At 37.2% G+C, this 254150-nt stretch overlaps 11 protein-coding genes and 1 non-coding gene across 22 annotated transcripts; 4 read left to right on the top strand and 8 right to left on the bottom strand.

Annotated features, from left to right (window-relative positions):
- Nucleotides 1–418: 418 nt before the first annotated feature.
- Nucleotides 419–572, bottom strand: LOC119792199. The gene has a single exon (XR_005281953.1). It is a non-coding gene; the product is annotated as a 5.8S ribosomal RNA (ribosomal RNA).
- A 1970-nt stretch (nt 573–2542) lies between these two features.
- btbd10b (BTB (POZ) domain containing 10b) lies at nt 2543–10701 on the top strand. Its single transcript, XM_038298718.1, is given in 9 exon segments — nt 2543–2637; nt 2639–2674; nt 4944–5140; nt 5392–5704; nt 5843–5945; nt 6803–6923; nt 8211–8408; nt 8493–8603; nt 9655–10701. Coding segments are annotated over 9 exon segments (1473 nt in total). The 5' UTR covers nt 2543–2575; the 3' UTR covers nt 9987–10701.
- A 17059-nt stretch (nt 10702–27760) lies between these two features.
- Nucleotides 27761–29393, bottom strand: rassf10b (Ras association domain family member 10b). Its single transcript, XM_038298684.1, has one exon. The coding sequence runs from the start codon at nt 29192–29194 to the stop codon at nt 27875–27877; it is 1320 nt and encodes a 439-aa protein (XP_038154612.1). The 5' UTR covers nt 29195–29393; the 3' UTR covers nt 27761–27874.
- Nucleotides 29394–38610: 9217 nt separating this feature from the next.
- Nucleotides 38611–96503, bottom strand: tead1b (TEA domain family member 1b). Of its 7 annotated transcripts, XM_038298706.1 has the most exons (15): nt 96217–96501; nt 95665–95773; nt 76035–76287; nt 55217–55281; nt 50770–50832; nt 50617–50679; nt 48156–48167; nt 47249–47380; nt 46937–46983; nt 46787–46848; nt 46506–46630; nt 45160–45333; nt 43419–43559; nt 43186–43338; nt 38611–39285 (listed from the first exon to the last, which is right to left on the bottom strand). In XM_038298706.1, exons 3-15 carry the CDS (start codon nt 76189–76191, stop codon nt 39172–39174), a joined length of 1308 nt encoding a protein of 435 aa, XP_038154634.1. In that variant the 5' UTR covers nt 76192–76287; nt 95665–95773; nt 96217–96501; the 3' UTR covers nt 38611–39171. The 7 variants fall into 7 exon arrangements, with proteins under 7 accessions (XP_038154634.1, XP_038154633.1, XP_038154635.1 ...); XM_038298705.1 differs by having other exon boundaries at nt 50617–50832; nt 96217–96503; XM_038298707.1 differs by lacking the exon at nt 48156–48167 and having other exon boundaries at nt 96217–96502.
- A 19015-nt stretch (nt 96504–115518) lies between these two features.
- Nucleotides 115519–161847, bottom strand: mical2a (microtubule associated monooxygenase, calponin and LIM domain containing 2a). Of its 4 annotated transcripts, XM_038298689.1 has the most exons (24): nt 161439–161847; nt 147773–148146; nt 142292–142499; nt 140906–141022; nt 139851–139952; nt 137315–137470; nt 136889–136989; nt 133666–133923; nt 131615–131730; nt 131381–131507; nt 131212–131302; nt 129567–129714; nt 127356–127555; nt 126894–127000; nt 123777–123845; nt 123559–123693; nt 123219–123323; nt 122106–122372; nt 120361–120468; nt 119803–119983; nt 119652–119728; nt 119481–119571; nt 117881–117945; nt 115519–115719 (listed from the first exon to the last, which is right to left on the bottom strand). In XM_038298689.1, exons 2-23 carry the CDS (start codon nt 148031–148033, stop codon nt 117926–117928), a joined length of 3045 nt encoding a protein of 1014 aa, XP_038154617.1. In that variant the 5' UTR covers nt 148034–148146; nt 161439–161847; the 3' UTR covers nt 115519–115719; nt 117881–117925. The 4 variants fall into 4 exon arrangements, with proteins under 4 accessions (XP_038154617.1, XP_038154616.1, XP_038154615.1 ...); XM_038298688.1 differs by lacking the exons at nt 115519–115719; nt 117881–117945 and having other exon boundaries at nt 118013–119571; nt 126894–126997; XM_038298687.1 differs by lacking the exons at nt 115519–115719; nt 117881–117945 and having other exon boundaries at nt 118013–119571; nt 161439–161846.
- A 669-nt stretch (nt 161848–162516) lies between these two features.
- On the top strand, nt 162517–167889 carry dkk3a (dickkopf WNT signaling pathway inhibitor 3a). The gene is made up of 7 exons (XM_038298691.1): nt 162517–162757; nt 162958–163062; nt 163152–163214; nt 163560–163652; nt 164394–164538; nt 164614–164770; nt 164853–167889. The coding sequence occupies exons 1-7, from the start codon at nt 162566–162568 to the stop codon at nt 164938–164940; spliced, it is 843 nt and encodes a 280-aa protein (XP_038154619.1). The 5' UTR covers nt 162517–162565; the 3' UTR covers nt 164941–167889.
- Nucleotides 167890–168156: 267 nt separating this feature from the next.
- Nucleotides 168157–189393, bottom strand: usp47 (ubiquitin specific peptidase 47). 2 transcript variants are annotated; one of them, XM_038298685.1, is made up of 29 exons: nt 189110–189393; nt 186240–186296; nt 184930–185124; nt 182319–182435; nt 182018–182171; nt 181833–181929; nt 181602–181747; nt 181409–181488; nt 180482–180631; nt 180249–180344; nt 180009–180161; nt 176890–177048; nt 175930–176061; nt 175715–175791; nt 175500–175555; nt 174580–174692; nt 174370–174471; nt 174030–174237; nt 173812–173927; nt 172608–172727; nt 171761–172532; nt 171506–171681; nt 171349–171429; nt 171087–171202; nt 170883–171001; nt 170195–170325; nt 169680–169727; nt 169468–169598; nt 168157–168779 (listed from the first exon to the last, which is right to left on the bottom strand). In XM_038298685.1, the coding sequence occupies exons 1-29, from the start codon at nt 189152–189154 to the stop codon at nt 168605–168607; spliced, it is 4122 nt and encodes a 1373-aa protein (XP_038154613.1). In that variant the 5' UTR covers nt 189155–189393; the 3' UTR covers nt 168157–168604. The 2 variants fall into 2 exon arrangements, with proteins under 2 accessions (XP_038154613.1, XP_038154614.1); XM_038298686.1 differs by lacking the exon at nt 186240–186296 and having other exon boundaries at nt 189110–189391.
- Nucleotides 189394–191080: 1687 nt separating this feature from the next.
- On the bottom strand, nt 191081–192727 carry clec3a (C-type lectin domain family 3, member A). The gene is made up of 3 exons (XM_038298692.1): nt 192533–192727; nt 192354–192440; nt 191081–191970 (listed from the first exon to the last, which is right to left on the bottom strand). Exons 1-3 carry the CDS (start codon nt 192636–192638, stop codon nt 191573–191575), a joined length of 591 nt encoding a protein of 196 aa, XP_038154620.1. The 5' UTR covers nt 192639–192727; the 3' UTR covers nt 191081–191572.
- A 7712-nt stretch (nt 192728–200439) lies between these two features.
- vat1l (vesicle amine transport 1-like) lies at nt 200440–217295 on the bottom strand. Its single transcript, XM_038298683.1, has 9 exons — nt 217010–217295; nt 216312–216441; nt 215979–216194; nt 215650–215792; nt 207064–207167; nt 206392–206447; nt 206114–206308; nt 201885–201968; nt 200440–200722 (listed from the first exon to the last, which is right to left on the bottom strand). Exons 1-9 carry the CDS (start codon nt 217222–217224, stop codon nt 200624–200626), a joined length of 1242 nt encoding a protein of 413 aa, XP_038154611.1. The 5' UTR covers nt 217225–217295; the 3' UTR covers nt 200440–200623.
- Nucleotides 217296–218463: 1168 nt separating this feature from the next.
- bola3 (bolA family member 3) lies at nt 218464–221902 on the bottom strand. The gene is made up of 4 exons (XM_038298679.1): nt 221738–221902; nt 221544–221667; nt 219497–219585; nt 218464–219071 (listed from the first exon to the last, which is right to left on the bottom strand). Exons 1-4 carry the CDS (start codon nt 221795–221797, stop codon nt 219009–219011), a joined length of 336 nt encoding a protein of 111 aa, XP_038154607.1. The 5' UTR covers nt 221798–221902; the 3' UTR covers nt 218464–219008.
- Nucleotides 221903–223525: 1623 nt separating this feature from the next.
- LOC119792176 (zona pellucida sperm-binding protein 3-like) lies at nt 223526–226034 on the top strand. Its single transcript, XM_038298677.1, has 8 exons — nt 223526–223937; nt 224007–224122; nt 224201–224304; nt 224379–224550; nt 224632–224749; nt 224825–224910; nt 225504–225577; nt 225827–226034. Exons 1-8 carry the CDS (start codon nt 223539–223541, stop codon nt 225898–225900), a joined length of 1143 nt encoding a protein of 380 aa, XP_038154605.1. The 5' UTR covers nt 223526–223538; the 3' UTR covers nt 225901–226034.
- Nucleotides 226035–227023: 989 nt separating this feature from the next.
- LOC119792180 (polycystic kidney disease protein 1-like 2) lies at nt 227024–252562 on the top strand. The gene is made up of 41 exons (XM_038298682.1): nt 227024–227344; nt 227800–227958; nt 228536–228724; nt 229167–229277; nt 230780–230927; nt 231480–231709; nt 231904–232314; nt 232398–232519; nt 232704–232845; nt 233324–233525; nt 233738–233849; nt 233929–234070; nt 234162–234335; nt 236512–236654; nt 236743–236922; nt 237009–237146; nt 237423–237569; nt 237659–237783; nt 237872–237992; nt 239950–240078; nt 240168–240393; nt 240666–240856; nt 240934–241164; nt 241252–241353; nt 241422–241600; nt 241682–241828; nt 241910–242109; nt 243016–243242; nt 243319–243535; nt 243619–244076; nt 244340–244436; nt 244546–244686; nt 244779–244964; nt 248229–248559; nt 248649–248782; nt 248860–248987; nt 249078–249238; nt 251363–251573; nt 251679–251780; nt 251855–251986; nt 252057–252562. The coding sequence occupies exons 1-41, from the start codon at nt 227032–227034 to the stop codon at nt 252144–252146; spliced, it is 7329 nt and encodes a 2442-aa protein (XP_038154610.1). The 5' UTR covers nt 227024–227031; the 3' UTR covers nt 252147–252562.
- The last annotated feature ends 1588 nt before the right edge of the window (nt 252563–254150 follow it).

Below are 254150 nucleotides of genomic sequence, written 5' to 3'. Positions count from 1 at the left end.
TCGTTGTCTGGGGGCGCAGTCGAATGGGGGGGAGGGTCTGGGGCCCCGGGCAGGGCCCCCTTTTTTGAGGTCGCCACGGACGCGCCGGGCCCCCGTGTGCGTGGCTCCGTAGGGGCGGGTGGCTCCCACGGAGGCTCACAGCGAGCTCGGAGAAAAGGCAACCGGGTTCCCCGACGCGGCGACGGCAGAGGCCGGTCCCGGACCGCGCCACCGTCGCCCGGTTCGTCCTCCCACTTCAGACCCCGGCGCTCCCCCCGCTAGGACTGCCCGCCTCCGCCGGCCGGAAAGACACCTACCCCACCGGCACGCCGGGTGCTGGCAGCACGGAGAGCCAGAGCCCACCGCCAGCCACGCCCCGCACGTGAGCGGGGAGAGGGCCTCCTCGACCCGAGCCCTCCCTTTCCGATTGATTGCAAAACGACCCTCAGACAGGCGTGGCCCCGGGAGGGACCCGGGGCCGCAATGCGCGTTCGAAGTGTCGATGATCAATGTGTCCTGCAATTCACATTAGTTCTCGCAGCTAGCTGTGTTCTTCATCGACGCACGAGCCGAGTGATCCACCGCTAAGAGTTGTCAGGTTTCATGGTTCGGTGTGGACAAGTTCGGAGACGGGAGGGTTGACACGCCTGACGGCGAGGAACCGGCGGGGGTTAGGGTTAGTTTGTGGTTGTGTTCTAGAGGTGTCCCTGTGTCAACCAGATCTGCTGGAAGTAATTGGAAACAGAGAGTTTTCCAGCAATGGGCACGGCAACTTAGGTTAAAAAAAGTCAAAAAGTGCTTTTTTAATTGTGTTTTATTTTGAAATGACACATCAGATGTTGCTGCCAGTTTGTGGTTGTGTTCTAGAGGTGTCCCTCTGTCAACCAGATGTGCTGGAAGTCATTGGAAACAGAGAGTTTTCCAGCAATGGGCATGGCAACTTAGGGTAAAAAAGTCAAAAAGGTGCTTTTTTAATTGTGTTTTATTTTGAAATGACACATCAGATGTTGCTGTCAGTTTGTGGTTGTGTTCTAGAGGTGTCCCTCTGTCAACCAGATGTGCTGGAAGTCATTGGAAACAGAGAGTTTTCCAGCAATGGGCATGGCAACTTAGGTTAAAAAAAGTCAAAAAGTGCTTTTTTAATTGCGTTTTATTTTGAAATGACACATCAGATGTTGCTGTCAGTTTGTGGTTGTGTTCTAGAGGTGTCCCTCTGTCAACCAGATGTGCTGGAAGTCATTGGAAACAGAGAGTTTTCCAGCAATGGGCATGGCAACTTAGGGTAAAAAAGTCAAAAAGGTGCTTTTTTAATTTTGTTTTATTTTGAAATGACACATCAGATGTTGCTGTCAGTTTGTGGTTGTGTTCTAGAGGTGTCCCTCTGTCAACCAGATGTGCTGGAAGTCATTGGAAACAGAGAGTTTTCCAGCAATGGGCATGGCAACTTAGGTTAAAAAAGTCAAAAAGTGCTTTTTTAATTGCGTTTTATTTTGAAATGACACATCAGATGTTGCTGTCAGTTTGTGGTTGTGTTCTAGAGGTGTCCCTCTGTCAACCAGATGTGCTGGAAGTCATTGGAAACAGAGAGTTTTCCAGCAATGGGCATGGCAACTTAGGTTAAAAAAAGTCAAAAAGTGCTTTTTTAATTGTGTTTTATTTTGAAATGTCTTTCAGCATAAATACAAAGTCTAAAACTCGAAGCCGTTGTAAATCTATTTCCAGTAGATTAAACATGGACCGGATGCGCGCTTTTATTGTGAAAGCAGCATGTAAATGGCGGTACCATAATGTCTTGAGCTATCGCGCATGTGAAAATCGAGAGCGGGCTGTTATTTTCGAAGAGGGGCTACCTTTACCGCAGTTTGTTCCAGCCTGTGCATTTAATTGTATTTTTCAATAGCAGGAGTTGTGATATTTCTTCTTGTATTGAAATATTTGTTATTGACTTGTTATTTGAGATTGTTATTGTTTTCTTATATATTCAATAAAAAAAAAAAAAAAAAAAAAACTTCGCAGCAGAGCTAATGCGCCGCACCGTTTGCGTTAGGACGTCAAGGCGTCAACGGTTGTCACGTCTTACGTCATCTGAGTGAGTGTTTTGAAAGGGATGGTTTGCTATGGAGCTACCATGAAGCTACAGGGATTATAGCGGAAACCAAAGCAAGATAGGTGTGTATTTGTGTAGTATGTGTTTTCATTTTAGAATATCAAATCACATATTTGGGTATTTTTATATAAATGTGCTTTTGATAGTCTTATCGAAGAACAGTGGATTAAAACTATTGTAACGTACGGCTAACAAAGCAAGCTAATGTTAGCATGCTAAGTATTTAGCACAACCGTAGGCTGAGTCAGCCAAAGAAACGTTCTTTTCTACAGTTTATTCCCAGATTGTTTCCTTTAAGCATATATTGAAACAGAGTTTCGTTTTTAGACAACAACTATTCGTTTAAACGTAATTCTGTAATGTAGTTGAGGGTTTTCTAGCAGCTGTCACTGACAGGGGGAGTGAACTGACTTGTTGAATTTTACCCATTACGGCTGTAGAGATAATGAACGGTGAAAGATCCAGACCAGACTCTCCCCTGTTCGGGTGATGGCAACACGTCTGCAGTCATATGACAGTAACTCTAGTGACACGGAAAACTGGGAACGCTTAGACGAACCAACCTCGCAAACTCTGCAAACATTCGAGGTGAGCCCTGTTGGAAAAACTTAAAAGATATTTTCTAAAACTGTAAAATGAGTTAGAAGCAGGTTAACTCGAAAATATGGGAAAGCCACACATCTGTCCAGTTATTCTGTGGATCAAGATAAATGTGAATATATCTTGTATTTATCAGATGACAAGGAACATTTTTGTAATTTATTTTTTGTCTCATTTCAAGTAGATGTAAATTTTCTAGAATATCAATCATCTTTCAATATGATCAAACTTTGCTTGGTTCTGTAGAGGGTATAATCTACTAAAATGATTTCCTTCATCTAAGTTTTGGGCAGAGATACCTTATTATTAGGTGTTTACGATAATGGGTTGTGGTATAGAAAGCAGAGAAAATTGCAAATAATCAAACACGTGTTCTAAATCTAAATCAGAGATTTTTGTGTTAGTATTGGGTAACAAATTTGGGATTTGCCACTTTGTTAATTGAAATAATGCAAAGTCATTCCTTTGTGCAACAACATATTGCTCAACTTAAAGGAATAAAGTACCAGCTTTTCAACTTTAATTTGTTTAAATGTTCTTTTTTCTCATTACCTTGTGCTTGTTTACTTTGTCATCTCGATTAAGTTTTAAGCCTGAGATGTGTTTGATTGTAGGACAATAGGGTATATCATTATAAGGGTTTTACTTGTCTCACTTCTGTGGTTTAACCCATGTATGGTTCACTATCACTGTGCATACTCAGTGCATAATTTTTTTTTTGTGTTTTTTTTTTGTTTTGTTTTGTTTTGTTTACATTGAGACTTGTTTAGCATTTGTTTTAATTGTGTTTTTTCGTGTGAATGGAGGAGAATAAAGCAATATCAACTCCAAGAATCTGCCTCAAAATCCAACACATATCAGAGATCGGTTGGACTAATGTCAAAATGAGTATTGGCATGGACCTTAATAAGAAACTGTACCGGTTGATCTCTTTTTCTCTTTAATTCTTTTTACCATAACCATTTTTAATAGGCTTCATTTGTTGATCCCTCATGGGTTAAAAAAAAAAACTCAATCTTAGGGAGAGGAAGTAAAATGTGTTCTGGGAAAAGTACTGGATAGCCTTTGGGTATTTCTTTAGTCTCTCTGTAATTTGAACATTCAGAATGTGGTCGGTCCAGTTGTTTGGGTGCTTTCCTATATTCTACCTGAGGGCTCTTGTGAAAGCCTGTCTGTGAAAGCATACATTGCTGGTTTTAAAATAACATTTACAACTACTTAAAATTAGACATATTTAAACTCTGGTGCTTCTATATTTTAAATTAATGGCTATAGTGGGAAGTAGGTAATTTTGTCCTTTTTCCCTGAAACACTTCTTTTCTTAGATTGTTCTGTTCTGGACATGTACAGGTACAGTATGCAAGAGCCAAGTCAAAGCTTAAAATCGCCTCCCTCACCAAGAAGGCACAGCAGAAAATGTACTTCCGGCAGCAGCTCAAGAATTTGCGTTTGCAAATACAATGATGGTGCAGTTGTACTCTGCAATCATTTAGTTCATCCTCTCCTCAATCCCCCATATGGTACGCCGCTGCCACATCCACAGACAAGGACATGTGGCATATAATATAATTTATAAATAATTCGCTCTGCGGAGAAAGTCATTGGGTGCAGTCTTTCTTTTAAAGAACTGCATGCCTCAATGACTCAAAAGTAAGCTGGATAAATTGTAGCTGATCCATCCCAACAGACTGTTTCAGAGTCTCCTCTCTGGCAGGACGCTGCAGTCATTCAAGACCATAACCTTTTACCACAATAACAGCTTCTTACAGCTGCATTTAGCTTCATTAACAAGCACTGGGTCCCCCTTTGACACTGTCTTGCTGCAAATAATACAAATACCCTGGCATGTGTAAATATTATACAGTTTAGGTTCATATTGTTGTTATTGTATATTCTTAAGATCTACCATGGGCTCTAGATCTGCAAAAACCTGCACTATTTCTCCTTTTTTCATAACATTCCTATAGAAGTTGTATTTGTATATTCCATACTCTGTTTCCAAATATGTTTAAATAAGATACATTCCTGTCTATGTGTAATACCTTGCCATCGAGCAAATTCTTCCTTGTAAAACACTGCTGGCAATAGGTCTCATTCTGTTGAGATGGCTTTTTTAGGTTGATAAAGTGAGACAAAAGAAAATGCTTTGAGCCGACATGGCAAGGTGTTCATTACCTTTGACCATTGTTACAATCTTAGTAGAGGTGTCTTTTGGCCTTTGAAAAGAAAATAATGAAATCTGTATTTTTTTTTAAAGCAGCAGTCAGACCACAGCTTCTCGAGTGGAGGCAGAACAGAGGAAGATGAGCCTTCATGGTGCCAGTGGGGGTTGCGACCGCTCACGTGACCGCCGTCGTTCCAGTGATCGTTCTAGGGACTCCTCACATGAGAGGGAAGGGCAACTAACCCCCTGCATTCGGAACCTCACCTCACCCACACGGCAACACAACAGTGGTGAGTAGGCATGGAGAGTGAAATTAATGTCTGTGGGATGGTCATGAATAGGTTCTCCAGCTTCTTTCAGTTACTGGATTTCAACAGTTGACATTTTGCTTGGTGTTTTATAACATTTATGTTAAATATACAGACTAGCAAATATTGGCAATTTTATTTTTTATTAACCTGTTTAAAGCCAGATTCTTACAGTATAGTATATCCAACATGCAAAAATTTGTTCTGACTTTGTCAATGCTCTAATTGTCTAGATCGTGAGAGAGATGGTCCTTCTTCGAGGCCAAGTAGTCCAAGGCCTCAGAGAGTCTCACCCAGTGGTTCCAGCAGCAGCGGAGTTGTGAGCAGTCGCAACAGTAGCTTGTCCAGCTCTGACGGAACCTTCAAAAGTTTGGGAGCAGGAGAAATGGTTTTTGTCTATGACAATCCTAAGGAGGGGGGAGCGAACCCCCCCATTGGAAACCGAAACACAAGAACCTCAGAGAGAGTCACTCTGATTGTCGACAACACGCGCTTTGTAGTAGATCCTTCTGTCTTCACTGCACAACCCAACACAATGTTGGGCAGGTACAAAACACTTTAATTCTTATTGTTGCATTTCTATTAAACTGACCCAATGATCTAAAATTGAGTGCTTATTTTTTAAGCTTTTTTTGCGTATGTTGTTTTTTATTTTATTTCAAAATCTGACGTTCTTTGTTTCAGGATGTTTGGGTCTGGACGGGACCATAATTTTACAAGACCCAATGAAAAGGGCGAGTATGAGGTGGCTGAGGGCATCAGCTCAACAGTTTTCCGAGCAATTCTGGTCAGTTGCCACCCAATGTTTTCTACTTTTTAGTTTGAAATATTTTTGGCTAAACCAGAGCATAATGCAGCATAGAATTAAAATTGTTCTGAAGCCAAAACCAAGTCCGCTTTAAGATAACATTACTATTTTCATAATAACAGTGGTATAACGGGGCTGTTTAATTGTAACAGCTTTACCAGTTTATGAGTGACTAAAATAACTAGTGTGTGTTGGTGTTAGGAACATGCAGTGATCTCAGGAATGAATCTGAGAGAGAAAGCTTAAAGGTGTAAACAAAAAGCTTTCCTTTTACAACAGCTAAACAGAGGGCAGAAAGGGTGTGATTCAATTTTTCTAAAAGGATACATGTGTTTCTTATTAGATTTTCATGGTTTCATAAGATCTCATCACAGTTTAGAAGTCATGATTTTATCAAATATTTTCAAGTATAAGGCCCTTAAGTACAAAAATTAATGCTGTTAAAGCCAAACACCCAGTTATTTTTACTCCATCCCACCTTTCTGGAGCCTGATCCTGGCTGGAGAGCAGTGGAGATAAAAGGAAAAAGGCAGCATAACTCTGCTTTTAGCTCTAGCCATGGCATCAAATTAAGTTATATAATTTTGTCACACACTTCATTGATGATTAACGTTCTATTCCCTGTAACTGAATGTTGCCTTCTAAGAAGCCACCTGGTTTCAGTTCAAAGTTTGTAACTTGTTCTCTCAGGTGTAAAATACACAACCAAAGACAGATGCTGTTTCCACGTTAATCTTTAAATTGCCATAATTTAAGCTGTTGATTTGTTTTCTGAGGTAACGGCTCCACGGTGTTTGAAATTGCTGTCTTCTTTTTTATTTCTATCTAATTGACAGGATTACTACAAATCTGGGATAATCCGTTGTCCAGATGGAATCTCCATCCCTGAGTTGCGGGAGGCGTGTGACTATCTATGCATCTCCTTCGACTATAGTACCATCAAATGCAGAGACCTCAGTGAGTCATCGCCCCAATGTTGAAGTTTTTACAGTGGCACATTAAGGAATGCAGCTTTAGAACAGCAGTGTAGCTAAAAGTCTTAAATCTTATCAACTGAATAGTTCTCTTGGGACGAATTATTTAGAGATAGACTTACTTTGGGAGAAAATAATTTTCAGAAAATAGATAATGACTTTTTTTGGTTTGGCTAGGTCAGCCAGGAGAAGGTCAGCTAAAGCTCTGCTGCCTTCATTGTGGCTGATGGTGCCCTTTGTTCATTTCTTTTAAACTGCAGATTCATGCTTTTGACAGCTGCTGCAGGACTGCACTGGGAAAAGGCTGCTTGTCCTGTTGGCACGTTTTTGGTAGCATTAGATTTATTGTAGTCTCTTCAAACAACTTATTGGTACCGATTTGGCTCTTATAACACAACTAGTGTATCAATTTTTATACTTTCATTTATCCTCCAGGTCAAGGTGAAAAACAGGCATATCTAACTGAAATGATCAAAGCAAGTTTAAAGTTGAAATATTTTATTTCTAGTATTTTGAGATTTCTTTTATCTCTATGTAAAATAATTTAAAGGGGTCATAGAATGCAAAACCGAGTTTACATTGTGATAGATGAATAACAATAGTTCAGTGGGTGAAATGGACGTACAGGGAAGTTCAAACCCCACCGACACCTCCTTTCTGTGCAAATCTCATTATTCTAATTTTCCACCATAATACGGGTGAATCCAAACGAAGCCCCGGAGCAGACGGCTCGGTTCAAATGCCCGGTGTGTTTCGAGTACATGCTGCATTGTAGTCGACCGAAATCCCAGACGATTTTGAAATCCCCCCCGCACATTTTTTTAGGTATGAAAAGTAGGACAAGAGGACGTCTGGTCACCCTACCATATCAACAATTTGATGTTTTAGTGAGTGCATGCTTGTCGCTATGATGCGTCTTTGCTCGGCAGCTTCGCTCATTGTAAACTAACCAATCAGCGCACAGCCATTAATGTAGGACTGAAAAAAACTGTTAAAATAATAAACCAATTTGTTTTATTGCTTTTTTTTTGACAGATGATCATTTTTATTATGGCCACAAACAACTTTAATATATCATAATCAGTATAAATAAATCTTGAAAATATTTATTTATTGCTTTTTCTAAGCTTTAGCCTCCATAAATTCTTTCTAAGAAAGCAGGCTGCGTATGACCTCAAAGCCCTTATTAATGATCAATCTTTGTGTGGATTTACTGCTTAAGTATGAGAAAGACGGTCATAATAATTTTAATTCCATCCTTCCTTTCCAGGTGCCCTGATGCATGAGCTCTCCAATGATGGGGCTCGACATCAGTTTGAATTTTACCTCGAAGAAATGGTTCTGCCTTTAATGGTGGCCAGTGCTCAGAGTGGAGAGAGGGAATGTCACATTGTAGTTCTTACAGATGATGATGTGGTGGACTGGGATGTTGAGTATCCGCCACAAATGGGCGAGGAGTATTCACAGAGTAAGTCTTAGTAAGACTTTACGTCTTATATACAAAACTGATGTGTTGAAAAAGCTTTCAATAACATATTTGTTCTTTTTGCAGTTATTTACAGCACAAAACTTTACAGATTCTTCAAGTATATCGAGAACCGAGACGTTGCCAAATCTGTTTTAAAGGAGAGGGGGCTAAAGAAAATAAGGCTGGGTATTGAAGGTGCGCTGAACTCTCCAGGGAGAGATTTTTTTTTAAATTTACAAGTAAAGTGAGGTTTTGAGAAATGTTGACCTTAGTTTAAGAGATTGACTTGATAATTATTAGAAACCACACTGAACGTTTTTCTTGTAACAATTATTTGTTTCATAACCAAAATAATTGTCAGAATTTGGAGCAAACCTTTGTCATCATCTTTTGTGCCACCTCATCAGTGTGTCCCACTGCTCTTAGGCTGTGATCCCAGGGTTTCATAAAATGTTAGTAGGTTAAGATTAAGGAAAAAGTTTACAATCAGCAGAGGGCAGCAGAGAGCAGAATCCCAATTCCTAGCCTTTCTTCATCCCATTTACTTAACTAGGTAATTTTAAACCAGTGGTCTCCAATCCAAATCTTTAAGGGCTGGTGTGTGCAATGTTTAGATATGTCCATTGCTCTACACAGCTGAATCAAATGGCTAGATTGTCAACAATGCAGAGCTCTGCGTTTGTTGAAGCAGATTTGCATCTAAAAATGGCAGGGCACTTCTTTGCCTCATTTCTTCTGTCCCTCAATCTTTGCATTATCATCACTAATTGTTTTATCTCACCTCGTCCCTTCTGACATTTCTTCCTATTCATCTTTTTCTCCAGTCTTTTATATTCTTTCCTGCTTGCTTTCTTTACTTATCATTAGATTTCCTTCCCCTCTGTCTTTTCCTGTTTTGGTCCTTTCCAAAGCCCTCGTCTCTATTCCTCATTCTGTCTCTCCCAATTTATTCTTTCTTTTATATTCTTGCATCTTCATTCCTTCCTTTCCTACTTTAAATGCAGTCTTCTGTTGTGTCCCTGTTTTCTTTCTTTGTTCAGTTCCTTAGTTACATTTCCGTTCACGTTTAACATTTAAGCCTTTACCACTGTATTGAAGTTTTATATTTTACAAAGAATGATGATTGTAGAGTCTTTATGGAATTTTCTCTCTAAAATGATAGGAATCCTGTGATAAGGGACTGTTTGACAAGTTGAGATCAAAATGGGTTTACCTGAAGTAATAAATAGATATACTGTGTCAACAGGTTACCCAACTTATAAAGAGAAAGTGAAGAAGCGTCCAGGGGGTCGCCCAGAGGTGATATACAACTATGTTCAGAGGCCCTTCATCCGCATGTCCTGGGAAAAGGAAGAGGGTAAAAGCCGACATGTAGACTTTCAGTGTGTAAAGTCCAAGTCCATTACCAACCTGGCAGCAGCAGCTGCAGATATTCCCCAAGACCAGCTGGTTGTGATGCACCCTGGCCCACAAGTGGATGAACTGGACATCCTACCCAATCACCCACCCAGTGGGAATCACTACAGCAACAACTACAGCAACGAGCCTGATCCTGATGCACCTTCACCTGCTGTCTGAGGATTGTGATCCTCTCTCAATGCCTCTGCCCCTCTCTTACTCCTCTAGTCTTTTCCCAGCATGCTGCAGCATGGAGCTCCAGGGGCACCATAACCATATTGCCTTGACACCTCCTTTGCAGCCTTAGAGCCTCAAAGAACCTGGATGATGGTAGAAAAAGAAACACAAGTAAACTGAGACGGGTACAAGAAAGAGTTTACTATGGTTTTCATTTTGTTTGTTTTTTACTTGACCAAAGCAATTTACTTTTTTTTGGAAACCAATCTATAAAAAACACTTAGTATTGATATTATTGTTATTATATTATTTACACTTTTCTTATACAGTACTTCAATTAGGTGAATTTGGCTGAGTACTGTTGTGGTGTCATTGTTTTTTCGGGTTTGTTTTTAGTTTCATTCTTTTTGAGTGGCCTCCTAAATGTGCTTTGAAGGGAAGACCTGTGAAAGGAGAAAAATCAATCCAACTGGCAACGGAAATAATCAGACATAACCATTTAGTGTCATGATCTCCAGCTGAATTCCTCGCCATGGGAAATGTAGTCACTGGCTGGATTTGATATGTGATGTTACGCTCCTCTCGCAGCAAAGATATTCAGAAGAACACAGGCAGTTTTGGTCAGAATTTGTTTGTGCTGAGCTTGAATTTGCTGTTTAAACTGACTCATGAAATAAAAGTGAAATATAAACATTCTGTATATGTTTAAGCATTAGTACAAAATGGCTTTCTTGTCTAAATATTTATTTCACAGGGCCTACAATATTTCGGATAGATTTTGATACCCTTTTCAATCCAGCTTGGTGATGACTGCAATCCACTAGACCTGAAGTCCTTTCATTCAACCTAATCTTATTCTCCTATACTGGCTCTTCTCAAACTTAGATTTTGCTAACAGAAGAAGGATTTGGGTAGAATGTTGAGATTAATTTGAACTTACATCTGCAAGGAATATGCTAAAATTTGAGGTTAACCATAGCAACACTATAACTGCAGCCCATCTGTGTTTTATTTAACTAACTGACCAATGGTGCATGTAATCAGGTAATCTAGCACAGAAATCCCCAATTTATGAAGCTATTTATCTCTCCATCTACTCCCTAATTCTAAAGTTGTTGGGATGTAAACAAGTTGAGAATTGTTGGTATGTATGGGGCCACTATCTTGTCAACACATCCTTTCAAATACCTTTTTCTCTTTAGCATAAAGTAACATCGCAATTAATGTTGTGAGCAATTCAAACTTAACCATGACCCCTGGTATGAGACACACAACCCCAGCACCATAGTGAGACAAACCTCACTACATTATGTCTGAACAACCTTTTTACACAATATATTGTGATATAGAAGAAAAAGCTGCTTGATGTTTAATGGACAATTCTGCACTTGTTTTTATTTTTTCTGGCAATAAACTGCTTTTATAGGTAATTACAGGTAATACTGAATTAGCCCAGAGCTGATTGTTGGTTAAATTTAACCTGTTTTTCCATTTGTTTCATTGGTTCTTTCCTATTTTCTCACTGGCCCTTTTAAGAAATGTTCCAAATTTAAAGTAATTGAGAAAGTTTTTACCTGAGTAGAAAATCATCTTCTACACTTCATGTCCAATCCACTTTTCAATAAGGGCAAGATGTGTTCTTTGGATCATTATTTCATAATCAAATATGGTCAGCATAACATTTATGTCTTATCCATGAATAGGAGATTGTTTAAAGAGTGAAGGATTTACTGGTTGATATGGCCATTTAGATTAACGATTTATCTACAGTGAGTCTGCAGCATGCATGTCATGTCTCTGGTCTTTTATATGACTACCTAATGGTAAATACTTTACAATATATATATGAAGGGTAATTTATGTCTATGGAAAACTGATTGATGTGGGTTTTTGGTACTGAATCTATTTTTATACTAAACCTAACTTTAGATTTAATGCAAAAGAACAAACTAAATTCCTTTGATTGAATATCTGAAAAATATCTAAGTTACCAGTTACATTATTAAAGGACTTTGTTGCACGTCTGCATGGTTTTACATTAACCTGGGGTTTCTCTATTAACAGCACGGCTACCTGTTCGTTAAACAAAATCTCCTTTTCTGCCTTCATGAAAAGTTTAAACACTATTTTGGGATTCAGCTTTTATATGAACTCTTGACAGCAAGATAAGAAGGCTTAGCCTAACAATCAGAACCTCTAGCTCTTACTGAACCATTTGCTGGACTGATGTAGGGACATAAGACTGCCTGCTCATTGGCACAGTGGGTAGCACTGCTGCCTTGCAACAAGAAGGTCCGGGTTCAATTTTCTGCATGGAGTTAGCATGTTCTCCATGTGCATGCGTGGATTCTATCCGGGTACTCCGGCTTCCCCCCACAGTCCAAAAACATGACTGTTAGGTTAATTGGTGTGTGTGTGTGTGTGTGTGTGAATGGTATTTTGTCTATGTGTTGCCATGCAATGGACTGGTGAACTGTCCAGGGTGTACCCGCCTCTCACCTGTACAGTCATGATCAAAAGAATTGAGAATGACACAAATATTATATTTTCACATGATTTGCTGCCCTCTGGTTTTCATCTGTGTATGTCAGATGTTGTCATCACATACAGAAATACAATTGCAACCATATTATGAGTAAGAAAAGCTTTTAATGACAGAATTAGTTAATGCAACATGTCAATATTTGCAGTGCTGACCCCTCTACTTTAGGACCTCTGAAATTCTCCCTGGCATGCTCTCAATCAACTTCTGGACCAAATCCTGACTGATGGTCCATTCTTGCACAATCAATGCTTGCATTTTGTCAGAATTCCTAGGTTTTCGTTTGTCCACCCGTCTCTTGATGATTGACCACAGGTTTTCAATGGGATTAAGATCAGGGGAGTTTCCAGGCCATGAACCAAAAATCTCTGTTTTGTTCCCTGAGCCAGTTAGATATCAACTTTGCTTTATGGCAAGGTGCTCCATCATGCTGGAAAGGTAAGACTGTGAGAGAGCCGACTCCCTTGGCTGAGAAGCGACCCCACACATGAATGGTTTCAGGATGCCTTACGGTTGATAAGACTGGTGGGAGCGCTCACCTCGTCTTCTCCAAACAAGCTGTTTTCTAGATGTCCCAAACAATCGGAAAGGGGATTCATCAGAGAAAATGACATTTTTTGAAATGTGTTTTGGGGAATAAAGTTCATTTTCTAGGCAAATATTGACTTTGCAATTAATTGCTGTTAGGCTGATCACTCTTTATAACATTCTATGCAAATTGCCGTTATAAAAAGTGAAGCAGTAGAATTTGTAAATATTACCATTTGAATCATTCTCAAAACTTTTGGCCATGACTATTCAAAATAAAATATAGAAATAAAAATAAGTGCTTTGATGAGAATAGTTCTACATACAGCCATAAGTTATTTTTATCACATGATGGCAGTAAAGAACAACTTATTTTTAACAGAGGTCCACATAAAAGATTCATGTACAGTTGTGAGGTTTGTTGTGTAGTGTCCTAATTATGCTGTGAGGGATCTTTCTTTCTTCAGTGATAAAGACAGTATATATTTAAATGGTGTAAGTTTACCGAAAACATCTATCTACCACACGATAAACAAACTTGTATAATCCATCCATTCATCCATCCATTTTCTTCCGCTTATCCGGGATCGGGTGACGTGGGTAGCAGCTTCAGTAGGGAGGCCCAGACGTCCCTCTCTCCAGTCACTTGGGCCAGTTCCTCCGGGGGAATCCCAAGGCGCTCCCAGGCCAGCCGAGAAACATAGTCCCTCCAGTGTGTCCTGGGTCTCCCCATGGGCCTCCTCCTTTTTCACTTTACAATGTTTGTTACTCATCATTATAATAAAGCTTTTCTGCAAAAATTGTCATGTCATAGAAACAATTTTTAGTGCTGAAAGTATGTTATTAAGAGTTAAATACACAGTTTAGTCAGAGTTACAGTGGCAGACAAGGGTCAGCAAGCTCACAAAGTAACCAGATGTGACATTGTCATAGTGTTAAATTGCATAGGCTTAACTTTGTTTCTTAATCACATCTAGGTCATTTTTGTCTTTATTTTACTGTAATTACTTGAAAAGTTAGAAGATCAGCTAAGATTCATCCAAATGATCTGAGAAAACGTTTCAGCTATTAGTGCTGCGGAGGATTTTAGTTCGGCATCAGCTTTGAAATTGATACCAAAGCACATAAAATGAAGCCTTTCAAACTGTTAAGAACTGGCTGGGAACAGACGCTGGTAACTTCTAATTTAATACAACTCAGCTACAGAAATGTGAACACGGAACATTCAACTTTGCTTGGCTCCAACCATCTGCTTTTTCGCAGGATTAGATATCGATATGGCACATCAGGACATGCACAATTCAATTACAGACACTGTGGGTGGTTTGATGGGGGGAGTTGAACCAACAAGAAAAGTCTCATATGGGTTACATCCATTATGGTCTCTGTATTTTTTCCATATTTTTTAAATCTCAGTCATTCACTTTTATCACTATTCAGACATTTTGAAAGCTTTCAAAGCGTCAAAGTTCAACACTGTTAAACCTGAACCATCATCCATTCATTGCCTACATGCTTGCCAGGTGCCTATCTCCAGCAGATATTGAGTGAGAAGTGAGGCACGCCCTGGACAGGTAGCCATTTCATCACAACTTAAGACAGAAGCAAGACATATAGAATACACAAATTCATTTACTTGGGAAATTCAGAATAAACAATTAACCCAGCTGTGAAATTATGTTAGACAAAACAACAAAACAAACAGCCACGTTATTATGGCATCAGTTAGAGTTTAATGCTATCTTATGCTCCAATGATGAGAAGATCTTAGCACTTGAGCAAGAAAATGCCTTATTAAGAGAAGAAGTGATGAAGCTGACTCAGATAAAAGAAAAGCAGCAAACTGATGATTAACATGAGGTCGCTGCTCTGTATGATGAGTGGATTAAGATAGACAAAGACCGGCAAGGTGCCTTCAGAAAGGCTTACCAGATGAAAGCATCTCTGATCACAGAGATGAACAAAAGAAAGGAAACAGATCTGTTTGGACAAGCAGATGGAAGAAACCTTTAGATTACAAGCTACTCTGGTCAGGATGGAGAGAGATTTGAAGGACCAAAAACAGCAGTTGGAGCAGGAAAAAAAACGTCTCCTGACCAGTAAGCAAGATCCGGTTGAGGTGGAAAAACTGAAATGTCACAGAAGGTTATGCATGAAGACAAGATTGCTGCCCTGTATCATGAGCTGATCAAGAAAACAAGGACTATCAAGATGCCATCAAACGGGCTGAACAACTGGAACAAAACCTGACTAAAGAGAAAACCCTGGCAAAGGAGTCAGGGGATCGCTTAGCGCAGCAAAATGAGGTGCTCTGGCCCAAATGGAGAGAGATTTGGAGGACAAGCGCCTGCAATGGGAGCAGGAAAAAACGCACCTTATGGCCAACCAACAAGAAAGAGATGAGGTGGAGCATCTAAAAAATCATTTAGAGCTACAGAGATCTAAATCTGAACAGGAGAACGCTGCTCTGCATTTGAAGCAGAAGAGAACCAACACCTTCAAGATGCTGCAGGAAAAATGATTGGACATGGTTCTGGTTGCTGACAAGACCAGAACAAAAGAGACTGAGACCTGCTTAGCAGAGCAAGTGCAGGAAACCAATTAAATAAAGGCTTTTTTGATCAAAGTTAGCAAGACCTGGACAACGAAAGACGGCTCCAGGCCCAGGAAAGATCCAGGCTCCTGGTAGAGCAGCAGAAAACTGCCAGAAAGGCAGAAGCAGCTTTGAAAGACATTCAGGAGTTACTGAACAATGAAAAGCAGCAGTGGCAAACAGATTGAGTAAAACATCAACGGAGAGCCTGGTGAACAGATTGAAACTTCTGCAACAGGAGATGGACATATCAAAAGAAGGAATACCCAGAAAGAAAGGTTCCACCTCATTCAGAAAACTGACTACTTCTAAGCTTCAAGAAACCCTTTCTCAACCAAACCATCACACTGACAAAGATACCTACTGAACCTCAACACAATTCATTCCAAAATGTCTAGTCCTCCACTACCATTCATATTCTAATCCATCTATTAATGAAAAAGTACTGCCTTCCTACCAGGGCCTTTTTCTGGGCAAAGTTTCTACCCCTTTTTATTGTTTTTTTTTCCTGGTGAATGGAGCAGGTCCTTATGGTGTGCAGTAGTTAGCACTGGTGCCTTGCAGGAAGAGACCTTTATGCATTGAGTTTGCATGGTCTCCCCATGGGTTCTCTCCGGGTGCTCTGGCTTTCTCCCAGAATAAGAAAAATTTGCTTCTTAGGTTCATTAGTTAGAAACTGTGCAAGAAAACATGTATTCATCTCCTTACGAGAGTTTATTCTTTCAAGCACTGGATTCCTTGTTGGGATCTTAAGTTCTTGCAGTCTCTGGTTTCCCACACTGCCTGGTACCAAATGACTGGTTTCCACAAAAACACTCCATAATCAGGTCTTACCTTCTATAGGAGACCTCCACTTAACTGTGCTGAGTGCTCTCCTTCTCTCCACTGGATTATTTCTCATTTAAGTAGATGTCTTTTGTCTTCTTATGGGGAGCAGTATCTCAGCATTTCTTTAGCGTTTGTCTCTCAAGCATAAAAAAGCCCAATTACAAATGCAAAAATCTCAAGTTACCTGAATTTCTCAAGTGATCTTTACCCCATTTAAACATATCAATATGCTTTTTCCTCTCTTTAGTTGAAATATAGTTTTAGGTATTCATTTGGTCATAATACATTAAATTAGTTGAGGAAAAAAAAGATTGAAATCCTGGATTTGCAATTTTAGAGGTTTGATTTACTTTATCAAATTATATGTGAGTATGTAAAGCTTTTGTTTTTTCTTTATCTTTTAAAATTTCTAATTGCTTGAAGAATAATAAAAGAAGCTATTATGTAAACAGATAGAACTCACTGAAGCAATGTGATTGTGAGTAATCATAATATGGGAGTATTTCCCACAGGACTCGAACAACAGCTATAATGCCTGTTCAGGAGTCAACATGCTGCCATCTAAATTAAGAAAATAAATTTATTGGGTTGGCCAAACTCAGTAATAACTATATTTTGACAAAAGATGAAAATATAATTTTTATACGAATGTGAGGATTATATGCAGTGAGGCAGAACCGATTTCAATACAGTGCCTCATTCTTAGCATTTATTTGCTTTTTGGGAAAAAATGGGAAACTCTTTGGTTTCCTCTGTTTTTTTTTATAGAGCAGATCTGGAGACCAATACAAGAAAGTCATTAATTTGCTCTGGCTATGGCATTTGTCAAGAATCGAGGTGATAAATTATAAAAAATAAGTCAACTACTGCAATTTAAACATCTAAATTAATCCATACCCTTTTGACATTGGCCAGTGGACAAGATTCTGGCCAAAGTCCAGTCATGTTTTCACAGGTTTGCTACTATTGCAATAGTAGCTACTATGCCAAAGATACTTCAGTTAATTGTAATTCTCAGATAACTCATATTCACTTGCAGTTATTTGGTTTCTGCTAGTTTTTGGAACTTCGTGTTTATGGGATCTACAGAAGACAGGCATATTGTCATTAAACTCCGTAGCAAGTGACAAGAAGTTTTCAGCATCCCATTTCAGACATGGCCACTTCTACAGATGAACACTTTGTATCCCTACTTTTTGAAGATGTGAAGTGTTTTCCGGATGCCAGTCTTAGTTTAGGGCCCTACACAACTTATCCCATGCAAAACTTTGCCATTTAAGATGTGTGTGCCGATATAAGGATTTTTCTTTGTGTGCATTAAATTAGCTAAAACAATTCAAATCTATATTTTCATTTTTAAAAATGCAGTTTAATTTTTACGTTTCATTAAAAGGATTTTGCCCCTTCCTTTTTTTTGCATTTCATTTGCAAATAAATGTCACAATATCAATCAAATGTTTGACAATAATTTAAAGAAACACACATTTTATTTTTTTTAAATAACTTAATTTGTTAGGGGATGAAAATATCCAAGCTAATACTGACTAATGTGAAATAAAAACTTGATAAAACATAAGATGAGATTTAATTTTGGCAGAGACAAGTCTGTCAGTTATGATAAACCATCTGAACATGTTTTATATAATGACATTTTTCAAGACCAAAAAAGAAACACAAATTATAGAAAAAAGTAATTAACATTTGTCATTCTGACATTCTGACTGAGTACATAGGACAAATGTAATCCTACCAATGCGCGATGTATTATTATTATTTTTTTCAACTTTTATTGTCATTACACTGTCACAAGTAAAGAGCAATGGAATTGACTCTCTGCATTTAACCCATCCCCAACCTGGGGAGCAGTGGGCTGCCATTGTGTCCGGGGAGCAGTCTGGGGTTAAGGGTCTTCTGCATCTGTTGGAGTGTGTGTGACTTGAATTTAAAACCTGAGAGACCCAAGCACAATGCTGTGATCACTGGGCCACCACTCCCTTAAGCACTCCAAGGGTGCTTTGTCACTTAGCCAGAAGATCACCAAAGTACTTAAAACCATGATTGAAGTTATTACAAGCCCTCTTACAAAGGCATTGAATCAAACTACATCTGTCACAGCACTAAGGCTGTTTTCGCTACAGAACAGTCCTACTGCCCAGCTTTTCTGGTCCAGGCCATCAGATCACTGTGGTTTATACAAAATGAAATGATCCACAGCCTAAAGGGACATCAGTGAGTAGGGTGGCCAGATGTTCGGCTTTATGTCAGACAGTCCGGATTTTCATTGCATTGTCTTGCACCCGGCACCGCATCTAGCCGGATGTGTATTTGTCCTCCTTAATGAGGCACGAGGGTTGTAGAGCAGGGTTTTTATTAATAACATAAAATCAAGAGCCCAATGTAAAAAAAAAATGGCGTTCCCCTTTAAGGCTCACTAAGATCACTTGGGACAAACTGTTTAAATAACAGTGCATAATGTATATGTATAAATTTACCATGAGACGTGACAACAGATTTTGACAGAATTGTGATATTACTCAGACCGGAGAAGATGCTTAAGTTTACAGATTGCAGCACTTACACACCGGGCTCACATCGCATTGAAGATGGCCTGAAATCAGAGTTAAGTATTTTGTAAAACTCCAGTATGCCACATATTCACATCATTACATCATACATGTTTGTAGCTGTAGGAGACATCCATGGCTCCAGGCTTATCAAAACAATACAGAGTGTCTCAGATAAAAGCACAGAGAACTTGCTGTTAAGAAAGATCCACTCTGTCTGTGCCCCTTTTTAATAAACATGATAACTGTATATCCTGACAGAGGAACTGTCTGAATTGGATAAACTACTTGGGAAAACATTAGTATGACCACACAACAGGCAGGAATTACCAGGGTTCAACAGAATCACACATCATCAATAAAAATAAACCTAAGAGAAAAAGATAAAGTTAATGAACAATGCTAAGTCTTTGCAACTTGTAGGGTGATAGGAGATAAGAATATTGCTGAAATATTCAGGAAATGCAAATAGTGAGAGTCATTGCTGAAAATATTGGTGACAGTTGTTTTTAAAGAAGTTACTGGTATCTCTTGAAGGAGAGCTGACCTGTAGTTAAAGCCAATGTAACAAAACATCATACAGGCAAACATTTCTGGGTTTTGAAGATTCTATTTAAATGTCAATAAATCTATTCATTAAAGACCAGGGTCAGCGAAATTCCCAGCAAATTATTGAGTGCTATAAAAGTACTTTCGAGAAATAGCATGTAAAACAAAATTAGAAAATTTACATCCATTTTTAGACATTTCAGCCTTTACATAATGGAGTGAGTCTACCTTAGAACAGCTTGACCTAAAAAGTATTGCAACAGAATCTGTAGCTGTATAACATGACACCAAACTTTGATATTGGATAATAAGAACGTAGAAGAAGGCCAAGAAAGATCCACCGATTGTTCTTTTAGAAAGGATGATTGCCTACAGCAATCCTCACTGATGTTTTATGAAGAGGAAGTTAATGAGCTTCAGATACGCCCAAACCTCTCCTGTTTATTTCTGTAACTAATACACTGGTAACACCCATGAACCATTAACAATGTCGAATTTTAGAGTGTTGTAAATAGTTCCAGCTCACATCGTGCTTTGCAAAAGTTTCTCTTGTTAGTTTTTGTCTGCTGGATCAACTTTTTTTTCTAGTTACATTTGCAGTTTTGCTCGAAAGAAGCAGCAAAATGTTTTCCCAATACATTTGTCTCTGTACGCGCTGTAAATCAGGAAGTTATTGAAAAGTAACGAGGATGCTGGTGACAGAGTTGCTTCAATAGGTGGTGATGAGTATTGAGTGGCTCGGAGGTTTACAGGATGAACACACCTGCCAGCAGCAAAATGAGGTCTAATGAGAGCACATTGGTGGCCTGGGTCTGTTAGCAGCAGGCCGACTGCTCTCCAAGCGGCTTTCACCTCAGTGCCGGTATTGAGGTCCTGACTCTCAAGTCAAAAGCTTCATTAGTGACTTCATGCCGGATCCCTTGGTAAGCCTGAACAAAGGCCGACAGGAACACAAAGTGACACATTCCAGGGATTAGGGAACACCGACAACTTGGGGCCATTAAGAAACGGTCATTTCTTTCCGGAATGCCAGGAATTTACTTTGAAAGCAAAAAAATTGGACATTTCAGCAAAATCAATTTGACAAGGGGATTTCTTTTTCTAATAAATGCATCTGATGAAGTTTGAAGTTGTGTTGATACATATTTTGTAATAGATGAGTTTCAGCATATGTGACATTGGAAGTAGATCTAAAAATTAAATAACTAACATTAAAAAATGCATAAATACATGCTTTAATCGTTTTCTTTTAAAGTGTCAGCTTTGCTGTTTAAGCTTTTAAATCAGTTAATTTGGTCCAGTTAAGAAAATGTAAGAGTCTTTTTCAATGCATTTCATTGTAGATCTTTTTGTGTAAATATAAACCCTGGTATTATAATTGTGACAATACTGTACGTCTACCTCACTCAGAACTTGTTACTAGAATCAGTGCTTAGTATTAATATAGAACGAACAATGGCTTTAGTTTGGGCTTATGATAGGAACTTCCTGGCTAATGTTTTGAGATGTAACTTCAGTTTTTCTCCCCCATAGTCTTTAGTTTATGATGCCATCGGTTTTGTTAAGCATGCCAGTTCCTACTACATAACATGATACTGCCACACTAGTACTAAATAGTCATGATCCTGGTTTCAGACTTACAGACTTGCTCCTCTTTCCACAAATGGCTGAATGCGTAGACTTGTATTTCATTACACCAACTGACACAGGTCGAAAAATATCAAAAATGTTGTCCCCTTTTTACCAAAGAAGAATTAGACTTTCTGCCTAGTTATTTTACTCAACTAATGTTTGAAGATTTTTCTCAGATATGAAATTCAACAAAATATTATGAATTATCCAAACAGAAACATACAAAGCCATTGTGACATTTTCCAGTATATCCAAAGTATTTAAAGATCAGATAATTGTAGAGTAAATTAAGTCAATTTTGTAATTTGATAGAAGTGATAAGAAGCTATTCCTAAAGATACAAATTCTGATATTTACAGTAGGTCTTAAAATGAATTCAATTGTATTGCAGTGTCTTCAGATGCATTCAGTTCATTTACACAACTGTAGGGGTGTAAATAATAATCGTTTTGTATCGATGCATCGATCCAAAAGCCGACGATCCGATGCATCGACACGTCCGAAAGATAATCGATTCATGTTTTTTTTTTTCCTCCGGTCTATTTTTATCCATTTGCTCCTGGGCGTAATTCTCCCTCCCGTGCTGCGGTGCCGCTAAACCTATTTTGCCCTCCTACCGCGCTTCCTGGTTATACTCTTACAGCAGTTTGTTGCAGCAAGCTTCACACAGACATTTTTAAATTATGCTCAGTATTGAAGCGTGGTCTGGGCTACACGCTGTGGGTCTAGAAACGGCCGAGGCGATGAGGAATTGGGGGCGAGTTTAGTCCGACGACGGAGGGACAATGGGGCAAAAAGAGCGGAGATTCAGCTGGAAAAAGGGTCCCAGCGTTCTCGCGCACCTCGCTCTTCTAGCGGGTCAAACTTCACGAGTTTTTTTCCGCAATTTCGGTCATAAAAACAAAACAAGCCGGCCTCCTGTCTGGTGCACTGTTTTCAATCAGCTACAATCTGGGAGAGGTGCAGCGGAGCGTCTCTCAAGGGGGCGGTGACGTCGACACTGGAGCCTTCTTCTTCTTCTTTTTTTTAATGGCGGTTGGCAAACAACTTATAGGTGCATTACCGCCACATTCCAGAATGGAGTATGGACCAGACAAACTATTATATTCTCCCTAAAATACCCGTTCTTCTTAGAAAATTAAAAATACTACCAAAAACTACATCCCCAGATGACCTTTGAAACAATTTCCTTATATCTAGTTTATTTTTATTCCTGTCTAACTCTCTACGCAACATCTCTCTTTCCTGAGTATATTTATTATATTCTAAAAAAATATGTTGGACAGTTTCTCTGGAGCCGAGGTATTGCATTGAACTCATTACACTGATATTGTGCAGTATTTATGCAGTATTTTTTGATGCAACTTTTCTACTTCTGTTATTTGCTGTTGTTTCTAAAGAAAATGCATAATGATATTACAGCTTTCATTGATTTATTTCAAACTTGAAACTTTGTTTAGCCTGTAAGCTGTAAAAAAAAAAATAATATTAAAAAAAAAATTAACCGATTAATCGAATCGAATCGTGGTGTATTCTTGAGTATCGAAAATAATCGAATCGTTGGGTCAGGAAATCGATACTGAATCGAATCGCCATGATGGATGTGATTTACACCCCTAGTAAACTGAGGGATTTGGTTATCTTAGACTTAGACAACTTTCCTTGTCATTTTGTATACACAGTGTACAGAAAACAAAATTTCGTTTTATACAGCTTTCAGACAGTGAATGAGCAGCAGCTTTGCAGTGAAATGAACATTTCCTTTTCATAAAGTGCAGAAGTGATAAAATGTAAACATTGTGGGAGTAAAAAAACGCATTTATTTGATCATAAGATGTTAGAAACGATTCCATTCTTAATGAAACCCATTGATGGCACAAAATCTTCATCCTGAATAGAGAGGGATAAAAGGTTCTGACAGCAGGTTTCTAAAAAACTATTTTCTTCTACTGTTCCAACTGTGAGTCGGTCAGACAGGTCAGGACAAGGACAACAAAGGTTGAGGGTGAGAGGAAATTCACAATGAGTAACAAAAAGATATTAAATCAGTCAGTCAAATAGCAGGAACAGCAGGAGCTGATGACGACAGCAATGCTTCATGAATTTCCTGCCTGTGTAAAGATATATATAGATATATATATATATATATATATATATATATATATATATATATATATATATATATATATATATATATATATATATTAGAAAACCACTCTTTTTGAAAACTATAGACGATACACTTTGGTAGCTTTGTTGATAGTTGAATAACTTTCAGCTACATTGACATATCTCATAGTTTTAAGTTAATGAAATAAAATTTTTTAATCTAAATTCCACCAAATTGAAATATTTGACCCTCTTGAGATCAGGACAAGTTTTCCATAATACATAAACATTTCCTGTTGTTGTAAAGAATGCATTAACAAAGTGGTTGCATGAAACAAAAGGTTTCTCATCTCTCCACAAATGAGAAAACTAATGAAGTAAAAAGTGTTCAAGAAGACTATTTCAGATTTCTGGTTTGTTTTTTTTGTTTTTATCTTGGGAAACTTCAAGCCTTTAGGGAAACGCCCCATTATTAAATCTCTCCACATGGATTTGGACTCTGTTAAAAGGCAAGTGATATGCAATTGTTTTCCCTCTTAGAACACAGCATGCACTGTCACATCCCTGCTTGTGAGATAAAGGGTTTCTTCTATCAGCCCATATCAATTTAAGTCCCTCAGTGCAACGCCGTGGCAGGTAAGAAAGAGTCAAGCACAGAGGAGATGTCTGTTTGTCGTGAGCAAAACAGACACCTCCCATAACATGTAATATGGCACCAACCCTATTTTGGCACTGATGTTGCCCTAAATTCAAACTACAAAGACGCTAAAGATAGCCAGCTCATGTGTGTGTGTATGTGTGTGTGTGTGTGTGTGTCCACTCTTTGGGCTTTAACCTTCACTGAAATGTAAGAAATTCAAAGTAATTTCAGTTCATCAGATGAATGTTTGAAGCTGAAGTATTGCTATTACTCTAGTTTTAACTACTGCTTCCATTAAATGTTGGTCTATCACCATTTTTTTGTAACACAACTTTGTCCACCTTCAACAACCTACATATTTGGATAAAATGTTTATCTGTTCATCAGAGTCACAATATTTTTTTTCCCGCTTTGACTACATGTTAAACATTTGACATTTTCCTTTGATAGAACCTCATCTAATAGGAAGACCTAATTTTTACACGTGGTTTGTTCATCATAAAAAACAAGATTTTAAATTGATTATTGTACTTTATTTAAAACTGCTTGGTTTCTTGTTTCTATGCCTTCTAGGATTATTTCAGAATGATAAAATCCAATAGGAGAAGCTTCTGCCACAGAATAAATAAAAAAGGCATCAAATTTTAAAAAGGAACAGCACTCTTTAAAAAGTCCCAAAGATCAGGAGAAAAGTTTGTGTCTGTGTTTTTCTCAAATGAATTAAAGGAATGGTGGATAATACCGTATAAAGACAGTTTTATAAAAGCTGTGTAAAAACTGTGCCCTTTTAGAGCCTTACTGGTTTTTAATCTTTGTTAAGACTTAAAGATTGCAGTAAACCATCCAAGTCATCCGTCCTGAAGAAGATGTTCTGTCTTAAAGGCTAAATAGAAATCCCAGTTTCTGGATGTGCCAGGCTTATAAGACGTCATCCTGAGGACTTCCTGTTCCAGATGTTACAAAACACGATGATGCAAGTTCTGGTTTATACACACTGATTTATATAGACTCAATTTAACTACCATCAATGGAAGAGTGGGCCAAACATATGAATGATTAAGTATGGCATCAGAGCTTTCCCAAATGCTAGATTTTGTATTATTTTTTTAAATAAAAAAGTTCACTTTATCAATCTGTCCTGGAGGTCAATGATTGCAAACACTCATCTCATCATGCGTGTGTATTTTAATAATTTTTTGGTGGGTAAAATGCAAGAGTTTTTGTTTTTTTATTATTATATCCTCATAATCTCCAATAAAATAGACTAACTTTTCAAGAACTCCCCTCTTTCTATAAAAGCTGGTTTTCTTCAAGATGAAAATCATCTTCTTACCTACCTTGTGGCTACCTTTCCTGCCCCAATTTATAAAGTGTTTTTTCTTGATTTTAAAAGTTTAAGAGTTTTTGTTCATCACCTCCAATTTTATTTCCCTCTAAACGAGCTTCTTCATGCCTCCGATTTATGAGACAGATTTAAAAACAACAAGTCTGTACAAAATACATGAACATATGAACAAACTCAAGAACAAATTCAAAACTGTCATTCGGAAAAACAGATATTCCCGGCAACATATCCACACTAAGAGCTGCATTACAAATTATCATTTGTTTGAATCTATATCAACCAAAGATCACTAGTGAGAACTGAGAAAATATCTCGGCATACTGTATTCTGAAAGTTCAACATTTAACATTTTCACTATGTTTTCTTTCTGTCAATCAGTCACTGAATATGCTGGGAAAACATCTTCCATTTCCCCTGTGGTTTAGTGTGTTTCAATACACCGATTAACCACCATAAGTATACCACTGGAGGGATGGGGGAAGTATTGTATACTCTGGTCTTGTTTTATATATCATTGTGTAACAGGTCATAAAAAACACATGGGTGGGTTCATTAGAGGTAGAAATTCAATATAGATCTCAAGCTCTTTATTCTCTGAGCTGAGAATATTTATGGATTCAATGAAGTCTGGATTTTAAATTTCCTGTGCAAAAGAGAATTTGATCTAGGTGAATTATGCTCATACACGTATTTGCAAACTCAATGCATTGTATACTTTAGGTTTAAATTACAAGCAGATTAAGTGATCACCTTATTTTTCCTCCCTTTTTTCCCCCACCCATGCAATATTTAACAGCTAACGAGGGTGGTTACCTCTTCCATGGTTTGATGTTTATAGTCATGCAATCTTATCTTGAGGCACAACAGAAACGAAACATTCAACAACCAAGTAATGATACTTTTTAAATAAAAACAAAAATCTAACTATTTTAATTTAGTTGACCTTCTAGAGGCACAAGGAGACACAATGTTTCCTACTCCAATCAGGAACATGATTCAGGAATTACATCTAAAAACAAATAGAATTTTAGCTTTCCCAAAGCTGTGAAGGCAGTAGCCCTTGCAGGCAGATACTAATCACTCCTGCTGGAAATCTAACAAACCACCAGTCTATTTCATTCACTGCTTCACCACAAACACCACTTTGTGTGAATACTAAATACTACTTGTACCATTTCACTCACACATATTTTCTTGTTCCTACATTTTTAAACCTTCCCCTAAAGATGCTAGTTATTTCTGTGTTTCTCATTTATTGTATATCTGTGCCTTTTTTTCTCTCAGAATGCATTTTTGTTTCAGCAGAATTTCATTAAGATGACATAATAATGATAAATATTCTTTATTCTCTACTTTGGTATCCAGTGAGGCGGAAGAACTGCCATGTTTTTCCAACTTTTTTTGTCCTCAGATGCTCCTGTTTATGCTGCAGCTACCAGACTTGGTGGTCTTTTTGTTATGAATGTTAAAAAGACAAATGACTTTATGTTTTTCTCTTTTCTGTATTTTACACAAAATAATGAGAATGTGCTTGTTCAATGCAAATGCATCTAGTATTTGTATTGAGTTGTTCCTTTGAATAAATGTGTTGTGACCTGACAGGGACATCTGTGCTATTATTTGACTTATTTGATAATTTGTCATCTTTATCCAACAAATTAAAAGTTTATAAACCCTTGAGGCCTGTTTTTTATTTTTGTTATGACAACTGAATCTAAAAAGAATAACTTCATTTTGAAACTTTTCATTTACCCTTACAAGCTTGCCTCCAACTATTGTATGTTAGATCAACTCTCACATTAAATCTAAAAATGTCCTCAGTGCCTTAAAATATCTTTAAATCCAAGATTAGTTTATCCTCTGGGATCCTCTGATTTCTCAGCAAAATCAGGACATGTCAGGGTGCTTCTTTCAACATTTTTTTTTTCAAAGTTCTAATAGGGACTATTGACCCAAGAACAACAACAAAAAAATTGTCTAAATGTTGTCTCCTCTTGAACACTGATTTCTTACAGCACTCAAAACTGCAGATGGCCTCTGTTGGTTTCAATTAATTAAAAACATTAAAGTGAATATCCTATGCGTTTATATATGTCTAAAGCAAAAGGTTTTTGGCAGTAAGTTGTTAGAACGTAAAATGTTTTTGGTCCTGTACCAAGATTTTGGTTGGATGTGTTTCGTTTATATTAAAAAGTTAAAAGCCATCTGAAGGATCAATGTTTGCTGTTTTGGCTTTAGGTCTTATTTTGACATCGTAATTCACAGCAAAAGGAATAATAGAATGAAGAATCATGGATAAAACTTAGATGTTATTTAACATCTGCAGAAGAATCTTTAATTTTATTGTGGAAAGCTTCCTTTAAGTAATGATGAAAATGAAATAAACTCCAGTTTTCAAGCTTTGAAATCATTTTTCAGAAAAAAAAATACAAAATTGTCCACAGTTATAACTATTAAATCTAATAGGTTTTATATTGTGTTTGAATCCATGAGCCTTAAATTATGTTTTTATCTAAGAATGTAAAGACAATGGCTACATAAGTCAGTTTTCTTTTAAAGTCTTAAACCAGTGATTCCCACACAGGAAGGCCGTCTGAGTCCTGACTGTGCAGAGAACTTAAGCCTGTGTCTGAGTCGTCATCGTTTATATATTCAGGTTTAGTTAGACCCTTGGCTTGCTCCGCCCAGTCATTCCCTCCTTTCAAAGTGTCATTCAGGATATCCTTGTCTTCTGTCCCATGGATGCGCGTAACTTCATCCGCGTCCCCCTCCTCCATGTTCAAACTGTTCACTTTCTCCAGCAAATCCCTCATTTCCTTCTCTTTAGCGGTGCCAATCTGCTGGGACAGCTCCAAATCCCCCCTAAAAGCCTCTAAATCCGCGTTGAGTCGCAGGCCAATGTATAAACTAGCATCTAGCTGCGTTTTGATCCTCTCTTCCTCCATATACTGTTCGCTCTGTGATGCTGAGTGTGTCTGTGAGCAGGACGGCTGGGATGGAACGCGTTTGGAGCGCAGCTCCTCTTTCCTGCGCTGCATCCAGCGCAGGTTCAGCTCCTCCTGAATGTGAGCTGTGATCGTTTCTATGATTGCCTCCTGCTCCAGAAGCTCTTCTTGTAGCTTCAGCACCTGCTCGCACTGCCGACTATACTCCTCAAGTTTGGCAAGAGTCTCTTTTGAGTTTAGTTCCTTTCCTTCCTGCGCTGAGACCGAAGCTGCGCCAAAAATATACGTGTTCTGCACATAATTAACCCCGTGTCTTTTAATTCTCTCAGTATGCACCTTGGCTTCATACCTATCTATTTCTGCATCCAGTTCTGACATCCTTTGAACCTGCTGGCGGATTGTGTGGTCCTGAGACACAACGACATGTACCAACGTCTCCATCTTCTCCGCTGCTCTGTGCGCAGACCGCGTCCTCTTTCTGTTGATCTTCTCCAACTTTCTGAAAGCTTTTCTAACAATCCGACGCTGTTTTTCCGGCGAGATGCTTCCCATGTTGGACTTCGCAGACCCTTTGGTCCCACCGGGGGTCTGCTTGCTCGGCACCACACGCGCCTCTGCGCTGCGGGCCCTGCGGCACTCCAAAGACGCGTCTTTTTTTACCAGTACAAACTTCACGTTTTTCTGTTCATCTCCCCACGCGATCCACAGGTTGAGGATCTTTGTTTTGTTCGGTAAAATTCTTTCGAAGCCCCTCCATTTCTCCACGATGCAGTGGGACTCTGTCGTGGACAGGCCGGGCTGCGCGCGCTGTTCCTCCAGCAACACTTTCACAACATCCGCGCACGTGTTGCGCTTTGACAAACCGAAAACCAGCTTCTCTTCTCTGCAGACCCACACTGATATATTTATCTCCTTTGAATCTGAGGCAGACCCCATAGTTGATTAAGTCCAGTTCTTTTTTATAAATAAAAATTAAGAGATGAAAAAAAATCTTATATAGATTTAAGTAAAAATACGCATCCGTTCGCGCAGCGCCTCCAGCGCCTCCAGGAGAAGTCTGTATGAGCTAAAGATTGACATATCCACCTGATCCTCTGTGTGAGATCTCTGGGCTCTTGGCCCATCAGGGAAACACTTAGTGTGACGCTGAGTGCTTCTGTTGAATCACATGACCGCACTTCAGCCAAACTGTGATACTTTGCCTGCTGATCTAAAAGGTGGAGCCAAGATCTTAGTATGGATCATGTTCCTTTTTAAACTTTTGAAGTTTCGTCTTAATACTCAAGTAATAATATCCAGTTCCAGATATCATTAACAGTTTTAAAGAAGGCAAAGTAGATTTAGAGAAAGTTGGCAGCTCTCTATGTTCTTCTGTGAGACAAACAAACAACTCTGAACCTTTCTTTATAAGGTCATTAAATGCATAAACTTGGATATAATGTTTTAACTGTTTCTATGAGGTATGAGATATGACTGGTCACCTTGACTGTAGCTGGCCCAGGGATGAATTTGGCCTTAAACAGAATTTGAATTTTTATCTTAATTTTTTTTGCTTATAGGCCTGTTACTAAATGTATAATGATCTGTACCGAGTAAGTGTGACATTTCATGTTTTCAGTGTGTCTTGCTTAATCTAAAATTAAAGAAAAATTCACATATTTATATAAAATCAAGACAAAAGCGCACCTATTCTTATAATAACAGTCTGATTCCTAATCTCAAAACAAAATGTGATATTGCTCATGATTGTGCGCAGTGCATGCTTAAGTTCATTGCAAGAGAGGATTAAATGTCTTCAGGGTGGTGTTTTATTTGAGAAAGCCAGAGAAATACAAGTTTCCTTTTTGAACAGAGTGGCCTTTAATTTAATTTATGCATTGGTCATGTATGTGTAATGTATGTAAAAAAATAAATAAAATAAAATTATATATATATATATTTTTTTCTTCTTTTTTTTTTATCTTGTGCTTATAACTATAATTTACTGCTCTATATTTTCAATGTGTGTTAGAATGGCTGTCAAATTCAATCCATCTCCCTCTGGCGGTGATTTCTCTTACTGCAGCGATTAACTCATAGAGAACTGATGGGTAAAAAAGCAACGCTGCCCCCTGCTGTACATATGATATAAAAGATAACATAATGCAAAATGACATGCTTTCAGACCTTCAGTCTTTTAGAGAGCTCTACGTCCGATGTTTTGGAGGATCAGTAATTATGTATGAATACAAAAAAAAAAAAATCACTTAATGACTTACAACAAAATACGGTAAGAAATGCTTAATAAATACATAATGCTGCAACTTGGTACTTTAAATTGACAGATTGACAGGATGAATACAAAACCTTTTCCAACTTTGATCCAAAAAGTAGCATAAAAACGACAATGGTTGGGAAAAAAGGGTTTGGGGTTTTCATATTTTGCACATTAACTAAGATGTAATAAAATCTAAACAAATGAGACAGGGTTTGCTTTTTCAATACCTTTAATTTAACTTTCAATGTTCATTGGAAAGTAAAGCAGTGTTTCATGATTCAGCCGGAAAGTAACAATTACACCTTGATATATTTGGAATGCCATAATATACTTCAATTCTTTAATCTCGGTTATTCAGTTTATAGAGTTAAATTACTACACAATACCTAAATATTGCAAGCAGCCTGTTGCTCAGTAGAGACATTAAGGAATCCCTTTCACATTGGTTGTTGTCTCTCACCTTCATGCTGGTAATTCTCAAAACATTCTGTTTTAGGTTTAAGTCAGGCATGTTTGCTGGGTAATCTAGCAAAGTGATACTATGATTACTAAACTAGGTATTAGTACTTATGGCAGTATGGGCATATACTGGAAAATAAAAGGGCTATCTACATAAATCTTGTGAGCAGAGTGTAGCATAAGGTGCGCTAAAAGTTTTTGGTGGATAGCTATAGTTCCTTATACTGTAGGGTTTCATAAACCCCATTCAAGAAGCACCAGCAATCTGCCTTTTTTTTCCCTCATAGCATCAAGGTGAGTGTACAAATGTTTTTTTAGTACCTTTTGGGTTCTGTTTCATCCCTAGTGATAGCCCGAGGGTGGTGCTAAAAGCACTAAACTGTGCATGTACAAAGTACATGCATTCAGTCAGTTTGCCTCATTCTAATGATTGTCTGTTGGACACTTTTTGTTTCGCTGTTTGGCTATAATTGGAGATGGCAGCTTTTGTGGCCCCTCTCCTGATTTTAGCCTTTTTCTATTACATTTTCAATTCCCATTTTAATGGGGTTGAGCTCTCTTGTTGAACTTGGACATATATGGCTTCAATTGCTTTATGGATTGCTGCGTTACACTTCAGGCGGATGCTGGCTATGACCTATTGCTTCTTTGTTTTGGGCGTGATCATCTTGTGGAGGTACAGTCTAAAGATCGCTGCATAAACTGCAGCCTCATGCCCCATGCAGTAAAAGAATTTCAATTTTCCTCGCTTTGCCCTCATGATGAGTCAGACCTCCTGTCCTCTTGGCAAGTGGCCCCACTCAGGCCTTCAAAGTGCCGGGGTAAGACCATGGTCTCTCAACCCCCTTTAGGAGGAAGCATGGCAAGCCTGACCAAGGCCTGGCCAAGTGGTTTGAGAATTTACCAAAAGAGTTAGTGGAGATTAAGTTGTTGTTGCAGGCACATCAGTGATGCCTCAATTCCAGCAACTGGGCTCTTTTCCCCTACCATACCTGATTTGTCCGCAGAAGAGGATGTTTTGTCTCTTATTGCATCTGCCTCTCACTTAAGAGATGATGATGATTATGAGGAGGGGTCACAATCCTTTCAACCCTCAGACTGGCCCTTTTTTCTTATCCCAGAGCACATTTGCTCTATGCAGGATATCATGTCTATGGCCCTGAGGCACTTTCAGCTGGAACTCCCATAAGGAGAGGCATCTGCCTCCAGGAAAGCGTTTTTCAAGGAGTTTTGCCGCCTGTTGGCAGGACACAAGGGAGTTGTCATGTCTGTCCACTGATGGTCGGGTGCTGGCTGTACTGCTAGCTGTTGAACTTGGTGATACTGAGTTAATTGTGTCGCCCAATGAAGTTTGCACCCTAATGTTTGATGCATGCAACTCAGTGTCAGGTCACAGATTCAGTTCAATTTATTTTATATATATGGCCAATTCACAACACATGTCATCTTAAGGCATTTTACAGAAACAATTCAACCAGGTTATTCAGTCAGATTGGTTCATAGTTTTCTATCTAAGCAAAACCAGCTAATTGCATCGACTCAAGGCCTCGAAAGCCATCTCTTACATCAAGCATGCTTATAGCGACAGTGGAGAGGAAAACTCCCTTATAACAGGAAGAAACCCTCAGCATAACCAGGCTCAGTGTGAGCGGCCATCTGCCAAGGCTGACTGGTGTTCAAGGAGAAAGAAGCAGACATAGAAAAAGAAGCAGAGATACAAAAGGCAACTGTCAAAAGCTCCGAGCCAGCTCCCGTGTAAGCTGGGGGACAAAGGCACACCTCTGTAGGATTGTCTTGTGACACTGTCTTGGAGAGAGAGGGTGTTGCAGTAGTTTCAGTAGGAGAGGACAGTCCTGACAGCCAACTGTGGAGCAAAACTGCATCCTCTACCTCTAACCATTATTATCATGAAGAAATAAAAACAAAAACAAGAGTCTTTTTTCTTTTAGGTTTATTAAACTTCAATGTTGCATACATAGAAAGTGTCTAGAAAGCTACAAAATATCTAGTGTTGTCAAGAAGGCATCATTATGTCACGGAGCAAAGACAAGACCATGAGCAGAACACGGAAACAGCACAGCTTCTTTTCTCTCCGTTGCTCCGACACTTTACGTTCATGATTACGAAAAAGATATCACACATCTGCACCAAGAAAACACGGAGATATACTTTTATACAAAACACATTTACACAAAAAAAGCAAACAAACAACAAAATAAAACAACAAAGATCCGAACACAGAACCAAAGTGAGTGAGCTATTTTAAAAATCACTTTAAAGCCATCATCATCACCATCATCATCAGAGATGCTCATTAAAGGGAAAGGTACCAGTACCCGATCCAAAAATCAAAATTACAAACAACAAGAGCTAAACTGCTGATATGTTTGTTCCATGATTGAATGCAGCTCTCTGTGTCCATTTTCCCTTAAAAATGGTTCAGCCGATGTTAGAGGCATCAGTCCTGCGGTTTTAGTATTTATATGTCAGCAGTGCAGCAGTGACATTACCATCGGAATGGACTTCAGTATACAGACAATGTCATCACAGAGAAAAGTATACAGGTACAATAAGAAAAAAAACAACAACAAAAACATCTCACTACAGAGTATAATCAATAAATGTGAACAGATACACAGGGTAAACATATGAATAAAGGCTATTACAGCTCCACGCTGTCCACAGGACTGTGGCAAAGCTACAACCCCCAGACAGTCTATAATTATTTAACAATTCTTTGAATACTTTTTTTTTTTTTTATGACCAAAAACCTGTAAGAACCAGAACATATTTATGTAACTGAGATCATTTATGTGTTACCATTAGTTTTCAGACCTCCACTCACACGTCACAGTAGCAGCTGTAAAATAGACTGGGCAAAAATCCCACTTTAACTAGAAAACATTTTTAAACATGATGTTAGATTTTTTTTTTCTGCTGTTAAATAAACTTTTTTTTTTTTTATTATTCCAATATGTTTTAAAAGGTGAATTCACAAGACTATGTCTAGATCACCCAAGAAAAACAAACATTTTTTATTTTCCATGTGTGTGAAAGTGCAGGCACAGCAACAAGGAGGCTGCAGTTTTCCTAAAAATCTGCAAACACTTGAACCTGCAAGTGTGCATGGAACAAACTGCTTCAGTGTTTTTGCATCCTGCTTGAAGTCAGTGTAAAAAAAAAAATAAGAGTAAAATGCAAGAATTTTAATATTTTTTCAAATTTAACAATGTTGTAATTAGGAATGATTTATTAATTAGCTATTCTTCTCCTGCTGTCAATCAGTTCCAAGTCCTTTAAAAAAAGGCAATGTGGTGATTGTTGTCACTTGTGTTCTGTTTTTGGTAAAGCAACATTGATTTTTTTTTTTTCATGTCTATTAAATTTTTTCGAAGCTGGAAAGTTGAAACCGAAAGGCACTTCCTCGCTACCGCGCAGAACACAACAGGTTCTCCCGATTCTTTTTGGTCTTTTGCAACATGAAAGGCAGCTCTTATTTGTAATATAATTGTAGAAAACCCTTAGAAACTCTTCTTCTAGCTTACAAACCAATCTGAACATAAGTGTACTGTGTCTTAAAAATGATGAAACTGTGTGCTGATTTGATGAAGTGTAATTTGAAAAAGAAGTGGCATACTGTTATATTTGCCTGACTTGCTCACAAAACCAACTTAAGAACTAAACAAAATGCAATGAATACATTCTAAGGCACTGTACACTTAAACTTTGGCTGATTGTACAGAATACACACTGCAAACAAAACAAATCTGATGTGGTGAGAGTTCACAGTTTTTATGGCATCTTTTGGAGTTCACAAACAGCTTTATTAAGTTTAAGGCTTAGGATTGAAGCAGGCAACAGAGACGTGAACTCGACAGGAATAATTACACCTCCATCTCCAGGTGTGGTGAGTTATCTATAGTTTCACCATTATTTAAGCTGTAGTTTATAAGCTGCAGGATCACCAAGGTGAGCACTGGGAGGAAAACAAAATGCGTCTGGACTAGAAGGGTCTAAATCAGAGACGTGTACTTTCATTTGGCAGGAACAAAAAAATGTTTTTGTATCAATTGCCAAAACATGTCATTTATGTCTGCAAAACAGAAATTCTTAGAGAAAGTTACTCACCAATGGTTAATACAATGGCTTGCAAACTATTTATTTACATCTTACATTTGATCAAAATGTGCCCATCCCTTTTTAATAAAATACACTAAATAAAATCAATTGCAATTTTCCTTCAGGTTTCTCCTCACAAATCTTTAATTTAAAGGTATAAAGGACGATCTTTTATTTCTGGGGCGGATCATCGAAATAATTTTTGTCTTTTTCTGCACATGCGCACTTTCAGCCCCATATCTGTGGTGAGCTACAGTTTCAGAAAGTGATTGAAGCTCGCCTTTCTCACCATGGTTCTTTGAAAATGGCTGAAGATCGTGAAAGAAAAAGTGTTTACGAAGTGTATGGGAAGAGAAAAAAGGCCTCAGAGAGGCAGATATATCCCGTTATGGTATTTGCTGTCAAAGCGGCCTGCTGTCACCATAGGCTGTCACTACTCGACAGCAAAGGCTAATAACAAAGACTGCGCAGGCACCGCGCAGTATTGGAGGAGTTATGTGCCAACAGGGAGTAAAAAGTAGTGATTCATCTGTCCGAAGGGTAAGTTAACTGAGTTCACTATAAAGTCCACTATATAGTCCCCACTTTATATAGTGATTGAGGGATTTAGGGATTAGGGTGGATGTTCGGGCACAGTAAGCTTGCATGAGCTATGAGAACAGCAACTTTTAAATGGAGCTTGCATGAGGAGAAATGGGCTTGTGGACGGCCTCACACGCGTTTAAATAGGCATTCCCTCTCTGGAGTGGGTAAAGGGTTATTTTTTGTAATGGAGAGGGCGGGTCTTTTAAAAAAATTCTCCAAAATCCTCCACAATACCTTTAATTTCAGTATAAAAGAGGGCCATCCACATAAACAAACAGGAATTGTAAGGACAGAATTCATCAGAGAAGAAGCCATGATGTCCATGGTAAAAGAACACAATGTACAAAGAACATAACTGAAAAGAAAGCAAATATATTGAGGAAGCAGCACTGGTAAGATTCAAAAATTCTTGGCCTTAATATAAAATGTTTTGTGTGATAGGAAACGAATGCGGCACATCTTGCTCTCCACACACTACCCTCCTTGGTTAAACATGATGATGGCGGCATTATGATGTTGAACTAATGGGAAGATGGATGGAGCTAAACTGAGAACAGGAAGTAAATCTGTTGGAGCCTGCAAAGAAGTTAAGGCTATAGTCTGAAGTGTAGTTGTTAAAAAAAAGGGGAATTTTTTTTTGTTTTTGGAAACATATATAGCCTAATTAATATAGTGATTATTGATTTCATTCATTTTGCTAAGGCTACTCGTACGTCCACAGCCCAAATGTTCAAAGGGCAATATCCTTGCCAATACTGTTAATAAGAAATAGAAATTTTTCGCTTTCAACTATAAAATGTCATAGGGGGTGGTATGGGAGGGTGGTCATTTAAGAAGGGGGATGATTTTTAAGAGGGGGGGATGCCATCCCCCCTCAACTCCAGTACTGGCTAGAGTGAAGATTCACCTTTCAACAGGAACAAAAACATAAACCTACAGCTTACAACAGAATACAGAAAATCAGTGTGTTAGAATAACCCAGTGAAAGTCAACACATAAACTCTATGTGGCAAAAATGTGGCAAAAAAATTATTCATCACAGATATTCTTGATCCAATCTATTAAAGACTTGCAGCTTTAATTGTACAGAAAAAGCAGTTCACAGAGTTTAACTCAGGAGGGGTGAAATCTCAGGTTTTCAGATTGTAAAGGAAAAAGATTCCTTAACTTGTCAAGCTTTGAAGTTACAATATAAAAAGAATGCAAAAAAGTTCAAGGGGGATGAATAGTTTTTCAAGACACTGTATGGACACTATAGTCATGGGCAAAAAAAACACAAAAAACATTAGACCACCGTTTTCGTCACTTTCTTGTTAATTTTACATCTGGTAAAAATTAAAGTACAATTGCTCCGAACAATGATAACAACACCAGCTCATAAAAGCTGGATTTAGCCGCTGATATCAAGCCATCTTCTGTGTTTTTTATAATAACCAAAATCACTTGGAGCAATAAGCAAGAAATTTAGAGTAAACTGAACCATAATAATTTAAATTTGTTATGTGGGATGAAAATAAGATTCCCTTTAACCCCTTAACCCGAGAGGGTCTTAGGAGCAAATTCCACCTGAACTTATATATGTGTATTAAAGCAAGTACAGCTCCAAAACTATAAACTGGAAATACAATTGTTTGTATTTGTATGACAGAAAGGCGTTGATGAACATTTTTCAGTTGGAAACACTATTTTTAATGTCACCATGTCTGATTTATAGGGGAATTAACAAAGAAAAAATTTAAAATATTTAGCCTCGCAAATTTTTTTTTTTTCCAAAATAAACACAGCAAAACACTCTGAAACCCAATTTGAAACTCTGGATGAACCCTAAGACTTTTTAGATCCACATCTTGACTATTACTCAAGCAAATCTGGACTGAATAAGTTGAAGCATGTTTGTTCCACAAAGGTTTTAGAGGGAAATGTGCTAGGCGGAAATGTGATCTTGGCACAGTGGTGCCAAAAGTAGCCAAATTTTGCCAAATGCATTTTTCCACTCATAAAATGGAATCTGGCCAGTTAAATGTGCTGATTCACATTATTGGAGACCGTCTGCATAAGACAAAGCCTTTTCTCCTAAGATTTAGCCATTGTTTCATTGAAATTTAACATTGAACACAAAAATATCACCAAACTGAATAGAAAATAAAAATAACAGGGCAAGCTTATATATCGCATTCCGGTTACATCACCTGAAATGGTTGCATCATTACCTATGACCTCTCCTTGAAAGGTATAAGCTTCTAGTTTCCAATGATGCAGCCCATTAGGAGGTGTGGCTAAAAATGAATATCTGCTGTTACATAACTCTGGCAGAGTCAGGCATGTCAGGTGGAATTTTAAATCTAATTTTATTTGTTTACACAGCTATAAAACAAAAAAAGTATTTGTGAAAGAATAATTTTGAAATATGTTTTAGAAATTTTAAAACTGTGTTTTGACCATTTCTATAATAGATAATGATAATCAGGCCCGCCGGGCTACAAAAACCCAAACCTGTCAGGTATGGTCTGGAACTATTTCTTTACAGTGTGTAGCTCGTGTTTAGTTTCTGATTCCTGAGCCAATTATATGAGAGTTCCCAGGACTGATAAAACAGAGTGCAGCATTTGGTATTTTATGATGGCAAAAATAACCGCAGCATGCAAAAAATGGAAGCCGGCAAGAGAAGCGAAACAGATGTACCTAAGAAGCCTCATACTCTTCCTTTGTCTTTAACCTAGCTCTGTTGTATTGTTCTGATTTGATACGCTAATTTTCCTTAACCTATTGCTTCTTTAAGTAGCTATGGCACTGAACTGTCAAAAAGTGCTTTCAGACATTCTGTGTTTTCTTATCCGCTTTTTTTTATCATTCAATACGAAAAGAAGTTACTATCTGATTACAAAACAATTGTTTTTGATGACAAAAATGGTCTAATGTTTTTTTTACATGACTGTACCTCCTTATTTCACAGTGTATTTCTTGTCTGTCTGAAATTTGGAGTGTTTCAACAAAAATATTTACACATTTTTACATCCATATGATTTCAGTCACTGACATGTATTTGTAGTGTTATTTATGTGTCTTTGGGAGGTTTATTTCGCTGTGAGAACATGGTTTTCTACAAGATGTATTGAAACAAATTATGAAACACAGATTTTTTTAAAACACTCTCAACCCAAAATGCACAGACCATCACAGGCTTTTTCCCTCTCAGTTGGTATAACAAATCAGAAAGAGACTACACATAGATTTCCATTTGACAAATAAATCTCATTGAAACAACCAACTAAACATATTGAAAAATGAAAATTCCCATTAAGTTCCCAATAGATCATAAAACAACTGTACCATATTTCACAGCTGTGGTCAAACAACACTTACAACACACTAACTTCACCTCATACCTCAACCAAAGAGCATTGAAAGGTTGACTTTCAATGCAGAGGCACTGCCACTTGTTTTGGAGGTTGATAAGTCCATAAAGAAAAACGAAAAAACAAAACAGACTGGTTTATTCCTTTACCAGTCTGTAGATATGGTGCTGGGCGCCGTGCTCGCTGTTCGACACTTCAAACACACAAGCCATACATAACAACGTCTCCTGGGTGTCCCTATTTGACACGACCTGCAAGAGAAAACATGCAGGATGTTTGGAGGGATGCTAAAGAATAAATGCTTTCAAATCATCAAGAGAAGTAAGTCATGCTGTTGAAACATTTCAAGCTTTTTTTTTTGGGTGCTTCTACTCCTTTCAACAACCCAAAACCCCCCATTACCTCTTACACTTATGAATCTTCATTATCATTCCTTGTGAATATAATCTCTGTTGATCCTGGAGACCTACGCACGTTATGACCTAAATCCCACATCAGCTTCTGTGATTTAGTTCTGGATGCAAACCAACGTGCAAAACATAGCACAATGGTGTGTGTACAAAAAAGAAAAAATTTAAATTCCTGAATTGACAAGGGCTGCACAAAAGGTATCTGAATTATTCCTCATTAGGGTAAAAGAATAGTTTTATCTCACAATTTCTTTCCAAGATTTTAGTTCGTTCCCAGAGCAAGCCATTTTTTAAACATTGAAAGTAGATTCCCTTTATAACTCAACTTCTAATACCTGCTTCTGGTGTACTATCTAATGTCACAGCCAGGTCCATAGTAAGCCATTTGGCCCCTGCTCCTGCAACCTGTTGTTAAAAGTGACATTTCTGGGGGAAATAATTGCAAACCTTGTATCTATTATTTTATATCACTGCTTCTGCTTCTGTCTCCTTGAACCTCAGTCGGCCTTGACAGATGGCTTCTCACACTGAGCTTGGTTCTGCTGGAGGTTTCATCCTGTTAAAATGGAGTTTTTCCTTTCCACTGTCGCTACAAGCACGCTTAGTGTGAGGGATTGCATTCAGTCAATGAGTCGATGCAATCAACTGTTTTTTTTTTTAGATAGAAAACTTTGAATCAATTTGACTGTATGATCTGGTGAACTGTAAAGTACCTTGAGATGACATGTGTTGTGAATTTGCGCTATATAAATAAACTGAATTGAATCGAATTATAAATATACCTATTTTTTGTTTCATTTAAGTGCAATTCTGTCTTTATATTGATGCTCATAGTTAGAGTAACAATAGTTAGAGTAATAGTTAGAGTTACAATATTAACTGTTAAAGTGTTCTCTATGTTTTGTCTTTTCACAACCAGAACTGCAGTAAAGTATGCCCTTTAAGATCTTCACACATTTAAAAAGAGAGTTTATCAAAAATCAACCTTGAATCTTTGAATTCTGTTCAAAGACAAAAGAAAAGGTGCTTATGAATGCATGGATTTCTGTGGAAACATTCCTTAAAAGACAGATATATGTGCAGATTATGCAGAGTATGGTCTAAAATCTTTGATCAGCTAATGAAAAGTTTTAGTGTGAATTAAGTTTTTAACTATTTGCTCATACTGCTTCCCACGTCTCGGACTACATTTTTTATATATATTTTTTTGCATTACCAACAGGTTTGGATAAAATGCAACATTCAAATACTTGCAATTTGTTCCTCAGATGTAAGAATTTAATTAGGAATTTACAGCTATGCAAAAATTCAGCTTCTTAGGTTCTGATTACTTAAACAAAGCTATATCTTGGCTGTGAATGTCTTCCATCTACCTCACCATGGCTGTTGGAACAATCACATATATCAGAAAAATAACATATCAAAGTTCTTCAGATAAATTATCAGCCCATCTGGAATTAATCTTGAGGGACCTTGGAAGGGGCTTTTCTCTGATATGTTAAAACAATACTGCCACTCCCACTTAGGTGACACTGTGCTGTTTCACAGATACATCAACTTACCACACAAGTTGTCATCAGTGAGATGGCAAGTGTTGCTAACCCACTCATAAGTTTAGTGGGACAAAATGCAGCAGCTTACAGAATTTATCCTCCTTATTAACTTTATTTTACTACTTGATACTTTTTTTATTCTATTACTTGCTATAAAAGACTGTCATTTTGATTTATTGAAAGAAAAATAATTCGGTGATTGGAAATGTATTAATATTTAAGACTATGACACTTGACTACGGCCTATTTAGTTTGAGTTAGCATTATTTTTTGAGTTCTTTAGATCAATCTGCTAAATTCAGTATTTTTAACTGACGGTTAGATCCTGGCCTTCTCTACCTAAAGGATCCTGGAATGCAACAGCGGCAAGAGAGATAACTTTTAATTGAATTCAAACTAGATGCTATTAATGGATCTAAGAAGAAGTTAATGCGGGAAAAAATCATTTCAATTTGTTTAGGTTAAAAATAGTTTTAGCCATTTCTTTGGAGCATCCGGGGACCTGGCATTCAAATAAGTGAGTGAGAAATGATCCCATGCATCTATTACCTTCATAACTTGTCCAAGTTATTTTCAAACTTTTCTTGAACTCACTGAATCTGATTTTCTGTCCGATCCGACAGACAAGTGTGCTGGATGAGGTTGTGGCATTTAGCGCTCATTGAGAGTCAATGGGGATGAAGAACCAACATGATTTTCTGCAAGGGGGCTTGCGAAGCTGCGACTGAGATAGACCGCAGGCCTATTTTAGTCTGACAATGCAGCAATTAAGCTGCAATTTAATGGGTCTAACAGGAAGAGAGACGAAATAAAATGTCTGTCAATCACAACAGAAAATGTGAACCAAAAAAAGGCTGAATCGCACGGCACATACATAGAAGGTGGGGCAGACTCATGCATAAACAATAATAGAAATGTTAAAAATATGAATATTTAACCCATGATAAGAGTTCCCAATGACAGACAACAGATAAGATAGTAATTCTCTTTGAGCTTCGTAAAAAAAAAACAACAAGGGTCAGACAGTGCAAGTAAGTGCGACTTATCTCTCTCCCCTCTTTATGAAAAAAAAGTAAAAACTTTGACAAATTTCACAGATCTCTATCTGAGAATTCCCTCTCACTACCCTAGCTAGCATGTAAACTATCCCACAGCCTTTATTGCTGCTTTTTCCTTTTCTTTAACCGTAGTTTCCAATATGTTTTTAATTTAGGAGTAGAAACATTCTCTAGCTGTTTTGATTTAAGAGATACTGCCCAGACTCATTTTTGTTTTTTTAATCTATTTATTTTTAATACATTTTCATAATCTGTCCAAGTCAAATGTGGGAAATCTGGCACAGAGACTGATGTGGAAAAAAAAATCTGCACAGATCAAATCACCCAGCATCTCTATACGCAGTCAGTGTGACATGATACAAATTGCAGATTAAAATGTTGGAAGTAACCGGTGTGACCTAGGGTTGAATCTAACCATAAGCAGTACATACCTCCCCCTTACACTAAACCTAACTCTGTACACACCTTAGCCCTAAACCCTGGCAAAATATCTTTTGAGGACCAGAGACATCACTCTGCAACAACACAACCTCGCTTTGCAGGTAAAATAAGAAAAAGTGTTCTCACTAAGATGGCCAAACAGGAACACACAAACAGACACACGGCCTGCTCTGCTGATGAGGACAACCCATTGATTTCTATTTATTTTCCATTCATTTCTATGACCTAACCTAGACCCTTACATTAACCATTGCAAACACATAACTCTAAACCATACCTAAATTCACGCTTTAGTCCAAAACAAAATCTAACAAAGTTTGACCTGTCCCCACAATCTAGCATATTCCTGAGAAATTGACCTTACACTGTCCCCACAAGGTAACAAATACATGGCCACAAACTCACACACAAATATCGATCTACATCTGACTTTTAATTATTTTTTTGCTTTAATTATCTTTGTGGTTAATGAAACTTAAGACCCCATGAGATGGCTAATAACCAGAGTTCCTGCCCTCTCTTATCCTCCCTTTCCCTTTAAGATAATGAGACTCCCGGGACGGTGTTTCATCCCCTGTGGAATGAGAGGAATGTAAGGGTGGCAAAAACGACAGCTGCAGCCACTGACAACACAACCGCAGAGAAAAGGAGAAGAATGAGAGACGGGGGAGGGTCAGGGAGGTGCTCACCAATAAGATGGTGAAGTTTTCCAGGACACTGTTCATCATGTACTTCTCTGGGAGATGTTTTAGCTTGTGGATAAAGTTGATCATGTATTCACACATGGGAGACCGGCTTATCCGGTAGACAAAGCGACCATTCTCAAAGCGTGCATATTCAGTCTGTGGAAAGGAATATAATATTTGGTGATTGAATATATATTAAAAAACAGTTTTGAATCAAAATTCAAAGAAGTGCATACCTCTACTTTCTCAACAACCTGCTTGCCGAAGGAGCAGACCTTTGTTGAACATGTTATGGTCATATTCTCTGAGCTCTCATACTGGCTGGTCACTCCATAAAATGATCCAGCATCATCTTGAATGTTGCAGTTTAGGTCGGCCTGGAAGGAAGATAATTATTTTTTTAGGATTACCTTTTTAGAAGAAATCTGCAAAGGAAAGTGTTAAATGTTGACCTTCTAAGTTAGTTTGAACTAAGTGTGGCTTTCAGACAAGGTCACTAAATGCAGATTGAGCCTATATATATCAGCTCAAATTTCACCAGCGTCAGATAAAGACATTTTAGTGGTTTGGAACAGAGAAAATAAATGGAATAAAATCAGTCCTTTGCCACAAAGTAGTTTTTATTTTGCATTAAAAAAATTAAATAAACAGTCTAGACATTTTACAGTTTAAACACAACTGTATACTGATGATTTCCGGGGTTAATATACCGTAATGTAGATTAGTATTTAGTTTGATTTGAGTGTCTAGGAACTTATTAAGCCATGAATTCCTCTTTTTTTCCAGGGTAAAATGTAATAGTTCACAAAATCCTTGTTTCTTTTATACATTATTCTAATACACTATTGTCATTCAAGGAACAGTGATATGTATTAGAAATGAAAGGCGAAAAATAACATGGCTAAACTTTCCTATATCAACAATAATTAGGTGTTGAATCGTTAAAGCTGTGGCATAAAAGCACACAGGATGTTATGAGAGATTAAAAAAAGGTCACCGTGAGAGTTTTTTTCCAGTCTGGATTTAATATTAAATTATTGATTCATTTATAGAGTAAAGAGTCTTTTTCAGCAGGAGTGTCCATACATTTAGAACATTCAGGATTTCTTATGTGTCTATAAACTTTTGTATTGAACATTATCAAATGATTATAATTTATTTTGTTATATAAAATGTCCTCTTTCTTTTTGGAAAAAAAAAAACCCTCACAAAATGTCTTGATAAGAAGATAAGCATATAACATAGACTGCTAAGAGATCTGGCAACATTATTAATAAAATTACTGATTTAAAGTTTTTAAGTCATATTAGCATAAGCATCTAAATGTGGCCATACTGAGGGAAAAAACTCTAACAAGAACTAAATGAAGTTACATTAGGAGACTGATTTCCGAGGATGAATGGGTTGCTCCTGGAGGGCAGCCTCTCTGTGCCCCGAACATCCTGTTCATTATGGCCACAAAAAGAGGAGACATTCTCCCAACAACATTCTCCTCCTTCATTAAGCCAAGCAGTTACATGTTCATTATTTTGCAGATTCTGTCGTTCATTTGAAATTCAGATTTGCCGGTCACTTCAAAAGGAATTTGAGGGGACTTAGTCCAAGTGCATACGGGGGCTACTTTGTTGGCCGCCGCTTGTTAGCATTCTGCATCAGGGAGGAAATACATTCAATGTTTAAACAGCCATTAGGAGTGCAACCAGGTCACTCCATTGTTAGGAGATATTACACTGAATTAGTGAGTGCTTTGATCAAAAGGCTCTCCTGCTATGCAAGACCAAATATAGCACACGGCATTCTGCAAACATTAAGAGAGCAATCCTTTCAGTGCAGCCTGATTACTCCAAATCACCAAATAAAAACTTGAACACAGTGATACAGAACAGGATTCAGTATTTTTAAAATTAGTTATAATTATATATGATTATAAATAACATTTGATTAACCTGAAAATGTATACTGTATTTTCATACGTACCCAGAATTTGATGAGAAAAAAAGAATTCTGAGGACCTTTTCCATACAGCTCCTTTAATCCTCCTTTCTTCTCAGGAAATTTATCATAAATTTGACGAATATCCACAGACTCCAGCAAGGCGTCGCTGTAGGAGTGATTGGTCTGTCCGATGTGTACAAACAGGTGCTTGTTGTACTGAAAAGCAGATGAATCATACTTGAATCATCAGGGCAAATATATACACATTAAAGCATCAGAAAAAAGTTAATCAAAAATAGATTTTCTTTAATGTAATTTGATGTTATTTCTAAGTTTTAATCAGTCATTGTGACATGCAGGCTGTAGTGTAAATGGCATACTCTGGATCACTGGGCTTTATGTAAAATAAATGACATCAGTCAGACCAGACTGATGATTCAGGTAAAGGTTGGTAGGGATCCATGTAGGCCTGAAACAATTATTGGATTAATCACGATTACTCGGTTATTGAAATAATCGTCAATTAAGTAATCAATTAATCATTAACTGGAGTATAGAGACTGATAAATGTGCCTTTCACTGACAGAGCAACCCACACAGAGCAGTAATTATTTAGAAATTGTCAAAAAAATAAAAACACTTTCGTCTGTCAATCTGCTTTATCCAAAACTCCTGAAGTGGAAAAGTTTTAGTTTCACCTGGTTTCATTAAGAAAACAATCTACTTTAAGAAAACATTGGCTATTCGATTATTAATCGAAAAAAATCGACCAATTAATCGATTTGCTGAATAATCATTAGTTGCAGCCATAGATTCTTGATTCTAGATCCTGCATTACCATACAGCTAATGTTTATTAGTTTTAAACATATTTGGATCACTCTGATAACTAAAACGGAACCAGTATGAACAACTAAAGTTTTTTTCCATCTAGTTGCTCTTTTTTACGGAGGGTGTTGAGAGGAGACTGTGGTGTTTGTTTGGTCATGTGTTGTACCGATGCAGTGCTGAATTGGAGGTTCGTAGCTGTACCGTTAAAGCATTGTCAGCACTGTTTTTTTTTTATGTGTCTAAAAGGTAGAGGAATATATATCTATAAATTTCGGTTATTGATATAACTTCAATATTATTGTTGATTTTGGCCAAGATTTTCATATTGGTGAAACCCTGAATCCAACTGTTTGCCTTTGAAGAAGCAGATTGATCTAAAATGTTTGAGTGCTGCTGCAGAGAAGACTTCCCCTCTCTCCGTTTACTTTGGTCACCACTCAGCTGAACATTTATCTGGGAAAATATTTTCTTTGCACTCAGACAGCAAACCTAGCTGCTGGCTGATAAAGGGTAGAAATAAGAACAAAAATGTGTGTTAAGGTATATGGCTCTCCTGACCGAGTCTTGGTCTCTCTGTTGCTCTAGGAAGGCGGAAAACTCCACCAGTCTGAGTTTAGATGTGCCGATGGAGCGGCCTTGCCATGCTGGGGCTGTGGGAGCTGGAGCGGCAGCAGGTTCATAACCTGCCAATACAGAAAAACAACCAGACTTTCATCTCCTATTTGTAATGTTTACTGATTATTCCTAAAGACATTGTTTTTTAAAATGTTCAATTCTACATTTCCACAGTTTTCCTAGATTTCAGACAAATTACAATTATTTATCAAGTTGATTCTCACTTGAAATGGCTGTTGTAACTGCTGACTGGATGGGATATGGTTGCTGGGTGAAAGGCTTAATGCTGAAAAAGAAAAGCACAGATTTATAGGAAAAAGCCCTATAAGCACGTTACATATATTCTTATAATCACATATATTTTTGAGACTTACTCTTGTGAGGATCCTGGCTGACCAGCTGATATCATACCCTGCCATAACTAGAGATGAAGAAACATAAATCATCAAAGTCCAACTGTGAGCATCTGTTAGATGCAACATCAAAGAGGCAGCTAATCCTTATTGATCATCAGTTATCTGGACTACCGCTCCTTCTGATCATGTGTTTATCAGATTGGGACAGTTGTTGCAAAGCTGTGGTGTGTAATGTGATTTGGCCTGGGTTTCAGTAAGGTTGGTCCTGGTTCTGCCCTGTGTGAAGTGAGACAGAATAGATCTGTAACAGGGTGCCAATGAGGTACGTACCCCTGCTCCTGGGAAGGCGGGCCGAGGGATGCCTGGCAGGCCGAGTTTGTTGTGGATTGCCGTTGCAGAGACGATCTGAGCCGAGGACATAGAGGCCATGCTCTGGAGGGCTTTGTCCTTCACCGCTTGGTCCTTCAAAGGCATTAACAAAAGGCTTAGCACTGGCACATATGAGAGAGTGAGGGGGTAGAGGGGTAACAGAGTCTAAACTGAATGTTGACAGCAACACTGAACTTTCTCACAGCAGTAAACAGCAAGCACATTAAAAGCACCATCAGCATAGCCATGCTAAGGACAGATTTGTCTGTTTCTTCCAAGGTATTCCCTAAACAATAGCTTCCAAATTCCAATATACGACAGCAGACAGTGGTATGCAGTGGAATTAAACTTCACTTGATAACTCATTTTCCACAAAAATATTTTTAAAATGTTCTTTCAAAGGCCCTCATTTCAAGGCTGCATTTGTCTGAATGTCAAAACTAATCACATCTAAACATCCAAAAGAATTTCTGAGGTAAACCTGAAGCTGTTGAAATCATTATTAAGTCTAGCAACTCAACATTGCTTCTTTTGTTTTATCTTTGTTTTACACATTTGGAAGTCGTCAAGGTTGCCTAAAATCTTATTCATTTTAAACATTAACTATGAAAGAATTTTATTGTAATTAGAGTTATAAAATTCTGCAGCAGCTTGTGCATGTGGGCACTGTGGAAAGCTTATGCAGACATATTGGTGGCAGAAGCTTGAGGCAGGCATGCTTGCAGTGGATGTCAGTGTAGCAGAGTCATGACACACAGATGCATCGATATCAGTAGAAAAGTCCGCATAAATGGACAATTAGCAAAAGCACACAAAGCAATGTTAAATAAAGCAGGAATTGCATACCAAATTAAAAATAATTACTTACCATACTCGTGACCTAAATGCAGAAAAACAAGGTTTCATTTTAAACTTATAATCCAACTGGTCTGAGTAATTCAAGTCTCATGTATGCATAGAACATCTTTAAACTTAAGGTAAAAGTAATGTAATTTTACTGTTTTTCTACAGAACATTAAGTGTGCAAACATGCACATACGTTTCAGGAAAACTTCAGAACCAAAGGATTTGTATTTACAAATTAGCCTTTGTGGTTAAAATCTTGCTCTATAATTTCCTGATCAGCATTCATCACTCAAGACAAAACAGAGCAGTAATGTAATAACTGTAATTTTACTAAAATACTACAGAAGAGAGCAGAAGCAGCAGGTTTTGATTCTTCTTAAATGAAGGGTACACTTGAATTTCTATTTACTGCTGAACTCTAATTTGCTTTAAATGAAAAAAGACAGGGATTCATACAAAAGCTCTGTTTCCCTTCATACAGACGCCTGTGCCTGTGAAAAGGCAGGCAAGGAGGTGGATAGCGGCTCTCTCAGCACACACACACATATGATTATACACACAAAGATTAATAAGGGGTCATTAATTTGTGTTGAATACTGGAAGAGGAGCAAAGAGGTCAAAATGTATAGTCCTGTAAAAAAAAACGTGAAAACATGGCACACAGGCAGGGTGCAGTTTAATATAAAAAATACCCTATATACCAGTCTGTATTATTCAATATTACTTATTTCACAATGCATTTCATCCACTTTATTCTGCTTTTCTGAAAAGCCTTTGTTTGTGACTTTTTCTCTTTAAATAACTGACAAGAACGCTGTAAAACTATGACATCTGTACTGAGAGGAAGGAAAGTGGCTGAGGCAATGGCATTGTGAGAACCTGGAGTAATCAACAGATTGGGGACAAAAAAGGTCAAGAACAGAAAAAGGGCATTTTGAGAAAGAGGCAGCTTCGCAGCCATTCTCTCGCTCTGAATGTACACCAGTGAGTCGGACAAGAAAATTTGGGTTACTTCAAAAGAGGTAGAGGAATAAGGTCTTCTTTGTTTTATTGTTAAAACCGTACACTTCCTTCCGTCTGTGCGAGTCAGCGCTCAGCCACCCAACAACAGCCAATGCCAGCATGCTTTGAAACACGTTTACTAAACACAACAAAGATCAACGATTAGAGACTTATACTGTTTTATCACTGTATTAAACCGCAGCCCAACCGAGACCTTTGGACATCTACATGTTTTTAGTATTTACCCAATTAGTCATTTCACTGAATTTATTTAAATAAATATCTAGTTTAAATTGTTTCTAATTAAATAAAAGTGTCATAAAGCTAAACCCCTTTTTGAGTTCATGTCACCAAAATATGTACACTAAACTGTATAAAAGATCTTTTCCAGTTAAAGCAGCTTCTTGGATGAGAATTTTGTACTTTAATGTATTTCTCTGCTTGTACTTCACCAATATTAGCTCTTTAAACAATCATCATGGGAGGACTTTATTTGTGAATGCTTGCTTTTGATGCTGCAAAAAAACATTTTAGGAGGTGACAGAAATATTTGGTAAAGTCATTAAGAAAATAAATGTAAACTGTTTTATTGCCAAAACAGGAAAGTGAGACAGATGCAACATTAAAAGACAAAAAAAACAACAAAACATAATAAATGTATTTTAAAGTAGTCATATTTTCTATTGGTCTTCAATGTTAGCAATAAACAAGAGGTGAGATGTCTTTAGGTAAATACTACTGCAAGTCATTTTATCCCAATATCCTGTAGTCCTAAGCAGTAATTTGTGTTTCAAATGGTAATCAATTAAGTTCAACAAACCTTGTTAATTCCCCTTAGCTATTTACTTTGTTAGCCAGCCTATAACACACTGTTTAGTTCATGTTAAACAAATATAGGTTCAGCTGATTGGTTGCACATCTCTTAAGAGCAAACTCATTACCCTTTTTTCCTTTTATATGCAGCTGATTTGCAGATTGCAACAGGGGAGGATGGGGGGGGTGGGTCATCTTTGAGCTTATTGTATGAAAATAGGATAAGAGATAAACTGACAGAAAGTTTTAATGCTTTTTAAGCTTATTTGTTAAGTCCAAACTGTATTTTGAGCATGATGATTTACATTTTTATCCAATTCTAAACCTGCATGAACCTTAAAACTTTTAGTTCTTCTTATCTATTCATTTATATAATAATGATAATAGTCATCTAAAGTTAATGTAATGTAAATACTGTTTGATGTTATCTTAATTTATGTGCAGTTGCGGATAAAGCAATGGTCCATGAAGAGAAATGAACCCGGACAGAGGAAGCATGACCACATAAGAGGATGAGCAAGAAACTAAAGGGATGTTAGAAAAGGCTGAACAGGTAAGAGTCAGTGATTAGAGGGAACCAGAGGACCAGGCATTCACTCTGTCACCACAGGAACAGAAAGTTTAAGACGCACAGAAACCAACAAGCCCAAAAGCAGAAAAGCGCATACCTTTAGCTTGGAATGAAACTCACGAGATTTTCTTCTGGCAAGAACCTGAATGTGACTAGACACCTGCGGGGTAGGGGAGGGGAGGAAAACAAAGGAAGAGCCTGTAACCATGGCAATGAAAAGCCCCCTGCAACTGGGCAAAGCCAGACGTACCTTAATGGCAGCTTGGATTTCTCGAACTTTCTTTCTTGCTAAGACCTGTATGTGACTAGACACCTCCATTGGAAAACAAGAGAAAAAGTACAATAAAAAACAAGAAAAACCCAAAAAGGTTCAGAGTGGATCACAGATTCTTTGTTTAAAAACACTTAAGTGAGGCATTCTGAGACCACACACCAAGCTAACAACCAATAAAGGCCATGTACAGTGTGTTGTCGTGACTTAAGTGAGCTGATTAGGGAAGATGCAGGCTCCTTTTGCACACATTAACAGCACACAGATGTGATCCACTGTGCGCTGAATAAAAATCGGCTGGTCTAGTATTTAGCTGCCGCCAAGTGAGGCGATTCTCCAGCAAAGTTTACCTCAGTTACTCACATAATTCAAAATAATCCTGTACTCATAGATGACGCAGTCTGGAAGCACTTTAATTGAAAGGTAATGTGTATTAATGGCAGCCTTGAGAGCTGGACTGTGTAGACTCCAATCACAAAAATCACCCTCAAGTTGAATAGTGAAACAGTGGGGAAAAAAAGGGATTCAACAGAAAGGTATCAGCAGGAGCTGAATTTTTAGCGGAACAACAATTTCCATAAATATCAAAACATACCTACCTTAGTAAACCATTTAAACCGCAATTTTAAAAAAATTATTTGACTACAGAGGTCACTCATGTTGGAGTTTTTTAACATAATTTAATTAAAGTTCAGTCATCAGATTATTGCTGCAGCCTCTGACAACAATAATAATAAAAAAAATTATATAAAAACTACTATATAACTTATTTGTAAAACTAATTTACAAATAAGTTACATATTAGTTTTAATATTTAACTTATTTGTAAAACCAATTTACTTGCATTATGTATAAAATAAGTCATGCATTTGGACACGGACCAAATGACCTCAAATATCCATGTAATGATACCATGCATGTACATTATATCAATTTAAACAAACCGGAATATATGGTTATTGCTATAGCTTTGAGTAAACAAGTGCCAAGCCTAATTCTGTAAAAACATGAAGCCTTTCCGGTCCAGACTGATCAATACAAACTCAGTAATTGAGTGTCACTGCAGACAACACCTTGCTTATCGCTGTCATTCACCGAAATGATCAGAGAGGGGGTTTCCGTGTTTAAAAGGAAATATCACTCGTCATTTTCTTTATTAAGACAATGCTATAAGGATTTGTTTCAATACAAACCATATCACCTTTTATGTATAATTAGCACCGTTATCAAAAAAAAAAATCCTAGTAATGTCATTTGCAAAGATAGAAGATAAAAAAGTGTATAAACAGGTATTCAGACTACCTGGATTTTCTCATTAAAGAAACCCTATTATGGAGTGTGGAACATGTTAGAGCTGGAGTATGTTAAAAATATAGATTCCTTGTTAAATGACGAATGATCCTAGATGTGCAATGTTTTTTTCAATTCAAGAGTTTGAAATGCTGTTATTTAATATTTTAATAATTTATTACTATTTTTTTTTGTCTTTTCTCCATTTTTTTGTCTTTTTTTTCCTGTTTTGTTGTTGTGAGGCCTTAGCTGATCTTTATCTTGAAAGATGCCATCCATGTCAACAGAAATAAAGGGTATCTAATTACTCACTCAGGAGAGCTATTTTATGTTTCTGAGTGAAGGTGGAAAGATCTGACGGTCAAGTGACATTTTTTATCCTTACTAAAGTTGCAGTTGATTTACCTTGGACCATGGAATTGGGAAGTCAGAGAGACATAACACCTCTGTTTCCCAATCTTACAAAAATACTGTTCTACCTGGTATTTTGTGCATGTAAAGGGCACTAAAATATCCCATGTAATACACAGTGAAAGCGTAATACCAGAATGACGGACTTACTGGTATGTACATAAAGATAATGGGTTCAAACAGTCAATTGAGGAAAGTTTTATTATTCCTAAATGAAGAGGTTGGGTATGGTCACGTCTCCAACTTTCCAACTTGGAAGTCCCTTTTTCAGGGGTGTTCCAGCTGAGATTTCCTAATAGGTCTGAAATTTCAACTTCCAAGTAATAATAAAAATAGAACACTATAATTTTCCATCTGTTTTTACATCATGTTGTTTGGGATTAAAAAAAAAAAAAATTCCAAGATTGAAGTGATACAATGCATTCCAATTTAGCAAAAAAGAGAAAGAAAGAGCAGGTTTCTAATTGACTCCTGTGAATGCAGATTGTCTTCAATCAGCTGTGGATCGACTAAACCAATGTTTTTCAACCCTGGTCCTCAAGGCACACTGCCCTGCATGTTTTAGATGTTTCCCAGCTTTCACACACCTGTTATCAATTGATAGCAGATTATCGGGCTTTGCTGAACTGCAATCATCTGAATAGGGTGGCCATTTCTATAGCACCAAAAAGGAGGAAATTGTGCGGAATATCAATAAATTACTAAGGTGTACATAAGAATCGGGTAAAGTCACATTTATAGTACAATTGTTAGTAGTTTAAAGAGGATGCTTTTGTAGCTGAATAGAACAAAATATTAAAGAGATGTAAAAAAGAACTGGTTCCCAGCATTTGTATTTATTTAATACATTGTGGTGTTTAAAAAATGACAATTTTTTGACACGATTAATTTGTGCTGAACTGCTGCAATTGTTCATAAATTATTTCTAATAGCATTAAAAGAGCATTAAATTATCTCATTCCTGTATAAAACCTGTGAACGTTTAATTTAATATGACATATTTAAAAAAAATCCCCATCATCATCCAGCAGATGTTCAGTTTCTGCCCAAATATTTTCTTTCTGTTGTGGATTTTTGTAACAGGAATAACTAGGATCATCCATAGTTTGTATGAACTTTGTTTGTTCTCTGCTTTCAAACTCATCATCTCTTCCTCCATTCCTGCAATAAGAATTTTCTTTTAAAGTTGTGAGGTGCGCTCTAGAATTTCACAACTTCTTCCTGGTCTGTTGAAGCACCAATAGTCTGCATCCAATTATTTAATTAATTGCTCTTAGTTTTTGGGAATATATACAAACTATGCTCTAATTTCTAGATACCGATCTGTTTTTACTATAATTTAATTTGACAAACCGGGTCTTCTCTACATTCTTTTTCCTGTTTGGTGCGATTGCAATTGCGGGTCTTGATGTGGACTGACCGGAGCGGAGCAAAAAATTAGCTCGGTTCCGTATTTTGACGGTGAAAGACGGAGAAGACGTACGTGGACAGAGACGTGCGGAGGAGTAGCTGAGGGTGTGGATCAGCTCTCATTGATTTACATGACAGACAAGTACTCCGCACGACATACGTGAGTGGAGCAGAGCGCTGACGGAGTATGTGGAATCTGGGGGTAAAGGAGGACAAATACACGTCCGGCTGGATGCGGCGCCGGACGCCGGACAGTGCAATGACTGTCCGCCCTAGAGCCGGACATCTGGCCACCCTATATCTGAATCAGGTGTGCTGAAGCTCAGAAACATCCAAAACATGCAGGGCAGTGCTCCTTGAAGACCAGGGTTGAAAAACACTGGACTAAACAATAACACTTAAATGAATAAAAACACTAAAGAATTGTGGTGGGAGCAATAAAATATTTACTGACTGCCAGAAGGAAAAAAAAAGCATTTTAAACACTTTAATCTGCAATAATCAAGATTTTAAAATACTACACATTACTGTTTCTTTTCACCAAGGGAATGAGTTCCCTGTTCCCCGTATCAGACTTGCAAATTTTCCATTTTTGACCATTGAGAGCTACACATAGAGTTAAACACAGCATTATTTTTAACCCAGACTTAGCTGAGTTTAAGGTTAATAAGTTCACATGTTTCTTCTGTTTCCCCAAGATAAACCACAGAGTCACTAAAACATCCAAAGAGCTGCTCAGCAACTATAAGAAGGCTTTAACCATTATAATGTCAATAACGATTTCTTCCATATTTCATCTGATTGCTACAAACTGTGGAAGTTTTACCAAATGGATGCATTTACTTTTTAAGGTTACCTTTATCAACTACTGAGACACGAGTCTCTTCTATAAGAAACATTGCTGGTTGACTGAAAACTCAAATTATTAACAACTGATAGATGAATGGTTTTTCACTCCCAAATAAGCAGAAATGTAAGGTGAACGAATAGATAAAACCCAGTGATTATGTAAGTTAAAAAAAACCAGAGCTGTTCCAAAAGAAGATGAATGATGTTTCATTAGCAAATGCCTATCCCCTTTACTTGAGATTCTCATTCTCATCCCTCAAATTAATAATTGGAATGTTCTGAGCGGGAAAAAAATCTTTAATCCAAATGTTTTTTTAATATCTTTCATTGGTATCAACAACTCCAGACTCCATGCAAGCAGTGATGGGATATAAATATTTGGATCAGAGTATCCTGATGCCCATCCATCTGGAGTCTGCTTTAATGGCATGCCCTTTCAGGAGGAGCTGCTTGTCTCTTGCCTTACCTGCTTGCGAGTTCTTGTCTTTCCAGTCCGAAGCTTGATGTATCTGGCTATCAGCTCATTTCGACCTGAAAGAAAAGAGAGCATGATATACAGATCAGACAGGGTCTATACAGGAATGAGTAACTCTAATTTAACGTTTTTTAATGCTGTTACTAATAAATTTAATGCTAGCAAGTACAGATAACTCTCATATATATATATATATATATATATATATATATATATATATATATATATATATATATATATATATATATATATATATATATATATATATATATCCTTCATCATCTTTACCGTGGACAAGCTGCAGCCATGTACAGAATTCATCGCTTTCTAGCCACTTTAGTTGAAATTTGCATTTTGCCATACAAGGCATCCCAAGTTCCAAAAGCTAATTTCAGGGAGATGCACAAATTATTGTATTGCCTGCATGCTCTCACTCGCATTAAATAAAAACACCACCTCACATAGTCTAAAATCCAGAATAATCAATCCGACTCGTGGGTATCCGTGAACAACCATCGATATCAGGGAAACTCCAAGAACTCCCCTGAGACTTGGAATGTCTGCCATAGTCTAGCCTTTTCTCCACCTCAAGCTTGTTTTCCGAACATACGGCTTTACGATCAACTGTAAGCAGTTCTGTGCAAACATGCGGAACCAGTTATATCTGATAGAATATATCTGTTGAAATTGTTTTTATAAACTTTTTTTTTTTAAATAAAGCATTTTAAATGCCACTATAATCACATTTAATGAATTGTAATGCCAATTAAGGCCCTAATTAAAAAAATAATAATAATTTAATGACTTTTAATTCATTTGAATGACCACCTGTGGAAACCCTGTCAGCCTATCTTAATAAATATGTGGATAAAAGTGGGTAAATTTTCCCTGTGTCGACTCTGATCAGCTCTGTTCTCCGAGTAAATCAATAAAGAGTGCTTACTTTGATACCTTTTTTTGAAATTGTATAAACAGTCTGTTGTGTTTTAGGGAGAAAGATGGGTATCCTCTTGGAATTTCCATACTTGTCGCCTGGTTACAAATACCATGCTCAAGGAATCCAATGCACAGCTTTTCTTTATTGTGAAAAGGTTTAAGGTGTTATGGCTCTCTAAATGTACATGACAATTCTACTTTTTGTGACAAAGTGAATCAGAGATAAACATCGAATAGGGTTGTGGTACTTGTACTTGAATTTCCCGCAAGGGATTCATAAAGCAATTCTGATTCTGATTGTCAAAGGCTTCGGTCCGCAAAGCAGCCATCCCAATCTCCACCGAAAGTCATCAACCGCCCATTTCCTGTCTAGCAGATGTTGAAATATAGTATAGAGTCTGCTAGAACTAATAATGATAAGGAAAATGACGGTGAGATACTTGGTAGGTGTGCCTCTAAAATAGATATTACCTATAGAGGAAAAAGCTTGATTGTAAATTTTTGTAACTGGGGAAAAAATACCAGTTTGTTGCAATAAAAACTCAATATACCGTAATAATGCATTAGTGTTAAGTGTTAAGGTATTATTAGCTGGTTTCTGCAGCATTTAAGTTTGCTTAGTATACATTGCTTGTCCTGTATTTTATAGATAAAACAAACAACCTCGCTTTTTTATATTATATGTCAATCTGCATTTTTTCCTATTTGGATGAAAACAGTAGACATACCAACATGAAACATGAAATTTTAGGAATTCAAGTGAACAACCTTCCTTCTGATTTCCACTCACTGGTTGGCATATCGCAGTTCATTGTTCTGAAGGCATGCATAAATCAAGGACTAAAAAAACCTATAATGTCCGTATTCTTTGTTACACATCTTTCTCTGACACACTCAAGATGGCCAATTATAGGAAAACGCTTTCCTGATATTACAGAAATGTTAAAAGATATATAGTAAAATCATTTATCTGACAACTTATAGAAGTATATATATCTAATAATTCTGAGCAGATTTTACTGTAACAACACTGAGCTCCATTAGCATAGGAAAAAAAACCTCAGTGGCATCAGAGCCTTTAAAATTAATCTAATTCAACCACAGGCTCTTCAAAGCCCAATGCTTTGAAAGGAAACAGACCTAGCTTTTCATGCTATTACAGAAAAATAATGGCAACTGAATATATTGGATTTAAAACACTACAGCCCTGACTCAATTATAATTAAAGCACAGCTTTGTAGAAATTTCCAATTAACAACCACCCAAAACATTCTTCTGCCCTCAGCTCTGCTCTAATTGCTGTGGCAATGCATTGACCCTGCTTAGCCCTTTCATATGGTAATAACACACTGCCAACCAAAACTATTACACAAATTATTGGTAGGGAGGCACTCTAATTATGTCCCCAGCTGTAGCCAGCCAGTGCCATGGAACTGCCAAACTCCTTCATGAAATTTGCCAACCCCTCATCAGAATGAAACCTTTTTTTTAACTATACTTCATTATCAATTAGAAGGGTTTGTTGTTGCTCAGACACAAGTGGATCAGAAAGTGCAACATGTACTAATAAGACATCACCAGGAATTTTTCATCAAAGGCACGGCATCACAAAAGAAATCTTTACTCTTAAAATTAAATCATACAGTGAGGTATAGACACCATCTTGATAAAAAAAAAAAACTTAATAATAGCTCTAAAATAAATATCTTCCTTGCATTGCGTGATATTTAGAGCCTAATCTTCAAAGATTTAAAATAAGGGGTGCTATTTTTTTTTTTTGTTTCCATGTTGAAAGAAACCGTATAGAGAATCTCTCCCCATGGTCTGGCATTGTACCAATGTCTCCTTTATGGTAACAAAAGGTTCACGTATTTTTGTGTGTCAGTTTTCACCTGACTTTCCAGAAGTACTAAAAGGGAAGCAAGGGGTGCAGCCGCAGTTGAGTTTTAGTCTTGGAAAGTATTCTGTGTATGTGGTAAATGTTAACATCTGTACACCATCCATGCTAGAATTTGCACTTTTGTCAACAGAATATGATCTGTATATTAATAAACTTATTAATACACACACAAATGGTTTGCACACAGAGTCTGCTTGATTGCAAACTTAACTTACTTAGCATCTTCTTCGAGGATCTACTCTGCACATACAAAGACATTTAACCCTGTTTTAAGACACACAGACCTGAAGATCAGGCCCAAAGAGTATTACAACTAAGACGACATCCAATTATGTTATGGGTACTCTCTCAGTTAGTCATCTAGAAAATCTAAATACATGTACAGAAGAACCTTTAAGGCGAAAATGAAAACTAGTGCATTCAATCAATTATTATTTTCTGCAATAAAAACTTCTGTATTTTTAAGGGCTTTTATTTTATCGGATCAATCACCAGTTTTTCTTCAGTTTTATAGTAAAGAGAATAATAAAGAGAAAAAAGGAAGGAAAATCTAATGATTTAATGGGCAAATGAAAAACTAAACTTAACTTCATAACATGCATGTCAACAAAACAGGTTGCAAACAGTTCAATCAGTTTCACAGCAGTTTCACGCAGTTCTGTTCTGTCTAGAGCAAAAGCTAACGAAAAAGAAGCCAACAGTAAGTATATAGACCCTCACTGCTTTCCCCGAGGGCTTTCTGCAGCAATCTTTTAAACACACAAGGACAGGGCCGGAAGGGATTGGAACTATTGCTGGCTGGTCGACCCTGACATTATTTTCATACTGCATGTTCACACAAGTCCAGTCTGAACCTGGTCACATCACCCCACACATCAAAAACACAACATTTGAGGACTTAGGCTTTCTGCAAACTTTACCAAATGAGGCAGGGATCAGCGTTATTTTCAGTAATTCACACATGGTGGACATGCAACATGACAATACACGCATTCATGCAAAGTCCTGATTCTGACATCAAAGCACACAAATGGGCAGCTGAAAGCCTGCTTACTGTTGAATAATTCATTCTTTTCACCAGGCTGGAGGGAAAAAAAGCACACCGAATCTTAGCAAGCGTGGATGCTTTCCCCTTTTTCAACGCAAAACAATCTGGTTTTTTTTCAGCATGGGGTGGGTATTTATCTTTCAAGCAACACTGTGTACATTTTAGCCACCAGGGGGTGCTTCACCTGTGACTTCCAGGTTTAACTTCCTGTGAAGATCCCTAGCAAAATTAAACAGAATCCATAAGGGTTGGCCTGTTTTTTTGTTTTTTTTTCTCAAAACAAGATCGCAAAAAGACAATAACCATATTGTTTTTGTTTGTGTCACCTTTAAAAACCTAAATGCCAATATAAAAAATAAAAAATATTGGAGTAACTATAAAGCAACAGCATTTTTTTCTTTCAGCTATGTGAAAAAAACTAAAATGCAGCTATAGTGGTGTTGTTCCAGATATTAAATAGGGCAATGGTTTAAAAAAAAAAAGTTATCAATTTTGTACAGGCTTGTGTTTTAGATTAAAAAAGGTGAACTTATGGTTAGGAAAAAAGGGTCTTTCTAAAATTTAGGGTAACTAACAGCCTACATGTAGCATACTTGTACATTTCAGTTACCAGTACTAAAGTTGGCAGTGCTGATCAGTTTATAAGACCATATAAGACCATATCAGCTGGAAGAACTTCAGAAATTCGTTTAGACACCATGGCTGCACTCAAAAACTATTCTGCACTGATTAAAGAAATCAGAAATCTGGTGTGGGCAGTTGTGGAGCAGCACATTACTCTGTTATCGCAGGTTTTCTCAGGGTTCTGCAATGAGCACAACTTACGAAGAAGCAAACAACTGTTTACGACATTCCATGTGCAGCACTTTGGTACTTAAAGAAATGTTAAAGTGCTTTATAAATAAAGCTGGATTAGATGTATACTTTTACTGTGAAGTCTGCATACATATGTTTAGACATGCTAAATAGTTGATGAGGTAACAACAGCTGAAAATCATTCGGCAATGATACTAGCACTTGATATTATTGATATGAACACTTTATGACTGTCCAGAACATACCAGTCTTCTGAAGAAATAATGTTTTGCACAGAGTCAAGGCAGAAATCTGGACTTAGTTGAAAGATAATATTATGAATGGTGAGGCTGGATTATAAGCTTTAATTATTTAATTTTGGCATTATTTGATGCCAAAGAGTGGTAACTTAGTAACAAAAAAAAGAATCTAACTGAAACTATTTAAACCATTGGGGTTAAATCAGGCTATTAGAGTGAGGGGCAGAGGTGGTCACATTTAGTCCTAGAAAGCTACTTTCTAGCAACTTGCATATCCCTTCACCCCTCATCATCTCATTCAGCCTGCATAGGCCTGTTTCTTAGTCATTCATTTGATTTAACTGATTTAGAGAAAGGTTTGTTCTGAATGTTGTAGGATAGTGGCTCTTGAGTATGAGGTGCCCCCAGGGACATAAATCAGAATTAACTTGCATATACACATATTAAATTACACTCTTCCATATAATATACTGAAAACCTCACACAAACACTAGTAAAAAGCTCTCACATAAACTAGTGAAAACATTTACCTCTTATATAATCTACTCAAAAGCTCTCATACAAAGTAGTGAGAACTGTTCATATAAACTGGTGAAAAGCTTTACCTTTCATACACACTACTAGAAAGCTTTCATATACACTATTAAAAAGCTCTCATATACACTACTAGAATGCTCTCATATACACTACTAGAACGCTCTCATATACACTATTAGAAAGCTCTCATATACACTACTAGAAAGCTCTCATATACACTATTAGAAAGCTCTCATATACACTACTAGAAAGCTCTCATATACACTATTAGAACGCTCTCATATACACTACTAGAATGCTCTCATATACACTATTAGAACGCTCTCATATACACTACTAGAAAGCTCTCATATACACTATTAGAAAGCTCTCATATACACTATTAGAACGCTCTCATATACACTACTAGAACGCTCTCATACACGCTACTAGAAAGCTCTCAAACACACTACTGGAAAGCTTTCATACACACTATTAGAAAGCTAAAATATATGGTCCCCCTCCTTTAATTTAGGCAAACATTGCTCAAATATCACCGAATCCAGATGGTTTGTTGTTGATGAAGAGAGGAATAAACACAGTTTAAGATTTGCAGCTAAATTAATTTGTTTCCATATTATGGAACTGCTATCAGGCACTTCCCATCATCTTATATCAGTAATAAAAAATTATAAATACAAATTTGGTATTTGGTGACTTGACTTTTATGTCTGTCAGGCTGAAGTGAAAAAACTTGGAAAGAGACTGATTCTCTTGGCGTTTAAAATAACAACACAAAACAGCATAAGAAAACCGCATTTATTTTTTTTATTTTACAATTTTGTAAACAACAGCGGCTGATGAAACTAAATGTCTCAACCTTGTATAATTTCACGACTTTTTATTTAACCAAGAAATGATCCGAAAGGCCTGGGAAATGATCAGATCCGCTTATGTGGCTGCAATGCGCGGCGCGCTCCCGACACAGGTGGAACAGATTTTCACATGGGAAGAGAATTTCGCACAACACCGGAAAAGGATCTCTGTTGAAGCAAAAACATAAAAAATAAAGTCGAGTAATGCCCATGCTTCTGTGAGTTGTTTAGCGGATAGCTGAGCATGAATCAAGAATTTTATTTGATACAATTTCGGCCGGAGATAGCACAAAATGTACGGAGCTAGCCAGAATGACCTCCGTTTAAAACAACTTCCGGTGTAATGACGGTCCTTCCTGTTTCACTGAAACACCTTCCGTTTCAACTGAAATCCGCTAATAGCTTTTCAGTAGTGTGTATGAGAGCTTTCTAGTAGCGTGTATGAGAGCCTTCTAGTAGTGTATATGAGAGCTTTCTAGTAGCATGTATGAGAGCTTTCTAGTAGCGTGTATGAGAGCGTTCTAGTAGTGTATATGAGAGCGTTCTAGCAGTGTATATGAGAGCTTTCTAGTAGTGTATATGAGAGCTTTCTAATAGTGTATATGAGAGCATTCTAGTAGTGTATATGAGAGCTTTCTAATAGTGTATATGAGAGCGTTCTAATAGTGTATATGAGAGCGTTCTAATAGTGTATATGAGAGCTTTCTAGTAGTGTATATGAGAGCTTTCTAGTAGTGTATATGAGAGCTTTCTAATAGTGTATATGAGAGCGTTCTAATAGTGTATATGAGAGCGTTCTAATAGTGTATATGAGAGCTTTCTAGTAGTGTATATGAGAGCTTTCTAATAGTGTATATGAGAGCTTTCTAATAGTGTATATGAGAGCGTTCTAGTAGTGTATATGAGAGCGTTCTAGTAGTGTATATGAGAGCTTTTTAATAGTGTATATGAAAGCTTTCTAGTAGTGTGTATGAAAGGTAAAGCTTTTCACCAGTTTATATGAACAGTTCTCACTACTTTGTATGAGAGCTTTTGAGTAGATTATATAAGAGGTAAATGTTTTCACTAGTTTATGTGAGAGCTTTTTACTAGTGTTTGTGTGAGGTTTTCAGTATATTATATGGAAGAGTGTAATTTAATATGTGTATATGCAAGTTAATTCTGATTTATGTCCCTGGGGGCACCTCATACTTGAGGGCCGGACCTCTGATATAGGGTATGCTAGCTTTTTCTCCATATATATATATAAAACATAATCAATGTAATAAGGCTCTAATGGCCTTTGAAATGTAATTTTTGTTGTAAATCGTAATCTTACCAAATCTATTACTCAGCAGTCAGGCCTTCATAGTTATAGTTAATGGTCAATGAAACAAAATGACATTTTATATGGTTTATTATGTATTTGCTAAAACCTCTAGTTACTTTACTATGTCCTATTTTTTTTATTAAAAAAAATCTCCATCAGATTGTTGTGGTTGAGACCTTTGTTTACAACAAAGTCGTTCATAAAATTGTTCTTTTTCCATTAAACAGAAACAGTTAGAAGCTTTATGTCTTAAAAGGCACATGGCTCCCCAAGGTTCACAATAGAGTAAAAGCCCTTATATAAATAGGTGCTTCAGAATCTTTATTCCATTATTACCGGTTCACTTAATTCAATAGCACATATTTTTATCCTATCTTTTTGCCTGATATTCCTTTATCAAGCTGTTTTTACAATGATTTAAAAAGTGATAGATGTTAAAAATAACATATCCTTCAAAAATGTGGACTTATTCAATCTAAAAGCAGTTAAAAAACTTTGCCTGACAGGTTACTGCTCTGGTTTCCTTCCCCCCCTTCCTCCTTTTGAAAGCATCCATTTCCTGTAACAGCCTTTTATTTCACCCAAATGCAGGCACAACCCCAATCACATCTGGCCAAGCTCTCTGCTATGAGACAGCTCTCTGGCCCAGAATCAGCCAACAGATTGCCTGCATATATGTGGTTTCAAATTGACTTTCTTTGTTTGTAGTCTGAGGGGCAGTGCAACCACACACTAAGATATTAATAGACAACATTATTGACTGCCTTTAACAACAGTAGCTGCTCTAAAACAGATGTAAACTAGTTAAATGTTCTTTTCTTTTCAATACCTTAGTCTAAAGTATGCCTACTACTCATTGCTAATCATCACTATCCTAGCTGATATGATAAAGTACAACTTTCCCCATTGCAAAATATTTATTAAAACCTCACTCCATCAATGGTCTGTGGTCTGCGATAGTTTGCTATCTCTGTTCCTGTTTCTCCCAGCTAAGCATTGCACAAACATATGGTGATGTTGCTTTGCATCACCTGGTTAACTTTCTCAAATGGATAGAAACATGCCTAATTTGCATTTTCTGCTTTTTATTTTAAGGGTTGCTTTAAAATACGCATGACATTTTGATCAAAATATGGCTAAAGACAGTTACATGGGCCGGGCCAAAATGTTCAATGTTATTCAAGTTAAAGGGGTCATAGAATGAATACAGAGTTTATATTGTCATAGATAAATTACAATAGTTCAGTGGTTGAAAGGGACATACAGAGAAGTTCAAACCCCATTAACACCTCCTTTCTCTGCAAATCTCACAATTCTAAACTTCCATGCCCCGAAATTGACATACTGTAAATGCAGTGTTCCAGGCTGCTTGGAGAAAATTTTCAGTCTTCCCAAGGATCCGAAGATTCGACAGGCATGAATTATTTTTGTGTATCAGAAGATCCCAGGCTGCCGACTGGACCGGACCAAGCATTCGAACCAAGCTGCCAGCTCCGGGGCTGATCCGGGGCCAGAGCCAGCGGGGGACGGAGTGACCAAACCCGACCCGGTGACGGTAGCCGCGGCAACCATCACTGGGTTTGGACCCAGTCGGGGTCGGGTTCGGACCCGGTCGGGTTCAGTCACTCCGTACCTCGCTGACTCCCCGACCATTTTGAAATTCCCCAGGACATATTTTTAGGTATGAAAAGTAGGACTGAGTCTTTGCTCAGCTGCTTCCCTTGTTGTAAACCAACCAATGAGTGCACACCTCATCTAAATATTCATGAGCATAACATAAAAGAAAAACAAAACTTCATTCCAGGGCTTTTAACCAGGCTTGCATTAGGGCGCATAGAACAGCAAATATGCCATACGATTCAGAGACTTTAAGGACCATCACCAAATACCCTATATAATCATTCTATGACCCCTTTAAGGACCTTTTGAATGTATTAAAATGTATTAGGTGCGGTTACAAAGTAATTTACTTCGTAACCGCGCCTCTCTTCTTTTCAAGACACATGAAATGACCACTATATTGCTGCTTAGTCTGACTAAAATAGACCTGGGGTCTTTCTCAATTGGAGCTACACAAGCCGCAGAAGATTGTGTTGGGTGTGATAATCCCCATTGACTCTCAATGAGAGCTTAATGCCACAAACTCGACCAACGCACTTTTCTGTGGGATCGGACGCAAAATTGGCTTCTGTGTTTTAAGAGCTTTAAGGAAAAATCTCCATGGTATATATGTTTTAAATGCACTAAATGTTTAATTTTAACTTCCTTAAAGTTCCTCCTTTAGGGATTTCTTTTACTAGTTTGGTATTTAAATGTAGCTGTGTGTTTGACCCTCTTTAGTATGCGAAATACTTCAAACTCTTTTGTGGATTTGGGCTCTTAAGTCAAATCCTCTCTTCCTGGTTTTCATACGATGGGACCCGCCACAGGTTCACACAGCAAGTGAATGACTCCAGGCTGTGAGTAAAAGGTGTCGACCTGCAGTTGTAACCCTTCCAGGATATAGTTCCAAGATCAAAAATCTTCCACAGTTTGGCGTAAAGATTTCTTTATGACACAGAGGGCTCTTTTGTTTTTAAGCTCTTAACATCCACCTCATTTTTGGTAATCCTCGCCTATTTTGCATACCCAAATGGAAAAGCAAATAACTTAGGAACTGTAAGCCCAAATTACATGTGCAATACATTAATACATTATTTGAAAGCTAACACCCTCTAGTTTCCTAATATATAAATTAAAATTGGGTGAGTAGAACACAGACCAACCTGCATCAGTTCAAACATGACTCAAAGTTGTTTTTTTTATTCTCGGAAAAGATAGGTCTTTTTGAACAGAGGTAATAAAGACATTCTTGAGAAAAGGCAGGTTTTTATTGTATTATATTTGTTCTACATCATGTGAACCACAAATGCAGAAAATGTCAGACCTCTAGCTATAACAGTTCCAGAGCTGTGGGATTTTAAACTTTTGGTGTCAGCTTGGAGCTGCGCGCAATGGCTCCACCTGCTGGTAAAAACTGTACCGGTGGAATTTTATGCATTCTTAATTATTACCTCTACTTAAAGGTATACTATGCAACTGGTGTTGATTTTCCAGTGAGGCTCCCCCCAGAGGGCGAAAGTAAAAGTGCACTGTTGTAAATATGCTCAGCTGTTCTCCTGGTTTCTCCGTCAAGCCAGGCGCTGTTGTTTTGAGCTTAGCAGACAGGCAAACACAACGAATCACCATGTCTACTGCGGTAAGTGACTATTTTGTTCCAGTTTTCGAGTTTGAAAATTTAGCATGTTTTCATACATTATTTGTTATGCATGTGTCTAAATAACAAAGATTGTAGTTAGCCAAGTTCTCGCCGTAAAGCAAGACCGACTCTCGCGAGACTTCTGAGCCTGTGGGTGCGGGCTCCTGCAATTGCAAGTGCGGTATTTCCCCCACAGACCACCAGGGCGGCCGAAAATACATTTGTTCAACCTGAAATGACTCATTTAATCATCCAAAACTTTATGGAACACATTAATTAACTGAAAAATGTTGCATAGTAGCTATGCCTTTAAGGTCCGCTGGGTTGCCGACGACCCGGTGGGTTTTAAGAGGTTAATGTAAAGATTGTAAATTTAAAAATAAGCTACGGTGATACTGATAAGGGTTTTTCAGAAATAACAAAGCTCCCTTTCTGACTAAATCTGCAGGAAACATTCAGATCATATTTTCTATTCAGGAGACTCCTCAGTAAGGTTGAATATGAGCCTTTCTTCTATGAAGTATGTTGTTCTGTGTCAGAGATCAATAATTGCACTGTAGGTGACAGAACACTGAGGAGAACCACAGTGCTACTCGCAACAAGAAGGATTTATCTGTCTTGGAAAACAACAACAACACAGTAGAGACTGACACGGGATTGGATTTTCACTCCTGTCCCATCCCACTCCCATAGAAAAAAATGGTGTCCCGTCCCGATCCCGGGCCAGAGTAGAAATCTAAATCCTGTCCCGTCCCACTCCTGGTGAAATTACTCCCACTCCCATCCCGCTCCCATTCAGAATGACTCCCGCTCCTGCACCACTCTCATTCTTGTTGTTTTTGAGCGCGGGTGAAAAACTCAGAGCGGAAGTTACTATTGCTTTGCTCCCGCTCCCGTCTGCTCCCGTTAATGTTTAATCCTGTACCGTCCCAATCCCGTGATCGTTACTAATACTGACTCCCATCCCACGGGAATCCCACAGGAATCCCGTGACCCATGGGATTCCCGTAAAAATGTCAGTCTCTACAACACATGGCCATATGGATTTTAATGTAAAATGTGCATTCAGTTGAATGTTTTTGTATGTGTCTGTAAAGGTTGGTGTGTAAGCAGTTGACTGTCTCAATGCCCGCAGCTTTCCTGTCATCCATGATAGATGACTCAGTGGTGTTAGACAGACATTAACATCACAAAAGCCCAAGCCAACAATATGAAGGCATTTGCTCCAGGTTTTGGCAACAGGGAAAGGGGGAAGCAAGCTTTTACTTGAAATATCACTGGGGGAGCCAATGCTTGCGAGGCAAAGAAGAGCCTCTCACTCCAGTCCTCAAAAGAAAACCTGACATCCCTTTTATAAGGGAAAATCCACATGCTATCCATTCATTGCATTATGTTAGCCATGTCTTGGAGACAAAATGTTGAGCCTACTGATTGATGTTCTCCATAATAATAGGATGAGATCACAATGTCAGTTATAAATTCAAAAGTTCCTAAAAGTAACAATTACCTGTTACTCTAAGTAATAACTAGATAATTATTGCAAATATATAGTCTGTGCAGCTGTATCAGGTTATAAAGGGTATTTATATTCTCTATTCTAACATTAGCATGTTTTTTCTATGTCTTTAATTTTTAAGTTTTAAGTCAGATAGTTTGAGATCACCTATCATCATAACATGCACCAGCTGCATGTTACAAGTGCTTTAATATGCTGAATTGTGGAGGTTTCATGCTCACATGTGTGAACCCAGAGGGAAGACTTCAAGGCTGAACTGTGTGTTTGACATGTGCCATGATGACAATGAATACAAGCCCTATATTCTTACACACAATAGAAAGCCCTCCTCTATACAACACTCCAAAACCACAGCGAAGATTGAACTAGAACACCCGATTGGTCTGAGGTCGATACACTCACAACAAATCTGTTATGTATTTAGATGCTGAGATTTTACAGAACGTTGTGTTGTGTTTCTTGATGTCAAGCATTTACATCATATATGGCACCTTTTGCCTCTATTAGTTGTTTTTATTGGCTGTTTGTGGATCAAACGATTTTTATATTCAGTTTATTTTTTAGTTTTTTTTACCTCTACCAAGGAGGTTGTATTTTTGTGTTTGTCTGATTTTCTGTGTACAGGATAAATGTAACATTACACAAAACAAGATCCATTGAGATCACGTGACTTTGGCTGAAATCAGGTAAAAGGTCCTAACGCAGAGCAGGGGGGTGAAACTAACCAACTAACCATTGATATTATAACTCTTGTCTTTCTGGAGGTCACAAACACGTAAGATCATGAGCTGTAATGGTGAGACAGGATCACAGGGCCAATGTGACACAGATAACCAAATCAATGATAGCAGACTGAGCACTGGCACCAGGTGAACCTTAAAGAGTTGTGGGACACAACCCTTGTGGTTCTCCGTTCCCTTCTACATGTGATCTCATTCATCATCTTGCCATAGTGGAACGCCAAAGCTCTCAGTCCGGAAGGGCTTGTGCTTGGATATTTTTTGTGAAACTATGATCTCATGGATCTCATAGATCTCCAAGACCATCATCTTTACCCCACTTACTTCCAAATTCTGCTTTACCCTTTTATTTCTTGACCATCTTGGCTTTATGATTAACTCCTGGTTTGGAGCCATAATATTAGAGGGTACATTTGACCAGTCGTTTTAATTGAACAGTTTAAAGTGATCCAGAGAAGAAGGGACAGGACTAGCTAATTGAAAAGCTCAAGTTTAATCTCAGACTAAAGTGAAACTAAACTCTCCACAATTGTAGAAAAAAATGCGTCAGAATAATTTATGCTGAATAATGCGATGTTCTTCTAATTCATCTTCTTTTGAATTCTTATATACATAATGATTTTATTCAATGTTTCCCTGTTCTTAGAACATTTTTGTTAAATATGCTAGATGTCTGAACAGATGTTTCATTGAACTTGTGTTTTGAGTATCAGCCAGGATAACAGAATACAGCCCCAGAAATTAAGTTCTCAATATACTGTAGTGAGCAAGTGTAATTAACAGCTCTTTAAAAATCCATTTTTCTCTGAAGAGCAAAAGAAATCAATAGTTAACTTCAAATGACCTTATTGAGCTAGATAAAAGGCTTTATTGCAGAAGCTGGGTCAGGAGCAGTTGAGCTAATGTGTTAGCTGAGCAGTGGGGGATTAAAGGTGAGGCGTTCTCTGAAAATCTTACAAGACATCACAAAGCAGCAGGTCACTAACCTGAGCCTTCCTGGAGACACTGGGGGGATTACAGCAGCCAACCTCTGCTGAACTGTGCCAGAACACAGACGTAAAGACAACCTCTTTATCACTCAGCGGGTCCAAGCCCGTTCTATTTCCTCTCTCCTGGCTCTGTGCCTCTCAAAAAAGGCAGGGGCTGAAACCTGCTATGGTCTCAACTCTATGCAATATACTCACAGGGGACCAATGTGCACAGCAAGACCTTGCCTGAATCACTCTATCAATTAGGAGCTAGTGCGTTTAGCATCACATACATTACTTTAGAGGCTGCCATGGTCACTGTGTTGAGGTCTGCCTCTCAGGAGAGGCAAAGAAGATGAAAAAGATGGCCACAGTTGGGCTGGCTACTAGACTAATCTGAAAGGACTGCTGTAATTATGAGTCTCCTGAGAAACTGGCAGTGTGGCAGGTCCAATGTGTGAACACGGTGCTAACAGTCAGGAAGGTGCTCTGGCCTCCTTCTCCACAACAAAGTAAGACACTGAGCCCAATCAATATTTTCAATCTCTCAGGATCAATTCAGCAGCTGAGGGAAAAACAGACAGGCTGTCTATGATGATTATGTGTTTAAATGAAAAGTCAAACTTTATGGTAAGTTTTCTTTTTTTCATGTTTTATGTATGCATTGTTTTGTAATTTGAAGTTTGCATAATCAATTGAAGACTATTCATAACTCAGCCTATTGATAGAGACAACCCAAACTGCAGCAGCAACAGATGAAACTAGCTCTATGATTTTATGCATTTAATTTACAGAAGATAGAAGGTAAAAAAGCAAAGCTCTCTAAAACCTTTAAAACCTCTTAAAAATCTTTTAACTATAATATTTTTTTTTATGTGAAATAATCTTTCCTCCAATAATTATAATTTACTTTCAAACTGTATTCAACACAGTTCCAGACATTATGACAGATGTAATGTTTTGCAAAAAAAAAAAAAAAAGCTTCTACCTCTCAGGCTTTAGAATAGATTATCTTTGATTCGATACCATCGGATATGTTCGGAAATGTTCTATCTGGATACAGGAATTATTATAAGCTTATTATAAGATTCTCTAACTAACTTCAGCATCGGACTCAAAAAGTCAGGAGGTATTTTATTGAAGTCAAAAATACAAGAAAAGTAAATGTTGATTTGTTAGCAGGATCAATTAAAAACGTATAAACAGATATTATGGAGAAAAAAAAATACCAGAGGTGCGCCTCATGCCAAGGAAAAATTGATTTAAATTTGGTATGTGTTTTAACTAAAGGTGTCACAATTTGGGGGGAAATGTGCTTCTTGGTGGAGGTCTGCGCTCTCCAAGTGCTTTTCAAGTTCTTTTTTTCTTCTATGGTGCACTCCTTGCTATATGACATGAGAGACAATAAGTCTCAATTTGACTTTGACTTGATTTGGAAAAGGATAATGTTTCAGCATTAGATCATAAAACAGCACTATTATGATCGTCTTACAGTGAATACCACAGACCCTCTTTGTTTCCAGGGGTGCAGTTCAGTGCTGAAAGACTTTTCGCTACACTAGCAAAGAATGAGACGACAAACTGTGTCATCACTGGAGTGTAGTCCGGTGACAGCACAAAAGTGGATTTAAAATTCCATTCTTGTGTATATAACACAAATTTTACTATCAACCTTAGTGTTTCTCATCAGAATTAGTTTAGTTTTATCTATGGAATATGTCGTAATCAACAAAAGGCTGCTTAGCTTCTGTAAATAGAACATCAAATGTGACACTGCATCTTTAAGAAACTGGAGACTAAATGTGTTTTTGTCAAACAAAAGCAGCCAATTGGGAACATGCAATCTGAAACCAGAAGCCTGGCTCTGAGGGCCTCACACAGACCTCAGTGAGCAGGGAGTGTCCCCGAGTACTCCTGATTCATACAGACATGGAGCCACAGCCTGCAAACCATTCATTGCAAACACATCTACAGAGGGAGGAAGAATATCTTCAATGCGCTCAAAATTATTGGTTTTTTCAGATCAAGAAAAAAAAAATACGATCAAATAAAAATTACATTGAAACCCCAGAGTCATAAAGATTGGAGGCACTGTAGTTTCTATTTATGTGCACATCTGCAAGGAAGATTAAGCAGAATGTAACAGCAAACAAAGAGACGCCACTGTTGTTCTGCATCCTTTCCCCTAAACTAGTTATATCTGCAGAATTCAAATGGACGTTAAGCCAAAGAGTAGTAAACACAGTGAAACTGACTTAAGCTCAAATTAGCTCTTACAAACTTGCTGCAAAATAATAATTTCCTAAAAGGGGCAATTAGTAAAGAGTAGTGGAAATCTGTTTACATTCTTCTCTTGTGCTGCAAACCATCGAGTGCAGAAACATCAACCTTTAAGAAAGAGAGAACAAAAGAGAACAGGTCTAACTGATTCTAAAGGATCAATGGAACATCCTAACCCTGCCTTGGCAGACAGCACTGCTTTTGAACTCAGTAATTTTTTAGAGAATGCACAGGTAGAAATATGGCCCAGCAATGCTTGGTGTTAAATATTACTAAAAATGCATTGTAACATCCATCTCTCTGTGATGACATTAATTAGGTTAGGTTGGGCCTGACATGAAATTACTTGTCCATGATCGTACTGTAACAAGATGGCTGATTAAGTTGCTTGAGACAACCTTTTCTAAGAACTTTCTAAATTCTTAATATGAAATTAAAATGTCCTTCTTCCTTTCCTACTTATAGAAGTATTAATACCATTTACACTTTCAAAAGTTACTTCTTTTATGAAAGACATAAAATAATTGGACTTTTTCACCACAATGGTGTGTGAAAACACAGTGGTCCTTTATTGACAATAGCCGGCAAGAAAATTAGGGATTATTCTAGAGGTGTGTGATGCCTTCCCTGCAATGAAGTTCCTCACACTCTATTCTGAGTGAATGCAGGTGACTCGGGGAGCCTGAGCTGATCCCAGAATTCCTCATTATCTGCCCAGCAGGGGAGATCAGGTCCACTCGCTCCGTTTCGGAGCATGCTTGGCCCGATGAGACGAGCCCCAGAGGAGCACAGCACTGGGCCATCAGGGGCAAGCCAGGTCTGCTCATTATATCTAACTCATCCTTGGCATCTCTGCAAACCAAGTGCCACTTAGTTCCCACAGGAGGGGTCTGAGCTGGACCTCTGATGAGATGGCAGAGCAAACAGCTGAATGATAATAGGAAAAGCTTTACATCAAAACATGCATGGATGGAGGCATAACGATCAAATGTTTAGCTATTAAACACGTTGATTTTGGTCTTTTTTTATAATAAGTGCAAATAAGGCCTGGAAGGAAATTTTAGATTACTGTCCCTGCAACCTTTGTATTAAAAAAATGTTGGATGAAATAACGTGACAATTAACTTTCACCATATAAGTAAAGCAATCCTAAATGGTATAAATACAAATAACAGGATGATGAGTTTGCCAAAGAATATCTATAATTATTTATCTATAGATGGAATAAAATTCAGTTTGTTTCTCCTCAACAGTAACTGATAGAAATTTGACAATGATATTTAGTTTGCTGGGTAGAGCAAATACATAATCCAATGAATAAACATACAATTTGAGTGAAACGTGTTGTGTCACTTATCAACTCTATTTCTAGGATAAATGAATGCAGCCGTGCACAGCAGGTAAATTATGCAAGTGCCGCATCTTTCTTAGGCCTTTGGCTTGGTGGTGTTGCCCTCCACTTTGCATTACCTTTTTAAGCTATTCTCCTAAGTAAACTGTGAGGCTACTAAAGCAGTCTATGCAGATGCTATGTCTACCAGTGCTGCTACAATTAGCCCCGGACAAAGGGCGCAGTGCCAGCCAACAGTGGTCTCGGCACATTCAAAGCCCTTCAGGTAAACACCACAATAGGCTAAGAAGCAGAAATTAGAAATTGTTTTGTACTGCAGCACGGTTGCTATAGAGACTGTTGCTAATTAACTGCACTCTACCCCAGGATAACAAAGGGCTTAAGGGCACTCAGGGCAGCTCTTGTGATGAGCTCTGTGTATGGAACACTATGCCATCCCCAGAGTCTCTAAACTACAAATACCTGTCTTCTTGTTGCCACATTAACTTCAGATGCCAGGAGAGGTTTTCTTTGGAACTTGGTGTGTTTTAAGGGCTACATCCACAGCTTGCATCAAGATTAGAAAAATAGAACAAAGCATCTTCCAATGCGTTGTCGAAATATAACAAATTATCATGTTTATGACATACACTCTGACAAAATTAAATTCACTGGTATCTTTGATCTTTTTTAATACTTTTATCCAAATCAAACAGATTCAAACATTTCTAATCGTTAGTCTGCGTTTTTAGGCAAATAGATATATTTCCAAAATGTGGAAATTGTCATTCCTGAAACAAAATAAAGATATGCTAGTTTTATTATGAATTGATATTAGTTTAACAAAGAACAATAGTTATAAGATGAAATGAATAATGTTTTATTACCCAATGGGTTACATTAACTTTAAACACAAGGAGAGTGTTTCTATCAGCTTGGTTATAAGAGAGATTTTGGACGCAGGGTTATACAGTATATCCTGATATATTATTTTTTTGGCTGATATTTGGCTGATTTCTGATATCAATATATGATCACAACACACCAAACCTTCCAAAGATCATTAATAATTTTGGGCTTAGCTGTAAGTTGCTTTATTGGAATATAGACATTTCGCACATATTAATTATCATATTGACACTCTACAACCACCGCTATTTTAAAATTTTTCACTTTTCTTTTAACTGCATCAGCCGGAAAAATATTAAACATCCCATCTTTAATGCTGTGGAACTGATTAACCATTTAGCTCAAACAAAACAAGAAAACGTATAACCTTGAGCATAGAAATACATTATATAAAATACTTCTTTTAGATTGATTTTTTTTTTATCCAGACAGATTCTTTATGAAAAAATGAATACAGAACAATGTAAACTTAATTTTAGTTGAAATTAACTTGAAATAAGCCCCCCTTTAATAATAATAAAAGTGTTACTCGTCATCAGCCGAGTCAAGCGAAAAAAAAAAAAAAAGAAAAGTCAAAAACAGACACTAACAGTTATTTTAGAAGAGAAAAAGAACATGGAACAAAGTGTCCAAAATCATAACAACTCTAATTTCACTGTCATTTTTAAAAATGTAATCTAACCGAGCACTCAGATTCAGAGTTATCATCAGCAACGCTGTCATGTTTGATTGGCTTCGTCCACTTCCCTGTCGAAAGGGCTAAATGATAAATTGTCAGCAATTTTGTATTTTTTTAAAGATGTTCCTTCCATAAAACACAGCTTGTTGTTGTAGTAATAGACAAATGGTGACTTGACGGATGTTGGGAATTTGTATTGTTCATATTATAAAGCTGCTGCTAAAACACAGCAACCGTTACAAAGCTGAATGACTGAATGACAGTGCACCCAGCTGTCTTCCACATATTACCACCAAAATGGGACTTATAGTGACAGAGCCCAAAAGCATAATCACAGAAAATACATGTTAGAAAATATTAGAATTCACTTTAAATTCAGGTTTTTTGACATTTTATTTTTTTCCTCTGCCTCTTTACACATCAATATGTAAAAAAAATGTACTGGTATCTTACAGCTCTCACGTTATAAGAAAGGGACACACAGCCTGAGGACAATGCAAGATACCTATAACTAGATCCAGAGCATATCTAATAGCACAAACCTCTGAAAAATAAAAGGGATGTTTCCTTACAATGCACCACAAATATAGAAAATCTCTCTCAGATTGTTAACAATGGTTTTAAAACTGCTTTTTTTTTTTTTTTTAAGAAAAGCAGACACATCTGGCAAGAGCTAACGATGTTTACCAAGCAAATTGGTTATTTCCCTCACAGTTATATAAGAAAGAGTGTGTAAATAATATTATTTTGGTTAGATCAGAGGGCATCCCTTATATTGATCAGAAAAAGTCCTCCTGTTAGCAATGTTTCTTTGTAATCTTTAATCTTTAATCCCGAGTAGACTTCTTGGGTATCCACAATCTGTTTGAGTTGGAGAGCTAGAGAAAAAGACCGTGGGGAGGGAGGTGTTGTCTGAGCTTAGATGTTTGTAGTGACCAATGAGAGGTCTCAATACAACTTGTGAAATTAGCATTATGTTTGGACAGGGGGGTCACATGACAGCTGCAAGCTAATGCTCAGTGGGATTTTCTGCTTTCACTTCAAACTGACAGGCTGAGAGTCCGTCCAACACCACAGAAAGAAAATATTCGTGCTTTCCATGACATCACCGAGCCAGGACCGAGGAGGGGAGAGTGAGTGGAGACAGGAAAGAGAAGGGGTACAGCTGGTGGCAGCAGCGGTACCATCTGCTTCTGGCTAATAGTTCGTGTTGCTTTACTCATAAACTTGCACTCCAGCAAACTTTTTTTAATTACTCCTTCCCACAAATGAAACATCTTTTTTACAGTGGGTTTTATGTCCATCTGATGGAGCCATCATGACAATATACTCTTAATGTGAAGCTTATAATGCTTCTGCCTCTAGCTTTAGTTGAAGATTGTAATTTTGACATTTTTAACCACATTAGAAAAAAGGAAAATTATCAAAGAAATAAAGCACACTTTACATAAATTAGAGAAAAGCAGATACACTGGGGCTTAGTACTAAAGTCAGACAGATCTGTACTTACCATACATCTTTCCTTCATCTGACAGGATGATCTTCCTGCGTCCACATGGGGGATATATGGCCAAGGCCTCCTGGAAGCTCTGCTCTATGTCAGGACTCCAGACCCCTTCGGCATCGTTGTCCACAGGCTTGTCCGCTGAATCGCTCATCCGCTCCATGTCCTCGGCAGGGCTCTCGCTGCCGCTCCAGCTGCTGGGATCAATCTTGGCGGCTGGGTTCTCCAAGCTGAAGCCTGGAGCAAACTAGGGAGAGACCTGTAATTCCCAAACAAGCACACAGAAACCCAGTTGTCATTGCCGAGATGTTGAAGGACAGAATGATTTGCAACACTACACAGTTCATATAGCTAAGAAAGGAACAGAAATCAAGTGTGGACAAGGAATTGTATTGATTTGATTAAATGTGGATAATGCCATTTTTCTTTTTTATTTCAGTATGCATTTAAAAAAAGTATGCCATATTTAAAGAAGAAAGTTGTGGCCAGGAATCAAATTTGCAAGCTGGCAGCTTTCATCTTATAAGCATGAATTATACAGCAGCAAAAAATAACTACACAATACATTTTTCTTTAAATCAAAGTGCCAAAAAGGATCCATGCAACATTAAAATATGTCATTCTCGGAGCAACATTTTTAATAGTGCATACATTCCGCAAATGCATAATGGAATTTTTTGAAAATGTTTTTCTTTTGCTCAACATTCGTTAGAAACTTTCAATTTTTATGTTTAGAGTTTGTTTCCCATCTATCATTTTTATTTGTATTCCCCCAATTTTTAAAGCTGTCGTGATTTAATATCAAATAAAGGAAAAAGTGACCACACAAAGATCATTGATGACTATTGCACATACCTTAGCAAAAAATGACTAAAATTTCATCCTATGATTTCTTTTCTAAATAATCAGACCTCTGAAAGCAATTGATGTGAAGCCACCTGTTGGATTACTCTGCCAATATGGAAAAGCAAGCCTATGTAAACAACTCTCCCACACACCCAGGACAGTTTTACTCTAGGCATAGTGAACCACAAGATTACCCGACACCTTTATTGAGGCATTTTACCTGATGCAAATACACTAGGCAAATTGTCATCTCTATCAATTAACAATAAAGGGCAGGTTATGCAGCCGCAGCTGTGTGTAGCAGTGAGCTTGTCGCAGACATTTTTGATTTATGCTCAAATTTGAAACATGGTCTGCGCTATGTTATTCCATGCCACAATGCAAGAGGGACAATCACAAATTAGCTGTGGGTCTAGATACGACCGAAGCAGTAAGGAAGTGGGGGAAAGTTTGTGCGACAACGGAGGGACACGAGGGCAAAAAAAGAGCGAGGATCCAGATGGAAAAAGTGTCCCAGCGTTGTCACGCACCTCGCTCTTCTAACTCGTCAAACTTCACGTTTTTCCGCAATGGCGGTCATACAAACAAAACATCAAGGTAACAAACAGGAAATACGCATGAGTAGAGCGGATGTAGATTTGACCAATCAGAGACCTCCTGTCTGCGGCACTGTCTGCGGTCACCTACAATTTGGGAGAGGGGCAGCAGAGTGTCTGCGGAGGGGGCGGGGACGTCCCTGCATTCACTGCGACACACACGCAGACGACCTAGTTTCGAAGTATAAATCAGCCTTAAGGGTTACAGTGTCATGTTGGTAAGTTGTAAGGTGAGTAAATATAGTACATAAATGCGAAGGTGAAAATATAATCAAGCTGTGTATGAATATTTGTAGCACAGATCAGCACACTATTTGGGATGCAGTGCATTTCCACATGCATTGTATATCTAATTCAGTAAATCATGTTTCTTTCCCAAGCAACCATAAGCAAACAATGTATTTATGACAAAAGGGAAAGATCTGCTTGTGCCTTTGTACCAAGCAATCAGTAGTTCCCTTTGATTATAGCTGTGTTCAACTATTCATGACATTGACTGCAGGCATTTGTCCATCTTTCCCATATTTCAAGACTCAAAGAGCGCAAGTTTCTAAGATAATCACATAGTTTTTGTTCTACTTCTATCTTTAGGATTGTCAAAATCAATGTTGAAGTCTACCCAAATAGTTAAGTCTTATTCAACACCTATTACCCAGATAAAATGTATTTTTTTTAACTGAGGAGGCCTGCAAATACTCAAGAACGTGGTTTGAACTGGGCTCTTTACCCGGAGAGCCAAATATTCAAAAGAGTTGAATTTGCCTAGAAATACTTTTTTCACACTTCAGTGAAACTTTAAACAAAGTGTCCACTCCCAAACTTTCCTTTGCTATCTGCACTCTTATAACATATAACACTCAGAGGCGCTGAGTCTATGAGAATAGGTCTCATTTAATTCATGTAACCATGTTTCTGTTAAACAATAACATCCAGATTTTGATCAGAAATTAAATCATTGATTAAAGAGGATTTTCCTGACAGGGAATATAAACCCAGTTAATATTTACTTAGTGGTTGATATTAACTATATTTCTGATTGTATTTGGTTGTTTTTTACTGTCTCTTATTCTTTAAGCCTTGTTCTTTCTGTCCATATTAGCATGCAGATTTTATGACTAACTCTCATTTGGAGACCAAGTTTTTCCTGGGAATGATCGTTTCTGACAGACTTACCACTGTGGTCGAAATTGTATGACAGAGAAGTGATTTGAAGGTCTTAACTTGAAGGAGATCGATTAGGAGGTGGTAAGAACCCTTGGAAGATGGCGGTCTAGACTTAACACATTCTTTAACAGATTCAGCTTATGACGAAGTTCAAGATCCTCTTCTCCCTTCTCCAGGAAAACACATCCCATCCAACTTCTACTGACAGCTTTCCTGTCACACAAATTCACACACTCAAATTCTTAATCTTCTGTCCTGATCATAGAACTCTCTGCCTCTTCATCTCTGTCTTGAACCAAATGTCTTCATCCAAAACTTTAACCTATCTGTTTCTAAAAGTCCCCCCCAGATGCAGACTGTGCAAAGAAGCCCCTGAGATAATCCAGCACATATCTGGAGGGTGTAAGATGCTGGCAGGGAAAGCTAACATGGAGTGTCATAACCAAGTGGCTGGAATAGTACACAGGAACATCTGTGCAGAGTAGGGGCTGGAAACCCTAAGGTCAAAATGGGAAACACCTCCAAAGACAGTAGAGAATGACCAAGCCAAGATCCTGTGGGACTTCCAGATACAGACGGACCGAATGGTACAAAGTCATTATGGTGGTGGACAAAAATCAGAGGAAAGCCGTTGTGGTTGACATAGCAATACCAAGTGACTGCAACATCAGGAAAAGGGAACATGAGAAATACCAGGGCCTCAGCGAAGAACCCCTGGTATTTCTCATGTACATGTTCAGAGCAGGAGAAAACCTGAAAGGTCAAGACATCAGTGGTACCCGTGGTCATTGGGGCATTCAGGGCAGTGACCCTCGGTCCAGAAGAGTGCAGTTCTAGTAACAGCAAAGGTACTACACAGAACCCTCAAGCTCCCAGGCCTCTGATAGAAAAAAAGGGGAGAAGACTGCCCGTGATGGGTGAGGAAGATTTTTGTTTTTATATAATAATGCCGAAAATCCTAAATGTGAAAGCACACTGAAAGGTTACTAAGAGCCTGCAAAGGAGGGACAGTTCAGCTACTGTAAATAGTGTCCTTCTCAGAATAAGAAGGGTCAGAAGGTGATTTACAGAGAGAACAAAAAATATTATATAAATACAGATATATTCAGCCTCCCAGTTAAAAAAAGAGAAAAATCAAAAATAAGAAAAGAATTTAGAGTTTATGCTATGAACTCTATGCTATAGCTTTTATGTTAAAGATCCCCCCAAAATTGAACAAGTATGTGTTAACTGACAGTAGTTAGAGGATCAAGTTCTTTGAATTGCTCTCCTCCGCCTTTGTCTAAAATACACAGCCTTAAGAATTGTAATCAATGATTACCCAACTCACACAACAGCTGGTTAGACCTAACCAGGAAGTCGACATCACAGTAGGTGCACAGGGGAATAAACTCTCACCATTCCTTTTCACTCCTCAGACCTCTAGTGTATGAAAAGGTGTTTTTACCTCTGAGCTACTCGGCTGTATCATAGATGGACAAGAGGCTAATTATAGTTAGTTATTGAATTACAATGTAATATGGTATGAAAACAAATCACCAATCTATATGACATACAAAGCATATGATTAACAATTCAATAGAAACAGAAGTCAAATAACACTATTTGCATTGTGAGTGAAGAGGTGGAGAAGTTTTATGAGTATAAATACCTTAGTGTTTACCTCTTCAACAAACTGGCTTGGACATGGAACTTTAACGTTGTCTATAAGATGTAACAAAGCAGACTGTACTTCTTGAAAATGTTTAGATCTTTTATTGTTTGCAGCATTATGCTACATATCTTCAATAAGTCTGTTGTAAAGGGTCAGAGTCCCTCCTACACATTTCAGTGCAACAGGCCATTGGGAGGTTCGGAAGCAAACGGCTGGTCTGTCCAACCGAACTGATGGTCAGAGTATTTTTGTCCTACCCTATAAAAACGCAGACATTCTTCAGCTGGTGCTTAGCAACTCCTGCAGGTGGTTCGGCACAACTTCCGACTGTAGGTCAATATGATCTTGTGTATATTAAGGGGAGATATAAATACTCCCCTCCCATAACAAAAAAAGAAGAAGAAAAAACAGAGTAGGCACAGTTACAAAATATGCCAAAAAGAAAGGAGAAAGAAAAGAGCGGAGCAGAGAAAACTAAAGAACAACTTTTAATTGAATTTCTTCAGCATTACTTTAGCCGTAAACTGTATTGAGGACACATGTACTGCGAAAAACGTAGAAACCTTGTATCCAAAGTAAAGTACAGTCTTCAGTGTATCTGATATATGTACTCTACTATAGAAAGAATCAGATCATAGATTCCCCAAAAGAGATATTGTCTCTGGTTACGTCAATGAAGTGGTTTTCCCCACTGCTTGAAAATAAAGGAATAAGCCTCTCTTCCTGGGATTGTTTTAGATGGGTAAGAATCCAAGGGAATTCATCAGCCTCAACACTCACTGTCAACAATTTTAGGCAAAGAAAAAAGATCTATCCATTCCATCAATTTACCCTCACGCTTATAATTGGGGTAACAGGAGGTGCTGGTGCCTATCTCCAGCTGTCTGTGGACAAGAAGCAGGTCACCAGTCCATCACAAGGCCACACAGAGACAAACTCCCTGATTTCTCAGCAGATTTCAGAAAAGGCTAATGTTTGATAAACTGACCTGACAGACGATGTTTTGAGGACTATTTTTTTTATTAAAAACATTTTAAAACATTTTTGTTATAATTTAAGTTATAAAAACAAATCTGTACAATCACCTTTTCCAGTAAGTGCAAATGCTTCTGGCACAAAGCACTGTATGAAATCTTGCTGAGCACCTCCTGCCCTTTCAACAATCCCAAGGAAAGTTTCTGAAGAACTACCTCTGACTAGGCAGAGAAGCTTGTGGAAAGTCAAATTACCCGGTTAAATGTGTATCAAAACGCTACTCAGGCTTTAAAAAGCTCCCAGCTTCTCTAAAGCCTGGAGCCTTTGAAAAGCTATCAAAAATCCATGAAAGGAAAACTTTGCTCATGTATTGCAATGCATGAGCATACCAACAGATATGCAACTAATTGCCCCATCGGACATGCTCCATTGTTATTCAGAACAGTTGACAGTTATGTATGACCACGGAAAACTAAGTTTGGATAAAAGAAAATGTTTTGCTTTGTTTTGATGCTTAAAACATGTTCGGTTCATAGCAGGACGCAATCAAGCATTAGTTAAGGCTATTGTGGACTTAAGGCTCCAGTTTTATCTCTACAAACTATTTGAACAGTAGCATAAGCTTGCTCTTTTTTTATTAGACTTTATCTTCTTCTCTCTCACAAACCTGGATGACACATTTACTGATAGCCCTTATAAACATGTTACATTTTCTTTTTTTTTTTTTTATCCAAGCTGCTATTGCTAAGTCTGCTAAGATTGTCTTCGCCATTAATCTAGCCGTGTTTACAACATTGCTTGTTCTGTTTATGCCAGAATAAGTTGAAGTACACTATCGGGACTCATACATACATTAATTAAAGATATATGTGGGCCTACAGTACAAGGGGTTGTTTAAAAGCCCAGAGCCTCATATTTCTTTTTTTAATGTTTCTGTCTGCTTTGTTTCTTGGACTGCTTGTAGGACCACATTCTGATTAATCTTCTTTGTTAGTCTTAAAGCTTATTTGTCCCCATTTCCAATTCTTTATAACAAACCTTGATTCTGACACATACATTTCCTCACAGCATTCTGATATCACTGCATCATTTAATTGGTTAGTGGTGTTAACGTTTTATTGGTGTTTGTTCTTTTAACAGATTTTTTCCAGTTCTTTATAGGATTTTACTCCATCTGTTGTTGATACAACCCCAAAAGGCAGATATTTATAGTAAAACAAGTGGAATAAACTGAGAGCCTTTCATTTATTAATTCCTGGTTGTCAATGGATGTCATGTTCATTTTGGTTAAAAAAAGATTAACTTCAATAACAATTAGCACTGGCATTTTTCCATAGTTTTTTTTTTTAAGGCAAACTAACCTGTTGCTGAAGAATAATAACAGCTAAGGCCGGAATAATAAGACTATTCCTAGTTAATTGGTTATTTAAATAATTGTCAATTGACTTCATAATAAAAGAAAATTCTGCTACAGTATTTACTCTAGAACATAACATGTGCTGGAAGAGCAACCCATGTAGATCAATTATAACTGTATGTATATATATATATATATATATATATATATATATATATATATATATATATATATATATATATATATATATATATATATATATATATTATTTAGCCATTTTTTAAATTTAACCATTAATCTTTATTGAAAAAATGGTCAGAAGATTAATCAATTAGCAAAATAATCATCATTTGCAGCCCTAACAGTTATGCCAATATCGCTTTCCAAAACACTCAGGGGCTAAGATGTTCATTTCAAAACCATAGCACGAGAACAAATTTCTGAATGAATAACTAGGAACTAAAAGCAAAATCAGGACTTGGACCTTAATGAAAACTAATATAATGTTCCGAAAAAGCAAATTCTCTGACCTGTTTTTGTTTTTTTTTTTGTTTTTTTACACCTGTGTCATTTAAGAAGTGCTCAGGAACCAATGAATTACTTCAGCGCAGTCTTGAGGGAGTACTAGTTGAATTATCCATACTTGTTACCACAGCAAATTTCAAATCAATGTAGCCGTCTGTATCTTATTTGTTTTCAGTACATACAAACTGTGCAAACTGACATGTTATTTAGCCTTCTCGTCTATTTTCTACCCAAGCATACAACATAGATGATTGCTTATTGGTCTGTGAGCAGTTAAACATCTAAATGAGTAATACAGAGACTAAATTAACTAGGTTTTTACACTTAGTAAAAAAACACCAACAGCGTTTTAATACAGAGATTTGATTTTACCATCACAACTTGTACATGGTTTTGTAGTGTCTACCTTTAAAAAAACGCTGTACCAGATTTAAAACAGCTTCACCTTTATCCGTAAAATTAAAAACTATTTAGTCCATTTTATATCAGTCCAATGACTTCAGCTTCTGTTCTCAATTTCTCCCGTTTCCAAAACAACGGCTTTCTCTCTGAGCAAAATCCCACTGAAGCAGCACAAGCTGTCAGGAAGCAGGAATAGTAGCATATGTTTCTTCCAACATGTCAGGGGAAGGGGGAAGGGGGGGGGATGGGAACAAGCTGTTGGGGGTGCGGGGTGGGGGGGACTCCCAGAGAGCAGGGGGAGCTTTTACTGAATTCCGTTTTTGTGTGCAGTCTGCTGACGCTGCAGAACTAAGAAACCGATGAGGGAGGGGAAACATTCCCATTTTAACAAATAAAAGCCTGGGACTCTCTAGATCTGCACCTTTCATCCCAGAACAATCCTGAACTTTACTCCTGATCACAACAAGCAGAGAGACAGGTTGGGCTTCAAACAGATAGATGCATGCTCATACTAACTCATTATTTTCAAATCTTTAAATAGTCATAGAATATTTGAAACAAATAAGTAAGAAAGAAGTTAACTTAAGGTCATCCTTAGCAATAAAAACTTTTTAGGGCATGTGTAAATTGTATATTTTGATCATCTTTGTAAGTCTAGATTGATCTGTCATTACTTTCATCAGTATAAAAAAGAAGTCCTTATTTACCAAAATAATAGTTTTAAATTGACTCCATCAACTCCAATTTCACCTTTCAATTACAAAAATAGTCAATTTTAAGTTATTTTACATAAAGTTGTAGCTTTTCTCCTTGCATCAAAGAAAATGTACCAAGACAGCTTTGAAAAAGAAATTGCACTGTTTTAGCCATGTTTTTAAATTCTATTAACTATATGACACAGGATAAAACTTGCAAGATTGTTTCTAGTGGTATTGGGTTTAATTACGATAAAAGCACCTCCTGTTTGTTCTCTTACCTTAGTTCTAGGTCGGCAGTCTGCTTTCACATCGTGACTTACAAAATAACATCATAAGAAATCAGTGCATTTGCAATGGATATGCACAGTCACATGACTCACATGATGACTGGCTGAGTCCTAAAGATTTAAAGAGTTCTCCAACCAAAATTTCAGACTGTTATTCAAATATCAAAAAAACTAAGTTTTTTATTTTCATTATGGTAGCATTTAAAAAAATATTTTTTGCAATACACTGAAGGTTCAGAAAAAGAAATCAATGACCAAAATATTACATGTTGTGGTTTGCTGATGACATTACTGCCGTTTTTTACCTGCATGGTAATGTTTGTTGATTTCTTGTCCAAACTCAGACTTTATTTAGACAAAACTTATGTAGGGTTTTTTCTTTTTCTTTATTTTGTATCAAATAGATTCACAGAAATTGTATAAACAAGATGCTGCTGGTTTGTTAAACATGTAAATAACCTGGCCATTTTCAAAACAAATGGTTTCTTAGAGCTGCAGAATTTGCAGGCTAATTACATCTGTCAAAGGAAGGTATGAATGTCGCCCATAGAAACACTTGTTGCTTGAAAAATAATTGCATACTTCTGTCTTTGCAAGCTACACACCATAGAAATGGCCTTATTTGTAAGACGCGGTGGTAAAGGACGGAAAGCAATGTGAGAACTGAATGCGGTAGCTAAGCAGAGTAGTAGGTGTGACATGGAATTATAGGAAATTACACTTACCGTGAGATTACATAAACCACTCACCAAGCTGGAATCCAACTCCTTAAATTAAGAGAAGCCATTTCACCCATCAGACAGAGCAGGGTAATGAAATAGCAGATGAGAGGTCTCAAATGTAATTTTCCATGTGGAGTTCTTTTGTGCTGTTATCTCAGAGGGTGCAATAATGATTCTGTGAATGACTTTTGTGCACCCCATAATGGCCCACACAAGCTAAGGCCACAGTGTGCGAAACTGTAATTACTGTGTGATTTCAAAACTCGACATTTTTAACATGTTGTAAAGACATATCCTGGCCTTTGCATAATTATGACAGCAATGTCAGAATTATCCCTTTTTATGTCAGTAACCAACTATGGACATTAATAAGTAACAAAAGGGTTAAAATTCCACTTTTTATCATGGAAAAACTAATGAATTACCTTGAGAATTACTTGTTTATGGAATGCAACCTTTTACAATAGATCTTTGAGGACCTTCAGATACAGTTTTATTGGAAAATAAAGTAAAAGCATAGAAATATTCACTGAATTCATGTAATATGAAGGTAAAGTTAAGGCAAGCAACAACTGTTTAATACGGATTAAAATAATCCTCAGATATAATGGATTGCATGATCAAAAACAATCAATTTCAAAAACTATAAAACTACTTTAGGAATTAAAACATTCCTCTGTTTTAAATTTTCCTAAATGTTTCAAAGAACAAATAGTTTAGCCAACAAAGTTTCCAAGTCCAGTAGACTATAAAGCTCACTTATGCTGCCTATGTTATCCACACTAGCTTGGTGCTTATTTCATGCCTCTTTGAACTGACAGGCGATGTGCCATGACTCTGTCTGATATCATCTCTCTCAAACATGAGACCTGTATCTAACTACCCAGCAACCATTGGCCAACTGCAAGATCAATCTTTGCCTTAGATTGATTTACAGGGTCTGTCAAAGCAGCCCTCTGTACCTGTCTCAGCATGAGAAACGGTAACAACAACAGCCAGATCTAGACAATAGAAAGAGACACTGGTAGACCAGCAAACAGACATAGCTAAAGGTCTTCAAGTCATGGCAACAAAGAAAAATCTAATATATATACATCTGCGTGATAGAATCTTCCATTTAGAAAACATATCCCTGCTCCGACTGTAATATTAGACTATATAAAACAAGACAATTTACCATTCAAACAAAAAATGTAATGACAGCTGAGGCGGCATTTGCCTATCAAAAATTTGCAGTGCATTCCAGGCGGTGTGAGTCCATGTCATGGTGGCGTGGAGTGTGAGGGGAACACATAAAGCTCAGGAAATTAAAGCTGTAAATAAAGGTCTGTCAGATAAAGGATCTCCTGACAGTTATGAGAGCAGAGTAGGCCTGGGGCAGGCTGCTGCTCGTTCAGGACGCGTGCGAACGGGCATGACAAAAACAAATCATAGTGACGAGCGAGAAGGCCACTATTTGCATTTGCTGCTGCCAATTCCCATTGACTTTCTTCTATTTTCTTCTGCTTCTCTAGCCATCATGTATTCCCTTATATCTCTCTTTTATCATTGTTTTCTGTAAGCTGTCATTTTTTTTTCCTCCAAGAAGAGCATTTACACTATAAAATCTTCAGTTAAAATGTGTGTTACCAAGACTATGTTTAGCATTGGAAATTTTGCAAAATCCATTTAGTAAATAGATCACTTATTCATGCTATGAACATGACACAGGGATAACTATGGAAAATTGTAATCAATTATTATGATGGTATTTTTTTACCTGAATGGTATGAATGGATGGTTCAATACCAACATTTTCTTTATCGGGAGAAAAATAAAGGCTACTGAACTGCGACAAAGAAGAAAATATAGGACATTTCTTTACCCCCTTACTATGTTTAAGTCGAGGAAAAAAATGGCAGGTGGTCAAATACAGAATCAGGGGATTAAACCTGAAGAGTAGTACTGGGTTACTGAATTTTGTGGACTGTGGAATGATTAAATCAGTTCAGTTATTTTTGATTGCATTTAACTCTACTAAAAATATGCAACATGAGTCTGAAAAACTAAGATCTGAAATAAGGAGCAAAATTTTTTATATATGCAAAAGCAGAAGTGAACGTCTAAATTAAATTAAGTTTTTAAGAGATCAGGATGGATTTAGCTAGGCATCTTAAAGATATTGAATAATAATTTGATAATTGAACTTTATTGATATCACATTGGAGTAATTTACCTCTGCATGTAACGCATCCCGTTGGGGAGCAGAGGGCTGAAGCTGTGCCGCGCCCGGGGCGCAGTGTGGGGTTAAGGGTCTTGCTCAGAGACCCAGAGTGCAACCTGCTCAGAGCAGAAACGCACTGCTCTAACCACTAGCCCAATATCAGTGCAACAGCACTGAGCAAAGATGGCAGGTATGATCCTTATGTGGACAAGAATCAGGTAGAGGTTAAAATAGAGAAATTCTCCCACCTTCGGTTGAAAAGGAGCCTTATTATTCACATATTGAAGAAAAAAAAATCAGTTTTCAAAAGACAGATTTGTTGCCAGCTACTTTCCCACTTAAGCTGATGATTATGGTGATGAAAGCCCCCACCTCTAAAGCCTGAACACACTGGTTGAGTACGACTGTTTAATATCTGATCTGTTTTTATCTCGTCACACTGACTGCGTATAGAGAGGCTCCGACTAGGCAGGGTGAGCAGATCTGTGCAGATTTTTTTCACTTTTGTCTCTGTGCTACACACAAATTAAAACAATTCCCCATATTTGACTTGAACAGAATATGAAAATGTATTAAAAATAAAAAAATAAAATAATAAAAAACACCGGCACAGCTGTAAAGCAAACCCCCACTTAACCAGTCTCTAACCAAAACAGATAGAGACTTTTTTTTAACCTATATTAAAACATAATGGGAACTTTGTTTGTTCTACGCAATAAAGGCTGTGGGGCGGTTTATATGCGGGCTGAGGTAGTAATAGGTGATTCTCAGAGAGAAATCTGTGTAGTTTATGGAATTTTAAGTTTTTTGGGTTTTTTTTCATAAAGAGGGGAGAGAGCTGCTCTTACATGCATTATCTGCCCCTCGCTATTTTTTTTGTTATGAGGCATAAAGAGGATCACTATTTTACTATATTCATTTTCTGTCCTCCTAAACTTCTATTATGGATCAAGTAGCCTGCTATTAAACACTACGACCTCGTCCGACACGATTTTCTGTCTGATCGAATGCAAAAATTGGATTCGGTGTCTTCAGGGCTTGCTTGAATCCAGCACATCAGAGAAAATAATCTGAGAGATGCCACTAACTGTGATAGTGTACTGGGACAATTCAGTGAACTCAGAGACGTCCCCGCCCCCTCCACAGACACTCTTCGGCACCTCTCCGAAATTGTAGTTGACCGCAGACAGGAGGTATCTGATGTGCCAAATCTACATCCGCTCTACACTATGTGTATTTCCTGTTTGGTACCTTAGCGGCTTGTTTTGTTTGTATGACCGCGGTTGAGGAGAATGACTAGTGAAGAAAGACCGGCTAGAAGAGTGAGGTGTGCGAGAACACTGGGACCACCTGGATCTTTTTCGCCCTCATGTCCCTTCATTGTCTAATAAACTTGCCTCCATTTCCTCACCGCCTCGGCCGTATCTAGACCCCCAGCTAGTTTGTGATTGTCCCTCTTGCGTTGTGGCGTGGAAAAAACATAGCGCAGACCATACTTCAATATTGAGCATAAATCAAAAATCAGAATCAAAAATGTCTGCGTAATACCCGCAACAAGGTCACTGCAGTAAAACAAGCCATTTACCCCCATAGACTGCTGGAGGTGGACACCAGCCACACTGTGATCCTGCTGGAAAAAAGATGGATGGATAAAAAGAATCATCCATGACCTGGCTGTTGTACTATTCAATAAACAGCAGCAGTTCATACAAAGTAAACCTTAAACTAGAATATCAGTTTTTATTGTCATTATACTGCCACAAGTACAAAGCAACGAAATTTACTTTCTGCATTTAACCCATCTCTTTGGGGAGCAGTGGGCTGCCATTGTTCGGCGCCCAGAGAGCAGTGTGGGGTCAAAGGTCTTCCTCAGAGTGGCAGTCTGTGGGAGTGGGGCTCAAATTCAGAACCTCAGGATTCCAAGCTCTATGTCCTAAACACTAAGCCACCACTTCCCTTAGTATCAATATTTTGGACCAATCTAGCTACCACTACTAGGCACAATTAGTGTTTGATAATAGGAAAAACTTTTCAGGAAGAGAAACAAAACAAATATGTAAAGGGAAAGTGTGTTTTAATAGCACTGTATGCACCATCTTTAACTTTCCTTTATTTTTAAGGATTTCATTACTTGTGACCAACCTCATCTCTTATTATTAGCCAAATCAGACTTACTGTGATAAAACATGAAGGGGTACCCAGGTTGTGTTTATCTGTATTCCTGTTTTGCAATATTAAACAGCATTATACTTTTAATGCATTTCTTTAATTACCAATTGATTTGATGTAACAATATGAATTAACAGGTGGCGGGTTTAAAAATTCTGGTGACAGTAGATTATTTGGAAATGTTTTTATATTTCATTTTCATATCTGTAACTGTTCAAAAGCAATATTTGCCCTATGTGCTCTAGAATAATTATGTTTTTTACAGTAGTAGATAGTGATAGTGACAATATATATCAAAGATACTTGTTGATCATTTCAAAATCCTTGGCCAATTTTCCATAGAAACAGAAAAGAGGGTTTGGATGGCACAGCAACAAACTGCAGAGAGCTAGAAGAGATGACAAACTTACAAACTAGGGAGTCACTGTACTCCTGTTAGAAGCTTTCCTTCATCTGCATCTGTGCCTTTTTAATTATCCTAAGACCCCTTCAAGGCAGAAAAACAACAACCCGTATTTATGTCAGCAACGATAACAGTACAGCAGCCTCTGATAAAAGCTTGTGCGAAAAAATCCGACCAAACAAGTTACCGGGGGAGTATAGCAGTTTTGAGACAACAATTATTCATGACAACAAACCACAAAATATACAGTTTCCTTAATTTAAGCAACTCTTCTCTTTTGTTGAGATCAAGTTCTTTCACCGTGAGGAAGCTGAGCACTGCTACTGCGTCTATGGTCAGCGCTTAAAAGGAAGCTGTTAAAGCCCAGATTTCCTGCTTTCTTTGCAACTAAAACCTTGAAATGTTTGTATTTGTTTCATAAACTGACTCATAAAATGAATAATGGGAGTATATACTATACGTGTATATAGTTGTTTTGCAAAACTGTAATACCAGATGGTTAATAACATACCTGGAATTAAAACAACTTTGAAGTATTAAAAAAGTTCTAATGAGAGGTTGTGGAGCTGAAACTTGTTGTAAATAGCAAATGCCACATTTTAAACAATGCAACGCCTTAGCATTACAGTAGGATAACTTCAAACAGCAGAGGAGGCACAGCCACTCTATGTTTTATTTAAAGCAACACAAGAAAGTTAGTAGATTCAGCTTTATATGTAAAGCCTTTAACTAAAAGCCCCACCACATCAAAAGTGCTCACTTTAACATGGTTTTCCATCAGAAGCCCAAGGAATTGGTCGGCTATAAACAACTTTAAATTTTATCCATGGTTTGACCTGCAATCCCTGTTTGTTCCATTTGGATTTTACTTCATTTTTAATTAAAAACTAAATAATACAAACTGTACATGTAGGATAACTGCAGTTTCCTGTAATATATTAGCTTTGAATTAAATCTAAAAATAGATTATTGGAGCTGAACACCAAAGCGTATTTCAATTACAATGGATGTTAAAATACTGTATCGAGTGGAAAAAAATTACCATGGTAAAAATCATCACCAGTTATCAAAACTTATATCCAAGTCATTTTTGCAAGGTCAAAAAACTTTGCTCTAAATATTTCTTTATGCTAATTTTTTTTATGAGTGCACCAATTATGTCAATATTAATATTTTGAAATATATGAATTCATACTAACATTGGGCACTTTTTAGCTGCAATTCACTATTTTCAAAATTCAATAAAGCTTGGCAAGATTTGATCTGATAACTAAATGATTATCTAGTTGTTGGCTTAACATTAGAAGCTAATCACCTGGAACTAAACCGCTCTTTAATCCTTAGCTGTCACGTGTGCCTGTCTGCGTTAACTACATGAATCAGATTCACATCATTTCACCAGTGTTGCTTTAAAACAGCAGACAGACTGATTATACCTTAACAGTGTTATATGTGCAAAGAGCCAAAAAGATGAATGATACTCTTAACTGGGGTGGTTGAAAGGGTCAAAGTGCATGTGGTAGCTGGCATTCATTTTATGGCAGCAATACTGGAGCAGATTTACTTAGATGACGTCAGTGGCTCTGAGCCAGCTTTTCCTTTCTCGTGCCACTTTCCACTGGCCTCGGTGGTCCCTGCTACAACTGCTGCGTAGCAGTGTGTACTTTGCGATGCAGGTTCTACACTACGTTTACCTAAGGGCCAAACATTCTGGAGGACTGCAGGAAAGTTGATGTGACTTGGAAAACTAGATGCTGGCAAATCATTTAGTCACACAGTTAAAGATTTTCTCTTACAATTCAAATGAGCACAAACTGGATCTTTCATAGCAAATAAAAGCATTGTGCATCATTTCAATTCCAGTTTTGTGGAAAATGATCAAATTTATACCAAAGATAAGCACAATTGTTTTCCAGAGGTACTTATACAAATTTTAAAGCCTTTCTAGTTGTCCGGTTTGAATGTTTTCTTTTCTAAAATAGTGGTTATTTGACCTTTGTTTTAGAATACAAACTGTTTCTATTCTTTCTTATCAATGAGAACTATTGTTCTTGTTTCATTTTATTGTACATCCAAAACATTCAGAAAATAGAATTAAAACAAGTAGATTCCTATGCACCTCAATATGCACCAACAAAGTATCCTTAATCATTATCAATAGCTCTTTATGAATGGCAGTGACATTTTTTCTCACATAGGTATTCCATGAAAGGATCAACATGTCTTTGCCTAAGCTTTTTAGAATTTTAGATAAGGGGTTTATTGATCTTAGTGCTTATTGGTTTCATTTTTGATGATGATACACGGGTAAAAATTATTTGGCGCACAAAAAAAAAAAAAAAAATATATATATATATATTTTTTTTTATATATATATATATATATATCCTCTTTGTGTCTTTGCCAGTTATTACCTCTTTTAAATAAATTGCCGATGTTATAGCAATGACATTTCCATTTATTTACTGGCAATGCCAAAGCTAATTGTACACTGTGCATCCTAATACACACACAATATTTTACAATCATAAAAGATGCACAGAAACAAAATGCATTTTATTTTTTTATATTCAGATACATGTTAAAGATGGTAGACACACTAGCATGTGGGGCATGATAAAAGACAGACTGTGAAAAATGCTTTACAACACGAGCTGCAAAAAAATGAAAACAAGCACTAAGTCTAGTGTAATAAACAACTAAGGCAAGTTTATCATAAGCAGTAACTCGGAAATCAACAATGCTGAAACTTATAAGAGGTAACTATAATTTTCTTGGTTATTTCAAAGCCTAGATGCTGTTAAAGAAAGAGGTGCTTTGTCAGCGCAATAAAACATATATAAATCCTGTATCTAACTCTTGCATTGTAGTTCTATTTGGAAAGGATGACAAAGTAGATACCATGCTCATAGATTAGTTACTTCCTCACTGCCAGACCACAACTCCTTCCTTTCACATTGATCTAGCAGGCCAGTAGGAAGTAAAGAAATTAGCAAAGCAACACGGGCACATAGCTCCAGCCTCTGTTCCAACAATACTCAGACTCAGAAAAAAAAAGGCTTCATGCCATAAGTATGGACACAGTCACTATAAAAAGAAAAATACTATTTACAATAGATCTGCAGTGATGTGAGTATTGCTAGCTCTAACATATGTTTAATCATTCAAGTGGTGTGTGTTGCTTTAATTAATAAAGAACAGTTTTAAAAATGTCCATCTGCAGTTCTAGATGTGATTCTTTTTATCTCTCATATAAATTGTAAAATCTCTTCTACTAAAATCGATGAAAAATGGTCTTAGGTAATCTGTAAAATATTCTTATTTTAAGAATTTAAGATGAATGCATGTGAGCAAAAAAATTTAGTTATTTTAATTTACAAACACATTCTGGCTAATTCTAAATGTAATTCATAAGTGAAGGTGTGGCACCATCCCCAAAATGTTATCCAGGCTGCTATCCAGCAAGTCCAGTGGTTACATAATATAAATGACAAAGCATTGTTTTTCCTTTCTTTTTCTTTTTAGTAAGCTGATTTATTGTAACAGAAAGGGAAAGTGTTTTTTCTACTTTTAATCTGTACATATTAGCTATCAATGTTCTGCAAAGCTATATTTAATACTGTTTACTACAAGAGAACACATGTTACATAAGTTAAGAGCATGCATTCTACCTTAAAAAAAAAAAGAAAAACCTAATCCTTAAATATAAAAGGTGTGAAGATCTGCGGACAAACACTTGCACTGAACGTCTATTATTTATTCTTTTCCAGCTGTTATTATTTTCATGTAAACAACATGTCTGTAATCTTAATGAGATATTAAAACACAGACGGAGAGCTCACAAGAGAGCAAGTAGGATTACTTGATTTGTTGTATTGCTTTCAGTTAAACTAATAATCTATATAAAAAACAAACCTTGATTAAATCAAATCAGGTTATAAGAGCAGAGTCAGGTGTGATCTGATGACCCATTTGTATGGCAAACCAAATTTAAGCATTTAAAAGAGAAAACATTCAGTGTGACACATGCTTTAATTATTCTATGTGGACAGAATAGTGCATGTTTGTGAACAATATAACACTTATAGATCCATCTGATGCAGGATGCTACTTATTTCTCTCTGAGCTTATACCGGCTACCGACAATGAAATGTTTACCTTTGAATAATCGATGCTGTTAAATATACACAAAGTAGAAAAACGTATATACATTTAGAAGTATTAATATTTGTGATACTCGAAAAAAAATTAATAAATATGATAAGGTGTGAAATCCAAATATGTCATAAACTGCAGACAAAAAAAATCAAGCTTGTGTCCTAAATCATATCTAGTTTTGCATATAGCAGTATGCCTCTCTATCTCTGTATGATCAGTCTACTAAAGTGATTCCTCTGCTTAACCGCCTAAAAAATGCAATCAAAGACTATTTAGAGTTTTTTGCATATGTGCTTTGGTTTGATTAAAATTTATATATTTGTAATTCAGTTATATACACAGCCTTTTAAATGTATTCATACCCAATTTCTTTATATCACATTACAGCCATGTGTCTTCATGCATTTTGTGCAACAGACTGAAACAAGGGAAAACAGAATAGACCCTAAATACATAATCAGAATTACAGAGGAATGGTTAATCAAACTATATTAATGTGTAAGGGTGGCCCAGTCAAAGTCCACCCTGAAAGTAATTAATAATCCATTGATCTAAACCCGCTGTTCTCAAACGCTCTGCATACAATCTGACTGGAATTAACCACAGGAAAAGGAATGCAAGCTGCTAGAGACATAACCAGAAAAAAGACTTTGCAGCTTCAATTCCAGTGAAACATGTTTAAAAAAAATAAATAAATATCTACGCATAGGAAAATTTCAGATCTTAAAAGTGTTGAAAACTTTTCTCCTTTTCCTTCTGCTTTACAATCCTGCGTCAGTTTGAGCAGCTCTTATGCATAAGAAACAACAAAGTTAGTGGTTTTTAACCAACAGGCTGTGATCATGTTCAAGGAGTATGAATAGTTCTGCAAAAGACTTTAAGTATATGAGTTATAATTTCAAATAGTTTTGTAATTATTTGAAATTTAATACATTTAGAGAAAGACATTTTACAAAAAACAGCACTTAAAACGACTTTAACTATACAAACTTTGCCAAAAAAAGGGTGATCCCCATTAAAGTCTTAAGTGTTGCCCTCCTAAATGTGTGTGGAGGAAATGATTGTAACAGAGTTGGACAGCAGCTGGACAGGGAGAGGGGGTAGATCAGTTTTAGCTGAGCAGGCATTTCCCAAAGCAGAGAACCCACATTAAAGCTCTATAAGGCAGTTTCCACTCATTTCAAATAAGTCGCCACAGCTTTTTAAGGTTTCGTTGCATGGAAAATCCGGTAAGGTTAGAGTTGAACATAAAATAGTGTTTTCCCCCTTTTTAAAATAAAGAATTATCCTGATCAGATCTTTATACTATGGAGTCAAACAATGCGCACAATTATTTAACTCTGTCACCTTTAATTATGGAACAAGAGACTCCAAAAGACTTCCTTATTCATAATTTGGTTTCTTTACTTACAATAACAACGTGCCCCAAACAAGCTTTCAGAACAAACAAACAAACAAACAATAAAATAATACTTACACTTAAACTTCGATGGCGATCTTAAAGCGGCGCCGTCAGCCGCGCTGAAGCAACAAGTCTCTTGTGTTTGTTTTCTTTCTTTCTCCGAGGTGGTCCGAAAAGGCTCCAACTACAGGGGAGGAAAACAGCAACGTTTCCAGCCGTCATCTTGTCCCCAAAAAACTGCATTACGCCTTTTTTTCTGTTTATTTTTATTCGCCCTAAATTCAATAGAGAGCTTTTATTTCCCGCAGTCTGACGAGGAGTAAACGCAACCTGTGGCTTTTATAAGGGGCAGCAGGATCAGCGCTTCTTTACAAAAAATGTGAAAAATGTCAAAGATTTTCGCTGCCGTGTCAAAGCCGTGGGCTACAGCAGAGTGTTTAAAGTGAGCAGCGGCCATCTATCCCCACCGAGGAAACAAACGAGCAAACCTCACTTCACTAGATGGGATATTTCCTAAATTCCTGGATAACATTTGAACACACTGTGCAGTCATTCTAAGACATCTAAACTAACCCTGGATAAGAAGTCTACAACCAGTTTGCATACCTGCAACTAGATGAAACTTACCTCGTTATTGATATGTCATCTACAAATGTCCCTTTCTTTTGCTAATGTGATGTTAGTGGGGATTTTGAATACTATGTCAAGTTATTCTGGTGTTTATGGGCCGGCCAGGAAAGGTGGAGGTGAATCGCTTCACGCACTGACAGAGATGCGAAGAATGCTCGGAATGAGAGCAGGAATGAAATGAACGCAGGGAACGAGTTTGCGCCTGGGCGGAGCGAGTGGTGGCGTCATCCCGGGCCCGGGGGGCCAGCAGCCAGCCCGGGCAGCAGGCAGCGGCGGCGGCGGAGCGGCAGCAGCGCAGCGGGGACTAGGAGGAGGAGCGCGCTGAACATCCCAGGAGCTGATGCCTTCAGGGAAGGAAAATAGACTCGGAATTCTCAGCTTCACTGAATGAAACCAACTCCACGTAAAACACATACTAAGCAAAATCAAATAAAACACTTTCATCTCATGTCTCACAAACCCGTGCATGATTGAAAAATCACCCATGTATTGCACTCATTTGACCCACTTGGTCCAGACTGTTTCCCACTGATGGGCATTCAACATATTTTCTGAGTAAACTTATACATTTGCCATACAGTTTTATCTGAGCCTTGATTCTCAGTGTGATCCTCCCGGTTGAAATGTAAAATAAAAAAAAATAAAAAAATAATGAATTAATTAAAAAAAATAAAAAATAAAATGATTAATAATAATGGTAATAAATATAAGTACATATTCAAAACCACTAGCTGGCCACCAAGCCATGCATATATATGTTCAGCTGCTTTGTCAAAAAAAGCAATTTACCGCTCCAAAACTTTCTGCATAAAAACCATAGACACCAACTCTAAAACAACCTGCACTGCCACTCTAAACATTACATTTCTCAAAAAAAAAGTCTAAAAAATTATTAAGATTGTAACTCTGATTACTTGGGCTGACTTACAAAAATCAGTTTTCCAATATCAATTTATAAAACCTTTGAATTGATTCTCGTCAATATTTGCAGGGAAACTTTCTGAGACAGTCAAAGAAATCAAAGTTTGCAATGTGCTTGTAGCCACTTTATTTACTCATGCTGCTCTTTTTGTTCAGTAAAATAAAATTAAATTAATATACATCATTTGCTTTTTTTGGTCTGTTCCTGTTAAATAAAAATTTGATAATTAATGTAACTGCATGTGGTTTTACGCTCAACATATGTATAGATATTTATATTTTTACTACTGCACATTAGATTTCCTACCATTGCAGCATCTAGTTATTCTGAGAATGTCTTCCATATTCAAATACAATTAGTACTGCCTGATATTTTTTGATGAATAATAAGACTTTAAGATTTAATTGTAAATCAAACTGAATTGGTCCCTTTTGAATAGAATAAATATGGAAAATCTGAATCAATACACAGCGCTACTGATTAGGGCTGAACACTATTTAAATACCCAAGCTTTGAAAATGAAAAAATTATGAATATTTGAAAATTTCTTCCCTTCTTTTCAGAAAGAGTCTAACCCTCAGTGGAAATATATGATCACCTATTGTTATATCATGGAGTTGTAACTGAACCATATTTTTTCTGTTGTACCAGAAAAGTTTGAGTAATGTAAAATGTTATTAAGCTTTTTCCAAGTCCCACAAAGAAGATAAAATAAAGATTATGGAATGGTGTTGTGAATGTCCTAGACCTATATCTGATTTGATGCTGTGCTATGATCCTAAACAGTTATCTCAAATGTTAAAATTACAGTTGCTTGTTGCAAAGACTGGGAAATTACTTAAAAGGTAAAGGATCAGTTTGGTTTGGTCAGCTTTTTTCTTTTAATAAATCAAAAAAAACAATAAAAAATGTATTCTTATTGCAAAATGTATTGTCCTTGAAGCTTGTGTGTAATTTTCACCAACCTCTAATGGTTAGACTATAGATTACAGCAACATGAATCGCTCCCCTCCGTTCTTAAAATGGCTTCTGGAACATCCACATTGTTTACATAGATCATTTTATAAATTGTATTTTATAAATCTTAATAGGATATAGATTTTATATAGTCCTAACTTGCCGCAGTCATATTTGAGCAAAACAGTTTTCTCTATAGTTACTGATTTAGCTCTGGGCTACCTTAGAGCAATGATGTCTGCCTCCTTAAATCTGAGACCCGCTTCATAGTAATTATAAACAGTAATTTCTAAGGCAGTGCAAACATAAAGATTGAGGCTTTCAGTTTATGGGTGATAATTAATAGCATACTTATGTATAATATACTACATTTTTGTCAGTAAATCTTTTATCTACTAACCACCGTAGTAATATCAAATTTAATATAATATGTCAGAAAATAGCAACAACAGACATAGATCCATTTTGCATTAAAATAATTAATAATTTTCTATTTTACACAATGTTGGACTTTTTTTATTAATTGAATTGACAAAAGGCTGTTAAGGAAACAGTTATAAATATTTAAATGAATAATAATAAGTCCCAAAAAAAAAACAGAAACTGATATTAGATTAAGTGTTTTACAGAGCAATATTTTACCTGACATAATATAGACATCTTCATCTTTGCTCACACAAGTTGGTGAGATTAAAATAATAATAAAATAATAAAATAATGTATAAAGAACACATGTTAAAAACATGTATTTATTCTTAATTATGTGAGATTCTTATGCTCACTATTATAAAAACTTACTGTGCTGATCTGTTTTTTCTGGCATATTTTTTCTTCATACATCAATTTTTAAAAAGCAACTAATAAAACAATTTGACTAATTAACTTTTCCGAATTAGTTATATTCAGTGTGGTCGCTAAAACCTTCCCATTCATTATAATCTGAACATTTTTATTATTATTTTGATTCCAACAGCTGGCTTAACATTTAACATACACATTAAACATATTTCATAACGATCAAATTGATCTCATTAAGAAGAAATACTTCAAATAAAGTGAGGAAGTAAAAATACAACCTCACCACGGTCTGTCTGAACAAGTCGTCTATTAGAAGCAAAGGTTTTGACACCAATCTTTTAAAAAGAAAGGCTTGTATGAAGATGGACGACTGCTCCTCTGAGGACATCTATCAACACCTTTTAACATCTGTCTCAGCATGCTCTGCTTGCAGATAGAGGGACACAGGAAAGTGTAACGTTTTGAAAGACCTGCGCTTTTCCATCCTGATCCCTGAAATGTGATTTTTCTTCATTTAACAATATCCCATAGCAAAGCAATTTCAACTTTCAACTCAACTCTTATCATGTCACCCAAAGCAACAATGCAAAAATGATGAATGTTGTATAAAGACACTGAAGACAAATGAAACATAGGAGCGGGAGGTAAAACTGGCAATTGATCAACTAGTTGTGTTTAGAAGCAGAAAAACCAAGCCCTTTTGGGGTGTTGTGTTGGTTGATTATTGTAAAACACTTGAGATTTCTATGTCTAAGCTACTTAATTAAGTTTTATGTTCTTACTATAGTCACATTTGCATGGTTTCAGATAAGGAGACAATTCAGATGATGTGACTAACTTTCAGGGACAGTAGATTCTGCAGAGAATGATTTGGTTGCTTCACTAAATGTCAGCAGCTACACTAGAAAGAGGTCAAATCTAACCATTCAGATCAAAAGTATTGCATCTTATCATTCCTGTAAGTGGTGAATAGAAATAGTGACTAATAATTGTTATTTAAAAAATCTGCAGAGAGTTGTGCATATCTGTGCTCCTGATGTTTACATTGGATGTTGTATTCAAATAATATAAGAAAACAGCATCCAGCTGTTAAAAAGTGAAAGATGAAATGTGTTACACCTGTTTGGAGGGCTTTGCTTGTTTTAACACCTGAGTTATTGTTTTATATTTCATATTAATTGCAAATTAGTTGGAGAAACACAAAATAAGTTTGGTTTGTTTAGAGCAAATGTTAACTTTCTCCTAAATGGAACATAAGAGCTCCACTTAGGTTTGCAAAGTAGCATTTGGATGGATCACAAGAGTTAAGGGGAATGGCATTTTGACAAATGAGACCTCAATAGAGGTTTTTGGGAATGTACCATGCTATAGTTGTAAAGTGTAAAACCAATTCCTTGGGTTTATAACTCTGCTGTTCCAAAGGGCTCTGTACTAGCTCATCTTCTCTGTAGTATGAATATTATTGTCATCTGCACATTTGGTCAAGTGACTTTTTGATATGTTGTTTTTACTGACTTTAAAACCAGGCGTGAAGTTGAAGGCACCGTAATATATGGTTGGGATTATCATACATGCTGCCTCAATTTAAGTTGTGTATAGCTGAATGTGAAAAAAAACAACATTTTGAAGTAGGACTGAAACAATTAATTGGATTATTTGTAATTAATAAATTATTGAAATAATCGTCAACTAATTTATTAATCTATTAACCACTAACTGGAGAATAGAGACTCTACAACATGTTTATCTGACAGAGAAACCCACACGGAGCAGCAATTATACCAAAAGTGTAAAATAAAAACAGATTAATCGATTTGCTAAATAATCGTTTAATTGGGATGTTTTTTATTTATCTGTTGGATTCTGCAGTATTTTGTGTATTTGTTTTATGGGGATAAATAATAATAAATAATGAATAATTATAAAACCTAGTAAAAGACAGTTTACATTTTATTAGGTTCTGATACCTCAAACCAAAGAGGGTTTCTCTGCTCTTTTCTAGGGGTAAAAACAGCAAAGACAGACATTAAACAAAAGACAAAATGTTAAGACTGTAAATGTTAAGAATTCTGCTCAACCCAAATTCTTAAAAAATAATCAGTTTGAGTAAAAGAAAAATCTTTGTTTCCTGAATATTATTATAAACCATTCAACAATAAGCAAGTGACAAGGAATGAAATAGCTGGGGAAACAAGTCCAGATACATTTTACATTATAAACTAGGGCAAACATTTGCCTTATGTAATGCAATGATGCTACGATGTTCTGTTACTTTATATCCGGTTCTATTTTCAATAGTGATTTCACATAGCAATAAAAAAGATTACATTCTAGTGCCTTTCACAGCGGTATACAGATGCATCTAAAATGCCACAATTATGTCTGAAATTTAAAATCTATAAAATATGTAGAGATGTTTAATCATTGATAACTATAAATTGATTATTAAATACCTATTTAAGAGAACTTTACTTTTCTGTTTTGAACTATCAGCCCTACAGTGTTTCTATTGTTCACCTCATTCCTGTTTCTGGGCTTGATAAGGCTGATCTGTGCTGTGGCATTGCTCTGATTTAACCCTGCTCCCTCACAGAGGAGAAGGTAATGGTACAATAGAATTAGTTTGATCTTATTCACTTCACTCACATATGCCCTGCTGCTGCCACATTCTGGCCTGGTCTGGTTCAACCTGGCCTGCAACCTCCACTAATCAGATCGCCATGTAAGACCAGGTGCTCTCTTGGCTCTCCGCTTAGACTCTTCAGCCAGCCATACTGATTTACTTTATTCAGAGATAAGAGAGAGACTTGTGAGGGACACTTACTGCTTAAATGAAAAGGAGTGGGGCAGCCTTCTGCTAAGCTGCTGCAGCTTTTGATCCGTCTATACATTTGTGTTGCACCCATGTTGTTTTTTGTATTAGGTCAATCTGTAACTTAAAATGGTTCACATGTGCAAAATCATAAGAAAACTATTCTTTAAAAAAAGCAAATTTTCCTTATTTTTAACCCCGTATTTTTCTTATAAACATGTACTTGAAAAAGGTTCCAATCTGTAGTGGGAGATTGATTTGTTACTGATCAGCTTTTTTAAAGATTAGAGATGTTAAAAAAAAATAAAATAAAAAATGGGCAAGGTTTTCTTGTGGGTTTGCATGATTTTACAAATGAAAAAAGAAGCAGTCAAAAGCAGTAAATATGATTGGGAATATGCAGTAAAATACAGAGGGGATGAGAGTTTCCATGGTGACACAATAACCCAGTTTTTGTGTCCACTTTTTTTATATCAGGGTCTCTTTCCATCATCCATTAAAGTGGCAGAATTATCTTAAACCACTAGTTACAATCTAAAGAAGGTCAGGATTCATCTTATAAGTGAATTATGGAAAATCAACCAAGCTGTTCAGGTGTTTCAGGAAAGAAAAAGTAAATAAAGTTGAAAGAAAAAAACAAGATGAGCTGGCAGAAAGACTTGATCTCTCAAGATGATGATGCCAACATTGAAAACAAGAATCAGAGCACTATTAGAGCTAAAAGTCTGTGGACTGCTGCAGAGATTGACCAGGTCAGAATCCAAAAGCAGCACTTTTGATCCTTTACTTATGGACCTGTCGTTACAAACATCTCTGCTGAATTTAATTATCTTCCTTTTTGGATCAAAAGGCCTCAGCTGCTGAATCATTCCCTAGTTTGATGGCCACAGTACTCTGGTTTCCATGGTTATCCACAGTGGTCAAAGGGAACACAGCCTCTGAGAGTTAAAACACATGCTATATCCCTAATTGAGCTTTCTTTTAAAAGCATAGCTATACCTGAACCATAGGTAATTCTTGCCCTTGGTCAGTTTGATTTAATTCATTTGTTCAATATGGCTATTTATCAAATCAAACATCTTATTGGACTGTTAAAGAGGGAAAAGAATATAATTTTCAGGCCAAAAAACTAACAACTGAAATATTTGAACCATGATGAATAAATAATCAAACATAATTAGTTTTTTTTTTCTTTAAGCAGAAAAAGCTAAGTACCAGAAACGTTTTCATGCTTGTCTTAAAAGCAATTTGACTAACAGCAAGAAAAAAATAAATAAAATGTAGCCATTATTGAGGTTCACTGGTGGAGAGCTTCAGACAGAGCTGGAATTAACAGGTACAATTTTTCAAATAAAAGCAATAAGGCACTCAACTGCAACTGCTCTAATGCACACTCTTTGAACATAGCTCTAATGCTGAAGAAAAAGCATAGCTTGATCTACAGAAGATGTGCACATTCATTGAGACCAAAGCTGAACTCTTTAGACCTATTTTTGCAATATGATGTTTGGGGGAAATGGCAAATCCTGGAAAAATATCATGGCAAAGTAGAGCTTGCAGTGGGAAAAAAAAACCTCATGGGCTGTCATAGAACATATTGAACTGGCAGGCTATGTCTAACTAGAAAGAACTAAAGAACTAAAGAATTATCCCTGTAAAGAATTATCCCTGTAATGGGATAATCATAAGAATGTAAAAATGACAAAATGTGGAACACGAAACAATATAGACTGAAACTTGCTGCCAAGAAAACTCTTAAATAAGTGCTAGAATTAAACAAGCATCCATACAGCCATCCATTTTCCCTCATGCTTATCCCTGCTGGGGTCATAAGGGGTGCTGGTGCCTATCTCCAGCTGTCAATGGGCGAGAGGTGGGGTACACCCTGGACAGGTCACCACTCTATCACAGGGCAACACACAGACAAACAACCATTCACACACACCTAAGGAGATATTAGAAAAGCCAATTAACTTACCAGTCATGTTTTTGGACTGTGGGAGGAAGCTGGAGTACCTAGAGAGAACCCACACATGCACAGGGAGAACATGCAAATTTCATGCAGAAAAACCCTGTGCCGGGAATCGAACCCGAAACCTTCTTGCTGCAAGGCAGGAGTGATACTCACTATAATACTGTGTAGCCCTTTTAACCAATCAGACACCAAAAAAAAAATAAATGGCAAAAAAATCTGGTTTGAGATCGCAATCCCACAAATATTAAAGATTTGGTTTTGTCTACAGTGTGAGAAAACTGGGAAATGCCTCACAAAATATGTGACAAAACTTCAGTAAATAATATTCAGCATATCTGAAATTCAGGTTCTCCAAAGAAAAAAGAAAAATACAGCCTGCAATGCAATGAGAGAGACAATCATTCACCTACCTGTGCAACATATTTAGCAGGAATTGTTCAGTTCAGCACTACTACCAACCCTCAATAGTCCAAGATGCTATGTTGCTGTGCTTATCAAAGCAGACCTAGTAATAAAACATTGATATTTTTAAGCTCAACATAAATCTAATAAAGATTCTGGTAGCAAATTGTAATCCAATGTGAGATAAAAATGTGTGTTAAATCAATAACCACGCTAAAGTTTGAAGATTTGAGAAGGTTTGAATAAGAGAGTCTTCATGAACTGATACCCATTCGCCCTCAGCAACCCTCCAATCAATAATATTTCGTTATTGTGATAACCTAAAGAAATAATCTGTTTGACTGAGCAACTAAATTAGGAAGAAGCATTCATCATCCAGATAAAAAAAAAAAGTATTTGCAAAGAAGATCTGAACTGTCCCATTTCTGAATTATCGTAAACATTTTGTACAAAATGTTAAATATTTATCCTAAATTTAAAAAATTCTATCAAATTGTCATGTTGCTTTGTACTGTAGTTTTTTGACCTATGTGCAGAATCACATGGAGAACCAGTGAGTTTTAACATTTTATTAAAAATGCCAACAAGCATCTCAAAGCAAAGAACTAAAGGAAGTGAATTGAACTTTCTGGTTGATCTGAGGGAAGAAAGCAGACTGTTCAAGGAGTTGATTGATGACAACTGATGCCTGATGGATTCGCTTACTGGGGATGAAGGGAGGTAGCATGGATCTGTAAGGGTTTGATTCAGCTGGCCTTGCAGACTGAAACCCAGAGGTCCAGGACAAAGGGAGTGACATCAGAGAGCATTGGTACTTGCAAGAGACGTCGTGCTGGAGAGCAGGCAGGTGATGAAGACTGAGAGCTGCTGCACACAGGTACAACCTTTTTCATAAAGATTGGACACAAACTGATGTTCAATGACTGACTGGAACAATAACAGAGAAAACATTAAAAGAGATTCACAAGAAGACAAATTTCAACAAAAAAGATATTCCTGGTTTAGGTATTTGGCTGTAATACCATCAGGCGTAATCATTCAGCGATGAGAGATGATCCTTCGCCTCCTTAATTACACGCTGGTCATCTTGATTGAGAAATGTTCTCAGGTGTGAAGCAAAGATCCTCTCTGTGACAGGAAGTTCACTCACACCAGAAAAAGCTGTAACACCCCAGATACCCTAACACAAATTGCAGTGGAAATTGTATACCATGTATGCTAACACATACACACAAGAGTATAGTGGTAAAAAAGATAGCAGGGGAGTGATTGAGAAATGTATCATGGGATGGAATTAGGTTCTGTCCAAATCCTAATTAACACAGCACCCTTGGTTTTTATCACAGTTAAACAGTTTGCATACATGGTAGTAATCTACAAATCTCTTTACCTCATTTCATGTCCTGCCAGTGGGACAAAGACATTAACAACAGATTGTTGCTCAACCAATATTTGAAATGCGATTATGACCAGATGTGCATTCAGATTGTATCTCAGGCACAGGATTTGTGATATCACACAGATGCATTTTTCTTTTTGACCACAGCTTTGTATCCTGCCTCTCAAAATCCCACTGTCAAATTCCTGCCATCTGGCACAGAAAATTGTGGGGACCAAATCATGATAAAAAAAAAAAGATTCTTGCAGAAACTCTTTTTTTTTGTTGCAGTTTGTGTATATTTAAAAAGGGAGTTGATTTTCTCTAGATATTTTCAAAATCCACAAACCTGCACTTACACATCCACACAGAGACATGATAACAGTGGAGAGCATGGATAATTTTTGTGAGATTTTCCTGTTCTGTGGCCTTTGCAGGAATCAATAACAAGCACATACGAGCTCCAAACCTTTAATAGACACAAAACACTCATCCCTAGTTTCAGCTCTGCCAAGTATACACTTTTACAGGGTGTTTTTCTTAACTGCTCCCTGATACACTGTTGTCCTATAAAAAGGCCTGCGAGAGACTGTGGTCTTAGAATGTGCAGAAAGGCTTATTAGATATGAATACAGTGGTATATAAAGGCAGATACAGGGCTGTAATTACACCTAATAGCTGGAAATGCTCCTGTTCAAGGCATCTTGGTGTATGATGTTTGATTATGGGTGATCATTTTCTGCTTTTTGGAGAAAAAAAAGTGTAGCCTCCAGGTAGTAGGTGCCGCAGATGATAGAGTTTCAGGACAATGGGCTATTGAAATGCATTGTCAGGATCGAGGCTTAAATGTCAGAGGAGGAGGTTGGCAAGACGCTCTGGACTCAGTTTATATGAAGACCCACAATAAGAGTTAACGGCAAGCTGCTGAACAAGACTGACTTTGAAATAAACTGTAAAAGTAAAAAAACATGACATTTGAATTTCTTTTTTTTTTTAACTAAGACAACATCTCATTGCATTTAAAGTGATGAGAAAGGCCACTTCTGTTCTAAGCTGTGCCCCTGCACCAGAGTGTCTAGGAGCTGACCTGCTCCTTTACTGAAGGACTTTTACATCCTGTTTGTAAAAAGGACTGCTGCCATCAGACTTTACAATGCAGCACTATACCTGCAATAACTTGTGCAATATCTATCTATCTATATATATCTATATATATATATATATATATATATATATATATATATATATATATATATATATATATATATATATATATATATATATATATATATATATATATATATGTGTGTGTGTATGTATATATATATATATATATATATATATATATATATATATATATATATATAATATATATATATATACTCTTTTAAACCTTTTGTAGCTCTCCATTTGAGTGCTGTTGTACATGAGTATATGGCAGGAAACAACAGAATTTCAACATAAATCATTACTTAGCAAAGATTCAGAAATCCTTCAGTTTAAACCCAAGAAGTGCAATGGAGTGTGTAAACTCTCCCATTGACTCAGAGAATTCATATCTATCAAAACAAAGCCAAGACCTTGGCTAATTTTAAGGAGTTTGTGTATAAAAAAGTTGGAACTGATCAAAGTTAGTGTCAATGCAAATCTGACAAAGGAAAATATGCAGAAGAGCAAGAAACAGAGGGCGCATCTCCTTAGGACTGAGGTACAAATAAATACAGACAGACAGGCGGACGGACAGACGGGTGGGCAGGCAGCAGGAAGGTAGTTAGGTACTAATAAGACAGAAATGTGCACAGATGGGAGGGTGGAAACATGCAACAAAGGTGCTGATATCAAGAGCTGAACCTCTTTATATGGGCATCATCTCTATTGTTATACTAAACACTGCTATTCCTTTGAACAATTTCTACATAGATTTGCTCTTGTTAGCAAGTAGCAAACATGAAGAAGAAATTGTTTTCAAGTCATTTGTTTTATTAGATGACAGGGAAAATTATTTAGACTGGAAATAAACACTAAAGAAGCTGCGGCAGTCAGTTAGCTTTCCTTCAGAAACATCCTCTCTCACGCTTATACAAAGGCTTTCATTCATTTTGATGCTTTTTGTTTGTGTCTCTCTTACTGATTGTCAAATTTCACTGGCAAAATTATGAATGTATGTAAAGAAATTATATAACCAATTTTCCTTTTTTTTCTGAAACAATAAGCATTTTAATTTAGTTGCCTGTTTAATACATTTAACCAGAATCACCTTATGCTGCCACAATAACATCGGACTGCTAAAGTTTTTGGTAAACCTTTAATATTTTATCCCCCAAAGGAAAGTAAAGAGGTTCTGTATGGAGAGAAAGGTCCTGCAGAGATCATTTACAACAAAGTTCATTCTCTAAGTATTATTATTTTATTAAATATATAGAGTATAGAAAAGAGGGCAATCAGATTAACAGCAGAAAAATACCTTAATTAATCCAGTGAGTGACGTCTTTAAGACCACTGAACCAAGCAGCTAGAAAGTGTTTTGAAAGTAACACCAGGTCGTTGGTAGAATTTACCTAATTCATCACTCACTGGTTTATGATATACTGCGGTAAAAAATAACATTTAATCACAGTGTTCTTCTGCTATTGAAAAAAAAATGTATTAAAAAACCTTTTTCACAGACTTATATTGTGTTCTCTGTTGTTTCACCCTGTGAAAGATCATTATGAGCTGCATTAACAGCGAGTTCTTTATCCAACCACATAAATAACACACACAAAGAAAAATATTGTATAATCATATTAAAAGATTTGGAATAGGTCCCCTAAAATATTCTTTTTGGCCCATCGCTGTAATATCTATTCTCCTTATTCATCCACTTGAATTAATAATCTTGAAAAATAATTTAATGGAAGGCAGGGTAGCTTTGCCACCCTCTCATCTATTGTTTTCATCTACGAGTCCTATTTTTCTGACTACAGCATCTGTCTTTGTGGAAAGCCTCTTTTACTGATATTAATGCATAAAACACAGATTTCTTTCAGTTATTTCAAACATTAGGCTGTATATGCTGCTGCACATATATCTTGGATTGATTAAGAGGACTCCAAGAGGAGAAATTAATGTTTTTGAACAAAAAATGAAAAGATGCAAAGATTGATCTAATGAATATGATCCGATTTTCCTGAAAAGGAAAAATGCAAGTGATTAAAATTCCTATTTTTTTGTAAAGATGTTCACCTCTGTATGATTTACAGATAACTTAGATATACTTGTTTTATATATGTTTAATTCCTACTATCCATTTGAAAAAAAAAAAATAACAAAAGATACTCCAATGAAATATGTTCCAATTAGCAAATGCAGCTAAAAGTATTTGGAGAATTTAGAGTCACTTTTCATTTTTTTTTCAATATTTAGTACACAAACACTCTTGTATTATTAGGAGAAACTATATTTCCTTTAAGTTTCATAATGAGAAGTATGTGGAATGCAATTACGGTAATGCTATTAAAGTAATAATCCACAACATTTCTATCTAAATTGATTTCAGCCTTCTAAATTCAAGTTAACTTAACAGAATTACGATGTCTCATTTTCAAGAGCTTTTCTATCTAACTCTACAGTACATAATGCATAGCAATTATTTTTCTTTCTGCTTACCTATATGGAGAAAATGATCAAAATTAAAAGGAAAGCATCACTGCACTAAAGCAACAGCACACAAGACTTAGCAGCCTTATGTCCACCTTAATCGACGTTCTACAGAGGCATGATTTGAGCAGGTTGATGGAATTTTTTTGCTTCAGGCACAGAGGAAAAACCTGAAGGACTTCAGTTGTGTTGAAGGCTGTCATATTTGTCCTTCTTGATTAGATTTTTAAAATGCAATTACTGCTATGTGTGTGACGCTCCCAGCACCAGCTGAATCCAGGGGAGATGTCCAAAAAATAATAATAAAAAACTTGTTCAAGGATGTTCAGCAGAATTTTTTCACATAATACATTCTGTTCATAAAGACTTGTAGTGTTGAGTTAAGGAATTGCAGAAAACCTTTATGGAATGTGTTTATTCAAAATGAAAAGGAGTTGAATTTAAAATACTTAAGTCTTCCGAACAAGAAAGAAACATATACTGCTGTGATATGGATTGGAGGAAAAGAAATTTTAAAATCAGCTCATCAGTTGAATCATTTCTAAGAGCACATTTGTCCTTATATACCTTTTAGTGAACAAACATGCTGTTGAGATAAAATAACTGTAAAATCTTATTAAACAGAACATTCTGTCACAATTCTCATTAGTTTTCTCCTTAATTAGTTTTTTAACTCTTCACTTTTATGTGATTCTTATACACTTTTCTAAGGTCCACATTGTGAAACCCTTTTTTTCTATAATGTTTTTACTGCTGTAAACACCAGAATGTCCCCAGTGTGGGACAATAACGGGATTTTCTATTCTATTCTATTCTATTCTATTCTATTCTATTCTATTCTATACTATTCTATTCTATTCTATTCTATTCTATTCTATTCTATTCTATTCTATTCTTAAATAAATCTGCAGTGAGGGATTTAGAACTGTATAAACTCATCACACCAATCCCCAATTCTATTTGTAAGTAAAATCCTCCATCAGTAAGCAACTATAGCATTCATGTTTTGACTGTTGATGACATTATGCTGTTTTATTTTACTTTTTTTTTTTCATTGTTTCCTTTTGTATCTTATATGTAAAAGTAAAGGTGTTTTAAATTGATTTTCTAAAAAAGAAAAAGCGAAAAATGTTAAGTATTTTATAAACTGCTTTGCAAATTAAGTATAAATCCTTGATTTTTTTTCTAATCTAACTCAGTTTATTGATTATGTTCTTCTTTTCAATAATATGTTACTTTACTGTTCTTTTCATCATGGGTTTGAGTCTAGAGGACAGAATAAGGTGACAGTAAAGCTGTTATAATAGTAAGCTAAAAACTTTTAACTACTTAGAAAGGAAACTATGACAGTGAAAGGATTTAGTTGCTGGTGCACAATCCATGTTATGTTGGGAAGAGTACAAAATAAGAACCCATTGCATGGCAGCTTCAGGTTTGAAATGCTAGAAGGTAAAACAATTGAGTGAATCACAAAACAAAAAATGATCAAAATACAAAATCAGTTTTCAATTCAGCTTATTTATATAGCGCCAATTCACAACACATGTCATCACATAACACTCTCAAAACACAATCACAATTTTTTTTCTTCAATTTCTAGCTTGAAGTGATATATTTTTAAAAAGTACAATAAACGACAAATTACTAAACTGAAAGAAAAACATGTGAAATGCGAGAAATCTGAGTGAAATTTCTTGCAAATCAAAAATAAATATATGTAATGATTTACCAAAATCTTTCTTTGAAAAAAAAAAATCAATAAAATAAGAACATCATATTCATCAGTTCTTTATTTAAAATAAATAGATAAAACTAATAGATTGTGGTTATCACAGTTTTCATTAATGACAAAGTCAGGAGCTAAAATTGATGTTGCTGAGGAGAATTTAATAATCATATTTATCATCTCCAGTATTAGATTATATATCTGTAAATATGTTCCCTCTCTACCATTGCAAAAACAGAAGCTTGACTTGTGAAGACACCATAGCTCCTTCTAAGTGTCAGCAGGTATTTAAATGCAGCATGTATGCAGGATGACAGCGGATAACACCACTCCTTTTGTTCCTGCTTGTCGATATGAAACTGAAAGGTTCTGTGTCGATTCTTTTCTGCCATACAGTTTTATTTCCCTTAGTTTTTATTTTGATTGAGGAAAAAAAAATTCTGACAGCTATTTTCCAACTCTCAGCTGAATATTTACATTGTTACCTCTTCCAACATGCTGTGTACCCTCTATGACTGGGGAATTGTTTTAAATGCAGGATGATTTGCGTAAAAGTGAAAAAATAATGAGATTTATATTTTTAGATTTATTATTATCCAGCTTTTTCAGTTTTTTCATCAACTTTCGATGCTTCTGTAATTTCAATGCAATTTTCAGGCTCTGATTGCTCCATTGCTTGAAGGTGAATCATAGTAACCGCACAGCCCCTCTTCCCCTCTCTGACTCTTTATGCATTTAAAGAAAAGTAATTTATTTAACAAGGAAAAAAGAGATGAAGAAGTTATGGTACGTCAGTAAACAGGTTAGATTTTGCAGAGATAAAACACAGAAAAATCTGCATTTGCTGGACATTTAGAAGGAAAATAAATATGAATCATTTGTTTTTGAAAAGCTTTATTGTTTATTTATTTTATGATTTACCCCCTTTGAAATAAAAAATCTATTTTCTTGAATAAGTACCTCAAATTGTCTGAGTGTTTTTGTGGATCAGGTATAAAGAGACCCTAATATCAAGACAAATTATTTAATGTAGCTGGCCTCAAAATGATTTTGAGTCATTGCTCAGTCAGTTCACGTTTCAGAAAGAGTTAGTAGGAGTATATTCACTTATTTTTCTTCTATAAACCTGAAAAGTGTTACACATAGTATTGTTCAAACCATCATCCTAAACTGGAAAAAGTAAAACATATTCAGTTTATGTTTCTCTAAATTACTCATAAATTCACAATGAATGTTATCTCGCGGCCCTTTAGAAAAGGGAATCTGATTTATAACAAATAAAATCTATCAAAATTTATTGTTGATTATTTGAAAATTATATCACAATTATTCTAAAATGCATTTAAGTTAAGTTGATTATTAATACTCCATCTGTCTTTATTGAGTCTGTTACTGTCCTTGCAAATAGCAACAGTCGCTTAGATTTCCAAAATCTGACATCTGAGGACAGGCAAAAATAAAACCATTTCTAAAACACAGCCAGAGAGTCAAATATTAAATTTGAGAAAGGTGGATTAGTCGGCTAAATATCCAACACACAAAACAGGATAGTAATGGAACCATTAGGCTATACGTCCTGAACACACTATTCCCAAAATAAAAGGTGTTGGCAGCATCCTGTGATAAGGAAACATTTATTTTTACAGGTACAAAGAAGCTGCTGCTTTATCTAGATCTTAGCTCTTATTAATGTTTTTGGTTGAAATGGGAAACATTCTAAGTAGTCAAGGGTTGTGAAAACTTTTTCTAGAAAATGCATGTATCTTTGTAGTAACTGTACTTTTCCAAATGTTTAATGTACAGATTGATTCTTCTATTATATGATGGTCTTTGATTATATGGATATCGTGGACAGCGGGGGAACCTTGTTCTTGATTAATAAAGCAGCGTTGAACAACTACTTTAATACCTGAGGGAACCCATAGATATATGTTGAAAACAGAGTTTGGTGTTTTGGAAAGATTTGATACTCAAATAACAGTAAAAAAAAATAAATAAGGCTTTGAGAACAACATTTCCCTGTTTTGTTAGTTTTAGCAATGTCTGCATTTGTTCTCTGCTGTTTTTCTACATTTTGAGCTAAAAGTTTACATAAATGAAACAATTCTACCTACAGAAATAATGCACACTTTGGAGGTAAATTTATACAAATACATTTCCAATTAAGCATTTCTTTCTGGCAGTGAAATATCTCATTGTTTCTTGTGACTGACTTTTGTAAATAAAGAGAAAGCATTGTCTTACATACTGACTTCAAGATATGAGCTGAAAAGGATTAAGTAGATTATTATTATGCCAACGATCTTAAAAAAAAAGTAGATCTTTATTTTAAAAATTATTTGTTCAGACAGTATTCAGTAAAGCGAGTGTTGCAAATCCACTTAATTATGCTGTTGGATTTTTTTAAGCAAAGATTCAAGGTTGAGCTGCCCTAGAAATGTTACTATGTTCTGTTGATCCTTTACAGACATGTTACAGCTTGATGGGTTTTAAGCCAAAATATCTTGGTTGAAATTTAACCTGGAGAGAAACAAAACAATAATAATAATGCACCTGGAAAATGTTGAGTTGACTTCATTAAATCTTTTATTTAGAGAAAGGAAGGTTTAGAAGAATTCTTAATCAGAGTTTTTATCTGTTTTGAAATGAATCAAAACTTTTATAAGTTCATTTAAAATAAATGTACATTAAATGGCAACTTTAGGTTGTTGATAATTTGTAACTTTTAAGATATAATATAAAACAGGTTAGGTTAGTTGTTTAGCCAAGGTGCAGTTTTCATTTTCAATTATGAATCACAGCACCCTCTGCTGGTATTAAATAACCAAGGATTTGCATTAGGCCTATGAATGACTGATGTTTTTATACTGAGAAAAATCAGCTTCTTCTCAAATTAAAAGGAGCTAAAAGGAGCAAAAAACAAATAAATAAATAAAAGAAAGAAAGAAAACACAATTCAGAAGAAAATCTTAGTTCCCTTTTAAAGTAAAAAAAAGCAAAAAAAAGCATTTCAAAAATGTCTGTTGCTTCTTTTAACTAAACACACACTCATGATGCAAATAGTCTTTTTTCAGACTCAAGGACCTTTCCTTTTTTTCATTTCAATCCTACAGATGGTACAAAAATCCCTTTATGTGTTCAGGAAAGTCAGTGAAGTAGAGCTTTGTGTGCATGCCTGAGCAGTTTTCAAAACAGCAGAGATTCTGGTTTAAAGTAAAAATGAAAAGAAAGAACAGAAAGGAAACAGAGACAGAAACTTTGTTTTTATTAACAAGCTCTTCTTCAAATGTCTGATTTTTCTATCAGACAATGTCAGGACATTATTAGAGTTTATTGGTTTCCACCATGTTTATTAAAGGACGGACGTAATCAAAGTTTCCTTATTGATATCCATTGATATCTCATCTCAGTTTTGCATGAATGTAACAGAACATCCTATCAGTGCAGAATCTGTGAAGAACACATTCCTCCAAATTGTTTTAATTTATTTTAATTGACATATGTTGAGCTGTTTTGTTAAACTTGATCAAGAAAGAAAAACTCACCTCGTTTCCAATGTATGAGTAACAACACACACAAAATTCAAAACTTGGTTATAAAGCAGCAATGCAACAAATGCATACAATAGCGACGATTACATGAATAAACAATCATTAGATACACAAATCAAATGATAAGTCATGTGAAATAAGTCAGCTTTGACTGTAACTTGCAGTCCTGGAAGCCACAAGACACACTTTTCTTCATTGCCAGCTTCTAATAGTATGAAGCAAACACATACATAAATAATTTATTCATAGCTAACATATACAGTAAACATATTTAAGATGGAGCAGTTGGAGTAATTTCTGAAAACAGATTGTTCATTATTTTCCCCCTTCTTTGTCAGAAGTTTCTTAGTTACATACAGGGTTTACACACCAGCTTTAGACTTAAAATAACCATTTATTATTCACATTTCTAAGAAACATAGTATATGTTTACAAAATGCAAATTTCTTTATAAAACTACTTTTAGATATGCAAGCGACCTGTCATGGGTTAATAAATAATGGTCAGTTATACCATTGGGAAAATAGGATTATAAAACATCGTTTGTTTGCTTTGTTTTTTAGGGGTTGGAAAACAATCACTCAAAGTAAAAAAATAAATTTCCAAAAGCATAGAACGTTGTAGAAAACACATTTTTGGTAGTAGAAATTAGCATCAAAATTAGTGGCAAATGTCCTTGACTGCCTTTTTCAACAACTTTAATGATGAAACTGGAGCTCTTCATCTTTTATAGAAGTTAACGCTATGAAGTTATGTTGCTGAACTGAGTTGGAGAATTCTAAAAGATGTATTTTTGAAACCTCTTGATAGTTTAAAAGAACCAAAGGGAATCTTTGTGTTAAAACCATAACCTTTAATTTAAACTGTTTCTTTGAACATATAGAAATGCTTTGAAGTTAGATACAAGTGGATATGCATTGCAAAAAGAAAAAAATATAAATCTAAATAAGTCATTTTTTCTTAAAATAAGTGCATTTTTTTTTTTGAAATGATGAGGCAAGTGAGACTTTTTGCAAATGAAAAAAGACAATTTACATTTAAAATAAGAAAAAAACAATTAAATTATCTTATATCAAGTGCATATCTTCTAATTATCTTATTTTAAGGGTAAAAACACTAAATCCATTGGGGAATAATCTTATTTACCTACTCAGATTAAGGGAAAATACACTTAATTTAAGATTGTTTTTTTTACTTATTTCTAAATTTGTTTTAAAGTGTAGTTAGTGTACAGCATAGTTAGTCGAGCATTTTTGCTACTATACTTGTTTTGTTTATGCACTGTGCTGCAGCACTGCTCAGTCCAATCCAGAGATCTGCAGTAGTAGAATCACAGGCCCCTGCAACAAAAATGATGTTCAATGGTTTGTCCCAGTCCTGACCATTAGTTCTTAGATGTTTAAAGGCTCACTTGCATTTACAACGCATGGCAAAGCATCATGCAGCAACTCATCAAGATCAAGATCAGAACTTTTACTTGCTTAATTCTCAGCCAGTTCTTTTTGAGGTACCTGGAATGTTTTTAGCAAGAATCTGATTGCAAAGTTAAGTTCTGATGCACTGCAGGTTTAATTGTTCTTTTTGATTTTGTCATGTTCACTTCATCCATCCTCTGATACACTCAAGAATCCATGGTGGAATAGGTGAAGGTGAGCCCGTCAGATCCTGCTGTAGCAAAGCATTTCTTAGCTATCTCAGCTGCATTGTTTTAATTCTGCAGAATTTTTCCACCTGAACATCCATATGTTCAAATAGTTATAGAAAACACAAAGACTTTCATAATGTGCCCTTTTTAAAGCTTGTTCAGTTACATTTAGTTTCCATGAATATTTTAACTAAAAGGGTTAATTGAAAATATGGTTGAAAGGAAAAAAAACGAGTCACTCTCTTTGCCTCTCTTTTAATTTTTAAAGCAAAGGTTTAAAAGAGCAAAGATGGAAATGAATTGTATTTTTACTACAGTATCAGCGAACAAACCTTTTCTGGCCTTTGTCACAATATAAACATAAAACATTTTTTTTTTTTTATGTCTTTTAAGGTTTTTTTTCATGTACCGGTAAGTCCATCTCATTAGAGAGTCTAAAACTGACTCAAACTGGTTAAGTGTTGCGTCCAACACGATATAGCGACTGCAGCAGTGAACAAGAATTAGATTGTCACATTTATAGTAGTTTCAAAAGGTTAAAAATAAACAAACTTTAAAGCAAATCTATGGTTTAGAGCAGTGTTTTTCAACCCTGGTCCTCAGGGTACACTGCTCTGCATGTTTTGGATGTTTCTGAGCTTCAGCACACCTGATTCAGATGATTGGAGTTCAGCAAAGCCTGATAATCTGCTATCAATTGATAACAGGTGTGTGAAAGCTGGGAAACATCTAAAACATGCAGGGCAGTGTGCCTTTAGGACCAGGGTTGAAAAACACTGGTTTAGAGGAGAAGATCTGATAAAGCTTCTGGCATGTTGTTTTTACCAGATATTTTTTTAAGGTAATCAGAAAAAATATCTTTGCATGATAATGCACCTAACATCATTTTTTTTTTCTATTTGGAAATATGAAAACCAAAGGGATTTGATAAATATTGTTCTGATGGTGCATCCTATAATGTGCAATAGAGGAGAAGAGCAATGCCTTTCTAAGGATTTTATAGTGATAGTTTGTCGGAAACATTGTTTTTAGCTGTATGGCATTTTCATTTGATTTAAAAAGAAACAAACAATCAAAACTGCTAATGAACAGCATAGTACCTCATCTTTCATCATTTCATCCATTGGTTCTATCATTATATTTGCAAAGGTAGCCAATTTTGGTTTTTGAGCTTAGAGATACTAAGGAATATTTCACTTTCCTTGTTAACAATTATGACCTAAGATGTTTTTTTAAGTCAGGTTTTTCTGATTTGGAGTCAAATTAACAATATTAAAAATGGTAAATAGCCTGTAGTTATCTAGTGCTTCTTTAAGTCAGAAGACTTGACCAAAGCACTTTACACTTCATTCAGCCATTCATGCCTCACACACTGATGGTGGTTAGCTACATTATAGCCACAGCCGCCCTGGGGCTCACTGACAGAAATCAGGCTGCCGTTCACTGGCGCCACCAGGCCCTCTGACCACCATCACTAAGCAATGAATGCACCCAGAGTGTTGAACCGTGGTTCTCCAAATGTGGTTTAAGTCAAGTTAAAATATAGTACGGGCAGGTTTCTGTTCAAGCAGACTGATCGCTGTTTCATCAAGATATCGAAGTTAAGTGAGTTAGAAATATGTGATTATTGTTATAAAAACAACAGCTAGTTTATAACAATTCACACTTTGTGAGTGTCACACCATTCTGAATTAATCCTAAATTCTTTCCCAAACAGATTAAAGATTGATTATAAAAAAAATTGGAGCAACAAGTGATTTAAGATAAGTCAAAACCCCCAATGCATTTTACTCATGTTAGACACTCCGTCAGGAATGTATGCACAGCACAAACCACATGACCATGCAGGGAATCACCTTCAAAATGTCATTTCTCCTAACCTTCTGTGCATCCCACAAGGCTCATACAAGTTGTCCGCTAACTAATAAGAGAAGAGAAACAGGAGCTAAGACAATGCTGACCAAAAAAAAAGACAATCAAACACCTGGATGCACACAAGCATTTAATGTTTATGCAAACATAAACAATATTGACAGTTACAGCAAGCCATTGCACAGTCATTTGCAATAGTGATGCATAAATTATATCTCATACAAGTCCAGTTTGTCTGCAGGAAAATGTTCTTTGGTATTTTAAAACACTGATGTTTTTCTCTTTAAAAGTAAACAAGGCATTTAGTTGCAGATTTAAAATATTGCAAGGCTGATAATGAAACAAAAAAGTTTTACCGTGCTGTAAACACTTCAGAACATGCATATAATTTCTGCAAACATAACTTTCAAATAAAATCTAAAAATTAAACTTAATCTAAAGTGCCCAGCGAGCATCTTCAGACTGCGTACGTTTAATCATGGAAAGCAGCCGGGTGCTTCCAGTCAGAGATGTTTGCAGATGATTTTCCACCAACATGCTTTGGAAAAATGGCAAACACATTCAAACACAAATGCACATTCAAACATGATTGTTTAAAATGGTAGACAAAAAAACAAATAGCCTGTAATTTCATGAGGCAACAGTAGATGGCAGCAAAATAAAGCAAAAAAAAAAATCCACAGCATGAAAGCAATCCCTCAATAGTAGACTTTTTAGTGTTATTAATGAAAATATACAAAATGAACAAGATCAATAGATCCAAGTAGAGATGCTAGGTCTGAAAATTGTTACATTCTCATCAAAACACAGCTCCGAAGGCATGTCTAAATAATGCATTTGTCAAGAATAAAGCTGAAACGTGATAACTGTTGACATGAGTTCAAACATTTTGTCCAAGCGGACAGTTTATTGCTTCATGGACAAAACCGTTCTCAGAGATAAAGTGCATCAAGGTCATCAGTGACTCACCAACGATGAGGTTTACAGGATTTCAGAGAGTTTGTAACTAGGTCAGATCTACACTAAGAGTGATTAGACTTCCAATTACTCTACAGTATTTTAATCTGGTCTGTTAGACTTACCTGCATTATTAACCGTTTAATGCATTTGTTCACCTTATTTTCTACTTTTTGGCCTGCGCACAATTGCATCCAATGCACATAAAATTGCTAAAAGTCAGGAACTTGTTTGTTCATAAAAAAAAAAAGATGAGAACATTTCAGCATGTATCTGGTCCAAGTATCAGTGGTAAAATGGACAATTGCATGATAAGAACCTAGATGAGCCGTTGCCCGACCTGCTCTTGCAGCCAAAGCAGTACAGGTTGTAAGGTACTGGGTCCATCTGGAACAATGTCAGTGTATATCTGCGGCAGAACCTCTTGTAAAACAAACAACAGGGGTAAGCTCATGCTCAGTAGCTCAAACAGTAATGTGTAGTCGTGGGCGTTGTCTCTCAGGTGACTGGTAAGGGCCTGGGCTGCATTGCGAGCGCGGTTGGACAGATACCAGGGGGCGTTATAGACAGCACGGGTAACACTCAGTGACCAGTTCAGCTTTTTCTTTATGAACGAAGTGCAGGTACCTGCTTCAGGTGTACTCTGCACCTCTGCTGAACTGCTGGACTGGGAGGTCGCTCTATCCTCAGCCATTTGCTCCTTAACTCGATTACGATTCTAAAAGAAGATGACAGATGTTTGAGTCATTTTATTTTATGGGTATGAGAGTAAGATGTAAAAACAACCGTGTTACTTACTGGAGGTAGAGAACAAACCCTCCGAATATTTGTCCCATTGTTGTGTTGATGAAAATGAAGTTTGCAGTACAGTTTTCCTACAAAAACATTTATCGAGTGAGGCAACGACAGAGAGAGGTGGTCATGATCTAAAACAAACAAAGTAACAAACCTTCTTGAGAGTTGAAGGCATGCGCTCCCTGCGGGAGAGAACAGTTGCACGTTGAACACCGGAAACATTCCCGGTGAAAGTAGAGCCCTTCCGCACAGACCCTCTCCACCATGTAAACACGCTTGGAGCACATGTGGCACTTATCAACTGACTGGGAAAAAGTCCTTTTTATTGAACTTCCCTGGAAAATGGAAATAAGGAATTATTTTTAGATTAATCTGACATCTGGCTGCTCAGTTAAACAGGGATGTTTGGGCGGAGCAGCAAAAGCCACAAAGTGCCACCACACGCTTCTCCTATGAGGGCTGCTGGTAATTAGAAACAGGAGGTGCTTGAGGAACATTTCAGACAAGCTTTCAAACATGCATTTATTGAACACAACCAATCTCAGACTGATATGGTTCTACTGTTGTTTTAGGAATGTCATGAAGGAACAAACACTATAAATATACACTTTGAACTGAAATATGTATAAAAACGGTACGCAAGCGTGAAAATGGAGACATTGCATGCTGGTGTTCAAAATAAGCATGGCTTCACACGATGCTAGATATTCACCTGGAGAACATCAGAGCTGGGTCCTGAGAAAAGCCCCCTAAGGTGAACAGCTTTTTCCTTTATGCTCTTTGTCTGAAACTCTCTAACTTGTTGTGTCTGAGCTTTTTTCTACAAGATGATAGAAGGGAAAGTCAGCAGTCTTTCCACTTCAGCACAAAGATGACACATTCACTCACAAAAATATCAGGTTTCACAGTATTGACTTAGGGATGCACGATATGTCACCATTAACATCGATATATGCTGTTGGTCGTTTTTAGACATATCGATGTTGTTCCCAAAGTTTATTTACCATCTAGGGGCTAGAACTGATAGGGTGAATAATAGCGGTTATGGGGTTATGGGTGTTCAATTGAAGACGAGAGACAATCTCAGCATTGATGGTGGTTTCCATAATGTCCAAATGGTAGACAATATTTATAATATATATAACGTTATTATCAATTATCCGCCATAAAGGCAATATAAGTATCAAATATCAGCCCAGATTGTTATATTGATGCAGCCCTAGTATTGATAGCATTAGGCAGACTGATAACTCCAGTTACCTGAATGGTCCATTCAGACCTGAACAATGTTTATTCATAACCAGTTTTAAGTTTTTTTTTATTTAAGACCTTGCTGAAAGATTGGTTAAAGCGGGTCCCATTGGTTCAGTTAAACTCAGAAATCAAAAATAAGCTCTGTGATGTTTTATGAAACCATTCCACGCTAATATCTAACTCTTGTGTGTAAATAAAAGATTTGTTTTTAATAATTTCCACTTAGCTATTTTAATTTATGTCATTCGATTCACATGGTTCATACTTTAAATGATGTTCCATGAAAAGGTAAATATCTGAAGTACAAAGCAGCACACTGTCAGAATAATGAAAAAGTTAATCAAATATAGGTTTTGATGTAAATAATAGATTTTCCTTCTTCTGAGTGATAATTCGTCAGAATAAAAAATTGAGTTTCACGCATGAATAGTTGCAGAAATAACAAACAGCCACTGAAAAATATCTGTTCCTCTTCAGAATAAAAGTACTTAAATTATTAACAACAAATTTGAAGCTAGAAATATAATTGAAAAACCAATAATTTAGTATGTGTTCAGCAAATGGTAAAAAACACATTGCATTTATAGTTTAAAAACAATGAGAAAATGGGTAAAAGTTAACATCTCTTACCATTAATGCTATACTGAATGATAAAAAATATATATTTTTTTTTACAAAAATAAATAATAACGATATATTCTAAAAGCTGATTTTCAAAAGAGTGCAAATGCCAATAAATCAACATTTAAACTAAAAAAAAGTTGAATGAATAGTTTAGAAAGGAATGATTCCTCCGCTTTTAAACAAGCCTTCTGTTGAGGAATGCTTTTATAAATCCTTCTGTTAAAGTAAAAATAGAAATATTGGTTTCACTGGTCAAATTCCACTGACCAAGGCAGAGAGTGGCTATGATTCAAAATCTGCCTGTGTTCATGTTCTTACAAGAAAAGTATTTTTGCTGTTGTAACAATAACAGTGAACCAAACTTGAGCCTGATTTGTTGGCTTGCTCTACATTTCTGGCAAGCTAGATAATTGGAGGCTGACTTCATCTGACTGCATGTTACGCAGGCCGAGTCGTATAATAGGAACATAATATACAATCATCATTCACTCAGGAGCCTTTTTGGGAATCGGTGAGTGCAGCAGGGTAAGAACAGAGCAGAGCAGAATATAGAAAGAAAAAGCAGGAGAAAGTTTTCACCTCAGATATGTGTTCATCCACCTCTCTGAGGCGATGCAGAACTCTTGTCATGAAACAGACAGCTGAGCGACAGGAGGGAGGAGATGCAGGGGGGTCAGGACTCTCACTCTGATGCCGAGGCGTCATCTCTGTGACAGTTTGATCAACATGTCTGAGCTTCACGACTGAAAACGGATGCCTGGGCTGAGCGTGAAGCTGGGGTTTTGGTAGAGTCTTTGAAGGAAGGTTGACTAACTGTTCGGCCGCTTTTATGATACTTTTCTCAAACTGAAAGGGATGGTACACATAAAATCTGCTGTCAATCTACATCCACCATCACTCTATGTGGACTATTTAAAGAACATACAGGTGGTTCTCTAGGGTTTAAATGCAAAATTATATTGAGTCTTTTGTCATTTTTTTAGATATATTCTTAGAAATAAACAGCTCATGAAAAAGATCGAAGTTTGATTAAAAACCTTTATTCAGTTACAAATTAATCCACATAGACAAGTTGGAATTAATTTAGCGTACCCATCTAAAGCTGTTCTGTTTAGACAGTAACTGAGTTTTGAAGTAAATTACTATTATTTAAAAAACTAAACCTTGGGTAAAAATCAAATGTCAAGTTGGTACCATATTCCAGAAAATATCTGATTTGGCTGATTAGAATATTAATCATAAAATGTTAAAATGTTTTAAAAGTTATATTTCAAATAATGATAACAATAATCCAACGTCATTATTCGATAATTCTACCTCTAAATTGAGGCTAAGTTCATAAAGTTACTGATATGTCATTATAGTGAGTTAAAGTGTAATTAAAGAAAATAAAACCACCAATATGCCTTTTAAATATCCAAAGAATAAAAAGAATCTCAGCAAAGGTTAGCTGGCTGCTGATATATGTTTCAAATTAATCATGGATTTTAATGTCAATGACAAATAATAAAGCTTGTTCAAGTCTGTCAGTTATACAAAACAAAAAGAAGATACAAAAACTTACAAGTGGTCCAAGCGTATTGAGTTAAATGAACAGACTTTAAATCTATATGAATAGTTTATAGGTAAGTTTTTGAAAGAATTTGAATGAATAAACATAAACTTTGGGCCTGTGGTGTTGCTCCAATCTACCTGCGTCACTGAGGAAGGTTTAGGCGGCACCGGAGGCCTGAACTTAACAGGCGGAAGCTCAGTTTGATTAAGATACGGGAACACCAAGAACGTCTCAGAGTCCAACTAGGGTTTGATAAGGATTGGAAGGAGTGTTAGTGAAAAACAGAAAAGAAAAAGGATGGAAAGTATTTTGCCATAAATTATAGACTTCTAAGAGAATTTGAAAAAAACCTTAAAGAAGTGCAGAGATGTAATATCAATAAGCATTTCTTTAAAAGCATAAAAAGATGTTTAGATTTCCAAGCATGAATAATATTTTGTACATTCTAAACAGTCACACATCATATTATAGTTTTACCTGTGTTTTGTGAGTTGAGTAGCTGTTTTTATTTTCAAACTTCGCCTGCAGCTGAGAAGCCATGGAGCGCACTTTATTTTCTTTGGGATCTCGTTCTTGTTGCACAAGGGAGCTGAGAGTTGAATTGTTTGTGGCCTGAAGAAGAAAACTCAGAAATATAGTCAAACAACAAAGGCTGTAAAGAAGATGGGATAAAACACCAGTTTGTGTTAACAAACCTCCTCCAGATAGAAGAACCTTCGCCTCCTTTTGTAAATAGCATCTGTATCTTCCAACTTCTTCTCATCCTGAAATCACAAAACATAATACATAAGATTTGATATATAAAAAAGAAAAAGATATTTTAGCATAGCCCAAGCATGCTATTAGCTCAGCTTTGCAGCACAGTGCATCTTTCTAGTTCCCTTTCTGCTCTCCCTCAGTGCTTTATTTACAAAGTAAGTAGCACCGATGAAGCAAACTCATCCACTAAGTCAAATAGAACTGTTTGGATCAGCAGGCAGTATGATATTTAGATGTTATTTATAAATCAGTAAAAATGTGAATGCTCTTACTACGCATAAACATACAAAGTAATGATTCATCGCATTACCTAAAGAAAACAAATCTGTACAGCACTGAATTATGATTTGATGCTGGAATAAAAAAAAAGTTTCTGGATTGCAGCTGCATAAAGCTCTCTATATGAAGCACTTGTAGTAATGTTCCCATAATGTTAATATACACTATATTGCCAAAAGTATTTGCTCACCCATCCAAATTATTGGAATCAGGTGTTCCAATCACTTCCATGGCCACAGGTGTATAAATTCAAGCACCTAGGCATGCAGACTGTTTTTACAAACATTTGTGAAAGAATGGGTCGCTCTCAGGAGCTCAGTGAATTCCAGCGTGGAACTGTGATAGGATGCCACCTGTGCAACAAATCCAGTCGTGAAATTTCCTCGCTCCTAAATATTCCACAGTCAACTGTCAGCTGTATTATAAGAAAATGGAAGTGTTTGGGAACGACAGCAACTCAGCCACGAAGTGGTAGGCCACGTAAACTGACGGAGCGGGGTCAGCGGATGCTGAAGCGCATAGTGCGAAGAGGTCGCCAACTTTCTGCAGAGTCAATCACTACAGACCTCCAAACTTCATGTGGCCTTCAGATTAGCTCAAGAACAGTGCGCAGAGAGCTTCATGGAATGGGTTTCCATGGTCGAGCAGCTGCATCCAAGCCATACATCACCAAGTGCAATGCAAAGCGTCGGATGCGGTGGTGTAAAGCACGCCGCCACTGGACTCTAGAGCAGTGGAGACGCGTTCTCTGGAGTGACGAATCGCGCTTCTCCATCTGGCAATCTGATGGACGGGTCTGGGTTTGGCGGTTGCCAGGAGAACGGTACTTGTCTGACTGCATTGTGCCAAGTGTAAAGTTTGGTGGAGGGGGGATTATGGTGTGGGGTTGTTTTTCAGGAGCTGGGCTTGGCCCCTTAGTTCCAGTGAAAGGAACTCTGAATGCTTCAGCATACCAAGACATTTTGGACAATTCCATGCTCCCAACTTTGTGGGAACAGTTTGGAGCTGGCCCCTTCCTCTTCCAACATGACTGTGCACCAGTGCACAAAGCAAGGTCCATAAAGACATGGATGACAGAGTCTGGTGTGGATGAACTTGACTGGCCTGCACAGAGTCCTGACCTCAACCCGATAGAACACCTTTGGGATGAATTAGAGCGGAGACTGAGAGCCAGGCCTTCTCGTCCAACATCAGTGTGCGACCTCACAAATGAGCTTCTGGAAGAATGGTCAAAAATTCCCATAAACACACTCCTAAACCTTGTGGACAGCCTTCCCAGAAGAGTTGAAGCTGTTCTAGCTGCAAAGGGTGGACCGACGTCATATTGAACCCTATGGATTAGGAACGGGATGTCACTTAAGCTCATATGTGAGTCAAGGCAGGTGAGCAAATACTTTTGGCAATATAGTGTATAATTTAGGTTTTTATAAAGTTGTTTGGCGAATCCACCAGTGGCATTAACTTCTTGGAGAGAGAGATAACTCTTTTTTCTAACCTGCTTGTTCTCTTTTTGTAAAGACAGCAGTGAACAATTCAGCTTACCTACGTGAGCAAACAGAACTTTGAGTATTATTTTATTGCTTTGATTATCATTTGCATATTAATATGTAATTTTTCCTTAAATCCATCCACATTTCATTGTTTAAATGGCGCCTGTGCAAATTCTTATTCATTCGGGTCATGCCGAAAACAAAACAGGCTTACTTCAGAGGAGAAAGTGCGGTTGCCTCTTATTGAAACCTATTTTGTGGTTTAAAAGACCTTAGCACACCACAGCGATGCATTAATAATAGGTTTAATATTCTGTTTCTCTAAATAAATGTATCTTACAATGTTTTTGTCACACTATTAGCTAGCGTAAAGTTCCTTAAAACTCATTAATTTGACCATATAACATTCAAACACTACTTAATTTATAGTTACAGCAGTCACAGTGTACAAAACAATGAGGAATCCTCCTGCTCTCTATCTGTTTCTGAACTGCACCATTTTCAATGAAAAATGGGTTCTAATATGGTGTGTAAACAATTAGCAGAAATGCAAAAACTTTTCAGTTCTAACCAAAACCCTTGTTGTGTGCACAGGGCCTAAATGCAGAGAGAAAGTTGTTTGAGTTACATAATTTGAGATAGATAATCTACTTTGTACAGGTTTTGTTGATTAAACAGTGATGCAATGCATGCTTTGCTTCTGCTTTAGCAGGTGGAAAAGTCCAACCCTTCATTAGTAGCTTAAAGGGGTCATAGAATGATTATATAGGGTATTTGGTGCTGGTCCTGCCTTACCAGCCCCCAGCCGTCCTCCGGCTGATGATGGGCAGCTCATGGCTCTCTGCTGAGGTCCAGTCCATTCAGCGGCCCAACAGTCGACACTTTATACCCCCCCCCCCCCACCCCCCCCGCCCCCCCCCCCCCCCCCATTACAAAAATACAGGCCAGAACTAAATAAAGCGACATCCCCGAATTTACGTCAACTCTGGGTTTTGTTTGGATTTGCCTGTTTTATGTGGACGTTTGGAATAAGAGTAAGATTTGCAAAGAAAGGAGGCGTCTCTGTACGTCCATTTCACCCACTGAACTATTGTTATTCATCTATGACAATGTAAACTCTGTTTTGCATTCTATGACCCCTTTAACCCATGACTATAGAACAGGAACAAAAATAGATTCAAATGCAAATAAACCCCTTAATTAGAGCAAACATATATGTAAAATGCCCAAAATTTAGAAGTGATCTTAACTGAAGCCAACTCAGCACAACAACGGTGGTGTTACCTTTGGTACCCGCTTCCTTGTCAGTGAAAGGTTGAGAGCCATAATATTAGTTCTGCCATCCTCCGAGGGATATTCCTTGTTGTTTTCATCCACTTTTCTGGAATCTGCTGTATAAAACCAACATATAGAGTAAATTATAAAGCTTTAAATGGGGTTTCCCTTTACAAAACATGAATTATACAAAGGAGCAAGGTCTTTCTAAAGAGCAGGTTTAAGTGTGGAGGAATGTTCTTCTCTAAATAGCACTTCTGTCGAGACATGCACTCTATCAAGAGCCACAGAGTACTTGACTGCATAGGTCCACTACACAATGACATTCTTCTCATACCACTTTACCTCAACAAGGTAGAACAATAAAACAGCTACTCATCTGTAAAATAGGTTTCCTCTCTTTTAAACAAAAAAATAAAATAGGACACAGAAACAAAAACACAAAAAATGTGTTAACTCTAGGCCACATACCTGATGTAGGTAGAGGCGTTCCACGGAAAAGCTCGTAGAACTTTGACAGGTAGGCGATCATTCTGGTTTTGTCAAGCTCCTCGCCAGCTCTGAGGTCCAACGCAGACATGAATGGTTGAATCCCGAATTCTCGCTCGCTAATGTCCAAAGCCCGTTGCAGGTTTGCGACGTGATCCTCTTCATTTAAAGAGTCAAAATCTCTGATCATGACAGGGAGAAATCATAAATCAAGCTAAAGAATTCAAGAAAAGTAAAGCTAACATTAAGGGTAAACATTCAGATTTTTTATCATTATATACTCTAAGTTTTGGGCATCATCCTGTTGCTCTTTTTTCCTTTTACCCCCAGTAACCCATTTCCCTATGACCTAAATATCCATTTATCCGTTCAGGAAAAACCAGACAGGAATGTGGCAGCAAGAAACAGAGACTCTTTGAAGGAATTATTTAATGGCAAATCCTTCATTTCTGCACATCAGGTGACTGGTGCTCAGTGAGTGTTAAGATAATGCTGGCATATGCAGTCACCACAAGCACAAAGGCTTAGTTTCATAAAAAAAAAAAAAAACTATTTTTTACAGCATTATAAAGTACAGCATTATAAGACTTGCTTATTTCACATTACCATAAAACTGCAAAAGATGCTCTCTGATTAAATTTGTTTTTTTTGTACTTTTTACTTGTGCTTTAACCAATACTTTTTTATAAATTTTTATATTGCATTAATACTGTAAATATGTCAAGATATTATTTTATTTTTTACCTCATTGTGTTGTCACTGTCACAATTTCAAACTGCTGCTACACCCCAATTTCCCAGCTTGGGATAAATAAAGTCTGTCTGTCTGTCTACTTGAGAGAAAAGTGGCAAAAACAATCATGAATTTTCAATTACTTCTTTTTGTTTCTTTTAAATAACATAAAAATTGTGTTGTATGGGTCAAACATTTGGAAGCAAGTTTGAATTCAACGGATCCAAAGATCACATCTTTAAAATGCTTTCGGACAAACTAAACATATGTATTAAAATGTATTTGAACTAAAATAAAAGGTAACTCCTTTTCTCTTGCTTACACTGTTTTGTTCAAAGTAAAGTATTTCCCATACAGGCTATCTGCAAATTGTAGTTTGCTTTTTATTTTGCCAAGGACTTGTGACTATTCTCAAAGTTAAAACTAGTCAACTATTTTCCAGTGTTGACTCAGCAATTGTCCAGTAACAGAGGAAATGATAATGAAATGAAAAGTTTATAATATTTTTTATCAAATCTTGTGTGCAGGATGTTGTGCTGCTTTGTTTGCTACTCTTGTTTTAAAGTTTGTTGCAGTTATTGTTTATGAAATCTGTGTTTATCTGTGCTTCAGACTACACAATATCAGTAAAATAAACAATGTGCTATATCATGATATAGTATTATGAAATAGAATGGATGACAAGCAAACAAATTTCATGCAACATTTTCTTGCTCTTCATTGACCATTTGTTTTCATCACAATGTTTACATCTATTTTAGTGCAATGCCTTTCATTTCTAGAGATGAACTTTGCTGTCGATGTAAAGATCACAACTGCATGACCCTGGCCATCCAACCAGTTCTGTGCAATAATGACCTTTTGTATGGCTAAACAACAAAGGGAAATATTGTCTTTGCAAAAGGTTTTTAAATATCTAACATTAATAGCAATAAATCCCCATTTACTCCCTTTTGTTCCTCAGTGTGGAAACAATGTTTCCAATGTTTTTTTTGTTTTTTATACATTTTTGCCTCGTTATCTGTGTAATGTGTGGGCATCTACTGAATCAACTCAATCTAATGTGAACACATAATGTTACTAACTAAGAATTATTGCATTAAAAACAATCATTTTTATAGAGATTTGGACCAAACTGATAATGCAATGATTATAAACGTGGGATGTAGTATTCAGGCAAATGCATCTCTAATTTAGACCATTTTGTCTGTTTGCACGTGTTTGTTTTTACTGTTTAGAAATGTATAATTGATTGTTTGGGGATTGAAAAAAAAAACATCTTTATATTATTACTTTATAAATATATGGTAAGTTTAAGGCAGAAGAGCAAAAATAATATGTTTTTATGCTTAAGTGTACAGAGAAAAGGGGGTAAAACATTTTTAGGAAATCATTTCTCATATTGGGATTTTAATAAACACTACTGAAGCTGGTTTTACTGTTATGCAATGAGGTACCTACATCAGTTGAGGTTTAAATCTGTGGATGAGGGCACATAGGGCCAGGCCACTTGTCCAAGAAGATGCAAAGTCTGTGACCAACACGTTCCTGTAGCCCTCAGTCTGTTTCTGGCACCAGGTAAGGAGCCGTGACGGGCGGATCTCAGACTCTGTGAGAAGAACATTAAATGGCTGTGACGTCATCCTGGAAAGAAACATCAGCTGTGCTGCTTCCATCAACACCCTTGTTTATAGATGTTGGAGATCGGCCTGTTTTCCAGTGTGGTCCTGTTTCTCTGGCCGTGACTGAGTGGATGTGCTCTCTTCGTCCTCTGGCATGGGAGCTGCCTTGGAGCTCGTCTGCCTGGCTGTGTGTTTCCTGGACGGGGCCGCCTTTTACAGCTGCTTTTTGTATCTCTGTTTCTGTCTCCTTGAACCCCAGTCGGCCTCAGCAGATGGCCGCTCACACTGAGCCTGGTTCTGCTGGAGGTTTCTTCCTGTTAAAAGGGAGTTTTTCCTCTCCACTGTCGCTACAAGCATGCTTAGTGTGGGGGATTGTATTTGAGTCAATGAGTCAATGCAATCAACTGGTTTTCCTTAGATAGAAAACTTTGTATCAATTTGACTGTATGATCTGGTTGAACTGTAAAGTGCCTTGAGATGACATGTGTTGTGAATTTGGCGCTATATAAATAAACTGAACTGAACTGAACTGAACTAAATACGGAGACATTAAAAAAGGCAAATCATTTACAACCATAGGGAGATGAACAGAAAATGATGTAAAAATAGTGACAGAGGATCATTGTGCTGTCTCAAATAATTTGATGTACAGTAAGTGTACGTCTCTGTATCTGGTTTCTGGTGAATTAAATTTTATTAATTATTCCAAAAAAGTAAAAAATAAAAAAAACACTGGACTTTTTTTTCCAAGTTTGAAGACATTTCACTTCCCATCCAGAAAGCTTTTCCAATTCAAAATGTCTGGATTAGCATCCAAGCTTTATAGAGTAGCCCAACAAAGCCTTGTTATGGCTTAGAAAACATGCTAATTGATTCGGAAGAACAGAACCCTTAGTATAGGGGAGCCATTGAGGTCTTTGTTAGCCGGCAATACCCGATACTCGCCTATGTCCCTGAAAAGGGGAGTCGTTAGGGTCCTTGTTGGCCTGGCTGACCAGACCAGATGTCTTGGTCTCTTGCAAGGCGATGAAGATTATGATAGTGGGAACTCTACAACTGTGTTGTAGGTTTTTGAGAGCTGAAACCGGAGTCCACCTCCTCTGTTTAAGGCTGTTTTTTCTCTCTTAACATAAATGGCTTCCTTAGCACCCCTTTGAAACAATCTGTTGGCTTTGTCCAAAATGTCAACATTCTGGTCCTCAAAAAAATGTCCTTTGTCCATAAGGTGTAATGTTATTACTTACCAGAGACATATTGTAATGTTTATCTGTGTATTTAACTCCTGTTATCTTAACCTTGTATGTAAAAACAATCCAATCATACCTTAAGCTGAAGTTTATTTATTTCATATGTTTTTATACTTTATAACAAGAGCCAAACAAAAAGAGAGAAGCGAGAAGCAATGCCATCAATATTCAGTCTGATCACCGCCCTGAATATCTCTATGAGTCAGCAGCTGCCTGTCTGTTGAATGCCACACTTACCTCGTCTTGAGAGATTGACAGGCCGTCGTATAGTAGCAGCACGCTCCAAGGAGCAGGAATTTAGCTCTCCAGTGATGTATAGGTGACGCACCTAAAAAAAAAAAAACTGAAGGTAAAAATGTACTCTTTAAGATGTTTGTAGAGTCACAGGTGCAGAAATGAAGCTTACCTGGTTAGGTCTAACGCAGGCGGAGTTGAGGTTAGGGTAACGAGTTGAAGGGTCTATGGTGTACTGGTCAAAGTTTTTAGCAATGTTTTCAGGAGTAGTTTGTGGTAAAAGTCGATAAACACTCTCCCTTAATTATAAATACAAACAAATTTTAATGTAATTATAAAGCGGAATTGAGTTTGGTAAAAGTCAAACACACCTTGAATATGTTTCAGACAAAATGTGCACATGTACCTTTCTGCCAGAACCTCTAGAACTGTCCGACCTTCAGCCCAACTCTTTACCATCCAGGCTGTATCAAAAGCTGCCAGGAAGCCTCTTGCACAACCGGTTCCCATTGGCCAAAACGGCTGCAACAAAGAACTTTGATCATAAACTTTGTCATGACTTTAAAAAAATCCTCTTTTTCGATATCTGATTTAGACTTGCCTGCAGTGAAGCTGCCTTAAAAGCTTATTTTAATTTTGTAAATTTCAAGAAGTAATGGACTTAATTATAGCAAAAATATAAAATAGAAGATTTGAGGGTATTATATGACTCAGTGTATTTGTTAATGATGTTTCAAAGTGACAAATAATTATTAAAGACTGTACGAAAATGAAAACATATAGAGGATCTGTACAAGTGGAAAGGGATAAAAATTAAGATTTTCTTTACAACTTCATGGACTTATTTGGAATATAAAAACATGCTTTTGAACATTTGTTAGTTGCTATGTTTTTCCTTGCAGAATTACATACCATAGGTCTGACATCACTCAGAAGATATTTCAGGCATTTTTTAATAACGGCTGCTTGAAACAGCCGACAGACTTCCTGCACATACACTATATTGCCAAAAGTATTTGCTCACCTGCCTTGACTCACATATGAGCTTAAGTGACATCCCGTTCCTAATCCATAGGGTTCAATATGACGTCGGTCCACCCTTTGCAGCTAGAACAGCTTCAACTCTTCTGGGAAGGCTGTCCACAAGGTTTAGGAGTGTGTTTATGGGAATTTTTGACCATTCTTCCAGAAGCGCATTTGTGAGGTCGCACACTGATGTTGGACGAGAAGGCCTGGCTCTCAGTCTCCGCTCTAATTCATCCCAAAGGTGTTCTATCGGGTTGAGGTCAGGACTCTGTGCAGGCCAGTCAAGTTCATCCACACCAGACTCTGTCATCCATGTCTTTATGGACCTTGCTTTGTGCACTGGTGCACAGTCATGTTGGAAGAGGAAGGGGCCAGCTCCAAACTGTTCCCACAAAGTTGGGAGCATGGAATTGTCCAAAATGTCTTGGTATGCTGAAGCATTCAGAGTTCCTTTCCTTGGAACTAAGGGGCCAAGCCCAGCTCCTGAAAAACAACCCCACACCATAATCCCCCCTTCACCAAACTTTACACTTGGCACAATGCAGTCAGACAAGTACCGTTCTCCTGGCAACCGCCAAACCCAGACCCGTCCATCAGATTGCCAGATGGAGAAGCGCGATTCGTCACTCCAGAGAACGCGTCTCCACTGCTCTAGAGTCCAGTGGCGGCGTGCTTTACACCACCGCATCCGACGCTTTGCATTGCACTTGGTGATGTATGGCTTGGATGCAGCTGCTCGACCATGGAAACCCATTCCATGAAGCTCTCTGCGCACTGTTCTTGAGCTAATCTGAAGGCCACATGAAGTTTGGAGGTCTGTAGTGATTGACTCTGCAGAAAGTTGGCGACCTCTTCGCACTATGCGCGTCAGCATCCGCTGACCCCGCTCCGTCAGTTTACGTGGCCTACCACTTCGTGGCTGAGTTGCTGTCGTTCCCAAACACTTCCATTTTCTTATAATACAGCTGACAGTTGACTGTGGAATATTTAGGAGCGAGGAAATTTCACGACTGGATTTGTTGCACAGGTGGCATCCTATCACAGTTCCACGCTGGAATTCACTGAGCTCCTGAGAGCGACCCATTCTTTCACAAATGTTTGTAAAAACAGTCTGCATGCCTAGGTGCTTGAATTTATACACCTGTGGCCATGGAAGTGATTGGAACACCTGATTCCAATAATTTGGATGGGTGAGCAAATACTTTTGGCAATATAGTGTATTTCCACAGCTGATTTTAATGTCTATTTGAATGTGGAACTAATACCTACCTGTATCTGATTATAGTACGATTAGTCGTCCCCCCCCCCCCCCCCCCCCCCCCCCCACACCCTCAATCATAAAACACTTAGAAATTATTAATTTATATAGCAGGCTATTAGCATCTAAAAACAGTCTATTTACTGACCCTGATCTGCCTTACCCTCCCTTACCTCCAGCAGACTGTCGCCAACCAGCGCCACCAGCAGTTGATGTCCATATCTCTCCCTGACCAAAGCAGCGTTCTCTGAGGCATGCATGCTTGTGAAGTCGAACATGGCCACATCTGGCTGTCCGCAGTGGTTCATGGCATAATCCAGAGTTGGAAGTTGGTATTTTGTGCAATAGTCAGCGGCCTCTCGGGCGTAGCTCAGAAGGGCTTCCTGGTTTACATTTTCACTGCACAGCAGCATCTGAGTGTCCATGTAATCCTGTATATACAGAAAGGACAAGAGAAAAATCTAGAAAATTAAGTCTTGGCTTTGTGTTGTAGGCTAACAATCTATTTTGAATGGCAAATGTTGTACAGACTCAGCATGAGGAGGTTTCAGGTATCAAAGTATACCATTGGTTAAAAAAAACTACAATTTTGAAAACTGATAGCATTTCCGATCATGCCTTTCCTAACTATTTAAATATATATTACTTTGATGTGACAGAAAATGGAAAACAAGAGTTCTACTCATCCAACTGTCTGCTACTAATTTTAAGGGCAATGATTTATCTTTGTGGTTTTATGGTTATTTTACTGTTTTGTTTTTACTACGTATGTTATTTTATTGTAATGTCTCATTTTAACTATGTATACTGTTTTTATTGTACGGTTTTGTTTTAACTATGAGTTTTGTAGCACTTTGAGATTTTTTTTTTTAATGTAAAGTGCAATACAAATAAAATGTATTATTGGTAAAATGGTAATTCGTCTTTAATTAGCACTGTTGCTCTATAGAAGCTGTGTCCAAAGTGCATCCCAAGGGCTAATTAGGGCCTTTGGGTGAATTTTAGGTGGCCCTTAATTACAATTCAACAAACCTTAAACTGGGTTTATCATTGATGTAGATACAGAGTTAAAATGTACTACAGGTGCTGGTCATAAAATTAGAATATCATGAAAAAGTAGATTGATTTCAGTAATTCCATTTAAAAAGTGAAACTTGTATATTATATTCATACATTACATACAAACTCATATATTTCAGATGTTTATTTTGTTTAATTTTGATGATTACAAATGACAACAAATGAAAATCTCAAATTCATCATATCAGAAAATTAGAATATTGTGAAAAGGTTCAAAATTGATGGCCCCTGGTGCCACACTCTAATCAGCTAATTAACTCAAACCACCTGCAAAAGCCTTTAAATGGTCTTTCAGTCTAGTTCTATAGGCTACACAATCATGGGGAAGACTGCTGACTTGACAGTTGTCCAAAAGACGACCATCGACACCTTGCACAAGGAGGGCAAGACACAAAAGGTCATCGCTAAAGAGGCTGGCTGTTCACAGATCTCAGTGTCCAAGCACATTAATAGAGAGGCGAAGGGAAGGAAAAGATGTGGTCGAAAAAAGTGTACAAGCAAGAGAGATAACCGCACCCTGGAGAGGATTGTGAAACAAAACCCCTTCAAAAATGTGGGGGAGATTCACAAAGAGTGGACTGCAGCTGGAGTGAGTGCTTCAAGAACCACCACACACAGACGTATGAAAGACATGGGTTTCTGCTGTCGCATTCCTTGTGTCAAGCCACTCTTGAACCACAGACAGCGTCAGAAGCGTCTAAAGAGAAACAGGACTGGACTGCTGGTGGGTGGTCCAAAGTCATGTTCTCTGATGAAAGTAAATTTTGCATTTCCTTTGGAAATCAAGGTCCCAGAGTCTGGAGGAAAAGAAGAGAGGCACTTCATCCACGTTGCTTGAAGTCCAGTGTAAAGTTTCCACAGTCAGTGATGGTTTGGGGTGCCATGTCATCTGCTGGTGTTGGTCCATTGTGTTTTCTGAGGTCCAGGGTCAACGCAGCCACATACCAGGAAGTTTTAGAGCACTTCATGCTTCCTGCAGCTGACCAACTTTTTGGAGATGCAGATTTCATTTTCCAACAGGACTTGGCACCTGCACACAGTGCCAAAGCTACCAGTACCTGGTTGAAGGACCATGGTATCCCTGTTCTTAATTGGCCAGCAAACTCTCCTGACCTTAACCCCATAGAAAATCTATGGGGTATTGTGAAGAAGAAGATGCAATACACCAGACCCAACAATTCAGAAGAGCTAAAAGCCACTATTAGAGCAACCTGGGCTATCATAACACCTGAGCAGTGCCACAGACTGATCGACTCCATGCCACGCCGCATTGCTGCAGTAATACAGGCCAAAGGAGGCCCAACTAAATACTGAGTGCTGTACATGCTCATACTTTTCATGTTCATACTTTTCAGTTGGCCAACATTTCTATAAATCCTTTGTTTTTATTGGTCTTCAGTAATATTCTAATTTTCTGATATGATGAATTTGAGATTTTCATTTGTTGTCATTTGTAATCATCAAAATTAAACAAAATAAACATCTGAAATATATGAGTTTGTATGTAATGTATGAATATAATATACAAGTTTCACTTTTTAAATGGAATTACTGAAATCAATCTACTTTTTCATGATATTCTAATTTTATGACCAGCACCTGTACAGCACAGCCTTTTCTCTAAAAAAAAATGAGTCAGCAAAATGAAATAAAAACATTCTTAAAATAGAAAAAAAAAAATAAGGAACAGCACAATATTTTTCCCTTTTCCTCAGTCATGTATTTGTTTTTAGTTTTGTTTAATTACATATTACTTATTAAGATCAGCAAAAAAAAAGCAAAATAAACACAGTTTTTAGACATAACCAGGAAAAGCAAGAAGTCCATATACCGTATATATATATGTTGTCTTTGATTGGTTGTCTTTTAATTTGTTTCTGTATGATTTGTTTTATATATTAATATAACGTGTTTGGCAACTTGTAATGACTCTGAAGAAGGCAACAATCTGAAACCTTTAGTCTGTCAATACAGTTTGTCCCAAGTAGTTCAAGTGTTGCTGAATCTTTTACCTTACAAATTTATAATTCATAAAATATCCCTGTTTCAAAGCAGACCACTTATCTTATTTTATTTAAGTATTGGCTGATTAATAAATTATTGGGTAAGTAAAAATGATTAAAAAAATGTTAATAGTTTTTATTTGTACTTGTCAAGTAGTGTAATAATATAAAAAACCAAAAACTTTTCCCCAAAATACTACAATTAAACTAAATGGATATTTATTTGATCTAATGTATCTAATTAAAAGTGAAACTAGGCATTTGAAAACTTTAAATAAATGCATATACTTTAAGCAAAATAACATTTACTTACATTGAGGACAACTCTTTTGTCGAGCAGGCTCTGTTTCTTAGCAGTCATGACAAAGTAATGTGTGTTGTCCTTGTAATACACAATGTTTTCCAGATCAATGCCTGCAAATAAATCACATCATGTCAGCATTCCTACAGCTCATAAAACCAGAAACAGTCCTCTGAAGGCTAATCATTACAATCTGAATAAATAGACTCATTGATCAAAGCTGTTCTTTAATATGTCTTGTCAAATTCTATATTTTATTTTTAGGGTTTATTTATTTAGTATGCATGGATGATGTAGAAACCCATAAGTTCACAATGAACCTCTAAACAAAATAAAAACATACTCTTCTAAACAATCCAGTTATGAGTACAGGTTTTATTTGTACTGATCAGTTATGGCATCGAATTATCTGTACTGTTCAGGTTCTGTGAAACCCACCTGTTTCCTCTTTGAGGTCAAGAAAGAACTTCTGGTTAAAAATAAAGGCCACTCCGCTGATCTCCTCTACTTTGGCCTCTGCAGTTGTGTTCCTGTTGATAAAGTTGGCTGTGATGGCAATTGCCAGTTTACCTCTGAACTCTTTCCTTTTGAAACCTGGTATATAAAAAACAGACACAGAGGCAGGAAGAGTTCAGTGGAAATACGGGTCCAACCGAAAAAGAAAAGCAGGCCCAATAACTCATCCGCTCAAGTCAGAAGAAATCCAACGTCTAACCATAATTACAGCGGATTTGTTTTAGGATAGTTCGGAGCTTAGTAAGTGAACAGAGGGCAAATTCAATGAGAAGAACATCAGGTTTATTAATCATGTTTACAATCACATTTATTACATTTTAGAGTAAAATTGTTTTGGTCAAAGTGGTTTAAAACAAAAAATTATTTCAAATGTTCTATTATTTCCTTTATCTTTAACACTTCTCTCTAAAATATGAATTGCTTTAACAAAGAAGTGCTTTATGGGAAGTTAGAAACTATGTCTGAACAACACTAACCAAAATGTCACTAGATTGCTCTTTTCTAAAGGCAGCAGCAGCACAGAACAAGTCTGGTTGCATTTAACTCTGTTACCATAAGCAGGCCACAAAAGCAGCACACAAGCGAGCTGGTGCAGTGAAGAAAGTCGTTTCCCCCTCTGGCGTCTTCATGATTACAGAATGAGCTAAACATTTTTTATTCTGGTCCAAATTGTCCTTTTAAGGAATAAACATTTGATCTGAATTAGTTGTTCAATGACAACATTTTTTAAGGAAAAACAGAAAACCGCAAAGGTTGGCACTGCTCCATTATAAATGGATTAGCTTTGGTTCTATTTATGTTTAACTCTCCCCCCTGGGAGAGAAGGATGACTTCATACAGGCAGTGATGAGGACATCAGTTTAATACTAGATGTGGAGAAATCTGTAATTCTGGGTCAAAGTATTGAGTTTGACTCATTATTTTTATTTTACTTCCAAGAAGCCAGACTTTCATTTACTATTTGAAAGATGTCTAACTAAATACACAAGTTTCTGAAGCTCTTTCAAAGGTTTTATTTGACTTATTATTTTATTTTATGTCAAACACAAGCAGATTGTTAGAAGTTTGTATGTTTCTTTGTAAGTTACACCACTTAGCTGTTTTTTCCTTTGTTTTTGAAGATCAGACTTCAGATGTTTGTTCAATGTGGACAGTTCTTGCAGGCCTGACGTTTTCGCCTTGTCCTCCAATTAACTACATTATTTACTTATCCAAGCACAAACCAGGCAGCATGTTCAGGAACAAAGACTTGAGTATAAACAAGAAAGAGAGAGATATATCTAAATCCACTTTCTTTTCAAAGACATCTAACAGTTTGATGGCAAATATTGTGCCTTCACTGATTTCTTCTTTTGTCAAGCCTCAATGTCTTAGACCAGGCTTCACCAAAGTCGGTCTTCAAGGGCTGCTATCCTCCAGGTTTTAGAGGTTTCCCTGCACCAGCAAAGCAGATTTACATTGATAGTTCTTTAACAGGCTTTTTCTGAACTGCAATCATCAGAATCAGTTGTGCAAAAGCAGGGAAACCTCTAAAACCTGCAGGACAGCAGCCCTTGAGGACCGACTTTGGGGATGCCTGTCTTAGACCATTAGAAATTCTATCAAACAAAAGATAACCTGAGTAAATGCAAATGTTGAGTAATCCAACCCAATGAGAAAAATTATTGACTCAGAGTCGCAAAAGTCTAAATGACTGTAGGCCTTACTTGCCTTATTTACAATCTGAATATAAAATATTCCTATCCCACATTTCTCAAAAAATATATCTTGCTGGTCTCTAACACATTTAAAGATATATCCTGTGGACTAACATGACATAATCTTAAATTTTTAGTCCTTTTATAGGTACAGAAAAAAACCCAACAGCTTTTAAAGAAAGAATATCATACCAACAGTTAAACATGGTGGTGGTAGTGTAATGGTGCGGGCTTTTCAGCTGCTTGAGAACCTGCATAATTTCTGCGCACTGTATATCTGGATGACCTCTAACACTGTGATGTTTGTTAAGGTTGTGGGAGACCTTAGAGAACAGCCAGACTTACAACTGAGATGTTAAATCTACCCAATATAAACATGAGGAATATTTCACTACATCAATCTAATATGTCATCATCTTGATGGTGACCAGTGGTGACAAAACAAATGATTGGGATTAGGTGTAATTTCCTTTTTTTTTTTTTTGTTTATTGGTAAAATGGGTTTGATGATCCAAACAGCTAATAGGAGTGAAAATATTGTTACGGCCTTAACGTTGATGCAGGACATATATATACAGTCTTTTGAGATGTGTGTTGGACAAATACTTATTTTTATATTATTTCCTTTGTCATCTTTGTAGAAGCTGAAATATCTGGGAGTGGCACCAGATCCCAGTCATCTGTCAACAAGCTCTTGTCATGTTTAAAAGTGCAGAACAGCACAGAGAAGCTTCCTGGATTGTGCAGGCCTTTTGTCTCACCTTCCAGTGTGTTCCTGCGCCCGTCGGCTCCCACCACCACATCAAACTCAAAGTTAGCCAGTGGGTGATCCGCAGGTCGGATTGCGGCCCTCCACCCGATAGCTGAAAGACAGAAAGGCACAGGGAGTGTTAGGGGAAAAATATATGCAAGAGTATAGTTTTCATATCAAATGAATCCTTCCTTTGTGGTGCATAGAACCTGAGAAGCATCATATTATCTGCACAGTTCTTGCCTTGCTGTCCTGCAACTTTAGAGTTGCTTATTTTCTTCTATTATGTATAAAAGGGGAATCTAAACTAATGGAAGTGAAACTAAAGGCTTATGAGAGCATATACTGCCTCTCTATTTAGAAAAAGCAGGATGTTGTAGGGGAAGTGTGTGATGCGAGCAGGTGTTGCTTTGCAAGTTTGTTTTATAATATCAGCATGTGTAAAATACCTTCCATGAAGTCAAGGGCACAGCTAAATCTGTCACAGTCCAACCGGAGTGATAAGTCCAGCTCCAAAATTAGCCAAAGCTGGTGTTGTTACCAACATGTCAATATGAAAACTAAACAAACACCTCCTGTCTTATCATCAAGTGAGCTGCCAGCCAGAGTGGGATGACAGGGTGAAGTGGACAATGTCCTATGTTCAGATGTAACCAAAGTTGAACATAAAGCTATATTATCCAAAACAAAAATGAAATAAGCATCTGGTTAATATGCTGTAGTTTAATAAACAGGTTGTATAAATAGTATAGAAGATCACTTTCAGGGAGTTGAAGCAAGTTACATGACCTTTTCTCCTCTGAGCTAGACATGAGGAAAGCAAAACATCGGCCAATGTTTCCCTCATGTTTATTAGTGAGTGTCAAGGAAATGAACAAAACTTTCAGGCAAATCTTCCCTGCTGCTTAACCAGTTTAAAAGTGGAACAGGAGCAGCAAAACAGGAATGTAAACAAAGATCCTCCAGAAACATTAACTTGTCCAAAGAAAAAGTTTACAGCACAATCTAACTGCTGGTTTTCAGTTCTGATTAATATCAATGCAAACTGGAGGTGTGAATGAGTACCTTGATTTGTTTGATCCTCTGGAGGTTCCAGCAGCCTAATGAACTCCACGTTAATGTGAAACTCCACAGCAACGATCAGAGCCACCTTCAGAAGGATCAGCTGCAACTGCTGAATGCCTGGCAGAGACAAACACGGGGCCATGTTTACATGTTTATTTTTCCTGTCATTGTTGGAATCAGACCTCCATTTATATGATGCAGTACAGTTGGAACGTTAAACAGTGCCTATGACTAAAAGACAATGAAATAAAGAGAGAAAACTCCAATATTAAAGGTCAGTAAAGTCATTTCTTTATATCAAATGAGTAGCATGTAGAAATATTGTTCTCTAGTCTTTGAATGATGGACAAAGTTTTAATTGCAAACTATCTTAAGTTAGTTAACATTGCTGTTGTCCTGCACATTTAAAGTGAAGAAGTTCAGTTGTAAGTTAAAAGGTAGAGATGGAAGGATTGTTTCAGATGTGTGGGTGCTGTTCGCTTTGATGCATGTCTTTGAGCCTAATTTATATTTTAGAAACAGGAAATCATTTATTATCTTTTCCTTATGGATGATAGTGTTGTATTTTTTACCAGTGAGAAAAAAAATTAAACCAGGCCCTTCATTTTGTAGACGGCTCCACCTAAAAATGAGTTTTGTTTTTACAACTGTGGATTTGGACCTCTACAACCACCTGTCGCTACGAACTTCGAGGAAACCCCTTGATAAATCTGACAGACAGTTGATTACTGTCGATATAATTATCAACAACTGTGACCTGTTGTTGCATTATGGGATATGGTTTGTTATCTAGGTATTGCTACTTTTTTAAGAATGAGTAAAATCTAAGTTTATCAGCTCAAGATCTCATCCTGAAAATTCTGACTTTGAATGTACTATTATCCCTTAACAAGAATAGGGAATAAGGGCCAGTTGGAAAACTGTTACTCAACTGTAGAGTTCAAGATCCAAAGATCACTTAGAAAATCCATAGATAAGGTGGGCCAGCTGTTTAAGTAGCAATGAGGGGGGGCTTTAGTTTTCACTGGTTTATCAAGAAGCTGTATTGTTGTTTTTTCCCGTCTTTTTCTTTTTTTTTAGACACTAGTGGTCTTTATTTCTTAATGTTTTTTTTTTTAATAGTTTAAAAGGATATATAGAGAGCGGGGAGAAGAGATGCTGTACGGGTCAAGGAATCAGGACTCAAACCCATGACAGCAACACTGAAGACAAACATGACATAGCTAGTGCACTTAATCCCTGTTGTTTCACTGCTACTGCCCAGGTATAAGGACAAACAAACTCTATGATTCCTAATACAACTCTATTGTGCAGGAAAAAAGCAAGATCCCACCAAAGGGGAAACTGTATTTAGTGTATTTCTTTACTGTGAAGTCTGATACTCACTAATGTGGTCGATTGCTCCGGCACAGAACTTTCCATAAAACTTTTTGGCACCGAGGCCCCGCAGGTCATGGATGGTATAGGGCCAAAGATGGAGCACATTGTGCCTTGAAAAAGAGTCCCTTTTCTCAATCACCACCACCTTGGCACCCATCAAGGCAAGCTCGATGGCAGTCCGTAAACCACAGGGACCTCCTCCGATGATGAGGCACTGATAAAATATGAGGAATGACAAAATATGCTTGGTATTACAAACAGAAGAGACAGAGAAATGATCGATATCATAGTAACATGTTTGTTGTATTATCAACAGATGAATAGCTGAAACAAGGGGGGGTATCACATTACGACGGTTTATATGAGCTCTGGAGCGATATTACTGCTCCATACATCATTAGAAAGAGCTGCAGTTTACTGCTGCACTAAGAAGTGTCTCATTCAGAAACACTTCAGCAAGATAAACTCTCATAATCAGTCCAGTCTGTAGCAAGATAGCTAATGTTTGTGTGATTTGCTAATTGGCACAACCACACTACACAAAAGAGAAGGGTTTGCACATCTGACTGATGTATTTATTACTAAGCTCCTTAGAGGTGCATAATTCAGGTGACTCACTAAACAGTTTCCCTGAAAAAATGCATGAAGTAAGAGGTTTAAGGCGCCTGTCTGAGTATGTGTGGTTGAAACATGACATCACCGCCTTGAATTAGAGGAAAGAGATGATGCATGTGTGTTGGCAAATGTCTTCTTCTTCTTTCTGTTTTAAAACATTCTGAGCCTTATAGAGAAAAACATGCAGAGACAGGGTTTGGGATGATTTTGAAATTTAAACCAGAGCAGGGCACCTCCTGCAATGCTCAACAGTCTCCTGTCTCAACTAACTCACCAAATTAGGACTGAAAACATTTTTTTGTTCTTCTTAAAAAGACTCAGTTATTGAACACAACAAGGTGAAAAAATATAGGATAATAAAAAAACAAAAAACAAAGTTTCACTTGTATTAGTTACTTTTCATGAGTTCAACAAGAACACAAGAGAGAGGAAACATAATCTACCATGTAGCATAGAAAAAAATAAAGGAATTGTCTCTATGACAAAAAAACATCTCAGGTTCATAAAGTCTCTTATATATTAAATATCCCACAAGAGGTTGCTCAGGCTTATTTTGGTTCAAGTCACACTCAAGGAGAATTTGGTGAAATAAAAAGTTTAGATTGAAGCTTACATTTAAAATAAATCACACAGAAAACATATTTTTACATTTATCACTTATAGAAGAAGTAAACTGTGGAGAAGTTCATTAACTTTTCTATTTACCGATACAAACTGGGTTTAAAATGGTTGCAAACTGGGTGTATTCAGTTGTTTTTGTACAATACATTTCCTGTTGTGTTGCATTAGAATCTGTTTTGCATTGCACATCACCCCTGCATAAAAACCCTGAAAGGCCTTTTGTGTATCCATAACCTGGTTCTCTCATTCCTTATAATAAGCTGCCTGAGGCTGTCAGAGTGACGTATTGTTAGAGGTGAATCACATACGCAGGTGCTGGAAGCCCTGCCCGGACAAGAATAAACTTGGAGTTATTTTTCTTTGCAAAGCAGTACTTAATTTGCTGGCATGCAACCAGAGAACAGATGAGGAACCATCGTTTTTAGACACACACAATAAAGGAACTTAGTTTATTCATTATCAAAGGGTGTCTATTGTTCTCTAAGCTTCTGTGACTGTTTTGATTTCTCTATCAGCAATGAGCAGAAAGTGTTTGTTTTTACACTTTCCACTGAGTGATCAGGGACTTATTTTCCTCTGAACACTGATGCCACATCTGCTGAGTCAGGACATTGGTTTCCTTTCTGTCATGTCCAACTTGGACCCCTCCGCCCGCCCACTATTGCCTCAGCCAGACGTTTGATCTATGCACACTCAGAGACAAGCAAATCCATCATAGTCATTTAGGCTTAGGTAATAATTGAGTTATCTTTGTCTCAATATCTTTCCTTTTATATTTATGCTCTTCTTGCAAACTATTACGTCAGTAGTAATTAGTAAAATACTGTGCACTGTTCCTCTGATGATGTTTTACTGGATGTAGATCGGTTTTAGAAGAAACAGAGACGTCATGGATTTAATTTAAGGAGTAATCTCATAATTTGGGAGTTGGAGTTATGTCAGAGCTTATGGTGGCTGGGAAGATGTAGCTTAAGGTGGAGATAAAGCCCTGTTGTTAGGCAGCATGTCTATAGGAACATATATAGTGTTCAGTTACAGAGAAGATGAAATACTGACGCTCACAAAAGAGAGATTTAGATTATAAAGGAATAAACTGTTAACTTTTAATGTTTTAATTTGTTTGAAATCACAAAGGAATTACAAGAAAGGGTTGATAAACCTTAAAATTCAAAGGTGTCTGAGCAGCAGAGTTAAAAGGAAAATGTCTGCCAGGGTGAGACCAACTTACAGCAAGATTGATATAAAGACAGATTTTGTTATATATGGTAAAACTTAATGAGACTCATGCTTCATCCTCTGCTGCCATCTGTGTCAGCTCATAAAACTCATGACATCACATCCTCTCCAATCGACGCAGCAATATGAAGAAAAAGCACTGAGTGAAATCACATCTGCCACTGATGGAGAGCAGAGCTGTCAGAAAAATGGAAAGATTTGTTCACTCAGAAATTGAAGGGGAAGATGTTAAAGCTGACAGCCTCCTTTGAGAGCAATAAAAACACAATGCACATGTAAGCAGCTCATTAAACCGCATGACATTTTGGTTTGATGACAGAGAAAATCTTTGTCAACTCAGAATTACAAAATGTGAGACTGAGAGCATTTATCTTTTTAGGTTTTTGCATGAAATATATTTAGTCTTAGAAAGAAACCTGAGCAGATAACACATTTAATCCTTGGTCTAATTGTTCGGGTGAAGCGAACGAGGAGTTAAACGGAGCCTAACTGGGGCCAAATGTTCAAGAGTCGCTGAATGATGCTTTCTTTCCCTCTGTGCAACAAAAAAAGTAGCTGAGTCCAGGTTCAGCTGACAGATGAATGCTCCTCCTGATTTCTCTCATCACGGTTCTTTACAAAGAGGACAGCTGTTTAATATCGATCATTGTCAAAGAATAAGATAGAGGGACACAAGGAATGATGGAGGAAGAAGAAAGGACTATAGAATAAGGAAGGACTCAAGGAAGAATGGAACCAGTAATGTAGGAAAACACAAGATAGGTTCAAGGTAAGACATACTGTAATAAAGGAAGGACAGAGATAAGGATGGACACTACAAATGAATGAACGAAGAAGGACATATAGAGGAAGGAACAAAGGACGCAAGGATGGAAAGGAAATGAATACAAAAAAAGAAGGAAAGTAAAAAAAAATAAGAGGCAGACACATGAAGTCCAGAAATAAGAAATTAGGAAAAGACAAATAAAGTAGGAAATAAGATTGAGGTGATGTGATTGGAGATATAGTATGGTAAATATAAACCTTTCAATGCTCTTATTTTTCTTTCCAATACCATACTTTTCCACAAAAGTGTAGAAACCCTGACTTAACTTGAACATGAACTCGGTACATGAAGGTTAAATAATTGTGCATGACAGTTTTGAGCTTAGTTAGTCTGCACTTTATTTTAACAGGGCTCAGAATCCCATTCATGTCCAATAAAAGGAAACTATAGGAAAGCAGAAATCACTTCCTAAATCATCATGCCTAAATGATATATAAATCAAACATTTTAACATAAAGTTTTAACTTTTTGACTGTATCGTAGGTTATCTGATGGGTATATTTTAAATATTTTAGTTTAAAACGACTCTCCTGTTCCTAAAGGTTGCTCAATGTTGTAATCAAATGTAGCTTGTTTACCACAACAAATTGAGTCCCTGTACCCAATTGACTTTAGTCGAAGTCAACAATTTTGCCAGGAATGTAAAATATCTCAAAAAGGAAAATGTTTCTTTCAGCATTTCCATCTTTATTGCACAGGTGTTCAGACCCCGACAGGAAATATGGAACAGCGGATAAATAAAATACAATGGTCCTGTCTGTCTACAGTGAAACCATAAAAGCATTTTTTTAATGACTGAAAATATTCAGTTTTGGGCTTACAGCAAAAATTCAATTTAAGAATCAGAACCTTTGAGCTGCAGCCAAAACAAACACACAGCTTCATAAAACCTTATAAAGCCCAGTGGTGTGGGTACACACCAAATGGATTTAACCTTTACAAAATGTGAAATAAAACTAGTTTAAAAAACTGGACATTTTGATTTATGACACATATTGTACCGTGTACATTTAGGAGAGAAGTCATACGCTGGTAAAGTCAAACACCTAAGCTGCCTTGATTCTTTGGGTATTTGTCGTTCACTGCAGAGACCACATACCTCATTAAAGACTTGGTCTTCATAAACTCTCACAGAATTTTATATAAAGCCCACTTACTAAAAATGATGGCGTTTTAGGTAGTATGATGTAATTGTTACTTGATAAAGTTTTGTAGAAATTTATTTCAGTTACATAGAATAAGATCTACTTCTAACATAATATTATGTGCTTCCGACAGTAAGGAATGTAAGAGCTAAAAGCCTAAAAAAAACAATATATAATTAACATTGGTTATTTTGCTATCTAAACCCTGTAAAACCAACGATGAAGTTCACAAGAGTTAAATCACATCTTTATTCTCTAAAAACAAGTGTAATGCTCGGAACACAGTAAATCAATGAGCACCTTTGAAAACTTTTAGACCATAATTACTTATTTAGGGGGAAAAATTACTTTGCCATTAAAGGTAAATAAAAGGCCTTTTAACAATTTCACAATCATTTTAGTTGCACAGCTGTTACCTATGTTATAACTATGACCAAACTAACTGCATCGACTGTGGCTGCTAATAAAATGTGTCCCAAAGGAGTCCTCCAGGTTAATGTGGCTATTGCTGATATGATTCTATTTCTTCATTAATTGTGTAATCATGTAACCTGTCTGTGGATGTTGTTGTTTAGTTGAAACTGTGAGTCACTGCAGAGAAACAGTTATATATTTAGCCTTTTCATTTGCAACATTGTTCATTTTTGCAGTGGGACAAAACAGATAAATAATATCCGTAATATGACTAAGTGACGTGTGATAGTATTTGTCGTCGGCAGGTTTAAACTTATAGTGCAACTAATTTTGATAGTGGATCATTTGTTCTTAACAGAGCCCTGATCCCTGTACATCTTATCATAAATCTCCCACTATAATCATTCTGATTGTCCAAAAACAATCCTCCCACTGCTATCTTTTACAGGTAAGATACAGGCAAATATTAACTACACAATAAAAGCTGATCAATATAAAAAAAAAAAAAAAAAAAAAAAAAAAAAGTTGTCTTTAAATGTATTTATTTGTGTCATTATAGTCCAGGTCTATGAATATCTATCATACTAATGTGACTTTTTTTTAATGGTGGAAGGAAATAATTAAACTTACCTTTGTTCCCACACAAGCTTGACCTTTCTTATAATCCTTGTGAGCCATCCTTTTGTCTAACTTGTTCCAAAGTGCCTTGGCCTTCCAAGATGTGACCTTTGCCTTCAGGCTGCTGTAGAAAGTGGTGTGGTCCGCCGGGTCAAGGTCCAAACGTCTGCAGAGGAGGTTAAAGGCCTGTAGAGTTCCTTTACAGGTCGAGGCCTGAATAAAGTTCTCGAAGATCTTCCCAACATTTTTGCTTTCATCCTCTGTCTTCCCCATCTTTTAGTCTGCAGCAGATCTCCTGATGTAGCGAGGCTCCTGCTCAGCTCAGCTCAGCTTGGTCTGCCAGATGTGGCTACACCCTCGACTTGGCTCACACCGTCATGCCCATTCTGAGGAGGCAAGACACATAGAAGTGATGTCATCTCGTGGCAAAGAGTCCAACAGATGGCTTTGAGTAACTTGTGTTTTTCCATTATCTACTTTTAGTCTAAAGACCTATTTACATAGCTTCAAATGGATAGTAGATTCGAATTAACAAGTAGTTTGACTGCTTTTTGTTAGTAAAGAATCTGCCACATTCCTTTACCCCTTATCTAAGGCAGCAAGCATTCTGAGACATGGTAAGCTTACTCCCACATTACCAAGATAACGTGTCAAGTTCAGACAAGGTTGAAAAATACATACAGTTCAAGTAAGAAATTCATACACCAAAGCAAAGTAGGCATGTCTGTCAACCTCAGGCAGCTTTTGACAATATTTATAACATAAGCAGCCACAGGAACTTACCTTGGTTTTATTTCAGCTTTGGTAGTTTAAAAAAACTTAACCTTTTCACAGTTTCATGACTCAGGGTATCTCTAAGAACACAAGGTTTTTTTTTTATGTGATTCTGATCAGTGGCTGTCTTAGCTTTTTTAACGTCTTACAAAGCTTTTCTTTGGATTATTTTTCTCTCAATATCAGTCTATGGCAGCATTTGTGCAGTGTATCCTTAAAGCTGTAGGATAAAAATAAGCAAATAGCCAGTTTCATTTCTTGAAATAAAAAGGGAAGAAAAAAAAACAAAGAAAGCAAACTATCTTTTTGGGTTGATTCTTGTAGATTTTCTATAAATAAGACTCTAAAAAGAGTTTGCTGGGGGTTATCTTAGCTCCCTTTATTGTTATCTAAATATTTAGAACTATACTTTGCTAAAAGTACCACTGCCTGAGTCTTTCAGGTTATGTCTCTGCTAGCTTCATATGTCCGGACGCTAAAACTTTTGATCAAATTGGAAAGACGATGTCTAGGGTTATCAGTTATCAAGTCTTTCCAGCTGGATTTAGGTCTTGACTTTATCATATTCATTAAATCACTCTAATGTACATCGATCTAAACAATGCCACTGGAGTTCTTGCTGCTGGACAGTAACTTTCGTCCCACTTGGTAAGTTTTCTGCAACGTCTAACAGGTTTTTCCAGGGCATTGCCCCGAATTTATTTGCATCCTTTTTCGTCTGAACTTAGCTAACCATGCTAATGAAAGGCATCCCTACAGTGTGATTCCACCAACATTGTCCTTTGACCATTGTCTTATTTAATGCCACTCTTGTGTCTGAGCTACAAATCTCTGCAGCTCCTCCAGAGAAACTGAAAATGTTGGCTACTTCTGGGACTGATACTGTCCGGGCCTGGACACGTGTTGTTAAGTTTTTACTTGTACCATTTTTTTTTTTTCACAGTCTGCACTGTGGTGCTCATAATAAAATCTAAAAGGAGGAGGGACTTACATTGATTTATGTATGTACTATGAATTACAGTGAATAAATTGGCAAAAAGCTGGAAATTGTTAAACTAAATGATGTGCAGTGTAAATAAGAAGGGATTTTTGAAGGGTTTTATTCGTTTCCACCTCGTTCTCACAAACTGAAATTAAGAACTGAGGAAAAACAGCAGATACCTGTCTAACGTAGTTTGAATGTACATTAGGCAACCATATTTGTCTGAACTGCCTTTACAAGCCAGTTTCAATAGGATTAAATATAATCATGAGCTCATACTGTAGTCTCTGAGATTTATTTTCCAAGTTCAGTTGAAAGGAATCTCAACAGTCTTGTTGTAAAACTGTCTCACACATATAAATACCATTATTTTTTCAGTCAAAGATTTTTCTTAGCTCTGGGTATATAACGTAGATGTATATATTCAGCACATGAAAAACATGAGTGTTCATAATAAGGGTGTTTCATTTCTGGTGTTAGCAGTTCTTATGTCTGCCAAAAACCAGAGTGCACCTGTTTTTAATGGAAGCTCAGGCGAACATAGACAGATAGATGATTATTTACACTGGCTTCATGCTATAGGGTGTACTTAGCCACTTGTGCTCAGTTTGGTTAGATGTATGCTGACATTCTAGAAGTTTTTTAAACTAAAAACAAAAAATAGCTATACTGATACAATTAGATCCTTCTCTCTCCAATCAACCATCAAACACTTTCAAAACCTGTTCCAGAAACTCAACATCAAAGCAAAATTTGGAAACCTACATCAACAGGCTCCGAATGGGCTGACGGGTGGAGACCACAGCTTCCGTCAGTTTTGGGGGAAGTCTGTCTTTGAAATTTTAATGTCCCACAGAGTGGGACGGGCGTGGTTAAAAGAGAGGTTGGAGTGGCTGTGCAAAGCTTAATCCTCCCCCCAACTGTAACCCTAGGATCCCAGAAGGCAATTTGGCATGAAGCTGTTAATGTAGATGCATTCAATCATGACTCCCATATTTATGATTGTTTTGTTGTGCCTTGTGGGTTGGAATTTTGATCCAAAAGCATCAACATTTCTCTCTGTGCTAAAATTAGCATTTTAATTTGTACAGATCCTGTTTGGCCATGTGTTTGCATCCTGTTTTTGAATCTGAAGCTTTATAGAAAGATTGTAACTGAAACAGAAGATCCAGATGGCTCGCGGAATGCTCTATATGCAGTTTAGCATTTTGCACCACTGTAATTTCCTGTCAGCAGATCCTATGGAGGCCCTGACGACAAACACGCAGCATTTAGTGGGCTGACATTCCCTTGCCACGTGGCTGCAGAAGCTCTAAAGTCTTTCTTTAGGCTGTCGGTCAGAGAATACCTCCACAGTTTCCTGGAAATGCTAATGTTTGTCATCAAGTAATAAGCCACAACTTCAACTAGCTTTAGGCACACAAACAAGGGGGTATTCAAAGAGGACACTGATCTGGAGAAATGTACATCAGCTGTGCTGTCTTTCACTGTTACTGGGAAATCATGTCTAGGTGGCACAGTGCAGAATTTGCTAAAAGCTTGGGATGCGCTTGATTGATGTGCTAGATTAGTAGAGAAACTGTCCAACAGCTGGTCCTCAAGAGAGCTGAGAAATGACATACAGATTGATAAGCAGAGGTACAAGCAGCAAACTGAGGAGAACTTCAGTAAAAAAAACACCACCATGTGGAAAGGCATCAGAGCCATCATAGACAACAAGAACAAGAGGATATCGGCCATGATCCAGATTTGCCTGAAATCTAAATGCCCCTTTGAACTCCTTGATCCTTTAATGAACAGGAAGTCTGAATAGGACATGGTGTCATGGTGGCAGTTTAGACCCTCAAATCCTGTGCTGATCATTTTGCAGGATTTTTCCTATATCTTTAACCTCTGTGTAGCTTTCCATGGCACCTGCCAACCAAGAGTATTCCATCATTGTGCCTGTACCCAAAAAGAAATAATCACTTCTCTCAAAAACGAGTGTCCTCCTGACCCCGTCCATCATAAAGTGCTTAATAAAGACTGACCTAAAATACATCACAGATGCCATCTTTCCAGACATGTTCCTGAAGCTCCTCCAAATTGGTTTGTCTGCACCATTATGCTACTGGACCAGTGAATTCTTTCCCAGCAGATCCCAGGTGGTAAAGATGGAGAAACTCATTGTGAGCACCAGTAAAACCAAGGAGATAGTAGATTGCCGGAGGTCCAAGAGGACTGAACATGGTCCTCTCTTCATACAGGGGAAGGTGATGCGGCATGTGGAGTTTATCAAGTTTCTGGGTATTCACATCTCGTCTGACTTCTACTGGAGTGTGAACACCTCCCGCCTGGTAAAGAAGGCCTACCAATGGATTGTCTTTCTCACGAAGTTAAAATGATTTGGACTCCCTTCTTAGCTAAAAAACTTTTATGGCGTCTCAGCTGCAGAACACAGGAGAGAAAGGACTTTGCCCAGGTGGTGAAGACCTGTGGGATGCTCTCTGACAGATCAGGACTTAGTTCATGTTACATTAGTCCAGGAAAGAGCCAGGTGCATTGCCACAGATTGCCTCTAACTCAACTGGGCTATGAGCTGTTTGTCCCATTTCGATCCAGAAAACAATTTAAGAACATTAAATCCAAAACAAATAGACTTAAAAATTCTTTCTTTCCCAAAGATGTGAAGGCAAACATCCCTGCAGACAGTCAATAATCCCTTTCATAATCAATGGCTATTCATAGGCAGCTCTAGCATCAGTTGAACTTTATGTAAACACATTTAGTTACTTCTCCATAAACCTAATTTATACTTTTCCTTTAGCAATGTTTTTTCAGCAGCTATAAGTGCTCTACTTTTCCTTCTGATGTGCCTTATAATTTGTATGTATGTTTTTTTAATGTCTCATTTTGAAGCACTTTCTAAAGACTTTCTCCAAAGTGATTTAATATTGTCTTTGTTCTATTCATATGCATTCTGAGTCAAGTGTCTCGACAGAAATTAGTCCACAATGAAACTAAAAAGTCTTGATTCTTGCTAAGATGCAATACAGGGGATTAAGACAATGATCAAAAACTAGTCTCTGGAGCAGTTCTATTTTATCTTTAAAGCCCTCATGTAATGGCTCCTTTTTACAAATGTAGATACTTTGGTTTCCTTCAATTCTTGGCTCTTTTCTATTCTTAATAGATTTCCAAGAAAGTTTTTTAATAAGAGTTTATTTTCACGTTTTGCCACAGTAAAAAAAAAAGACTCTCTGTGCAGATCTTAGCTTAATACATACACTTATGCTGTCAGATTTGAAACTTAAGTGGTAAAAGAGACATTAATTTAAAGCATGCGTTGTGTGATTCTGGCACCACTAATAAAATGAACATCTAATACCTTATTATGCAAGTCATACTCAGCACATAAACTACACTGTCTCTGACAGAAGGACTTCACCAGCTCAGTCTGACAGAATGGAAAAGTCACTTGTGGTCAGAACACACAGAGCGGCTGTAAAAATACAACTGAGCGAAGCGGAAAGAATACCCACACACCCGTTTCTGAGCCGAGGCAGATAATGGTAAAGAGGATCAGAGGGTTTAATACCGAGTTGGTTTACGTTTCCTCTCTGTTCAGCAAATGATCTGATTAAGTAAAACCAGCTGCGGCAAAGAGGAAGAAAGTAATGGAGAGTGATTCACTTCTTAATAGAGTAATGAATCGAATTATACCATTTTACAAAATCACCACTTCTCTCCAATAAAAGCTTGTTATCTTACTGCAATATTAATGCATTTTCAAAAAAGAGAGAAGTGTTTTTTACTGCTGTTATTTTGTAGTAAAAACTGGTTCAAGTGATTGTTCTGCACATAGAAAAAGATACCGCTGAATTTTGGAGAGGCATGCAATAGCAAGGCATCCATTAATCTATTGATAAAGGAGGAATGGTAGGAATTTAAAAAATGTACCTACGACAGTACACATCAAGAGAAAAATAAAGAGTGAATCTTTCTACAATCCACATCTTTCATTCGATCGAGTCAGATTGATAGGCTTTTGGGTTGGATACTGAAAGATGAGACTTTTTACAGATGAATTATTTATGTTGCAACTGAGCGGTCAAAATATTTACTATATAAAGGTAAAAACCTGGTTTAATGCTTTAATTAGAATAAAGAAAACCTGTAATTGGACCAGTAAAAATGAATTCATAGCTAATGTTTAAGTTAACTCTGTTGTTGTGACTTTCTAGACTTTCTAAAAATACAGAAAAGTTTTATCTTTTTGCAACATTAAGCTATCAGTTGTCTGATTTGGTAGTGCAGAACATTAGAAAGCTTTTATATGTAGGATAATTTAGCATTTGATTCTATAAAGTATCTGCTTATACAAAGCATAGGGCTGCAAACAGAGTCAGAAAACAGTACAGTAAGACAGGGAAATGCTGCTACAAAATGTATATATATAAATATACAATATAAAATTCATATATACAGTAGTAAGAGATTGGCCAGAAGAAAACCAGGAAGGATTCTCTGTATGCCTGATAAGCAAGCATCGTTCTGTCTTACATTCTGCTGATGTATTTTTTTAGCCTCTGGGGCTCGATCCTGCACCAGGCCTCCAAAGCTCTATTATCTCAGCTCACTAAAATCCGCTGCATGTCCAGGCAGCTGTGCCAAAACAAAAGAAGAAGTGTCCTGAGCCCAGTAGTTTACTGATAGATAAAAGTAAATGTCAATCAACTTCAGAGGAACTTCAGCAGAAAAAAAAGGCTCATTTTGACAGAAACAGGAGCAAACATGTGGAGCTTCTGTCTGCAGACTCACCTGACCATCATGGTCTGTTCAGCACATGGCTCCTTAGACAATAACTCACTAACAGGAGCTACACCTGTCTGCCTTTCATCCCCCTAATATAAAGATGCAGGCAAGGTTAACAGTATCATTCTCCAGCAGGGAAATCTAACCAGCCAGGCTCCCTATAGACACATTTTAGGTCAAAGACAAAAACAGCACATGGCTGCAAAATAACTCACAAACTCTGTGTGTTTCACAGAGAAATGTTTTAAATTCACGTGTTCAATAGTCTCTAAAACAGATAGGACTGAAACCTTACCTTAAATATTTAAAATATTGTAAGCTTAACATGGAGGGAAGTGTAAAACTTAAGCTGATCTCCATCAACATCACACTGCTTACAATCATGGAATTATTACCTTTGGGTTTCCATCAAGAAAGTAATACAAGGAACAACTAAATGCTAATTATTATTTGCATTTAATCAAATGTTCTTAAGAAAATGTGTCTTACATTCACAGTTTGTTTATGTACATGCCATCTAGGAAGATAAAAAAAAAAAAAAAAACAGTTTAAAAAAACATTAAGAAAAAGGGTTTTTATTGTTACAGTAGTGGATGTTGGACAAGATCACCCAAAGACAGATATATCTATTCATGTAAAATGAACATGCTGCTAAAAATCTTAAAAACAGACCGAACAAGTTAGACTTGTTTGCAAGGATTGCCATCTGTTCTCTTTACGAATGATTTTGCAGCGCAGTTCATGTTCAGAAATGAAATTGTCAAAAGGCATTGCACTAATGTTGGCTAAAAAAAAACTGCTTATAAATGCAACAAACGAAAATTTACCGTAAAGCACAGTGAGGAGTTGCAATTACACTGCTCAAAAAAATTAAAGGAACACTTTGTAATCAGAGTATAGCATCAAGTTAATTAAACTTCTGGGATATTGATTTGGTCAGGTAAGTAGCAGAGGGGGTTGTTAATCAGTTTCAGCTGCTTAAGTGTTAATGAAATTAACAACAGGTGCGCTAGAGGGGGAAACAACGAGATGACCATCAAAACAGGAATGGTTTTACAGGTGGAGGCCATTGACATTTTTTCCCCTCCTCATCGTTTCTGACTCTTTTTCACCAGTTTTGCATTTGGCTAGGGTCACTGTCACTACTGTTAGCATGAGGCGCTACCTGGACCCTACAGAGGTTGCACAGGCAGTCCAACTCCTGCAGGATGGCTCATCAATACGTGCCATTGCCAGAAGGTTTGCTGCGTCTCCCAGCACAATCTCAAGAGCGTAGAGAAGATTCCAGGAGACAGGCAGTTCCTCCAGGAGAGCTGGACAGGGCCGTAGAAGGTTTACAACTCATCAGCAGGACCGGTATCTGCTCCTTTGTGTGAGGAGGAGCAGGAGGAGCACTGCCAGAGCCCTACAAAATGACCTCCAGCAGGCCGCTGGTGTGAATGTCTCTGACCAAGCAATCAGAAACAGACTTCACTAGGGTGGCCTGAGGGCCCGACGTCCTCTAGTGGGCCCTGTGCTCACTGCCCGGCACCATAGAGCTCGACTGGCATTTACCATAGAACACCGGAATGAGCAAGTCCGCCACTGGGCCCTGTGCTTTTCACAGATGAGAGCAGGTTCACCCTGAACACATGTGACAGACGTGAAAGGGTCTGGAGAAGCCGTGGAGAATGTTATGCTGCCTGTAACATCGTTCAGCATGACCATTTTGGTGGTGGGTAAGTGATGGTCTGGGGAGGCATATCCATGGAGGGACGCACAGACCTATACAGGCTAGACAACGGCACCCTGACTGTCATTAGGTATTGGGATGAAATCTTTGCACCCATTGTCAGACCCTATGCCGGTGCAGTGGGTCCTGGGTTCCTCCTGGTGCACGACAATGCCTGGCCTCATGTGGCGAGAGTATGCAGGCAGTTCCTGGAGGATTGATAACATTGATTGGCCCCCACGCACGCCTGACCTAAATCCAATAGAACACCTCTGGGACATTATGTTTCGATCCATCCGACGCTGCCAGGTTGCACCTCAGACTGTCCAGGAGCTCAGTGATGCCCTGGACCAAATCTGGGAGGAAATACCCCAGGACGCCATCTGTCGTCTCATTAGGAGCATGTCCCAACGTTTTCAGGCATGCATACACGCACTTGGGGGCCATACAAATTACTTAATACCATTTTGAGTTGCTGCAATGAAATTTCAGCAAAATGGACTAGCCTGCCAGATCACTTTTTTTACTGTAATTTTTGGGCTGTCTCAGAATTCAGCCCTCTGTAGGTTGATCATTTTCATTTCCTTAAAATGATGTGGCATCCTTTTGTTCCTAACACATCACCCAGTTCATATCGGTATAAATAAACAGAATGATTTTTTGCCCCATTGAGATCTGATGTGTTTTCAAAGTGTTCCTTTAATTTTATTGAGAAGTGTATTTGCGTTTCTTTTGCAGCCACATAGCAGCTCTAAGTCACAGAGTTAATCTCTGACTGAAAGGCCTATTTGATAGTCAAAGCAAGACAATCTGGGGAAAAACAAAAGCATGGTCCAAACTGAGACAAGTCAATGATTCATCAACACAGCAGCAAATTTAAAACAGAATGACTTAACATGAAGATCCTAGGTACACTAATTGCCAAGTCAAAGTCCAGACTGTCAAAGTCTCAACCTATTTGAGATGCTGTCCATAAAACCACACCTAGAAGCCTTAGGGATCTGAGAATAGATAGAAAAGAAGTGGACAATTATTCCACATTAATATTGCAGAACTTTCTTGCATGACTCACTAGTTTTGCGCATATTGCTTCTGTAGTTTACTATGCTGAATTTTTCTAATTCCCCAAGTCTTTATAACTGCTTGGCTTTATGGCTTCTTTTAAAAGGCTGCAAACATCAAAGTGGCCATCGCAAGAGTGTCACTTTACGAGGAACAACAAGCCCCACCTATCTGTTTCAGTTCCTATTCCTTTTGTGTAGCCAATGCCTAGTCGTATGTGACTGTTTTATATGCTGTGGAACAAGGAAGGAAACGTGCTGCAGAGGAAGAAGAGAGCTGACGACGCCTCCCTGGCAATAATGAGCCCTGGCTTCCACTCATAGTTAGTTTATCTAGCACTTAGAAACACATTAAAATTGTTTTCATTCTCAGCACGATATCTTAAAATATGTTAGGACTAACTCATTCATTTATTAAATATCCTGGCAGTTCAATCATGAAGACAGCCCTGTATTATATCGTTTATTACTCTTTGAATCCGTTCTTTCTGATGAATATTGGAACAGGTAGAATCCTTTTTTAAATCTGGCACAGGTGCCATTACACAACATTTTGCTTTTTTAATGCTACCCTTGTTTGTTTGCAATATACTGTATTGAGTAAGAATGTTACGAAAGAGAGGATAAAGGGTCGAAGTAAAAGCTACAGCCCTGAAATCCTACAGGTGAATCCATTTTAAAGTTTACGTCTAAGAAAGCATCAGCAGGAAGAGCAACAGTCACCTGTGATCAAAGAGTCAAACAGTAAGAAAAAAGCCCCTTTCTTTTAGACTCTTCATAAAGGATCACCTCAGGCCAAGGCTTCATTTTCGCTGCCGGCTTGGAGCTTTCTGCACTGTTTGTTTCTCACCACACTGTTTTAAGTCAAACTGCAGTAAAGCTGGTAATTATACCCTAAATATGAAAGGCTGGCAGTGTAAATTTGCACTTGTAGCTAAACTAGGGAGCACTGAAACCTGCAGTTTAAAGGGTCTTTAGACTCTTTTGGTTAAAAAACAAGAGATAAGGGTAAGTAAAGGTTGCCTAAAACACTCTGTGCTGTTACACCAGATTCTCAGTCTGTGAAAATAAGCTCTGACTTCTTTTAACAGTTTACCTAATTGTATCTCAGTAAGAAATAAAGGAATACGAGTCCAAATAACATTGACTGAGCATGAGAAGTATAACAAACCTGAAGCTATATGGCAAAAAAAAAAAAAAAAAATGGTTTGATAAAGATTTTAACAAATAATGAGGAATGTTGGACTAGAAACTTTAATTAAATGGAGCCAAATCACAAAAATGTTAACTCAAGGGCACTTAACATAGGCAATTCAATCAGATCATACAGACCGTTCTCTGTTTAAACAGACCAAGCTGATTGTTTGGTCATAATGTAGTTTACAACATTAATAATGCAGAGGCGTTAACTTTGATTAAGTTGGCACAGTCTTTATATCAGATATTCAACATTTACAAGTGACAATAAATAAATAGCGTTTAATATTAAAATGCTGTCTCTAATCAAATGTACTTGCTTTGTAATTAAATAGATGCAGTTAAGAATAATAAATAATTCCAATCTTGGTTGTTTTATATATTTTTTAAAGTACTTTGTATTGTGGCCCTTGAAGGTAAATGGCTCTATTTCAAGTATCACAACAAAGACTAAATGCCAAACCTTTCAGAAATCATTTTTTTCCCCAGTTTTGGCTTAAATACCTCAGGAAAATTCTAGACGAATGTTTTAAAAAACCTGGTTAAATAAATGTTAAACTCCAACAAATATCATTCCATCAAAATTCACAGTATCTGTTTTTTACAGATCTTTTATGTTTTTTTTTTTCTTTTATCAGACACAAAACTCCCTTTGAAGAGCAGCTGATGACACCGCCGACAGAGATGGAAGCTGTCCAAACATGTCAGGTATGTTTTTTTACCAACCGTATACTATCTGAGAGACAAATAACATAGAAGTATGAATGTCACAAAAGGTATGTTTTGCAAGAAATGAACATATACAACCACCAAAGTACAACACGCCCATGAAATAAAGTAGTGGCAGCATTTTGATCTGGGGTTTTCTGCATTTTAGAAAAAATAATTTAGGTAGTGAAGATTGTGATTACTAGTTAATTTTTAGGCAAATTATTTAGGCGTGTGTCATCAAAACTACAGATTAGGAAGGCGGGTTTTTTTCTAAGCATCATGGTGAGCCCTAAAACACATTGAAATAAGAATTTATTAAATAAAACCAGGTTTAAATGCTGAATTTAGAAACTTTCTGTGATCAGATGGTGAACAGAATAAAGAAACTTTAGCAAGTTATCTATGCTGAAAGACTTCTTATCTTACCCCCATTTAAAAAAAAAAAAAAACAGCATAAACTCAGCAGGTTCTCTAAAGTTTTCTTTTTACATTTTTTGACAAACAAGGGGCTGTTTGTCATCCAGATGGATGGCAGGAATAACAGGAAGAGAGGGATGTTAAGGACATGATGTTTAGACCATAATGTGAACTTGAATGAAATACTGTTAAGATAAGAACAGTTACCAGCAGTAACTACTTGATTATAAAAGTTGTTTCCTAAAGCCTGGTAAATGGGGATGCTTCATCCTCAGCACAGGAAAAAATGTGTAACAATAAAACAGGAGGAAGAAAGAGCAACTTCTCAGATCCAGAAATATTCTTTGTGGCGCTCAAGGCTCTATGAATCACAGGCAGGGTGTTTGTGCAGTATGTTGAAACATAAGAAAAGTTGGATTCTCCCAGACAGCCTCTGTTTATCAGCCATCCAGCTCTGTGTTTGATCAGCAGATGTGTATTAACCTTCTGTTCTCAATAACATCAACAGAAAGCCCCTGTGGCTCACTGATCTCCACTCCAGTAACCCGTAGGTGCTGCCTACACACACCGCACCTTCTCCTTATTATTCAGCTGGTGCTACTTCCAACTTTAACAGACCAGGCTGGGAGCTATTTACAGTCCGGAAACCACTCAGCCAGTGGAGTCAGCTACAATGAATCATATTTGAGGTATTTCAACAAAAATAAAGCAATCAACCAACTACAAAAAGTTTTGATGGTACCCTCTCCTTTTAGCCTACATGTTCAGAAAGCTGCAGCTCTAGCTCTGGTGGATCTGACTTGTTTCACATGTGTGTTTAAAGCTGATTTATAACAACATCAACATGGCAACAGAAACAAAAAAAAAATAAGTTGTGCAAGAGGAGATCAAGTTTTTGTTATCAGAGAGTGGATGCAATCCCAGCAGTCCTTTCATTATAAAAGCCCAGTTTTTTTTTTTTTTTTTAAGGGAGGCTTTCAGAGAGGACTTAACCTTTAATCCATTATTTATCATATACTGTGAACTTCCAGATTGCTGCTATTATCTCTGATTTATTTGGACTTTAATATTTTTTTCTTTCTCTGAGTCAAGGCTACTCAGTGGCGGTTCTAGACCAAATGTTCCAGGGGGCCGGGAGGGGGGCCAGCATTTTTCATGGGGGCACAGAAAAGCATGAAGCAAAAAAAAAAAAAAAAAAAAAAAAAAAAAAAAATAGGCAAGGTATTCAAATATATTAAAAGAGCTGAATGAAGTGAAATTTCTTCAATTAGGTTTAATTAAAATTATATGTCTTCTAACTGAAAATATTTATGTTTGGCTCAAAAATATTCATTTGGATTATTATTAAAATTAAAATCCCTTAGCACAGCAAAAAAAAATAAATAAATCAAGAAATTGCAGCTATATAAATATATATAAAGAAAGATAAAATAAAGCTATTATTTGGAATATTAGTTCAATATACAGTCATCATTTTGGAATGTTATATATTGTTAACTTAATTTAAGTTAAAATTATAATTTCTATAAAATAAGAATTAGAACTCAAGAAAAACTGAAAACTTCAGCTGTAAAAGTTAGAGTATTTTTTTTATTTGTTTTGAAGAAAAAAAACAACAGATAAAAACTGGGATCCTATCTCAATATCACTGAAGCTCTTAACTAATTGTTTTTAAATAATTAGTTAAACAGAATTTTTTTAAAGAAAAAAAAATTAAATAGATCCAAAGGATCTATCAGAAACCATGTCCGTTCCAGCGCATATCATCATTAGAATTGCTCCTAGTATTATATCTTTAGTACAGGGGTCACAACAGGGTGAGCCCTGTACACGATCTAAAGGGGCACTGGCCCCCGTTTGCCCCTGTCTAGAACCGCTCATGTGTCTACTCCTGCCAAACAGGTACCCTGAGCGCATGCTTTCAGGAGCAGGTGAGGGGCCCCAATTAGGTGCCTCAGGTCACACCGGCCAATTAGAACAGACAAACACAGAAGGAAGCAAATAGATAGTAAAAAACATAAAACTTCTTACCCAATTTTTAAATCCAAATTCCCAGAGTCTTCACTAGAATTTAGAGCTGTGAGAAAAGCGTCCTCCTCAGTCAGTCTGCTGTCTGAGGGCGGTGCTCAGATCTGGGACACATCCCACATCGGCTACTAAAACTGCTGAGGAGACAGGCAGAGAGACATTTTTCATTATATACAAAGAAAGTAATTTACTGATTACTTTATGGCTGGTTTATGAGCCGGACTGCGGATAAAAACAATGCCGGAAAGAAAAAAGATTTAAAAAATCAATAACAAAGAACTTTATCCTGATGCAAAGTTTATTTTCCCTGAGACTGACAGGCGCCCAAAGTCCCAGGACCCCAGGCTGACAAAAACACTGCGATTCACCGCGTGTCAGCACAATCTCTAATCTGGCTGCTCATTGACGTCCAGTCCTGTACAAACGCTGGAAAAACGGAAAAAAAGAAAAACAAATCTATCGCCCGGACAGAGTTGACGAGAATACTGCCATCTTGTGGCCATTTTCTCAAACTGCAACTGTGTTTTTCTTCAAATGTCCAACATTGGAAATATAGATTTTTTTTAACCTTTTTTTTTTTTGAATGACTACGACCTGGATGATTGAGAATTTTCACCAGGATACCAGGAAATTTACTGGTTACATTGACTCAATACTCAAAAAAGAAGAAGATGTCAAAAGAAGGAAAATTTGCATGGGTCGTGTATACAGTTTATACAGTGCATCCATATATATATATATATATATATATATATATATATATATATATATATATATATATATATATATATATATATATATATATATATATATATATATATATTTATATACGGGGTGTTAAATGTAAAATGTAAAAACAGGATATTGCATGGGGTATTAAATAGTGATTGCACATTAGTTAATGCACAAATTATTGCAGTTATAGTGCTGCATTGTAAAGTCTGATGGCAGGGATGAATGACCTGCGGTAGCACTCCTTTTTACAAAAAGGGTGTTTAAGAATTGCTTGTGATGTGATTGCTCTGCTGTGACGAGGCTGTTTGTGTCTGGAGGCAGCAGCCACACCTTCCCCCTCATCCTCTTCCTCCTCCTCCTCCTGCTTCTCCTCAGTGTGCAGCAGCAGCAGCAGGATGACCAGCAGCAGCATGATGCGATCTATCTTTACATTTCTGGCGCTGACAGCAGTCTGCAATGGCATCCTCCCTGAGATAGCAGAGTCTGGAATCAATCACATCGTGGAGGGACCATCAGAGCTCGACCGCATACTTGTACAGCAAGTGCAGGAGGATCAGCAGCAGAAGCCAGACGACGCATCTCCCCAGGTAGGCAGCAACCCTCAGCTGCAGCCTCCTGTCTGCGTGAATTGGCCTTGCTTTCATGCTGCTGTCACTTGGCTACTTAGATGGATATTTTTACTGGAGAGGATAATCTAGGGGGGAAAAAATTTTAGTCAAATTTACTGTAGCTACATAACAGAAGAATATGATGGTCTTTATTGTGTAGGCTATTATTGTTCATCTAGGTAAACAACATTGACACCCCTCAAGCCAATGACCTTCCGCAGAGTCATCCCAATGAGACTGATAAGGCCACGAATGAGGGATCTGTGGACTCCTCTGCAGAACAGGTTGATCAACATAAATAAAAGCTGTAAACAAAAGTCAGACACAATTTACCTTGGTAGTAAAACTTAAGAAATATTTCAACTTTGCACAGGGAACAATCAACGTAACTGCTACATCTGTCCTAGACAATGACTTGGATAACAATATCAATCAAGTAAGTTGTTCTTTTTTTTCCTCATTCCTTCCATTTTTAGATTTGAAAGCTCATTTTCTCCAGCTCTATAAATGTTGCATGATGTTTGCTATCGACGGACTCAGCCGTGTCCAACCAAATGCAGTGTATTTCTTTTTTTTTCACAGCCATGCATGAAAACTATTACTTATTCATAGTAAGGATGGGAAAATAAACCTTCTGTGGTCTGAATGTTTAGCAATCCTTGGGATTCTTAACTGATCAAATTGTCGAGTCATTATTTTGAATAAAATTCTCAACTTCTGGAGCATAATGTTAAAAAAAACGGAGCTTACATCCGATGTTATCTCTATTTTTCCTCTCCAGGGATGCATCACGAGTGAGGACTGTGGGAAAGGAAGCTATTGCCTGTCCAACACACATAAGTCCAAGTGTAAGCCATGTAAAGATACTGATATGGTAGGAGATCTTTAATTTTCTATAACCCTCCCTAAATGTCATTTTATATCATACAATCCAGTTTCATCCTGTCAAGAACATTTTTGTATGTGAGACTGCAGGTGCAGGGTGTTATTATGATGGTGTGACTCTATTTCAGTGGGGTATATAGCGTCTTGCTCATACTCTGTCAGGATACTGGGGGTTTTACATGCACTGCAATGCAGCGAAGTCCACAAATGTAATTCGAGTAAGTGTAGAGCTTCAGATGGAAGGACGGCTTGAGCCAATGTTGAAAACGAGTTATCATTTTATGCGATTCATATGTGATTGCACAAGATTTGTTTTCATTACATTTATGTAAACATTTTGGTTTCTAGATTTGATATAATTTACTCTGGAGGAGGTTTGCAGAATAAAATAAATGGAAAAATGAACAGCCTGGCAGTCTGCCAACCACAGGTGCAGCATAGAAGGAGCAGAAATACACAGAGGACAGGATCTTTATTCTGCTCACATTTCCAGACAGTAAAACATCCATTACAAATAACATATAGATCATGCTCCTCTTAGCATCTTTACAAGAAAACTACCCCACTGATTTGATTTACCATTAAGTAACGTCCTCAGACATGATGGTTAAAAAAGAATAAATATTTAATGCTGCTGCAGGGATTAACTCTAATAAACACTGGGGTACTTCTTTGGTGCATTTTCTCTGGTGGACACCAGAGTTTTAAACAATATTCTGTTTTTTTTTAGTCTTGTACTAAAGATGAGGAGTGCTGCAGTGAGCAGATGTGTGTGTGGGGTCAGTGCAGCCAAAACGCTACCAAAGGAGAAGCTGGCAGTACTTGTCAGTACCAGACTGACTGTAAGCCAGATCTTTGCTGCGCTTTTCATAAAGGTAAAACACAACACATCCTGCCCACAATGGTTACTGTGTATCGTTCTCAGTATTGACCCGTTTCTTTTTGTGCAGCCCTGCTATTCCCTGTATGTTCAGCCAAGCCGATTGAACGTGAACGCTGCTTTGGTGTTTCCAACAACCTGATGGAGCTGCTGTCCTGGAAGACGCTGGACGATAAACCCAGGAAACACTGTCCATGTGCAGGAGATCTTCAGTGCCAGCATCTGGGGTGAGTGCAGCACTTTGTTCTTACAGTATCTTGCAGCGTATGTGAATAAGTCCTTACTCATTCCTTCCTTACTGTTCAACAGGCGAGGGTCCATGTGTCTGAAAGCAGAGGACTCAAGTGAAGAGGAACTAACAGACTCCCTGTATTCAGAAATCGACTACATCCTTTAGACAAAAGCTTGAGTAGATTGTCATTTTGACAAGCAGAATGAAAGTCCTCAAAGACTCTACTGTTCCACTAAAGTTTTAGATTAAAAGGTAGTAATAGAGTAATAACTGATATCACTTTTATACTTTACGTTTAAATGATATGACACAATTATTATACTGAATGTTGCTTAAATAATTAATATCTTCTTTGGATGATAGGAAGGTTAGTAATAGCTGATATCAGCTATTTAGGTCTAGAGAGTCTACATATAGATCAATATGAACCTGAAATAAGATATTCAGTCTCATTCAGCTTGTGCTGCTTCCTGCTCTTTAGGGGATAAATGCCCCCAATGTATGCCAAGAAGACATTGCTTTTCCTCTATTCAACATTCATTGTACTTTTTTTCCATGTGTCTCAGTCTAACGATGGAATGCTCTTTTTTTTTTTTTTTAGCTTATGACTGGGTTTTTATCCACAAAGCTGAAAAAAATAATTTGAACTCCCCGTAGTTTTAGCAGTATACATTTGAAACCTTCTGTTGTTTCACTGATCGTGATAAAAAGTTTCCATTAGGTGCCAAAAATGTATTCACGAAAGTTTTATTAGCAAGGGTCATACTTTATATATTGAAACAGACCAGATATTCTCAGTGAAGTTTAGATCTAGGGAGGTTCCACATTTTAAAGTTCAACCTCTTGCTTCATTCCAGAAAATACTGAAACCATCCCTGAATTTTAATGGAAGATGCTGATGTAGATTTTGGTCCCTCTCTTTATGAACAGCAGTGGTTTGTAAGGAAGTCTACTCTTTTGGGAGAATTTGTATTTTATGCAAGGATGCTTGAGTGCACAGCTGGTAGTACTCACCTCTTCTTCTCCAGAACGATTTCCCCAAAAAGGAGGATTTTTCAGAGAAACTTCGTACCAATTTCCTGCTGTCCATTCTTGCATTTTTTTTTTTGCTGACTTTTTGTCAATTTTAAAGCCATTGCCTTAAGCAAGCTCTGGCACTTGGCATTCTAAAATCCTCTCTGTCGCAAGGAAATGGTCACCAGTGAAGTTCTTTTATTTCTGGGTTACTGCTCTTGTCAGCTGCACTATTCTTAGCAACCATTCTTTGCTCATCAGGCTATTTTGGTGCAAAATGATTGTTTCCACATTTTCCTTGGAGATAACTGTTCCTTACTGTAAACAACAGTGGTTATATTAACCAGTCTTCTAATTCTACAGTGATTTAAGCTTGACCCATTAACAGCCTGATAGACAGCTGAGTTTTAAGAAAATAATTGCAAAGAAGAAAACTTTAGGTCTAATTGTTTAAAGAAATGAATACTATTTTGAATAAAATAAAAACAAAATGTTACCAGAAAACCCAAAGCAGCACTAATTGCAACATAAAATTTGTATTAAAGCTAAAACCTTTGGCAATAGAAATGTTTTCTCCTCTGCATAAAACATTACAGCTGTTAAAAGAAATAGCACAAAGGAATGCATGATATAACTAGAGACTGTTGACGTTCCTTTATAAATTAAAATTGAAAAACTTAAAAATATATATAAATGTCTAAGCTCACGTTTAATAAACAAGTTATTAAAGCTAAAGTTATTTTCTATTTGTAATTTGTTTCTCATCAATTTTTCAAAATGCCTAAATTAGATGCCTCCTTGGAAAAGGGTTTGTCTTCATCTTTGCTGGTAAAAACCTCACTATAACCTTTAAAGTAAGCCTAAATTATTTTAAAATAACATGACAATCATTTTATTAACCTGTCCTAAGAATAGACATAACATCTTAGATTTGCTGGATTCCTGAAGCTAAGGTTGGATTTATTGACATGTAATGGGTTCATACCTCAGACTCAGAGCTCATCACCATAAAAAAAGGCAATATTCTAGTTGAAATATGCAAAAAAGGATTTCACCAAACATAATTTATTTTAAACTAAATATTGCACTTTTATGAAGAGAAATTTTTTTTTTATAGCTGATACTTTTACAAAACTAATATCGTTTGAGAGATGCCCAAATCATTTCCTTTAAGAGACAAACATTAATAACATCTGAAAGTAGTAAGAATAACTTTTGGATTAACTGGTCTAACATAACATCAATAGCCTGATAATGCGGTGTGATTATTGTAACCAATAAGGTATCGGTTTAAATGCAAATAACTATGCAATTTTAATTTAAATAAAATCCACTGGAATATCTTTGTAATGGACTTCATATGTAGGCATTTCAAGCTCTGGCTTTTCATAGATTATGTTCTACATCTTGCTCTGTAACATCTACATGTATACATTTCAATGCAATTCCTTTTTTTCCTCCAATGCTAAGTTATTTTGTGGCTGCATTACCTCATGGTTTTCATGCATCATTGTGTTAAAATAGAAACTGATGTAAAATTTATGTTGGAAGCATCATTCCAGTTATTTAATGCTTGTGAATGCAGGAGTTTGTGGACCATTAATCCAATCTGTTGTTCTGCTCACGGAATAAATGGTAAGACTAAAATTTTTTTGGAAACACTTGTTTAGATGATCAAAATAAGAAAGTCATTTTATCAAAAAAAAAAGCACTTTTAATTTATTTTTAAAATCATCTTTAGTTATTTTCACATATTATCTCAAATTTCAAAGAAATAAACATCAAAGAAAGAATTCTCCAACATCGACACTTCTGCAGTGAAAAGCTGGTGGCAACCAGGAGTCCAGGGTAGCCTGAATGCTGAGTTTCAGTTCAGGGGGTGTTAACCCGGACAGGAGCCTATTTGCCGTCAGTCTATCAAGCTGCACCGAATAGAAGCGTCGAAAGACCCAGATGAACTTAGTGCACCCCTGACAAAAACCCAAAGAGTCCCCACCAGACAGGACAACGATGACCCATGCTGTGGATGTTCAGCTAACAAAGTGCAAAAGACAACAAAAAAAAAACATCAAACAGATCTTCTAAAAATATAACTAAACAGACAGCAGATGTGTGACCTGCTAAAGACCTAACTGTAATGACAGGGTCTGAAGCAAATGAATAACTTAAACAGTAGCAGAAATCTTGGATTTGCTTCATTGTACTTTATGATGAAAGGACCGACAGCCTATGAAATCACTACATGAAGCAAGGGATGAAAAGCAGCAAACCAAAGCACATAATGTGGGTGTTAGACTGACATTTGTTGCTTTTGTTCACCTCAAAACCTATGAATGATGTTTAACTTCCAAGTTATGGAGAGGAGGAAGGCTGTTTCTCCTAAAGCATTCAGAAATGGTCAGCGCAGGATGAGAACAGTAGAAGAAGATGCAGAGAAGCAAGAATTAACACTGTTCAGCTCAGACATGGACACAGAATAACAGGAAGTTTGATTTCAAAGCACACAGGACTCTTACAAAGACAGGATGGATGCCTTGCTAACTGGTTTTACAGTCCTATCCTGTACACCTCCACGTCATGTGATTTGTCTATACAGTATTGGAGTCTTCTCTGTAAAATTAGCTTCTGAACGTCCTCATAGATTTACAGTACATTACACTATGGTACATAACGGGGGTTCTGAACCAGCTCTGTGAGAACACGCGCCTTACAATGCTGCTCCATTTCCAGCCACTGTGGCGTCAAAGTGCAGACGCCTGGTGGACCCCCAACTGCCAGGCCATCCAATCAGCCGAGAGTGGTTTGTGTCTGTGCTTCAGTCCTGACCCGGGTCCCTCACAGGGCCGCCGTCCAGGTAGATCTTTAGCGCCTTCTCTTTGCGTGGGGAGTAGCTGACGCGGTGTCCTGTCTTTAGCAGACGGCTGCTCTCCTTCTTCATCAGCTCATTACGCTCGTCCTCCGACAGCTCCAGAGGTTCTTCTCGGCTGTCTCTGCAGCAACAGAGATCCATTCTGTTATTTTACTCTTACAAATGATCCCAGAGGCCATCAATATAAGCCAGTTTTACATTAATATATTACATTCAGTTCAAAGTATCCACCTACCCGAAACACATTGGAAGACTTAAATTATTTCAATTCTTACAGATTTAGATGAAAATACATTTTGCACCTCATTACAGGGTTTGCAGATTTGCGGTAACACTAAGTAATGATAAAAGTATCTGAAAGTCCATTGCAATCTATTGTGACGACAAATACAAATATTAGAACTTCATAAATCATTCATTAGGCTACATGTGGTCCTGTTTTATTGAAAAAGCACAATAACTCATTTCATCCTATCCCTGAGCTTAAACTAGTCCAATCTTTCAAGAATATATTAAGAAGCCGTTGATAACTGTCAGACATTGTACAGTTTTATCTTCATTACAATTTTCTTTTTGTAGTCAGACCTAAAAGATTAAATTTAAAAAAAATCTAATTTTGAGATGAGAAACTCCCATGATGAATGCCAGTCTTTTACAATTAGAATGTATCATTAACAAAACAGCATTTTAGAGCTTTATTTGTTCAGTGTGGTTTATCATCACATGTTCAATGTTTTGTTCTTTATGCAATCAATGTCAATATGGAGTAAATAAAAGCAAAAGCATGAATCAGAAATATCATTCATTACCTGTAGAAGACCACGGCTCCATCATCACAGATGTATAGAGGCCACACATTCAGAGTCGTCACCTTTGGGTTCCAGTCCAGATCCTGGTGGATTTCCAACACGGATATATCACATGGAAATGTTCCCCTACCCTGTTCAGCAGAGACATACAGCTTATAAGTTAAAGAAGTTTATATGAAGAAATAAGGTCAGAGGTGCCGAAATGTTCAAACCTTTGCAAATTCCAAGTTTTCCAAAGGAATACCGCTCATTTCACTGAGCTGCAAAAAAAATGAGGAACAAACAGAATATGTTAAAGATCAATCTGTGCAAGCCGATGAAAGCAATAAATGTGTGAAATGTGGAAAAAAGATGATTGTCAAGAAAATAACCAAAACAGCAAACTACATATGAAGTATCAACCATTATGACCTGTTATTTAAGATGTAAAGAAAAACCTAAAAACATGCCATTAACCTAATACATGTTTTAACACTAAAGAGGATACTGCTACTAACAATAGCCACCAGATGGCGACAATCACACAAAGAAACAATATTTCATGAAAGATGGAAAGCATTGGCACTTCTTTTTCTCATTATTCCCTTGGCAGCAATGAATAGCTGCTCTAAATTGATGTATGTTTTTTTGTTTAACCTATGGTGAATTATTAACAGCCTTTTGTCAAAGTTGACGTCATGTTACATCTTGTATACAGAGTTAAAGTGAAAGGACATGACAGAAATACCTTTTCCTTGAGTTCTTCTACAGTGCTGCTCTCCAGAATCACCTCCTGGAAGGGTCCCAGCTTCATAGTAGCAGGGCTCCACCTCCGAGTCAAAATAGCCAGCTGTGACATGGACTTCATCTTCTCTGAATCTGAGAATAAAGCAAGCAAATGCTGATTTAAAAGCAGTATTCCATTACATTTTAAAGGCATAGTTCAGGATATTCGCAAATTAAAAAAAACAAAAAACAAAAAAACAAAAAACAAAACCCTGCACTTTAAAAAAAAAAATGCACATGCACAACCCTATACTCGCTCCCTGGAGGGAACGACTATTAAACGCGTGCGAGAGCGTGCACGAGCCAATTTCTCCTTGTGTGCATCCTCTGTTTAAAAGCTGATGCTTGAAAATGGGGACGAGCATGTAGGACGGCCTTACGTAAACATATCACCGGAAGGATTGACAATTAGGAGGACCACTTATTTTGATGATCCACCAGGAAAAAGAACATCCTCCACTAAACGTTTAATAATCATTGATAATATGAAGGTTGTGGGAGATCATAGTTAATCTCATATCTTTGTTGTTATAGTGGAAGAACGTAAAAAGACTTTGTCTTAACAGAAAATGAAGTGATGGCCTTTTTCTTAAAAAAATATACAGTTTAGAAATTGTATTTGAGTGCTGGTGATTTAAAAACTCTCTTACCATCAAGAACTTCCAGGAAAACCTCCCAGTTAGAGGAAATGTTGATGTCTTCCTCATAGACATGGTAATCCAAAAACACCGTCCCTGGGTTTTTCCATGTCTTTTTCCTGAGACGAACCCTAAAATAAATAGACAAATTCATCAACTGTTTCAAATGACTATTTTGGTCTAACAAGAAAAATAATCTGATTTAGTCAAACTTACCTGTCGATGCTGAGGTCGAGCTTACACTGCTCTTTTAACTGAGGGAGCACCTCCTCTTTGGACTGTCTTACAGTCATGCCTTTAGCAAACACTGTGTCCACAAGGAACTTGCATGGCTGGAGAAACAAAAACCATTTGGCAATTGAAAAGAACTCCAAATTAAGCCATTTAGTTCACTGCCTTGCTCAAAATGTACCCCAGCTAAGATGATAAAAATCCAGTGCCATACCAACATAACCACTGGGTATTAATAAGGACTTACCTCTGGTTCGTTGACAAGCAGCTGAAACACTTTGACTCTGTATTCACCCTTTTTTAATGCTCTTCCCAGTCGAATGGTTATCTGAGCAGCAGAAGTTCAGTTAAATAAAAAAAAAATGTCACCCAAATAAAATATATCCTGAGCAACTTGTCCTAACCTTGTTGTCATCTGAGAATGATGAGAGCGTCTCGTTGAGCCGTACACTCTCAAACTCCTGGTTGTTGGCATACACTCGAAACACCTTGAACTGGGACGAAGGGACTCCGACGTACGGCTCCAGGTTCTGTTTGAATGCTGCTAACGTTATTCTTTTGTCCACATGAACCACTAAACCTGAGAAAGACAGAAATATCCCATTAAAAACATTTGAATTTCTGAAATTTGGTGTAAGTTGAAGTGGAAAGCTTTTTACATTTCTGCGTGTCACAGGAAGCGTCATCCTGAGAATAAGGCTCTGCTCTGAAGTACAAGTACTGAGCTTCTGCCTGACTCTTCCCGTTGTCGTCATACTCGCTGTCCGTCCCAGAGTCTTCCTCTGCCGTGTCCCAAGTCTCCTTTTTGCCCTCGTTGGCTTTGGAACGTCGACTGCTGGTGATACTGTGTGAATCCAGGCCGTTGGCCAGCTGGATGGGGCCGCTGTCAGCGTTGCACAGCGTGTCGCTGCTGTGGCTGGAGCTCAGGATGTCGCTGTCCACTGAGCTAGTGCTGCGGTCGTTGTTCACCTCAGAGTCTGACCGCTCCTCGCAAACAAACTGGTTCTCCTCAGAGGACTCAGTTATCCGGTTCTCTAGCTCCCTGCTGTCTGCGGCCATGCACAGTGAAGAGGTCGATTCCGCCTCCTGAGTCGGTGACTCAATGTGTTCAAAGTCGCTGGTGTCGGAGCTTTTCTGGCTGTCACTAGCACTGGAACCCTGCTGCTGTAGAGACAGGTTCTTTAACTTCTCTGTGCTGGCCTCCAGTATAGCGTCTACAGATTTCCTGATACCCTTTGATCCTTCAAAGGGACCATCAGAGTCTTCTCCTGCTTTTTGGCAAAGAGTTCTGTTGGCCAAAGTACCAGGAGACTGCTCAGGCAGCAGGACAAACAGACGGATCGTGTTCCCATGGCGGTCCAATAGTTTCCACAAGAGCGATTCAGTAAAAGCAACCTGATGATCCGTCAACTCTGAGCTCTCGACAAAAACCTGATGAAAAAAATTTGGTTAGACGTTTTGCATTTTTAATTTTTATGACAACAAAATGAAGGAACAAAAGAAGACCTTGTTACTCCTGAAGAATCCCTCGGCTTTCAGCGTCTTGTGTGGAATGTAGAGAAGCCTAAGGTCATTATAGCATCGCTCCAAGACCACTCGCATTGTTTCTGCAGATAGACCTGTTGCCTAACAAAACACAAAAAGTATTCAAACAGTGCAACACTGACAGTTGATTTAGCCATTCAAAAAGTAAACCTCATCCAGATTAATCACAGAAATATTAAACATATTTTTCATCAACTTTAGAAGTTTAAGAGCAATAACAATTTTGATAGAAATAATCATTTTATGATCAGGATGAGGTCTGAAAAATAAACTGCTGATATACAGTTTAATCAGTAAAAACTCCTTAAAGGCTTTCCTAAAGAGGCTGGTTTTTTATCGAGTGTCAAAAAAAGGCCCATTCATGGACGATATAGTGGAAAGAAACAGGAGGACCACATGTTTGATGAGTGTTCAGCAGAATGTGGAGGTTTTTCACATTTAGAGTCAGCAGAGGTGGGAGGTAAATGGTTGCATATGCAGAAGGAAAAAAAATAATAAAAATTAAATTTTAGATTAGGTAATAATTCCATCATTCAACTCTTGCTCCTCACAAGCATGTTTTTAACCCAAAATGCTGAAGACTCTGACCCACAAGTAAAGATTATATTCTAAAGAGTTTTCTATTGTTTTTTTAATGTTACTTTTTTATCTAATAAGCCTTTTATAATACTTTAAGGTCACATTAATACACAGTAAAAGGTAGATATTGTCACTGGATGTACTTTAATTCTAACATGTACACATTATTTACTTTAAGTACTGTTTCATGTTTTATTTTGGAAGAATTGATTTTGAGAAGTGTTTCTTCTTTGTTGTTTTGAAATCATGTTATTCAGTTGTATTACTTATTCACTTTTAGCCTTAAAATTCAAGAATTCTCTGCTCACCTCTGAGATTCTTTGGAAAAACAAAACCACATTAAAGAGGAGAAGGACTTATTGTTTAGTAGGTTGACGATATAAAACAAAATCCTGATTTTTAATGATGTTCAGCTGGGATTCATAACAATCAATATTGAACTTGATGTGGAATTAATTATGAATAATACTTTTGAAAATAAATCCCTGAAATATTCTAAGTTTTAAACGATTGAATAAGTCACTGCGATGTACCTGTACATGATGTTAAAATAAAATAAATGTAAGAACTGAAAAGTTTCAGAAACCTGTGCTAAAAGTTGTTTGAATTCGGATATGGATTGGTTCAGGTACGCTCGAACGCTGACTGGAAGGCCGATGGTCTCAGTCTTCAGATCAACAACATGAACCTTCACCATTACCTCTGTTGGTAAATCAAAAACACAAAACTTAAAGACTGAACACTTAGTAATCCATACTATGTTGCATTACGTCCAAATATCTAAAATGTCAGCAGATAACCAACCTCCAGGTTTGTACGGCTGAAAGACCTGATCAGGACGACGTGTCTCAAGGAGCAAGTCAAACATGTAGGAGGACTTCACGCCTCCAAGCAGAAGCCCCATAGGAGTGTCTTCCTCGCCTTCGTAGGACCGCTCCAGGTACTCGTGAAACTCATCATACTTTACTAAGCGACAGCAGTCAGGAGAGACAACTCCTTCCAGCTCCATCAGCTGAGAAAATACCCAAAATGTCAAAATTATTTTGGTTTAGTGGCCAATTTTCCCAATCCTATCTATCACTTTCTCTGTTAAGTATTTCAAACAATCAGTCTAATTTAAAATGGCAGTGATTACTCAACCCACCTTGTAGGCCATTTCTGTTGCTTCTCTAAGGGTTTTATCCTTATGAACCTCCAACTTACTCTCCATCATCATTTTGACAGGATGCACACAGAAGAGCTTGATCTGAACATTGGGATGAAAATGCAGGTCATCATTTAGTGGCTGATAAAGTGTTACTATAATCCCACCTTTAAAACCCAACACATTAAACTTAAACAATGAAAAAATTACCTTGCAAGTGTTGCGTTCAATCTCCCTCAGGCGCTTCTCATGCTCCTCTGACTCTTTCTCCTTCTGAACCAAACTCTTAATGTGCTCTGGGAAATCCTCCACAGCTAGGAACTCTGAAAAAAAATAGCAACACACTGAGCCTTTTGCAGATTTGCAACCTCAATAAGGGCAGAGAAAATGACAACAAAGATATTGAATAATGTCATGAGATGAAAAGGCAACATAACTGATTTGTTGCAACTTAATACTTTTTAAATGGAAGCAAAGGAGGTTAAAGTTTTGTTCAGGTGGATGCTGAAGAGTCCCAGTTGGAAGTCATTTTCATTCATACTTATTAGCTCATGCAACAGACATCTATAGTACCTTATTCCTGGAAAAGGTTACAGAATTTCAGACAATTTGATCAAGATGCACAGAAACACAAAGAACAAAAAACCCAAACCAATTTCCTGTCCACCAGGTTTGAAAAGCAAATGCATGAAGTTGATAAATAATTATGACCGACAAGGTAGCCTTCATGTTTTTCGCATTTAAAGGAAAAAAAAAAAAAAGAGCAAACCTGAGGGTTCTAACCCCTGAAACAGACACTGCTAACACAAAGGGCTCTTTCAACAAATAAATGAATAAAACGTGTGTCCTACCAAACTCCAAATTATCTAAATCAGAGTCAGATTGACCATCTGTTGCATGTGGTTCACTAGGGGCTCCTGATGGAGACCGACCTTAAAAATATACCTGCCTGCAAAGATAAACTACAAACGTTTGTTGCAAGTCAAAGGTATGGACATGTTTCTACTTCAACCTCTTAAAAATATATCATCTGTAATATACTGTTTTTTTTATATCATTATGGCCATTAATCTGATGTAAAAATCTCTAATTAGGAAGATAAAAAAAATCTGGGTGTGTTATTCTCTTACTTGCGTTCCTTGAGGGATCTTTCAATCTATAAATCAGCATGTAAGCATTTGTAGAACTGTTGGGAAAGAGACAGAAGAAAACTTTTTAAACTTAGAAAGGAAAAAAATAAATTCACCCTTAAACCAGATTAATTTATAATATATTCAATTTCCTTATTTTAACTAAGAAAACAACATTAAAATCTACGGTATGGTGCTGAGAGCAGAAAGCTGACCTTGCAAAGGCACTGGAATAATAGCCTCTGCTCCCTGAGGACCCCCCATATGTCTTCCTGATATCATCCTGGGTGATCTATTGTTTCAAAACGTGAAAAAAATGAAATAACAAAGGTAAGATTTTTTTTTTTAACAAAAAAGAGATCTAATAAATCTGTCATAAAGTTGTCCGCTGGCTAAAGGATAAACAACCCCCCTTAAGGTTGAGTCTGACCTTGCTAACATGCTGATCGTTGAAGCTGTACCATTGGCCGTCACTGAAGGACTTGATATAGGCGTAGTAGTGTCCGCCTGCAGCACTCCCCGAATGGACCATGACAGAGAATAACTCAAAGGTCAGCAAGCTCTACGAATGGAAACAGAAACATTAGTTAGATGAAAGTTCACTGCTGAAAAAACACCAAGTACAGTTACACGCATGAAATTGGTCTGTTAGATTAGCTGCTAGGACATGAAGAGACCAAGAGATTTAAAATGTAAAAAACACAGATTTTAAAAAAGATATTTATGAAGTTCTTATATGAAAGAAGAGGAAATAAAAACTAATATGAAACATATTGTAAGTGTATAGTGTAACTATTAAGTTGAAAGTTTCAGTCATCATATTACCTTTGAATGTGCAAGCAAAATGTTTATCCAATGTTTTTTTTAATGCTTTAGATGTCTGGCAGCCATATTTGATCTGAACTTAAGTAGATTCAGTAGAGCAGATTCAGAACATCTTTAAGCCTAAACAGAAAACGCTATTTGCCTGAATGGCTAAGTCCAAGTTTGTAGTAGACAAGGATCAAACTGGCATTATCCAGGTCCGATCAATTTAAATAAATACTAATTAATGATTCTTGGTATTTACAGAGAAACTCTAAAATGAATGTTTTATATGACTTGATTGCTTCTGTTGGCATTTTATATTTTATTGTCACGTTGATGCTTTGCAAAAGTTGCATTACAGCTGCAATGCTTTATTTAAAATAGGTGGTCCTGCCTTCCCCACAATTTTCTACAACTTTAGGATTAAAGATGGGCAAATTTTCTAAGCTTCCATCAACTTTGGTCATAATCAATAATTCTGGTACGTCTACAAATGTTTCCGCTTCAGAGGTCTTAAGTGATAAAGTCCTTAAAAAGTAAGAAGGTAATAACAAATCCATAGAAAGGCAAGCGAGATGATTACCTTTGGCTTCAGTGCCTTCTCTGTGCTACTGGTGCTGTCCAGGCAGATACCCTCATCAACACAGTCATCGGTGGAAAAATCGTTGCTCATTTGGTCACTGTGGCAACTGCCTTCATTCTCTGCCCCGCTATCAGTGCAGCTCTCTGTCTGAGGTGATTTCTAAAAAGGAACAATTTCAAAAGAACAATGAAGGTTGAAAAAAATAAAGATGGGAGAGTTTTCCACTATTATGTGTTGGCCTGGACAGACAGCAGAATGCACACAGCAGTGTGTTAAGCGAGATAAGACAGCACCAATACAAAAAGGGTTCAAGGATTAAAAGGAAACATCAGGCTGCATGGTATCCATGGTCCAAAGGTTGGCGCGCACAAATCAATGTGGCATGGTTTAATACACATCATGAGAGGATATAAATCACAATCACTCTTAATGGGCCACAATCAGTTCTACCAGCCATGCTTGAGCCAGAATACACTAAAGCTAGAAGAGGTTGAACCCATAAATCAGGCTGTTTTCTGGAAAAGGCACACTTATCTGAGGTTTTCACCTCCCCTAACTTTGCCTTTTTCCGCTCTAACCGATTGTGGCTGGTGAGCTGCAACGGCAGATAGTTCACAGGACTGTCCATCAGAGAGACTCAACGCAGGCTTGTTCTGTGCTCCTGCTCAGGCACATTCTACTCCTTCTCTCACAGCTTTATTAATTGACTTATTTATAATAACATATTTGGAGAAAATAAAATTTTTAGTAGTAGTGTTATCAATATAGGTGGTATTATAATTTCAAAAGAAAACTACCATTAAAGCCATCTATAGTTTTGCTATTAAAAGGGATGTTTTTTATAGTTCATGGAGGATGCTGTATAAAACACGGAGTACACAAGAAAGCAGTGGGGATATCCCCCAGAGGGTCAACCAGTTTATGTTGCTCTACCTTTATAAATGAGCAAGGAAGACTACAGGTGCTGGTCATAAAATTAGAATATCATGAAAAAGTAGATTGATTTCAGTAATTCCATTTAAAAAGTGAAACTTGTATATTATATTCATACATTACATACAAACTCATATATTTCAGATGTTTATTTTGTTTAATTTTGATGATTACAAATGACAACAAATGAAAATCTCAAATTCATCATATCAGAAAATTAGAATATTACTGAAGACCAATAAAAACAAAGGATTTATAGAAATGTTGGCCAACTGAAAAGTATGAACATGAAAAGTATGAGCATGTACAGCACTCAGTATTTAGTTGGGCCTCCTTTGGCCTGTATTACTGCAGCAATGCGGCGTGGCATGGAGTCGATCAGTCTGTGGCACTGCTCAGGTGTTATGATAGCCCAGGTTGCTCTAATAGTGGCTTTTAGCTCTTCTGAATTGTTGGGTCTGGTGTATTGCATCTTCTTCTTCACAATACCCCATAGATTTTCTATGGGGTTAAGGTCAGGAGAGTTTGCTGGCCAATTAAGAACAGGGATACCATGGTCCTTCAACCAGGTACTGGTAGCTTTGGCACTGTGTGCAGGTGCCAAGTCCTGTTGGAAAATGAAATCTGCATCTCCAAAAAGTTGGTCAGCTGCAGGAAGCATGAAGTGCTCTAAAACTTCCTGGTATGTGGCTGCGTTGACCCTGGACCTCAGAAAACACAATGGACCAACACCAGCAGATGACATGGCACCCCAAACCATCACTGACTGTGGAAACTTTACACTGGACTTCAAGCAACGTGGATGAAGTGCCTCTCTTCTTTTCCTCCAGACTCTGGGACCTTGATTTCCAAAGGAAATGCAAAATTTACTTTCATCAGAGAACATGACTTTGGACCACTCACCAGCAGTCCAGTCCTGTTTCTCTTTAGACGCTTCTGACGCTGTCTGTGGTTCAAGAGTGGCTTGACACAAGGAATGCGACAGCAGAAACCCATGTCTTTCATACGTCTGTGTGTGGTGGTTCTTGAAGCACTCACTCCAGCTGCAGTCCACTCTTTGTGAATCTCCCCCACATTTTTGAATGGGTTTTGTTTCACAATCCTCTCCAGGGTGCGGTTATCTCTCTTGCTTGTACACTTTTTTCGACCACATCTTTTCCTTCCCTTCGCCTCTCTATTAATGTGCTTGGACACTGAGCTCTGTGAACAGCCAGCCTCTTTAGCGATGACCTTTTGTGTCTTGCCCTCCTTGTGCAAGGTGTCGATGGTCGTCTTTTGGACAACTGTCAAGTCAGCAGTCTTCCCCATGATTGTGTAGCCTATAGAACTAGACTGAAAGACCATTTAAAGGCTTTTGCAGGTGGTTTGAGTTAATTAGCTGATTAGAGTGTGGCACCAGGGGCCATCAATTTTGAACCTTTTCACAATATTCTAATTTTCTGATATGATGAATTTGAGATTTTCATTTGTTGTCATTTGTAATCATCAAAATTAAACAAAATAAACATCTGAAATATATGAGTTTGTATGTAATGTATGAATATAATATACAAGTTTCACTTTTTAAATGGAATTACTGAAATCAATCTACTTTTTCATGATATTCTAATTTTATGACCAGCACCTGTAGTTGAAGATGATTTCTCTCAATACCAAAGGGTTCTCACCAGTGTATTTCAGTGTAAAAGGATAACATTATATTGATTTAGTTTCAGTTCAGGTTAAAATAACCATCTGGAATACTATATTTTTTCATAATGTTTATCTTGAGTTAAATGTATTTATTTGTATATATATATGCAATTATGTGATGAAATCATTTAGGAAAACTTTCAAAACTACACTAGAAATGCTGGAAATTAAGCGTGACAGTTTTTTTGAGGAGGAACTGTGGCTTGCCACAGTGTTGCCACAACGCTAACAAATAATTGGAGATTCCTTTTTGCTTTTCTTCCCCACCAAATTTCAAAGATTAAAGTTTCTTTTTCACATTAGGGGAAATATAATCTATGAAAAATAAATTAAGTTATACCAAGAAATGGACAAACAATCTTTCAATAACTGTTACATCATGTTCTTCATCACATGTATTACAAAAATAATCCCATTTTGGTTCATCAACATAATGTCTGTGATGCTGATGGGCCGTTATCTAATCTAAATCACGTAGTGATGGATGCTCTCACCTCATCTTCCACATCAATGAACGGGCTCATGTCGAGCTCCTCGGGGAAAGCCATGCGGTCGTTGAGCTTGATGCGATGCATAGTGGTGTAGTCAAAATCAAACCTTTTAAGCTGTAATGTCAGCAGGTAGGGAAAGTGCAGAAACCTCAGACCCTGGGTAAAGGAACATAAAAAGAGCAGATGAGCTTATCTGCAGAACGCTGTATTTCTGTCGCTGCTTCACATTATATCTACCCTCACCTTTCGGGCATCACATTTCTTTTTGCAGCGCTCACAGAAGTACTGGTTGGGGCCATCCAAGGTTTCAGGCTGGATGAACGCCTGCAAGGCCTCCTCCTGCAGCGGCACAGTAAATACATCAAGTCCATTGAGATTAAAGTTTAAAATATCAAAAAGAGGTGAAGTGAATCAAAATTAGCTTTAAGCACCGGTCATCTTTTTTTGAGTTGGCTTTATTGAAAAGAAAAACCTACCACACTTCCATAGGCCTGACTGGCTCCAAAGGGTCTTATCACCAGAGGGATGTCAAGGTAGGTGTCGATTCTCCAGCTCTCGTATCCACACTCTAAGCAACGTACATAATCCTTCAGCTTTCCCTGGTACAGCTGGTTGATCAGGTCAGCCTGAGGACGTCCAGAGGCATTATTTCAACAATCACCATGCTACATTTTCTTGCAAAATTTTAATCCAACAACTTAATAAAATTATCAAGAGCATGCATCTACTCAATTTATGTTCTAATAACAATTGCAATACCTTTGTCTGTTCCACATTTCATAGAGTAAAGGAGCTATTAAAACCTGAAACTGGTTAGTAATTTAGTCTGGCTATATGCTTAATTAACCGAACAGACACACAAATTAGAGGTTTAAAGGTTCATTTCCTGTAATTTTGTTCCAGTTTAACCATTAAAATCGGATTTTTAATATAAGCTGAAAAAAACAAAGCTAATAACATTTATTTCATGTAAATTAAGCAGCAAGATTAATGAGTAAAATGTGTAGTTGTGGTATTCTGTTTCTGTTTAATGTTTTCATACAGTAAGTATCTCATAAGTGAGTTTTATTTACTTTAATTTACTTTTCCATATCCAAAAACCAGCAAGGCTGAAAATCATAAAACTTCATATAGATCAAAAATTACCTAAGAAATAAACACACAACCCAATGTCTCAGTTCTTTTTTTGTTTAAAATAGAAGAAAATACTAGAAGATGTTTCTTAACAGTGTTGAATCATTATATGACTAAATGTGTTGGTGGAACAGGCGTGCGTGTAAAACAATCAATAAAAGCTCAACCCTAGGGCTACTTTGCCAATTGTATCTTTGCCCCACAGTTAAATTCTGGAGCTGCTGAGTTTATTTTTCATAAATAAAAAGTCTGAAAACTGTCCTTTCTACCTGTTCAGTCTGCTTCCACTTCTGCTCCAGGGCATCAAACATGACCCTGCACAGTTCCTGGACGTCATGCTGCTGCCAGGCTGAAAAACAAAGCCATTACAAAGGATATTTAAGTCTGGAGATGCAAAAGCAGATAGTCATTCACTTGCAAACAAACCCGTATGATTAGTCACAGGAGAGCGATAAAACTCACCCTCGCTGCTATCCCACCCGAAGCTCCGAGTCACGTCGGTTGTTTCAATCGCCCGTTTCTTACTTGTTTGCAGCAGAACAAAGAGCCTTTGCAGCTGATGGGGAATACTTGTGACAGGATCCTCTTCCGACTCCTCAAACTCCCAGCTAAAGTTAGAAAAAAAAAAAAGGGAGGGTTTTAAACTTTATACGTTATTGGCCTCAATAAAGTAAATTTAAATCGGCTTCTTACTTGTAGAGAGCGTTTCTGAATTCCGGAGTCATAAAAAGAGTTTGGAGGAGACTGTTTAAATAGCAAGTCATTGCTTGGTTAACCAAACCAACATAACCTGCAGGCAGACAGAAGTAATGAACAAAACAGTTAGTATAAAAAAAAATAACAATACAGGGAAAAATCCAGAGGTTAGCAACACTTACCTGTATCAGATTTGCTGAGGATGGATGAGTAGGAGTATGATGGGCTGCTGTAGTCACCGCTGCCACCAGCGCTGCCATCTCTCTGCAGAGGCCCGATGAACCGCTCCTGAGAACTATCCTCCAGCCCACTGCTTTCTGCTGTTCCTGATTCATCCTATTGACAAAAATAAATCCCAGAATTAGAAGAAAATCTACCTGAAGCTGACAAGCTAGAAATATCTGGTTTGAAAAATGTTATGCATAAACAACATTGAAATAAAACATTGTCAGAAAAAACTAATCTTTAATATGAAGCACTCACCGATGCAACTTGTGGTTGCTCTCCGTCTTTATCTGAAACCTGGAGAAAATTTTTCTTACCACCAGGTTCAAAGCCAGAATCAGACAGGGACATCTCACTGTTATGCTCCAGCGGTGCCTTCATGGTAAGAAAGAGATTTAAAAAAAAATGTGTTTGTTAATACTCCAACAGAAAGCAAGCCTTTAAAAAGGTTAACATTGTTAAATACAGCTTACAACAATATTCAGACTCCCATTAAATCCATTTTCAACAAAATTCCTGTTCTGATGCGAGTAAAGGAAGCAGTTTGAAGCCAACCTGTGAGAGGCACAAACATGCCGTCTTTCAGAAGACGAGCTTGGGATGAGCGAGCAAGCGCAACAGTGGAAGCAGTACCTTAATCCACTGACCTACTCAGTGAGATAACAGGCACAGCACTTGGGCTTTGGCCTAGGTCAGCAACAGGATTAGCTTGGGCTCATTTAAGAAAAGGGAATATTATGTAGAGAAAGAAACATAACCTCACTGATACATTACATTCATTAGACGCCCTTTTTGTTGAAGTACGAAAATAGGAAAATCCGGTGCTTGTTTGGGACATTTTTTATAGATTAGCCTATGTAGCAGATAGCAACACCAATGCAAACTTAATTACATAACTTGATGGCACAAAACAAAAATCTTTTCTCAGTAGCTTCAATGAGGCTATATTTTAGCTGCCTGTCTTAAATATAAATATCCAAATCAGTTTTTCTTTAAATAATTATTGCAAATTAAATTCCCCTTCTGCATTTAGCCCACTCCTTGCTAAGCAGTGGGCAGCTTGCCTAGGGAGCAATCTGGGGCTACGTGTCTGTTTGGGAACCCAGCATGGCAGCTTATGGGGTTTGAACTGGATACTTAAAGCTCTTAGAGCCACAGAAGCTCTAGCAAACTGGAACAAAAATATAAAATAAAAAAACAACAACAACTTGTTTATCTTTGCTGCATCTGTTAGTTTTTAACTCTAAATCTAAATAGTACATATTCAAAATGTGGCTCATTGTGCTACAAGTTGTATTCTTGAACTTTGTATTATAGATGATTAAAAGAATTCTGCAAATAAACTTTAGCTTTTTGCTACAACCATCTATAAACCAGCTGAATAAGAATAAAATAAAACATGTTGCTGCTATGGCTTCAGTTAAAAACACAATAAAACGCCACCTTTAATAGAAGTTGCGGCAAAAATGGACTAACCAAGAAAAGGACTAACGAGCCTTGTAAAATGAGGACGTAACTCAAATTGACGTTTCAGAGCCCGCTGCAGCTGTAAAGCCCGGTTAATATGAAGGGCAAAGGTTTCTATAGTAGCTTTCACTGCAGACAGGTTTCATAACAAACAGAACTTGAAGTATTGCCTCTACCAACCAATTTTTTAACCCATAGCTTCACACAGCTAAAGCTATAGGCCAGGAATGTCAAACTGGTTCCAGAAAGGGCCGTGTGGCTGCAGGTTTTCTTTCCAACCAAACAATCTGAACATGATGAGATGAATGGAACTAGTTTGACACCCCTGCTATAGGCTATTAGCAGCTTTATAATCTGGTTTTACAATAACAGTATGGGACACCAGAAGAGTGAAGAAGTGGCCATCTTAAACACAAGCCGAGTTAGTTGCTTTTATCATGTCATTTCTGGCAACTGTTGTGCGAAGATAGCACAACACCCCAAACCAACTAGTACGCTCTGATCAGGCAGGGTGGGAAGTTGGGAGACAGGAGGCAGCTACAAACCTCTGATACGTAGAAACATTATTTAATTAGTGCTACTATTATTGTACAGGGATTACACATAAAGTTATTAAAGATTGTTGAAAAAAATGTATTAAAAAAGGACCGTTTCTAAACACTGATGCTCTCCTGTTGACCAAAGAGAGGACAATGGGTAGAGCTCCTACTTGTGAGGTCATGGTGTAATGGGTCTGTCTTATCAGTTTTCCTACAAACGAGTGTCACAACAGCATTTTCTTTTCTTAATAACGCAGTTTAAAACAGGATGGATTGTCTCTGAATACTTAATCTTGATCAACTGATCTCTGATCCACACCAACAGCAATTTAGTCAGGAATTGAACACTGTACTTAAAGCAGGTTCTGTTAATGCCTTTAGATGATATTAAAAGATCAACAATGTGTTAGGGCAGAGCTGAAAATAACATTTATGGATTTTGGAAGAAGAAGAAAAAAGGGTGGCTGTGACTACAGCCGAATGCTGCACATTCCAAATATTAAGCTGCATTACAGGCAATGTTAAAATTAGGATTTATTCAACAGCTTATCATGCTTCAAATCATCACTGAAGCTTTTATGCTGCAAACGTACATAAAATAAACATTGAAAATAAACATGGAGCTCATACCTTTTTTATCAAAGGTTGGTCTACATGGTTTATTTAATTTTATTTTTTTGCCCAGTCAGGGGCTCTTTCTGAGATTGAAAATTGATATTTTTGCACAAAGAAATGGTGCCAACTAAGTAGTACCAACACTTTAACTAGATCATTTGTTAGGTTTACTTTTCCAACCAGGAAAGAGCTGAACATATTCATACCTAAAAGTAGTGTTACAACAGTATAGGAGCGACGTGTCTCACCATGTTCAGAGTTTTCCCCCAGACCAAATCAAAAGTGCCATTCACATATCCAGCTTTTTGGGCAACATCCTCATAAAGTTTAGAGAGAGTAGTGGAGGCAGGCAGATTGAGAGTCAGCCTCTCATTGATCGTCTTTGCACTGGTAATGTCCTGAATTATGCACAGCACTCTTGGCTCCTCAGCTGCATTATGTATCTGAAAAGGTAAAGAGAACACCAAGCAGAAGTATGGTTAATGTGCTATAGCATTTCCTTTTGGCAGTGTATAGAATAAAACATACACAATTAGGTAATCAAAACTGCATTTAAAATGTTAGAAGCCATTCCAGTGCAAAAAACTCTTGTCAGGACAACAAGCTTCATATTTTAAGTGATACTTCTACGTAAGAAGCACTGACTCATACATGACTCTGCTGCAAAACACACACTGTAATTTGTTTTTCAAGTGGAACCTGTGTTTCAAGAGAAGATCAGCCATTTTGTTATCAAAACATCGCGCATTGTTTTAATATCCGTCATGTTCAGTACAAGTGAGGTTCAAGTGAGTCTGAAAACCAAAGACGAAACATGCAAAGAAATGGCAAGACAATTTTTGAAGCAACTAAAGTACCGGTATATAAAGTGCCAAAGAATCTACAAACGGAAGAGAGGTTCAAGTCAAAACTCCCCCAAACCTGATATAAAAATAATGTCTTTACAAGCTTCTAGTAAGGCACAATCCAAAATTTATGGAATAAAAATAAAATTATTACAGTTTATCAAACCTTTTTTTTCCCCCCAATTGTTTCATAAAAACAAATGAAAAATTACAGAATTACAGTTTTGAAGATGCATGTAACACCAGAAAAAATGACAGGCTAAAGGCACTTTGAAATTCAGTAGGCGGAGTGCATTGGTTTAGATAATCTAATTAGTTTCAATGCCTTTTTATTATTTTTTGTTTCCATTCACTAATAAATTATTACTAGCTGAAACAGATTCCTGTGTATTATCATTTTTTTCGATCATTGCCTAAAATCGACACTGCAGCAAGCTCTGGTTTCACACCATGCTATATCATTCCAAAAAAGTAAAAAAAAAAAAATCCACTGGACTTTGTTTCCAACTTTGAAGCTGTTTCGTTTCCCATCAAGGAAGCTTTTTCAATTAAAGTTTTTTTTTTTTGAAAAAGCTTCCTGGATGGGACGCAAAACAGCTTAAAACCTGGAAACAAAATCCAGCGGATTGTTTTATTTTTTTCTTTATCTTTTTTGGAATGACTATGACCTGGATGACTGAGAATCTTCACCAGCACCATGCTATATCACACACCTGGGAAATCCTCTTTATTTCATCAACAACACTCTGTCTGCAACTCCAAAAGAAGCCCTAATAACATGTAGACACAGTGGGGAGTAAAAAAAAACAAAACATTTGCATTAAGTACCACGGGTTGGTGACACACCTTCCTCCTTATCCTAAATATAAGATTAGATAACAAAGATTTATATGCCTATAAAAATATATTAAGTATTTAAAAAGTGAAGATTATAGAGTTTTAGGTTTCTTTTAAAAATCCTCCTGATTTTTTATCCTCTTCTTTCCTCAAGTTTGTGATATTGGTGAAATGTGTCTGACCAGTCCTGTAAAGAAGCTGCTTCTGACGACACAAAGCTGTGTATTATCAGATTAAAAGTTATTTTTACCATGGATATAATCACAAGGTGCAGAAATGAAACCACAGCTAGCACAGAACTGAAGCAGTATTTACATTTCTAAATATCTCTTAACTAATCAAAAAGTAATCCCTCCTATCCCAGAACATAGACTGTAATACTACAAATCCTGAGACCAATATCCAGAGGACTAACAAGACCAATATGATCATATTTTTAATGAAAAATGTCATTAAATAGAATAATGCCATAATTCCAAGAGGGTGATTTGATCCTCTCATCTTTTCATAGCAAATTTATTATTGTTATTTAGATCGTTTTTGTTTTATTTTTTTTTAAGTTTGTCACAGTCATACCCACAACAAAAAACGACTAGCTTAAGATTAACAGACAAAACAGGTTTTGCATATTTGTGAAATTTCTGTTAAAATTTGCAAAACATTCAGGAGTGTTTAATGACTTAAAACAACAACCAAAAGAACACTCCGTTTTTAATGAAGTAAAACTCTTCAATCCTCCAATTGGAAAACTACTGCGGTGAATATTATGTTTCTTCAGGCCTCAAGTTATTTAACCTTGATTGTATTAGTGGCCTTTCACAGCCACATACTAAAAAAAAAAGAAAACATGTTTGTGGGAAAGACAAAGCTTCAAAAAAAAAAAAAAAAAAAAAAAAAAAAAAGCAAATCCAGATTTTGCTATAGTTAAATAATCATATACAAAAAAAATCAGACTAATCTCCTACCTTCAACAGCCATTTGTGCTAATATTTAAGGTGAGGTAAACTCCGAGAATGACACACAATTTGATCTACGGTAACTAATTTCAATGCCATATATTAAAACCCTTTTTATTAATTTTTGTTTCCATTAACTAGTAAATTATTACCAGCTGAAACAGATTCCTGTGTGTTATGCAAAACATTCAGGAGTGTTTAATGTGTTAAAACAACCCAAAAAAACAACAACAAAAAAACCCGTATTTAATGAAGCAAAACTCTGCAAGCCTCCAATTGGAAAACTACTGCAATGAATATTATGTTTCATCAGGCCCCAAGTTATTTAACCTTGATAGTATTAGTGGCCTTTCACAACCACACAAAAAAACATTTTTGTGGGAAAGACAAAGGTTAAAAAATATATTTTTTTTATAGAATAATACAAAACAATGGATCAGGATCACCATTTTCAGAGATTACTTTACAGGGGGGGAAAAAATCTACTTAAAGTGTTTAATAAAAAGTGGAACTTATTTTATTTCTACAGGAAAAGGGAAGTGATCACCCTGAGTAACTGGTCTTTTGACAATCCCTATAAATATTAAAAGGTAATGCCCCTTCAGATATCATATCCAGAATATACTAGTTCTGCACATATAAAGTCAAATGTGTTTAGCTGTTTTTTCATTTAAAATCATAAATTACAAATATTACTAAAATATTTAAGGTAACCTACATGAATAGATTTTACTAACAAGTTCTAATATTTCTTATAAACACCTAAAAACCAAGTTAGTTTTAGGAGTATATGAAAGGTTTGCCACGAAGGCTGAACGTAAGAAGAAATAAAGTTACAGGCGGAAGCAATAAATGTATGTATTTAAGTCACGCCTAGAAACGACTGAAGATTTACCCTGGAAATTAAACCCTATCTAAACGGTCTGAGGACTAAAACATTTAAGTCATACCATAATATCTAAAATTAAAAAGCCCGATAACTAGCCACCAAGTCAAATAACAAATTTACTATGGTTATAACGTACCTTTAAATTAATATTGGACAAGAAAGGTCGAGTATTTAGTAACCTCTCTTTCCGCAGTAATAAAAAACGTTACAAACGCATCTATCTTAGAAAATTACATTGTGCTTGTTTGTAAATTACACCATCGGTGCATTAGGATTAGGAGTACAAACGGACATAAACTAAACACAAATGAGCCAAAAATAAATTAGGAACGTAAATGAAAGACCGTTCAGAGAATCTAATGTGCCATTTGTTGAAAAACACGCTTTCAGGTGATCTGAAGTAACACTTTCAGTTACGTTAGCCATCTAAAGATATCAATTACGGTAGTAGCCATACAGGCTAACGACTTTAGCCACCCGCTAATGTTATGCAAGTTAGCTGACTAATGTTGACAATTTTGAAACTCCGTCGTTTTAAACGGAACCCATAATGTCAGCTACACAATTTAGTACCATTAGACATTGTAGGCTTTTGTAAACATGAATGTCTGGGTTAAATAAAAAGATAAAAGTTTTGCAAAGGTTTTTAAATGGACTCTGTTTCAACTGAAGCGACGTTAGCCGCTATTAGCAGCAGCTAGCAGTGTCACGATAGGCCGTTTAAGTCATGTCAAGCTAACCGTTAACTTAGAGTTAGCCACAACCCTCCACACCAAGACTACAAACGTATAAAGTGTTGTCAAAGTTGTCACGTTCTTCATGAGTAGGATTTGCAAGAATTGTCAGATTTCGCCTAGAGTACGATTCCTGGATCAGGTCAGAGTCCTGTAATAACCCTCACCTCTTTGGGTACGAACTGGTTCTCCTCGCTAGGCACCATTTCCATTTGTACGACAGTTTAGACAATCATCTATCCAGACAGGGATGTCATCGAAAAAACTTTGTAGTGGTAGACACAAACATGGTGTGTGTCCAGTTTGCGGTGATGTGAATGCTTGAACACCCAAATAAAACTTGGCGAAAAGTTGCAGGCTTATTAAAGTGATCGCAACATTCTCTGTTATACTACACAAGCACGGTGCCCTGTAATAAATGGAGAAAAATGGCCGACCGGTGTTTTTACTCCGCGAGACTTCACTCGAGGAGCTTTGGCGTCACATTCCATCCAGACTGGCGTATGAGGACAGATGACGTCGGTAAATGCGTACAAGTGTTTTTTTTTTTTTTTTTTGTCTGTTTGTGTGTTTTTTTTGTTTTCTTGTATGTATTTTGAGTAAAGCACAAGCAAAAGATAAACGCTAACGCTTCACTCTATGCTTTCTTATATTGCTGGTTATTTTTAGCAAACAAATCATATCAGAGTTAAGTTTTCACATACTTTTAAAAAGAAAAACAAATACCATAAAATGGCTCATTATAGCAACAGTAATATGAAATACCTTCAAATTAGTTATAGTCTAAAAAATGATAATGCGCTGACAGCTCAGATTATACTGATACAATAGAAAGCATAGATTTTACACAATGGATGACAAAGTTGTTTCCAGGAAAAAAAAAAAAAAAAAAAAAAGGGAATTTCAGATGTTTTATATAGTAGGTTTCCTTCTGGGGGAATCGAAATATTTTCTCTAAACATTTGAACCAGGGAAACGGTCCATTTGGATCTAAATACCCCAAATTCCTTCCATTTAGAATTACAATTCCATTTATGATGTTTACAGCAGTCTACTCCAATTACTTGACTTGAATGCTAGGAGACATCAGAATTATATATGTATATATATATATATATATATATATATATATATATATATATATATATATATATATATATATATATATATATATATATATATATATATATGTATATACTGGATGAACTTATTAATCCAGTTTTACATGTTTACATGTTCCACTCTATAAAGCCTCAAACTGAATGCTATTTCTGATATTTTGAATTGGAAAAAGCTTCCTGGATGGGAAGCGAAACATCTTCTAACTTTGAAATTTATTTCAAAGTTAGAAGTCCAGTGGATTGTTTTTTTCACTTTTTTTTTGGAATGATTAATCCAGATGTGCCTGACCTCAGTAACCATGGCCAGACACACCTGGATTAGTCAATTCATCCAGTAATGAAGACAGAAAAAAAAGAAATGCCTTAAGTTCAGGAAGTAGAGGAGGTGTGCATAAAGCCCATTGAGTTTAGTTTAGGGTTAGGTAAGAAGTTAATCAAATCTAAAGCTAAGCAAAAGCAAGAATAATTTGTTAGATATCCACAATGTTCCTTGTAGATATCTTCTTGTGGATATCAGGAGCTAAGAGATGAAAACACATGAATGGCCTTTGGCCTTTGTTCTCAGAATGAGGATGTTTGGGATATGTTAAATAACACTGTTTTTGAACAGGAGAAATATGGCAAACTAAAAAATACATGTAGAAATATTTTTATTGTATAATGTGATTTCTTTCGATTTATTTGCATTTTTTATCAATACAGAGTATTGATTATTGATTGATTATTGATTATTAAGTATTGGGTTTCAACTATATCTAACTGACATTGAAGCTGCTAAAACAAATTGCTACCAAACAACATTGTTTTTTTTCAGCAAAGCTTCTTTTTTATCCTGTTTTTTAAAGATAACTTGTCTGCGACAGTTGTACATAAAATAGAGATTAACATAGTACAACCAGGCCCCACAAAAAAGTTGTCGACGTTGACGTCCTCACACAATTTGCGATGTCCGTTGTACCTTAGTAACAACAAACAAACCAAGTTTTAGTTTTAGAATAAGTAATAGAAACAATAAGATACGACCATTGGGATTAATTTAATGAATCAGCACAAGAAATATAACATGTCCTGGAAGCTATATTTACACTTTGGCAAATAATAATAATATAATGAGTGTGTAGGATACAAGGGATCTAGCAAGGAGAAGCAAAAAAGATGAAAAATCCCTCTCTCCAAATACTGAGTGAGACTATTTGCCGAAATTTAACGTTCATGAAGGATATCAATATAAAAACATCCCACAAAAAAAGAACATGATAGTTTTAGTTAACCCTCTGCAGAATTAATAATTCTTTATTATATCCAGTCATTATCTCCCCTTTAATTCCAATTCACAAAAGTGTGAGATATATTTTATTACAAAAAAAGCAACAGTTTTTCAGTGATGATTAACTGTTTAGTAAACCTTAGCAGTAGTCATTCAATATTTGTCATCAACTCTTCTTTTCTTTTCTTTCCTATTTGACCCCAGAAGCTATGATGAAATTACCAGCAAGTCCCCTGTCTCCTTCAGGGAATAATATATTCACAGATGTACTTCTTCATGCTGCGGCACACCTCATCATACCACTTTCCTTTAGCAGCCACAGAAAGAGCTACACAGCTCTCCCTTTTTGTTCCTGTCGGCTGCTTCTTAGAGCGATCCCAGTTGAAGAAGCTGATTGGCAGACTGTTGACATCAACATACTGGCCTTCCTTCACTATGTCTGCCACTCCTATCCAGAAGTCCCTGGTTCCTGGGGCACCTCTCTTTGCATAGTCCCTCACCTCGTTGTTCTCCATCATGTCTCGTGGTGTTGCAAGAGTTCCTCCCTGAGCAATGCAATCTTCGTTTGCCTCATGGTAATGTTTGGGCTCCTCTTTGAGAAGATAACACTTCCCATGTGTTTTGATGCCTCGGAGACAAACTGAAAGCAATAAGTTGAATAAATTCCTTTTTGTATCAAGTCGCAATGTAACATTTGGATGGAAACAGCTGCAAAGTCTGTCAAAAAATCTAAAACATTTCCACATTATTTTGTGCCATTTTATATCATTCAGATTAAATATAACTTTTAATTTTTACTAAATCATTCAATGAATTCAATATGGTCTGCTGCCCCCTACTGGTAACATGGAACATCTGGAACTTCAAATATTGTGCTGTAAGTCTTCGTGACAGGAATATTAAATTGGAATTGTCAGGTTATCTCTTCACCTATTCATTTATGACATTTAGGTAGTTTTCCATGCAGCCTTTGATTTTCAGTCATCTCATCTGTCAACAAAGAAGTTTATGTCTGCAGATTACCTGTCTGCAGTGCCTGCACCTCTTTGAGTAAATTCACCTCCTGCCACAACTTCTCAATCTGGGATTTCACATCCTCGTCCTCTGCAGCTGCACATAGAAAACCAAGCCAGCAAAAGAAGTCAAATAAATACAAATGCAGAACACATTGCTACCAAAAGTTGTCCGACATGCATATCTACCTCCAGTCTGGCGAGGCGAAACAGCTTTCTTTGTGCGAGATGGATGGCTGCAGGAGAGCATGGAGAAACTGAGGATAAGGACGACGGGCAGGACCAGATGAGCCATGTCTGAGGCAGTGGGAACCTGGAGCACAGGACTCTGGGGCACAACCTGTGCTTCTTCGAAGGGAAGTAAATATTCTACAGGCAGTTTAATATATAGTGGCCCTCTGTATGCCTGTCTGGGTTCTCTTTCTGCATTGGCTCCAGTGCTGTTTGTTTTTGTCAAAACATCAGGAGGAGGTGAGGGTGGTGTCAAAGAATGATTTCCTTGTGTCTAGTTTATTTTTAGATAAATATTTACTTGGAACAAGGTGCCCCGAGCTGCATTTTCAAAAACTAAACATACATTTATTAAACTGCTACCCTTTTGCATCGTTTCCCATTTATCCCTGTACATATCTTAGTCTTGGAAAGACTTAAGAGTATAGGAACATTTAAAATATTCTGGGGTGAAACCAGGAAAAAAAAACATATTTTTTATTTTTACATATTATTAACAATACTATGTAATAATTCATATAGGGTTGCCCATCCCTTGATGTTTGGAGGCCTCCTTGTGTGTAGAAACCATTTCAGCTCTGCACACAAAACATCAATTGGACTAAGATCAGCACTTTATGCTGGCCACTCTACTTTACTTTGTTGTCCTAAAGCCATTTTGTGACTAATATGGTAAAAATGTCAGTTCTGTTTTTCCGTGTACTGTTTATTGCTTCAAATTTCATCTTTTTGTTATGTGCACATGTTCTTCTTGTAGTGAAAGATCCCCAAAATATGAAGCGCTTTAACAGTGGGATAGTGTTGTCTAGCTTCCCCCTTAATTATCTTCACCGAGAAGGTGAAGCACTGTGTCTCACAGGTGGGCCTTCATATAACCACGAAATTTCCAAGTAATTTATTTCCAAAAGTGGTGACATCATGCTCTGGGGTGCCCCAAATAGTTCAAAGACATAGTCAGCTTAGCATACTAGCATCTAAATTAGAAAATAAAGGTAATCAAAGATTACTCTCTCATAATTTGTACATTAAGCAAATTTGAATATTGTTTGCGCTCCTAATGTATTTGTGTAGCTTTAAAATCAGACACTAATAAAAAAAAATAATAAAAAAAATATTATTATTTTATCATATCTGATTTCAACCCATAGTAATGATAATAATAATAATAATAATAATAATAATAATAATAATAATAATAATTCATTTTACTTGAAGGTGCCTTTCTTGCCAATCAAGGACACATACAATGATACACAAAAATGCCCTTAAAAAATAACAATAAAGATCAATAAAATCAATAAAATAGACAGAGGAAATGTCAATATCAATAGGCATTAGATGTGTTTTGAGTTGTGATTTGAAATGGGAGAGTGAGTCAATTTTTCGGAGTTGGGATGGTAACGAATTCCAAAGATGGAGAACAGAGCGACTGAAGGCTCTGCTCCCTGTGGTACTGAGATGACAAACAGGTGTATGAAGGAAGAGGATCTGAGGGAGTGGAAACAAAGATAAGCCCAGACAGGTATGGGGGAGCAGGGTTGTGAATGGTCTTGAATGCAGGATAATTTTGAATTGAATACGTAACAGAACCGGGAGCCTGTGGAGCTGTTGGAGGACAGGAGTAATGTACAGTAGGGGAGGAGGTTAGAGCTATGATGCGGGGAGCTCAATTCTGGACCAGTTGAAGTTTATGGACGGAATTATGAGAGACACAGAAGAAGAGATAATTGAAATAATCCAGACAGGATTACTGCAAATGTTAAGAATAAACTAAATCCAGCACATTTATATATAAATGCCCTAACGTTGGTAATACACATCTGTTTCTATTTTTATCTAATTAAACACAATTGATTAGTTATTTTGAGAAACAATGCTAATAAAAATAAATAAATACAAAACTGCATTCCTGCTCCCATGATGCATGACGAACGCAGGTATCTATAGTGAAATTATGTATATTGATAAGAAAGTTCAGGGGAGGGAAAGGTGTAACCAGCCATAGTTTAGCATGTTTTCTTGATTTTAAATGTCTAATTCTGGTTTAAAAGCCAGTTGTATCTTTAATTAGCTTTCAAGTAAGTATAAGTGCATGTAAAATGTTTATTATAAACAATTTACTTGCAAGTAACAGAAACATCTATACCATGACTGTGTATTCTAATGTTTAATAGGTATAATAATACAATATGTATCATACGAGGTACGTTTGAGTTTAACACTCTTAACTAACACTACTTAAACTCAACTAACCTAAACTACTATGCACAAAGAGGAAGGGAAATATGGTTGAAAACCATATTACAGTTTAAGATGGATTTGTGTTTGAAAACAAAAGTTTACCTTGAAGAATTTGGGATATGATCAAATTAGCTTTTCACTAATTTAGAGGAATTGGAATGTTTTCAGACCAATTCACAATGCATATCCATGAGGTGAATAAAACATTATTTGGTTAAATAATGTTTTATTGAATGATTTGCTTAATCAAGAATCAATAAACCTTAGTTAATGATTCTTTACCCTCTTTGAAATAGCTAGCAATGAATAGACATCAGGATTCCACTAAATGACTCTTGGTCATACTTGGTAATCGGAATGTAATGAGCATGTGAGGAACACATGAACACTAATCTTATATCAGTGTTTAAACCTTTAGTGTAATAAAGCTTGTCCAAGCTTCAACAACAGCTCAACACGTTACTAAAGCATAGCATGCAGTTCATACACATTAAATGATCAACATCATCAAAGACATATTGTTTCTTCTGTCCCTAATTACGTCAGACCTGCAAACCTTTTTGTCCAAGTCCATTTGGAAAGGTTGAGAGCAGGAAAGAGAATGTTCTTTGTGTGTTCTGTGGTTTTCTTGTCCTCACAGGCTGGCAAGTCACACATCTGTGGGAGGTCCTGTGGAGGAGTTGGCTGAAAAGGGGGGTTTGAGAGATCTTATAGATGGTTATTCACCAAAGCTGCGACCTCTTCTCTGGTCATCATGTCAAGATAGAACAAGGACACTGGTTCCCAATTTCCACAAACCAAGATCATACCATATGGCATAACAATTTCGAACAACCTGTCGATAGGATCTTACACCTAAGCAATATCATACAAATTGCTGATTAAACCTACATTAGGTTTCACAGTAAAAATTGTTCAACTCTAAGTATTATGGCACTTTAGTTGTCAGGCACCCAAAAGTAAACAACTTTGGTGAGACACATCAAAACATGCTACGAAGTTCAGGGAGCGAGAAAAATGTGACGCTCATTTTTTTTTTTTTAATCAGGGGGAGATGACTTTATTTCCCTAAATTGTACAGTAATGCTTTTTCATTAAACGGATGCCTTCTCCATTTGATTTAGACAACTGTGACGAGACGGGTAGCCTGGCTGGCTCAGAGGCTAGCAGCTCTCATTCACTGCCTTCCGTTCTCGCCGAGGCAGGCAGAAATAGAACATCCCAGGCAAAGGTAGACGGATGTCACCGTGCACTTACCAAGTTGTACCATTGTTAAGGGTTTGCACTCATTTTCTACAGTAGAGACCCCTGAATTTCAGTAGGTGAATGTGAGGCTGTTGTCAGATTGTCATGTTAGATTGTCTAAATAAAATATTTCTCTCCACATAAAACAGATACACTCATTCATCCTCATATATTCTCAAGGAAAATGACTAAGGTTCTCAACCAGAAATACAAAGCCCCAAGCAGAGAAAGCCCAACCAACAACTTGATCCCTGCTTGGTATGATGATGAAAAGGGAAATCTGATCTCTGAGCTGAAAACAGTGTTGAAGGCAGCTATCACGTCTGATGGATGGACAAGTTTTAGTCAGGATCATTATCTCACAGTTACTCTGCACTATGTGAGCAATGGTCAGGCAAAGGAAGAGGTCCTAAAAACCAAAGCTATGTACTAAACTCAGACAGGCTCAGCTGTAGCAGAGGAGATTGATGACATCCTAGAGGAATATGGTATACGAGAAAAGGTTGTGACAGCAACTGTCGACAGTGCAGCCAATATGAAATTAGCCATCAAACAGCTGAACACCCTGAAATTTCCATGCTTTGCCCACACGTTCCATCTGAGAGCGCAGCTGTACAATTGTACCAGTTTCAAATTGGGCTGCACGAGTTTGAGAAGTGATAGTTTGGATGAAGAGGTAACACATGGCAAAAGTTGTTCTGAAAGAGAAACAAGACTTGCTCAGTAACATACTCTCGTAACATTGGATTATGTACATGAAAATATAGATGTATAGGTATGTGTACTAACTCAGTAGATAATCCATATTTACATTGTGTGTATGTTAACCTGCAGAACTACCCAAGCACATGCTCCTCCTGGATGTAAGGACCAGGGGGAATTCCCTCTATGTGATGATGGAGAGATTCTGTGAGCAGCTCCCTGCTATCCAGGCTGCAGCCATAGACCCACGCATAAGAAAGCCCATGGAGAATGAAAGGTGATATATATTTTTAAATGATAATATAGCTTAAACTTGTTTTAAACCGGTTTTATTGTTGTTTATTTATGCTACATGCATCTTTTTTCAGTTTTTATTTATTTTTTACGACAGCCAAAATAGGCAATGAGAATTGGAAAAGCAGAGGCGCTTGTGCAGCTCATGTGGAAGCATTACACCTCCACACGGGCTGTCTCCAGCGAGAAAAGTCCAACCTGCGTTGAGATTTTGCCCATCTTGCAGAAAGAGAACATTTGGAATGACCTCTCCAAACGCTACCAGGCAAGCACAGTTACATTTAATCTTTTCTAGACACTTAAGGCTAATTTGCATAATCCCATACATGTATAATGTCAAAAAAGTAATGTGACCTCCCATGTGACATTATTCATTTAAGGGTGAAATGAAAGAACAGTAGTAATTAAGTATTTAGGATTGTCTTATGCAGTGGCCCATTCATTCATCTTGTTTCTTGGTCTGTTTTCTGAGTTATTTACAGTGTGTTACCGCCATCTACTGGCCATTTTTGTTAACAGCCGGCAATTTGTATCGGTTCCATTTCCTGCTGTGTTATCTTTTGGCCGTTAGTCTAATACCATCCTGTCCTCCTTGATGAAATTGAAGGGAGCCGATATTCAGAGATTCCTGAAGGAAGCCACCACTCTGGATCCCAGATAGAAATACAAAGTGAAAAATGATGAAGTTTGGGACAGGATCAGGGAAGCTGCAATCAAAGCAAATACAGTGGAAGCAACAGATGAGGCATTTGAATTAATTTCTGTTTCAATTCTGTTTGTGTTTTGATTGCATTTGATTCCATTGTTAGTGAGACCTTCTACGGCTCTGTGTTAAAAGTTATTGATGTGGGGGGTGGGGGGGGTGAGGAAGAAGTAGGAGAGGACTATGTACTATGGACTATGGCTCATTTATTTGTAATGACCTTTGGATGCTGCTTTGTCATGAATATTGAGTTTTATATATATATATATATATATATATATATATATATATATATATATATATATATATATATATACAGCCTTGAAAGAACTATTCAAGGAGGATGACAACGAGCTGCGGTCACATATCTTGCAGAGATGATATCCCTGCAGAACAAAAAAGCAATTTGGCTGCTTTTGCAGGAGGAAAGCGGGGAGGGATTTTACTCCAGGTACTTCCTCGTCTCGAAAAAAGACGGGGGCCTGCATTCCATATTAGATCTGTGAGTTCTGAACACATACCTGAGAAAGTATATGTTCAGGATGCTGACTCACGCAGCTCTTATAAGGTTTGTGTGTCTCAGAGACTGGTTTATCTCCGCCGATTTAAAAGATGGTTCTTTCAAATCCCTATATTCTCCCCTCACAGAATGTATCTCAGATTTGCATTTCAGGGGAAGATTTACGAGTATCTCGTACTTCCGTTTGGCCTGTCACTAAGCCCACGGGTAAGTAACAAATGATCACATCATTTGTTATTAGACATTATTGGTAATTAGAAATATTAAACCAAACAAGACCCTAAACAGAGACTATTGCACCCCAAATAAAAAACCCTGAGACCAAATATGAGCAGAGTGGCGTATTCAGTTCAATGCAGTGAGGAATGCTCTGATCTTTATATTGGAGAAACTAAACAACCTCTCCACAGACGCATGACCCAACACAGAAGACCAACCTCCTCGGGACAAGACTACACCTTATGAACAAAGAACATACTTTTGAGGTCCAGAATGTTCACATTTTGGACAAAGAAGACAGGTGGTTTGAGAAGGGCATGAAGGACGCCATCTATGTTAAGAAAAACCAACCCAGTGGCCCTGTCACACCTTGCCGATTTAGACAGCGTATTCCCGACGTCCCAGAATCTCCTAAAATGATGGCATATGCTGAACTTTCTATGTGTTTTTTTTTTCAATTTTAGCAGTATACAGTATATAGCGTATTTATAACAAGTCCAGAACTTATGTCCAATGGCAGCCTTAATTATGCATAACGCACGGCAGCGTAATACCCATGCAATGATGCATAAGCCTCAATTCATAGGCAGCATTACACATTACAGCATAAGTAAAGCTGCTCCCTCAGGTGCATGCCCCCCCCCAAAAACAGAATAAATAAAAAGATAAAAGAAAAAGAAAGAAGGTTTGCAGTCACAGCAGATTCAGCATCATGTCTGCTAGGAAGTTTGTTGGTCGTGGCCCTGGGCGTGAGCGCAGGGAGGATCAGTCACTTACGTTCTCGCTCACCCTATGGTGGTGATGAAGTCTGGAGGAGAAGTTACTCATAGGTTCGGATAAGCTGGACGCCACACGTTAAGTGTAAGTTACATAACGTAACTTACACTTAACAAATGTCAACAATCAGATAACTTACCTGTAACTTATGGACCACATATGGCATACGTACGTTGGCATACGTCTGGAAATTTTAAGCATGCTCAAAATTTCTCAACGTACTCGCCGTATGTCGACGTGTGCCAGCGTGTTTCAGCATGCTTCAGCGTGCTCATAACTTATACAAAACTGACCCATAACTTATCCAACGTATGCCAGATTTTTCGTACGTCAGGCATACGCTGATCTAAATCGTCAAGGTGTGACAGAGGCTTTAAACAGAGGGGGTAGACTCAGATTTTAGCTTTCATAAATCTACAACGCAGCGATAGAGTTGATTCCTTCCACTATCATCGCAACCACCACCCCATAGAGGGGAACAGAACATCTTGCCTGTTCAGCCAGGCCAACAAATCCCACTAACGACCCCCCCCCCCCCCCCTCAGAGACATAGACAGGTATTGGGTATTGAAGGCTAACAAAGATCCCAAATGACTGCCCATTCCTAAGGGGCCGTGCATCTGGTTCAGTTTGCATGCTTTCTAAGCCGAAACAAGGCTTTGTTTTTGGTCCACTCAATAAAGCCTCAAACTCAACACTATTTCGGACACTTTGAATTGAAAAAGCTTCCTGGATGGGAAGCGAAATGTCTTCAAACTTGGAAACAAAGTCCAGATGATTGTGTTTTTACTTTTTTGGAATTTCAAGTTCTCCCTTATAAATGCGTTTTCAAGCGGGATTGAAATAAAGCGATTTAAAACTATATATTTATCATTGTCTCATATTTTATGGGACAAAAACTTGAACTTTAAACGGGTGAAAAACTTTTTCTGTGTTTCTGGTAACACTATTAAAACAGAAATATAAATTTCCATAATTTTCAAGTTAATCTTACAATTGTGTGCTTAAATATGACAGATTCAATGCATTTGCTTGCTTTCTTATTTGTATATAATCCAATGTATTGTTGGCAGATAATTTATCATATACAAAATGCACAAAAATAAAGATATTACCTCATTAAACAAAAGAGAGTAAGGTACTGCTTTAGAATTGCTCCAGCACTACTAACAGGATATATTTATTTTCCAAATCTAATTACAAGTAATAGGTAACAGACAAAAGAAAAAGAAAAAAACAAAAACAAATGCATACATGCACACAAGACATGCAGACATATATACACACGGGTTAGGTTCCTCTGGTGAATCTATTCAGTCTCTAGGTGAGCAGCAGTGGCTTACAGCGACTAATGGATAAAAGGCATCCGTTCCTTGCTGTCATTATCTCCTTCAGGATCCTCCTCTTCCTCTCCTGCTTCACTGGTCTCTGTGCTGTCGTTGGCCATCTAGCAGTGAAATAATCATCATCAAAGGCTGAATTTCTGTAGAGCTAGGGTAAACAAATGTGAGCTGACATCTGGTGGTACAAAACTGCTCCCTAATAAGGAACAACTCCATTTGAGGGCTATATTCCTATTTAAATGATACGAGATGCTCTGGTCTGACATAAATGTCTGTCACAGACATCAGCAGGATGGAAGAAAACAGTTATGGCAACATTTATAAATGTCAAAACAAAACTTTTTAGCAGCTCCATTGTTTTAACATTTCATATCATCTGGTTGTGTACTGAAATATAATTGATAGCATCACTGAATAAATTCACTAACTGTTTTCTTCTGCCTTTGGTATTGTTCCTTCAATCATTTCTGATAGAATTTGAACAAGAGAATAAACCTTCTGTCCCATGTTTGTCATCATTATTTAGCTAAAGCAGCTATCTGACATCTCTTGCAAAGGCCTACTTTATTTAGAAAATATTGGGTCTCTAGGTTTGTCTTGCATCTGTAAAGATATTTATATTCCAATAAATCAGGATGCTAGTAAGTGATGTCAAAGTTAAAAACACCAAGAGCCAAAAAAACAAATTTGCTACAAGCCGAGGGCTGGACTGGTTAAATGTTTATTAAAACATATTAAAATGAACATAGCCTATTGAACCTAACACATTGTTTAAATAAATAAAATAAAAATTAATATCAATATTGTTAAGAAAGTTGTATTATATGAATGCATTTATAAAGATAAATACATAAATGAAAGTGCATTGATTATAAATTATGTTTGGATTGTTTTGGTTTTTGCTTTTCCCCCTTTAAAAATCCAAGCACACTTGGCTGAAGTCTGTTGTCTAAGGAGGTGGAGTGCACCAACTGCACTCTGCAACTGCTGCGCGCAGGTGTCAGCAGAGGCTGGATAGAATGAGAGGGGAGCTGATCCTGCAGGCGATAGAGACAGACACGCTGCTGAGCAAGGGGCAGAGGGATTGGCCGGATCCAGCCCGCAGGCCTTGACTTTGACATATGTGGGTTAACCCATTGCTTAGGCGAGAGTAGAAATGTAGCCAAGTATTAACTCTGAAAGGTCCAAAATAATCTTAACGGACAAATTGAAGCACAAAAGAACCATGTCTGTTGGGAGTAAAATCAGTAGAGACGATGATCTTACCAAAGGGGTAGGAGACTTCTCCACATCCAGAATGAGTTTACCAATGTTGCCTCTGTCATGAATTCTCTGCATTGCCTCTTTCACCTAAAAGAAATTCAGTTCATTACATTTTCTTTTAGATAGACAAGCATCTTATTTCTTACCTCCAGGTTTGCAAAGATTTCAAAAAGCTAAAGGTTTCAAAATCATTAAGAATGCATTTTAAAATCTTTTTATTGTCCGTTTTAACTGAACGTTTTTCCTCTAGAATTTTTCATCTTTTTATCTGCCTAGGCTGTTGTTTGCTTGTGATTATTATTTTGGTTTTAGGGGTTCTGGAAGTTGTTCTGTTTATGTAGATGGCATCCCCCTTCAGTTAAGTTGCTCCTCATTCTGCAGGATGCTGCTGCAAACTAGTGACACAGATCTCTGTCTAATTCAACAGCAGAGCCCAGAAAGTAATTAGAAACTAAGAGACCGGGAAGATACAGAATATAGTTTCCAAATAGTGCGGTTATAGTTCAAAAGCCACAAACTCGCTTTCAAACTGTGCTTAAGTTTTCATGTAACGGATTTGGAATTAATCTGCATAATTTACCTGCAAGAGAAAGGAAAGGTTCGATGGGGATTACAATTGATTATCTAAAGTCATTGTTTATATGGTGAATATAAGATCTGAAGCTGAAATACTTTATTTTAGAAAAAGTTTGTTAGATATTCTCCAGATATTAAATAATCAAAGCATCAAAATATAAAACAGTAACCACACACAGGGAAGTGCAGCCACTGTTGCTGTAGCATCTTGGCTCCATTTAAACTTGGAATGGTTGAATGATCAACAACCGCTACAGTGAATATATTTGTTTAAAGAGGAATAGTCACTTGATAACTTTATGAATTTCTACACCCGCAGCTCAAACTGATAGCATGGTATGGTAGCTTATTATGCTTTATTTCTGTGTTTTACACCTTCTTTTTTTACTGTTTAAGCAATCAAAGTGCTCTTGTGTGTTTTTATTATAAAAAGACAATGTGACCACCGGTATGATATTACCCATGCGTGCAATGAGTAAAAAATGAGAAAAAATTTAGCCTTTGTCAGAAGCAATAAAGCCAAGTGAGTCTACAACAATAGGAGTAGGATGAACGGAAGATCAAGTGTGAAAATTATTTTATGTCACAATAAAAAAAATACTCGAAAAGAGGTCAAATACAATGTAACTACGAATGTTCACTGAAACCGGAGCTAAAGCTGGAGAAGCATGATACCAAGTTGATGGACGTGCAAATATAAAGTCTTACTAATGACACTATTTATTACATTGCTTCTCTTAGACTTTTAGTTATGACGGAATATTCAAAATTCCAATTTGATAGCATGAACTGCCGGCAGATGATGTACAAACATATCTATGTCAATTGATCAGGGTTAAAAATTGAGTTTATTGTTTTATTTTAGGATAAATATATGTTTTTTGTGTTTATCTTATATTTCATGATAAGGCTATTTAAAGCACCAAAATAGTTTAAATAGTGACACGAAACAGTTTTTAATCTGAATCTGATTTTTTTAAAGGATAATCCCTAAAATAATAGACCACTAACAACCCCTGTCCAACTTTCTCTTTGACTATGTCTTCATCTGTTCATCAATAGGATTCAACATGTTTTAGAAAGTTTTAAAGTTTACATGAAGAAAAGCTAAATTAAGGAAACAGCTGTGTTTGTAATTTTTTACCCTGATGGGCCGACCATAAATCTCCATTTTCTACCTATCGTGTCAAAGCAGCACAGTTTAACCTCATTGCTCCTCATTAAAGTAGAAAATTGTGTACAAAAAGGAGGACATATCTTGTTTTCTCATTACAGTTAAAAACACCTCTTTGTCTGCAGCCACTGTGCCACAAATGTTCAGTGCAGAAAAGCAACAACCAGGCCAAGAGCAAAATTAGGTTAAAATGTGTCCACCTCTTTCTGCTTGGTAGCACTTCTTCCAGAAAAAAAGACTGTATCTTATCAGCTAAATAAATTCTGGTAGAAAATCTCTTAGTATGTTGCTTTGTTTAAACACACCCTCCTCAGTGTTTTAGTCCAGAGAAAAAAGGTTACCATGGTCAACATGGTAACCTCACATAAACTATTGTCCAATTATTTCTCCTTCACCCATATTAACTAGTGAGGCCTGACACAACATCCCACGCTATCCAGCCTTCTAATGAAATTCTTCATGGGCAATGGTTGCAGTGAATGCCCTGAGCAGTCTGCCAGTGTTTAATGACAACACTACATTAGAAGTTTCCCATGAGAAATAAAAAATCTGATGCTATGGTCAGCTCATCAGCATCTCCCTTGCTCTTTGACTGGGGATACAGAGATTAGAGCTTCTGGCTATATAAATAAGGTTTATCTACAAATGCATTGTATAAACCTCTTCATCATTGAAACCGATCGAAATAATGTGTCTGTCTAAACTCACCTGTAATGGTACATTTAGATGTATACCGTTAAGGGAAAACATTTCAATGTTAATGGCTAATTACATCATAACTTAAGAATCATAAAGACGAGAGCAATTTTGTTAATAAATGGTTAAACGCTGGAGGACATAAAAATCGATCTGCTGGGAGCCGGTGGAACTTTTGGCACGGGGGAAGAAGAAGGGGAAATTATTAGCTGTTACTCAACAAGCTAAAACTATAATGGCTCAGTTCAAATATCCGCACTTCCACCCTTACGTTCTCAAATAACGTGTTCCCGCTCAGGGTTTGAATGCGTACTGTATCCCGGTTCTCCAGAGTGGTCTTTTGCCCTGCCACCTATGTGCCCTTGAGGCACACTTGAGCTAAGCAAGTTGACTTTGGTGAAGTGTATTGCCCACAACTCATTGCTGCATGTGATGTTTAGAGCAAAAAAGCAGAATCCCGGTGATGATCCGGCTCCCGTGTCTTGTCGTTTGATCTCGATAAGCAAAAGATCCCCTTTAAATCATCCACAAACCTCAAATGATTTTAAAGAAGAGATTCGTTCACCAGATGCTTATGAATTTTATTCAGTTAAAAAGGAAATAATCTTACAATAGTCAACTGCTTACTGTGATTTATAATATTTCAAATTCTAAATTGGCTCATAGATTCTACATTGACAGTCTAAGTTCGTCCTTTGGATTTTCAAATATCCATTGTTGTAAATAAAACGTAGCCACACCTTTTTAAAATGTTGTTTTTAATTATTTTTAGTTAATCCTTTTATTTTAAAACAATGCACCCATAAGACACTATAAGGAAAATATGCTATGTGTGTATATTTTTTAATACTTTTTATACATATTCGCCCAAAGATGCTCTTGTAAATTAAACTGAGTATTTTTGTGTCCTCTCCTCACCTTAGATATTGGCTAATATTTTTGATGGGATTTCACTTGTTTATTCCATTAAAAATAAATAAATAAAATAAGTAAAATGAATGACTCATATTTTACTTTATAGGTTTAAATATAAAATAATTTCTTGTTGCAGTTTTAAAATCACTTTTCAGATGTAAAACAGGTTTGGTCCTTTCACACTGTCACACTGGCAAGTACTGTCTCAGTTCTCCAGATTTTGCACGCTTGGAACCTGCACACTGAAACACTTAAGTGCACTGCAGAGAAGAGCGTAGGGTTTATTGTGAGTCAGACTGGGCCAATGAGTCAGACTTATCACAGAAAGTAGACTCATTGACTTTTGATTTTTAAGCTAATAATTTTCAAATTAACTGTTCAAAATTTGTTGGAATATGATTTTGTTTATTGTATTTAAAATAAACCAAAAGGTTTTGAAACCTTCTAATAATATCTCAAAATGAACCTCTTCTTATTAATTTAAAGGCACCAATATGGATGTTTTCTAATAAAACTAATTAAAACAAACCCCCTTTACCTTTATTTCAAATTAACTACATAGGTAGGTATGTATGTGCAGAGGGAACGGCTGCAACCTGATGCAAAGACTGTGAACTCTGCAGGAATGATGGGCTTCTTTGCACATGCATATATTCAGCACCATCTGCTTTATGGATTAGCTGCTGATAAAAGCAGAAAAGTGGAATAAAATGACAGTTATGTTACTGTTATATGTCCTGTATGCTGCTTAAGGTTTAGGGATTTTTACATGGATGAATCAAACCATTTTTTTTCCTCATAGTCTTGGATATTCTTGTTTTGACTAAATCTATCAAGCACTCTACATATTTAGGTCACTGCAGGTCTTTACCTCCTCCAGAGCCCACAGGGAGTCCACTACAGGCTTGATCTTCTTCTCTTCATAGAGACGCAATAGTTTGTCCATCACTGATTTTACAAGATGACATCCTCCTTGTTTGAAGAGAAGGTTGAGGAGAGAGAATCCCGCTATAACTTTGTTCTCCTCATAAAGTTTAATTGGATTCACCTTTTCCACCTGCCACCACTGAAGAATAAAATAGAAAAAATACATTTAGGAAGGACTTATCTATATACAATAGGTGGTTTAAAAATGTCTCTCTGACTCACAGATTTTGCAAAACTGAAGAAGCTCTTTGTTTCCCCAGTCACCATGTTTGATGCGCCTGTAAAAACCAAAATAAAAGCGTTCCTGTAAAAGTGGTCAATGACAGGCAGCTTTGACTCATGGAGGGTGAGGCAGGGGAGGAACAGTCGGTGACACCTCAGACCTTTAGATCAATGCAAACATGCCTCTGCATATGTTCACCACAAGTACAGCTAATAAATTGACCTGCTAATGACTTGGTTAAATGCATGAGTCTTTACAGACAATTAAATCACCTAATAGCAGCCGTTAATGATGCTGCATCACATTTAAAGGTTAAGGAGACACTTAAACCAGCGGTACTGCTCTACACCCTTAACCCTTCCAATATATGCATGATGGAAAGTATTAAATTTTTTTTAAAATATCTAAAAATTCTGACAAAAAAAGTCACAAAGGAAAGATTAGTAAGTCTGTAATTATAACAATCTCAGTAAATGATCATTTTAAAGGAAACAAAATTCTCCAGAAACGTTTGAAGATCATCTATGTAGTATATCATACCTCGCTTAGAGGTTTACCTTGACAACATCCATTTAATCAAATCATATTAAAAAGCCAGTATGTGTGTTCCAAAGAAAACCCAACAGAAACATTGAATATACATGTTAAACTTGCTCAGGCATTGCCCTCACCATAGAGGATGTAGGTTCCCAGCGGCTTGAGCAGACTCAAGCTTTTCCCTGTGTTTTCGCCACACAGGCAGTCCAGCACAATGTCAACTCCATCTGGAGACATCCTGTTGATCAAAGCAAAAACAAAGTTCATTAAAAAAATACAGCTCCATGATAAACACCCCCAAGAAGCTGTAAAGGTCCATTTTTGGTTCCAGGCAAGCATAGGCGGATCTACTGGGGTGGCATAGGGTGGCAACTGCCACCCTAAATGACAGCCTTGCCACCCCTGCTGCCACCCCAGTTGGCGGTAGGGGTGGCGAGGCTTATTAATTATTATTATTATGGATAATTTGAGAATTACGACCGCTAATTTCCAATGTCGGACTGCAGTGAATGCAGCACGAGATGACGCGAGAGCGACTGTCTGAGACTGATTGTTTTGAAAACCGAATGGGGCAAAGCGAGGTACCCAGGGGTCATGGGGAGAGGAGACACGGGATGAAACAGGTAAAAACTGATAAACTATCTATCGAGAAATGAAATCATAATGAAAGCACAATGTGCTAGCATAGCTGCAATGCTGATTTTGAGATGATAAAAATCAGGTTGCAGAACGTTATTTCTCTATCTATGATGTTAGTGAGGCCTGACGTCTCAGCCTCATAAAGACATATTTGCGGTCAACTATGACAGAAAAGAGACGATCAAGTTTGGTTGTACTCAAATCAAAACGCACAAAGGCATTGGATCTAAAAAAATGTGTGAAGCGTTTTGCTGAGCAACATGGAAATCGCTGCATTCAGCTGTTATAGTCATGTTAACTTTATGTTATGCTCTCTGGTGAGCCTTTACAGAGCTGCTATGTTTTGTTTTGGCACCTGAGAAAGTCTGATATTTCCTTTAATAAAACCAAAAGTGTTAAAAGTAAATTTAAAAATGTGATACTGGTGTGAATCCTGCTTAATATGAAGCAGTGTTGTTTCTTTTTTGTATATATAATATGAAACTATCCAGAAATGACCTGTATGAACCTACTCACAAAATGTTTTGTACTTTTACAGATTGGAAGCAAAATTTATTTTTATGTTGCTTCTTTTCAGATTTGTGGAGATTTTGATGTACCATACCATACCATACCAGCTTTATTTATAAAGCACTTTAAAACAACCACAGTTGATACAAAGTGCTGTACAGTTTAAGAACACAACATAATAAAAATAATTTAAAAACAGTTTAAAAGCAAACAACATACAATTTAAAACTAGATCCCACTGGTGTTGAAAGCCAAGTAAAATAGATGGGTTTTAAGACGAGCTTTAAAAATGGGCAAAGAAGGGGCCTCTCTGACCTGCAAAGGTAAGTCATTCCATAATTTGGGGCCCATAACAGAGAAAGCCCTGTCCCCTCTGAGCTTCCTTTTTGTTCTCGGTTCCTCCAAGAGCAGCTGATTTGCTGACCTGAGAGACCGATGGGGTACGTAGGGATGAAGAAGCTCAGAGAGGTAAGCTGGGGCAAGATTATGCAATGATTTAAAAACAAACATAAGAATTTTAAAATGAATCCTAAAATATACAGGCAGCCAGTGAAGTGAGGCCAGGACAGGGGTCACATGCTCTCTCTTTCGAGTACCTGTCAAAAGTCGTGCAGCAGCATTTTGTACTAGCTGCAGACGTGAGAGCAGCGACTGACTGACTCCCAGATAAAGTGCATTACAGTAGTCCAATCGAGTTGAAACAAAAGCGTGGATCAGTGTTTCAAAATGCTGCCTGGAAAGAAAAGATTTCACTGACGCCAATCGCCTTAAATTATAAAAGCTGGACTTAACCACGGCTCTAATTTGGCTGTCCAATTTAAAATCACTGTCCACCTTAAAACCAAGATCAGTAATAACAGGTTTAAAATATACCTGCAAAGGTCCCAGGTCAACAGAGGAGGACTCACAAGAGCCACTGGGTCCAAACACCATCACGTCTGTTTTGTTTTCATTAAAGTTTAAAAAGTTCAAGGCCAACCAAGCTTTAATATCTCCTAGACATGCCAGGAGATGTTTGATTGAATGTACATCCTGCTGCTGTATGGGCAAATAAATCTGACAATCATCAGCGTAACAATGAAAAGAAATCCCATGTTTCCTAAGGATAGAACCCAGAGGCAGTATATAAAGAGAGAAAAGCAGTGGGCCAAGAATTGAGCCCTGTGGGACACCATAAGACATTGAAGCAACAGATGATTTAGAGCCACTAATATTCACTGAAAAAGTTCTCTCCTCCAGGTAAGACCTGAACCATTTAAGAACAGTGCCATCAATACCAGCAATGTGGTGTAATCGCGATATTAAAATATTGTGGTCTACTGTATCAAAGGCAGCAGTTAGGTCAAGTAACATCAGAACAACATGGTGACCAGAATAACATGCAAGAAGAATGTCATTAAAAACTCTTATTAAAGCAGATTCTGTACTATGAAGAGTTTTAAAGCCTGACTGAAAAACCTCCAGAATGCCATTGTCATCTAAAAACTGTGTCAGCTGACAGTACACAATTTTCTCTAAAACCTTAGAAAGGAAAGGCAGCTTCGAAATAGGCCGATAATTAGCCAGAACAGTCGGATCAAGGCCAGGTTTTTTAAGCAGTGGCTGCACTACTGCATGTTTAAAACTAGCAGGGACCACACCTGAGGACAGACTGCTATTTATAATTGCAAGAACAGGCTGCCCTATGCTAGGTAAAATATCTTTAAAAAGTCGTGGAGGCACAGCATCCTGGGGGGAACCTGATGGCTTGTAACATACAGTACCTGTCTTTTTGTTGATTTATTGATCCAGCAGCTCTATCTGCAGCATATTTCCATGCATGAAATGTCCCTTTCATGTTGCCTTAACTGCTGTATGTCAAGTTACTGAGGAACAAATAGGGTAAATGTGTGTTCAGAGTAAACATTACATAGATGTCCAGTACCTTGTTCGGGTGCCGTGACCCATTTATTTCTACTGTGTAGTTCTGCTCACTTTAGTGCAGCTCAGTCCATAGATCTCTGATAGGAAACTTTTTCTTTCTATAGTTTCTTCTTGTGCAAATGCTGCAAAGCTGCCTCTCTGACAGTCAATCTCACACATCTGCGACTCAGCACCTGTGTCTTACCTTAATACCTTTCCTGTGATAATGCCCCTCTAGAAGTAGTGTTATCATTCTTCTATCTCCTATTAAGTGAGAACACATTGTACGATGTATTTCTAATATGAACTGCTTCAAATGAAACACTTACTGTACATAATATTCTCACCAAACTGTGATAACTTCGATTAAATTTAGTGTAAACAAATTTCATACGTTGCCACCCCTCAAAAATTCCTGCCCCCCTCTTGCCACCCCATAAATATTTTTCTAGATCCGCCCCTGCAGGCAAGTGTGTTTCATGTCAAATTGCACAGTAATGGTCATAGACAATAGCTCACTCTCCTGCTTATGTTCAAGTATGAATGGCAAGTGGTTTGTTTTAGGCTGTTTCCAAATGTCAGTGTGCAGGTAAATATACCCAGATAACACCAAAAATGATTTAATTTCATTGCTATTAAAATAACTTTTGATCATGGAAAATTTCAAATTAAAACGGATAATAATTTTGTGTTGTTAAGGTTGTTCTATATTGAATTAGAAATAAACATTTATCTTAAATAAAGACCTTGGTTCAATGTCTTTTTCCACCACTACATTTGCTACATTTGGTTTCCTACTCAAGTTGAAATTCAGATCCCATCATTGCTTAGTCGACTATGCTCTAGTAGCAAGTTCATGGCTGCTTTCGAATTTATAAGATGCGTCTTCCAAGGATATGGTTTATCTGGACTGGATCCTTGGAAGTCCGTGAAGAGTTTTGGCTATGAATTCAAACCGGTCCAGCCTGCCGTGGCTTTTTCAATCTCTTAAATTCAACAACAAAAAATACCTAGTTAAAGAAATTGTGCAAAACAGCAATTAACAAATAAAAATCCTATCAGATTTATGGTCCTCACACTGCAGATATATTAGAATCTGTCCTTAAATTAAAGCCAAACCCATTTACACAATAACAGATAAAAATATTTAGATAACTTAAACATTATCCGCCACATATCTGACTCAATAACCATTTAAACAACCATTTTCATTAATTTCAGACGGAGCTATTCACATTCTTTTAATATATTAAACTGAACTTCCAATGTTCACCCCTGTTCGGTGCCAAGTACCTTTTTCCTCTGAACACAGAGCAGCCAGCTTGCTTGGTCTCTCAATGAATCCTGGGATAACCAAGGATAGTTAGGATAAACTGGACCCATCCTTTAAATCAGGCAAAAAACGAAGGACGCATAACAAGGAGTCTTGGAATCTGACCAGACCTCAGCGCCACGCTATGTAATCGGCCTTTGAATCTGGCCTTCGGAGAACGAATCCCATAAATTCGAACGCAAACCATAAATTGTCGGAAAGTGGAAACTGCAACTAACAACACAAGCTTTTATAATAACCCTAGAAAAATGCAAAAAATAAAGGGTGATGCTGGGGTGTGTCAACAGTTCCTGCAGGAGGAAGGAGTCAAAGCTATGGACATGCCTGCCTGTTCCCTAAACCTGAATCTGCTTGAGCACTTCTGGGACATCATGTCTTGATCCATCCACTATAATCATCTTCCACCACAGACTGTCCAGGAGTTGGTGGATGCTTTGGTCCAGGTCTGGGAGGAGATCCCTCAGGAAATCATCCTCCACCTCACCAGGAGCATAACCAGGTATTGTAAGGAGGTAATACCGTCACATGGAAACCACACACAATACTTAACATTATTTTGACCAGTTTAACCCTGTAATGCCAAATGTATCATGTTTGATAAATACGGTTTCTGAAATGTTTTGCATCTGACACCTTTTGCATAATTTAATGTTAAAAACTTTGCTCAAAATCCTATTGTACACAATCAGATATACCTGATAACAGAGGGCAGAAGACTACACAAAAAATAATCTTGACTTATCGCATGGTAATAAATTATTAAGATCAAAAATGCATTTCTGTTTTTTCTTTTTACATATTTTGTTAAAAGGCCAAATAAGGACTTCAAACCAAAAAGAAGTAATTTTCTGTTTTTTTTTTTTATTCTTGGATCGGGCTTTAAAGGGTTAAAGACATGGAATACAAGTTGGATTAGCCTGTTTACCGCTTTAATTTTGTGTGTGACTCCAAACCCAGGCCTCCATTGGTTAATACTTTTGATTTCCATTGATTTTTGTGTAATTTTGTTGTCAGCACATCCAGCTTTGTAACAAAACATGTATTTAATGAGAATATTTCATTCATTCAGTTTTAGGATGTGATATTGGAGTGTTTTACTTTATTTTTTGAGCAGAAATAAGGTAAGAATTAATATTATTTTTAGTTAATATGTTTAGGAACTTTGAGCTAACAGACTAAATTGTCAATCTCATTCTAAGCACTAGCAAGAACTTTTTTCTTTTTTTTTATTACTGTTAGATTCAGATCAAAATGTTATTTTAAAAAGGCTAAAAGCTTTACTGATAACTAGTTAAGCTAATTTGCTGTGCAGGTAAGTTCATTTTCTTTTGAATCATTTCTCAATTATTTGACTAACTGTTTCAGATCCACTGTACATGTGTTGAAAAGGTCATGTGCAAAAGAAACGATGAGGATTTGGCTCTGACTTTAAAAAAAAAAAAACTTTGTGATTGGATATGGTTACTCTACTCTTGTTTCTGACAGTGAAGATTAAATACAAAAGGGCAAAATGGAGTCCATAAATAGAGCCTGTGATTCATCCTGTGGAGAGACTTTATGTTCTGTCTAATCATGGATTCGTAAGTTATGATCATTTACTCTCTTGCGATTTACTGTCGGAAAAACTTGCAGCCTACAACCCACGTATCTCTGTAGCTTTGCCTACGGCGTTAATACTGAGATATGCAGTCCCACAACATTATACACTGAATGAGTAAAAAAAATGCTGTTGTTTAAGGTATTATCAGACATAAATCTACAATAGTGATACTTGTTAAAGGAGTGGGCATAGAAGAGAATACAGGATGTTCTGACATTCTTTTCTCTTGACTTAATAGTTTGGAGAACCTGCTTTGCTGAGCTTGCTGGTGGTCTTGTGATTCTCATGGTTTTTGCCTTTTGTAAAAAGACTAATTTAACTGAACTTTGTACTTGATCCTGGGAAGAATGTGTAGGGCCAGAGATGAAAAGCAGACTAATCCACAACCAACGCTGATAGGTGGGTTGAAAAGTATAAAACATCAGTTCTTTCTGAAGCTTTTTAAAACTTTTTTTTTTTCATAATGGAAAAAACACATCCAATACTATAAAAACACATCCTTAAGGTCCCTTCTGTTTTCCCGATACTTTAATTTAAAAGTCAAAGTTTTGTGTAATGCTTTAAAGAGATCTTGATAAGTAGTCTTTAAAAGTGTCTGGTGGTCTTTGTTGTGGACTTTAAGTGTAGTACTTAAACATCATTGTGAAAATAATAACATTTAAAAATAAGAAATGTGAAAGATATAAGAACTATCAGGCCTGAACTATCTACAAAAGAGGAACAATTACATTTTCAAGATGCAGGAAATGAATCTACCAAAGATCCTTTATAACCCGATGAACTGCCAGAGTATCTTGTTTTTAACTGCTAAAATACTGTTTTACAACCTTGAAACTGTGTATCACGTGTAATATCTAAGATTTACTTAAAGGTTTTAAGGTTCCTTCTAACAAAGTGTTCCCTTTGCTATGTTCACAGATTCCCGCCACATTTTATGACGCTCCCCTCTACTGACCCCACCATCGGTAAGCGGATGAGGAGAGATGTGCAATCATTTCTCCCTAGAGTGTTTGTGCTTTGTATTAACCAAAGCATTTAGGTAAACTGGGGTCTCATATGACCAGACTTTCTTTTCCCTCTGTGTTTCAATTACTTTTCCTAATGTACATCAGAAAACATTCTATAAGCTTAATGTCATGATCTTGGCGCTTTAATACTGGCTTGATTGCTCAATCCATTCACCTGCCTTGCTCCGCCCAGTTTCTCATTACCAATCTTCTGTTTCACCTGCTCCAGTCCCTATTACACCAACCTACTTCCAGGCATCAGTGCCAGATTATTCGAGTCCCTGATGAGAGCTTTCTAGCTGATGTTAATTGCCTGATCCTGACGTGTTCTACCTTTGGACCTCTAAGCCTGCCTGTTCCTGTTTTGATCTGTTTGCCTGACGTGTCTTTGGACTCATGCTGGATTTCTGCCTGTTTGCCGTGCCTCGATCTGGTTCCTGACACTGTCCTGGATTTCCCTTCGATATCTCTTCGAATCTCTGATCTTCTAGCCCAGACTCCTGAGAACCTCCTCAACACCAGCTTTGGCTTCACCTTCTGGATTATTCTGCCTTCCTTCGTCTGCTCGGTTCTAATCTCCTACCTGTTCGTCAATCTTTGGGGCTTCGACATCTGGAACTCTCTGGGCAGCATCCGTCGCATCTTAACTGGCTGGAATCTACCTCGTGCTCTAGGCATGGACTGAACTTTAATACCAGTTAAACCTGAGTTTTCTTCCTGCAGAGGTTCCTGCCTTAGACACCCTAACTGTTTACTGCAAATCCCTCATTTTTAATAAACGCCTTTTGATATATTTGTCTGTCTGAATACTGGGTCTTCCGCTCTGAGCCTTGACACTTCAACATATTATCCTTTAACGGTGGCGTATTATACATCAAGAGTGCCATGGCTAAGAGCATTATTTATTGTTTGCTTAAAAAAAAACTGTAGCCGTTAATTCAATTTTTAGATCTCTGTATGTGGTCACTGATCTTGAATAAATCCTCTGACTAAATCTTGTGAGGAAGTGCTAACTTTGACATTCAGTAATGAGGTTGCATAGATCCTGAGAGAGGTCTTCAACCTAAATCATGCACACAATCCTCTTTTTCCGAACTTCAGACACCTTTCCATAATCCACCAGATATGACTAAAACGGCTAAAATTATTCAGTACAATATATATATATATATATATATATATATATATATATATATATATATATATATATATATATATATATATATATATTACAGCATATTCTATGTTATTAAAGTTATTAATAATTGAATATTATCAGCAGGAATAAAATCTCCAGAAAATTCTTAACATATTGCAAGGTATTTAAAAAAAAAAAGAACTTTAGAAACCTTGTGATCGTTTAATCGTTTTAAAAGATTTTTCCAAAGACATCATCACTAAGGCTCTTTGGCAGCAGCGCCTGTTTGATTTGCAGTCAAGCAGACAGCATGTTCATAGTAATATTTATCACTGCCCGGTCCTAATTGGTTCAGCTGCTCCCCAAGCAGACCTCCACCCAGACCTACACAAAGCCACAGCACTCTGAAAGCAGCCAGTAATAGTTGCCATGGGGACCACTGCAACTCAAGTACAAATAAGGTAACGGGTAACATCTGCATCCTCAAGTAGCCCTGTGCCCACAGCAACGTCTGCAGTATTGTATCAGTTACCTGACAGCTTCCGCTTGAATCTTCAGACATTACATTTGAAATGAACCCTGCATGCTTACTTTTTGACTTCCTGTATGTAGTCCGTGTTCCTGTCGAAGAGGTGCGTCACAGAGTCTTTGATGGACGAGTGTTTAAAACAGGAAGCGATCCCAAACACAGTTACGTTAGGTACAGTGGAGCATAACTGGGCCACAGCCTGTCCCTGAAAATGAGAGCAGGTTTTTATCAGCCTAAGGAAATCTGTCACAAATGGAAATGATGTGTTTCCATAAAACTGAGCAGTGGGATTTTACTTTTTTTTAATAGCAGCTGCATTTGTGTTAATTTTAAGGTACATTTATATTCCTATTGTTGAATGAAGGGGCTTGACTTATTTCAGTGAACTCACCACTGCACCCCCAGCTGAGTGGACCAGAACCGACATTCCTTCCCGTAGACTGGCGACTTCAAAAAGCATAATGTACGCAGCCACAAAGTTCAGAGAGAAGGCTGCTGCCTCTGCAAACATCATCTCATCAGGCATCTTGTAAACAAAATCCGTCGGTGTGCAAACCACCTCAGCCCAGGCATTATAGTTCATAAACGCCATAACTCTGTCACCTATCTGAGAGAGACATGCAAAAACTTTTCAAGCAAACATGTAAACAGATTCTTGTAATATAGGATTAATCCAGATTTACCGATACAGTATATATTTGGTGGATGTGGCACAAATCCTGACCTCAAATCCCTGAGTGTTTTCGCCCACAGACTCCACGATTCCACAGCACTCAAATCCAGGAACAAGGGGAGTTTTTGGAGGATTATCAATATTCCCCTGCCGTACCATCAAGTCCAGGAAATTCAAGCCACTGCAACACAAAATAAACTGTCAGCAAATTACTTACAGTCAAAATTCAGAAAAGGAAACCCTTGTCTTCATGGAGTCTTTTTTCCCCCCACATCTAGGTATTAAATGGCATATTTAATATGAGCTACTAAAAGATGCAAGGTTAACCTAGAGCTACACTTTTCATTATGACTAGCAGTGAGTCATGGGCTTATCCACTGAGAACACAAGGCCAGATTCCACACATGTAGTGCTGTATTGAACAAAATGAAATGCTCTTTCATTTGTCTGTCTGCCAACATTGGCAGAGGCTAAGCTGCAATAGGAAATGAAAAGACCTGCAGAGGATGGAATGGAAAAAAACAGATTCTTAAGTTTAAAATTATGCATCAAATAAAAAAAAAATGTAGGCTTTTTTTTTTTAATGAACAGGCTTCAGACAGCCAAGAAAAAAAAGACCTGTAGCTTCATGACTAAGAATTTCTCCCATCAGCTGCTCAGCTTTTAGACTTGGATAAACAATCATAGATAAATAAAACATAGAAGACACTCTATAGATCTAATAGATGGTATACTGTAGTGATATTCACCATGCTTTGACGCGGATCTTCACTTCACCATCCTGGGGCTCAGGCATTGCCTTCTTGGTTACCCGGAGTTTGTTTAGACCTCCGAAACCTGCCAGGACCACAGCTCGCATTTCTTTGGCGTTGATGGGTGATTCAGCGCTCAGCGCCTCTTTACCCGCATTTCTGTCTATCATATACTCGGTTTCCTCTGTCATATCTGCTCCTTCTTTAGCCATGTTGGAGAGCGGCTGCTCTCTGTCCTCCCTGATTCTCCACAGTGATGAGGGGAGCCGTTATTCTGAGCTTGGTCACTATTCAATAAGCAGCCATACATGAAAAAAAAAAATATTTCTAAAATTTATTGTGTTTGATTTTTAGAAAAAGACTAAAGTTTATAACTTTGGTGATTAATAAAAACATATATATATACATATATATTTCTTTTATTATTAGAATTCCATCCTCCGTTGAAGAATGTAGTGCGCCATCTATCGGTGGAAAGTTGAACATAAAACTTTCTTTTTCCGAAGCTGCAAAGGCAAATCTGCCAAACTTTATGTAAAAATTGACACAAACTAACGTTTACAACTTAATAAAAATTAAAAGAGGAAATAAATTAACTCATAAAAAAGTAATTCATGGAATTAAAATAAAACACAGGCATTATATTAACATTTTATTACAATTTTATCATGTTTTACATTCTTATTCTTAAGTAATGTGTGTGAAGTTAATTCACATTTACTCACAATATCTTCTCTTTTTTTACTGTTTAGGGACTAACATAAATCATTCTAAATCTTATCAGACTTATCTATATTTATGTTTAGAGTATAAAGTAGAACCAAAATGTAATATCAAGGGAAGAGAATATTTATATTGGCAGGATGTGTGACACAAAAAGATAAATAGCTTTTGCTGCAAAGGCAAATCTCCCAAACTTAATGTAAAAATTGACACAAACTAACATTTACAACCTAATAAAAATCTAAACGAGGAAATAAATGAAGTAGAACCAAAATTTTATATCAAGTGAAGAGAATATTTATAACAACAAAAAAATAAACGGTTTCTGCTACTTGACAAAGTTTTTATATCAGAAGCCATTCCTGAAGCAACTAGAATTCAGTCCCCCACTACACCAGAGAGGAAACTAAATGCAAATAAACAAACGTAATATAAATCATGATCTATATTGACTTCCACTGTTAGTTTTTAGTTTTACAGTAGTTCATTTTAGAAAATTACAAGCATATACTTAAATTATGACCTTCGGTTAAAAGAAGCAGTTAGGAAATTTTTTATTTTAGGCTATTTGTTGATCTCCTATATTTGCTGGATCAATGAATCTGTGATCGGCCTCATGGTCTGTGGAGGAAAGCTGCATTTACCTGGCCTCACCTGTTGATTTGGCTTGGCCTTTGTGAATTGTAGTAATGATGGTTGCAAAGGTTTAAAAAAAAAAAAAAAAAACATTGGTTATTAATCATGTAAAGCCACTGCTTTTTATTACTTCCATCCGGAACGTGAGCATACAGTTTGTGTAACACATCTTTGTTTTTTTAAAATAAATCAGCTTTAATGGAACTGTACATACATTGTGATCACATTGCAGGAAAATTAGCTTAAAGCAAGGGTTTCTAGACCATTTCAGGTGCTTGTGATGACCACCACTAGCATCACTGACAATCCTGAGAGAACCCCAACAGGGGAGAATACCGACTTGATCATCATCTAACATTTTCCAAGTCATGTTGTGCGTATTACAGCTGTAACTGGTTTTAAATCTCAAGTAAAAGACATTCTTTAAAAAAAAAACAACTTAGTACATCTTTCTGTGCAGGTCTTTCAGATTTTCACTTTACCAACATGGAACTACATATCTGCCGGTGACGCTTTGTTTGTTTTAATATGGTTTGTGAATAATACACTGTGCATGATGAGTCTGCACAGTCTTATCAGGTGACAAAGCAGAAAAAGGTTGAGAACCAGGAGAGAAAGGTAATGTCTTTCTTCCTCATTATTTTGGGATATTAGTAAATATTCGCAGGCCATGCATGCCTTGGATCTCCTCCTTCAGGGCCTGTGAAGGAAAGATGATACATAGTGAATAAAACTCTGATCAAAGCAACCAGATAATGCTTTAAGACCTAATATTTTGCCAAATTATAAGAATAATCCTAAAGAGCTGACAGATGTGATTGCCAAAAGGATATAGACTACAGTTTGATTACAGTTTGAAAATGCCAAAAATGCTTAGAGCCGACACTCTTCATTAAGAGTCAGGGAGGGGCTTACCCCTGAGAGGGAGATGTTTACAAAAAAATAAAGAGATTCCATCTAAACCACTCCTTTAGTTCTTCACATCAATTGTTCTATCCAAAATAATACTTGCAAAGTATTTCATTCTGATTCTAATTAGATTCATCAAAGTGCATGGACTTCTTGTGGTTTAGGTTAAGGTTTGGGTTTGCATTTATCCTGATGCTGCCACAGCTATAAACTTACTTGGTTGACTAACTGGTGTTGCTGAATGGTCCTTTTTCCTTTAAACTCGTTGGATTCTATATGGATCTCATACATGGCCCCACAGCCACCTAAACACCAGCAGGAAGACAAAAACAAGAGTCGTATGTAAAAAGAGAGGAATTGTCTTGTATTAAACAAATAATTACCTGTCATAAAACATTAAGGTATAATCTGACAATGACAAATAGGCCAATTTTCATACAAAAATATTATCTCATCAGTTTTCATGTTTATAAGCAACTTGGGCTGCTTTTTATTTAGATTCAAAACAGCTTTGGTTTCACTCTAAAGCTCTGAGATGGCGAGCGGAACCAAAAGGCTGTGGGGTTAAAACTTTTTTGATGCTTTGGGCTTTATATACACACCTCTCACATGCACACATAGTCTGATCAAGCAGAGATTAACAGGATATTTAGAGATATTTTCACTTTGTTTGTCTAATTTGTACCTTTCTATTCCTTTATGGTATTCAGAGTATATGCAACATTGTAAGTTAGTAAGCTCTGCATGGTCATATCAATAGATCTGATCAAACTGGGTGGATTGAATTAAGTTTGTTTTAAATTGAAGAAAACATTATAAATTGCTACGGTTATGTGTCTTTCAATGTCCTGAACTGCAGCAGTGCAATCGTGGAAAATAAACATGTCTCAGCTAACAGGTATCGCATTATCTAATCATTAAAAATCTTATTCCTTATTTATAGAACTTTCAAATGAATATATCCTTCATAACATCATATTATTCCACATTTGAAAATGCTTCAGAAATCTGTACTGATATTCTTTGGTTTAACAGGATGTAAATTATATTTCAAAATATGTCTGTAATAGTTTTTTGTAAAATCGTTATAAATAATTTAAAACATGGCAATACGCCTGTGCTTTTTAAAATAACTTTTATAAGGATTTAAAATAATATGTTGTTTCAAACACACATTTTTTGGGATGCATATAGATAAATGTGGGGATAAACAGGCAGACATAAACAGACTGGTTGAAGATACATTTATAAGATAACGGATGAATGTGCACCTTTCTTATAAGAGGAAAAGTAATCTGACTGGAGCAACTTCATGGATTGCTGTGTCACGTCTGCTCGCTCGAGTGAGGCTTCACTTTTTCACAAACAAGATCACACTTGAGACAGTTTTGTTCACATCTCATGTTTATACTGTCTGATTTACAAGTTTGCACTTTGTGTTTAATGTGACAGAAAAAAAACAAAATACATGAGTATTTTGAAACATAGTTGAACCACTTTCATTATTGTAAAAACAGATTGAATCGAAATTAATCGATTTAGAACTGTATTAATCAAAATCTAATCGATTCAGGACTTTGGCTAAAACACCCAGCCCTACTACTTACTATTTTTTCATGTATTCATAATTTGACAACAAAAACACAGTGGTTAATTATACACTTTTTCAAAACTAGATTTTGTGTTATATGGGGTAAAGAGAAAATGATCTTTCTCTGCAAGTCATCTAGGAGTCTTCAGTGAAATCACAGATAAATAACATTTTAATAAAAATGTATTAAATAATCAATTTATGTAGATATTAGTACTTGTAAATATACATTTTATGCAGAATGATTATTGATAAAAGTAGGTAAGTAATGACAGTGGTAAAGATGTTTGCCCCAGAACTTACACCTGGAAGTATTTTATCCACTATATCTTTTATCTAGAAAGCTTGGATGGTTAAATATAAGCGTCTATTTGTTAGCAAAGGCTATATCTTTGGCCTGACCCTGAGGTTCTGGCGCCTATCCGCTTTCGGCCCCCCCTCAGTGTACATTGGTTATTGCCTGGCCACCCTTATAAAAAGTTTCTGGCTACGCCTCTGGAAATAAGGTATTTATTTCAACCCATATATTTTTTAAGTGTATAGATGCAGAAAACATTGATTTTCCTCACCTTCACAAGTGTCACCAGTGGAAGGATAGATGATCAGAGGACAGATTAGTCTAGCAGGTTATTTAACATGATGCAGTCAGTCTAAAGGGGGGTTTAGTCCTACCTGATATGTCCACTACTTTGAGCTTGGAGGCCAGAGGGAACTTCTGCTTCAGTATCCCAGCGATTCGCTCCTCGCCATCAGTTTGTGAGGAAAATCCTCTCTGCAGCTGACAGACAGCGGCTACCTGCGGAGGCACAGAGCAGGAGTTACAGCTAGAAGCAATAAGAGCAACAACTCCTCCAAATGTTTGGTACCGGGCTGCTCCGAAAGCCGCTGAATATAGTGCCGCTACAGAGACATTTCCAGGCCAACATGTTGGATAAAGAAGAGTCACTTTAGAGATGTTTAGATAACTATACAACAACCAGTCAGTAAGTCATGTCCCCCAAACAACCGTCCCAAGGAAATTACGTATTGTGTTATCTTCTTCTTTTCTATTATGGCGGATCGCAAGCAACTTTAAGGTGCATACCGCCACCTACTGTACGTGTGTGTAGCAACATTACCTTACACCAAATTCTATTTTTCAATTTTGTAAACTGTAGATTAATAAATAATTAAAATAAGAGAATGATAATAAACGGGCTGCTCAGTGACACAGTGGGTGGCACTGCTGCCTTGCAGAGGGTTGCAGGTTCGATTCCCGGCCCGGGGTCTTTCTACATGGAGTTTGCATGTTCTCCCTGAGCATGTGTGGGTTCTCTCCAGGTACTCTGGCTTCCTCCCACAGTGCAAAAAACATGACTGTTAGGTTAATTGGCTTCTCTAATTCTCCATAGGTGTGAGAGTATGTGTGAATGGTTGCCCTGCGATAGACTGGCGACCTGTCCAGGGTGTACCCTGCCTCTCACCTGTAGAAAGCTGGAGAAAGGCACCCGCACCCCTCGCGACCCCACTTGGGATAAAGCGTGTCAGAAAATGGAAAAAAATGGGTAGATAAATAAATAATGCTTTCCTTAATCTGTGAATATCCTTTAAATTTCTTTCATTTCCCAATATTCCTTTAAGACTCAATTCTTGGCCTTTCCTTCCAACCATCCTTCTTAATTTCTCCCTTTCATGTTCAGAAGTTTTACAGTTCTTCAGTACATGTTCCACATTTTCTTTTTCTCCACATCCTTAACTTTATCATTATTTTTCCTCCCTATTAAATATAAATTGTCATTTAAATAGGTATGACCCACTCTTAATCTGATTATTACTCCTTCGCTTCTGTTTCTCTCATTAATGATTCTATTTAATACTGATTTTTGTACCTTATATAATCATCTTCCTTTCTTATCTTCATTCCATCTCTTTTGCCATTTTTCCATTTCTTTACTCTTAATAAGCAATTTACCTCCCCCTTTCCCAAAAGGACTTGTAATTGTTATAGTTCCCTCTAAAGCCCTTTTTGCTAATATATCTTCTTTTTCATTGCCTTTTACAGCTTCATGCGCTGGGACCCATCATAACCAAATATCAATGCCACTCGTATATAATCTAAATAGACTGTGCTTGATTTCTAATACTAAATCTTTTCTATCATTTCCTTCTCCCTGAATAATCTATAAAACTACTTTGGAATCTGTACAGACCACCACCCTGTCTGGTCTAACCTCTTCTACCCATTGTAAACTTTGTATAATTTTCATAATTTCTGCTGTGATAACAGATAGTTGATCTAATATTCTTTTAGAAATGTATATTTTAAACTCTGGTATGTATATTCCTATTCCCACACGTCCTTTTAAATTCTTATAACCATCAGAATATATTTTAAGGTAGTTATAATATGAGTTTCTTTAATATATATCAGTCTTTATTCCTTTTTCATTTAAACTCCAATCATTTTTATTTTAAGCAGGCACATGTCTACATTTACCCCAAAGTGTGTGTTTGTGTGTGTTTGAAAAATGTACTGAATCAATCTCCCCTTGGTAAATGCTTCCCCTCTTCTCTGTCAGCTGATCTCTGATTGCTTTCAGCTGTCCTCACCAGCTGAGTTGATTCTTCTATATAAGATCAGAGAGGAATTTACCAAGCAATACACAGTATCTCACTGTGTGGTTTCAGATGAAGCTCCTCATGGGTGAATTGTTTGATCCCAAGATCAGAATGAGGTCTCTGGTGCTGTTGGTATCTTTCCTTTTTGGAGTCTTGGATGCCATAAGGACTTTAAAAGAAGGTCCAATGATTGATGCTGAAGGAAGGGAATACAAATCTGTCAATCTGGGAGATTACAGCAAACCAAAGCCCAGTGACAGACCCACAGTTCGTGTGCAGTGCACAGAAGTTTCCATGATAATTTTAATCCAGGCTGATTTTTACAACAATGGCCGCCTAGTTTCCCCAGAGGAGCTGTTTCTGGGAGATGCCAAGTACTGGAGGAACAAACGGTGCCAAGCTGTTGATGCTGGGGATGGAGAATATGTCATAGAGGCCGAACTGCATGACTGTGGCTCCAAGTTAACAGTAAGCTGCTCACTCATTTTGTTGTCCGCCCTATGTTGCTTTTGGTGTTGGTGAACTCTCTGTCATTAGATATCTCGAGATGACATGATCTACTCGAACAACCTGATGCTATCTCCACCTGTTGGTTCTCATGGCATTACAAGGATGACGGAAGCTGTGGTTCCCGTTTCTTGCCATTATAAAAGGTAGCCTGTCTTGGTACAAATAATAAAAAAAAAAATCCTGACTTTTTCTTTATGATACTGTAGCTTTTTGTTTTTTAGGACCCACACTGTAAGCAGCGCTTCACAGCAGCAGGCTCAAGCCTCCTCCGCTTCATTAAAGTTTCCTATGGGAAGCTCTCCTATTTCTCTGAAGCTGAAAACTGGTCTGTGTTGCCTTTTAATGTATTGTGTATTTAATAATTGCGTAAAATTTAATGTTTATTTTTTCTGCAAACAGATGACTGGTTAGGTGAGAAGCATACGAATGCCTTTTACCTCGGTGACCCAGTGCACCTCGAGGCCTCATACAGTGGTCCAGATCAAAGGAAACTATTCATCGACTTCTGTGTTGCGACTCTGACACCTGACTACACATCAGCACCCAGATACTATTTCATTGATAACCATGGGTAAAATCCAACCCAGTTTCTCAAGCTGCCTGGGATTAAATGTTGACCAAAATTTTAAAAAACATGATTTTATTTTCTCAGCTGCTTTGTTGATGCTAAAGATGGAGGTCTTAATTCAGTCTTTCAAGCCAGATCAAAGCCCAGTTTGCTTCGGCTCCAATTTGACGCTTTCTTGTTTAGAAATGATCCGAGGAACACTGTAAGGAACTAGCTAGTTTTACACTGACAACAATGTGGAATGACTGTTTTAGTTGACTTTTCCTCTCTGCCACAGATATTTATAACCTGTGAGGTTAAAGCTACAGGCCAGTTGTGGAAGAGCAGCCCAACAAACAAGATCTGCAATTACAGGCATTCGAGGTGGGTTTGGTTACATTTTCTGCTAACTTACAAAAAATGTAATGCGAATATTTAAATGCTCATCTTGTAAACATTCTAATAGAATTCACAACTCTACCGTTTACTTCAATATAGCTTAATTCCTGGCTGGTATGGCAACAGAAATTTCACACTGGTCTGACTAAAACTGGGGATAAAACCACAGATTAAAATTTTTGCCTAATCTACAAAGCCAGTCAACTCTGGATACTGATGGAGTCCGGTTATTCACACTTTCAAACTACCTCTGTAAATCTAAAGGTTTTGATGTGCCACAACTTTAAGGAAAAATCAATATTTCTCAAGGACTTGGACATGCTTGCTTTTGTCATTTAAACAAAGTGGCTGAGACTCTTTAGCCCCTTCTAGTCTTCTTTTAAGTTTGAGAATCATGACATATTTGAATTCCAGTGTGTTGCAGCAATGAAACCTGCATTCAATGGGTTTGTGGCAATCTAAAGGCACTGGCTTGCAGTTGGAGTTTGCCAGTATTATTAAATGATTAAATTTCCAGGTACTAAAACCAATATTGCTACTTTAATAAATTGTCATAAATGGCATTTTTTGTTTTTCAGCTGGAAGAACGTGGATGGTACTGATGATGTTTGTCAGTGTTGCCAAAGCACCTGCATTAGCCAAAGGTCTACAGGTAAGTGGATTGGTGAGGTCAACCAAATAATGTAATCTACTGAGTAGCGTGAGTGCGGTCATGTACTAAATATTTCTTGGACAATTTCCCAGGAATAATCTACATAGTGGGGACCAATGATTAGCCTTGGGGTGAGGGTTAAGATATGAAAAGTGGGGAATTAATAAAAAGTCTTTGTTAGGATAGTAGGACATGTCGGTTATTTTTTTGCCCCAACTGAACAGTAATTTTACCTGTTTTATCTTTCAGATGACCTTTGTGACACCTTGACTTTAGGCCCTTTGATAATAAATCCCAGGAGATTGGCAAAGGAAGAATCGTGAAACTATACTCTGAGCACCACATTTATCCTGGCATTGTAAAATGACAATGAAGGCAAAGCTATGAATTTATTGTGGAAATTGCTGAATGCCTATGAAATAAGTTCTGAGCCCATATCCCAAATAAACAGTTGTTGAAAGTCCAATCTGGTGTTCTTGCACTCTTTTTGGGAGGGGGATGATTGGTCATTCCATTTACAGCCTCCAGCAATGATATCTTACTTTGGTTGGCTTAAAAATACTCCACCACGGTTTCAGTTTTATTCAGCTAAAAGCAGGAGGTTCTGAAGGCCAATTGTTTTGAAAACTTCTAACTCTGGCTTTGTTTTCAAACTGGTCCAGTAAAGCAAGTATTAACAAAATGTGTTTTTTTTTTTCTTTTTTTTTTTTTTTTTTTTCTAGATGGTAGAACAGGATAAACTAGTCAATTTATTCCAGACTGAAAATCGCTAAGCTCAGTGAAGCAAAGTACTTAGAAAATGCCTGGTGGGGGGGCAGATACTCTAGAGAAGCTTTTCAGCATTGGTGGCAAATGTTGAGACTTGAAACTAATGGCATAACCATGCTGAGGGTAGCTTCATGCTTTTGTTCCCAGTGATGTAGAAGTTGGCCTTCATTTCGTATCTACAAAAACAGTCCAATTGATGGTAGCAAATGGGACAAATCTACACTGTTTCCAACTGACACTTTATGTAGGCTTTTGCAGATGTTTTGTGGATCTGACTTTAAACTAGCCTGAGGCTATATATTACAGCTAAACCATTAAATATTTTCTATTTTGTGTGTGATCAGACTATATTTTAGACAGGAAAGGAAGAAAAAAATCAAAAATGTCTTTGTATTTTCTTAAACCCCAGAACCACATTTTTCACCTTTTAAAGAGAAACGGACATGTTGGGTTTGATTGGGAAGCTTATCTCTCTCTGCAGCTTGTACCTTTTACAGTCCCAGGGGCAGAGGAGCAATCAGCAGTTATTGACACAGCCATCTTCCTTAAGTGCATGTGTGGGTACCATTTGTGTTCAAAGAATTATAGGCAGATCACAAAGCTAGACACCCCTCCCTGTCCAAAGTGCTGGCGTCAGAAACCTTTAAAGGCACAAATTTGCAACAGAAGCAGGTCAGTGCCCAGAGATGGAGAAAGTAATTTTGCTCTCAAGCACTTTGATGGTTTTCCTCATCTCCAGCTGTTGCGCTGAGGAAGAGTTTATAGTCTGCTCTAATTACCAGAAAGCATTTGAAGGAGCTTGCTATGAGTTTGTAGGTCTGCAGTTTTCCTTCCTCAGAGCTGAAGCGTGGTGTGAGAGAGGTGGGGGACACCTGGTTTTTATCTTGAATGATGAAACACAGCAGTTCCTTCAAACATACCTGGAGCCTGATAAGGACTGGTGGCTTGGGCTGGCACCTGCAGCGCCAAACCTCACTCAGGATTCCTCTCCCACTGAAGGTGAGCTGATGGAGCTCTAAGAAGATATTTCAATAATTTACAATAAATTTATGATTATGGGACGGCTAGTAAACATTTTAAGTCAACTGAAAATTTATGTCAAAAAAATTGCATTTCAATAGTTTGCAGTTTGTGCTTTTGTTTAAACACAAAAGCGAAAAATCTGAGATATCCTAGAGTAAAATATGACCTCAGAAGGCAGCGTGTGCTGCGTGTTGGTATGGTTTATTATAAAATGGATGTGGAGGGATGAGCACAGGTGAACAGGAAGGTAAATCTTGATTTATTGAAGTCCATACCATTCCAATTTCCAGCGTTCCTTTAAGTGTTTAACTTTTACTGACCCAAAACGCTCAACTTCTTTCTTTTCTTTCTGAATGTATTTCACAGATTTCCATAAGCTATCATAAAAGGTTCAGATCAAATTATGTTTTGTTTTACTTTTTGGTTAATAGGTTCTCTTGCATGGTTGGACAGTTCAGATGTCAGCTACAGTAACTGGGTAAACCCACCTGATGTCCAAGCAGCTTGTGGACACATTCTGGGACACACAGGCTTCCAGTGGACGGCCACAGAAAACTGCACCCAGGAACTCAACTTTGTCTGCCAGTTTGGTATGTTCCCTCTAGATACACTGTACTGCTATGATTCAGTTTTAAATTTATTTCCTATCCATCCTTTTTTCAGGCTTCAATCAAACAAAATTACCTTTATAAAAGTAAAGTGAAGAAAATTATTGCAACACTATCCAGTTGTATTTGTTTTCTACCAGGCTAAAGAAGTTAATTTCCCAGCTACTTTCTGAAATGCACTTGCACCCCTGGTACCAAGCAGACCCAGGAAGATGCTGCCTCCACCATGCATAAGCTTTATTGGGTTTAGCCTTGGATTTTTGTATCTGCATATGGCTCTGTAATATTAATATATAACATGTACTATAATTGTCTTTGTAAAGAGCCTTGAGATGACGTGTTGTGAGTTGGCGCTATATAAATAAACTGAATTGAAATCTAAATAATACCTATATCAATTATAATATTGCGTATTTACTCTACTTTGGAAATAACAGTTTAGATGATCAATTAAAAACCCAGTAAAACAATATTGTCCATAATGACCACAAGGGAGCTTATCAGGATCTATATTTGTCTGTTTTTATTCTTATTTTTTTATAATACATTGTCTTTGCAGATATTGGAAGAACAGTTGCATGTGAAGGTCAAAATGCCAAATTGCAATGCGGTTCTGGTCAGGTTTTGGAGATTGAAGATGCCTTCTACGGACGGAAAACTATTCATTATTGCCGATCCCACTTCACTACTTTACCCACATTTTCCCAGGAGGAATGCAGCTGGATTAATGCTTTGGATTCTGTAACAGGTACAACAGATCATCTTTAGTTGCATTAAACTAAGATAGAAAATGGGACATACGAAATTTAAATATATGTATTGGAGGTTACAATTTGTGTAGACTAGTAGCACTGATTTGCCCCTAAGCAAAATTGCATTTTGTATTTAAAAAGTTGTTGAAAAAATAAAAATGGTTAAACAAACAAAAATTACTAATAAAGAATTCTAATCAATAAAACAAAACTCTAGATAAATGTTTTGTCAGAGGAGCTATGTAGGTTGTCTAAGGGTGTGCATGCTTTCATAATCTCATTAGTCTCACTAAAGAGATTTATCATAAACAGCTGGTAAACCAGTTCTATCATAAAAAAAAAAAAACAATGAATAGATTAAGTATTAAAGTCATTCTTTTTGACACAAGTGTTTTTTTTTTCTCCTCCATTCTCGGTTTATTGCTGTTTTCTTCTCAGCTCATTGTCGTGGACTGCAGGCCTGTCAGGTTCCATTGGATCTGAACTCCTTCACTGAACCCTGCCCAGTGTTGGGAAGTTATCTATCGGTGGAGTACCACTGCAAAGACGGTCAGATACAAAATATGCTCTTCCACTAATATTAACAGGTTACACATTCTATAGTGTCTATCTTAATGCTTTACAGTGATTATTTATGCAAAGACAATCTGTTTTTTCAAACGAGACTGCTTAAACTGGAGTTTAATTCTTATAGCTGGAACAGTTTCACTCTGCTTCCTCTGAGCTTCTTCATATCAAAGGCAATAGGGAATAAAGATTACTTGTAAAACATTCAATTCACATGAAGATTAGTCTCTAAATAACTTAGCATAGTTACAGACAGCTGGTTTTGGTTGCTTGCAGGAAACTGAGAATTGGTTTGGAACTGAGAAGGCACAGGGCAGGGCGGTATGTTATTTTAAGCACCCCCAGTGGAGAGTGGGTTTCTTTTAGCTTCTTTCACTCATCATCCAAACTATCTGTTCTGCCTAAAAGGTCCAAAAGCATTTTGGTCCTCAAAAGAGTCTCCCAGAATCAGCATGTCAGCCTCTCTTTAGATTAATGATTGGGCAGAAAACTGCCATTGGTGCACCACTACTAAATACATGACCTAATTTGCTGGTACCTTTGGGATCATTTTTTATGCAGAAAATCAGAGCATTAATACAATAAATAAATAAAAATAGCCTAAGACCTGCATTATGTATTATACCTATATGTAGTTTTTTTTAGGCAAAGGTTTTAGAGGACTTTTTTTTGAGAGGCCCGATGAGCCACTTGCGGCTTCAGAGCCACAGGCTTCAGACCTCTGTCTTACAGGTATAGTGGAGGATGTTCTTTTTCTGGGTGGATCTTCACAATAAGTGGTCCTCCTAATTGTAAATCCTTCTGGTGATATGTTTACGTAAAGCCGTCCTACGTGCTTGTCCCCTTTTTTACTTATGGTTGGTGAGTCTGACATATTGGAAAAATTGAAAAATTCTTTTGGAAAGTAAGCTTGTATGAGCATTGCAAACAGCAACTTTTTTTTTCAATTCATTTTTATTTGGTAAAGGCATAAACCATTTCTTTACAGAATTTCATAAATTGTTTAAATTTTCCCAAAGGTGTTGATTTATAAATACAAACAAAACAAATTACAGAAACAGCAACTTTTAAACAGAGCGTGCACGAGGAGAAATGGGCTTGTGCATTCTCTTGCACGCTTTTAATAGGTGTTCCCTCTCGGGAGCGGATACAAGGTTGTACATGTGCATTTTTTTAAAGTGGAAAGGAAGCATAAATAGAATTTTCTAAAAAATGAAACTATACATTTAAGGTGTAGAGTGTAGACTACATAGAAACCATGCCTGGATTCTTTCCTCCCACTCACTTCAGAAGAAACTCTTTGCATGGAGAGAAACATATCTTCAAGTAAAGAATTAAAGTTGTATTGTGTTTTAAAACTATTTTCTATTTTTCATCTCCTTCATGGGTGAGAACCTTCACCAAAAAAGAGCATCTTCTCATTTTGCATGTGTTAACTATGTTTGTGAATTATTATTCATTTTTTTGTTGTTAAACCGTTCCAGGACTTTCCTTGCAGATCATTAACCTGGCTTCTGTTGTCGATAATGTTTCCATCACTGTAAAATGGCTCCTTCATCCCTTTCATGGAAACTTAACTTGCACCGTGGATACTGGAGATGGCCACATCATTGATCCATATAATCCAGAAGAGTAAGTAGTATTGTTTAAATAGATACTTTATACCATAGTTATCTTTCTTTAAGTTTATATCTGTTGATCCCATTCTTATAAGTGAAATTTTCTTTTGATGCTGGGCAAAAATCATTTATTCATTTTAAAAAGGATTAATTTTCATTATTTTAATAAGAATAATAATTGAACTTTGTTCATCTCCCAATGGAGATTTAACCCATCTTCTTGGGGAGCAGTGGGCTGCGATTGTGCGGTGCCCGGGGAGCAGTGTGGGGTTAAGGGTCTTGCTCAGAGACCCAGAGGGCAGGCTGTCGGGATCGAACTGGGTACTTGTGACCTTCTCAGAGCATTAGCGCACTGCTATAACCACTAGGCCAACACTCCCCCAGTTATTTTACAACGACTGTTAACATAGCACTAATTGGTAAAGTATTTTTGTAACATTAAACAAATTTGCTCAATTTAAAGATTAAATTTTTTTTAAATAGAATTAAGGCATTTCTACCAGTTGGATTGAACATCCATTTGGCCTTAACTAAATCAAACTTTAGTCTTTATTTTGGGTCACAGGATGGAGTCTGCAATCATACACAGATTTCGCAAGCCTGGTGTTTTCATAGTTGAGGTTGAATGCAGCACCAGTGACTGGCACGTCACTGCTCAGAAAACTATAATAATCCAGGAGCCTGTTGGTGAGTTGAGAGTGGTGAAGTGTTATGGCAACAATGTGACAACAGATGGCACCAAATGCAACACCCTCTATGGGGGGCCTGTTCAGATACAACTTGGACTGGAAACAGGTGAGTTTTTTTTCCCCAGTTCTGCAGCATATTATATTAGACATGTCTTGAAAAGTAACCTACGACTTCTCCTTTTTAATAAATTGGTAGTATCTAAACAAAAAGACTTACCTTACTTTTTTTAGATCTACATTCAAAATGACTAGTTTCTTAAGGCATTGCATTTTTTTCTCCTCTTTTTTTTCTTCTAAAAGGGACAAATGTTACATACTCAGTTCTTCTTAATAGCAATCAGATTGCAAACTCTTTTGTGGACTCGGGGAACCAACCTCACAACATCACACTGAATCAGACTGTGGTTCAAAGTCTTAAACCTGGCTGCAAGAATTTAACCATATCTGCATCTAATGGGGTCACACCCCACCCAGTGTCCACTGACCTGCTGCTGTGCCTCCTGGAACCTGTTGTCGGCCTGCAGGCCAATATAATGACAGAAAAGGATGAATGTCCAGACTCTCCTGATCTCACCATTGCTGTCTCATTGAAGCAAGGGTCCCCAGTGGAGCTTTATTTTAACTTCACTGGGTTAAGAGACGTGCTGACTGAAACCAGAAACATGATTAATAATAGCCTGCATACTCACGTGTTCTCCCACCCACTGGAAGGTAGGATTTAAAATTATTTTCATAAAAAAAAAACAGATCTTGGAAATAATTGAGCTTAATTATATATTTTTTTCTATAAACAGGGCTTTTGAAAGTGAAAGTCCAAGCTGTGAATGTCTTTTCAAGCTCTCAGCTGGAAATTGACTTAATGAAAATACTGCAGGCTTGCCAGAATTACTCCTCGACAAGTGAAAATGAAAACACGGTATGTTGAAATAGTAAACACGACTCACTATATATACTGTATGTGTGTGTATGTATGTGTGTGTGTGTGTGTGTATATATATATATATATATATATATATATATATATATATATATATATATATATATATATATATATATATAATTTTTTTTTTCTTGTTACCACCAAACTATCTTATTTGCAGGAGGATAACTATGAAATATCAGGCGGCTTGGAAATAACAGCTTCTCCTGACCAGTTCGTTGACCACAGTCAGAGTGTTGAGCTGAATGTAGCCGGTGCTGAATTTCGGGACAGCAAAAGATTCATATTTGAGTGGCAATGCAGTAAGTTATACAGCCATTCACCACGGTTAAAGCCAGCAGTTAGTCATTTATTTACCATGTAGTATTAAGGTTGAAGTTGTAGGTTTGGTCTTATTTCCACCATTGTTTAAATTCAAATGAAAGAAAATCATTTCTACAGCTCACATGCCTGAAAAGTAAGGGATTTAACTCGACTGTTTCTTCTTTAACATTGCTAGAGGGTGATCAGCAAATGGGCGCACTATTTACATGCCATGTCATACATGTCTGTTTCTATCTAAGCACCTCAGAAAGCATATTGTTGTTCTTCCAAAACCATAATAAGGGCTTTCTGTGTGCAGGTATTTCAAGGCAGGACATAATGTCTGTTTTGCTTTTTTAATATAGATAATGCAAAGGTTGGAGTTGTTTCTGGGTCAAAATACTTAGTTTTATTTGTCTGTGTTGGGGCATTTTTTCCTTTATTTGACAATAACACTGTAACTTGTTTTTGTTCCAGATGGACACTGCTCATGCAGAAATACAACAAGGGAAGAAACTCATGTGATTGAAAAAGATTGTCTTCCTAATCCATTTGAAATATTTGAATACAGTTTGACTATGAGGAAAAGAACATGGTTTAGGAAGTGGGTGGAGCTTGCCCGAGCCTCTAAATGCATTACAGTTACCCCTCTAAAGGAATTACAGGACATCACAATCAGGTAAAACGTTTTAAATAAATTTTTAGCTTCTATATATGACATGCACAACATTCTGTATCAAGAATATATATATATATATATATATTTTTTTTTTTTCAACAGGTTCCATGTCCAATTTAGGGGCAATGAACCCTCATGATTGTGTCTTTGCTCTTTTTTGCTCCATTTGTGGTTTGCTATGTTGTAAATAGTTTCACTGTTGGTCTTTGCAGGTGTAACAACTGTGATTCCTTAAATGTGAATGAAAGTGCAAAGCTAAGTCTCAGCTGTGCAACAACTTGCCCAGATGTAGTTTGGCAAATAGAAGATCCAAAACCTATGATGGCAAGTTTGATTTAATCCTTACAAAATTAAACATCTTTTTTTTTTTTTACTAAGGACTACTTACTTTTTTGTCCCTCAGGAGGATCTCAATGAATGTTACTCAAAAGCAGGAAGAAGTCCTCCTACAAATATACAACATGGTGACACTGAATACACAGTCCCCAGTCAATATCTAAGAGATTCAAGGAGCGTCCAGCATAACATCGTTGTGATTGCTTATGGTACTTTCTCTTTATTTCACAGCATGTGATTGTATATTAAATCAACTGTACCCTATGTGAATGGGACTTAATCTGTTTTTAATTACTGTAGGCAAGAAGGTCCCTGGGTTTGTCAAATACAGTATTCCAATCCCAGCTGCACCTGCTGTACCTACATGCAGCATCTCTCCACAGTCAGGAAATGTGCTTGATGCTTTTGAAATTACCTGTGAGTTGACGTCTTTCTGCTCCACAGGCTGTCTTTATTGCCTCAAGACCGACACAGGTAACGGTTTGATGCTAAAAAAGTTGCAACATTCTTAAAGAATATGTTGATAAATTAACTGATATGCATAATAATGGAAATTATCAAATGAAAATAAAAAATATGATAAACTAAAATATTTAATGGAAGATATATATATATATATATATATATATATATATATATATATATATATATATATATATATATATATATATATATATATATATATATATAATGTTTAAAAGGCAGTCATTTGATGTATGGGTCATTTATGTGTGGCTACCCTACTTTATTTCTGAAGGAACCTGAACAAACTCGTGGTTGTAGGGTAGTAGTTGGAGAGAATGTTGCCAAATGGCTCAGGATGGTGGAGAACAAAATGACTGAGAAGGTTAAAGAGTACAAATTGAGGTCAGAGGACAAAGTAGTGGAAGCTAAAAATGGAAGAATATTGCATGGCTTTCAGGGAGGAGTTGAAAGAAGCTCTAGGTGGTGAGGAGGATCTTCCAGAAGACTGGAGAACTACAGATGAGGAAATAGGGAAGAACATAATGAAAGCACTCAGTATTTCTATTGAAAGGAAAGTTGAGAACAAGACTTACTGATGCAACGAGGAAGTACAGGAGTGTGTTCAGACAAATAGATGAGGTAAGAAGTGAGAAAGTTGCCTGAGTTATGACATTAGCCTTGTAGCTATTGAGGCATAGCTACAAGGTAATACAGTTATTTGTTTGATAGGCTAGACAGTAAGGAGGGAGAAAAACACATATAGACTGTTAAGGCAGAGATGGAAAGGATGTTAGACAGGTTTGTGAAAGGAAGATGGAAGTGCTGTGAAGAGTTGAATGAGGAAAATGAGAGGGGGGAAAAAGGAGCAGAAAAAGTAACCATCAGAGATCAGGAGGTAAAAAAAATTAGAAAGGATGAAGAAACAAAGTTATAAAAATGGATGGAGAGTTGAAAGGCAGTTGGTCCAGATGACATCCCTGTGGAGGTATGGAAGTGTGTAGGACAGACGGCAGTAGAGTTTTTGACTAGATGCCTAAGGGATGGATGGGCAGTGCACTGGTACAAATCATCAAAAAGGAGAGGTGCAGAGTTATGGAATGGATCTGTGATACTGTATGAGGAAGTCTGGAATTGTAGAGAAGATTATTGGTGGTTCAAGACAGCTGTGAGATAGTGGCGAGTTTTACTGTAGGTATAAAAGAGAAGTTTAAGGTGGAAGTGGAGCTGCATCAGAGATCGGCTGTCTCTTGTTTGTTGTGTTGGACAGTTTGACAGATGATGTTAGACTTAAATCTTCATGGACCATGATTTTTGCAGATGACTTTGTGATCTGCAGTGCAAGCATAGGACTGGTGACAGGAAAGTGTAGAGAGTTGGAGATTTGCCCTGGAATGAAGTGGAATGAATGTTAGCCATACCAAGACAGAATACATGAGTGAATGATGAGGGCCGAAGAGGGCCCATGAAGCCTCAGGGATCTGACATAAAGTAGGTAGAGGGTTTTTAAGTGCTTTGGGTCAAGAGCAACAGCGGAAAAGCAGGTTGGAATGGATGGAGAAAGGTATCAGAAGTTTTGTGTGATAAGCGACTGAAAGTAAGGATGCACAAGATGGTAATGAGATCAACAATTTTTATGGTTTAGACACGGTTGCACTGATAAGATACGTGGTGGAGCTGGAGAGAGCAGAGAGGAAAAGTTTGAAGTGTTATTTAGGAATGACAAGTCTGAAAAGTATCAGGGATAAGCACATCAGAAGGTCAATGTCATGTTAGATTTTTTTGGATATAAGGCCAGACTGAGAGCATTTTAACATTTTCAAAGGAGTGATGGTGAATAAATCCTTTGGATATTGAAGCTGGTACAGCAAGGGTGGAGGCCAAGAGGAAAACCAAGATCTATGGATGGAATAAAAAAAAAAAACATGAAAGAAGTTGGTGTTACAGAAAAAGATGCGAATGAAAGTTAGATGGAGGCAGATGATTAGCTGTGCCCCCGTGAAAGGGAAAATAGGAAACACGAAGATGTTTTACTAGCATAATATTATATTTTTACAATTATTTGTACGATTTCTTAGTTGACTGAGAAAAAAACTACACAACATTATGATGAATATTATAGTTTTGCCAGCTTATTCAAGAGGACCAATAATTCAACAAAGCTGAAGCGGATTTCTTTATCTCTAAGGCAAACATCTCCGTTGCAGTAATACAAATGCAGTGAAATCAATCTTCCTGCCTTTGGGAGATGAGAAGAACAATCACATTGTTACTGTGGTTGTGACAGTGAAGAATAAACACACAACAGCGACTACAACTGTTGCAACTCAGGTTTGTAGTTTTACAGCAAATATGGTATATCGCAATCCTAGAAATCCCAGCCCTGGATTAATGGAATAAACCGATTATGATCCTCAAGGTAATGAAAAGCAACTCCAGTGCCTCCATACTATCTCTTCAGTCTGCCGTCAAAGACACTGTAGATCAACTGGAACAGCAAGGCCTGCTTTCTGGTGAGGCACTTGGACAAATATTCAGTTCCGTTTCGGACGTGCTGAATTCAGAGGATGACCGAGGTCAGAAGGACGCAAAAACAAAGGTATGAAATTGAGGCAGCAGCTACAGTACAACACAGAATCAGAGTTCGTGAAATATTGTTGGTATCTCTTTCTTTTACCATTTCAGCTCCGGGAACAGATGTTGACCAAAATGACAGAAGTTCTGCAGGACTGCCCAAGCAACACAACACAAGAAGTTCAAGTTTCAGCTGAAGCTGTGGCTGGACTAACGCAGATGTCAGATGAGCTCAGTCCTGTCGCTCAAGTACAGTAGACCACCTTCAACATTTACTGGTAGAAGTGAAAGCATTAAGCGAGCAACTCCACTGAAGTGAAATGTACTTCAGTCTGGGGTTTAGTGAGATGAAATCAGTAAAAGTTCAATTAAATATTAACACTTGTACAATGATCTCTATATACGTTTAATTCAGGTGGTATAAATCTGAACTAAACATAAAGGTTCATAATTGACTGATAAATGTGTTATTTTGAATTTAGCTTTACATCATGCATGCTTGTTTGTTTCATGCCCCTTCTTCAGGAGGAAGCTGGCTCATTGTTGGTGAACCTCAGCTCTTACCTTTGCACCATAACCATCCAACCGCATGAAAGAAGAGATGAAGATGTTGTGCAAGCAGCTACACCCATAGTTGAAGCAGCCAGTAATATTCTAAATGTTTCATCAAATGTATGGACAGAAGCTTCATAGATGCAGCTATAAGGTTTTCCTTGTTTATATTTGGTGTCTGACAAATGTGATTTTATTTTTATCCACAGAAAAAAGTCTCAGATTTCCTTCTGGTTGGGATTAACAATCTTCAGAGTGCTTTGTTGAATAATAAGAAGTTGAATGCAGAGCCTGCGGTCATTGATTCTGGTCAGATCAGTGTATATGTTAATAGGTAAATGACTAATGGGACTTGGCTGAGTTTACACTAAAAAAACAGAATTTATGCTTTTGCTAAACTTGAACTAATGTGTTTGCTGTAGAATATCCTCTGAAGACATAAAGGTGCATAACATAGATGTCCAGAAGGAAGGTTCCTCCAGCTTTTCCATTCCTTCACTCCCCATTGGCATTCTCTCTCCGATGGAGCCGGTGGATATCAGGGTTAGTTTGTTCTCAAAACACAAATAATTAAATTCCAGTGGCAAAGACGGTTACTGGGTCATCATCTTACAAAAAAATATATATTTTATAAGTAGAGCTATCCAAAACTATCAGTTTGTTTGCCTGTGTAAGCTTTGCTTAGTTTACTCTGAATATGTTTCAACACCTATCCTGGAGTCTTTGTCAATTATGTCGGCTCGGACCACATCAATCTGTGGTTACCATTGAATTTCAAACCAAACACACCCAGACCAAAGCTGAGTGGTGGTGTTTATGCGGCCCAGTGAACAGAGGACCGTTTGGAGTCCTATATCAGAGAAGCCAAACGACTACACAAATACCCTGCCCTGTGCAAGATTCAGCTGTTAACTTGCGCCTTAAGAGCATACGACCCACGTTTGATGATCAAAATGTTCTTTTAAAGGGAGGTGAATGAAGCTATGACCTTTGTGAAAAGATTTTAAAAATCACTGAACAGAGGGAATGATTGTGGTTTCAACTTCTAAACATATCAGTCATGGAACTCATTCCAAAGAATTACATCGGCACCATCATCTTGAATTTAAAAGGCCTAACACTTCAACAACCCAGGGGGACGATATGTTGGTCATTGATTTGCATCTGACTTGCAATGTACTTAAGAGGATTGGCTGCCATGCAGCTTTAAAATTTTACTTCTCCAACATCGATTGATCTGGTGCGTGCAAGCACAATTGAAAAAGACTCCTGGATCTTTAAACTTTATTGATCTCACATTGGAGAAATTTACCTCTGCATTTAACCCATCCCCTTGGGGAGCATTGGGCTGCCATCGTGTGGAGCCCGAGTAGCAGTGAAAAAAAATGCAAAAACAAAGATTTTTTTCCATGTCTTGCGGTTCAAATACCATTTTTAACCCATCACCCCACTAACTGACCCCTTTTAAACAGACATTTACTTGAAAGCTTAAATCTTTCATATTTATCATTAAACCATAAAATTTTCTCAACCCACAGGATGGAACAGCGAGGTCCATTTATATACATTTTACTTAAAAGACTTTTAAGTAGGAGAAGAAAAAAAATTTTTTTCGCCCAATGCCTTTAGATTCGTGAAGACCCCCAGAGGAACATTTGTCAATAATAATTTACTATTTTTGGACTTTGAGACAAGAGGATTCCCAAAGAGCTTTTAGATGAAAACGTACCTAACAATAGAAAATGCACCAAAGGATAAAGCATCTTGTAAGTCCTTGTTAGCCATATTCCTGGATGCTCTACTGATAGTTTAGATAGGTGTTTTAGGCTTGATCTTTGTTGTACCATATTTTCCTATCATTTTGTACATTGTACTGTCATGGTCAGACAGACTGGGCTGAAAAGTGCCAGTCCACTAAACTCTAAAGGAGAACCTTTAGAAAGTCTTGATAAATAATACATGATCTAACTACCTGAAAGCCAAGTATAACAATGGCAGATACAGTTTTATAAAACAGAAGAAAAGAAGCAGCAAATGTATACGTGTTAACTAGCTCCACATGTGGCCCAGTCCAGGAAAGACACATCTATTTAGCACTGAGCCAGTCCTTATGTCAGGGGACGAAAGAGAGCACATAGTTAGTCACAGTATGGAGGACCATGTCTTGCAAGTCAATGACTGGATGCAATCAACAGGTTTTCCTTGACAGAAACTTGTAACCAATCTGACTGTATTGTCCCTGTAAAGTGCCTGGGAGTGATATCTGTTGTGAATCGGCACTTTATAAACGGAATTTAATTATTACTCTTGCATAATTAGAACCATACAGGAAAATTATATAGAGGCAACCTATCGTTTTGTATTTGCATGCATTTACCTTTAAGTTGATTTAAAGGGTTGTTTTATTTGCATATAAACACAGGCTTGTAAACTACTTCCAAAGTAATGAGTGTAAATAAAGTGTGACAATTAATTTCTTTTGTTTCATCCGTCTGTCTAGATGATGAGTTTTGAGAAGAATCCATATGCCTGGAAAGAGGATAACATCACAGGAACTGTGGCCTCTCTGTCTTTCACCAGAATGAATGGCACAGTCATTCCTGTAGAAAACCTACCTAAGGAAATAGAGGTCACATCACAAACCTTTTAATATCTTCACAGTAAATTAATCTGTAAAACATTCAGGGGATGTCTGGTTTTTATTTTGTGGATTTTCAGATTCTTCTTCCCAGGCTCAATGTTGGGCAGCAGAACAGCACAGTCCTTGACCTCGCAAATTTCAGCACATTAGTGATTGACATACCGTCACCAGAGGTGACCCTAGTGCTGAAAATGGAGCCTTCTGAAGACATATCCTTCATGGTGTTCCTTGGATATAAAGATTATCCGAGCGATAAGAGTCATGTGGCCAAGACCAAGCTCCCGCTAGAGAAAACAAGTGAAGGTACTAAAGCCTTCTGTTGGTGATAAAATGAACCTCTTTTACAGTCCTTAACAAAGTCAAATCTTCAAAAACACAAAACATAAGTACTCAGAGCCAAGACCACATAATCTACTGAACTCAAACTAGATACAGAAGTAAAATCTTGTCTTCCTTGAACCATGATCCTGAAATCTAGATGGGTGAAAACCTGCATTTATATCACTGGTCATTGTTTTCTAGCAACTCTTTCTATATGGTCAGCTAGGATAATATTGTCTGTCATTCTATTACAGAGGAAAAATTTACTTGGGTGCTAAGTCCCAAAGATCGAACAGGAGGAGCTGGAGCTCATTACCTTCTTGTAAAGCCAATTGTTGAGCCAGGTGTCAAGTCAGTCAACGCCACAGTTGCTGTCACTTCTATTGCTGCTCAGTGCAAATACTGGAATGAAACCAGGTCTTCATGGAGTGAAGATGGCTGCAGGGTGCGCAGAAAAAACACAGCTCACATGGACAATGACTGCATTATACATAAACTGAAACCTCGTGTTTGTTTCTGCAGGTTGGCCCCCTAACCACACCTTTGGTCACTCAATGCCTCTGTAACCACTTAACGTTCTTCGGCAGCTCCTTCTTTGTTATGCCCAACATGGTGGATGTCTCTCGCACTGCTGAACTCTTTGCAACATTTGCTAACAATCCGGTGGTGGTGTGCTTTGTGGGATCGGTTTTTGTTGCTTATCTGCTGGCGGTGGTATGGGCACGCAGAAAAGACATTCAGGACTCCACCAAGGTTATTCTCGTTAGAATTTTCTGATCTCAATGTTTATTTTCACCACATCGACAAAGCTGCTAGATTTTATTCGGTTCTCACTTTCAGGTTAAGATAACGGTTCTTGAGGACAATGACCCTCTGGCTGAATATCGCTACATGCTAACTGTTAATACAGGCCACCGTCATGGTGCAGCCACTTCCTCTCAGGTGAATCACAGCACCACTGAATAGCTATTTTAATAAACCTCACCCACCCTGACTGACCTCTCTTTTAGGTTACCATAACTCTGCTGGGAACAGAGGGAGAAAGTGAACCCCACCATCTGACAGACCCCGAAAAGTCTGTCTTTGAGAGAGGAGGGGTGGACTTGTTTCTCCTTACCACACACTTTTCTCTTGGAGATCTGCAGAGCATAAGACTCTGGCACGACAACTCAGGAGATCACCCTGCATGGTTAGAGGAGAAAATACTGACGGCTGCTGTAGTTGATTAAAATAAGACATTATCATTAACTTTTTTCATTTTGATATACAGGTATGTGAATAAAGTGATGGTGCAGGATCTAGAAACTGGTCAGAAATGGCACTTTCTGTGTAACTCCTGGCTTGCTGTAGATATGGCTGAGTGCTGCCTTGACAAGGTCTTTCCTGTGGCTACAGAGTCAGATTTAAAGAGATTTAGGTAAGACCTGCTTTAATGTAGGGACATTTCACAACATAATTTAAGCTGCTGTAATTTCTATCAATTGTGTTTCCTTTTCAGTAACTTGTTTTTTATGAAGACTGCCAAGGATTTTCAAGATGGTCACATCTGGTTCTCGGTCATTAGCCGACCTCCCTGCAGCACTTTCACACGTGTGCAGCGAGTGTCCTGCTGTTTCTCCCTTTTGCTTTGCACCATGCTGACAAGCATTATGTTTTGGGGCATCCCTACAGACCCGTCTGAGCAAACCATGGATTTAGGTATGCTACATATGTATGGGCAATCCTTAATGATAGTAAAGATTTATACTTGAGATTTTTATACTGTCCCAAAATACAAGTCTTAAAAGTTATGTGTATTTGTTGTAACTATGGGCCCCCTGTTTAGTTCTGATAATTTCTCTTCTTGTCCAGCTTGTCAGTTTAGGTCGATGGCCTTGTATTGGTTGGTTTGCTGCGGTGTTACACTTTTTTTTATTTTTAAATGATGGATTTAACAGTACTCTGTAAGGACCCTAAAACTCTGACCCAGACCTGTTTTAGAGGGCTCCTTGGTCTTCACAGTATAGTTTGCTCTCTATTTTCTAATAAACCTCTGAGGTCTCCAGAGAATAGTTGGATTTATACTAAGATCAACTGACTACACAATTTTTGCAGATTGAAATTAGCTAAATTCATCATAACTTTTAAATTTTTCTTCCTTCCAATTAAAACCCTCCTGTCCTTTTTCTACCACTTTATATGTTTACAGTATATTGTGGTGTTCTATCATATCAAATTACAATAAAATACATAGGAGTTTGTGGTTATTTGGAAAAATGTAAAAATATATTCAAAAGTTATATTTTCATAATCTTTTTCTTTTTGTTACTGACATTATGACTATCATCCCCACCATTTCTGGATACTTTCTTCCCTTTTTGTCTCTTCATGAGTATTACTGCATGCACTGTTTGATTGCTAAGCTGCATGTGGCATTTTGTTTTTTATATAAGAATACTCAGTCATGCGAAAGGAAGAAGACAAATTTTCTCCATTTTACATGCAACCGAGATCCACCATGATGTTTAATATGACTCATTAAAAAAAGTTCCTAAAGTCCAACTAAAAAGTCTGTCTCTATTGCAGGAAATAAGAGAAAATGTTAAAACAAGCTTTACATTGCAGGCCACATCGAGTTTACCTGGCAGCAGGTCATGGTTGGAATTCAAAGTTCCATCATCATGTTCCCCATCAATCTCCTTATTGTCAGCATCTTCAGAAACACTCGTCCAAAAGAGAGAAGTGCCAAAGCAGATGGGTCAAAACAAGGAAACACTGTTAGAGTTTCTCCCTCACAGACTTCATCTCCTCAAACAGAGATAAAGCATATCACTCCAGACACTGTGATCAAGGTGAAGTGACACAAATCGTACGAGTTGCATGTGTTTTTTTCCCTGTTTAAATAGCTCAACAGGTTTTTTGCCATAGGACATAAAGAGAATAACGCAGTCGCTCTCAAAGACCATGAAGAGCCCATTGCCAAATTTTGATCTTGATCCAGGCCAGCATGTAGACATCAACATACTGCTGTCTCTGGTGGAGGATATCATCAAATGTCAGAACAATGCAACAGTAGACTTCTACTCCAGCAGTTTCAAGAAAGACAGCAACATGACTCTGAGTTTGGGTGCTGTCAATCTACAAGGTGAACTATGTTTTTCACAAAACTATTTCACAGTTGAATATTTAAAACTGGATTTGTTATCTTATATATTGTATTACGAATAGAAAACGGTTTGTGGGGAAGCCCGGAAAAGACATTCGACAAAACTCAAAAGAAGACAAACAGCAGTCGGTACCTGTACAAGCAACTGCATCATGTGGAAAAGGAGCTTCGTCTGTTGGGACCCTCTCAATTTCCAAACACCAGAAGCTACAACAGAGCCATGCAGCAAGTTCAGGGAATGAAGAGTTGCTTGGAGTCTCTGCTGGATGGAGACCAGCTGAACCGCAGCCCCAGTCCTGATGAAATTATTAGCAGTGGCCCTGGAAAGAAGTGCTGCCAGGGTGGCCTTCCATGGTGGTTTGTGTTTGTGGGGTGGATACTGGTGATTGCAACCAGTGCCGTGTCAGGATACTTTACTATGATGTATGGGCTGACCTATGGGAAGGACCAGTCTATAAACTGGCTTATCTCCATGGTGGTGTCCTTCTTTGAGAGTCTCTTTATCACCCAACCTCTGAAGGTAAGTGGCTGCATACAGGGCAGATTAAAGCAAAAGGTCTCGAAATCATTCCTAAACATTTAACTGATGTTTAACTGAATTTTCTGTTTACTGAATTAATGTCCAACATGTTTTTTTGTTTAATAAGTTGGCTGCTAAACAGAAAATAAAACATTTTATATTATCTTTCTATATTATTTTATATATCTAATAAAAGATTTCACATTGAATAGTTGTTTTTGTTTTTATAGAGTGCCATAAAGTTTGAAATTCTTTTGTTCCAGGTTCTTGGGTTTGCTGCTTTCTTTGCTCTTGTTCTAAAGAAAGTTGACCAGGAGGAGTTTGGAGAACCTCAGATTGCAGAGAAGCTCACACATGCAGGCAAATTGCTTAATTTATTTTTTAAAAATCTAAAAAGATCTAAAAAAAATCTTTTTTTTTCAAAGAAAATCAGAATATATTTGTCAGCTCTATGAAAATTCTCCCTCAGATGATCCTGATGTGGTGCTTGTAGCTAGAAGAGACAGCACATGCAGTTTCTACCAGCCACCGCCTCCTACAGACATCGAGAGGATGAGGAAAAATGTAATTAAAGAGCAGAAAGTCTTCTGCCTCATCAGGGAGATTCTTGGTAGAGTTTCATTGTTTGCAGCATTAATAACTATAATCATAAAATAATGTTAATACAGTTTGAATAACTGATGTAAATGTGTTTTGATGCAGCTTACATAGGATTCATGTGGGTCCTTCTTCTGGTTGCATACGGTCAGAGGGACCCTAATGCTTATTTTCTGAACCGACACATTCGACAAGGCTTCAGTAAAGGAATCTCCAACACCATGAGCATTCAGGACGTGTTCGACTGGGCAAACACAACTTTACTGAGAAACCTTTATGGAGATTACCCAGGTGACTATGCCAGGATGTCTGTCCTAAAAAATAAATCCTAGATTTTAATTTTATAGTAAGGAAAGAATATAATTGTTGTGTTCAGTTTTTCTATTTCATTAACTTACGGATATCCATCCATCAATTTTCTGACACGCTTAATCCCAAGTGGAGTTGCGAGGGGTGCTGGTGCCTATCTCCAGCTGTCTACGGCCAAGAGGCAGGGTAACTTACGGATATACAGAGTGATAATTTCTTTTAATTCATCTGAAGTAAATAAGACTAATCTTTTTAAATTCAATGTTTTATTACTTGGGATGCCTCGGTGTAGGATGCACCGAGGCATCCCAAGCCCCGCCCCGATGGGGGCAACAGCCTCTGGGGTCAGATCCACCAGGCACCCCACTCCGAGCACCCCCACAGCCCCAGGACCCAGGGACCCCCGAACCAGCCCCCGCGCCCTGCAGGACGCGTCCCACAGCCCCCCACTACACTAAATGTTGGAGCCGATTAAGGGAGCCCAGAGAGATCGGTCTGATGGGGATGCAGATGCCGTCTCAAGATTAATATGATCCGACAACAGATCTCTGTACTGACTGATGCTGAGTTTATCATTACTTTTCCAATTCATGAGGATAGTTTTCTTTGCGATACATAATGCAGTGAAGGCCATGCAAACTGATTTTTTTTCTAGAGAGCTTCCCTCAAAGTCACCCAGCAAGCAAATTGATGCGGAAGGTGAAATTTTGCAACCAAGGCACAGTGATAAGTCCTTACACACCTGTATCCAGAACCTCTGAACCGGCGTACATAACCATAATGCGTGAATATAATGAAGTTGATTGCCTGTGCACTGTGGACAGATAGTATACTGTGCAAAACCCATCCTGAATAATCTTTGACCTGTATAGTGCACTCTCTGGAGGATTTTGTATGGTATTAATTGTATATTTGGGTTTCTAGTCATGTTAAAATTTGTTAAACATATCTGAGCCCAGAGGTTTTGTTCAAAGCTGACTGATAAATCCTCCTCCCATTTCATAATAGGATAAGAGATAAGATAAGAGATATTGTATCATCCAGTTTATTTAGTGTCCTGTATAATTTAGACAGTAGTGGGGGGTGGGGGAGTTAATTCTAGGAACTGTGATATATTAGTTGGAATTTATAAACCTCCATTAATATGCTTAAATTTGTTTATAATTATAGATTTCATTTGTTCATATTCTAAGAATTTATTTTTGTTAATGCCATATTGCATATTTAATCTAGAAAATGTGATAAACTCCGTTCCATCAAATAAATGATCCAGATATGTAATACCTTTATTCTTCCAGTACAGAAAGTTGATCATATTATTGTTTTTTAGAATGTCAGGGTTATTCCAGATGGGTGTACGACTGCATGGGATAACTGATGACTTCGCCATTTTAAGAAATTCCTACCATGCTGTCTGAGAAGAGCTGATGTTAATATTTTTTAAACATAATATTAGAGCTAATAAACAGCAAATTATGATATTACTGCATAATTATTTATTTATTATTTCTTTAGTTTTCTGTAGTGTCTTTAAGCTGATTCGAGGGGGTTTATCCTTCCAAAGAAATTTATTGATGGAAGAATCTAGAGATTTAAACCAGTCGGATGATGGTTTATTGGGGATTATTGAAAATAAATAGTTAATTATAGGTAAGACCCTCATTTTAATTGAGGCTACCCTACCCAATTATGCATTTAACAGCAGCTTGGACAGGGCCATTTTTATGAGGTTTCACCTTGTTTTTTCTTTTTTTCTCTCTCTCTTTTTACTCTTTGTAAACATATTAGACTAAAAAGACCGGTTGTTGGAGTTTCTGGGTGGAAATTTCTCATTTTTATTTTAGGATATGCCTTGGTCGACATTCCAGGGTCATCGTTTTGTTTCACAATAAGCAGGATGTTTTAAGCTGTTGACAGGTGGGGACCTCAGGCAAGCCAGTAGCGCAACGACCAAACTCTTGTACAACAAAGCAATGCTTTTGTAATAAATACGGTCTGCTGTTATGCAACGTGTTGAAAACATGTTGGGTTTCCTGAGAAAAATCTATTATTTTGATGGGAGAATATGTTAATGAAAACTGTATTAACTTTTCAAGATTTTTAGTTATCCAGATGTTTAAGCTGCCCATGCTTTTGGCATTAAAGCACCATCAGAAATGTTGGCTTTTAACTAAGCGCTGTTGAGTCTTCTGCAATGTCTTAGAATGGAGGGTATAGCAACTGTATTTGTTTTTTGTTTGTTTTTCTGTTTATTAATCTGAAAAAAGAACAGTTTTCCACCTTGCATATGTTCAACTTGATCTGCAACCCCCTGACTCCAGCTATATTACTTACACAATAATTTGCCCACATTTGGCATTTGAAAAAATATTAAACCTTTTTGAGAACTTAAAGGTCCCATATTAAGCAAAATTCACATTATAAACATTTTATAACAGCAACGTGTCCTGAAGCCTGTGTATGAAGTTCACAAATGAAAAAAATCCTAACACCTCTATCATTGCCCTTCTCCACCTCTTGGCTAATGAGTGTTAAAAAAAGGTCTGTTAGAAAGACATTCACCTTATGTCCCCATATATGTAGCAGCCAATCGGTCAGTCTGCAGTCTTGATTATATTATTCGATGCTCCTGTCTGGTTGTCATGGTAGCGGGTTTTCGGGATGCAGTCTTTGGGAGGACAGGTTTAGAAAGCCGAAACAGCCAATCCAAAGGAGGGCTGAATATGGAGAATTTTGGTAAAGGCCGTTTGCCTCATCTGAAAGGAATTTTCCTACAGAAATTGTAAAGACATGCCGTGGCGGCTTCATTGTGAGTAAGTTTTACTCTAAAATGTAACATAATATGGGACCTTTAAAGATGCCTGAAATATTTTAGTGAACTATAATTAACGTTACATAAGTTTACATAAGATTTTGTTGTCTATGTCCCAACTATTTGAAATTGGTTATTTAAAATCAAATTTTTCCTAAACGTTTTGCTAAACATTTTATATATTTTTACTAATTAATGAATTAATTAATTAACTCACTAACTTTGTCAATAAAAATCTAGCTTAATGAAAATCCATTCTGTTTGAATTAACATTTTACATTTCAGTTTTTGGAAGATGGGGCTGTGAATCAAAGATTTTCTTCTACTTTTAACAAAAAAAAGCTTAAATCACATAGAATAATATTGTTTTAACTGGATCTGTCCTTTGTTGATGTCCTTTTTATCATATTTAAACATCTGTTTTCCTCACACAGGCTTTATAACAGACGGAAATTCAAAGCTTGTGGGTAATGCTCGTCTCCGCCAGGTGAGAGTGCAGAAAAACTCATGCCACGTTGCCAGCACCATGCAGGAGTCTGTTCCAGACTGTCACACTTCTTACTCTTGGGATTCTGAGGACGTCGGCTCTTACGATCCTGGCTGGAGTCCTAATGTGGTAAAAAACACATCCCTGAACCCCCACAACCCGTGGATGTACAGATCTCAGAGCGAGCTGAGGGGTTTTCCCATCTGGGGCGGCATAATGCTCTACAGAGGAGGCGGCTTTGTCATGGATCTGGGCCCAGACTTACAAAAGTCAAGGAGGTAGAATCTGTAATTGTATAAAAAAAATATCACCTTTAAATGGAATGGGAGAACCCAATATTAACCTTGTCTCATCCATACCTCCCTAGAATCCTTCAGTACCTTTATGACAAAACTTGGTTAGATGTGTACACCCAAGCCATCTTCGCTGAGTTCACGGTGTACAATGCAAATGTGAACCTCTTCTGCATTGTTTCACTCATGCTGGAAACCACAGCCACTGGTTAGCCCTTCAGGTGCAGTAGATTGTATTTGAGAGCTCCCAGCAAGAACTAATATGTTGTTATTATTTTAATCCAGGCGCTTTCCAGTTCCGCAGCGAGCTTCACAGTGTCCGTCTTTACCAGTCCGCTGGGGGCCTCCACATCTTTGTCATGGCCTCTGAAATCATTTACTTTCTGTTCATTATTTACTACATGTTTGTTCAGGTGCATTGGTATTACACACGCTTTTTTATTTAAAAAAAAATTGAAGTTTCAACCAGGATTAATTACATGTGCTTATTCTGGTACCAACAGGGAAAATTAATTAGGAGCCAGAAATGGGATTATTTCAAGAGGAAGTGGAATCTGTTGGAGTTGGCAATCATTATCCTCAGCTGGAGTGCGCTGTCAGTTTTCATCAAGAGGACTATACTTGGAAAGAGGGATATAAGCTTTTATCAGAACAACAAACAGCAGTAAGAGATGGAAACATTCTTATTTCAAATCTGATCAATTAATCCCTAATGTATGCTCAAATGACCTGATTGGTTGATTATAAATAGGGTCCTTTGCAGTTCTCTTTCGAATATGCTATGTCTGCAAAGTACTACAGTTTGCTCTAACACCATGGTTCTCAAATCTCAAAAGTACCACCAGTGGAAGCTATAGTACCTGTACAACAACAGTTATATTGATTTGCTGTATTAAAAAACCTCAAACTGTAATGTGAAGCCATTAAGCATAAACAGACAAAAAAGCTGACATCCTCACAGTGATGCTTCACCAGAAACCTCCCAAAAGAAGCATGATCGTGTGCGTGTGTGTGGGGGGGGGGGGTTAAACTTCTGAACAAATGTAAATGAGGAACAAAGGTTAGTTACTGTAATCCATTTACATTGAAATCAGAATTTAGATCTGAGAATGAAACCAGTGGGATTTTTAAAAACTTTACGTTATATCTAGTACTGGCTATTCAAAATGCTAACATTGCATTTTTCTGTTGTTGTGCTACATTTTAGCTGACTTTTTTCTATATGGGGTTGTTAGGTACTGACGGTACTGACTCATCTACTGATGAGGAATTTAGAGAATAGAAAATCTGTGAATAAACAGTTACTAAAACCATGGGGATTTGCAACTGTTCCCTAAGACTGTGGTATATCTCTCTACTGTTAGCTATACTAACGGAACTGTCAAAAGCATTTACTCAACATACCAAATTATTACATTTCGATATGTCAGTTTTTAACATGGTCATCATAAGTGTATGAAATCCAGCATTTAAACATAGACCCCTTCATTTTTGGCATTAGGGTGTTGTCCAAGATGTGGGTCCCCTTAGTTTGTATGAAACTGCCTTTTATTGCTTAACCATACTTTAACAGTTTGTCTAGTTTCATGCTTCTCCCTTTGTGGGAACAGTTTGGGGATTGCTGGTCCTATTTTAACATTTGCACTAGTGCACAAAGTGAGATCTACTGTATCTATACATGGATGTGAGTCTGATTTAGAAGGACAGGCATGCACAGTGTGTTGGCCTCAACCCTCTGGATTACTGTTTGGATGAATCTGAGACGAGTCAGGCTTCAATAATGCACTTCTAGAAGAATGGTTGGAAATTCTCAAACTTTATGGAAAGTCTTCTTCTGAGGGTAAAAGTTGTTATAACTGAAAAGGGTGTTTAAAAATCCAATTAAAACCTATGCTTGCAGAATACTGTGGGAAAATACTAAAGTTCATTGTTGTTTTAGGGTGAATAATAAGTAGTGAAACAACATAACGCTTAGTGGCCTAATTAACTGCACGGTCTCTTGAATTAAACTGACAAACAATAACTGTAAATGTCTGTAAGTCACAGTACTCCAATTAAAATGTTAATAAAAAATGAATAGTTGCCTATAATCTCACATAGAATACATGTTAACATTATTTTATCTAGATAATGGGACAGAGCCTCTAAACTCCCATGATAAAAGCTATGTTTTCTAATTCTATAATCTCAATTTTTACCTTTTTTTTTCTCTATCATACTCTCTTTGACTTACCTGCATTGACAATGCAGCATGTTAGACTAGCATCCACATAGCTACCAAATACACAGTGTGCAGTGACGTCTAATGTTCAGGGTCAGTCCTCCTTATAACATGCAAGCAAGCCATGCTGAATTTTGAGGTTAAGCTGTTAAGAAATCTCCTACTTTCAAGCTTGTAATGTTAAATTTATATGGACCATCTGTTTTTTTATTTTATTTTACTTACTTAAAACTTCTACATTTGAACTTCTGAGTAATAAACTGAAATTAAATTGCATCTTTGCAACAATCATACAGCTGCAAGGGATACATCTTTTCAGTGGAATCTATTAAAAGGGAAAAGGTTTCATAGGTCTAATTATAACTGAACCGTATATGCTTTTATTTTGAGATACAATGCCTTAAACATTATACAACAAGATTGGATTACAAATTCTGTTAAACTGGAACAGAAAATTACAAAATTTTCCTTTTCACAAAAAAAACAAAAAACTCTATTGGTCTAACTTTAGCTAAGTTGACATTTCAAATGGTAAGTTGAGCCTTGTCTTCTTTATTTTGCATCCAGATTTGCCAGTTTCCATGAGACGGCTCAGGCAGACACAGTGCTTGGGTATCTGATTGCCTTTCTGGTTCTGCTGGCTACAGTCAAACTGTGGCACCTGCTGAGACTCAACCCCAAGCTGCACATGATCACGGCCACACTGCAGCGTGCTTGGACTGATATTTCAGGCTTCCTGGTGGTCATGACCATCATGTTCATGGCTTACTCGATTACTGTGAGGATTTTCCCACGCTTAGTGAAGTTTCTGCAGAACTCTGTTTGGTCAAAAAAGATTTAATTGAAGTTGCTGATTGAAAGACAATGCCTCTCTTAATTTCAGTCTAACGTGATGTACGGGTGGAAACTGTACTCCTATAGGACTCTGCTTGATGCTGCACAAACTATTATCAGCTTGCAGCTTGGCATCTTTAACTACGACGAGGTTAGTACAAAGTTATTGCAACAGCGGATAATGACTGGTGATCCTTGTTAATTGTATTTCTTCCAATCTGCCAGGTTCTAAACTACAATCCAGTCCTTGGGGCTTTCCTTATTGGATCCTGCATTGTATTCATGACCTTTGTTGTGCTGAATCTATTTATATCTGTTATTCTTGTGGCATTCAGTCAAGAACAGATCCATCACAAGGTAAATTATTTATATTCATGAAAAGTCTCTATTATTATAGTCTCCTATTATATGTTCTCTCTTCATACAGCCACCAGAAGAGGAGGAGATTGTTGACCTGATTGTGATCAAGTTCTGCAACCTGTTTGGACGTAAATGTCAGAAGCAAGTGGTTACCTAGCTGGTATTATTGTGAGGATAAAGGATGCCATGTTGTCTGAAGTGTAACATCATAACCTTACACAGATGCGATATTTTTAGTTACGGCTGCTGTAACCTGTCCTGCTGCCAATCGCCATTTCAGTGTTTTTCACTTCTTACAAATATATTTGTATGTGTTATCAGATATAGGTAATGTTTTTTGCCATGAAATTCTAATAGTCTTAGAATAATCTGTTTCTTATGACTTTTACTCAAACTGAAAGAGACTGCTTGTACATGTTAAATAATGAGCTATGGAAGCATCATCCTCTGTTTAGTCATTTGTGCTTTGAACACCAACTTAGCAATTTAAGGTGATGACAAAAACAACCATAGGTAATAGAAATGTTTTATTTATTTTTCGCATGAGCATATAAAGGTTGGAAGAAAATATCCTCCATCTTTACTTTAGGTTCTGCTTTTTTTTACTTTTATTCAATGAAATATTTCACTCCATGTATACAGTCAAAATACAGAGTAGTATGCCATTTGATCTGGAGCCTATAAGCCATCTAAGTTGCAAGACACTAATGGACTACATACTAACATACAATAAAAGATTTGTCTTCTAGTAGTAAAATTAAATTATGTGTTATTGGCAAGTTTGATTAGAGATTCATGTTTTTGAAATATTTTCCTTTTTTTTAAAGGAAAAAATAAATTTTAAGGCTGCCCCGTTTCATTTAAATGGGGGGAGAAATTAATCACACTTCAATTCACAACCTCTATTAATAAGCTTCCAGTATTGAGGAAGATGTTGGGAAGATCACCCATCTTGGATTTTCATACGGCCAAAGAAAAGGTATTTTCTTTTTGGGATTATAAAAAATTAAACTGAATTGAATTTTAATTGAATATATTATTATATTCGGAGTGCAACAAATGAGTAGTTTTAGGTCAGCAAGTCAACACAAAAAACAGACTTCATTATTTTACTCAGAACATGTGTGTTCTAAGAATTTTACTCAGAATTAGTATTTTGCAACCAGTGTAATCAAGGCCATATATTCTTATAGGAAGGAAACGTTCCTGGTGCTGCATGAAGAGAAATATACATTCCAGGACAGTTTTTTTTTTTTTTTTTGTGCCATTTATACATCATTATAGATTGGGGGGAAAAAAACAACCAAAAATGTATTTTTATCATTTAACCAGTGTACTGTAAAACTGGCTTTTTTTTTAACCTACTTAGGAAGATATCTGAGCAGTTAAGGATCTTGTTCAATCAGACAACTCTCACAAGAACCAGAGATGTATTAAGTAGGTTACTGTACAAGACCAAGTTTTTTCAGCAGCTCACATAGTTATGCTGTAAGCAAAATTTAAATGCACTCAATCATGCTTCTAAATACTTTTAATCAACCTAACATAGTTCTTATTTAAATGATGACCTTTGATCAGCCCCCTTGTCAAATCAGTTTAAAGAGGACAAGTCTTTCTGGATGTACTCCAGTAATTAGCCTTACAATGAAATCAATTACAACTAGGTCAGTCAGTAGATGTGATTTACCTAAACAATCACATTCAATGGGTTTTAATTGTTTTTAAGTTCTAAGTCATTTTTTATTGAGTATAACATGCACTTTTTAAAGCTAATCATTTTATTGTAAGCAACTTACAATTTTAAGAATCTTTTCTATTTTTAAGCTGTATGGAAAAGATGTACACTTACAAGTAGTGTAGGACATTGGAAGTATGGCAAGCAATCTTACCATTTCATGACCAAAAAAGTGTGTAACACCCCTTTCCCACTGGCTGAAAATCCTGTTTAAACCCAGCAACAGTCTGCTTTTAGTGGCAGCGGGAACAGCTCACTGACGCATGACTAACCTGGTCAAACTACTCAGCAAGTGACCTGAGATTAAATTGCCTTGGCTCTTATTTACATGCTGTGGGAACACCAGAATCGTGTTTACAAGCTAAATTATGTGATACCATGAATTGCAATGTATGAACGTCAACACGCCACGCCAGTCACTTCTGA

The sequence above is a fragment of the Cyprinodon tularosa genome, unplaced genomic scaffold, assembly GCF_016077235.1.
Source record: "Cyprinodon tularosa strain WSP-4 unplaced genomic scaffold, ASM1607723v1 ctg412, whole genome shotgun sequence".
Classification (NCBI taxonomy): Eukaryota; Metazoa; Chordata; class Actinopteri; order Cyprinodontiformes; family Cyprinodontidae; genus Cyprinodon; species Cyprinodon tularosa.
Note: the sequence above shows the minus strand (reverse complement) of the source record. Positions and strands in the feature narration are given on the sequence as shown.

What these genes read in the sequence shown, in the direction of transcription:
- mical2a (XM_038298687.1), bottom strand. Translation starts at nt 148,033, where the DNA reads ATGGGGAAGACAGAGGATGAAAGCAAAAATGTTGGGAAGATCTTCGAG. An exon ending in GCGCAGGAACACACTGGAAG is followed by an intron (nt 137,471 to 139,850) that starts GTGAGACAAAAG and finishes TTTATATACCAG; the next exon opens with GTTTCAAAAGGAAAGAGTTC. An exon ending in CCTGCGTTAGACCTAACCAG is followed by an intron (nt 131,303 to 131,380) that starts GTAAGCTTCATT and finishes TTTTTTTTTTAG; the next exon opens with GTGCGTCACCTATACATCAC.
- usp47 (XM_038298685.1), bottom strand. Translation starts at nt 189,154, where the DNA reads ATGGAAATGGTGCCTAGCGAGGAGAACCAGTTCGTACCCAAAGAG. An exon ending in GGGGGAAAACTCTGAACATG is followed by an intron (nt 182,436 to 184,929) that starts GTGAGACACGTC and finishes CTTACCATGAAG; the next exon opens with GCACCGCTGGAGCATAACAG. An exon ending in TAGAAGAACTCAAGGAAAAG is followed by an intron (nt 169,728 to 170,194) that starts GTATTTCTGTCA and finishes TTTTTTTTGCAG; the next exon opens with CTCAGTGAAATGAGCGGTAT.
- rassf10b (XM_038298684.1), bottom strand. Translation starts at nt 29,194, where the DNA reads ATGGGGTCTGCCTCAGATTCAAAGGAGATAAATATATCAGTGTGGGTC.
- tead1b (XM_038298705.1), bottom strand. Translation starts at nt 76,191, where the DNA reads ATGGAGCGGATGAGCGATTCAGCGGACAAGCCTGTGGACAACGATGCC. An exon ending in AGACAAGAACTCGCAAGCAG is followed by an intron (nt 50,833 to 55,216) that starts GTAAGGCAAGAG and finishes TTTCCAATGGAG; the next exon opens with GTGTCTAGTCACATACAGGT. An exon ending in AAAACTTCACCATCTTATTG is followed by an intron (nt 39,286 to 43,185) that starts GTGAGCACCTCC and finishes TTTCTCTTGCAG; the next exon opens with GTCGTGTCAAATAGGGACAC.
- dkk3a (XM_038298691.1), top strand. Translation starts at nt 162,566, where the DNA reads ATGACCAGCAGCAGCATGATGCGATCTATCTTTACATTTCTGGCGCTG. An exon ending in CAGACGACGCATCTCCCCAG is followed by an intron (nt 162,758 to 162,957) that starts GTAGGCAGCAAC and finishes TTGTTCATCTAG; the next exon opens with GTAAACAACATTGACACCCC. An exon ending in CATGTAAAGATACTGATATG is followed by an intron (nt 163,653 to 164,393) that starts GTAGGAGATCTT and finishes GTTTTTTTTTAG; the next exon opens with TCTTGTACTAAAGATGAGGA.
- bola3 (XM_038298679.1), bottom strand. Translation starts at nt 221,797, where the DNA reads ATGTTGGCCTGGAAATGTCTCTGTAGCGGCACTATATTCAGCGGCTTT. An exon ending in CAAAGTAGTGGACATATCAG is followed by an intron (nt 219,586 to 221,543) that starts GTAGGACTAAAC and finishes GCTGGTGTTTAG; the next exon opens with GTGGCTGTGGGGCCATGTAT. An exon ending in AACACCAGTTAGTCAACCAA is followed by an intron (nt 219,072 to 219,496) that starts GTAAGTTTATAG and finishes TTTCCTTCACAG; the next exon opens with GCCCTGAAGGAGGAGATCCA.
- LOC119792176 (XM_038298677.1), top strand. Translation starts at nt 223,539, where the DNA reads ATGAAGCTCCTCATGGGTGAATTGTTTGATCCCAAGATCAGAATGAGG. An exon ending in TATTTCATTGATAACCATGG is followed by an intron (nt 224,551 to 224,631) that starts GTAAAATCCAAC and finishes TTATTTTCTCAG; the next exon opens with CTGCTTTGTTGATGCTAAAG. An exon ending in GAAATGATCCGAGGAACACT is followed by an intron (nt 224,750 to 224,824) that starts GTAAGGAACTAG and finishes TCTCTGCCACAG; the next exon opens with ATATTTATAACCTGTGAGGT.
- LOC119792180 (XM_038298682.1), top strand. Translation starts at nt 227,032, where the DNA reads ATGGAGAAAGTAATTTTGCTCTCAAGCACTTTGATGGTTTTCCTCATC. An exon ending in AAGATCCAAAACCTATGATG is followed by an intron (nt 233,850 to 233,928) that starts GCAAGTTTGATT and finishes TTTGTCCCTCAG; the next exon opens with GAGGATCTCAATGAATGTTA. An exon ending in CATCGTTGTGATTGCTTATG is followed by an intron (nt 234,071 to 234,161) that starts GTACTTTCTCTT and finishes TAATTACTGTAG; the next exon opens with GCAAGAAGGTCCCTGGGTTT.
- clec3a (XM_038298692.1), bottom strand. Translation starts at nt 192,638, where the DNA reads ATGGCTCATCTGGTCCTGCCCGTCGTCCTTATCCTCAGTTTCTCCATG. An exon ending in TTCGCCTCGCCAGACTGGAG is followed by an intron (nt 192,441 to 192,532) that starts GTAGATATGCAT and finishes TTCTATGTGCAG; the next exon opens with CTGCAGAGGACGAGGATGTG. An exon ending in GGTGCAGGCACTGCAGACAG is followed by an intron (nt 191,971 to 192,353) that starts GTAATCTGCAGA and finishes TATTGCTTTCAG; the next exon opens with TTTGTCTCCGAGGCATCAAA.
- vat1l (XM_038298683.1), bottom strand. Translation starts at nt 217,224, where the DNA reads ATGGCTAAAGAAGGAGCAGATATGACAGAGGAAACCGAGTATATGATA. An exon ending in TCTTCAGTTTTGCAAAATCT is followed by an intron (nt 206,309 to 206,391) that starts GTGAGTCAGAGA and finishes TTTATTCTTCAG; the next exon opens with TGGTGGCAGGTGGAAAAGGT. An exon ending in CCCTGTGGGCTCTGGAGGAG is followed by an intron (nt 201,969 to 206,113) that starts GTAAAGACCTGC and finishes AATTTCTTTTAG; the next exon opens with GTGAAAGAGGCAATGCAGAG.